This window comes from Dendropsophus ebraccatus, chromosome 11, assembly GCF_027789765.1.
Source record: "Dendropsophus ebraccatus isolate aDenEbr1 chromosome 11, aDenEbr1.pat, whole genome shotgun sequence".
Taxonomy (NCBI): domain Eukaryota; kingdom Metazoa; phylum Chordata; class Amphibia; order Anura; family Hylidae; genus Dendropsophus; species Dendropsophus ebraccatus.
The window spans coordinates 23,737,924-24,026,281 of NC_091464.1; the positions used below are offsets into that span (position 1 = coordinate 23,737,924).

General features: G+C 41.4%; 1 protein-coding gene across 1 annotated transcript; it reads right to left on the reverse strand.

Moving 5' to 3' along the window:
* Positions 1-4,936: 4,936 nt before the first annotated feature.
* SYT6 (synaptotagmin 6) lies at positions 4,937-234,054 on the reverse strand. Its single transcript, XM_069944997.1, has 7 exons — positions 233,895-234,054; positions 71,824-72,175; positions 63,293-63,851; positions 29,346-29,466; positions 10,547-10,718; positions 8,270-8,420; positions 4,937-5,008 (listed from the first exon to the last, which is right to left on the reverse strand). Exons 1-7 carry the CDS (start codon positions 234,052-234,054, stop codon positions 4,937-4,939), a joined length of 1,587 nt encoding a protein of 528 aa, XP_069801098.1.
* Positions 234,055-288,358: the final 54,304 nt, after the last annotated feature.

Sequence of the window (288,358 nt, forward strand, 5' to 3'; positions counted from 1 at the left end):
GAAAGTAACCAGGTGCCTCTGTGTCATCATATAGTAGTTAGATCCCCTCTGTGCCCCTGTCTAGTAGTTAGGCACCTCTGTGCCCTCATATAGTAGTTAGATCCCTCTGTGCCCCTGTATAGTAGCCAGGCATCTCTGTGTCCTCATATAGTAGTTAGATCCCTCTGTGCTCCCGTATAGTAGCCAGGCATCTCTGTGTCCCTATATAGTAGTTAGATCCCTCTGTGCCCTCACATTGTAGTTAGATTCTCTCTGTTCATATAGTAGTTAGATCCCTCTGTTCTCCTTATATAATTTTACGTACCCTATGTGCTGGATCTCCCTTGCAGCCTCTTTTTTTTTTTTTTTTTTAGCTATGTGTGCATCTTAAAGATGAAAGCTATGCTTGCCTGGGAATCTAGGAAACATGGCCTGGATTCCCAGGAGGGCTTTCCTGTACAGCGGCCTGAATGGGTCATTCTGAGGCTCATCAGGTTTCCGCTATTTCCATTATAAAAAATTGAAGTACAAAATAAGGTCAGCTATGTTTTTGCGTATGTAAAAAAAAAAACGGATGCGTTTTGATCCGTTTTTTTTTCTATAATGGAAGTCAATGGAAAAATGGATCAAAACGGATGCACACAAAAGCATACGTTTTCCCCCCGTTTCTTTTTGCAAAAACGGATAAAAAAAAAAAAACGGATCACAAAAACGTAGTGTGTATCTAAACTAAGAATTGGTTGTTGGTAACTTCTCTTATATTTGGATCTTTGCTACAATCTCTCAAGGGTGACTGCTAACCAATGAAAACTTTTACTTTCTCAAGTTTGTGAAGAAATATGCGGCTAGTCTGAATCTGAAATATTTCCCTCAACATGATAATAACCCAGAGCTGCTTCTGAGGAAGATGAAGTTTCGGCATATTTCAAATGACCATATCCCTTCCAAATGTACCATATATGTGATTTAACGCAGCAACACAGGCCAGTAACGGATAGTGACAGCTTATTTACCGTCACATCAGTAAGAAATGTCTTTTCATAAAGGTGCCTACTGCAAACACAACTCCTGGTTGTCGCAGAAAATTCCATAGCAAATCTGCCAAAAATAAAAACATCTTTAGAGCATGTTCACATAACTGTTTTTGGGGCAAAATACGGCTGTATCTTGATAATTACAGCCGTAAATAATTATCATTATGGCTGCATTTTTGCCTCCAAAACGGCCGTGATTGGAACAGAACCTACGTTGTGCTGTAGGCCGAGGGAATCCTGTCTGGAGTGTATACACAGGGTATACACTCTGGCCAAGATCCCTAGCGGGACTTTAGAAAACTGACATGTCTATTCATTCAATAGCAGCTGCAAAAAACCCTCAGAACTCAGCGGCGCTAAAGATCATCCGGCCGGTACTGAGTTAGGGATAGCTTTAGTTTGAATGATCTATTTCATTCCCCTAAGGCTTGGTTCATATTGTGGTCTTTCTCTACATCACACATGTATGTCAGGACACCAGCAAAAAGGTATAAAGCTATGCCAACTTATACCAGCAGTGCACCCTTTCAAATACTGTAATAGGCTGAATGGAGTCTTCTGGTGATATTTGGTGCATTTTCTGAACATAATCTTCCACTTTATGGGAGTTAAACCATTGTCTACTCCACTTTTGAGTCCCAAAAATAATAAGAAAAAAATAAATAAAAATAAAAGTGCTAAATTCTTCAGACTATAAGTTGCACTTAACTAAAAGATGCACCAGAGTGTAGACAACTAAAATAATTAAAAACATATGTCATCCTAATTAAGTGGTTTAGAAACCTAGGAGATTGTCAGCAGAAAAAGAGCACCTGGTCCATCTAGTCTGTCCTTTTTAAAATTACATTACATTACACGTAGCTATCCGGGCTAAAGAATGTACTATGAGTGTTAGATGAGGGTATCTATGTGTCCATATAAAAGCTGAGAGTCCTTGCCTGACAGTGGCTAATACCGACTGAACTGACAGTATCATCCTCATAGGTGGTTAACACTTAAAGGGGTATTCCCCTAGCAATCACTCATTTATAACCTATCCTGTGGGTAAACCCATTTAAAGAGGTATATCACTCAAACATAACTTTTGATATGTTGCTGCCCATGGTAAGACTAACAATTCCTTCCATATTTGTTAATATCCATTCAGTCTCCTTCTCCCAGTTGTGAGATGCTGCTTTCTGCTGAAACACAAAAAACTGTATGTGAGCTGTTCTCTCCTCCTCCTTCCCCTTTCCTTCTGTGACGGCTGATGTAAACAAGTCCCTATCGGCAACTCTGCAGCAACTTTGTAATAATCACAGTGAGTTAAACAGCAACTTGACCTTTAGAATAACCCTCCTAACATTACAAAGAGGTTACAAAAATGCAAATGAAGCTTGCCAGGGACTTGTTTACATCAGTCTTATTGGAAGGGAAAAGGGGGGTGCAGAGATGGGAGAAAAGCTCACACACAGTTTTCTGTGTCTTCAGCAGAAAGCAACAGCTCAGAACTGGGGGAAGGAGACTAAACAGATAATATCAAGTATGGAAGGAATTGGTAGTCTCACCATGGGCAGCAATATATGAAAAGTAATGTTTGAGTGGTATACCTCTGGTGGGTTTACCCACATGGATAGGTTATAAATGAGTGATTGCTATGGTCTGACCACTACTGTCAATCCCACTAATGGTGAATCAAGGTGCACAACCTCTCCATTCACAATTGACATTTTGGGCCTGACTTCTCTTGATTGGGTTAGACTATGAGGCTATGTGTCTGGAATTGCGCAAAAATCTACACCTGCTCTGAAGCAAGTATAGATTTTTGCCTGGTTAAACCTTCATAAATCAGACGCAGGAGGAGGCCATGCATACACACAGCTTTGCCGCGCCTCCCTACCTGCCCAACAGGGACCAGGGGATACACCAGGTGTATGCCACAGAAAAAGGGAATCTGTCCCCTTTTCATGGTGTACACCAGGGGCGCATAATGATAAATCCCCCTATGTGTGAACATACTCTTAGCAATAATTAGTCTCTCACTTGTCCTGTGAATAGGTGATAAATGCCATTAGTTGACAAGCCCCGTTAGGATATGTTCACATCACTACTGTACCATGCATGGCATGGCTACGTCAACATAATGTGAGAATGGGATGCAGACTTATCTGTACACGGACATGAATGGGCTGAGTATAGTCCGCTAGTGACTACATTGGGTCATTTTCTAAGCATAGCAAACCAGTCTAGATAGGATTCTAGTTTTGTACAGAGGTTGGAGCTCTTTTATCTGGTACAGAACTCTAATCCCCTCATTCCCCTTACCCGATCCATTCAGAAACACAGCCAGAGAGACCTGACCGTATAGCTAATTACACAGCACCCATTGGACTCAATCATAATCAGTGTCGGACTGGGGTATCTGGGGCCCACCAGAGCAAATTATCCTGGGGCCCACTGATGAAGAACCAGTGAGAAACAACATGTCAGTCAGTGTTTATGCAGGTTCTAAAGCTGAAGGCCCACCGGATTCTCCGGTCCTCTGATGGGCCAGTCCGACACTGATCATAGTCATTATGTAGTGAGCTTCATCTAGTCTAATCAAAAAGAACACTTACTTATCTTGTTTTCTCTTGAACAGTGCAGATTGGGGAATCCCGATACCAAGAACTTCCCATTACCAAGTGCACCAATATGCCCGTCACTCCCATTATTTTAACTGCTGATCAGGCACCTTTGTATGGTTGCATTTATCGATGCTGGTCTTATATAGTACTGCACATGTAGTCTTTTGTACCACATTGTCATATTAAAAGATATCCTTTAATAAAGGTCCATTGTTTGTGGTCGCTTCCATATGCCCGCCTATAGGTTGACCACATATCTTCCATTATTGTCATTAAAATGAATGTAAAAAAAACTTGCAGTTTATGTCAAAGTGTATACCGATTGGTTTCCTAGGTAAAAGCTTGAACAGAGGCAGTGATTAGCTTTCGTGTTACCTATAATTGGATGGCGCATTGGCAAGCTATAGTCAAGACAGTGTCAAATCTAAATGTGGCACACACAAGCAAGTGGCTAGACTGTACATCAGTGTGAACAATATTATAAGCTAAAGAAGCTGATCCACAAAACATTCACAAGCAAGAGGGCCACAGATGACATGCAGCATGTGATGGAACCACTCAACATTGCCTTTTGTCATTGCTGTCTGTATTGGTTTTTCCTGAGAGCAGCACAGGGGATCCGTGATATGGAAAGGATCACCTTTGCGTTAAGAGGATTGCATTAGAAATGCACTCTTATGATTTCAATAAGCTGGGTGTAAAAAGATCACCCCCCCCCCCATAAAAAGTTACTGTTGTATTGTAAATTGTCCGTAAGGGTCATCCCAAGCATCATCAAAGCGTTTCCGTTGTCGTATTACACCAAATCATCAAAGACACCACAGGTTGATGATTATGTTCTCACATAGAAAGGACATACAAGATCTTCAGTACAATATAAATCGGAATTATCTCAATCCTCAGTCCTTCGTACCGGTGTAACCCTGGCTGATAGTAAAGACGTCAGTAATAATACCGTCCCAGATGAAGAAGATCACTTCATTTTACATTCATTGCCCCACATAACAACAAATATTCACACACTGACATGAGTCGGCTTTAGTCTGCTCTTAAATCTCTCCAGTTTGTTGTCCAAATTTTTTTTTTATCATGAAAACATTAAAATAGAACATTTCAGGAGACTACAGACCAAGACGAAACCAAATTACGTGTACGCGTTCCTGCTCTCTTCTTGAACGTCGTGTAAAGACCCTTTGACCTATTGGTTGTAGGACTTGCTGTTAAGGAGGTAAGAGATCTTCTGCAGGATTCTCAAACAAGTACGGAGGTTGGTGCAAAAAATTCAGGCGTTGGGCTTGGTTGCTTTTCATGGAGTTTTCATGGAGTAGGGGGAGGTTTTGGAGAAGGGCAAGAACCCTGACTGTCCAAACTAGCAGCTCGGCCTTGCCACTATGAATAGAAGAAAATATGTTAGCCTTATAAAACAAACTGGGTAGATGAATGAAAAGACATTGGTAGCACACTGCCCTTCTTCAGCCTGAGGAACAGGTCACTGTTCGGGAATTTTCAGTCTAAACAAATTTAGATTCGCAAATAGAACCTTAACAAATTTCATTAAAACAGCCAAAACTATAGTAGCTACAGTACTGGGACTATTACAGAAGGACACATTTGTTAAAGCTTGTTGTCGTAAAAGTGTCAAAAATCTGAAAATCACAATTTAAAAAAAATGTCAATCAGCCAGTCACTCATGCAATTTCTGCTATTCCTCTCCTCTCTGTCCCTATATCACTCTGTTAGTCTCTCCCTGCTCTGCTGTAACTGCCTGCTGCCATCCTGCTCTCTCCTCCACACACAGCCGATGGGCCACCTCTGTTACCGAACCGCCTTATATAGAGGGGGAGGGGCTGACATCACAGAGGGGCCTGCAGCTGATTGGATGGGCGCTTGTGATTATGGTTACTCCCTTTCTTCAGTCCATTGACACTCCAGACAGCATGTGCGGCCCCCATTTAGATTTTTTGCGAATTTCCTTAACAAATCAACAGAAATTCACTTGGCAGAACGAAGCGAACTGGCAGCACCATTCACATCAAATCTTTATTCGCCAGATTCACTTCACTCATCTCTAATCATTATTATTTGCAAAAAAATGTTTTTATTGTAAAAAAATTGTAAAACATTAGTAAAGCATACATAACATACATAGCGTTGTGTTCGGACTGAAACATACAAGAAAGATTTAATTTCAATTTTACTGTTAAGTCTAACACATAGACACGGGAATCTCCCAAAACTAACAAAATAGCGTTTTTTTTCCCCTCAATTTCACCCCATAGATATAAATTTTATGTCATACATGTTATAATTGATTGAAAGGCGCCATTACAAATTACACCTGTCCCTGAAAACAGAAGCCTTTACATGGCCCTGTAGATGGAGAAATAAAGCTCTATAGCTCTTAGAAGGCCAGGAGGAAAAAATGAATATGCAAAAATGAAAATTGGCGCCTGGTCATTTAGGCCATATTGGGCTGGGTCATGAAGGGGTTAAATAAATATTTAAGCTCTTTACAAAAATGGTCAACTAAAGGAATTCATATTTAAATTAAATGTTTTTTACTTTATAGGGAAGTGTCCTCTTAATATCCTTAAAGATATTGTTGATACATATTCTAGGTAAATCATTATGCCACTGCTGGGAGCTGCGGTGAAATTCCATCCGGGTCAATATGTGTTATTCATTTGTTATTTCAAAATGCCACCGATAAATCACACGATAAATCACGCCAAGTTAAATACTTGACAGCTGGTTTAAAAAAACTATGAAAATCAATATATAATTACAACAAAACATTTATCCGAAAGCTCTCAAAATGCTCAAAAAGCCAAACACGACATGAAGAATGAAGAAATTAATGAATTAAGGAACTGCAAGGCATTGGAAATCATTAACATTGCTGTAGGTACCTGGTTATAGTCAACACAACATTGGCATCAACATTTCATCGATATTTTTAGTTTTCACTTCTTTTTCCTATACTGTGTGTTAATGTTGCAATAACTTTAGCATCTGCACATTCATCAGCCGATCACTGACAATAATCATCCAGTTTGGCCAATAGTCACCTTGTGTAAAAAGCCTTTAACCCTTTAAGAACGGAGCCCAAAATGGCCTTAAGGACCAGGGCAATTTACAATTTATCGTTTTTGTTTTTTCCTCCTCGTCTTCTACATAACTCTTTTATTTTTCTATTTACAGGGCCATGTTAGGGCTTGTTTTTTTCAGAAACAGGTGTACTTTGTAAAGGCACCTTTTGATCTACCAACCGTTTATAACAGGACCCCCAAAATATCATTTATGGGGTGAAATTGGGGAAAAAAATAAAATTCTGCAAATTTTGGGGGAGTTCCCTGTTTACGTAATGCACTTTACGGTAAAACTGACATTTTATCTCACGTACTGGGATTTATGGGACGTCATTTTTTTGCGCCATGATCTCTAGTTTTTATTAGTACCATATTTGTGTAGATGAGACATAATTGATCAATTTTCATTCATTTTATTTTAAATAAAATGTAATAAAAAATAATCAATCCTGGCGTTTTTTAACCGCTTTTTGTTTACGTCGTTCACTGTGAGGGAACATTATTGTTATATTTAATAGATCGGGCGATTACGTGCGCTACAGTATATAATATGTTTATTTACTTTTAGGTGTTTTATTTATAAAATGGGAAAGGGGGGTGATGTAAACTTTTATTGGGGGCAGGGGCTATGATGTGTTTTTTTTAAACTTTTTTTTATTTATTTTTTTATACTTTTTATGTCCCCTTAGGAAACTTGAACATTTTTACATTACTTTATATACACTGATTATTGCTATGCCATAGCATTGATCAGTGTAATCTGAGATCATTGCATAGAGCCTGCCTGTGCAAACTCTTTACATTGATCACCGATCTGAGTGTCGGGAGGAAGGTAAGAGACCTCCCGCAGTCAGATAGAATGATCACTGCAGGGGTCCCGATCGGTCAGTGACAGGAGTACAGTTCCTGTCACTATTGTAAGTGCCGCACTGCAGGCGCGACCGCAGCGGCCCCTTACATTTTGTAGACACATTGATTTAGGGTAGCTTCACACGTACCGTATTGCAATGGATTTTCTGTAGCAGATTTGACTAAATGAATGAACTCAGCATCAAATCTGCACCATTAAATCTGCTGCGGATCCGCAGCAGATTTTACAGTGCGGATTTGATGCTGTGTTCATTCATTTAGTCAAATCTGCTGTGGATCTGATGCTGATCCGCAGCAGAAAATCTACTGCAATACGGTCTGTGTGAAGCTACCCTTAAGTTCATTGAGAATACAGCAGGGTATTTCATATGAATCCTGCCTCCATTATGTACAATGAGTTCTGGTAGTCAAAAGGTTAAAAAAAAAAGGCAGATACATGCAGAAGCTGAAAAACAAATGATAAGTACTGGCTCGGCTCTACAGAGAACCATTAGACATTTTGTTATTGAATGAGAGTATTATTAAGGGCTCTTCACGAAAAATGGATTCAGCTAAAAACCTTATTTTTTTTCATAGTGATGACCTCATGTATCTAAAAAGACAACATTTCACAAAAGTCAGATGAAGTTCAGGTTTATTATTATATCAAATTCCCGGAGATAATACATCCTATAAAAGGTATGGAACAAACCTCTTTAAATGACTTCTTCATTTCTACCAGTGGATGCCAGTGTGTTATAGGCTTTCGTGGATACGCCAACATTTCATTCCAGTGATCTCTTCCAAGGCCTTCTGTGCTATTACCAACTCGACACACGCCAATAATTTCATTATGTCCAACCCTAAACGAGAAAAATAAAGAAAAAAACACCATCTTTTTCAGATCATAAAAAGACTTTTTGGCAAGAAGAATTCTTGTTTAAAAAGTCCCCGAGGCTTAAAGGGGTTATCCAGCATTAGAGATAACACGACTCTGCAAGTCAGGTGTGGTTTGCAATTAAGCTCCATTCACTTCAAAGGAATTGAGTTGCAAAACCTGCACCCGAACTGGAGACAAGAGCAGTGCTGTCTATGAAAGAAAGTGGCCATGTTTTTCTAATACTGGATAACCCCTTTAAAATCTGCTGTCAGGGCCACCCCTTAACCACTAACATAATGATTGAGTGGAATGCCTACAAATCACGTTGCCTGACCAATGTTTAGCTCTTCTCATGGGCCCTTCTCCCTCTGCTGTAATGACAGGTTTGCACTATTAAAGATACTGTATAGCAGACAGGAAAGCCTGGACCAGTGGACAGCAATGTTCTGCAGCTAAATGTGAATATTCCCAGACCCTCCAGATAACCCAAGTGAGGGATTTATCAAGACCAGTGTATCTGTATACAAATTTTAACTAAGCCCCTACCTACTCCTGTGCCCAATGCCAGATTTATTGAGAGGCTCAAACCTCTAAATAAATACAGCAAATAGAAATTCCGAGTTGGTGTGGATACTCAACATTAGAGATGAGCGAATCACTCATCTAAATGAAGCAAAGTTTTTCGTTTGATCTGCGTTCTGCTCATCAAGCCGCCGGCCTTTCAGCGCTGCTCCACCCCAGGTGCTGGGAAAAGTCTTATTTAATCCTGAGAAACTAGGAGAAGTTTCCCAGGATTGGATGCAGCTTTTCCCAGCATCCTGTGAGGATTGCAGTAGTGCTGAAAGGGCAGCAAGACGCTCAAACGAAGCACTTTGCTTCGTTCAAATGAGCGATTCGCTGATATCTACTCAACATGATTATACCAGCTCGAGGGCGTAAATAATAGTAAATCGGTCCCAGGAGAAGACCATTTAACCAATTTTTTGTGCAAACCAGACAGATTGAAATTTTTTTTTTTTTACTTTTTCAGGAACTGTGCCAGGTGCAGAGATGGTAAATCCTATTGGGGGCCTTATCAATATTAGTGTATCTGTTTGCTGTTTTTAATGAGTTCCCTGCTCCATGTCTCATGCATACCTCTCAGTAAATCCAGCAAATCTGGTAAATCATGATAAATAGGGTGCTGGAGATGGGCATGTTCTCCTCAGTGCCTTGCCGCATCCCCTGCCTGCCCAGACGTAGATAGGCAAAAAATTGCTAATCTTTGAGCAAACAAATTGGGTTGCTTAAAAAATTGTCACTGGCTGACTACACCAGGCACAGGCATGAAATATTACCCCCAAGCTCCGCACAACCCTTGTTCTATGCAGAGCTGCCATCCCTTACTCTCCTCCCATTCTGGGCAGTGCCATGGCAAAGCAAAGCAAAAACTACATTTGGTATCACTGTATTTGCACAACCCCCAGAATACGTTTAATATGTCATTTCTACTACACAGTAGCTAAATACCCCCAAATAAAGAACACTTCACAAAATTGACCAAGTGTATTTTTTGTCCCTCAGGTTTAAAGGTTTTCTTTCGTTTTGAAAAACATTATATATCGAAAAATAGAGGGTGAAATTAAAAACTACCATTAGTCCTGTCCTGTCATACAACACTGTCGACAAAATAGGAAAATTGTTACAGCACTTAGAAGCCGAGGAAGGGGGGGCGGAGAAGAAAAAATCATTGTGGCAGTAGGTGGTTAAGTTATTACTAGGGATGGTCTGAACCTGCCGAGGTTCGGGTTCGTACGAACCTGAACTCTCGGCAATGATTCCATGGAGAGGGTGGATACAGCGGGAGGACCGCCTGGAAAACTGGGATACAGCCATAGCCATAGGCTGTTTCCCAGTTTTCCAGGCGGTCCTCCGGCTGTATCCACCCTCTCCATGGAGCGGGCAGACAGCGGGAATCATTGCAGAGAGTTCAGGTTCATACGAACCCGAACCTCGGCAGGTTCAGACCATCCCTAGTTATTACTGAAAAGATTTAGTTGAATTTGACAAACCTTTTTAAAGTTCAGAGCAATTTTTTTGTCTGTAGCCAATATTAATAATGCTGCTTACCTGTCATAATCCATAACAGAAATAAGCAGGCTGACTTGATCCATGCTCTCTGGTGGGATATCAAAGATAATGGCCTCATTATAGGTAGGGTTTAAGGTATTCTTTTTTATAGTTGTTTTCTTCTTTTTCAGCCTACGTCCATCACAAAGCAGGGACACTTTCACATATGGGTCTGTAGAGAAACATGAAGACATGGTATTATAAAATACCAGAAGACTTATATACAATATATATATGTTATATCCGAGCACAAACACAAGTTATAATTGAAAAGAATTGGTTGATGTAATGTCACTGTTTCTCATGATCGTGTTCTGACATGACATCTAGTTGGAAATGGCAAAATAAGGGTAACAAGCAGAGGTACAGGTATAGGCTTTGACGTTGTAATAGTCACAAGGTAAGACACCAGCACACTCCCAACCAGTGTTTAAAAGGGTTATCCAGTGCTACAAAAACATGGCCACTTTCTTCCAGAGACAGCATGACTCTTGTCTCCAGTTCAGGTGTGGTTTGCAATTAAGCTCCATTCACTTTAATAGAAATGAGTTACAAAAACTACACCCAAACTGGAGACAAGAGTGGTGCTGTCTCGTGAAGAAAGTGGCCATTTTCGTGTAGCTCTCGATAAACCCTTTAAGGTGGTGGCGGCATCTGTAACATAGTAGCACAAGGCTGGCAGATCTTTAATCGTGATGATAGTCCTTCTTTAAAGAAGTTTAACCAGTTGACTGTATTTTATTCTTAAAACAGCTTGAAAACGTAGAACTGTTAAAAAAATGTAAAAAATTACCAGACATAATTAATATATAAAACATAGCAAAAATGAAAATATGTAAAACGGTATAGATGTTTGACTTCTCTGCTGAGCTGATAAAAAAACACCCTTAGCTTCTGCTTGCTCTGTTTGATAGATCTCTTCCTATACCCAAATAAGAAAAGATCTATCAATCAAAGATGGTAATTGGGGAGAGGCCAACAGGGACTGCCCCAATGTCTTGTGGTTCCGGCGGCATGACATCGATGACAGGTTTCCTGTAATTTCAGATGCAGACATCATCAGGCCAGATGATGTGTGATTAGTCACGTGAAACGGCTGTAGCCACTGGACGCCCCTGCCTTCACCTTCCCTCCCCACTCATGTCTATCAAGACGGAATAAAACGGACTTATACCGCAGTGGTTTTGGTGAGTGCAAGCTTCTTTATCTCTGTTTTTGGATTATCCTTGTATCTCTATATGGCTTTTTGCACCCCTATGCTGCATACCGTAGCCTATTCATCCTCACCTTGCATATCCTAGCTCGTGGGCAGACTCTACATGTTATTGGACTCTGGTGCAAACTCAGAATTTCTTCCTCAGTTATACTTAAATATATGTTTTGGCCGGACTTCTCATTTAACTTAGAACCTTACTTGCTATCAAAACTGAGAGGGTCCCTATAATTAAGTATTGTGGGGACATTTTTGTAATATTCATCCTACTTTGATCAATGGGAAAATTTGGTTTTAGTTGAAACTACTTTTAGAATGTATACATAATACCGTCCTTTTTAGTTGAGTTTTCGTGTTTCATTATATTCATAAATGAAACCTGTAATTGTATGTCCTCCATAGCACACAGCATCTGGATGGATATTACCACAGTACATGAGATTAGATAAAACTGAAGGTCACCAAGAACGCAATCACAGTAATGCAGACAGAGATCTCTCTCGGCTCATGGTGTAACTGTTTGGTATAATTATAAGGCGGCCATTCACTCTGCACTTTGTTCCCAATTACAGGTCATTATCCTATTAGCCATAGCTACTTAGAAGCTACTCCTGAATAGGATTGTATGCCCATTTACACTTGTAATCCACCAGAGTTATATTTGTTTAATGAGGGATGTAATTACATCAGAAAACATTGGGCTATATGTACTGGTTTTAACAAAAAGGTACACCATGAAATTATTCTGGGAAAACCAGATATACCAATTACCCAACACCCATGAAATTAGCAGATGATCATCTTACAATTATAAGGTTAGAATTTATAGAGAAATAAATCTGATTTTAAGGTTGGTTGCTAGGAATATATATTTAGTTTCCATGGAGAAAAAGTAGTGGACCCTAGTATTAAGAGGGTCTTACAATGTCGGACTGGGGTATCTGGGGCCCACCAGAGGAAATGATCCTGGGGGCCCACCAATGAAGAACCAGTGATAAACAACATGTCAGTCAGTGTTAGTGCAGGTTCTAAAGCCAAGGGCCCACCAGAGGATCCTCTGGTTCTCTGGTGGACCAGTCAGACACTAGTGGTGGTACAGCAGATCCACGACTTCAGTCGTTACAGAGGGGTATCATAATCAAACAGTTGGAAGCTATGTTCTCACAACATCTTTTAGGCAAAAAGCTGCTTTTTTTTTTTTTTTTTTAAGTAATGATGGTTGTTAATAATAGTCAGGATCATTGTTAACGGCCGTCAGTGTAAGTCTTGCCTACAAAAACATGTTGGAAACATCCACTTATTTTTTTGCCCTAGGACTCCTTCTACCCTCTATCTATACTGTAATTGGTGTTCATGGCCTCACAAGTGCCTATTTCTCCTGTGGGTTACCCCTTCTGGCTTTTGAATTGAACCTATCACCTCTCCTGGACTTTGACCTTGGACCAGTAACTAACTAAATACCATCGGCTCTGCTAATATCTATTAAAAGAGGCGGGCCAGCCAAGGGGGATCGGTGCACTGCTGGCAGTAGCCCCGCCCCCAGTGCACCAAACGGCTTTACTAGCCTAGGGATTTAACTACAAACTGCATGGATGCTGCGATGAGGATGAAGGTAAGAACCTTACCTTCATCCTCAGCTTCATTTGAACAATAAGGACATCTAACCTGCACGGAGGCGGCGATGAGGATGAAGGTAAGAACCTTACCTTCATCCTCAGCTTCCTTTGAACAATAAGGAACGTCTAACCTGCTGATAGTTTCTCTTTAAGGATTTTTTTTTCTTCCTGCATCGTTTCCATGAAGAAAATATGTTGTGCACTTGTCAGAATGATTGTATTTCAGCCTAGTCTGCAGATGAAATTGATTCAGACCTCTGCTCTTCGCTCATTAGGTCATGTTGGAATTTTAAACGACTGCAGTTTTATTTCTCTGTAGTCAGCAACAAGAGAGAAGCGTCGTCCTTCTACATGGTTCTAGCTGATGTGTCAATTATATGTATGATGTTGCCTTGTCAGTAGAACACAGTTTCTTGATAGGGTCAGTCAAGGAATGTTCCCCTGTTACCTGACTTGGCTACTTTTTACCTACTGAATTAAAAGAGTAGTCCACACAATGAAGATTTATGTTGTCTCCTTGTGGACTAGAGCGATTACTGCTAGATTACATTGCATTTTGTAAGTATACTTTGCATTACATTGATCTCTGACGTAATTAAAGGGGTTATCCAGCGCTACAAAAACAGGGCCACTTTCCCCCTACTGTTGTCTCCAGATTGGGTGGGGTTTTTGAAACTCAGTTCCATTGAAGTAAATGGAGCTTAATTGCAAACTGTACCTGAACTGGAGACAACAGTAGGGGGAAAAGTGGCCATGTTTTTGTAGCGCTGGATAACCCCTTTAATCAGCAATATATGGCAATAAAAGCCTAAAGTCCACATTCAGGCTATGTTCCCCACAATGTCTTTTTTTGACCATGTGAGACCAAATAACAGCCGCTATTTAATAATGACGACCGTTATTGTACAAATGATAGCCGTCATTATGATTTAAAGGAGAAGACAGGCCATTGTTAAAATCTGGCAACCAGCAGGGGGGAATTTCATAATCAGTAGGGACTTACCTCTCCCCATGCCCGCGGTGAATGGCGGGACTGGCCTCGTAACCTCTGCCGGAAGTCATTTCCCCCCGAGTTGTGACGGCAACGGGAGACAGGCCGACTCCTGATGTGAGTACCTCTACAACGTGGTGTTGGTGGTTGGGAGGCAGCAAGATGCTGGTACAGAATCGCTTTAAATATGTTCTAATTCAAAGTATCTGCCTTTTTATTTCAGGGGTTGGCGCCTTCCTATCGTAAGGAGCTGGAACGTCTAGGAGATACTTTTACCCATGATATACAAGTCTTAATAGCAACATCAGACTAAACCTATCACTCATATGGGACTGTAGATATAGAGGATGATGCAACAATAAAAAACATCAATCCAGGCTTAACAAGAACACAATGATAAATTGATTCTGTATTTTATGTTGGAAACAATGTGAATAAAAGCAACTGAGTGAGTGATAGCATAGTGACAGCAGACAAATAAATCTTGTCAGAAGCCACTTTACATGCTGCAGAATAACAGCTAAAAACTCTTTGAAGAACAGAAGATGCTTATAGAGCGGCTGGACTGAAACTTTCAGATAATCTGGCTGCTGATAGTAATACAGTTTGCACCAAAAGAATATGCTTCAAAAACCTCCCATATCATCAGAAGATACAGTGCAATAAGATACAGACCAATTTTTGCAAAAGATAGTAAATAGTGAGCATGCTCATTATTTGGATGGTTGTAATCAATTACAGCTGTTATTTTATTCCATTTACTTCAATGGAGCAAATTATTATATTAAAAATACCACCTGCATTTTGCCTCAAAATTACGGTGTTATTTAGCTTTTGTTTTACTGTGTGTGAACATAGTCTTACAGCAGGGGCTGGCTGGCAAATTTAAGCCTGGGGGGCAAGCACACAGCAGTGGCCCATGAGTAGCCGGCTAGCGGCCCATCCTTCAAGGACCACTGTGGCCCTCACTTATTATTACGCTTCCCACATCAGTGCAAGGAAGGTTAATGCCACCCGGACCTCTACTTCCTCCAGCAGCAATGCTCTGACACTTCAGATAACACATTCGGCCCTTCCAGTCATTTGTAAACAAGGAATTCCTACTGCTCGCTGTGAAGGGGTCGGAGATCTCCTTCCTGTATAAGTCTATGGGGCAGCTCATAGCTGACACAGAACCATAGTCCCATAGACTTACATTGACAAAGTGACTTCTGGCCCCTTCACACAGAGCAGTAGGAATTCCCTGTCACAAATTACCAGAAGGGCTGGAGATGTTATCCGAAATGTTGGAACATCACTGCTGCCGGAAGTACAGGCCCGGGTTGCCATCTACCATCCCTGCACTGATGTGAGGAGGGTAGTAAGGGCTGGAGTGCTCCTTTATAGGGAACCAATTATCACAGTTGTGATGATATGGTTTTCAGCTGCACAGTATAGATATACTATACAGCTCCCCGAGGCTACCAGTCACTGAGTATAAGATGGTGGGAAAGCTGGGTGACCATATTATACTGAGTACAATATGCTGGGAAAGCTGGGTGACCTCCATCATACTGAGTATAAGATTGTGGGAAAGCTGGGTGACCTCTATTATACTAAGTATAAGATGGGTAGAAAGCTGGGTGACCTCCATCATACTGAATATAAGATGCTGGAAAGCTGGGTGACCATATTATACTGAGTACAATATGCTGGGAAAGCTGGGTGACCTCCATCATACTGAGTATAAGATTGTGGGAAAGCTGGGTGACCTCTATTATACTAAGTATAAGATGGGTAGAAAGCTGGGTGACCTCCATCATACTGAATATAAGATGCTGGAAAGCTGGGTGACCTCCATCATACTGACTACAAGATGTTGGGAAAGTTGGGTGACCTCCATCATACTGACAAGATGCTGGGAAAGCTGGGTGACCACATCATACTGAGTATAAGATGGGTAGAAAGCTGGGTGAACACATCATACTGAGTATAAGATGGTGGGAAAGCTGGACGACCTCCATAATACTGAGTATAAGATGGTGGGAAAGCTGGGTGACCACATCATACTGAGTATAAGATGCTGGAAAGCTGGGTGACCTCCATTATACTGAGGATAAGATGGTGGGAAAGCTTGGTGACCTCCGTTATACTAAGTATAAGATACTGGGAATGCTGGGTGACCACATCATACTGAGTATAAAATGCTGGAAAGCTGGGTGACCTCCATTATACTGAGTATAAGATGGTGGGAAAGCTGGGTGACCTCCATAATACTGAGTATAAGATGGTGGGAAAGCTGGGTGACCTCCATAATACTGAGTATAAGATGGTGGGAAAGATGGGTGACCACATCATACTGAGTATAAGATGGTGGGAAAGCTTGGTGACCTCCATTATACTAAGTATAAGTTGCTGGGAAAGCTGGGTGACCGCCATCATAATGACTACAATACAATATGCTGGAAAACTGGGGTTTCTGTACTTTGACTATAGTTGTTATCGCTTTTGCTGTAAGTCTAAAATTAAATTATCACTGGAGTTCTCCTTTAAATGGTCAATGTCACCAGAAAAAAAATGTTTCATATGTCATAAAAACATAATAAAAAAATGTATCGGTCAGAGTGTGAATGTTCAGACAGCAATCAATCAAAACAAACTGGGAGAGGTCCATGCTCCGTATGTTCCCTCAGCTCTGTGCCACATGACTGTGACGGTCACATAATGAAAGTCTTTGGGGCATCTTGCTAAAATGAACGAGTGGGGAGTGAGGCTTTGGCAGTTCGTGTCCAAAATACCCAAAATAGTGCAGCATGCAGAACAATTGTTATTTGTTCAAATGACACCATGCCAGAAACCAGATGTGCCTAATTATTATCAATAATTAATATCCTATAGTTCTGTATGGGTGTATATTGTTCTGTATGGTTCTGTATGGGTGTATATTGCACTGTATGGTTCTGTATGGGTGTATATTGTACTGTATGGTTCTGTATGGGTGTATATTGTACTGTATGGTTCTGTATGGGTGTATATTGTACTGTATGGTTCTGTATGGTTCTGTATGGGTGTATATTGCACTGTATGGTTCTGTATGGGTGTATATTGTACTGTATGGTTCTGTATGGGTGTATATTGTACTGTATGGTTCTGTATGGGTGTATATTGTACTGTATGGTTCTGTATGGGTGTATATTGTACTGTATGGTTCTGTATGGTTCTGTATGGGTGTATATTGTACTGTATGGTTCTGTATGGGTGTATATTGTACTGTATGGTTCTGTATGGGTGTATATTGTACTGTATGGTTCTGTATGAGTGTATATTGTACAGTATGGTTCTGTATGGGTGTATATTGCTCTGTATGGGTGTATATTGTACTGTATGGTTCTGTATGGGTGTATATTGTACTGTATGGTTCTGTATGGTAGTATATTGTAATTTATGGGTGTATATTGCACTGTATGGTTCTGTATGGATGCATATTGTTCTGTATGGTTCTGTATGGGTGTATATTGCACTGTATGGTTCTGTATGGGTGTATATTGTACTGTATGGTTCTGTATGGGTGTATATTGTACTGTATGGTTCTGTATGGGTGTATATTGTACTGTATGGTTCTGTATGGGTGTATATTGTACTGTATGGTTCTGTATGGTTCTGTATGGGTGTATATTGTACTGTATGGTTCTGTATGGGTGTATATTGTACTGTATGGTTCTGTATGGGTGTATATTGTACTGTATGGTTCTGTATGAGTGTATATTGTACAGTATGGTTCTGTATGGGTGTATATTGCTCTGTATGGGTGTATATTGTACTGCATGGTTCTGTATGGGTGTATATTGTACTGTATGGTTCTGTATGGTAGTATATTGTAATGTATGGGTGTATATTGCACTGTATGGTTCTGTATGGGTGTATATTGTACTGTATGGTTCTGTATGGGTTTATATTGTACTGTATGGTTCTGTATGGGTGTATATTGTACTGTATGGTTCTGTATGGGTGTATATTGTTCTGTATGGTTCTGTATGGGTGTATATTGTACTGTATGGTTCTGTATGGGTGTATATTGTACTGTATGGTTCTGTATGGGTGTATATTGTACTGTATGGTTCTGTATGGGTGTATATTGTACTGTATGGTTCTGTATGGTTCTGTATGGGTGTATATTGTACTGTATGGTTCTGTATGGGTGTATATTGTTCTGTATGGTTCTGTATGGGTGTATATTGTACTGTATGGTTCTGTATGGGTGTATATTGTACTGTATAGGTGTATATTGTACTGTATGGTTCTGTATGTGTGTACATTGTACTGTATGGGTGTATATTGTACTGTATGGATGCATATTGTTCTGTATGGTTCTGTATGGGTGTATATTGTACTGTATGGATGCATATTGTTCTGTATGGGTGTATATTGTACTGTATGGGTGTATATTGTACTGTATGGTTCTGTATGGGTGTATATGGTACTGTATGGTTCTGTATGGGTGTATATTGTACTGTATGGTTCTGTATGGGTGTATATTGTACTGTATGGTTCTGTATGGTAGTATATTGTACTGTATGGGTGTATATTGCACTGTATGGTTCTGTATGGGTGTATATTGTACTGTATGGTTCTGTATGGGTGTATATTGTACTGTATGGTTCTGTATGGTAGTATATTGTACTGTATGGGTGTATATTGCACTGTATGGTTCTGTATGTGTGTATATTGTTCTGTATGGGTGTATATTGTACTGTATGGTTCTGTATGGGTGTATATTGTTCTGTATGGTTCTGTATGGGTGTATATTGTACTGTATGGTTCTGTATGGATGTATATTGTACTGTATGGTTCTGTATGGGTGTATATTGTACTGTATGGTTCTGTATGGGTGTATATTGTACTGTATGTTCTGTATGGGTGTATATTGTACTGTATGGTTCTGTATGGGTGTATATTGTTCTGTATTGGTCTATATTGTACTGTATGGTTCTGTATGGATGCATATTGTTCTGTATGGGTGTATATTGTACTGTATGGTTCTGTATGGGTGTATATTGTACTGTATGGATGCATATTGTTCTGTATGGTTCTGTATGGGTGTATATTGTACTGTATGGATGTATATTGTTCTGTATGGGTGTATATTGTACTGTATGGGTGTATATTGTTCTGTATGGTTCTGTATGGGTGTATATTGTACTGTATGGGTGTATATTGTACTGTATGGTTCTGTATGTGTGTATATTGTTCTGTATGGGTGTATATTGTACTGTATGGTTCTGTATGGGTGTATATTGTACTGTATGGATGCATATTGTTCTGTATGGGTGTATATTGCACTGTATGGTTCTGTATGGGTGTATATTGTACTGTATGGGTGTATATTGTACTGTATGGTTCTGTATGGGTGTATATTGTACTGTATGGTTCTGTATGTGTGTATATTGTTCTGTATGGGTGTATATTGTACTGTATGGTTCTGTATGGGTGTATATTGTACTGTATGGATGCATATTGTTCTGTATGGGTGTATATTGCACTGTATGGTTCTGTATGGGTGTGTATTGTACTGTATGGTTCTGTATGAGTGTGTATTGTACTGTATGGTTCTGTATGGGTGTATATTGTACTGTATGGGTGTATATTGTACTGTATGGTTCTGTATGGGTGTATATTGTACTGTATGGATGCATATTGTTCTGTATGGTTCTGTATGGGTGTATATTGTACTGTATGGATGCATATTGTTCTGTATGGGTGTATATTATTCTATCTGGAGCAGTTTTGTAGCATCTGCATTTTTTTTTTCATTCTTCTCCTTCAATGACCAGGAGCAGAAAAAAAACATAAGCGTTTGTGGATATTTTTCACATAGGCCAGGTTCACTCTATGTAAAGACAACAGCCATATTTTATAACAATGGCCATAGTTGGGCTAAAAAAAATGCATAGTGTGAACCTGGCCATACATTGCAAATACACATACATAGTTCAGTCATACATACAGTCACACTTACTTTTGTGCAGTATAACTGGACGTCTTCTAGTACAATTAGAAATCCTAATGCTATGGGGAACAGCCAGAAGTGTGTGGGGGCACAGCAGCCAGAATGGGGGAGAACACAGTAGTCTGTGGGGGGGGGGGGGGGCACACTTTAGCCTTAGGAGGTACATAGCAGGTACAGGGGGAGAGGGGCTAAGCCTATGGGAGAGGGTGCAGCTATAGGGGGAACAGAGCAGCAGCTACAAGGGGTTGGGGGGACAAGTGCTAATGTGTTTGCTTCTCTCAGCCCAGCTCTGCAGACTCCCCCTCTTCTCTGTCCCGACCTCCCTCCTATGTACAGCCTGAAGTACCTGACATATACAGCAGCTGAGCCCAGAGCAGGACAGGAGGGGGGATGGGCAGGAAGCAGGATCCTGTAGCTGGGGGACGCTGTGTGGCTGGTGGTTAGCAGCCTGTAGCCTCCTCCTCACCACATATACAGGGAGTTGGGCAGTCTGCACAATAGTTGTATCTGCAGCCAGCTGATCTCCGCTCTGGCAGCACAGGCAGCTGCTGTGAGGACACACACAGGACCTGCTGGGGGCAGCTGGAGCGTCAGGCACCTATGTTACCTCACAGCCGACAGTCAGTGAGTGTAACTGAATGTGTATAATAAGCTGTGCTGCCTGCACTGTCGGCCCTGCTGTCCTCTCCCCCTTCAGTAGCGGCAGGAAGCCCGGGACCAGGAGGAACATGGGACTAGGAGGCGGGGCTTAACGAGGGAAGGGGGCAGCTTCAGCCCATCGCATCACAGACCGGCCCTGCAGCAGCAGCTTCTTTGTGTGGCAGAGAGGAGAGCGCTGGGGCGGTAAGCAGCCTCAGCGCGGCCCTCTAATGTACTGGGGAAGGCCGGCCCGGGGGGCAGATGCCACCCTGCCCCCCGGCCCAGCCCGCCCCTGTCTTACAGAGAGACAATGTTGTGTAGATACAGTTAAATGTAAATGTAGTTATAGATGCAAAGTGTGTCATATTGTTTTAACGTCACAGTGTCTGACAATTGACAATTATTTTCAGACGTCATTTGCAAACGATGGATGTTATTTTTTAGTTGTTCGAACATAGTGTTCCTTTTTCACTGTTTTCACTATTAAATTCAATGGACTTTTCAATTAAAGACACACCCAAAGGCCAATCAGTCCACCTGCACTAGAATAATGTAACAGCCATCATTGTAATAATGGGCGTCCAAACTGCGAAATTACTTGTAATTTTGAAAGGCAAAGGCAGTCTGTATCTTCATAAATAGACTTCATAAAGATACAGACTGCCTTTACAGTCTTATACTTTACCTAATCCGCTTGTTTGGTGTAGCTAGGCCGGGGGGGGGGGGGCGCCATCTTGAAGACATAACTTGCGTTCCAGCAAATTCCAGTAAATTATATTTACAAATATTGTTAAAATCAGGATTTACATCTAATCGGAGAATAAAAATAAATAAATTTTTGCCCGTGATTGGTTCTCTTTAAGGACCAAGCCCAAAAGGACCCAGTGGACCGCACCAATTTTCATTTTTGCATTTTCGTTTTTTCCTACCACCTTCTAAGAGCTCTATCCCTTTCATTTTTCTATCTACATGTAATAGCTTGTAGATGTACTTTGTAATGGCGTCTTTCGTTCTACCATAAGATGTATGACACAAAAATATCATTTATGAAAATATAAATTGGAAAAAAAATGCAATACTAACTTTTGGGCGTTCCAATATCTACGCAATGCACTATATGGTAAAAGTGACATAATACCATTATTCTATAAGTCAGTCCTTTTTTTTTTGCAATTAATTATTAATAAAACTGTCCTATTTTGACTCTTATAACGGGTTTAGTTTTTCACCTACGGGGCTGTATGGGGTGTCATTTTTTGCGCGATGATCTCTTGTTTTTATTAATACCATATTAGTGTAGATGGGACATTTTGATCACTTTTTATTAATTTTTTTTAATATATATCATGTAACAAAAAATCTGCAATTCTGGAGCTTTTCTTTTGAGTGGCAGACTTAATAAGCAGGGCGCCGATTGGAGCGCACAGAGGAAGGTAAGAGAGCTCTGGCGGTCCGACACAGCGATCGGGACCTCCGCAGTCACACTGCGGGGTCCTGATCAGTAAGAGACAGGAGCTGCTCCTGTCATTTACACTTAAACGCAGCTACAGCCTGTCTTTAATGGGGAGGGCCCGCTCTGTAGCGCGCTTCATAGCACATGAAGAACTTAGGATGCCTCGGGTCATCTGGTGACAGGCGGCCAGGGCGTGCCTGTACATCCTAGGTTGTCTAGGGGTTAACATTGCTCTGTTCACATCCCTATAACTTTTTCCGCTTATGGTTCTGTATCACGGCTTATTTTTTGTATTATGATATGTAGTTCATTTTGGTTTAGATGGGACTTTTTGACTAAAAAAATCTGCAGTGGTACATCTAGATGCCTGACTACATCTGGCCATATTATGCTTGTGAGAAACAGGCCTTAGGGTGCGTTCACACTTACCATTGCCGCAGCGGATTTCACTCTGCAGCGAAAATCCACTGCACATCCCTTACTTTTAATTTTCAGTTATATGACATACTCGCAGTGGGAGTGTCATCCGACGAGTGTGAGTGTGTAAATGCCGGTCCCCTTAACACCCCGCTGCTGCAGTACTGGACAGATGATCTTAATTTCTGACGAATTGGGATGCGTGTGCATCCGTGTGCGCCCATATCCAAATTCACTGTTGCACACAATGGCCGCACGCTCCATTGTGTGAACTGATAGGTAAAATTTTACCTATATAGGAGATGAGAAAACTTAAAATTTCGGTTCAGCAGGTTCGCCTATGCAAAGTTTGGGTTTGTCTGAACCTTAAATGAACTGCATTAAAACAGCTAAATGATTGTAGGCTTTTAGCTGTTTTAGCACAGTTCAGCAAGTTCTCTCATCAATACTTACCTGTCTGCGCTCACCCAGAGTCCCCCACTAATCCCAGCTGTGACCAGTTTGCACCAGTCTAAATTTTACACCCTTTGATAAATCTCCCCCTATGTATGTGCTTTTAATATCAAGCCAAGTGTCACTGTATATCTCTAATGGATCAGGATCTGGGAAATGTGCGGTAGCCACTCCAGTGCATGAAGAATTTTTTCATTTTTACAGATTTTTGCATATAAAAAACTGTTGATTCTGTAAACCTGCTACACACTGCCTATTTGACACATGCCACATAAGCTCCTTCTACATTCCTACACCTCCAGTATTGAAAAAAAAAACAACCTGCTACTTATCAAAGCTACAGTCAGCCACAGCCCCTGGTGACCACAAAAACCTCCGAGCAGCAACTGTAAACTCCTGCTTTAGCTTTTTATTTATTCCATTTTTTTAAATAATAGACAAGGAGACATATCTCCTTGGGTCTCATTTAGCTGCTTCGAATGCATAGGCATAGTAGAACTGCACTCTGCTGCACTTAGATATCTATACATACAGTTATACCTCTTGATATTGTATCAGAAAACTTTGGTTATTGTCCAAAATTTATTCAGCTTCCCGCCTGAAGCCTAATATACAAGCAATAGGTTTTATTTAATGCCATATAGCTTTGATGGTACGTTTAAAAAATATTATTTCTTTTTCTTTAGTGCCTATCATCTTGGGATAAATCCGGAGCATCACCTTGACGGAACAAACCAAAGTCAAGGTTGATTTATTTCGGATTAGCTGAAAATGCTTCATCTTCACATTTATTACCACAATTAGAATAAGTCCATCAGTCTACCGGGCACAACCTCTTTCTATGATATCATAAAGAAACATATTTTTCTTCTCTGTGGTCTTAATCTCCACATCTGGAGCTCACTGGGAGATTCAGTAATCTTCTAAAAAAGAAAATAACCTTTTAGGAAATAGATGTGTTTAACCATTACTGGTGTAGACTGTGAAGTTATTGTTACAAATTTCCTACTAAATGAGCCTGGATTGTGGGTGAGTATTATCAATGGGAGTTATAACCCACAATCTAGATTACTTTATGGACATCTGGGTTGGATTGTGGTCTCTGCAGGACCTCCCTAGTTATTCCAGATCATGGTGTCATTGGTTGTATAATACTTTGATGATAGGTTACAGTCAGTGAGAAATACAGGCATTGTAGAGAATGCCCATGGCGTTTTTAGGGTAAAGTATGAATTGTCTAGTCCCGTGTAATATGCAAGGGATCTCTCTATTGAATTGTCTAGTGTTATTTGAATGTTATATACTTTTTCTAGATACTCTGCATTATACAGAATGGCAATTACTATTTAGGCTAAGTATGAAATGAGAGCCATAAAAATGCCTCTATTCATCACTATTTAGGCTCAATATGTGAGTACAGTCATAAAAAGATATCTATAAAAATGAAAAGACGTTTATGAAATTGAAAGAAGAAATATACCTCCCGATTACTGGACCCTGGAGATCACTTCTGGTTTCTTCTGCATAGCTATCCTGCTGACACTTGGCCTCCTGACTATTGATCCATGGACCTAACTCTGCTGCATGTTAGCTTCACTACTTAGCAACCTCCATATACTGACCCAGCCTTCTTCTCCATGGTTGGGGTCACTCTTATCAGAGCGGACCAAGTGGACATGGACAAGTTATAGCGAATGTACTATTTGCTACCTAATTATTATTTTTTTTACATCAATTGGACGGCAACGTTGCATAGATCCTGGTGACATGGTCCATTTTTCTAATCACAGAACAGTTCCTGCCGTCTGCGCCAGTTTCATGGCATGAAAACAGGACCGCTCCAGAGGTGTAACTACTACTGTAGCAGCCATAGTGGCTGCTATGGGGCGCCATGGCCCACTCCTGCAATACACGGGCCCCCTGAGCTGTCATCATTTGCTGCACCGGGTGGCCAAGTGGGCCTCCCGGGTTCTGCAAATGTCTCTTTAACTGCAAGCACTCCTTACGAGTGCCTGCAGTAATGCAGTATAAATACACTAGACGGCTTAGTGGTCAGCTGGGAAGGGGGGGGTGGCAATGAAAAGTTTGCTTTGAGGGCCAAGCCATTTCTAGTTATGCCCCTGGACCGCTCTATGCACTGGAGGTAGGCTAAGCACTCCCAGTGTATTGATATCCCCTCCCCTCGCTGAAGTAGCCAGACTTAATTCTAAAGGAGGCGCATTACCAAGTGGAGGGGGTATTGGTATGCTGGTGGTGCTGGGCCTGCCTCCACTGCATAGAGCGTCCCTATTTGCATGTCATGAAACCAGCGCAGGTGGCAGGAGCAGGGTGGCAATTTGAAGAATGAACCACATCACTGGGATCTACTCACCAGCGCTGACCAGGTGATGTAAAAAAAAAAAAAGGGGGCAAAGTGGTACATTTAATAGTCAGATAGTCAGATAAGGGCTTAGCTTTATACTGGGCCCATCAACAAAGACATCCTCATAACATCACTGGCGGGACTGCATTACACTTTCCTGGCCATTGGCATTAAGATTGCCTCGTAAACTAACAATAAAAACATCATTGGCAGCATCACTGGCAGGAGTAATCTACAATTTGCCAGTCTGTCTGCTGGCATTGCATAAATTGTCAAATGTGTGAAATTTGAAGCGTTTCATACTTTGATGTTCTATAATGGGAATTCTATAGATTTCTGAGACATTCTATAGAATTCTTAATTCCATACATCGACTGCAACACATTAAAGTAGCAGTTCACAAAATTTTTTTATTGTCCCCCCGGTAGCGGCTGGTACGTATACTTACCAATGATGATCGGTGTCCCGCAGCACGGCTCCTTTCCGGTCCCGCGGTGCCGTTCAAATCGGGCGCGCGCTCACATCCACCTCTTCTGTGAGTCCTCTTCTCTGAACCCGGGAAGTCACGCTTCTATAGAGAATGCATGGAAGCGAGTGACTTCCGGCGTATAATGATAGGATAGAGAAGAGGAGTCACAGCACAGGCGGATGTGAGCGCACACCGAATTTGAAAGGCACCGCGGGACCAGAACGGAGCCGCGCTGCGGGATACCGATCAGCTAAGGTAAGTATACGTGCCAGCCGCTACCGGGGGACAATAAAAAAATTTTGTGAACTGCTACTTCAACTGCAATACTACTGTATCTGCCTGAGCATAGAATGGAGCCTATGGGATGGGCAGAACTTCAAGCTGGGGTGCGCGATGGAGTATGCTTGAAGTTCTCCGCTCGGAATCCGCAGTGTATACATAACCTTACATGGCTGATAGCCCAGCCTTGTTCACCAATAATGCAGGGAGAGGTGGGGGAGAGGGGAGGCATGCTTCTGCAACTCAGCACCACCAGATTGACTCTTAGGGTACTATTACACGGAACGATAATTGGTCGAATCGGCCCGATTCGGGTGATTATCATTCCGTGTAAAAAAGATAACGATCAGCCGATGATCGTTGTCATCGACTGATCACTAATATAGGTTCTGACCTATAAGTGTCGGGCGCCGACCCCGCACCGCTACGTGTAATAGCGGTGCGCGGCCGGCGATTGACGATATACATTACCTATCCAGGCTGCAGGGCCCCTCTTCCTCTGTGCTTCTTCCTGAGTCCGCGCGCTCCAGCTTCAGAGTGGCCTGACTCAGCTGACAGGCCGCTCAGCCAATCACTGGCTGGGACCGCCGCGGCCAGTGATTGACTGAGCGGCCTGTCAGCTGAGACAGGCCGTTCTGAAGCTGGAGCGCGCGGACCCGGGGAGAAGCACAGAGGAAGAGGAGCCCTGCAGCCTGGACAGGTAATGTATGCAGTTTAAACGAGGGCTAACGATTATCAGGCCGCGTAATAGGCCCAGGAAATGAGCGCCGATCTGCTAGAAGATCTGCGCTCGTTTACATTCATTTTCGCCCCCCATCGGCCCGTCTAATATTACCCTTAGGCTGATAACATAAAAAGGCACTTTTTTAACTTTACAGTGATAAGAAAAACTAAAGGTATGGTTATTCTACACCCCTAGAAGCTATCTGCCTGGACGTGTGGTATCAAACAGACAGATTCACATTAAGGCAATAGAGATGCAATGCCGCACACTTCCCATAGAATACAGCAGTTGCTTCTGGAAGAAATAAAACTGTTTTTAGAATCGTATTTAATACATCTAATGGCTAAGTAGAAGTTTTGAGGTATAATGCAAGAGAGAGAGACCGTGGAACTTTCTATATTCGTTTGAAGAATAATTTTAACTGTCTATATATATAGACATCCAGTATATAGAAACTGCTAGCACCTCACTCATCAAACAACATTACATGTGGTCATTCTCATACTTCTTGTTACAAGCAATATAGTGAAAAATGGATGTGACAATGTGATGAAACTCACACTGATGGACAGGGACAAGTGGTGGAAGAAAAGATAGAGGCCAGGAAACAGAGTAATGTAATTAGAAAGAATGGTCATTTGGGATGGAGACCGTAACTCTAGAATTGCAGGACTACAATTTGGAAACACTGGCGCATCTGGAGCAAACATGTATTACTGTACTTTGTCAGCTGACTCAAAGATGACCGCTAGAGATAAGTGAACATTCGGACCGTCCGCCACCCAGCCCTGTACCTTAGCAGCGCTGCCAAATGGACCCCCCCCCTCCTCACAAGCGATGAAAGAAGAGACAATGCACGATCAGAGGAGGACAGAGCAGGATCAAGGACAGGTAAAATTACACGCTTGAACTACAACCCCCACAATGTCCTGTTGACAGTTTATGATGTTGTAGTTTTTCAGCCTGCTGCTCTCCAGGTTGCAGAACTACAACCCCCATCATGCTCTATTGCAAGTTTAAAATGGGAGTTGTAGTTCTGCAACAGATGAGAGGATGACACAGTATAGGTGAGGGGAAGGCATTGGCATAGTAGAACTACATCTCCCAGCATGATATGTGGTAATAAGCAGAACTACATTACATAATGGCAGTTGAAGTTCTGCAACAGATTAGAGCAGGAGTAGGGAACCTTAGCTCTCCAGCTGTTGCAAAACTACAAGTCCCATCTTGCCTGGACAGCCAAAGCTTTAGCTGTCCCCTGGATTAGAGGATGACACATGAGGGGGAGACAGTGACACAGTACATGGGGGGGGGGGCACGGTACATAAGGGGGAGGCGGTGGCGCGGTACACTAGGGGAATGTGGGTACTTGGGTAATGTATGTTGGCATACTGTACTAGAACACATTGAAAACACTTCTTTTTTCCCCTCGTCAGGAAACCCTGAAAGCATTTCCTGATGGTTTCCTTAAGGTAAAAACTGATTACTGTAAGGAAATCCTGAAGCTTTCCTGAGACCTTTTCAGGCCTCCTGATCAGGATTTCCTAACAGTAAAAACTGACACGGACGTGTGAATGGGTGAATGGTGTGAATATTTATCAAACTGGTGTAAAGTAGAACTGGCTCAGTTGCCCCTAGCAACAAGTCAGATTCCACATTTCTTTCCTCACAGACTCTTTGGAAAATGAAAGGTGGAATCTGATTGGTTGCTAGGGGCAACTGGGCCAATTCTACTTTACACTGGTTTGATAAATATATTGAGATAGCATTTGACTGGGTTATGTACTGTATGTGATGGTACACATCATACGAAGTACAATAGGTTCTGCCCCCATCGGGTGCTGATAGGTTAATAGAAAAACGTAACTTGGAATCCAGCACTCCAACCTGTGAATAAAACATGCAGCCTTTAAAAATTATCCGCGAAATTATCATGTCCTGTTTAAGGGTAGCTTCACATGTACCATATGGCAGCGGATTTGATGGTGTGGATCCGCAGCAGATTTGATCTAAATAACTGAACACCATCAAATCTGCTGCGGATCCTGTACATGTTAACGCACCCGAAAAATATAAAGCAGCGGGTATATTTTTTTGGAGTGCTGGGTTTAATGGGGTATTTTCCCATTGGACACAAATAAAACCTACAATGCATTCATTCCAGCATGTTATACAAGGTAATGAGAGTTTCGCCTACCTGAATAACCAGTGATGTCCATTGCTTTTAGATTTCGACACTTTATTACTGTTAAGGTCAGTCGTCCGGCTGTAGGTAGATAACATAGGGAGAACATGATTTCTCCAAGGTCCACACTTTCCTTAAAATAGAAAGAAGTAAATTCTAAGAGAAAGTTTAAGATAGAAAAATATACTGCAAAAATATATAAAACGTAAACAAGTAAATGAGTCACAATAACTTGACTAAGTGTGACTGGAGCAGTGACCACACAAGTGAACTAGTGTTCCATTCAGACAGGACCTCAAATCTTAAAGTGTCACTGTTGTTTCAATAAACTTTTGACATGTCATAGAGACACGTCAAAAGTTTTGATCGGTCAGTGTGTGAGTGTTCATACCCTGAATTCTACACTTTGTGTCAGTGAGAAAAGATGGCCTTATAGAGCTTAGCACGGACTTCTCCCGGCTCATTCTTATGGTGTGATTGCACAGACCCGGAATGATCAAAACTTTTGACATGTCTCTCTGACTAGCTACATTTGCAGCAAATTTAGCAAAAATTTGATTTGTTGACAAAGCAACAAGTTTATTCCTCTGTTCATGCTCTCCCATTGTCCTCTTCCATGTCTTCAGCCACCTACAGCTCCTCGGGTAATTATTGACTGAGGGACAGCACAGAGCCAGTGACTGGCCACTCTCTAGACAAGAGTAACAGCCCGCTCAGCCAATCACTGGCTGCAGCACTGTCCGTTTACAGTTAGCCAATGATTGGCTGAGTGGAGAGTGACAGGCCACTCAACCAATCGCTGACTGACTGAGAAGGGACAGTGCTGCAGCCAGTGATTGACTCAGCGAGCTGTTACTCTTGTAACGCGAGAGTCACAGCCTACTTAGCCAATCACTGGCCATGGTCCTGTCTCTCAGTCAGTGATTACCTGAGTGGAGGCGGCTTAAAGGGGTTATCCAGCACTACAAAAACATGGCCACTTTCCCCCTACTGTTGTCTCCAGTTTGGGTGGGGTTTTGAAACAGCACCTGAACTGGAGACAACAGTAGGGGGAAAAGTGGCCATGTTTTTGTAGCACTGGATAACCCCTTCAAGACAAAGAATGTGGACAGGTATGTATAGATACGCTAAGTTCGGTTTGTGAAGTTCATAAATTTTGGGGTAAAAATTTGCGGAAGTCAAATTTTTTTTAATGTTTCACTCGTCTTTGACATGTCAAAAGTTTTTTAAATGACAGTGACACTTTATGATCACTGGGGATCCCAGCAGCTGGACCCCTAAAATCACATATGAATGTCCTACCCTATAGGTATGTGTTAAAGGGCAACTCCAAAAATTTTTTCTTTCAGATCAACTAGTGTCAGAAAGTGCCAGAGATTTGTAATTTACTTCTATTAAAAAATCTCTCAGTACTTATCAGCTGCTGTATGTCCTGCATATCTCTGTCTATAACATACAACAGCTTATAAGACTTCAGATTTTTTAATAGAAGTAAATTACAAATCTCTGGCACTTTCTGGCACCAGTTGATTTAAAATATTTTTTTTTCCCGCTGGAGTTGCCCTTTAAATGCTGTTTTAAGGCCAACCCCTTTAAATATCCTTTTGCAATAAATCTTACTGTATACATTTCTAACACACTTATTCCTTATGCACATGGCTCCATTTGGTTTTCCACAGAGGGGCATCATGCCCATAACCTCTCTGTTTTTTATGCAGGCAGACTAAGCGTCGCTTCAAAAAAAATAAATAAAAAAATTAAGCTGTACAGACTAAACGGAAGCAATCTCGATGTATCACTTTGATGCAAAGCTGAAGTAATTATAAACCATGGCGACTTGCATTGGGTAAACTGAGAACATGAAAACAGAATGTTATGCGGCACACGTCTGCCGACAGCTGATTGCATCCCTTGGCCCAAGAAAACCTTTTATTCTTCCAGTAGAGATTGATGCAATGCAGCTATCATGGCCTGATTTACATAGTGGATTCTGAACAGTTGATGCTAAGAAGTGTCGTGAAGCTTACTGAAGTATTTATTTGTTCTCTGAACCCAACATGTTTGGCCAACAACTAGTCCTCCAAGCCCCACCACACATACATCTATATATATATATATATATATATATATATATATATATATATATATGTACACATAGCCAAGTGCCCATGTTTATTTCAGTAGGATAGGGTAATAGATCAGCGCCAGACTTGCCCGATCATGCATGTTTATTTCAATAAGAGAGGAGAACAAGTCCCTGCCAGACTCCAGACCCCCTGGCAACATCTAAACTATACTTAGGAACAAGAATTAAAACTCGAGTATCACATAATTTCTAACGTGAAAAATATACCACAAACAGCGCTAAAATAAAATATCTGTCTGGCACCTTTAACAGCTTTTTTTTTTGTGCCTAAAGGAAAAAGGATTACAGCTCAAGAAACACATTTTCATCAGCATAATCCCACTCTGGCTCTCGACGCCAGCTCGATAGTCCATACCATGTAAGCAGCCATAGCGATGAGATACTAAATCACTTCTAGAAAGAAGGGAAAAAAACACTCAAATGGACATTTTATAGTTATATAGATTCGTAATTTACTTCTATTTAAACATCTGAAGTCTTCCCATACTTATCAGCTGTTGCATGTCCTGCAGAAAATGTTGTTTTCTTTTTAGTCTGACACAGTGCTCTCTGCCGCCACCTCTGCCGGCCAATCACTGCTAGACTAGCAGCGAACATGGCTGGGGCATCGCAGTATCTCACAGCCATGCGGTATACATTAGAGTATCTCACGCGGTATTTATTAGAGAGTATCGAGTACTTTCGAGCACCTTGAGTGAATTGTGTACTCAATCAAGTATACTCACTTGGGGAGATTTATCAAACATGGTGTAAATTGAAACTGGCTCAGTTGCCCCTAGCAACCAATAAGATTCCATGTTTTATTCCTTACAGACTCTTTTGAAAATAAAAAGTGGAATCTGATTGGTTACTAGGGGCAACTGAGCCAGTTTCACTTTACACCATGTTTGATAAATCTCCCCCACTCATCTTTATTAATTTTCTTCTCATAGTCAACCTGTAAAATTGGTAGTTCCATGAGGTTCTCTCTGAGCTAGAAGCCATCCCATACATTCTCTCTCTGAGATATAGAATATTTGGTCTTTTGTTCACTAGAAACTAAAGCCAATGTACCAGCTTTTCTGTTTTTACCATGATTTACTATGACTGGGATGGTCCTTTTTCAGAATCGTGGCCCAGTCCCCCTGCACGGTACCGGTCTATTACTGAGCTCGGGCCCGGCCTGAAGCACTGCAGGCTGGTTAGCCCACCCCCTGTGGGCGGAAACCCCCTCCCCTATATGATGCAGCTCCATTGATTCTAATGGAGCCGTGTCATAGAGGGGAGGGGGTATGCTCCCACTGGGAACGGTCCAGCCCGCCTCCAGTGCTTTAGGGAGGGAGAGTGCTCGGTAATAGACTGGCGCCATGCGCGGAGACTGGGCCACCATTTAAAGAAAAGGAGAGCGGCACCGGCCATCCCGTGCCAGTGCCGGTCTATTCATGGTAAAAACTGAAAAGCGATGTACCACTGTTACATTGGCTTTAATGTTATAAGAAGACGATCATAGCAGTGAATGAAAACAGTACTTTCTATTAGTGAAAAATTCTATTTTTCAGCTTCAAATAGAGGGCTAAACACCCTAAGGTGGTTGTAACTCATTAGAAGTTGATGTCAGCAATCCTGACTGCAATAGACTTCTGCTATGCACTGGTTTCCAGCTAGAAATCATCTCATTTTAATCATTAATAAATACATTTAATGTCACCGAGTCAGCTATACTACTGTCATGTATTCATTTGGATGGTTAGCATTGTTTACTGTAGAAGTAGGGGAGATGCTGAATCAGACGTCGTGATGCCAGCTGGAAGCCTTGCCTAGAATCTAACCACACGCTTCTGCACTGCAATATATACATCGGGTAAAAAAAGGCTGATTGACTGAGTATAATTCCTTATAATTAAAACTCAGAGTTGAATTATTCTTAGCTTCAGGGTTTTTCAGAGATATTAACTCCTACTAATATTCAAATAGGTCTACAAAGTGGTATGGACTGGGAATTGTGGCAGTAAATATAGGAATGAATATGCTTATATATGGAAAGGTTTTGGTACAGCCTATCTCTTTGTCGCTGAAGTAAAAAAAAAAAAGAATTCCCCCTACCTACAAGATAGGGGATAAGTAGGAGATCGCGGGGGGTCTGACCGTGAACCCCCCGGCTATCTCTGTATCGGACCCCACCCGCGGCTGTATTCATTCCTATCGAGCGACAGAAGGAGCCGAGTAAGGCGGAAGAGCGCTGTACTCTGCTCTTTCCGTCGCTCCATAGGAATGAATAGAGCAGTGTTTGACGTGCTGACCTGGGGCTCTATACATAACAGGACCAGAGAAATGGAGATCACTAGGGGGTTCAGGGGTCAGATCCCCTACGATCTCCTACTTTTCCCTTATCCTGTGGATAGGGTAAATGTAAATTTTTCCTGAAAAAACCTTTAAGGCCTTTTTACACGGGCCGATTATTGGGAAGGAATGTTGATAGAATTACTCATTCAGGCGATGATCAGTCAGTGTGAAAGTATCAGTGATCAGCTGATCAGTGTGAAAATGCCCATTCTTCAGGTAATTTTGTGCAACGCTAAAAATTATTGCTATTGGCTGCACCTCTTTGCGTAAATGAATGAAGATCTTGCTGATCGGCACTCACTTAGGGTCCATGTAAAAGGACAAGAGACATAACTACCACTGTAGCAGTCATAGCGACTGCTATGGGGCCCGTTGAACCAGGGGGCCCGGAGGCCCGCGGCTGCAATACACTAGGCCCCCTAAGCTGCCATCATTTTGCAGCACCTGGTTGTCTCCCGGGTTCTGCAAATGTCCCTTTAACTGGAAGCACTCCTGACGAGTGCTTGCAGTTATGCACTTATGACTACACTTGACGACTTAGTGGTCAGTCGGGAAGGGGGGGGGGGGGGGGCTGAATTAAAAGATTGTTATGGGGCACAGTCATTTCTAGTTACGCCCCTGAGAAGGGTATAAAGAATATCTGTCAATTGCCCTGTCTTAAACCCAGTGATTCCAGCATCTTGGACTGATCCTCAGGAACTGCAAAATGCTTCTCCCAAAATTCTGATTTACGTGTATTAGGCAAAATTTTACAGAACCCTCTCCAGTTTGCTCTTTCTTGTAACATCAAAATAGGAGAATAAAAAAAAAAAAAAAAAAATTAAAGAGGATATCAAGAGACAAGGAAAGGTTCTACCTTTTTTGCTCTCCAGCGCTCCACTCTCTGCCTGTTTGTGCTGATACTGAGATGAAAGGGGGGCATTACACCCGCACGCAATGTCCAATCGCTGCCCGATCTCATCACTTCATTGGTAACAGCTATTGATCACTGCCCATAACTTGCCCTTGACCCCCTCTCATCTGCAGAAGTATCAGCATGGCGAGGAAGTGGAGCGCTGGAGAGCAGAAAAGGGTAGGACCTCTTCTGCTCTCTGGATATCCTCATCAAAAGCGAGGAGTACACATCATTTGGACTGGACTCCCAGTTGCAGGTGTAGTTCTGTATTTAACAGCCCTGATTTTTTTTTTTAATCCTGTGCAGCCCCTTTTAGACCAAATCAGGGCACAATTTGCTTCCAGGCTAAGCTTTAGTAATAGCACTTTGTTTCAAAAGAGTAGACGATTGTTATTTGTATGAAGCTGATAGGTGCCATTTCTTGAGAACTATAGTAAGTGCTATAACTAGGGATGAGCGAACCGGCCGAGGTTCGGGTTCGTATGAACCTGAACGATCGGCTTCTGATTCCCGCTGTCTGCCCGCTCCGTGGAGAGGGTGGATACAGCCTGTGGACCGCCTGGAAAACTGGGATACAGCCTATGGCTATGGCTGTATCCCAGTTTTCCAGGCAGTCCTCAGGCTGTATCCACCCTCTCCACGGAGCAGGCAGACAGCGGGAATCAGAAGCTGATCGTTCAGGTTCATACGAACCTGAACCTCGGCGGGTTCGTTCACCCCTAGCTATAACCAGCATTAAGGGAGTATAAGCTCATAGCTACAAAAGCTTTACAGTCAATATATTAATCTTAAAATGGAGGCATCCTCTGAGCAATACTTCTAGCTCGAAAAAGTAACTCAACTGGATTGCATTGATGCACAGGTGTCTTAACAATCCAGCCCATGTGTCGTGTTCTCACAGCTGATGAATAGGAGACAATCTGCCTGGAGCATTCCTAATGATGCGGGGGGGGGGGGGGGGAGGGACAGAGAGGTTGTGCCAGCCTAATGCACAGACATTCTAGGGCATGCCAGTTTGACACAGGGCTGCAAGTTTAAAAGTAGTTTTTTAGGACAGTAACTGTATCACCTGCCGAACGGACCCCAGGGCAGATCTTAGATTAATAGCAGCTATCTGAAGGTACAAGCGGTTTGGGGGGGGGGGGGGGGTCAGATTGTGGGTACAGAGTCGCTTTAAGTCGCAGTAGTGATGAGCGAAAATCCCGATGTTTGGTTCCGAACACGAATGTAAAGAAAAATGATTGTGGGTTCATGTCAAATAATGAACATACAGTAGAAATGCATGTTTCAGTCTACGCACATGCGTACAGCTTATCAGGTGCAAAGCGTAAACTGCGCTGTTGCGTATGTTCGCAAGTTCGAATATGTTCGACGATGATCGTTATAACCATTCCGTTCATCAAACAAATTGTTTGTGATCCGCGAACACGAACAATTAGCGCCATGTTCGTACGAACATACAAACATTTACGAACATGTTTGCTCATCACTAGTTGGCAGCATTGTCACTCTTTGTTCCTATTAGACAACATTTAGATCACAGATCTAGCTCCAGTGTGAACTGCAGTCATTTGTTTACCTCTTGCTGGTGAATTACTATTAGATATATCATCTGGAGGTCCCGATAATATGACTGTATTAAGAAGCGGAATAATGCTCCCTACTTCTGCAGATACTGAATGCATTATCTGTAGATTGCAGACCTGTCTGGTTACTATATATGAAAGTGGAAATAATGAAAACTCTTGGAGTAAACCAGTGCAGTAAGAAGATCATCTGACAGAGGTATAATGAGATTCTATTCTTTATGGTTGGTATGAACTCTGTGGCCATCAGGAATTCGGATTGTATAGACCAGGCAAACAAATGATGTAATGTTCTGTATCGATCCAGCGGCATTCAGCTAAACTACTAGATAATGGCAATGGCCCCTGTAGATTTTCAAGTAAGATACATACTACTGGAGAATGAAATGGTAGATGAACCGATATGCTGCTTGTATGCTTAGAGGGAGCTGGTGGTGTGGAATCAATTTCATTATGTTTGCAATGTATTTATCATACCAGAAAAAACTAATCTATCTATATTAAGGGAAATTTATTAATCCTTGTGCAATGGAACAGCGGAGCAATCACCCATAGCAACCAATCAGATCTTCCCCCATGGTTTTTATTTTTTGCTCCGGCTTTGTAAAACTTTTTATATATTGCTGCCCTTCTATACAACCTAATAAACATGTTATTCTCCCCTGGTGTCCCCCTGCGGTGTCTCCAGGTCCCTTACTGAACGCTCCAAATAGTGATGAGGGAACATGTTCATAAATGTTCGTATGTTCCTACAAACACGACGCAAATTGTTGGTGTTCGCCGTTCACGAATAATTTGTTTGATGATCGGAATGGTCATAACGATAATTTTCGAACACATTCGAGCATGCGAACGTTTATCTTGCGATGTACGTAACTGCGTAAGTTTCCTCCCACCAATTTGAAAGAGCCAATAAGCGTGTGGGGAAGGAAGGGCACATCAGGTAATGTAGTAGCCATGTTCACTACTGGCATCACTGTGATTGGCTGTATGATTAGCGTCATTACATACGTTACGTGCATGCTAGAAAAACACGACGCTGAGGCCAATTTTCTCACAGTTTTTCCTGATTCTTGTGCTGTCCAATAGGGAGAGTAAAACGAGCAGGGATATCATCTGAATTTAGTTAGGCAGCAATATTCACAGTGGTAGTTAGTCAGTGTAGGAAGGGAGAGCTGACCGAGTAGGGCTTAGAACGTTGTGAAAGTGTCAGAGTAGGGAGGATGACAGAATCCAGTGTTTTATCACTGTAACAATTAATTTCTTAACCTTGTAGTGACCAGACGTCCTCTGTGAAAAAAAACTTAAGAACCCAACAGTCCTTTTTAGGGCTAATTCATGATTTTTTTTTCTGTATTAATCTTTCTGTATGGCTCTGCTGTGTGCCAGGGATCGCCAGTATATAGGCACTGGCGAATAAAAGATAGGCTAATGCTACGCGCCTCGTAATTGCTCCGCTATTAGGCATTTTGCGTTTTGCACCTGATCATTGGTATGCATGAGCATAGACCGAAACGTACGCTTCTACTATCCGTCCGTCATTTGTTCGTGAATGTTCAGCCAACACGAAGCAATCACAATATTTTTTTTAATGTACGTGTTCAGGATCCAAACGAAAAATCGGGATGTTCACTCATCACTAGTTCAAACCGCAACTTCCAAGATGGACTTATCTAGTAGTGACAGCCTGCTCAGCCAATCACTTTCTATCTTGGAAGTTGCAGGGGGAGCGTTTAGTGTGGGACCCTGGGGGATTTTTGTCAGGTGAGAATAACATGTTTACTATGTTCTACAGAAGTTCAGCAATATATGAAAAGTTTTACATGGCTGGAGTGCCGTTTAAATAAGGATGTGGCAGAGCAGAATTTTTTCTTTTAACTAACTCAGCAGTAATGGATTATAACTGGTCCATTTCGGCGGTAGCTCGGGGCCCTGAGCTCCTTGGGGGCCCATGGCCACCCAAAGAGACTTATACTTTCAGTGGTGTCTCCTTGCTACAGTGCACAAAAATCTATCCCGTATCTATGAGCACCACTCTAGTGTTGCCATTCCGTGTTTCCCCGAAAATAAGACATCCTCCTAAAATAAGACACCCCAACTAGCCTAAAGTTAGGCATCTCCCAGAAAATAAGGCACCCCCCAAAAGCAAGGCCGCCCACCGCCGCCATCCAACGCCACCTCCTACCACAGCCCTGGACTCACCTACTCCCCTCATGGATCTTCACAGCCTTAATCGCAGGCATAGTGGTCTATGGCGCCCACGTCCAACCGCATGTTTAGACCCACGCCAGAGGCCACCTGACTCACATCCCGCTGCAAGCTCCTGGTCTCGCTGCTGCTGGATGACGTGACTCAGCATTGTTCCTGCTTCAGCAAGAACACACTGAGGATGATGGTGAGTATTCTTGGGGGGGATTTATTAAACTGGTGTAAAGTAAAATTGTCTTAGTTGCCCCTAGCAACCAATCAGATTCCATCCTTTATTCCTCATATATTCTTTAAAAAATGAAAGGTGGAATCTGATTGGTTGGTAGGGGCAACTGAGCCAGTTTCACTTTACAGCAGTTTGATAAATCTCCCCAGAGTGCCTCTTTGGGAGCAAAAATTAATATAAGACTCTGTCTTATTTTCGGGAAACACGGTGGTTACAGTGGTGTGTGTGTGTGTGGGTTGGGAGGGGGAGGTCTTTGTGAACAACCCGGGGCCTATGGTAAAGTTAATACGCCCCTGGTGCTCAGTCTTGCTTAATTTTTTTTTTATATCCACCTGCCCGATCCCTCTGCCACTGACACGACAATGCCTGCTTAGCAAGTCATTGGCCATAGGGGTGACCGACTTCAGATGTTGATGGCAGTGGAGGAGGATCCCTTAGAGGATCATAACTTTTTTTTTTTTATTATTATTTACAATGCCTGGGCTCAAACTATTGTGGTGCTGGACAACCTTTTTATCCTGTGAAGTTTTAATCTTAGTATAACCCTTCAGAAATCCTTTATTTTTGTGTCAAATGTTTTGTTTTTTTTCCCCTTTTTTGGCCAAGGTTTCAGGCCTCTAGGTGTTATAGCAACCATTGGCATTCTATGAATCACAGGGGGCCCATAAGGCACAGGGGGAACCTCCTCTTATCATTAGACATAGATCCTGTGGTCACCACTGACTGTGGCATCTAGGTGGTCAAAAGCCACCACTGAAGCTATATATAACCCCAGCAATTTCCACTGGAGACTGGGTCTATATTACAGCCATTTTCTCCTACCCATTAGGTAGGTATTTATGATACAAGGTTGTTGGCAAGTTAATGTATTTTTGTTGCTCATGAAAGTTTGAAACGCGATATAATAAAACATGTTGATTAAATAATGTCTTTGCCTCTTAGCATATAAAATATGCATCTATGCAGTAAATGTGTTCACTGTTTCACAGGGGACATGAACTGAATGAGTCTTTATATAGCTGAACAGAGTAAGTCGCTGCTTTCTGAATGAAAAGAAATATGTATACATATTAATGAAAGGGAAGTTAAAACCAAAGGGAATTTAAATGTCCCATAGCAACCCAACAGTAGATTAGACGGCAATCCCAGCTAACTGGTGAGATTTTGATTAAACATCCTACTTCGGGGACACGCAATTCATGCTTCAGAAGCTGCACTTTAAATTTTAATGCATTTTAATATATTTGCATTATTTTAAATCGTACTGTTTTACTGCAATGTGTTTTGTCTTTAGCTTTATTGAATGATCCTAATTACATACGATAGGGCAAAACCAGCAGATTGGTGGAGGTCTGATCACTGGGACCCCTGCTCATCCTGAGAATGCAGGAAAATTGTGGCCTAGAATGAATGAGGCTCATCCCCAATGTGTGGCCAACACTCCATTAATACTCTGTCGGGCTTCAAAACATTGGAGAGTATGAATGGAGCCCTGGCCATACATAAACATTCAAACCTCACAATTTCGCCTTCACTACTTCCTAACACTTTGCCTTAAAAAAAATTCCCAAATCCCTCTCTTCCTTTACACAGGCGATTGCAAAAATTCTGGTACAGTAGAAGTATTGATAGTATTTGGATGAAATCCATGCCTACTACTTTCTGTCCCAGTGTATACTGAAGAACATTTCTCATTCAGGAACTGCCGACAAATTTCAGTCACCAGTGGCTCACATCAAAAAGAATGCGGATGTCTGATTTGCATCCAAATTGACCAAGCACAATCAGACAATCAGCCCACACTGGCACTGCGTGGTTCTTGGGACAAGCTGCTACTAGAGATGAGCGAACCTCGAGCATGCTTGAGTTCATCCGAACTTGAGCGTTCGGCATTTGATTAGCGGTGGCTGCTGAAGTTGGATAAAGCCCTAAGGCTATGTGGAAAACATGGATATAGTCATTGGCTGTATCCATGTTTTCCAGACAACCTTAGAGCTTTATGCAAGTTCAGCAGCCACCACTAATCAAATGCCGAAAGTTCAGGTTCGGATGAACTCGAGCATGCTCGAGGTTCGCTCATCTCTAGCTGCTTTGCATGATACATTGGAGTGCTGTCTTGGAGAGATTCTTTAATTTGTTTACAGACCTAGGACCCTGCACTTACATATTTTTGAAAACCTGTGTTTTTACAGACTGTTTATACAGTATTAATGCTTGTGGAGTGTCCTGATGTCCTCTAGCCGCAGAAGCCCAGTTTCCACATCCTTGAGCAGGATAAACAGTGAAGACCTAGAGGGTCCAGTAGCATAGGGGATCCACATCTGCTATCTGTTACACTGATAATAATATCCTTGCTGGACTACTGTAACTGACTTCTTTGTGGCCTTCTGACAAACAGACTAACACATCTCCTATCAATCTTAAAAATTACCTGAAACTTAAAGTTTCCTTTATATTAAACATATTTTTCAAAAATGTTTGGTCATGTTTCTAATCTTTTACTTTACTACTAGAGATGAGCGAACCTGGAGCATGCTCGAGTCCATCCGTACCCGATCGTTCAGCATTTGATTAGCGGTGGCTGCTGAACTTGGATAAAGCCCTAAGGCTATGTGGAAAACATGGATATAGTCATTGGCTGTATTCATGTTTTCCACACAACCTTAGAGCTTTATCCATGTTCAGCAGCCACCGCTAATCAAATGCCGAAAGTTCGGGTTCGGATGGACTCGAACCCAAACCCAGTTCGCTCATCTGTATTTACTACCTATATTATGTGAAGTTTTCAGCCTAGCCACTAAGCCTAATAATAGTCTGATACTTCCTCTGCTTTAAGGGGAAAATATCAGCAGGTTAGACAATAACCTGCTATGTCCCTATTGCGCACGGGCGCTGAAGATGAGTCTCTTAGCTTATGGCGCCATTGTCATCTTGGCGCCATTGTCGTGTAGTTAGAAGTTAGATCTTTATGTTAATCCGTTGGCTTGGAGCATGTTCTGCCCCAGGCCAGCCCCTCTCTCGTAATGAAAATCAATGGAGCGGGTCTGCTGGGGGCAGGTTGGATAGGTGCCCCAGGGGTGGTAGTCTCACGCCCAATCCTCCAAGCTGCCCGATCACATTAAGGATCTAACTACTAACTGCATTCAAACAGAAAGAGTTATCTTTATGCTCAGCGCTCTGTGCACAAAAAGGACATATCAGCAGGCTAGATTTGTCTATCTTCCTGATAGTTCCCCTTTAATGAAAACTTTTCAGCTGTCTCTTCACTTCATATATTTACAAGCAACAGTGCAATACCAGTAGATAGATAAATAAGATGAATCCAACCTTTCACAATAGGTGTTGGACAAAGCTCAGCCTCACTGATATATATATATATATATATATATATATATATATTGTTTTTTTCCTACTTGTAACCTCTTAAATTTATTATTAAAGGAAAACTATCAGCAGATTAGACAAAACTAACCTGCTGATAGGCCCCTATAGCGCCCGGGACGCTGAGGAGGAAGGTATGTGTCTTACCTTTCTCCTCCGCACCTCTCCTGCAGTAAGTTGGGTTAAAGTCAGCTCCGGAGCACCATTAAGAGCACTGCTACGTCAACCGGCCCGCCCATCTAATGATAATCAATGGAGGGGGCGTGACAGATGATGCGGCAGTGCTCCTAATGCTGCTCCGGAGCAAATTTTGCCCCTGGCTAAACTATAGACATTAGAATTCAACCATATATTTTTGTTTTTGACCATAAATGAAATAATTTTTAGTTTGGACATTAACGTCTTCTCCCGAAGCTCTAATGAAAAATTATGGAAAATTTTAAGGGTTGTTTAAAGCTTCCTGGAATAAATGGCAAGGGAGTAAAGGTCCATTTGCTTTTACTCCTAACCTGGCAAACATCAGCTAAATCATTTAAAGTACATTGTCAATCTAATTGTTCAAGTGCAATTATGCTATTACTGCTCCCGTGATATGTTCCATATCTCGGCGGAATGACAGGAGGACACATTTAATTTGCTTTTTGTCAGTGAGCAAATTTAAACAGAAAAATAAATACACTTACAAGGGCAGCAGGAGGCAAACAAGAAGCGACAGCCTGGCATAACACGTCTCATCCTCAAACAAATTAAAGTTATTTCTATAATACAACATCGAGTGCGAGGAGCAATGCCTCGTATATAGGAGAAGCCCTTGGATCATTTTCTCGAAAGCACATGAATAAAATTAAATTTTATAAAAATTGTTATGTCCCCCCAAAAGGTTGTGTTATTTTTTTCCCTATTTCTCATTAACGTCTTTCTATGTTTTATATCTAGATATCCTGAAGGGGGTCGTCTCGGAATATACTTGTAGAAACTGTCGTGGCATCAAGCTGATCTCTGCAGGTCTCTCTTCTAAGACCTCCGGAGAAGAGTTGATTTTCTCGGGGAGGTTTCCATCATCTGATCACGTCATGTGCTCCGAAGAGTCCACTGCATGTGAAATATATTATTACATCTTAGCCATTCAGATGAGTCTGTCAAAACGAGAGTTAAAGGGGTACTCCAACGAAAACAAAACATTTCTTTCAAATCAACTAGATTTGTCAAGTACTTCTATTAAACAATCTTAAACCTTCCACTACTTAACAGCTGCTGTATGTGTGGTGCTCCACTGGGTGATGTTATTACTGGTGGTTGTGACAGCTCAGCCAAAGGTGTCAGTGTCGTGACGCCAGTGCTTGTCCAGCACACAGGTTTGATGTTGGTACTTGCTTGTTTTGTGTGGCTAGCTGTGTTCCCCAACGGTCGGTAACCTGCCGGGTTGTAGTTGGTCCCTTAGGCTCTTGTCACAGTAGTCCTGAGTGGCAACTGACCCACCTGGACTATCGGTACCGCCACCCACAGAAAGGGGAAAAATAACCCAAGGTGTGTGGCCTGTGTGTATGGGTGCTGGTGCAGAACAGCTTTTACTATAGAATTCTTCAGTAGTACAATACACTTTCACCAAGAGATAAATCTTTGACACAGACTTTACTGCTTAAACTTGTTTGTGCTTGGAGAAGTAGAAAGGTTGTTGTAGTCGTGCTTAGAGAGTTTAGCAGAGGAGAGGAGTTTGTCGAAGGAGCCCCAACCCAATGTAGCTGTGTACCCTGCCAGAACTTTGAAGAAATATTTTAGAGTGAAATACTTGTACCTGTGTTTAGACTTTGATCTGACCACCTTCTGCCCTACAGTTTCGAGCTACCCATCCTAATGGGGTGATACAAGCCCCAGCCATGGTTATCTGGGTGTAGCTAAGCTTTCGGGCCTTCCCCGTTACCTGCATTGAGAGATAGGATACATAGACCTCTTTCAGTAGCTTTGTCCTGTGCAGGCTAGTTCCTCTTGTGTTTCAGGATACTGCCCTGCACTTTTTAGATGTGTTCTTGGCATGGGCTAGGGTGTTCATGGACTCTTCTCCCTTTAAAGTGCTTAGCACTGCATAGCAGGTATAGTAAGAGTAAATAAAGAACTGGTTGTCTCTAGCTGCATCTGTACACACTCGTGTCTTAGACTAGACTGCACTGCTCACTTCCTCCCACACAGAGCTAACTCCTCCTACAGGGGGTGAGTTTGTGTGGGCAGTGATAGGTAGTAGAAGAGAAAGCACCTCCTATTGCCTGGCACAGAACACATGGTATAACAACAACCTTAACCCATTACCTTCTATCAGCTGTCCATTGAATAACAGGACTTATAAATAACACTGGCACCTGGTGGTGAAACTGTGGACCACTCCATCACCACTTAACCTGGAGTGAGAACTTTACAACAGGTGCCCAAGGCACTTAATAGTGGGGCACCACATATGTCCTGCAGGAAGTGGTGTATTTTTTCCAGTCTGATACAGTACTCTCTGCTGCCACCTCTGTCCAGAGCAGTAGTAAATCCTCTTAAAAACCTATCCTGCTTTGGACAGTTCCTGTTATGGAGAGAGGTGGCAGCAGCAGACAGGACTAGGTAAGACTGGAAAGAATGCACCACTTCCTGCAGGACATACAGCAGTTGATAAGTACTGGAAGACTGGAGATTTTTAAATAGAAGCAAATTACAAATCTATATAACTTTCTGACACCAGTTTATTTGAAAGGAAAAGAATTTCGCTGGCATACCCCTTTAACACTGGTCACAGTTCCACCTCTTCTTCCACAAAGAGAAGCAGAAGAGTCTCTTTGTTCTTGCAGGGCACTTGGAAAGCATGTTGCACTTCATTAAAAATGGGTAGTGTTTTGATGTCTGCCTTCCATCTTGCAGATGTAAATTGTGTGATTTCGATTTAATATTGATATAAACCAAAGCAGTCACAACAAAAAGCTGTATGAGAAGTAGGGCATGCTGGGCAATGGAGACTGTTCCCCTTGTGAAAGACGTGCAAGATGTGAAATATTATTGGATTTTTGACATGTATACCTGCTTATTTATTAGCGTCACTGTGGTGATTTTAAACCTCTTGCAGTTTATTTCTCTCTACTAATTATGAAAAAAAAACATCATATAAAAAACTTCGATCCCCTTTCTCAGTCTTTTATAAGCTGACAAAGGGTCTGCACTCGGTAATTTTCTGCTATGGATGTAATTATATTTGCTCCCTACAGTCCCCAAGAGTAGAGTATCATTTTTACTAGGCAGTATATTGAAAGAAGGAATAATTATAGCACATAAAAAGCTACCATCAATCCATTCTCATGAGTACATTTCTGTCAGCCAACAGGTGGCAAAGACTTTATGCCCTCTCTCCAGGTACTGAGCCTTTCCATGCTTTGCAGTCATTTTCCTCTAATAGATCGGTCAGTAAAACCTCCTTGAAAATAATTTCTCCGTATGGTAGGACATGCTCTGGAAAATAAACAGTGTTATGGAAATAAACAGTGCTTTGTTCTTGTTTTTGTTTTTTTTTAACTTTTTCTAGTAAGAATGAATATATATATATATATATATATATATATATATATATATATATATATATATTAGCCTTCACATGACTTGATTTGGGTGGGAAAAGAAGTTCTGGTGAAGTAATATTCTGTTGGGAGTTCAATTGGGCACTCTATGGGCTTTTCATAGAAACTATATCCATATATACATTACAGGAGTATTCCTCTCAAACATAATGTTTCATATGTTGCTGCCCATGGTCAGGGCCGTATTTACCACTAGGCACCCGTGGTCCGGTGCCTAGGGCAGCACCTTGCAGGGGGGCAGCACCAGGGAGCAGGGGGACAGAAAAACTAATTTTTTTTGTTTCTATTTCTTTTGTTTTCCTCCTTCCGTTCAGACTTGCCAGTAAATCTGGTTTCTTTTCCTGGGGGGTGGGGGGTATGGTGGTATTGGTCAGGTCTGGTATCGCCAATAGGTGCGTGTAGATGGGGCATCTTCAGGTTTAGTGCCTAGGGCAGCAGCAGCTGTTAATACAGCCCTGCCCGTGGTGAGACTAACAATTCCATCCATACTTGTTATTATCTATTCAGTCTCCTTATCCCAGTTCTGACTTTCTGCTTTCTGATGAAGACACAAAAATCTATTTGTGAGCTTTTCTCTCTGTCTCCCCCTCCTACCCCCTCCCTTTCGAGACAGTTCCTGGCTTTATCTGCAACATTTTAGCTTCTTTGTAATGCTGGAAGGGTTATTCTAAAGTCAAGTTGCTAAAAATCTCACTGTGACAAAATTTACCAGCATTGCAAAGACGCTACAATGTTGCAGATAAAGCCAGGAAGGGACTTGTTTATATCAGCCGTCTCAGAAGGGGGGGGGGCAAAGAGAAAGGCTTGCACACAGATTTTTGTCTTCAGCAGAAAGCAGCAGCTCAGAACTGGGGGAAGGATGCTGAATAGATAATAACAAGTATGAAATGAATTGTTAGTCTCACCATGGGCAGAAAGATGTCAAAAGTTATGTTTGAGTGGAATACCCCTTAAAAATATAGGCAACATATATACCATTTTATGGGCAACGCAATGCTCAGTAATATTGAGCACAGTATAAACTATTTCCATGAGAAGTGTTTATTTGGGACTGTATGCATTATTTATCTGGAAACCATATGGCACATTTTAAGCTGATTACTGCAAGGACTATTTATCTACAGACTAGATAACTTAATCATAGAGTTGTTATAAATCTTACTTCCATATGTTTGGAACGACATGGCCACAGCATTATATATATAATATAACAACAATATTTTAACTATGGGGCGTATAGCTTAAGAGGCCTTGCTAGGGTATAGCAAATTCTAAAAAAAACAGTCATTCCATTATATATTTATGTCAGGTCCACATTTATACAAGTTATGTTTGGGGTATTTTAGTGGTATTTTTTTCACATATATTTGTTGAAATCAGCGATTCTCTCATCTCTACTCTTCTCCATAGATATTTTATGCAGGCTGGCCTCCTACTCGCTCTCGCCATCATCACTGTGCACACATGTGCTGCGCATGCCATCTTGACAGTTTGCGCATGTGCCAATGCTCTTCTAGGCCATCACCAATAGGTGGCACTGTAGCAGTCATGGCTGTGAGGCCCTCACATATGCACGGGTGATCAGCCAGTATTTTTATAACAGTGTGGCCTCCTCCCTTACCCAACCTCCCCCTATATGGCTTCTGGAATTTTTTGGAGGATTTGCTAACATAGAACATTGTTGAAAACCAAAAGGGATATGTTAGGCTAAAGCACCACTATCGGTTTTGTTTTGAACAAAAAAAAACATTTGGACTATCAGGTACATTCGCTTTAAGTTTTGTCCATGGATTGAATGACGCCGGTGCAGGGAAGCTGGCGCCATGGTCCTTATTTTGAATTGTGGCCCGGTTCCTGTGTGCGGCGCTGTTCTATTCCCGGGCACCTGTCGGGGGCCCATGTGGAGACCGCCGGGGGGCATAGGTTGGACAAGTAATAATAAATTGGAAAACCCCTTTATGTTCCCTAACCCAGTTTATTGTAACACTTAGGCTGGATCCACACTACGTTTTTGCAATCGTTTTTTGCAAAAAAATTGATAAAAAACTGATGCATTTGTGTGCATCCGTTTTCATCAGTTTTTCCATTGACTTCCATTATAAAAAAAAAAACTGATCAAAACGTACACAAAAGTAAGGAAAAACGGATGCACACAACGTAGTGTGAACCCAGCCCTACTTGGCAAGAAGAAAGGCTGTTTGATTATGGATTTCAATAAATAAAATCGTGCCCAATCTCATACAGACTCTTTATAATACATCATATACTATATCATTATTTCTATGGCTAGTGCATTTTTCCTGATAGCTTGCTTCTTATCAGGCCTTGCATGGTGGTCACAGACTGCCTAGAGATTGGTATTACAGATCTATAAACATTCATTTGGTTGTTGTATGACCCCTTAATATAATAAAATAAAATAAAAAATAAATGAATAAAAATAAAATAAATAAAAAAAATTAAGGAAAAAATACTTTTTTTTTTTTTTGCTCAGATGAATAGTAAATAATAAGTAACAAGTAGGAAAGTGTCTCCCGTAATACAAAGTTTATAACTATAACTATAATTAGTATGATGGTTTTTCTGCTACCTTAGATGAACTCTTGTCTGTGTCAAATGATGCAGGCAAATATATTCTGCAGATCATGTTTGGGATTTGTTATGTCTCCTGTGCCATTGTTTAGCACATCATTAGGTTTTATGGCTTTGGAAGCTTCTATATGCCAATATCTTCCTGTGAGTGTTATGAATGCAGTGTGTTTTTTATACTACGATTATGCATAAACTAGTTTTCAGCCTCCTTCGCCTTAATACCTTGATTCATGCTTGTGTAATCCCTATCATTTCTTTGTACAACTGTGTCAGTGGAGTTGAACAGCCTTAAACCTTATGATTCCTGCAGTCAGATTGATCGGGTTGCTTTGATGTCATTAGGACAGTCTGCCGGCGGATTAATCAGGAGCGGCAGAGACAAAATAAAGAGGGACTATTAATTCACAAGTTACTGTTCTTTCTAGAGATTTCAAAATGCCACCGTATATTGTTGGAATTTCTAAAGGTCACTTTAATTCTTTTCTTCACCATTAATATGCATTTCTAACATCTTCACTTTTGCATAAAATTCTGAACTGTTTCTGCTTTTTTCGGACTTTCAAAATTCAAAGTACAGTGGTTTAAGAGTGACTTGGTTTAAGAGTGTTTTGATTTAAGAGATCACACTTTTTCAAAATTGTGACTTGGTTTAAGAGCATTGCTTTGGTGTAAGAGCTCCCTGTACTGGGTGGGAGCTGGATTGGGGGAGGGACATGGTCTGCATAGTGGGGTCTACAGCACTGTACTCTGACCCAGGAAGTCTCCCTCTACTTCCAAATCATAGCAGATCCACTTCAGGCTGGGGCTTGCATCAGGGGACAGGACTGCATGTATGTGCCCACATCTGCCCTGCTCATTCCTTCATGCTCCCTGCAGTCTGTCTGCCCTTGTGTTTCCCATCCTCTCCATTACTGTACAGTAACGTATAATATGACACATTCAGCTATTTCAAAATTTTTGTTTCATTTGTTTTACATGTTTTTCGGAATAAAAAAATCATTTTTTGGGTGTGGAACAAATTTTCATCATTTGAATTATTTCTTACGGGACAATTTGCTTCGCTTTAAGGTGGATTTGGATTACAAGCACGGCCCCGGAGCAAATTATGCTCGTAATCCAAGGCACCACTGTAATGGTAAATTTTCTTAGTAGATCTTTTTCATAATTGGGTCATTTTGGCCTTAAGGTAAATTTCTTTCATCTGACCTACCTCACTTTAGATGGTAATAGCTTTGGGGTGCATGTACTTGTTTTTTTTTGTTTTTTTGACACAATGACACCATTTTGAAAAACTCCTAAATGTTGTGAAAAATTGGTATGTTCTGTATCTTTTGTGTTCTGTATCAAAAATGTGAATGACAGTTAAAATATCTAATGAAATAAAATAAGAAGTCTGACAGATTATAAAATCCAGCAGTTTGCAGGGGCAGGGGGGAAATTGATTACAAGTACTAACTTACCTCTCCCAGAACCAGGAGAGGACTGGCCACAGGACCCCTGCTCTACTCCAGGATACCCGAAGCTGACACATCATGACCCGGTTGATGGACTGGCTGCTCAGCCAGTCAGTGACTGGGGTGGGAAACCGCTCCAGTCACTGATTGGCTGAGCGGCCAGTCCATCAACCGGGACAGGCATTTTCCCCTTGAGGAGTGACGTCATGACAAGTGGGGAAAATGCCTTCCGGATGTGTCCCAAGGCCTGTCCCACCGCTCACCGCAGGCACTGGAAGAGGTACAGTAAGTTAGTACTTGCAATTAAATTTCCCCCCTGCCAGACTTTCCCTTTAAATGACAGTGGGTCGCAAAAACACAATTTTAGAATCATTTGGATAAATAAAAGCGTCCCAAAGTTATTTCCACACAGAGTGGCACTTATCAGATTTGTAAAATTGGGCTTGGTCATATAAAACCTGTTTATATAAGATGCAGAAAATTAAGTTTGAGACCTTAACTTATATGCAGTGCACAGTGGTGTCCCTTTTGGTAGGTTACCTTTTATCTCCATTACTATATACCCTCAGAACCGCTGCATAACAAAACAATCATCTGCATTTCAAAATCCTTTATACAAATGTGATACCGGTGGGCAACTGTGTGTTGCCTTCCAGATATCATTTGCGCAATAATTTTTGAGCTTGCACACTTTTCACATTCTGCACAAAAATCTTTAGTCCACGTGCAAAATGTATCATTAGGCATTTATAATTCTTGCGCAATTTTAGCATTTTTATTTTACAAGCACAGGGTCTGACTGATAAATGTTATGTAGGGTCTGCACAAAAAAAAAAAAAATTAGCCAAAATAATTGAGCAAAGACAATGATAAATGTGTCTCCAAAATTTTCTGTGACACACCATAGACTTGCTTCTGGCTCTGCCCATCCACCTGCATTATGTTTTACGCAGCGTGCGGCAATATTTTTTTTGCTGTCAGTAGTAACAGAACCCTGATGGAAATGGATCCCCATTATACGTCTATGAGATCTGTCAGGATTCATCAGTAGTTATTGGTAAATCGATAAGATATTTCTCCATTATGTTGGAAGCCAAAGGGTAATGAGAGCTGAGAGTAAATCAAGTTCTCAGGAGGTTTATTCTTTACACTGACTGTATGAAGTACATTATTATCTGGGATGCTGGGATCACATTGATTTACAGAAAGATTTATACTTATATATATATATATATATATATATATATATATATATATATATTTATATATTTACACTGAATTTGGTTAAAGGGGTACTCTGATGAAAATCTTTTTCTTTCAAATCAACTGGTTTCACAAACTTATATAGATTTGTAATTTACTCTATTTAAAAAACAGTCTTTCAGTACTTATCAGCTGTGGTATGTCCTGCAGGAAGTGGTGTATTCTCTCCAGTCTGACACAGTGCTCTCTGCTGCCACCTCTGTCCATGTCAGGAACTGCCCAGAGCAGCAGCAATTCCCCATAGAAAACCTCTCCTGCTCTGGACAGTTCCTGACATGGACAGAGGTGGCAGCAGAGAGCACTATGTCAGACTGAAAAGAATACACCACTTCCTGCTGGACATACAGTAAGTGAAGACTTAAGATTTTTCAATAGAAGTAAATCACAAATCTACATAACTTTCTGACACCATTTGATTTGAAATAAAAATATTTTTTTTGCTGGAGTACCTCTTTAATTCACAAACTGTTTACAAGTGATATTAAGCGGCACGAATGTAAAAGGTGTAACAAACTCCTATTGTGTGCCATATTTAATACTTTTATTTTTTTTTCATGTAGAACGGCTTCTGTACTCTCTATAGCTCATGCACCATCAATATATAATATAATATATTATTATATAAAGTAAGCAGTAACAGAACGTATTGGAGAGAAATGTAGGATCCACTGCGCATGGCACTTACTACTGCTCTGAGGAATGGCTGGATCTAACCTGAGTCCCAGATGAATATATGAAAAAGACATCATGTTTGCAGGTCAAGAATATTGACCATTTAGGAACCTGCAATTTACATCCAGATTGATCAATATGTTAGTGCAGGGCGGCCAAGCTCAATAAACTCTTATATGGGGGGGCTGCCGAGTTCTTCTGCAGTTCTTCTGAAGCTTAATCAGAGAGCAGTGGAAGCATTCCGGCAGTAAAGGTTTTAGGCTATCCTGATTGCTTATGTATGAGGTGATTTGCATTTAATGAGCGCATTTAAGAGACATACGGGTGTAATTTGCACACAGTCCATTATCTGTGCTCAAGGGCACCTAATAGAGCTGAGGTTGTAAAGGGCTATAGGCATGGAAATAAATTGCATGAATGTGTAAAAATTAATTAATATTGCAAAACAGCAGCGCATGCCTAAAATAAATGAGAAAATCTCAACAAGTCGACTAGATTTAAACAATGGCCATTGTGTTAATTAGTAGCTACGTCACAGCCGATAGCATTGTAGCCGAATGAAATCTATCGAGCTCAGGTTAATTGATACCACTGGGGCCCTTAGACTTTTTTTTCCCTCTGTATTACGTAAATCATTCATGGATATGGTATTCAAGATACGGTATAACAAGAATAGCTGAGACCCAGCCACCAGTTTTTTCTTATCCCCTGAATATACAGGGTGGTCCAAAAGTAGGTGGATAGTATGTGTAGTAGGGTTATGAATTTAAGGGAGATTTATCAACCGTGGTGTAAAGTGAAACTGTCTGAGTTGCCCCTAGCAACCAATCAGATTCCACCTTTCATTTTCCAAAGAGTCTGTGAGGAATGAAAGGTGGAATCTGATTGGTTGCTAGGGGCAACTGAGCCAGTTTCACTTTACACCATGTTTGATAACTCTCCCCCTTCATAACCTTATTACGCATACTGTCCACCTACTTTTGGACCACTCTGTATATACAATATTAATTATAATATACAATATTAATTATAATAAACAATAATATTTAGCTGTGGCTAATATTGACAGATAGTGAGGAATGTAGTTTTATTTACGGGCCCTATTACTCGTTCGAAATATTTAATATTAATATTTAAATATTAATATTTAAAATATAATAGTTTCATGTAAATGTGGGCAACGATCAAATGACCAACGAGAAATCGTTTATCGTTCGTTTGATGCTGACACCAAAATCTCCCATTTTCCCAAGATTGGATCCAACTTTTCCCCGGCACTAGGGGGGGAGCGGCAGGAAGCAGAGCAGCGCTGAAAGCCGCCAGGCTTAATGAGTGGAACACAGAGCAAACGAAGCGCTTTGCCTTGTTTAGATGAGCAATTTCCTCATCTCTAGTGATTAGTCAATGGTAAAGAAGGCAGGAGAGGGTAAAAATGTATTACGTGCCCTCCTAAAGAATATTTGAGTCCTTAGCTGTCAGGACGGGGCAGGTAGGGACCGGACACGACAGTGAGCCCTGATGCTGAACCCACCAACTATCCCCACCTACTTGCCTCAACCGACCCTAGGCGGCCGTGGACAACCACGAAGATGTTCCCTGCGCTGGATATGTGCACACAGAACAAGACAGACAAACAAACACAATATGGGATAGTCGAACAGGCAGGGTCAGAACCAAACAGGCAGCGTAGTACAAAACAAGTGACAGTCAGAAGGTCAAAAGCCAAAGCCAGGGGTCAGGTAACACAGTCGAGCAAACAGAGGGAGTTAGGACAGAGATCGCAGGAATAGACAGGGGGAGCTGGGATCAGGGTATGAACCTAATTAGCCAGCAAGGAAAGACTGGCTTCAGCTTTCTTTTATGCTGACCAAGAGCCCGGTCCAGATCTTCATTGGACCGGCGCTCTGATCTCCCAGGCTCTAGATAGGCAGAGGAACCAGTCCATCACACAGACTAATCAGCTGCGATAATCAAACCCAGCAGCTTTTTAGCTTAACTCCTGCATTGCCAGGAAGCAAGCGGGTGTGTCACACAAAAGCAACAACAGGCCCAGTTCACACCAGGTTACTAATCCTGACATTAGCATTAGGCACTTTGTTAATAGGAAAAAAAGTTATCTTAGTTCCATTCTTCTTTCCTGCTGTGACTGCGTTTCACTTGTCAGGTTATCTCGAAAACACTCTAAGTACAAGGGAGAATTTTTTTTATTTTGCCTCAGGGGACTAATCTGAAAAGAATGGTTGCGGAGACCATTATTCTTTCTATTTTCTAAATATAATGTAACTAACCTTAATAATTCACTTTTAGCCTTTGATGGGATTTCTTAAGGACTCCATGGTTTCAGAGTGACATTAGCATGAAGAAGCACAAGCACCGGTACGGGAAGGCACTGAACTATATAAAGCGTCTATGAATTACAATCAGAACTTCCTCTGCAGCCAACTATTCCTCAATCTTTTTGATTTATCAATGAAACTTTGGATGTACTGTGTGTACCCATAAATAGAATTAAGTGGTGCTTCAGAGGAACCTATAGTGTGGTAAGCAGAACGCCATTAGATGGGCATCCTCCTACCTGCCTTTAGGGTAGAAGAGATTTCTACTACCCTCTATAAGTCCTGGTCCTTTTGTCTTTTTCTTTCTTTACAGTTCTGCATGGGGGAAGCATTTTGTTTTGTAAAGGTTTGATGTTGCTTGATCGTATTCATGAAAGTGTAGAAGACAAAGTATAACATACTGTTTGAAAGCTTTGTAAATCATGGTCAAAAGTAGCAATGTGATTGTTGTTCTCTTCTTGGTTCCTTGACATTGATGGTAATGTCTCTCTATAAAAAAGTCTTGTGCATTTGGGCAGAGAAAACCTCTTATTCCTCGTAAACCTCTTCCCTCTAGAGCCCTTATCTTGATGCATTTTCTTCCTTACGGCAAGAGATCCTTGATGTTGGCTATTGTATTGCAATCTCCCTCCACATTTGTCGCATGGCGGTGAATTACGATGACTTTTCTTTGACCTGTGGAGATGACTAGCTCCATTGTTCTCTGGTTTTTGATTTTGCCGATTCATCTTTTTATCCTTTGTTGTGGGACAGAATTGTAATACCTAATGATGTACAAATGTCAATGTTGTAGTATCTAACAATAAAACATACTTTCCAGGTACGTACAGAGTAGGGCATGCCGTATACACAACTTTTACAACTTTACAGCAGTCCTGTAGATACGAGGGTCATTGCTACCTGAAAAGAAGGAATAGGTTTCCCTGCAGTTTGTAAGATCATGTGTGATTAGGTTCCTTCTCATCCATGTCTCACAAACACCGGTAGATTAGTACACATGGAAACATAGACGAGGTGTCCAATGATGGACAACCCATTATCGATAAATTATCAATAAACTAGGAGCCCAAATAGTAGGTGGCTTGCAGATGATTGCCTGGCTGGAAGGGATTATGAGTAACCCCTTGCACCCAAACTTTTGATGGAATTTAACATACTATATGCGGCCGCCATTTTCGACCGGATTCATACTAACTTTGGGAAAAGTGCAGTTCTGTTGCAAACAGAACTTTTTGCAAAAGTTTGTAACAAATCTTGAGTCAGGAAGTTCGGTTCGCTCATCTCTACCCCCCAGCTTTTCGAGGGGGAGCATTAGCTGTAAAGACATGAGGGTAGAGCTTATGAAATATTTTGGGTGGCTTAGAGGCGGAATTACTATGAGACTTTTCAAAGATAACAGCTGCTTCAAGGTATGTTCACACAACGGTTTTTTGATGATTACTGAACATCCTTAAAAAATTATCATGATCATAATGACCATAATTAGCAAAATGTCGCCATTCAAAATGTTTAAAAACGTTGCATTAACATACCCTTATGCGATGTTCACACACTGTCCTTTTTTGGCTTTTTCATGTCTTCTAGAACAGCTGTCATTTTTAGGTTAAAGCGACTCTGTACCCACTGTTCCACCCCCCCATCCCAACTACTTATACCTGTTTGTATGTTAGGTGAAGTCCTTTCTCCTGGTATGTTTTGCCATGCTGGTTGGGCTTTCTTTCGGCTGAAAAATAAACTTTACTTGAGTAGATGCCGTGTCTAAGAGGCGGGGCCGAGAGCATTCATGCCCAGGTGAAGCGCCGCCTGTGTGGTCTTGGTCTCGTCTCCCCCTGCCTTTTATTCCGCCGTCTGTCCGCCCTCACAGGACTCGTTGTTACTGCGCCTGCGCCGTGGTTGTAACGCCTGGTGCTGCTGCCGTGACGTTGCCAGGTTAGCGCCGCCTCTGTGGTGTATCCGCTGCGCGTCGTTCACACCCTTTGTTAGTGACGCACTTGTCCCTGACGGTGGGAAGTGTTGTAGCCCACAAAGGGAAGAACCTTTTCTCTGCAGTGCAGCAGGGAGTCATACACTTTGTATGGCACATGTGATAAACCTCATAGTGTGCAGGTTTCTTTGAACATGTCGTGCCAATTGTTGATACTTTTTGAGGACTCAACTCTGTGAGCAGGCATCAAGGAGATCATCCCAATTGTGGAAAGTGCGGTAACCAACATCATCAGCGAGGAATTCCAGGCCACCACTCCAAGGCTGACCATCCTCCTCCATGAATAGTCTGTTCGCAATCTTACTGGCCAGGGTACAATCAGGTACTGCCTCCTCCTCCTCAAATAGTCTGTTCCCAATCATACTGGGCTTGGTGCAATCAAGTGGTGCCGCCTCCTCCAATAGTCTCTTCTCAACCATACTGGCCTGGGTGCAATCAAGTGCTACTGCCTCCTCCTCCCCCTCCTCCACACTGGGTCCAATACAGTACTATTACTGCTGCTGGTTCCACTGTCAAATGTCTGTTTTCCACCCTACTGGTTCCAAGGAACTTTGTGTCCTATGTCCCGTGTAATCACTTACACCTTGGCAAATTTTTTTTCACTATTTTTGCACTTTGATTTTTTCCACTTTTTTCATTGTAATAGCAACTGCAACTAAACGAAACTATATCCTATAAGACTCCCACTATTCTAGCTTCAATTATTCAGCCGTTATTGCAAGGTTCGTTTTAGGTTCGGTTCATACAGATCTGAACTTCACGAAAGTTCGCCGGATCGAACCGAACCAAACTTTTCAAAAGTTCGCTCATCCCTACTTTTTATCATATTTTAGAATTTACAGTTTATACAGTGATTTATGTGTACCGCCAAACTACTCCCCCTATATGTAAAACACACACATTAATATATTGCATCAATTGTCTCTTTGTATTTCATTAAAGCATTAGAGTTGTCACAGAGGGAAAGTCTCTACATGGATAAAACCTCTTCTAAAGGCCTCATTAAGTATACACATCTGTCTCCTTTGTTCAAAACAGCTTGATTCCAAACCATTCGAGCATTATGTAAACCCATCAGTTGAGTGGTGTTTGTGTTCCAGAAATAGGACTTGTATCTCTTCCTGAAACAAATTTATGATCAGCATTTTACTGGAAAATATATTTAAAAAAACCTTATCCTCCATTAGGCTGGAATCACACATGCAGTTTTTGAACCAAAGCCAGGAATGGATGCAAATCGAAGGGGTTGGATAAAGCTTTTCAGCCACTTATATGAAGACTTATGAAGTAAGTCTTGGTTTAAAACTAGATATGAGCAAACTTTTCAAAAGTTCTGGTCCGCAGGTTCGCCAAACTTTGAAGCTAAGTTCAGGTTCGACTGAACCGAGCCTTAAAGTGTAACTATAATTTAAGTAGCCAAAAAAATGACATTTCTCAAATAAAAGAGCCTTAAACTGTGTTGATAGTGTGTACGCTCGCTGAGATATCCCGTTGTTTGGCTCAGAAGAATTAATGAATTTTTCTCCTGGCTGACAAAGTGGGCGTGGCCTATCCCTCATCTCCCTGGCTGGGTCCCTCCATTCACTGACCAGCACCTTAGCAGATGGTATCCCACACAGTGGGATCAGATAGAGCCCCAACATACAGTATGACACAGTAAGATTAGATACAGAGCTCCAGCAGATGGTATCACACAGTGGGATTAGATACAGTCATCTGCTCTCATAACACTGTAGGATAATTTCAGCCATGTAGCCATGGAGGTGGGGGCACCTGCTGCAGACATCTGATAGTGAATGTTATATGAACTATGGAAGGACTACAGCTGTGTAGTGCTTTGACTTGTAGGAAGCGGATCTCCCTCCGGATCTCACTGCTGCCCCATGGACCGCGGCGCCTATGGGGTTAACTGCCTGGGGAGAGCGCTGCTCCCCTTTCGGGCAGGGGCAGCAGGAGGAGGCTGTGTGATCTCCGCTAGGTTACAGCGGGGGGAGGCAGAGACAGCATGACGTTCCTGGAACGTCATGTTGCAAAAAACTACCTGCTTTACATGACATTCCAGGAACGGCAAGGGGTTAAACTGTGTGGCCGCCATCTTTAGGAACTCATTACAAACTACAAAATGTTCAGTTCGGTACAGATCCAAACTTTTTTTTAAAGCTCTTAACAAATCTCGGTTCATAAGATTCGGTTGGCTCATCTTTAGTTAAAACTGCTCTTTTATTACAATCTAGCTATTGCCATGGTATGGTACAAGAGGGATTTACCTAAAGGCTACGGTCACCGGAGCACAATCTTGGGAGGATGCGGCAGTGGACATGTTTTATGTTTTGTACAGTACATAGATGACACTTGATGGCCTAGAATGGGAGCAAACATGACCAATGGCGCTGTAGGCATAACTACGCTATATAATAATAGACTGGAAATGTCTTGCAGATATAATAGGACCTAAGGTTGACCTTACAAATGATTACCTCTACAAACTATTTACAGCTGTAACAAGCCCTAAGCTATGTAGAATTGATATTGTAAAACATTTAAAAAGTCTATAATAACCAATGTTATAGCCCAGGGGGTCTACTGCCTACTCTTCCATGACTTCGCCATTTCGTCGAACATATCTATAAAACATGGTCTTGGATTTCTTATATGCAGAGAATAGATACTATTGATTAGTAAAATGCTTTTCATATATCCTTCTATGTATTGTAGCCAAAAAATAGATAATACCCATAAAAAAGTAATATGCAAAATGGTGACATGTTTTCATTAAAATGATAAATTTCCGAAAACAAAGATCAAACGCCAGACACCCCACTAAAGAAAATTTACACTATTTTATGCTTTAAATCCCACTAGGGAAAAGGTTATGGGCATGCAATGCATATAATATTACTATCTGTTACTATTATTTATATTGCTATTAAACAGTACAATAATGTCCAATGTTAGTACATCTAAGCATTCAGCATAATATAGCAGCGTTCCTGAGCATCCATTACATCTTCTAAATCAGATCTAATAACATACAATAAATATTATATTTTAGCGAAGAATTGTGCACGCAACAAGAATAGCAAGTGGTATTTGGAGAACAGCAGCATATATAATAGGGGGGGGGGGAATGTACGGTATAGTACAGTGTATAGCTTCTTCTATAACCATGTACAGCAAGTTTTCATGTCTCCATACTGTACTTGCTTTCTCCAGCTTTATGAGCAGAACAAAGATTTGTTTTATACTGCTTGTATTTTAGGTGTTTGAGCTATTCACACACAACCACTCTGTTCTTTCTATTGAAACCATGAACTACAGCACTGTTTTTTTTCTGACTTGTATGTGAAATAACAAAACAAAAACAAAAAAACAAAAAAAAAAGAGACTTACTGGTCTCAGTCCCAACATGCAGGAACTATTCAATGACTGGCCACAGCGGTGACCCATCTAAACCAGGAGATGGACTGGGATGGAGATTAGAGATGTGAACTTTTCAAAAGTTGGGTTTGACAGGTTCACAAAACTCTAATGTAAAGCTCAGGTTTGTCAGAATCAAGCCTTAACTGACTGCAGGCATTTAAAAAAATTAGCTCATTTATACTTACCTGTCCATACACCGGTGTCCCAGTGTTCATCTTCTCTGGTCCTCGCAGCTGCCAAATTCCCATTCAACCAATCACTGATAGAAACGGGACAGTCAGTGGTTAGTGCTAAGTGACTGGCTGAGCGGACTGTCACTCCTGAGACAATAGTGAAATGGCCACTCAACCAATAACTGACTGAGATAGAACAGAATCAAGGCCAGTGATTGGCAGAGCGGGATGTCACAGCCTGCTTAGCCAATCACTGGCCGTGGCACTGTCCCATTTCAATCAGTGATTGGCTGGAGGTGGCTGGAGACACCAGAGACCTGGGAGGAGGACTTCAGCGCAGCAGGGACAGATGAAAAAATGCTGGCAACTTTCAAAACTTGGTCTGAACTTTGCAAAAAATTCTGTACCAAACCAAACTTTTTGAAAAGTTCGGAATGAATCTTGGTTTTGGTAAGTTTGGTTCACTCATCTCTAATGATGACCCTTGGGCATTGGGGTTGTCAGAACAGCATTAGCACCATCACTGGTAGCAGGTGAGTACACTTTTTTAAATCACATACTGCCATACTGGGTGCAAACAAACCCGCTGACAGCTCCCTGCTGTCACGTACCTTATTTTTTCCGGCGCCGGTCTTCTTTTCTTAGCCAATCCAGCCATTTTTGATAACTTTATTGATAACTTGATTTACTCAACCAGGAATATATGAATTACTGCGTTAGGAGCACTGGGGACGTTCCTTAGCCACCCCAGAGCACCATTTGGCCCGCAAATTTGGGTTTGCGGCTGCAGGGGGGCTGTCCCTTTAACTGTGGATATTAGGACTGCTCACTGTGTACTTTCCGCAGTGATATCTGTATCACTTTATAATAAAGCCAGGGTAAATTTATGTATTTTTTTTTTTAAACAAAAAGATCCCCAAGTGAACACAAGAAGATTCACAGCATCTTAAAAGATATGCAGGCTCTTGTCAATGCACAATAAATAAATGAAGCATTAACAATGTACTGCTACACTATTTTGTGCCTGGCTTTTATTATTTGTATAGCTTGTATAGAGATTAGGTTTGATATATTGACCTAATGTGAATATAGCGGAAGCAAAACCCAGCATTTAATGTCAGATGTTATTTGCGACCTGTCTGAAACTTAGCAAGTATGTATTAATGTAAAAGGCTGTAGAACTGCTTGGGAAATAAATTGTATTTATACCTATAGTATGTACTTAAAGGGATGCTGAATTATTCGTACTATGTACAGTATGTTGTAGCTAGTGATACAAGGGATTATAAAGATGATAAAAAATGCATTGATTGCATCTATTGTTTTATTATAGCCAGATGGGAGAATAAATAACTATACTACAAATTACTAGCTATAAGCCTATAGGCCCTAGTTACTGAGGTGACCTAAAGAAGGTGTGCAAGAAGCAGTTATAGATTAGATTATAGGAAGAGATCAGCGATGGACAGTAGTGGACGTCAGTGCATCAGCGGTGTAATATCAATTTTCTCCCAGGACAGCAGTGGACATTGGTGGGGTATTAAGATGGATACTGTGGTCACTGTGACTTCCTATAATGCACACCCAGCACCCAGTGACTTGGTATAATGCACACCCAGCAGCCAGTGACTTGGTATAATGCACACCCAGCACCCAGTGACTTGGTATAATGCACACCCAGCACCCAGTGACTTGGTATAATGCACACCCAGCACCCAGTGACTTGGTATAATGCACACCCAGCACCCAGTGACTTGGTATAATGCACCCCCAGCACCCAGTGACTTCCTATAATGCACACCCAGCACCCAGTGACTTGGTATAATGCACACCCAACACCCAGTGACTTGGTATAATGCACACCCAGCACCCAGTGACTTCCTATAATGCACACCCAGCTCCCAGTGACTTGGTATAATGCACACCCAGCACCCAGTGACTTGGTATAATGCACACCCAGCACCCAGTGACTTCCTATAATGCACACCCAGCACCCAGTGACTTGGTATAATGCACACCCAACACCCAGTGACTTGGTATAATGCACACCCAGCACCCAGTGACTTCCTATAATGCACACCCAGCACCCAGTGACTTCCTATAATGCATACCCAGCACCCAGTGACTTCCTATAATGCACACCCAGCACCCAGTGACTTCCTATAATGCACCCCCAGCACCCAGTGACTTGGTATAATACACACCCAGCACCCAGTGACTTCCTATAATGCACACCCAGTGACTTGGTATAATACACACCCAGCACCCAGTGACTTCCTATAATGCACACCCAGCACCCAGTGACTTGGTATGATGCACACCCAGAACCCAGTGACTTGGTACTGTATATTGCACACCCAGCACCCAGTTACTTGGTATACTGGACAAAATCTTCACTGCTCCCACAGAAAACCACCCACAATCCACTCTCCTCTCTGTCCCTATCTCTCTGTATTTCTCTCCCTGCTCTAACTGCCTGCTGCAACCTGCTCTCCACTATACACAGCCGACTGGCCGCCTCACGGAAGCCAATCACCTTATATAGAGGGGGAGGGGGGGTTGCTGACATCACAGGAGTTTTGCAGCTGATTGGACGGGTGCTAGTGATTATGGATAATCCCTTACCCCCGCAAAAAGACAGTTCTGTAAGATAACATGTGCGGCCGCATGTTTAGTGAATTTGCAAATGGCTTTGAAGCGAATGTAATGCCCAATTCGCTGCAAATCAGAATTCGTCAGATTGGCTTTGCTCATCTCTAATTATCGGTTATTCTGCATTGGGCCCAACAGTTTCAAGTTACACCCTAAAACCCTTTCTCTTTGATAACAATCTCCTTATTGTATAAAACTGCTAAATGTTTGAGTACAACTTTTGTTAGGGATTATTAGTGATAAGTAATTAACATTTGTTGAAACTGGTATTATATAATGTCTATTAACTCTTGTATTAAGACTAGTGATAAGAGAACTTGCCAAACAGGGTTCAGCCCAACCCGAATGCTCGGCATTCGACACCCGGTGGTTGAAGAAGTTGGATGCAACCCTAGGGCTGCCAAAAAGACCTATGAAAAAAATCAGTTCATTTAGAGTGTGTGTGTGTGTGTGTTTTTTTACATGGACAAATTTTCTTTTACAAAATGGACAAACTTGCCATAAATTGGTAAACGTTTTAAGCCCAATACTGAGTAAAATCTATCTACTAACATTTTCTACAAATATAACTATTTAAGTGTAAAGTTCATCATTCAGATTGAAAAGTGACTAATAAGACCGAAAGGTATCACAAAAGACTAAGAGGGTACTCCAGACACCTTTTTCGAAGGGTGAAAACAATAACATTCATTTACCTTCTTGGCGAATTCCACGGAACCGTTCCCCTAGTTGCTTCCTGGTCTAAGACAGGACTTGAGATGTGATGTGACAGGACCTGCACAGGCAGGACACCCCTACAGCTGCTGAATGGCTGAGCAGGCCGGCCACACCTCAAGTCTCATCTCAGACCAGAAAGTGGTCGGACACTGGGGATCCAGAGTGGCGGAATACTGGAGATGGGGAGGTAAGAAGATGTTATTGTTTTTACCCACCCCTTCCCCGGGCATTGCCAAAAAAGGGGTCCAGAGTACCCCTTCAATTCATTTGCCAATTAATTGGCTTCGTATTTACATTTTCTCCAATAAATAATACTTAAAGATCTCTTACCGTGGTGGCGTACTGAATATCCTTCCAGATAGAAGATTCCCGTGACAAATCTGAGGACTCAAACAAATTTTCCAAAATAACCTCTCCTATCATGTCATGCCTTGAAAATCTATCAAAGTCAAACACGCTGAGGTGAAGTTTTCGACTTGGTAACTCATCGTATGGAACTGGGAAATTAAAAGATTCATCGAAGGTTGGGTTTAGAGTCTTTCTGTGTACTCGAGTTTGAAATTTCCTCTTTCGATCAGGTAAAAGGTAAATTTTCACGTAAGGATCAGAACTTCCACAAAAGTCCTTGGCAGGAAGATCAAATGCTTTCAGAATTGTGACTATAAGGGTTTCGTTTTCATAGTCATACTTTAGGGTAAAGTTGATCTTTCCACATGTCTTACCATCATCCTTCTTTGTGTCTTCAGAATCCACTGATTTTTGTTTGTACAGCTCAGGTTTTATCCTTCCGATACTTGTTGGTTGCTCGGTCACTTGTAAAGTATCGGTTCCAAAGTCCACGCTAGATACATGCATCTGTCGAGGTAAATGTCTTTTGAAAGAAATATGCCTGCAAAATATATGAAAAAATTTGGGGTAAATTGTCTCATATAAAAGAATGTCCAGGAGATGTTCACAAAAAAAGTCAGCTTGTGCAAAAAATCTGCACACTAGTTGGTTCATAAACCACTTTGGTTACTCAAATATCCTAGTCGTAATTCTGTTATCTGCTCAGAAGGGACATCTAAACGACGAGGGAATAGATGTTCTTTGGCTTGCACTCCGATAAGGGAACTATGGCTGTCATTACTATTGTACAACAGTGGTCGTCCCTGTTGTGGGATGTGTGTTTGTCAAGATTAGGATCCTTGTGTGGTCACTATAAAGCTAGGTTCACACAATGATCTTTTTGGCCATTCAACATTTTGAGGTCAAAAAACATCCGTTATTTTGCAATAGTGCCCGTGATTTTAAAATAATGGACTTTATTTGGCCTTGAAATGATGGACATCCAAAAAGACAGCCGTCGAACAGCCAAAAAAAATTGTGTGAACCTAGCCTTAAGAAAGCACTGCCAGGTTTCTATTTCTGAGGCACTATGGTTGCTATTTTGGGCTATTGTGGCTTTCATTATGCAGATTGACTTGCACCAGTATGAGAGTACCTGTGACTGTTTGTTTTTTAGGTGATGTACTATTGTTATTCCTTTGTCTATTATTGATCAAACTACATAGGGTAGGGTTGACCTGGTTTTGATTCTACCAAGCATAGTCTTTACAGTTTCTACTGTTTCTTTGATCCTTTTGACTTTTATCATATATACTTTTAGCCTCATTAATGACCAGAGATGTTGGGGTCTTATGCACTAAGCAAATTTTATGTTTTTTTTTTAACTTTAGATCTCTTTACTCATTTATAATATTACTTATGTTTAGAGGGAATCTATCACTAAGTTTATGGTGCCTTAAATGAGGCCAACACTACACTAGTGACTCCTCTACCCTCCAGCTGCTTATACAGTATATAGCTAACTGACTGTATAAGTATAGATAGATAACTGCAAACTACCAGAGTGTGCTAGTGCTCATTAATACCCAGGACTAATGAGCACACACAAATAATGGTTAGGACTAGTTTTCGACGCTATTAAGCTCAGTCAGCTGCAGAGAACAATGTAAGGGATATATGATTCCGTTCAGCTTCTCCATCCTAAGTTTATGCTACCCTACATAGGACAGAGTCTGTTTAAAGCCTTATTGGCTAACTGGCAGCCAATATATTTGGTTCTGCCTTTGACACAACCTAATAGGCATTTGGCCATCGCAGGCAAGGTAGCCTTTGTTAAACTCTCAACTGCTATGACAATCCATGGACAGCCAATGATCATGTTCATACATAGTACATTGATAAAATAATAAAAACAAGGCACATTGAAGACACAAGAAAGTACATATACTGGCTGACAAGTTCTTTGCTGAGTAGCTTGTATTGTGTGTTAAAATATTGGCAACCATTGACTCCATGGTAATAAACCTCGCTAAATGACAGCTGTAAAACAGGCAAGGTAGCAATCAATTTTTTGAATTGATTTTTGTCTGATGAAAACAACCATATTTGTTTTGTTAAAGCATAAAGTAAACGTAAAGTTGGTGCCATATTACATAGTAACACCAATTCACTGATTAAACAGTAAAACTAATTTGTCCTATTTATAAAATGTTTAGAATTATTAGAGATGAGTGAACCTCGAGCATATTAGGGTTTGTCCGAACCAGCTTCACATGCAGCCCAAGGGAGCCCTGGAAAACATGGATACAGCCTATGGACTATGGTGGTATCCATGTTTTCCAGGCAGCCTTATCTGGCTTCTAGCTTCTTCTAATCTGAACAGCCCTGTTACTAAACAATTGAGGTCAACGTTCTTTTTTTTTTTTTTTCATCTTTTTTTTTTTTTGTAACAAAGTGAGTATAACAATGCAAAGCATTGTGAAAAATGTTGAGCGTTTTTGTGAGGATGAACAATGCACATCATTACTGAACAAAACAGATATGACTTGCATCGCAAATACTCTTTCTTTTACCTTTTTCCTTTGACAAATAAAATGGAATAAAGAAGGAAGAAGGATCCGTGTAATTCAACACAATCAAAAAGATTTCCAAACACAAAAGGATGGAAACACAAAAAGCCATTTTTAAAAAGTGCTTATCCAATCTTCCAAGACAGCTGTGAAAATAAAGGAGTGAAAATAAAAACTTCCCAGTACTCCTAGATGCTTATGTACAGAATCTTTGTGGAGCCTTTCAAAAAATCTCATTGTCTGCCATGTTTCAGGCACAGCCCAGTCACTTTGTGTAGGTTTTTATACTTGTGGCTCCTCCCTCCCCAGTCACTGATTGGCTGAGTGGGCAATCACTCAGCCGGGTATGTGACGTACCGGCTGTCAAATGGACCCAGGAACGGTTCCATGGGGGACAAGGATGGTTTAATTTACTTTATTATTTCCCCACACCCTTCTGTCTTCCTTTTTCGAATTTTGCCGGACTTCTCCTTTAAAATAAGTTTGTAAAGGTCATTTTTTTTCTGATACAAATCTCCAGTTATACTCTGTGTCTCTACAATTCTACATGCACATAAATACATGTTCCCCATCTTTCTACACTCAACCATTGACCACCACTCTCTGGATACGGTCCTTCTGCCAGTTTTCAGTCCAGTTGCAAACAAAACTTTCTAAACCCATAAACATTCATTTACCCATCAGGCGTCTATGAGGAACAGTGGTCAATGCTTTTGCAAAGTTTGGATATACTATTAGATGGATATAGCCCTCCCTCTATCCCGCTATCCAGGCAGTTTAGTTGGGTGGCCAGTTTTATGACAATAACTGCATCACCTGCCAAACGGACCGCAGGACAGATCATAGATTAAAAGCAGCTATCTGAAGGTACAAGTGGTTTGGGGGGGTCATATTGTGGGTACAGAGTCGCTTTAAAGATAGTTTTTTTTTTTAGCAGGGCTATGTCTTTTCAGTCCTGTCCAATCAACTGAATTTACCACAGGTGACTTCACTCAAGGTGCAGAATCATCTCAAAGATGACCAAGAGCAATAGAAAGCCCTCATAGCTACATTTCAGTTGTCCGAATACTTATGTCCATGTGATTTTTATTAATAATATTTCATAATTTTTCAAGAATTAAAAAAAAATTCTGGTGTACTGAATGTAGACTGATGAGGAATAATTAGATTTTTTTTTAAAGGGGTACTCCGGTGAAAATGTTTTTCTATTGAATCAACTAGTTTCAGAAAGTGATAAAGATTTGTAATTTACTTCTATTAAAAAATTTCTAATCTTCCTGTGCTTATCAGCTGCTGTATGTCCTGCAGGAAGTGTTGTTGGATTCTTTATTCTTTAGAGTCTGACACAGTACTCTCTGCTGACACCTCTGTCCGTAACAGGAATTGACAGCAAATCCCCATAGAAAACCTTACCTGCTATTGGACATTTCCTGTAATAGGGCCTTAAGGCAGATTTGAAGTTGCAGATTCAAAGCATTTAAATCTGCGCCATCAAATTCGCTGCCAATTCACAGTGTGAAATCCGCTGTGGATCCGGTGTGTGTGAATCTAGCCTAAGGGGAACCCCCCAACCCACCTAAGGATCTCAAATCAATATTAAGGTTCTGAGAAATCCCCTTAGGCTAGATTCACACACACACCGGATCCACAGCGGATTTCACGCTGTGAATTGGCAGCAAATTTGAATCTGCAACTGATCTGGTGCGGATCCTGAACGTGTGAACGCACCCTTAAGGCCCTATTACACGAAACGATTATTTGACACCAGTTGATTTGAAAGAAAAAAAAAAATCGCTGGAGTTGCCCTTTAATATTGAAGTCCCACAAAACCCCTTAAAGGGGTTATCCAGCGCTACAAAAACATTGCCACTTTCTTCCACAGACAGCCCCACTCTTGTCTCCAGCTTGGGCGGGGTTTTGGTGCTCAGCTCATTGAAGTGAATGGAGTTAAATTGCAAACCGCACCTGAACTGGAGACAAGAGTGGTGTTGTCTCTGAAAGAAAGTGGCCGTGTTTTTGTAGCACTGGATAACCACTTTAATTTGAATGAGCTTCACCTTATTCTTGTCATAGCACTTCAGGCCACTAGATGGCAGCGTAAGACACCATACAATCTTACATGCAAAGCAGGCAAATAACATTTTTTGATGAATGAATATTAAAGGATAAATCATAATACCAGTGAACTACAAGCTGGTACATGACCGTGAATGATGAGATAAGAAATACAATAATACGGATCTTCTATATTGATATGGATCTGCCATGTGCACCGCCTATGAACAGCATTTACCCTTACCGCATTCACACTCTTACATTGTGAACCGCATTGAATCCCAGAGGTCCTTTCTGACACCAATCCAGAGGAAAAGACAAAGATTAACCCCTTGATGTGAACACTTGTTTTATTTTCGCCTCCCAGTATTGTGGAAGTCCTAACCTTTTTACGTTCTTGTTGACATACTGTAGATCTATGATATATAATTCCCTGTCTTTTAAAGGGGTTGTCCAGCGAAAATCTTTTTCTTTCAAATCAACTGGTTTCAGAAAGTTATATAGATTTGTAATTTATTTCTATTGTCAAATCTTATGTATTCCCATACTTATCAGCTGCTGTATGTCCTGCAGGAAGTGGTGTTTTCTTTTCAGTGACAGGACTCTCTGCTGCCACCTCTGTCCGAGACAGGGAACTGTCCAGAACAGCAGCAAATCCCCATTGAAAACCTCTGCTGCGCTGGACAGTTCCTGTCTCGGACAGAGGTGGCAGCAGAGAGCACTGTGTCAGACTGGAAAGAATGGGTAAGCAGTGGGTTCACACTGCCTATTTACAGTCCATTTAACATTTACTTTTTATGAAAAAAAACAAACAAAAAGGGATGCAATTGTTTGCAATCTGTTTGGATCCGTTTTTCAATTGACTTCAAAAAACACATCAAAACATGGGTTTTTCCTTTTTTCTTATTTTTACTATACACAAAAACATGATTGATCATGTTTTTAAGTACGTTAAAAGTAACCATATAAAAACGCATACATTAAATGGACAGCAAAAACGCAGTGGGATCCCAACCTAATATATATATTTATGTCAGAAAAAAAATGACGGCACCTCTATGCCTCTGTTCACACTGTAGGTTGCACCCTGCATGTGGCTTAAGTAAAGAAAAAAAACAGAAGGTCCAACAGCAACCTAAAAAATGCAAGTGCTTACCGTACATACTCCCCCCGTTGTACACATGATAAAAACCTGCTCTATAGATATAAAATTTTTTGGATCTTAGCAAACCATTTGATCAGACCGAGTGTACCATGTCAACACGCCAAGGTGTCCTCAGACAATGGCCTCTCCTGGGCTGAACAAGCCTACAATGGCCAGATAGGATCTAAATACCACCCACGAGACATGGGTGGAGTGCAAGTCAACAGGAGGCAGCCACGACCCCTACATAAAACAGAAAAAAAGCAAAAATTGGCAACACGTCTATGCCTCTGTTCACACTCTAGGTTGCACCCTGCATGTGGCTTAAGTACAAGAAAAAACAAACATAAGGTGCAACAGCAACCTACAGGTGCAAGTGCTTAATGTACAGTACATACTCCCCCAGCGCACACACGTGTGTACTCTGGGGGGAGTATGTATGGTAAGTACTTGCACCGGTAGGTTGCTGTTGCACCTTATGTTTTTTTGTTTTATGTGTAATGGTTTAGCTTGTAAGTTAAGAAGCGCAGGGCTGTGGATTTTAATAGGAAATTTCCAGGAGACATTCAATTAATGTGTTGGAAGATTAGGAAGCAGCTTGTCTAAGAACAGGTAAGCAGAGATGATGCCATTCTCACTTATGTACACTGCATGAATCCACCTGAAAAACAACTTGATGGAGGCTAATGTGATCTGACAGCTTTCCCCAGGTTTAATATTACAACATTCTCTCTGGGACATAACTAAATTAATGTGACTGTAAGCATGCTGACAGGTCAACTCGCTACAATTACAAGATGGTTGTGACAAGTCTAGTGCTGACTGCTGAGCGCTCTCATCTCAGTGATATTCTTGTAGTATAACGGACTGATGCAGAAGCCGCTGAATATAACTGTGTAAGCGAGAAAAACAAAAGACAGTAGTTGTGGTGGGAGAACAGGATTATATTCCTATCTGCCATAACATTAAAACTAGAGATGAGCGAACCTGGAGCATGCTCGAGTCCATCCGAACCCGAACTTTCGGCATTTGATGAGCAGTGGCTGCTGAGCTTGGATAAAGCCCTAAGGCTATGTGGAAATCATGGATATAGTCATTGGCTATATCCATGTTTTCCAGACAACCTTAGAGCTTTATCCAACTTCAGCAGCCACCGCTTATCAAATGCCGAAAGTTCAGGTTTGGATCGACTCGAGCATGCTCAAGGTTCGCTCATCTCTATTCATCACCTGTCTAAATACTGCATATGTGCCATAGCAACAAAAGTGCACTGTTTAGATAGAAATCCTGCTTAGGTGATGCATCATCTGCCTCCATGGTGTTAGCTATGGCACTAACAATCAACAACTAACAATCAACCCCCACTCCCAGACTGCAGCTCACAGCAGTTCACACCAGTACCCACCAGTGCCCCCCTAGACCAACATGCTCATGTCCACCTGCTGAGCATTAGAGATGATCGAACAGCGCTGATGTTCAGGTTCGTACGAACTCGAACTATCGGTATTTGACTCCTGCAGTCTTCCCGTGGGATACGTGGAGGCAGCTCGCATCCCGCCTGAAAAACAGGAGTACAGCATGGGCCAAAGGTTGTATTCCAGTTTTCCAGGCGGGACTCGGGCTGTCTCCACCTATCCCACGGAGCGGGAAGACTGCAGGAGTCAAATACTAATGGTTTGAATTCGTACGAACCTGAACATCAGCGCTGTTCGATTATCTCTACTCAGCATAGTCCCCCAGCGTTCATTCTACTTGCTCCCCATCGCACAAGTGACATCACTCATGCACCAGGAAGCTAGGAGAACAAAGGAAGGCTGAGGGACTGTGCCGAGCTCGGTGAGTACTGGAGGGGGCATACAAGAGTCATGGGACCCTGTACAGTTTTTTGCTAAGGATCTAATGAATCTGAGCTATGCCCCTGGTAGGACAGTGTATGGCGGTAATGACACTATACTCAGGGGAACAGTGTAAGCGACTATGAGGAACCTGTCTTAGTAGACGGGGTAATTATCTCCTGTAAAAGTAAAGAGCTAAGGATATCTGGGTGACAAACTGTAGAGACAACTCAAAGTTGGAAGAAGTCTAAACTGATGCATTGAGGCTGATTTACTAACGTGTTCCTGTTATGAAATTGTGAGGGTTTTGTCTATTTTTCCATTGTTTAGTGTTCCAACATATTTACTAAAGGTGTGTGACACAATTTTTCCAAAAACCTGCCAAGTGATCGTGCCGTGGTTGCGTCATGGAGGCATCCTTTAAAACCAACCGACAGATTTACTAAGCAAACTGTCATTTTTGACAGGTTTTCTATTCTAAAAATCAGCCACTTCTAGAGTAGCGGGATGTTCGGGTTTTAGTTTTCTCCGGTGAAAAACCTTCCAGATTTACTAAGGACATGAACCACATTATAATGAATTGTTAGTAAATCAGCCTCAATATGTCAAAGTAAATATATAGCCAATCAGTGACTGCAGCAGTTTCCCGCCCCAATCACTGACTTGCTGAGCGGGACACCCATCAACCGGGACATGACGTAGCGGGAGGAGAGCTGAGAATATAGCCAGCTGGGGTCCGGGAACGGGAGGCGGTTTTGTGCAGGCACTGGGATAGGTGACTATAACTTTTTTACTATCCCCCCACCCCCTGCCAGTAATGATTCCCCCCCCCCACCCCCGCTGGGCTTCTCCTTTAAAGTGTATTCATTTATTATCGAAAAAAAGAAATTGTCATGGCAAAGAAATGACATTGTTATATTAGAGGTTTACCTGGTAGAAGAAGCTGGCTCGGTGGTCTGTCTCTGTATCCTGGTGCGACGCATCATGTGCTCCTTCATTGACATCTGGACCTCTGCTGGTATATCGGGGGATGTGTGGCTGATTTTAACTGCTGCTTCCAGAAAGCCTAGGTTGCTTGCATCCTTGAACTTATCGGCCATGACTTCCTTCTCGCTGGTTATCCCACTGTAGGTGGAGACGTTATGAGGTGCAGCAGGGTTAGATGACACAGCCTTGTTCTTCCAGGGCACCCACCACAGCTTCCAAAAGAGAAAGAGAAAAACTGCCACCAGGGCCAGCCCACACACAATAACTATTACTGCAAGGAGGCTGACGGACAGGTCTACAGGAGCAGAAAAGCAGGAAGTGACATTGACAGAGAGGAAGGGGAGGACGCCAGACAACACCAGGGACAGCGGAGAGACAGAGGGAGGAAAAAAAAGAATGGTTGTGAGAAAAGAGTCAAGGTTTAAAGAAAACAAAAAGATGACAAAACTAAGTTCTTCAGATTAGTTCAGTGGGTGTCTGAGAGTCTCAAATCATGTGTGAAGAAATGAGAAAGAAAAAGTATTCATGAGCATGGTATGACTACTCAATTATTTGAGCGATTGTGCTGACAGCTTCGCTAAACTAGATACTGAAGCTATTTTCTATTTAAAGTGTCCCTGTCGTTATAAATTTCTAAATCTAAACCAGCAGTAGATGTGATATGAAGCAAGTTTGCAATTTACATTCATTATTATTTTTATTTATTATCATTATTTTTAGTTATCATGGAAAACACGACACTTGCTGTGTTTAGGAAAAAAACTAAAATAGAGAACCCTCTGCGCAGGCCTTAAACGTACAAATCAACAATTTATTAGTCCATAAAAATAACGTGTTTCTAGGCATAAGCCTCTTCCTCAGGTTCCTGTGAATGGAGAGACGCTGATCTCTTCTGCATATGTCCTGGTAATCTGAGGAAGAGACTTATTCCTAGAAACACGTTATTTATATGGACTAATAAATTGTTGATTTTTATTTTCTTGGCCTGCGCAGAGGGTTCTCTATTTTTTCCCCTGGATAATATATTTGATCCGTACTACTAATAAGGTCTCTGGGACTCTGGATCTGCAGCCTGCATTATATCTGTGTACTATGCCATCTAAGAAGTTCTGACTGTGCACAACTCTACCAGGTGAGTGTGGACCCTTAGATTTTGACAGTGACCACTGCAAGCACAATTGCAGAAAACAATATACATATACAATCCTTTGATAGTGCCAAGGTAAAGATGCAATTTTGTAACTAGCCTTAGAAGTATCCCATTTAGAGATGAGCGAACTTCGAGCATGCTCGAGTCGATCCGAACCCGAACTTTCGGCATTTGATTAGCGGTGGCTGCTGAAGTTGAATAAAGCCCTAAGGTTATGTGGAAATCATGGATATAGTCATTGGCTGTATCCATGTTTTCCAGACAACCTTAGAGCTTTATCAAAGTTCAGCAGCCACCACTAATCAAATGCCGAACGTTGCGGGTTCGGATTGTCTCGAACCCGAACCCGGTTCGCTCATCTCTAATCCCATTATTTTGTTTACACAGCACTTCTACAAACATATGAGACTCCATGGTAACAAATTACAAGCAGACCTTATTTAGTATGACCATGCTGTCATATGTTACTACCTTCCTCATTCCACCTCTTCTAAGCTCTGTAAGTTAGCAGCAAGAAAGTGATGTATTCTTTTCAGTCTGACACCGTGCTCTCTGTTGCCACCTCTGTCCTTGTCAGGAACTGTCCAGAGCAGGAGAAAACCTCTCCTGCTTTGGACAGTTCCTGACATGGACAGAGGTGGCAGCAGGGGGCCTGGGTCAGACCTTCCTTAATTTACAAATCTGTTTACCTTTCTGACACCTTTTGATGTGGAAAAAAAAATAAATAATCAAATAAAAAAGTTGCCAGAGCATCCCTTTAAACGTGTCACCTAGTTATAGGATGTGACTACACAAAATTTAGGCCCAGATTTATCATAGGGTGTAAAATAAAAACTGGTGTAAACTGCTCATATAAACAGCTCAGCTTTAGGCTAAAGACTGAGCTGTGATTGGTTACACCAGGCTATACTAGTTTCTATTTTACACCCCATGCTAAAACTGAACCATACTTTGTGTTCGGTAGACATGGAGAAACATATGTAGGTGTGCATAGTGACTTTGTATGTGAAATAACGTTTTTTATTTTTATTTTAACGTATTCCTTCAATTACTCAAGGTCTGTGATGTCTATATGTATGACTGTCTTTTAAACAGTGTTGAGAATGTGAATAGTAAAACCCGATTCTCTTTTTGTAAATGCACTTATCGGTTGCTTCCTAGAATTTTACTAATGAATCTCTGAAAAGAGGTAAAACTCGTATAAACATTTAGCCAAAATCAACTTGTTTCAGAAAGTTATAAAGATTTGACATGACTTCTATATAAAAAAAGGAAGCTATCCTGCCCTTATTAGCTGCTGTACGTCCTGCAGGAAGTAGTATATTCTTTCTAGTCTGACACCGTGCTCTCTGCTGCCACCTCTGTCCATATCAGAAACTGTCCAAAGCAGGAGAAGTTTTCTATGGGGATTTATTACTGCTCTGGACAGTTCCTGACATGGACAGAGGTGGCAGCAGAGAGCCCTGTGTCAGACTGGGAAGTATACGCCACTCTCTGCAGGACATACAGCAGCTGATAAGTACTGAAAGGCTTGAGATTTTTAAATATAAGTAAATTACAGATCTGTATAATTTTCTGACACCATTCGAATTAAAAAACGTCCCCCCTCTCTGGTTCCTATTTGAAGTAGAAGTACTTCTTACTCTTATGGTGAGGCATTGTTCAACCACAATAGAGTTTCAGCCTGTCATATAATACATATACTTTTTCTGCAATGTTTAAAACAATATATCTTCTGCTTAAAGCAGATGGTCCAGTTCTGGTCTATGGTTTGCGGGGTCAGCATAAAAACTTCTCCAGTAGTTTTTACACATACTACCTAACATATACAGCACTAAATCTCTAGTTCCTACAGATAATCTCAGGAGATGGACAGAGGAAGTGTTGAGTCCGATCTGTATAAGACTGCCATTCTAAACTACTTTACAGAGCTGCGCCTAACATCAGGCAATTCGAAGGGGGGTTCACACACTCACACACACACGTACACACACGTACACACACTCACACACACTCACACACACTCACACACACTCACACACACACTCACACACACTCACACACACTCACGCACACGCACGCACACACACGCTCACACACACACACACAGTATTTTGTTACAGGTTTTAGGGCACTTTTTTAACTTTTTATTTTTTTTTTTGTTAAAAGTGGATTCAGCGGGAAGGGAAGACATCCTTTCTTTATATCTCTGACAGTAGTTGGCATTAGTATGGGGGGTGGGGGGTGGGATGACCGCATACATGCCACAAAATAAAAAAAATGCCATAGTCAGAGAAATCTGCAATTTTGAAAAATTGGGCAAAAAGCAACACCATAGAGTAAAATAGCAGAAACATGTATGCCATGTAGGTATGGAATTCCATATTTCCCTATGGCCTCCCAGCTAACACCTGGCTGCACCATTTTTACTCCCTACTCCATATATATATATATATATATATATATATATATATATTAGATAGATAAAAAAACACTAAGCAGCACTCCTCATTGTACAGTAGGTTGACGCAGGGGCCAGTAGAGAGGTCGTGACCACTGACAACATGTAGCTACAGTTGAATGAAAATCCACTGCACTTCCAATTCAGGTGAAAAAATGTGAAGTTTCTTTTATTCCATGCAAGGTATAACAAAGTACATAATAGGTACAGTACTGCAAACAAAAGGTATGACACATACCCTTTGTTTGCTGTGCTGCACCTATTATGTACCTTGCATGGAATAAAAGAAACTTCACATTTTTTCACCTGAATTGGAAGTGCCGTGCTTGCAAGTGCTATATGTATACAGTATAAGCAAGTGCTATATGTATACATGTATACAGTATAAGCAAGTGCTATATGTATACAGTATAAGCCAGTGCTATATGTATACAGTATAAGCAAGTGCTATATGTATACATGTATACAGTATAAGCAAGTGCTATATGTATACAGTATAAGCCAGTGCTATATGTATACAGTATAAGCCAGTGCTATATGTATATGTATACAGTATAAGCAAGTGCTATATGTATACAGTATAAGCAAGTGCTATATGTATACAGTATAAGCAAGTGCTATATGTATACATGTATACAGTATAAGCAAGTGCTATATGTATACAGTATAAGCAACACAATACACATTGTCAACAGTACGACTACTGATCCTGAAAGAGGTGTCATCTATGAGCCAACATCTGCTCTTTAAAAGCAGTACCATAGAAATATAGAGTGATAAAGGCCGGATAGGATCCATATATACAGATATGTATACAGTATCAGTCAGCATTACATTTACCATCAATAATGGCTTCTACTTATGTATTATTAATTTAACAGAGTGGTAAAGAGCAGCCCTCTATACACTCTATGTATTATGTGTTCCCGTAATCCAATTACTAGACGATATTGTAAGCTACGCACAGAACAGTTCTGTATTCACGGGGAACAATATCCTATATAATTCTCCTTTGACCTGGAGCAGGATACGGCCTTGGTTTTTCTTTTTTACGGTTTCTTTTCTATTACAATGTTAATAAGATTTCGAGGAACATAATAGCTAATCTAGTCTTTAATAACTTAGAAAGCTGTTAAATGTTAAGTGCTGAAGTTACATTGCCATAGTATATTAATGTACTGGTATAAAACTAGGTGACATGGCGGAGCTAAACATAGCTTTTATGTATATACAACATCAGCGTGTAGATTAGAAGTCCATAAAACTTGTACATTATCCGTAAGGAAACAACATAGAATAAAATAGAAATACGTTGCAATAAAAGCCTCTTGTGCTTTGCAATGCCAATATAGGGCGTCCGGGGAATATGATGCTCCTGGCAATGTTCTACCAGAAAACCTTGGGTCCTGGCATACATACGGATATTATTTTATACCATCTTCCTAAACATTGTTACACGTCTAGTACAGTATACACTACAGTTGAACGAAGCAGCCGGAAACTAGTCACCTGAAGTGCATTTCGTATGTTGCTTCATCGAGCAACACGCAAAAAAGCAACTGGCGAAACGATGGAGCAACGCGCAAAACGTGCATTGGGTGAGTGGTGCGGTGGCCATATGCACTAAGGACACAATATATGGGTATTGTGTAGAGATGAGCGAACCTGGAGCATGCTCGAGTCCATCCGAACCCGAACTTTCGGCATTTGATTAGCGGTGGCTGCTGAAGTTGGATAAAGCCCTAAGGCTATGTGGAAATCATGGATATAGTCATTGGCTGTATCCATGTTTTCCAGATTTATCCAAGTTCAGCAACCACCACTTATCAAATGCCGAACGTTCGGGTTCGGATCAACTCATACCTGAACCCGGTTCTCTCATCTCTAGTAATGTGTATTGTTTTTTATGTGTTTTATGCACTTTCATCCATAGAGTTTCTATATGCCCTGTACCCAGTACACATGTATGTAAGTTACTTTCTGTAACATAATTTGCTCTCATCCACCCTCTGTTGGGGATTTGTATAGGCTCAAGCTCTTATTATATGTATTTTATCATGATATGCAATAGCTTTATATATTTGAGATATATGTAATAAAAGACAACATTTTATCATAATTGGTCTTGCATTTGTTTTTTGCTTTCTTTTTTCCTTCTTTCCCCCCACTTTTTTGGTTTAGTTTAAAAAAATAAAGAAATAATTGTTATGCTCACCGGTCCACCCTCACCCCATATCCTCTTGTGTGACATTTCCAGCTCTGTGGCCAACGATTGGCTGAACAGACTGTCACTCTACAGACAAGAGTGACAAGCCGCTCAGCCAATCACTGGCCATTGCTGTCCCATCCCAGGTGGCACAGAAGAGGACACGGGAGATGCAGAAGACACCTGAGATTCAGAAAAGGACACTGGGGAGCTCGGACCGGTAATTTGTGCATCAAAACTAAACTTAAAAAGCTAAACAATTGTTTAGCTATTTTTGCGCGGTTCGTTAAGGTTCAGTTCACAAGTTCGTGAATTTTACATCAAAATTTGCAAACCTGGAGAACAAAATTTAAAGGGAACCATTCACCCCGTGGCCCCAGGCAGAAACTGACATACAGTGACATAAAGGTCAATATACTTACCACATCGCTCCCGATCCCGTCCCGGATCCCGTTGTTGACACGGAGAAATCGCCGATTCTTCTTCTCCCGCCCATTATGGTAATGAGCTGAGATGAGTCCAACGTCCATAGGAAACGACGGACGAGTCCAACTTATCCATGAGGTCCTCTTCTCGCCGCCGCCCATCCACGCCTCCTGGAACTTGATTGACGTCTTCAGTCTTCAGTCTTCTGCCGAATTCCCGCGCAGGCGCCGCTGTGATGGTCTCGTCACCTCTTCTGCGCTTGCGCGGTAACAGGATACGGTCTTCGAGCCAATTGGCGCACGCGCAGTAAACAGTGAAGCTGCGGAGCGGCTTCAATTGTGAACTGCGCATGCGCCGAAAACGACTGTCACGGCGCCTGCGCGGGATCCGGCGAGAAGAAAGAAGACGAGGAGGAAGAGGACCTGGCGTCAATCAAGTGTCGGAGGCGGGGAGAAGGCTGGACTTCGGACCCGGCGGCGCTCATTACCATAATGGGCGCGAGAAGAAGAATCGTCGATTTCTCCGTGTCAACAACGGGCTTCGGGACGGGACCGGGAGCGATGTGGTAAGTATATTGAACTTTATGTCACTGTATGTCAGTTTCTGCCGGGGGCCACGGGGTGAATGGTTCCCTTTAAAAAAAATTAGGTATCCAATTTTGTCCCTGTCCCCATTAGGGCTTATAATTAGAGATGAGTGAACTTGCCGAATTTCTGGCTCGTATGAACCAGAAATTTCGGCGTCTTGATTCCCGCTGTCTGCTCGCTCCGTGCAGCGGGTGGATACAGCGTAAGGAACGCCTAGAAAACTGGGATACAGCCAATGCCAATGTTTGTATCCCAGTTTTCCAGGTGTTCCTTACGATGTATCCACCCGCTGCACGGAACGAGCAGACAGCGGGAATCAGATGCCGAGATTTCTGGTTCATACGAGCCAGAAATCCGGCAAGTTCACTCATCTCTACTTATAATCTAAATTCCCCTATCTGTATGTTTTGGGAGGAAACCGGAGGAACATACAAACTCTTTTTATTATTTCTTCTTCCCAGGGTTTGTATAGAAAACAGCTCCCTAACAAAAGCTGCGCCTTATTGGTTAGTAATCTTACATTTTCTACGTACATAGCAATGGCTCTTTCCTTGCAAAATTCTGCTAATCCCACTGGTTTGTCTGGTGTAACACATCTGTTGCTGTCCATTTGTATGAATTAGGTCATTGCTAGGAATACATCCGCTATACACAATCCAGTCTCATCTCTTTGCTGTTATACTCGAGGTCTGTGTTTGCTGTCTGTGAAATAAAAGTATCTTTTGCTCCCTCAAGGAGTCTAAATTCCACATATAGTTTTATATTTAAAGGAAATAATATACTATTATTGGGACATTACACGCACGTGTGAGAATGAGAAACTATAATATATCTTCTATATTTATGCATTTGCAGGTCCCATTCTGGTTTGTAACAGAAATACTGCCACCATGTGGTTGGATGACTGCTTGGCACTCTAAGGCATATAGATATGTGGGCCAATAGGGAGGGAACTGACAGCTACTGATTATGCTGTAAACTTTTTTTTGTAAGCTGGGCCAATATACAATATGGATTATTATACTGTATATAATTTATATTATCAAGGTGCAACACGACAACTTTGGGAATCTGAATATACATCACCCTTTACAATTTGGTTAGTATCAATCCTATTCCTCTGCCCTAATAATCGTTAATGCAAACTGTATACTTAAAGGGAATGTGTCATCAAAAAAATGATTTATAGTATAAATAATGGGGGAGATTTATCAAATATGGTGTACAGTGAAACTGGCTCAGTTGCCCCTAGCAACCAATCAGATTCCACCTTTCATTTTCCAAAGAGTCTGTGAGGAATGAAAGGTGGAATTTAATTGGTTGCTAGGGATAAATTTCCCCAAATGTGTTTATATTTAACATATTTGTTAAGAATTTTTGGTGACATTTTTTCCAATTTTCAATTTTTCTGTCTATATTATAAAATAATCCGGAAATCTTGGCAGTTTTCATTCTCACCACTGGGGCTAAAACTAAGCTGAGACTTCCTGTTCTGTCTGTAGTGATAATAGGAGTCTGCTGTAAAGTGATCTGTATAGCATTGCAGCAACATGTGACAACAGTAGATAGCATCAATACAAGACCGTAGCAGTTCCCTGTGGAATTACCTATTTAAAGGTCCCAGGGCGCACTTAACGACGTTTTACATTTATCTGAAGGTGACAGAATCTGTCTATTGTCATCTATGTCCATGAGTTGTGCTGCAAAGCATGTCACTAAATGCTGTTAAAAACAGACCAGGCAATATGACAGCTCCCAATACAAACATTGAAATAAATAAAAATTTAAGTCAGAAAATAGAAACAAATTAGTACCTGAATCTAATCAGTAAAATAAAATTAAGGTGACAAATCCCCTTTAAATTAAACCTAATAGTGTAATATAACACTGGACTAATACAATAAACTAAGGCCCAGATTTATTGAGCTTCCTGAAACCCACACGATCGGATTTTTCTCACAGCAACCAATCACAGATCAGGTTTCATTTAACCAGAGCTTATCAATGGGGCTGGCTGGTGTAAACTGCTAATTTACCATGCTGCCGGGGCTACGGGGAACATAATAGCGGTGTATACTTACCCACCCGATCCGTAGCTTGTTCCCAGGTTGTCTGGTATCTGCTTTTATCCTCTTCTTCAGAACTTCCACAGATGTGCAGTGCAGACAGGTAATTTAGCAGTTTACACCGGACAATCCCTTTGAGATGTAAAACCTGAGCTGTGATTGGTCATGGTGGGAAAAATCAGACAGTGGGTTCGGGCAGCCTGATATATATCTGGTGTTGTAAAAATGTATAATTAAAAGTTAAAAAATTGCTTTGTCTTTGATTCCTTCCTTAGCTTTCCTTTACCGTATTGTACATGTCACTTGCTGACATTTTCCGTATGTCCACGGGGTCCAACTGATTGAAAAGTATTGTACGCTTTGGCTAATAGCCATTTGTTACAGTCCTTTCAGACAGAGCGGCTGCTGCATGATAATGAAGTCTGATCAATGAGAGAGTCTTTACATGGTTCGCTTACCATGCAGGCAGAGACGCTCGAACGATCGCTGGATTCCCTTTTATCATTGTCAGACATATATTCCCTGTGTACACACGGAGGCGTGCGGCCAACTAGTGATTATTTCTTTAGCCTGCTACAATGATATGATTGATCACTGGGTCTATTACAGAGGTAATATCAGCCTGTTCAGCCAATAATCCCCCTTAGAATCCGTTATGGAAGCTGATCATAGGTTGTCCAGCTGCTGTGACTCCCAGCAATCTGATATCCGATACTTCCTGCTGCACCATCACAGTAGGAATCACTTTCCAGCTAACACAATATAATCCTGAGCAGGTATTTGTAACATATAGTAAGTTTAAAAATCTAATGTCAGACCTACATGTGTTCATTGCTGCTGTCTGTGTCTGTGGGACATCATTTATATAGAAGGTATAGTGATGATAGAGATGAGCAAACCTGCCGAAAGTTCTCATAGTGTGAACCTGGGCTAAGGCTGCGTTTATACAGAGATTTATCTGACAGATTTTTGAAGCCAAAGCCAGAAACAGACTATAAACAGAGAACAGGTCATAAAGGAAAGACTGAAATTTCTCCTCTTTTCAAATACATTTTGGGCTTTGGCTTCAAAAATCTGTCATCTCTCTGTGTAAACGCACCATTAGAGTACTATTACACCAAGCAATTTTTTTGACGACTAATGATATATGATCTTAAACGACCCGAAACGATGATTATTTATGATCGTTCTTGCGGCCGTTTAGTCGTCGCTATTGCGTACGTTTCAGCTATGACTTCTTATTCCACCGAACGTTGTGTGAACGATCAAACGATAACAATAGGTTCAGATCCCATTTCTCGTTGGCCGTTTAATCGTTGCCAGCTATTACACAAAACAATTACAGTTCAAATCCGAACGATTTTTTGAACAATAATCGCCCCGGGGAATAGGGCCCTTAGTCAGGACAGCTGTCCTTTATTAGCTTTCTGCCCCTATTAGACACTTTAGGCCTAATTAAACAAAGCCATTATGGCCGATAATTGCTTTGTGTAATAGAAGGCAACAATCAGCCGACATCGTTCATGTTCATCATTGTCCGTCATTGTCTTTCAACATGTTAAAAGACAAACGACTAAGATAGCAACGATCTGCTGCCATTCCTCTATGTCAGCGTTTCCCAAGAGGGGTGCCGCGGCACACTGGGGCGCCGGGAGAACCCGCCAGGAAATTGTGCGCTGTCTCTTTAAGCATCCTGAGAAGCTGCGGCCGCGCAGCTTCTCGGGATGCACGGATCACTTTCATGTTCCGCCCGCACTGTGAGCGGACGGAACATTAAAGTAAGCAGAATATAGGAGCAGGAAGTGTCAGCGTCCTGCTCCTATATTCCCTCCCATAGGCTGCCGGCACTTCATACCAGCAGCCTATGGGAGGCCGGGCCGTGACCTCTCCGGCAGGCACGATGATGTGACGTCTTCACGCCTGCGTGAAGTCCCGTCCCCGCGGCTCGCAAGATGGAGCCAGAAGAGGAGGAGGAGGAGAGCTGCTGCCTGCAGCCACAGCGCGGATTAGGTGAGTAGGATGGTTTTTTTTTAGGGGCAGAGCAGGGGGCATTATTAGTTCATGGGGGGTACCTCGGGGGCATTATTAGTATATGGGGGCACCTCTGGGGGCATTTTTAGTATATGGGGGGCACCTCTGGGGGCATTATTAGTATATGGGGGCACCTCTGGGGGCATTATTAGTATATGTGGGCACCTCTGGGGGCATTATTAGTTCATGGGGGAACCTCTGGGGGCATTATTAGTTCATGGGGGGCAGCTCGGGGGCATTATTAGTATATGGGGGCACCTCTGGGGGCATTATTAGCTCATGGGGGTACCTCTGGGGGCATTATTAGTTCATGGGGGGCACCTCGGGGGCATTATTAGTATATGGGGGCACCTCTGGGGGCATTATTAGCTCATGGGGGCCACCTCTAGGGGCATTATTAGCTCATGGGGGCACAGCAGGGGATCCTACATACAGGGGGCACAGCAGGGGATCCTACATACAGGGGCCATCCCACATTCCTACTCACTTTACTGCACATTACACCAAACAGCACAGTTACTATGGGAGCCTACAGGAGGGAGAAAGGAAAGGAAGTTGCTAGAAATGTGCGGAGCCTAAATTGTTTGTCTCGCAGGTTCTGAAGAGATGAAAAGTATCTAGAAGAAATCATCATGGAGGACTGGGCCGGATGGAGAGGAAAAGGGAAAGTGACGCCTCAGATCAAAGAAGACGTCACCTGTGAGTCACTGTATGACATTTTTCTTACTTTGTTGAACATTATTTAGTAGGGGCGCCCCGAGGTGGAAAAGGTTGGGAAGCACTGCTCTATGTAATAGGAGCAGCAGACCGCAGCTATCTCCCCAGACGATTTGAAGATCATCCAGGGAGCCCCAACACACTTACCTCCTGGAGATCACCCTGTGTAATAAGGGCTTTAGGGTGCCCTTACACAGAGAGATTTATCTGACAGATTTTTGAAGCCAAAGCCAGGAATGGAAAAAGGAGAAATTCCAGTGTTTCCTTTATGACCTGTTCTCTGTTTATAGTCAGTCCCTGGCTTTGGCTTCAGAAACCTGTAAGATAAATCTCTATGTGTAATGGCACCCTAAGTTGTATGGAGTTCTCCTTAAACAGATGTCAGTGGAGATAGGGGTAAGATGTGATGGAAAATCACTACCTGACCCCTTTGTTCTTGGAGACAGTAGTCATTGCCAGAGCAGCCTTGTTTCATCTCACCTTTCCATCAGGGTCGTAGGATTCATGGGGCTCCATGCACACACATACCTACACATACCAAGCACAGTCCCCCAGCATTACTTCTCTCTCCCAGTTCCTCAGCACAGGAGTGATAACATTCACCAATGAACTACACAGGACCAGGTAAGTATGAATATGCTGGTCTGGAGTGAGTACCATGAAGGCAGATCATGCTGCACTGGGCTCCCCTGCCGCTCGGCCCCATTGCAGTTGCTTGGTCTGCCTCCATGGTAGCTACACCTCTGATTTCCATAGAGAAAACAGGAACATTTGGCCTTGTGTATGAGGAGGACAGGAGCGAACAAAAGTTATTGTAAGTATATGCCTATGGGGGACATTTATCAAGTTAAAAAAGCGTATTTTTCGGCAGAAAATGGGCAGATGCGAATACATTTATTTGCAAATGGCCGTTTTGCGAATAAAATATTTGCATCTGGCCACTTTCCACCCGGTACGCCAGGGGGGTGGGGAGGGCGTGTGGAGGGGGCGGGACGCGAGGCACGGACTCAGAGTCTGCTCAATTCAGCATTTGTGTTGCTGAAAATTAGTCAGGAAACCTACTCCAGCTCTGAGCTGGCACAGGTTTCCTGGCGCCCGCACTGGCGCCCACGGCATTTATGTAGAAGCAGACCGCCTCTACATAAATCTCCATAGTCTCCGAACAGCAGGGACATTTTTAACTCCGGAGCAGAAAACGCCCCCTATGACTTTTATTCTGAATCGTGTTTGGCATTCACACTTTAAACCTTTAAACCCCCTTTTCTCCAAACATAATCTAATACTTCCATCATTTTTTTTCCCTACCATTTACTGGAGTCTCTCAAAAAGAAAGGCAGCCCCAATAAACCAGTCCCCGCCGGAATATTAAAGTGCAATGCCTGCCATCCTTCCGACTCGCTCACTCTCAACAATACATTCAATAGCTGTAATAAACTTTGAGAACTTTTATTTACAAGTCGGTTCTTATTCTTCTCTGTGGAGCCTAGCCTTGAGAGCATTCACCAGGGAGCTGTTATTAATATTCAAAAAGAACACTTTGCAATCGAAAACTTGGAAGACTTCCTAATGCAACTCAATGAGTGGAGCTCTGATGGATCTGTTCATTTACGGCGGTGTTGTTGCTGCCTCGGTGTACGTTCAATATGTGTAAGATACAGGGACTTTTTTTTTCCCCTCTTGCTCTGCATCAGCAAAAACAAACATATCGCTAACACTTTTTGAATTAACTGTACACGGGAATTGAAAAAAAAAAAAAAGCAATAAGCCATTCCAAAAATGTAATTTCTGCCTTCTTTTGAAGAGCCGATGTTATCGTGGCAGGGCTGCACAGGGAGAGAAATTTGCTGTTTTAAGTTGTATGCTATATCTTACCCTCCCATCATTTAATCCCTACAAATAGAGGACATCTGTATTATTAAAAGAGGAATGGAGCTAGGTTAAGCGGAAATGCAATCAAAAGAAAAGGCTAGCTCAGCACCTTGGAGGGACGGCTTTAGATCACTTTGGTAATCCAATCCTTATAGGACTCATTTAGCCGTACATTTTACATACATTTCATCCATGTTGACCTCTCTCCTGTTTAATCATATGTAACATTCCGTTTAGTTACAGCAGTAACAATCATCCTAAACAGATTACAATGATTATGGTGGAGCCCTCATGTCATTTGGATCTATTCTGGGAGCCTAAGCATGTCTCTATTCAACACATGATGGGACGAAGACATGAGGAAGAAATGAGATCAATGACAAATAGGTCTGTATATTCCCTACATCTACCAATAAGATACATCAATTATGTACAGATTCTATTGTTATCCATACAGAAACCAGGACTCAGAGGAGATTTCTGAGGGATATACTGATGTCCTAATGTAATCTGTATGATCTGCAGAATATAGGGGCTTCAAGATGGATTCTGCTAATCCTTGTTGTTTGACCCATGATCACATTGTTTAAAAAAAAAAAAAAAAAAATTTTTTTATATATATATATATATATATATATATATATATATATTATTACATTGAAAAGTGCCTAGTAAAATCTCTACAGTACAGCACAGAGCAGCACTATATACTGTACAGCACAATACATAGCAGCACTATACTGTACAGTACATTACAAAGCAGCACTATAAACTGTACAGGGCATTACAGAACAGCACTATATACTGTAAAGTACATTACAGAGCAGCACTATACTGTACAGGACATTATAGAACAGCAGCCGGGGCTTAGAATGACTATGCATTAGGCTGGCACACCCTCTCTGTCCCTCCTCCCCGCCCGCCTCATCATTAGGAATGCTCCAGGCAGATTGCCTACTATTCCTCACCTTTGTCAGCACGGCACATGGGCTGGATCGTTAAAGTAGAAGTCCGGCTAAAATATTTATTTAAGTGTTGTATTGCCCCCCAAAAGTTATACAAATCCCCAATATACACTTATTATGGGAAATGCTTATAAATTGCTTTTTTCCTTGCACTTACTACTGCATCAAGGCTTCGCTTCCTGGATAACATGGTGATGTCACTTCCTGGATAACATGGTGATGTCACTTCCTGGATAAAATGGTGATACTGCTGTTATAACATCATCACGGTGGAGCACCACACTGGGAAAAATTTTTGTGAATTTCCCCTTCATGCTCACACAAAGTAACACAATTTTACTCGATCACAGAACCCCTTTATACAGACATATTACCTGCTATATATTATGGTTTAAGGAAAATGCATTGAACGCCTAATTAAATTACAGATCGGTAATGTAGAATAGTGGCTGGCTGTTTCTATTATTCTAGAGCTGAAGCTAAGGAAAAGCTCGGCTCCCCTGCTGTAATTGCAATCAGAGAACACGTAAAAGCTGCTGAATGGGCATTACATGACTTTTATACATGACTTCTTTCACAGTGTATCTCTATCATCAAATAACCCTCAGTACTCTTGTACAACCTAAGACTAGCATGAGGACATAATACAGCAGCCATAGAGATATAGGGGGCCTTTCTACCTGCATATGCCTCCAGTTACAGATGAAAGTATACAGTGAATTTTACTGATAGATTCTCTATGAACTCAATAAGGGTGCATTCACACTGATGAATAGGCGAGGAATTGAAGAGGAAAGTTTTCTGCTTGAAATTCCTCAATTCTTTGGGCAGACGTCAGAATTTGTCCGACCATTAAATAGAGTCTATGGCACAAGCAGAGATGCACGCGGGCGTGAGCGGCGGAATCCGCTGTGGGTTATCTGCCCGGATACCATAGTTTAAACGTACCCTTCGAGTGGAATGCAAGCGGAATTCAAGCAGATTTTCAATCAGAATTCAAGCCCCCTAGACTTCTCTAGCGGAATCCACCCAATTCTTTGGGTGCTGTGTGAATGAATGAGCCGGAAGCCCATTCAACACAATAGAAAAATGAAATGTTAATCTTTTGCAGGCGGAATTTTGAGCAGATACAGTGTGCAATTCCACGCCTATTTTATAGTGTGAACTTACCCTAAAAGTCAATTTTGTAGCACTCTATCAGATCAGGATACAATGCAGCACTGAATATGTTAAATGGCGACACCTGTAGGCTCCATAGAACAAAGCTGCGGGGACTTGATTCCCTATGGCTCCATAGTACAAAGTTACAGGGACTCGAAGGACCCTGTACAGGCTCTGTAGGAAGTTGTAAGTTTCGTCTTTACTAGGGAAAGTGTTTTTTTTTATTTATTAGACAGATTTAGGGTCCTATCACACAGCCCTATAATAAACTGACCTGCTAGATTGGTGCTCATTTACTGAGCTATTACAAAGGCTGACTATCTGGCAGCAAGGGCTGCACAGACATCGTTAGCGATGTCCGTGCTTCTCTTGCCTTAAGTTTATATTAATAAAGTATTAACTCACCGGTGTCCTCGGAGGCCTTTCCCAGTGTATGCAGCTCTGCCAATCAGTGGCCAAGACAGCGAACAGGGAAGGCTTCCCGAGGACACCGGGGAACATGGTAAGGTAAGTTAATACTTTATTATTCTATACTACAATCATCAGCCATCAGCCAGGCATTGCTATTACACATAGCTACCATTTAAGGCCTGGACCTAAAGAAATGAACAGCCGATAATCGTTTCATCAGCTGATCTTTCACTCTATTACACGGAGCGATAATCGGCCTGATTTAGCCAACAATTGCTCTGTGTCATAGTGCCCTAAGTACCCCTTTATTATGTTTTATATAAGGGCGGCCAATCTGCTGCAAGTTCTAAGGTCAACAGGATCCTTCCATGTATAAGGAATAGACTTATGATAGCACTAGAGTGTAGTACATTTAGGAAAACGTGGTCTGCAAAATACGCTGAAATGTACCTTCTGTTAGCTGTTACCACCGGCTTCTATCAGTTTGTGCCATGGGAATCGTTTATGACACAAGACTTGGCTTTTCACCAAATCAGATGTAAAACAAACAACTGAATGAGTCTGATCATGGTACAAGTTTACCTCACTTCCCCTGCTGCTCATGTCGACTAATTGTTTTTTCATTAGATATTACATTTTATATTTCTGATGTTTTTCTCTTCGTTGGGAGTCTATCAGAGTATGTAAAATATAAAAGTCCTGTCATAATCTGTAAAGCTGGGTTCACACTGCTTTTTTACAGTCCATTTAAAAAAAAAAAAAAGATGAAAAAAAGATGCATTTGTGTGCGTCTGTTTTGATCTGTTTTTCCATTGATTTCCATAATAAAAAAGAATAAAAAAAAAAACAGATCAAGACGCATCCTGTTTTTTTTTTCTCAGTGTACACGTTTTTGAGTACGCCAAAATAACAGATGCGTTTTAAAACGTCTTTTTTCTGGAACTCAATGGGAAAAAATGGATCAAAATGGATGCATGCAAATACATCTGTTTTTTTTTTTTTTTTTGCAAAAAGTGGATTAAAAAAACAGACTGCAAAAACACAATGTGAACCCAGCGTAATGAATACATACATAGTTATTGATTATTTCCTTCCTTCTTTTCCCGGCACTTAAAGTGTACCTTTTATCCAACTTTGAATATGTCATTGTGACACGTCACAGTCGTGATGAGCGGGGGTCTGACTGCTGAGACCCCCCCTGATTCCTACAATAAAGAGACATGAGGAGAGGTATGAAGCTCCCTTACAATAGGAACGTTCTTTGTTGCCGATAGAGACCAATCAGAGCTCCCTAAATATTTACACTAAATAATGAGCTGTGATTGGTTGCTATGGGCAACAAAGAACATTTATATTAAATATTGTATTGAATATAGAATACTATATTGAATATTGAACTGAATCCATAGGAATGTATCAATAATGTAGAATAAAAAAGTGGAGGCACCACCTTATATTCAAGCAAAACCAATGAGAGGTGCACATTCCCAAAAGGAAAAAAAGTTGCAAAAGTGCAATGCAATCATGAGTGTCATACCTCATATATCCAACTTAATAAAAATATTCTTTTATTCTTCAGTGGAAAAGACAGGCCCAAAGGGATTAACTTTTTTTTGAAGAGAGCATCATGAAGATGTGTGGGGCCCTCTCCTGGCTCGTTCTCCACCTTGGTACAGGTCTGAACACTCAGACCCGAACCAATCAGCGACAGTGACACTTTGAAGTGCGCCTGAATTTGACGCCTCGTGGCACAGTTTAGGCCACCCCCACCCCCGCCCCCCATTTTTTTTTTATTAACCAAGGCCACTGCCCCTTTTTTTTTAGACCCGGTGGAATTTTTTTTTAAATAAACATGGAAAAAAGTCCTGCGCACCAGATTTTGGATGCAATTCTGGTGCAGACACACTAGCACATCTGGGCTTCAGTGTTACATTTTATATAACACTCTTTCTGCTCCAACTACCTCCGGGTCACAGTGCAGTCAGCGTTGTACTGTTTGGCTAGGTTCACGCTATGTAAAAACAACAGCTGTATTTCATAACATATTTTGTAACGTAAAAATAAGGGCAAAATATGGCCGTATTTGGATAAATACAGCCAGATATAATAATCATAATCTTCATTTCTGGCCATATTTATACAAATACGGATCTATTTTGCCCTTATTTTTACGTTGTGTGAACATAGCCTCCTTATCTGGAGTTCCCCTTTAATTCAGCACAAAGTGAGAGACAAGGAGAAAGTATTATCTGTGTCGACATTACAAAGTGGTGAACAACCCTTCACGAGCCTTTGCTTTGCCAGAGTCATTGTGAACACATAGGAATATAACAGAGGTTGCACCATTCAGGTTAATGTGGACTGAGTGGATTATAATATAGAGAAATTGTGGTCAGTGCTTATGATATTTTATCCTGTATGATGAGGTAGGCAGGAAAACTCCTTGGAATGACGCTCTCTCAATGAGTTGTATTATTCAGGTCAGCAAGAAATTACACATAGCGCTATACAGATATTGTGACACGTTGTAACCTTATGTTACCCAGATTTCATCAGGAAAAAAAAAGTCTAAAGTTTCCGAGGCAGATGGCATGAAAATGAAGATAATGAAATGAGTTTAAATCAAATAAAAGACAACGTATTGGGAGCCTCCATGCCACGCAGCTGTACTGATTAGCAGAGAAGTTACCATCCTGCACATCTGCTCTTCAATATCATTTAGTGGAGATGATCCATTAGCTTAACCCCTTTTCTGCTAAAATATGTGTAATTCACATGAGAGTCTAGGACTACGAGAGTAAGAGGATCGCTTTCCACCATGGAAAAAAATCTCAAGCAACAAATCTGTGCAATACAAACCTGAACATCAGAGATGAGCAAAGCAGACAGAAATTTGTTTTGTCAATTTCGCAAATTTTCAGTCAAACTCGATTCACGAATCTTAACGAATTTCATTAAACCAGCCCAAACTATAGTAGCTACACTACTGGGGCTTTTACAGAAAGGCAAATTTGTTAAAGCATGTTGTTGTAAAAGTGTCAAAAATGGGAAAATCACAAATAATAATAAAAAAAGTCAACCAGCCAGTCAATCATCCAATTTCCGTTCCTCTCTGTCCCTATATCACTCTGTTAGTCTCTCCTTGCTCTGCTGTAACTGCCTGCTGCCATCCTGCTCTCTCCTCCACACACAGCTGACTGGCCGCCTCCGTTACCGAACCGCCTTGTATGGAGGGGGAGGTGCTGACATCACAGAGGGGCCTGCAGCTGATTGGACGGGTGCTAGGGATTATTGTTAATTCCTTTCTCTCACCCAGTGACGCTACAGACACCATGTGCGGCCACCATTTTGTTTGTTTTTATGAATTTACTTAACAAATTGGCAGGAATTCGCTTCACAGAACAAAGCGAATTGACAGTGCCATTTGCAGCAAATCTTGATTTTCCAGATTTACTTTGCTCATCTCTATTGACCATTATTAGGTTATCTTATGTATTATTCCATACATGTACTACCGTCATGGCCATCACAGAAAGGCCGGTCTCTGAAAACATCAAGATCTTTATCCCCGGAGAGTTCTGATGCAGGCCCATCCGTGCGCGCCCGCATCAGAACTCTTTATTGCACACTATGGAGCGTGCAGCCGGATCCGCTCACTCCAGAGTGTGCACTGACATGGTTTTCTGCGGCCTCTATTTAGTGAATAGCGGCATAGAAAACTGACATGTCAGTTGTTAACTACTAACTACGCCGCTAGAGATTCCGGCTGGAGCGTACACTATGTGTATACGCTCCGGCTGGGATCCCATAGACGGCAAGGTAATGTATTTTTCGGAATAATCACGCCCGTTGTGGCAATGTGCCACAACGGCCATAGTTTTACAAAAAATAAGTTGTGTGAACATAGCCTAAGGGTGGGTAGGAGGCAGTTTGAAGCCTAGCAGTTGTAAGGACCTATAGGTATGCTGGGTGAATGTAGTCAAGTGGCTGGTAACATCTCACGAGTCTCTAAGCTGGGTAGGCTATGGCCAAGTGTGGTCTCTTGGTTTGGGTAATAACCATCAGCCATTTAAGTGCAACCTAACAATCATACTGTTTTGCTCAAGGTATGTCAGACCTACTGAAAGACTGAAATATAAAGCGACACATTTAGCAAATATTATGAAGCAGAATACGCCAGCGTAAGATAAACTTATGTTTGACAACACTGATAAAAACATGCATCTAAAAATGATAATTTATAAGAAATAATTCTAAGCCACAAAGAAGAAGACCTAAAATTGTTAAAAACCATCAAATTAATTTGGAGTGAAAGAGCGAGTCATTTGTGCTGCAGATTATTCTGTTTAGTGCCGAATAATTATTGCAGTTTGTCATGGCAACAAAAAAGAAAGTCACTGTTTGTATTGCGCAGCGATCTTGTGTTTTGATAGTTGGAGTAGAACCTCGCTGTTACAGGCCTGGAAATTGGCTGTGTGCCAGTGCGGAGGAATATTACGGGTGTAAACGCAAAGAAAATAGAAAAAGGACATTTTGTATTTCTCTTTAATATTTTCATTAATATTAAGTAGAAATAATGTAAAAATGTCAGAAAGTTAATTTTATTCACTCATATATTAAGTAATGTTCTGCCAATGAACCCGACTGCATTTATTCATTGTTTTTAGTTCTTCTTAATGCAAACAAAACTCATCAATATGTGGAACTAAAGGATGAAAGACTCTGGTTAAGAACAGATATGACTTAGAATAAAGGTTTGGTACTTGTCCGAGTATTAGGGTACTCAATGGTGCTTGTTACTCAGACGAGCATCTCGCGATACTCGAGACAATGGCATCTTCCTCTTCCTGCATGTTTGGCGGCTTTTTCTCAGCCAATCATCATGCAGGAGAGTCTTTGGGAGCTCGTAGCATCACATGGGAACCCTACATGTCGATAGCAGCGATTGGCTGACCAGATCAGATGACCTGGGCATATAGGTATCTGGGCCGGCGGAGCTCGTGTCAGACGCAGGCGGGTTAGGCGGGAATCCAACACAAAGAATCCAACAGTCCTTCTAAGGGCTTAACATTTTTAAAACATATATTTTTTTTATGCTACTCATGGCTGCTGGCTGTGCATGGGTGCAGCTGTCAGTAGTCAATTTGTCCTGTTGCTGACATTCTCTTGGCTGGCTGGGATCTGTACTTCAGCTATACCTATCCACACTGTGCTGCGTCCTGTGTATGTGGTGCCTTTAAAAAAAGCACCAGTTACACACATACTCTATACGTCTACCCTCAAAATAGCTGTCAGTAGTTAATTTGTCATATTGCTGACATTCTCTTGGCTAAATTGAGGGTCACCACGCGGCTGTTGCCCATAGCTTGGCGTAATGAGCAGAGCGCCGATAACACTGATCAATGCTATGCCTATGGCATAGCAGTGATCAGTGTGAATAATCACACTAGTGTATGTAGAAGTCCCCCATGGGACTTCAAATGTGTGTAAAAAAAAAAGGTAAAAACACCAACACACTACCCCAAAGCCCCTCCCCCAATAAAAGTTTATATCACCCCCCTTTCCCATTATATAAATAAAACATATAAAAATATATTAAATCAACATATAACATACCGTAGCCTGAGTAATTGTCCGATCTATTAAAATATAACAAGTGTCATTGCGAACGGTGAACGGCGTACACGAAAAGAGGGAAAAAAGTGCGTGGATTACCGATTTGATGTTACAATATATATATATAAAATTAATAAAAAGTGATCAAAACGTCCGATCTTCACACATATGGTATTAATAAAAACTAGAGATCATGACGGAAAAAATTACGCCTCATACAGCCCCGTAGGTGAAAAAATAAAACCGTTATAAGCGTCACAATAGGCCCATTTTATTAATAACTAATAGCCAAAAAAAGTATTTCATTAAAAAAAATATATATAACATTAGAAAATCTGTGTAAACCTGCATATGGTTGTGTTCTGGCTGACCTATAGAGTAATAGTATCATGTCGCTTTTACCATATAGTGTATTAGACACAGAAACCCCCCAAACGTAACCATATTGCATTCTTTTTTACGATTTCACCTATTTATATCTTCATAAATAATAATTTTGGAATTTTGTCATACATGTTATGGTTAAAAAAAAGACGCCATTACAAAGTACAACTATTCCTGTAAAAACAAGCCCCCACATGGCCCTGTAGCTAGAAAACTGAAAGTTCTAGAGCTCATACTCATACACTAAGATCAAAATTTGCGGTCCACCGGGTCATTTTGGGCCTGGACCTCAAAGGGTTAAAGGAAACCCGTCACCATGAAAATGCTACCTAAGCTATCAGCATCATGTTATAGAGCAGAAAGAGCTGAGCAGATTAATATATTACTCGATGGGAATTTATAAAAGTAATTTATTGCTTGAAATCTCTGATGTTTCCATGCTAAGGAGTCCAGTCCCTTGAGTGACACCGCCCACTGGACTCCTTAACACAGAATGATCAGGGATTTCACTCAACAAATTACAGGTTATACTGAATCTTTTCCCACAAAGTTGTATATCAATCTGCTCAGCTCTTCCTGCTCTATAACATGATGGCGATAGATTAGACAGCATTGTCTTGTTGACAGGTTCCCTTTAATTATATGATCTGTGTGAACGGGTTAGTAAGGCTTCTGTCATTGATCACAGCAACAGGAAAACACTGAACCAGGCTGCACTGTATTTTCTAGTGGATATACTAGTACCAGTGGATTTCCAGCAGACAATACTTATTTTCTTGGTAACTAGCAGATTAATCTAGGAAATGCCAGTATTAACGTTATGCTTTAAACACAGATGCTTTGTTCTCTTATTGCAGCAGGGATTATTGATCTGTGCTTTGCCAATAATTATAAAGGCCCTTAATCTGCGATGCTCGCTTTATCTGCCCATTACTGTCACTAAACAGAAAGAAAACTAGGGCAGTCAGCCTACTGTCACATAGGTAATGCCGGAGGGATTTACTCTTCTACGCCAATACTTATCCAACGTTTCCCAATCTATCAAATGTGCGCTGTGTGACAATGGGATTCCCTTGTGGATGACTTTCTAATGACCTGTAGAACTGGCCACTCATTTCCACTACAAATGAATATCATGTTTTAACTTGTATAATATAAGCAACTAGAGAGGAGCACATTTATGTACATTAGTTTTATAATGCGTTTTATGAATTCCGTATATATCCATACTTTTTGCTGAGAAAAACATTTATTTCTTCTCACAGAAAGGCATGCCAAACGTAGAAGTTCCAGTCATCAACTGGAGCCAGAAATCTGTAATTTACTTCTATAAAAAAATCCCAAATCCTGCAGGAAGTTGTGTATTCTTTCCAATCTGACACAGCGCTCTCTGCTGCCACCTCTGTCCATGTCAGGAACTGTCCAGAGGAGCAGCAAATCCCCATAGAAAACCTCTCCTGCTCTCCAGACTGGAAAGAATACACCACTTCCTGCAGGACATACAGCAGTTGATAAGTACTGGAAGATTTGATATTTTTTAATAGAAGTAAATTACAAATCTGTATAACTTTCTGGCACCAATTGACTTGAAAGAATTTTGTTTTAGTGAACAACCCTTTTAATAGCTACTCTAATGTGTGGTGAAATAAATGCACTTAAACAGTAGAGGAGTTGTAAGTGGTCAGCAGTCTTTTTCTAGACAAACCTAAATCTTGGCACAGATACTTAAAAAATACACAAAAAGTTAGGGATATTTGGCTTGCAGGTGAAACCACTGTTGTTGGCTTTTGTTTCAGTACATTGTTTGAAATGGGAAAGTATGCTTCTACTTAAAAGAACTAGTTTCATAATATAATAACTGAGAAATTCACTTCCCTAATACAAGACTGATCTGGCAAGAAATATCAATATACTATACCAAGCCAAAATATTCGGAGAATCCCAGAGTTGAAATCCAAATCACAGCGGCAGATCGCATCAACCCCTAAGGAATCCCGGCCCTTAGTGTATACTGTATACACTCTGGACGGGATTCCATGTGGCCACATAGAAAACACACATGTCTATTTTGTGTGGCCGCTATTCAGTGAACAGCGGCCGCACAGCAAAGACTGGGCACACAATGTAAGGTATGACTCCTAGCTGTACTTTACATTGTGTGCTATGGCTAATTGGAGTGTGGCACACCTGAATGTGCCCACATTTTAATTAAGTTGAAGTGATGTTCACTCAGCCGATACTGTAACATTTGAGTCGTGAATCTGCTGTACCATTGCTAGAGATGGTGTAAGCCGCACCAGGGAGTGGAGTCTAAGGGTCCTATTACATGGAGCGATTTTTAACGATTAACGACTAATGATAAACGATCGCAAACGACACTGTTTATCGTTAACCTGAAATTGTTCACCATATTACACAGAAGCGTTATTGCGATTGTTTATTCCTTCTGAGTGAACCAACGTGGGATTACAGCGAACGATTAGCAAACGATTAACAATAATTTTAGGTTCTGATCTAAATCAACGATCAACGACGTACGAACGATTTTTCAATCGTTGCCTGCAATTACACAGAACGATTATGATTTAAATTCGATTTTTCGCACAATAATTATCCCGTGTAATAGGGCCTTAAGGGGCTGCTGGTCTGTGGCAGGTGACCCCCCAGGTCGCTACTCCTGGCTTGGCTTTCTAGTTGTGGCAGGCGAGGTGCAGCTGGAGACAGGTAGGCAGGCAGGCTGGGGCTCCGCAGGACTCACGGCTGGAACCAAGAATGTCTGGGACTAATGAGCAGAATACACAGGCAGGAAACACGGAGAGCTGGGACCACACACTATGGGAAACATATAGAGGCTCCAACAGTGAATGTCAGGACGGGTGCTGTCCCCATAAAGCTGTGCCGGCATGCGCGTGCCCTAGGAGACGGGGACATTCGTGCTGTCCCGGAAAGGGGTGAGCAGGACCCAGGAGCGAGCCCCGGGCCGAAGCAGCAGTGCCTGACCCCTGCACGTGAGCTCCAGCATCTGCTGTAGACAGCCGAGAGAGCTGGTACGGCGGTGGCCTGGAGCTGGGGAGCCCTAACATTAACTGCAGTATCATCCAGGTTGAACATCTCAGAAATCTCATGGCCGTGTCACAGAACGACCACTGTTTTGCCATATCTGAACATGGCCCTAAAAGAGATTCATTTTGATGAAGCCAGACCCTGTTATAGTCCCTCAGCAGGTACTGCCTTAATATTCTAGCCTTAGTTTTGTTATTGCACGAAGGAGATTTATAACCCCTCCACATTAGCAGAAGTTATATCGCAGAACCAGCCTGAATCCTTGTAATGTTGGTAAATAAGCGTAATGCCCAAGCAGGTAATATACAGTATACAAACCAACATCCAGCAGCTCAGCTGAGGTCTACTGGGGAATGCAGATACACACGCGGCATAGAGATGGTGAAATTATAGTCTCTGGAGAGAATTGTTATTTACTGAAAAGCTGCACTGTCTCCACATACAAGATCTAATTGGAAGTAAAGGAAAACAAGCCTCTATGTACTGGGTAAATTAATGGTATTTGTCCGGACTGGAGCAAGGCGTGAATGGAAGACCTCTATTATCAGCATGTATTTGTTATTCACTCACGTCCCGCAGTATTATTCCGCTAACCGCCGGTCAGAAGAGCGGATGGATGTAAAGGAATGTAGCTTGTCACACACAGACCCGCATTTACACACCATCTCTTTATTACAGCAATGGGAAAATAACAACCATCTCCTCTTATGGTAATAAAAGATTTCAGAGTACATTTTTTATTCATGTTTTTTAAACTTGTAAATGTTTATACATAAAAAAAATCATCACGTTTATAAGCCTGTTGAGCTATTGGTGTGAGACAGTGGTGAAATGGAAGGGAAAGACAATAATACATGGAATTTATTCGTGTCAACATTCAACTTTTATTATCCACTTGCCCGAGACCAACATATATTTGGCTGCTAGGCATATTGCTGAGGGTAATAAGAAGAAAAATTGCCGCTTTTTACATCTGTTTACATATTCGTATAAACGCTAGGGTCGTATTTAGCCTTTTTTTTTTTTTACTGTGTATGAATATAGCCCTATGTTCATAACTAGTGATGAGCAAACATCTCTATGTTCGGTTCGGATTCCAAACATGAACATTAAAAAAAATCATTGTGATTGTGCGGTTTGTGTTTGCCGAACATTCACGAACAAATAACCAACGTACAGTAGAAGCATACATTTCGGTCTACGCACATGCGTTTAGATTATCAGTGTCAATTACGCCGTTGCGTATGTTTCGGTCTAGAGTTACGTACATGCGTACAGATTATCAGGTGGAATCCATAAATTGCGCAGTTGCGTACATTGCGAGATAAACGTTCGCATGTTCGAATACGTTTGAAAATGATTGTTATAACCATTCGGATCATCGAACAAATTGTTTGTGATCGGCGAACATGAACAATTAGAGTCATGTTCATACGAACATTTACAAACATGTTTGCTCATCACTATTCATAAAAGTCACATGTTTGTAACCAGTTTCCGATCCCCATGTCCGCACCTGCACAGAAGTTGTTCATCTGCAGGTGGGGAAAGCTAGAGATTCCTATGTATGTCAGAAAAAAAAAAAGACACAGAATTATTTAAATAACCGTATGAGGAAAAACATATTTGCATCCTAATGTCCTGTTGCATTTTCATTGGTTCGCTCTGTGTTGATTGCACATCTGTTGGTACGAATCGTTGGGTTCTTTGTACTGGCACTGTTACTTTACCCACTGATTGTCTTTGAGTATCACGGTTGGAGAATTACCATTTTTTTGCAATTTAGTAGGCTTACAAAGTAAAATTTGCATCACTATTCAAATAAAGAATAAAATTTTTTGAAGAGGTTTGAATTTGTATTCTTTTTTTTTTGCCATAGCCCTGGGGTGGGGGGCAGGGTTATTTTTTTTGACCAATTGACTTATTGACAATTGACTTACAGTATATGGAAAACTATGGTATTTTATGTTGATTTGTCATAAAATAAAGAAAGATAATATATTTTTTTAAGAGGTTGGAATTTGTAGTATAGTATAGTATAGTAGAAAGTGTGCAGTCTAGGAAATGTACGTCACCTGTTGACTTTCTGTATGATTAAAAAATTTGTCCCACTCTGAGAGCAAAACTAGAAACTAGAAGTGAAACTAGAGCGAAACAGGACGAGGTTTGAGTTCGTACAAACCCGAACCATCAGCATTTGAATCCTGCTTAGGCTGTATTTCCGTTTTCCAGAAGGGACTATGAACGTATAAACCCAAACCTCGGCTTGGTTTGCTCTGAGATTACTAAAAATTACCATAAAAATGCTCAATCAGAAAGGATGGTCTACTCATAGAACAGGTGAATACACACAGAAAGGAGCAGTAAACTAAAAACCATTGCAGGAAACAACAGTTATTCTATAATAATGGCCGACAAGGTCGAAGCACATCGCAGGACGTTTACCCCAGTATGTATTTCTTGGTTCCCCTGGCTGTCCCCAGGTCCTCTGTGCACAATTCTTTAACCTAACCACCTGAAAATTTTACATAAATATGGTTGTGAGGTGTAAACCAGGAAAATCTGGTTTAGATGGAAGGTAGTCTTTTTGGAGTCATATATGGTAGAATCAGTAAAATCAGTATATTGCCTCCAAGTCCCTTCCCATCACCCGCCCCAAATCAATGATGTGGTCTTTCTCTATATAATTGTTGGCCTTCCCCAGATATAGCATAGTCACACATTGACAGGTGACAGCTGTCATAGGTCCATGGCTAAATTAGCTTTCACTATTGTTGGTTTATTCAGCATTAAATCTGGGGCCATTGACTGGGAGTTCAGAAGAAATACCGTGACAAGGTTCTGCAGGTCGCGACTCAATCAGTTTAAATAAAAACAACATCCAGCTAATTAAAGAAAATCAATACTCCGGTTATGTTTTACTTCTCGAGACATTGATCAAACCTTATTGATGCCAAGAAGCTATTGAAGTGTTGATTTTCCTTTATAAATGGTATTTAATTATTTAGGTTCGAAAGTAAGCATTAACTTCTCCTGCTAATGACTATATATATATGGCAGCCCCCCCATTTATAGTATCATATTATATATTGTACACACGTGTGTGAAATAACAGAATATCATCTTATAGATACATGATATACAGTAATAAATGCTTAATTGAATCAGGGTGGGTTAACACACAACAGATCCACAGCGGATTTCATGCTGCAAATTTGCAGCCGCTACAAATATGTAAAATTCAGCCCCCCCCCCCCCCGTGGCCCGGTGCATACATTACCGGGTTCCAGGGCCATATTAACAGTTGCTGATGCCCTAGGCACTAAACCTGAAGACGCCCCATCTTGGGGAGCGAGGGAGAGAAATTTCGGCCACATACATTTCTCGACATGAGGAAACATTGTCTGAATCGCGTCTTTCATGGTTTTAATGGTTTAAAACATAAATTTCCACATACAATCAATGATTAGAGCCGTCTGCATATTGTCTGACGTAATTCTCACCACAGGATTGGTAGATTGGTAGGTAATAGCTCCAAGCATCCCAGCCATACCAGACCTGACCGACACCGCCACACTAGACCTGACCATACCAAAAATTTAAAAAATAAAAACAAAAACAAAAAAAGTTGTTTTCTTCCCCCTGCTCCCTGGTGCTTCCCTAGGCACCGGCTCACGGGTGCCTAGTGGTAAATACGGCCCTGCCAGGTTCGCACTCCTGCTTTCTTCAGGGCCATCTCCCGGAGCTCAGTCAATCAGTGCGCTTCCCCGCCGCAGTGCACTGATTGGCTGAGCGGAATGCCCAGATACCAGGACCCCCAAAGCATACCAGAGTGCAGACTCCGGGCCGCGAGGGGTTAAGGGGGCTGAATTTTACATACTCGCAATGGGATGACAATCCTGCTGCGAGTAAGGAATCTCATTTAGGGTACAAACACACACACACACACCGTATACGCAGCGTATTTACTGCTGAAATACGCAGCAAATACGCAGCAAATACGCAGCAGGTTAGATCTAAATAACTGAACACAGCATAAAATCTGCTACAGATCTGCTGCGTATTTGCTGCGTATACGGTGTGTGTTTGTACCCTAAGGGTACAAACACACACACACCGTATACGCAGCAGATATGCAGCAAATACGCAGCAGATTTGATGGTGCAGATTTGATGCTGTGTTCAGTTATTTAGATCTAATCAGTAAATACGCTGCGTATACGGTGTGTGTGTTTATACCCTAAAAATGACAGTTTGGGATCCGTAGCAGATCCATTGTGTGTGAACCCGCCCTAAAGAACTGACTATAATATGAATGTATACCCTTTACATTATTTTGCCAACTTCTGCTGCACATTCCAGTAACATACAGAGCGGTAGCCATTAATTCTTGTTCTTGTTTTGTTGTTAAAGGGGGCCTTAAATATTAAAATTAAATTTGGCACAGGGTTCCCCTACAGCTGCACTGCCGATTCTTCAGATTTCCTCTCTTCATAACTGCTTCCTGATTGCGAATGATGCATTGTCTTAGCAGGAACTGTCCCAAACAGCCAATCACTGTCAACAGTGGTGTCCCACCTCTGACAACACATCAACAAATAAGCACGTAGGGGTTGGGAGCATCTGTTCTACAGTTGTAAGTTCTCTGGAGAGGTGAGTATACCTTGCTTTTACATTTTTCCCACTCTTCACCAAATAATATTTTTTAAGATTGATAGAGATGACCAAACTTTTCGAGAGTTTATTTCCACAGGTTCACTGAAGTTTGAAACTCAGTTTGGGCTCATCCAAACCGAACCTTAAATAATCCGCGTCAAAACAGCTAGACGATTGCAGACGTTTAGCTGTTTTAGTTGCAGTTCAGCAAGTTCTTCCTGACAGAGACGAGAGTAACAGTTGACTTAGCCAGTGATTGGCTGAGCTGCTTGTCACTCTCATCTTTGCTTCTGACCTGGATCAAGGTGTGACCATGTGATCATGTCTGGAGCTTTTATATCCTGTGATCCATTAGAAATCATGAAGAACATCTGTTGAAGAAAACACCAAAAACCTATAGGACGACCTATCGTCCTAAATTTATCAAAATGGTCTTGAGTCTGGTTGCTAAGAGTAACACTGACATCTCTGTGGTTCTGACAGGTGACATCAGAATCTGTTTGATAATGCTCTGGTTGCTATGGATTCCATTAACATTAATAGCTTAATCACTGACTGCCTGAGACGTGACATTGCTGCAGCCAGTGACTGGCTGAGCAGACGGTCAATCATGAGATGAGAGTGAAAACTGACTGAGCCAATCACTGTCCGCAGTGCTGGCACATCTCAATCAGTCATTGGCTAAGCAGGCTAGAGATAGCTGCGATTAGCAGGGACCTGTAGGAGGACACCGGCGGAGTGTGGACAGGTGAGCATACCCTTTTTTCTTGTGTATTAAATTGTGTTGCTGCCATCTTTACGAATTCCTTACGAACGTTGCAAAAAAAAAAAAGGAAGTTGGGAAGAATCTTTGTTTGTAAGATTCGTTTTGCTCATCTCTATCCCTGGACAACCCCTTTAAGGACCTATAATGTAGGGAAACTTGCACTTGAGGCACCAGAGAATTATTCCCCCAGGTACAATAAATTACCTGTTGGAGTAGGTCCAGCAATAACAATTATTGATAGTTATGAACAGGACATCCCAGATTATATGCGTCATTAATAATTATTGATAATTAATAAAAAAAAATACTATCTAATAAAAACATTATCTAAAGAAATGTTTCTTCCTCTGAGATCTGTCTGAATTAGGATTTATGCTATCTAATGGGGTAAATTAGTTGTACCGAGCATCCTATAAGACATTCTCTTTGTAGAACATATTCTGCTTTAAATGCTTCAAACTACTTAAGAACATAAACATGATGGATGGAATGAGAGTGGATTACATCATGATGGTTAATTAAGAAGATATGAGGGTCATGGTCACAGTGACTACAGACATAGCATTATCTCATTCTCTGTAAATGTTGACAGACCAAGGACATAGCAGGCTGGATTGTTATCCATTAAAAGTACAGATGGATCTTCTAGAAAGACAATGGGAGACAGATTTCTATGGGGAAAAGGTTGATTTAGACATGAACATTTGTACACATTCCAAATCAGTGTGACTTTAGTTGTGTCTGGTGAATATGTACGTAGATCTTGTCTGGGGGTAGCTAGTGAGCAATAACAGCAAATTTTTGGTCAAACACTAAGATTTGCAAATTGAATCTTACCAAATTTCATTAAAACAACCAAACTTTAGTAGCTACAATACTGGGACTATTATAGAAGGGCAAATTTGTTAAAGCATGTTGTAAAAGTGTCAAAAATTGGAAAATCACAATTAAAAAAAAAATAAAAAAAATCCACCATTTCTCTTCTCTCTGTCCCTATATCAATCTGTTAGTCTCTCCCTGCTCTGCTGTAACTGCCTGCTGCCATCCTGCTCTCTCCTCCACACAGCCGACTGGTCACCTTCGTTACTGAACCGTCTTATAAGGAGGGGGAGGTGCTGACATCACAGAGGGGCCTACAGCTGATTAGACGGGCACTAGGGATTATGGTTAATCCCTTTCTCCCCCCCTCCCCCAGTGATGCTCCAGACATGTGCGTCCGCCTTTCTTTTTTTTTTTTTTTTTTCTTTTTTTTACAAATTTTCTTTACGAATCATCGGAAATTGTTTTCACAGAATGAATCGAATTGACAGTGTGATTCATGGTGAATCTTGATTCGCCAGATTTGCTTCGCTCATCTCTAAATGTAACATTCAACAATTCAGTACAAGCTCTAGTAGCCATGCTAAGTCAATTTACCAGGAAAATCTATTAACCTACTGTTCCAGCAAGCCGAAAGACCTTCATGGGCAGGGGCATAGCTATAAGGAATACATAGGGTGCAGGGTGGAGCCTGAGGAGCCCCCTAAAGTCTGTCTTCCGTACATAAGGTAGCCAGTAGTGTAAATGGAGCTAATTGGAGTGAAAATAAAAAATGTCAAGAAGGTAAGAAGGTGCAGAAACATAATAAAAAAAAGTATACCTACTTATACCTCCCAAGTCTCCCTGAACAGCCACTAACCTCCTGCAGCTTCTCCAGCTCCAATGTCACGTACATGGCTGATGGATTACCTGCTCAGCCAATTAGTGAATGGGGTGGGACACCAACCTAGTCACTGACTGGCAGAGCGGGGGAAGTTCTTATGAGGAAGGGGGGGGGGTGTAACAGGATATATATACAATTTCGTAGATACCTATATCTAGACAGGCATTTGCAGTCCTCCCAAATGTGTTATGCTGTTACTTAGGTTCAGGTGTTTAAGTGTGACTGTCATTTAAATTTTTTTATTTATTTTTTTGCAGAAATCGAGTACAACCAGTTTTAAGAAACTCTGTAATAGGTTTTATTAGGCAAAAAAAGCCTCTTTCTGTACAAAAAAAAATGTTTTTCAAGCCTCGCCCTCCCCTCTCGCTTCTTATCTGTGCATTATCAGACAAAGCCGCCTTCATTACAAAGGAGCAAAGTTAAGACGAATTTGCTTAGTCCATTATAACCTATAGAGGGGGAGGGGCCGAGGGGGATGAATAAGCAGGGAGAGCAGAAAAGCAACCCTGCCATTTGGAGATTGGGCACATAAAACGCTGGATTCACAGGTCAGAAAGGTCAACGTTTATCTGGTAGCTTGGTTGCAGAATGTTGTGTTTTTTAGGGCTGCCTTTTCTCCTCTCCTTGCTCCCTGCTTTTTGAGTACAGAAAAAAACTTTTGTTTATTAAAACCTATTACAGAGTTTCTTAAAATTGCTTGTATAAATGATATTTATTGATTTCTGAAAAATGACATGATAAATGACTTTATCAGAATCATATTTCTATTGTGAGCTTGCTTTCTAAAAGGCATTCAGCTTTAGCTTTGACTGTGAAAAATGTAGTCTCCATGGTATAATCCCAATACAGTTGATTGGCACTTTGATGGAAAAGTGCTTTAATCAAGTGCAACATACAGTAAAAAAAGGTTCTTATACCCCTCACTTCAATACTGAGTGCTATGTGATTAAAAATTCTCAATTTTACTTTGATCTAGGGAAGATAAAGAAGAAGCCGGTACACCACTCAAATTGATACATTTCTTACATTTAGGTAAATGAGATAGACTTAAATACAGTATATTAAAGAATGCGTAGATTCATATCTAATTGAAACTACCATTGCTTATCTATCAGGATATGACCATGGACTGACCTCTGCCAAATTAGTAGGCTTGGTGTAAGCAGGCAAGGCGCACTCTCACTTGCGTGCCAAGAACACGTACATCTGGATCACTTAACGGCCACCAGATCTCGTCACGTTAAGATCAAAAGGTAAAAGGGACAGAGCACTTGGAGGGAAGAGAGTTCAGAGGTTTAGTTATAATTACAAGAGAACTCAAGCAGCTATTTAATCAGGAGAACAGATGGAGGACAAATCAAACTGATAGAAGCCATTGAAGTACAGCGTATTCTTCGGGAAAACAGGAAAACATTGGACTTTTTCAAATAAATATTTTTGTGCTAAATGCGTAGACCGTTAACTCTTTTAGGGATATATGTTCAATATTCTACTGTGATATACCTTTATGGTGAGCAGAGAACTGATTGACTAACGTAAGGCTCCATATTCCCCAAACAAGCGTAAAAGTAAATAAAAATCCTATCTGCAGGCACTACCGTATAATACATCTATTTTAAGTAAGCTCCCAAAATCCCTCAGTTTTTGCGGCTTACTGTTTTATTGTTCAGTTCAGTATATGAATGATGTCATGGAAACCTTTATACCCCTCCATGTGGTTGCTGCCGTCAGCCAAAATTTTAACATTTGACTCTGTCACTCAAAAGGATTTTAACCCCTTAATTTTTTGCATTATAATATATAGTTTTTGTTGGTATCAAATTGGTGTAAAAAAAGTTTTTTTATCGCTTTCATTTTTTCCTGATAAAAAATCAGTAATCCTGGAGTTTTTTTCTTTCCTTTACGCTGTTTACCACATGGGAACAATATTGGTATATTGTAGAGGGGCACTACAATACCAAATATGTTTATTGCTATTATTTTTTATATATTTATATTTTTATAATTGGAAAGGGGGTGATTTAAACTTGTAGTGGTTTTTTTTTTTAAATACCCCACCTCCCCAGGGGACCTATATATGCAACCACTAGATTGAATATACTGATCAATGCTATGCTATTGCATAGCATTGATCAATATTATCGGTGCTATGCAAATAGTGTCTAGCTGGGGGCAGACTCTACGAGAAGATTGCTGACTCAACAGAACGGAAGTAAGTACTTCTCCTCCTCCTCTCAAGGAAAGTGATCGGTACCTCCACAGTCAGGTACTCCTCCTGTCACTGACCTCCTTAAACGGCGTGATTGCAATAGATTAAGTCATTTAAGGGGTTAATGACAGGTAGCGGCTCAATCATTAGCATTATCCCTGGCAACCTAAATAATATCCTAGAACACCTATAAACCAGAGGGAATATAGTTTTTTAATGATTTAGTCAGAAACACTTCCACAAACAATACACAACATATTTTTTCATTTAATAACGACCAGACACTATTCATTGAAAAAAATACATTGCAGTGTTTTCTATGGAATCATGGCTGGAGTGTCTACACTCTGTAGACACTCTGTATACACTCCTGCCGGGATTCCATGCGGCCGCATAGAAGACTGACCGGCCGGACTTTACATTGTCTGCAATGGCTAATTGGAACGCGGGATTACCGGTATGTGCCCATATTCCAATTCAAAAGACATGAAATTCATCCAGCTGGTGCTACAGTACCGCCTGGGTTGAACTTCACAGACAGTGGCCGTGTACCACAGAAATGCCACTGTCATACAATGTGTAAAATTAGCCCTACAATGTAAAATAAACCACCCACATAGCAAATTAAAAACAATGGCTGGGGTCTGAGGTGGGGTCATGTCACAGCACTGTTCTGTCAGCTATTAAGAGAGTGACAGCCTGCTCAGCCAATCACTGACTGACTGAGATGGGACAGCTCCACGACCAGTAATTGGGTGAGTGAGCTGTCACTCTCGAGAAAAAAGTCTCTGGACGCGTTGCTGTCCCATCTCGATCAGTGATTAGCTGAGTGGGCTGAAGGTGGCTGGGTACCCCATTGGAATGGTGGATAACACCGGGGGAGCATAGACAGATATACATACATTTTTTATGCTGTGTGGCCATTCTCTTTCTGAACTCATTCCGAACTTTGCTAAAAGTTTGGACTGAATCGTTCAGAAGATTTGTTTCACTCATGTCTAATGACCCCCGTTCAAGAAAAACGTCTATCATTTTAAAGACGTGTTAACGGTGCCTGAGAGTTTAACCATATCCAAATATCCCCCCCCCCCCCCCCGCGCTCCTCTATTAACTAAATTGTCAGGCAGAATATAAAACCAAAATCTTGGAAACACAAAGTCATATCATAAAATTTTAACAATATATGTAATGAGGGCACCCTAAGCTAAATAATGATATTAACTATTTTTTTCGAATTGCCCAGAGGTTCTCTTTAAATTGCACATTTTCTCCAATAACTCATAACTTCAGCAAACAGCTTTAGCTCACCCCATGTACCACTTATGGTAGTTCCTGCCATAAATATTATACTTGACATGATGGAACTCATCAGAGCATGCTCCATGGAGACCCTGGATTATGGAAATATTTGTATAGGAATAAATACTTTTCTTCATTTACAATGGAATAATAAAAGCCTATTAGTGCTATGGCAGTAAATGGAACAACTCTATTGACAATGTGGTGACATTTAGGTAAATGGTTCTACCTTGTTAAAATAAATAAGGCATAAATACTCATGATGAATGAGCCCTTTAGATCTGCTTCATTAATTCTTCGAAACTTCTCTTCCTATTATTAAATCTTGCGTTGGCTTTCCTTATAAGAGGTTGTCTGATTATAGGAAACATCTGCCAGAAAATGTAAATGTTCAAAACTTACTTAACCTCCTGACCTCCTTTCGCAAAGTTTTTAGGTATGTCATGTGATATCATGTACACTGGTTCCAGCATACAGTACATTGTGAGGCAGCATAAGTGTATGTTGGCAGAGAGGAGCCATGCCCAGTTAGTAGCATGTAGCACACTGGGCATGCTGGGGTGTCAATGGGCTGGAAGACCTGTTTTTACTGTTTTGTGGGTACTGGGTGTTTTGTCTGAAAGACATTGGGGGACATTTATCTAGGGCTTTACACCCTTTTTTAAATCTAAGTTCTATTTATGAGTATTCGATGACCGAATATTTTTTGGATGCAATTTTTTTTAATTTGTTTGTCTTTAGTATTCACCCAAATATCCACATAATCTGGGCTTTGCGCCCAATTTATCATTCGCGACTTTTTACAAAGTTGCACAAAGGGGTGAATGCCTACGTATAGCCAGTACCAGGTGAATTTGTTTGCATAATTTTTTTGCAAATCTTCTGAGAATATTCTATTCACACATTTGTGAAAAGTTTATTAAATTAGTTCTATTTGGCTGGGTAAAAAAACAGATGAATACTTTGTAGAAAAAAACGCACGTTTTAGACTCAATAGTGAATGTCCCCCAATTGTGGCTGTCACTCAGAAGGTAGGGATTAGGGATGGTCCGAACCTGCCGAGGTTGGGGATTGTACGAACCCGGACTCTCGGCAATGATTCCCGCTGGAAAACCAGGATACAGCCACAGCCATAGGCTGTATCCCAGTTTTCCAGGCGGTCTTCCCGCCTTATCCACCCTCTCCACGGAGGTTTAAGACAGTGGGAATCATTGCCGAGAGTCTGGGTTCGTACGAACCCGAACCTTGGCAGGTTCAGACCATCCTTAGTGGGGATTTTAAGCATATAGAGCAGGATAGTGGACATATAGAAAAAGAAAAGATTGTCGGCATAAAACGACCTCTGGGTCCGTCTAGTCTGCCCTTTTAGCAATTACTTTCTTAGCTGAGAATAGATATATGTTTATCCCAGGCAGGTTTACATTCAGTAATTGTAGATTTACCAACCACATGGGCTGGAAGTTTGTTCCAAGCTTCTAATACTCTTTCAGTAAAGTAATATTTTCTCACATTGCTTCTGATCTTTCCTCCAACTAACCTCTCACGGTGTCCTCTTGTTCTTGAGTTGAGTTCCTGTTTTTTTTTCTTTCTAAAAACACTTCCCTCCTGAACCTTATTTAGTCCTTTAACATATTTAAAGGCATCGATCATGTCCCCACTTTCCCTTCTTTCCTCTCGACTAGGGACGCTTTAAACTAATAGCAACTAATAACAAGAATGCATCTGTCAAAACAAGCAGAGCACACTCAGTATGTGATTTGTAAGAAAAGGACATTTCATTATCCCTTCTCTGCTGATATACATGTGCATTGGCCCACAATGCATGCTGGGAGCAATGTATATGACATTATCGTAAGTGGAGAAAAATAAAGAGACTGTCACATGACATACTGTACCTAAAACCTGGACAGAGGGAGGTGTTCAGATAATGGGAGTAAATTGGCAAATTATTTATTATCAACAATTAAATAGTATAGCAGATGGGAAAAACCTCTTTATGTTTTTTTATTATCTTTTAATCAGTCAACAGTTGGGCAGGTTTAACTGTTGTTTTTAATGGTGCTTATACGTATATTGTAAAATGTACCATATACTATTCAAAGCTAGGTTCATACACAGCAAAATACGTCTGTAAAAGAAGGGAAAAAACTGTCTATGAATTCGCAAATATTTGTGAATCGCATACAAACGAATCTCATTAAAACAAGCAAACTATAGTAGCTACAATAGTGGGACTATTACAGAGTAGTAATTTTTTTCAACACATGTTGTTCTTACAGAGTCAAAAGTTGTAAAGTGTCAATTTAAAAATAAATGTAATCATTCAATTTCCGCCATAGACAGCAGTGGACGTTGGTAGAACAGTGGCATAAACTCAATTTTGTCCCAGGACAGCAGTGGAGATTGGTAAATGAACTCCTCCCAGTGAGTTATTAAGATGGACACTGTCTTCACTCCTCCCAGTGAATTGGTGTAACACACTATGAGTTGAGTGCACCCACTAAGTTTGGAAAGTGATTGCTCAATTCACTGATCCCTGGGAATTGGTATAAAACACTATGGGGGAGATTTATCAAAGGGTGTAAAATTTAGACTGGTGCAAACCGCCCACAGCAACCAATCACAGCTCAGCTTTCAGATCTGGTGAAAGGAAAGAGGAACTGTGATTGGTTGCTGTGGGTGGTTTGCACCAGTCTAAATTTTACACCCTTTGATAAATCTCCCCCTTTGAGTTTACTGCAACCAAGGAGTTAATACTATGGAATTGTCTTCACTGCTCCCACAGAAAACCACCCACAATCCACCCTCCTCTGCTCTCTGTCCCTATCTCTCTGTATTTCTCTCCCTGCTGCAATCCTGCTCTCCACTATACACAGCCGACTGGCCGCCTCCAGGAAGCCAATCAGCTTATATAGAGGGGGAGGGGGGGTTGCTGACATCACAGTTGGGCTTTCAGGTGATTGGACGGGTGCTAGGGATTGTGGATAATGTCTTGCTCCAGCCCAGTGACTGTACTGTAAGCTAGCATGTGCGGCCGACATGCTTAACAAATTTTGCTAGTGAATCGCTGTGAACTTATAGCACGATTCGCACCAAATTTTGCTAATCACAACCACTCACCCCCCTTCTCCTCCTTTCCTTTGCCCCCACAACTGCCCCCTTACCTTTTCCCTACCTCATCCTACCCCTACCCACCTTCCTCCCTCCCTAAATGTAGTTTTTATTCTTTTTTCCTATTTAAAAACTTAAATAAAATTTAAATGTGACAAAATGCATACTGACACAAGCCAGTACAAATTTCTTTGTGGGATTTGTAGGAAAACATCCAAATCCCTGTCGGCATGTTCACACATCTGTCTAATGTTTTTTTGTTTTTTTTTGGACTTGTGTTTTTACCTTTGATGTTATTTTGTTATCTAGAGTGACAGCCAGCTCAACGCCAATCACTGGCTGACTTGGAAGGTGCAGCACCGCAGCTAGTGATTGACTGAACGGGGGGGAGCGTAGACAGTTTTTTTTTTTTTTTTACGTGCGGCCACCATCTTGCCAAACTTGTTCCGAACTTTGCAAAAGGTTTGGTTCAGTAGCGAAACAAATTTTTTGCAACATTTGAAACAAACCTGGGTTTGGCAGGCTAGGTTCGTTCATCTCTAGTTAAGCCATTAGCAAGCCCCACAGCCAATTATCTAGTCACTGTCCTGTTATTGTTACCTTGCCTGTAATGTGCTATGTTGGGATGTAATATATTAGCTGCCATGTGGATTATGATATAAAATAGATGTACAATATGGTTGTCTTCTCTCACTGTCCCTTTAACCAGACTTCCAGCATTGCTTCTAGTGATGGGGAGAGTGTAAATAATCCTCAATCCCTTTACTGATTCCAATAAATACTAAACATGGACAATCCTTGAATAAACAGAACTCATTGATGTCACAATAAGCGTGAAATCTAATTTTACGTTGAGAACAAACAAAAAGGCGAAAACTGATGAAAACAGATCTAAGTTATAAGCGAAAATAGTTTAGTGCAACTTCAGCAGAATTTTCATTTTATCTCTTCTTTCTCGGCTGCAGTGGTATTGGATTGTCTCATGACGGTCTTTAAGAATTAATATCTGTTGCCAAGCCATGACGATTCAACAAAATCAATTTTATTCTCTATGAGAAACTGCATCCCCACCTGAATAAAGCAGCTTGTAGTCCACACGATTCCTCATGCATTATGTATACATGTTATTTTCTACCAGTAGATAATGGAAAACGTAAGTAATATTACAACTATTATCACCATAAATGTTAACCGACAGTTTGGCTACGTTCCCACTTTGGGAAAATATTGGGAAAGGTGTCCGGTTCATAACATAGGCGGTCACCAATATTAATAATTAGAGATTAGTGAATTTATATTACAAACGAAGCGAAGGGCTTCATTTGCTCGGCACTCGGCTTATTCACCTCCGTGATGCTCCGCTCTGGGTGCCTAGAAAAGCTGGATCCAGTCTTTTGGGAACTTCTCCCATTTTTTCTAGGACTGGTTTGAGCTTTTCCCAACACCCAGAGTGGAGGGGATTGGAGATCAAAAGCAGCCGATGTATAAGGCGAGTGCCGAGCAAACAAAGTGCTTTGCTTCCTTTGTAATTTAAATTCGCTCATCTCTAATAATCATGGTCATTATTAGTGGCTGTTCATTTAACAAGATGGCTACCTTTCCCAATATTTTTCCGAAGTGGGAATATAGGCTATAGAAGACAAAATTTATAAATGTATAACATTGGCAAACAAGTCACATTATTGCAATTAAAGCAACTGTCACTATTATAAAATAGTCCAAAATAACTACGACCCCTATTTTTTCACATTCAGCTGAAGCCATTGGTGAGCACAGAATGGCAGGATTGGATTGCCAAGGGACCTCCTCAACTAGTTGCTTTGAGTCACTCCAAGAAAACATCACATTTATATCTAGTGTACAGCAATAGAGTATTAATAGAAGATAAGGGGAACTCATTTGATACCATCTATATCCTGGCTGCACAAAGGATCAGTCACGTTAAAAAAAAAAAAAATCATGTCAATCCTTGTTTTCTCAAACAGTATGCAGCATGTGTCAGTGAAAATACTGTCATACACATTGCATTAGCCGTGATCCAGTTGCTGAGCCCTGTACACCAGAAGTGCAAACCTTAATTCAGACAGACGGCAAACATGCAGCCAAAGACACCACAGAAATAGGGTTGGCAAAACTGGACAGTAATCTTCCTATTACTAAGGAAATTAAAGGGAATGTCTCTGAAATATTTCAATGATGTACCCTTTTGACCCCAATAATGATTGCTAGAATAAATCACAATTTTACTTAAAAAAAAAAAAAAAAAAAAGTCAATTGTCCAACTATGAAAAACACATAGGGGGAAATTTATCAAGAGCTTTGCGCTTTTTTTTAGGTGAATAATTGGTTTTTTCGCCTATTTTGTGATCTACATTTTATTTCTTTACCAGTATTCGACGGGCGAATCTTTTTTAGATTTTTTTTTTTTAAATCTGCCTGTTGTGTACAATCACCCAAAAATAGACCAGTGCTTCTCAAATCCAGTCCTCAGGCCTCACCAACAGGTCATGTTTTGAGGATTTCCCATACAAAGAACAGCTTATAATAATTATAATTATGTCACCTGTGAAATACTAAGGAAATCCTCAAAACATGACCTGTTGGTGAGGCCTGAGGACTGGAATTGAGAAGCACTGCTGTAGACCACCCTATGCAGACCATGCCCCTCCTCCACTCGCGCTCCCTCCCAGTACAGGGAGCTTTTAAACCAAAGCAATGCTCTTAAACCAAGTCACAATTTTGAAAAACTGTGAGCTCTTAAACCAAAATGCTCTAAAAACCAAGTTACTCTTAAACCAAGGTACCACTGTATATAAGATTTAATACAATCCAAGCACATTCCAAACAAACATAACAATAGACTAGATAGATAACATTATCACGATGTGAATGAAACAAAAAAGCAAACACTGTAGACAACTCTCTCGAGAAATGTTGCAAACAAAATACATTGCCCTTATGTATCTGTATTCTTCTTCTACAGCTGGAGCTGGTAACAATGGACTAGGTATTCCATCTGTCCCTTGTATCCTTATAAAAGCCTTCTGGACTTGAAATGGCAAATGTAAAGTGAAATGAAGACATGATTCCTTACCTTGAGCCTGCCTGTCTTTAAAAGATGTGAGATCATGAATTCTGAAAACTGTTATCAAAGTTAGTGTGTAATGAAGGCCCATGGGTCTCCTCCATTACAATGGTGTAACTAATTAAGGCCCTGGAGTGCCCTGTAATGTTAGATAAACGGGCAATGGCACAGGCTTTGTTACAGAACATAATGCAGATGTGTGTGCTTATACATTATGCATGCTTTGAAGGCTATGTTTGCTTAGAAAACTGAAGGTGGTGGATATTCACAGGAATAGGCCACGGGCATTGTTTTGATTGGCACAAACCGTAAGCAGTCGGAGTGCAGAACATCATTAGTACTTTAACATGGGTCTTATCCTTTCTGGAGGCTCAGAAAAGGGCACTCAATTATAAGTGCAAGTGTTTTTGCCTCCGCCATAAAGAAAGGGTTTGTGTTCCTTTTTAGCTTTATAAATTCACGCTAGACCTCAATAAATGTGTGGCCACCAGGGAGAAAAGCCATTGCTGTTTGACTGGTTGAGGAGATTGCTGGCAGCACGGATGGTGAAAAGGAAAAGAAGAATTAGAAATAGGAAAAAGTAACAAAAGTATGAGTCTAAGCAAAAGCAGTCATCAATGGAATAACATTGCGGTATCACCAGTAAATATATTGTATGACCACAACTAGAGATGAGCGAAGTGAATCTGGCGAATCAAAATTTGCTGATAACCGCAATGTCAATTCGCTTAGTTCTGTGAAGCGAATTCACTTTTATTTGTTAAGGAAATTTACAAAAAAAATGGCAACGGTACATGCGTGAGAAAGGGATAAACCATAATCTCTTACACCCGTCCAATCAGCTGCAGGCCCCTTTGTGATGTCAGCATGTCCCCCTCTATATAAGGAGGTTCGGTAATGGAGGCGGCCAGTCGGCTGTGTGTGGAGGAGAGAGCAGGATGGCAGCAGGCAGTTACAGCAGAGCAGGGAGAGACTAACAGAGTGATATAGGGACAGAGAGGAGAGGAATGGCAGAAAATGGATGATTGACTTTTATTTTAAATTGTGATTTTCCAATTTTTTACACTTTTACAACAACATGCTTTAACAAATTTGCCCTTCTGTAATAGTCCTAGTATTGTAGCTACTATAGTTTTGGCTGTTTTAATAAAATTCATATAAGATTCGATTCACAAATCTTTACGAGTTGGACCAAAAATTTACGAAGCTCTTGAAACAAATGAGATGATCATCAGGATGAGTGTTACCAGGTACACCCAGCGAAAACAGCCAATAACAACATTCAGAGCAAAAATGGAGCAGAATTTGATACCGACACATCAAGCCAATAAACTGTAATCTATAAACCACTGTACTATGTATAACACTTTCTTAAGACACACATTTTTCATGGTGTATTTTTTAAATTTATTTTAATTAACACATCAATGGTGGTTAACAATATCCTTAAAGTTGACAGCTGCATCCGATTACTTGATGCAGCCGTTCCCTGTTGTCTAGTGGGGTGGAGCAATCCACACATCCTCCTCCGGCCGGGCTCAGTGCCGTAATGGCGCTGATCCCGGCTCAGCACTTGATTGCTTCCGGCTGCAGCAGCCAGGAGCAATCAAAGTGCCTATCTCATCGATCTATGCTGCATATCTAATTAAAAGCGATCAAAAAGTAGCATATGCGCAATCAAGGTACTGATAGAAAGAACACATCATGGCGCAAAAAATTACACCTAATACAGCCCCATAGACCAAAGGGAAAAAAAAGCGCTATAAGTCTGGGAATGGAGCGATTTTAAGGAACATAAGTTTGTTAACAATGGTTTGAATTTTTTACAGGCCATCAGATACAATAAAAGTTATACATGTTATTGTTGTAATCGTAACAACTTGAGGAACATATATAACAAGTCAGTTTTACCCCAGGATGAACGGCGTAAAAACAACCCCCCCCCCAAATAAAAGAAATACGTTCTTTTTTTTTCAATTTCACCACAGATTGAATTTTTTTCTGATTTCGCAGTGTACTTTATGAAAAAATTAAGTACAATGTGGGTTTCTAGGTGAAAAAATTCAAGTGCTATGGCCTTTTAAGCACAAGGAGGAAAAACAAAAACGCAAAAATATAAATTGGTCCCGACCTCTAAGGGTTAAACACTGCCCGTCAATAGAAAGGGGAAAGGAACCTTACTTCCCTCAATTCATTCCCACCAATTAAAATCAACCCTCCATTTTAATTAAGCCATTTCCTCCATCTCAACATTATCTAAGTTACATTAACCCTATGTTTGCCCTTTATATTGAATTTACCCCACACCAAAACTTTTGTTCCAATAAAAAAATGATCTATTGCTTATGGAGTAAGATAGAAACGTATTCCTTTCTACATATTAGAATATACATGCACATTCACTCAAGCTAAGCTTGCATATTTATAATGGAATAATCTTGTTATTCAAACAAGTGTTCAATTTACAGCTAACTTTTTTTTTTTCTCAGATACAAACTACAAATAAGGCCCATTCAATGGAGACATTCCCACGTTCTACAATTATGGCCTGTGCGTAGATGATGTGCTACAGACTAGAATCTGGAAATCCTGGCATCAAGCTCTGAAAATGTTTAAATTCTTATGCTACTGTGCTGACACAGCCGCTTCATATATTAATGAGAAAATTTTAGATGTTTTGGAGCTCCCGTTTTGTTTTTCTATAGGGCCTGAATTTAACTGTCCCTATTATAAAAGTTTATCTTTCCCTAAGTCTATTCATGAAGATACAGACTGCTTTTGCAGTCTGTATCTTATACTTTACCTAATCCTGTGTAGCTATGTAGTACAGCCAAGCGCCGCCATCTTGATGATGTTACTTGCGTTCCAGCTGTGCGTTTCAGCAGTGCATTCCAGCACCACATTGCAAGTGACTACATCAAAATGGTGTCCGGCCCTACTGCACTGTACAGAGGAATAGGTAAAGTATAAGATACAGACTACAAAGGCTTCCTGCCGCTCTGCATGCCGGGAGCTTCCTGTCACGCGCCGACTCTTTTGTGCGTGACAGTGGAGAAAAACGTGAATAAATGAAAAATGCGGCCAGAAAATGTATTAATTATATTTACAAATATTAATTAAAAAAGTTATTTAAATTGAATTAAGGAATACAAATAAATAAATTTTGTCCGTGATTGGTTCTCTTTCAGCATTTTTACAATTTTCGAACCAAAATTACCTTTATAAAGCAACCCAAAAAATAACAACTCTGCTAAATTAGTGTTTTCTAATACAGTTAAAAACAACATCAAAATGACAGTTTCTTTGTAAAGCAAATGAATCACTTGGACACTCTTCTATGAGTTCAGAATCTGCCGCTCATTAGTCAGGATTGAAAGGTTTCCTTCCTCTTTTGCCGTTTGGTAATGTTCCAGATATTTTGGCGGAAGATGTTTGTGTGTACCTTTGTTTTCTTATTACCTTTATGAGACAGGCAGCACTTAGCATGTGGCTTGTTAAAAACATTTTGATGCATGCGGAATGCTTCATCCTCCATTTATCTGCTCTATTTTCCCTTTAATAAGTTAAACATATTTTTTTTTAATAAGTTATGTAAATTGTTGCTACATAAACCCCAAATGCAAAGGAGAATTCTTTAATGTGATTTTCAAAGCAGAAACACCACAGAGCTCAGCTATTATAAAAGAAATAAATAAAAAATAACATCTTAATTATATTTTTATTTAAAAAATAGTTTACAGCAATTTTGTTTTTTTAAATCCCAGGAAGCCCTATATGTCTCTTTTGTGACTTCCCCTGGCACTTAAAATTTTTTTGACATGTCCTAGAGCCATACAACACACTAAGAGCCCCAACAGCACCAATGTACAAGTCCAATATGCCATAGTATATAACTCATGGCTGAACAATCTTCTGGCCGTTAGTTGTATTTCTCGCCCACTGCCCATCCACCCCATATACATGAACATCTGGTAAGCTCAATGACTCATACCTCTCTCTGAACAAAGGGGTCGGACTTGATTTTTCATCATGGCCGACCCCTATCACCACGGACATCATCCATTGGTGGTTGTTAGCAGTGGATTTGGCCGCCCAAATTCTCATGTGTATGGGGTACTTTAGGAAGCATGTGCACACCAGCAAAGTCTCCAACACCAAATAGAAGCCAGGTTACATAGCAATAGAAAAAAAGTCCAACAGCAATTAATAGTGTAAATCTTCACTAAGATTTATTCAAATAGTCAAAAATACAGAAGCGACGTTTGGACCCAGCAGTCTCTTTATCAAGTATGTTGCAGGGGGTGTAGCAAGTTGCAGAAGGGATGTGGCCTCTTCCAAGCCTGAATTCTTATGATTTACCAGTCTTACCTTCACTACCTTCAAAATAAAATGTATACATCTATATACTACTAGCTTCCCTATATACTATTCATGGTCCAAGTACCTACAGTCCATTACTCACTTGATACAATTGTTGATACCCTTTCTTTAAAGGGGAACTATCAGCAGGTTAGATCAATCTAACCTGCTGATTGCTCCCTATTGTGTACGAGTTGCCAAGGATGAAAGTAAGGCTCTTACCTTCATCCTCTGAGCCTTCCTGTGCATTTAGTCATTTACTTCTCAGTCTGGTAAGACCATTTGGAGCACTGGGGCATCGTGAGGAGCACTGCCTCGTCCCCATAGTACCGATACACCCCTGACTGGCCTACCCCTTACCCCTTCTAATGATCATCAATGGAGCAGTCTGTTTGGGGGTAGGCTGGATCGATGCTAAGGGGGCGAAGCAGTGCTTCAAATGGTCTTACTGGACTTAAGAGCAAATGACTAACTGAACGGGAATGGCACCAAGGATTAAGGTAAGAAACATACCTTCATCCTCAAAGCCGCTTGTGAAATAGGGGGCTATCAGCAGGTTTGATTCATCTAACCTGCTTATATTTCCCCTTTAAAGAAAGAAAAACCCATAATGGTCACTGACAAAAGTAATTATAAATTTTAAATGATGAAAAATTTAATCCACTTTGACAGAGACAGTGATGGGTGGTGCGATGACACTGATGTACCTAGACCTTTAAGATCAGCTGTAATCTCTTTTGAAGTTGTTATGGGCTCTTTGATAACCATTCATATTATCCATCTCTGTAGTTTGTCATCAATTTTCCTCTTGCAGCCATGTCCAGCCATGTCCAATACAGTCCAGTAGATCTTAAACATCAGAATAATATGTGCACCTGTAGTAACAGGAACATCAAGCTCTTTGCAGACAACTCTCTCTTTAGCTTTCTTTGGTCAGTGTTCAGTGTGGTACACACCATGAAACCAAACAGCACAGTGACTACTTTTCCCCTGTAAAATAGGCTAACTAATCACAACATTGAAAACACCTGTAATGCAAATTACAGAACACACATTAAAAATGTCCCTATGGTCAAATTATTTAGAAACTTTTTTACGGGTGCCATCTTTTTTTGTCCAGGACACTTTCATTCAAAAGCAATGTCCAGTTTTTCATTAAATAAAAATGTATTATTCATTTTGTCAGAGTCGAGTCATTTCAGTGACCATTGGGATTTATTCTTTCTTTTAACTAAAGGATACCAATAATTTTGTCCACGCATGTAACGTGAAGAATAGGCATAAAATGTAAAGATCTCCTATGTAGTAAATAGAAGCCTCACCAGTAATCCACAGTGTCATGTGCCATTATTCTCAGAAATTCAACATTGCTTTGCAAAATAGAGAACCAGAGGAGCTTTAATATCCATCCTGTCTTATCGAATCAGAAAGACTGACGTACCCCAGGTTATGACGCAAGGATTTTACTGCCTTCATTAAACTGTGTTTTCTCTTTGTCTGTCACACATTTTAGGCACAGCCTTAGGATTATTGTATTGTTTCACTTTTGGCAAGTACATTTTTATTGTATGTTAGCTAGATTGACTTGAACACAAGAAGGGTATGTCCACACAACATCAAAAATATTAAAAAGGCGTCCGATTTTCATATTTAAAATAACGTCTGTTTTTGCTGAGATTTAACTGAACGCAATGCAATGCATTGAAGTCAATGGGAAGACAGATGTCCAATGCACACAGCGTATTGAATAACGGACATTTTTGCCACGGGCGTCAAAATAATGAACATGATCATTATTTTCGGACGTCTTTTGCAAACAACGGATGTTTTTGATTTGTAGTACACACCCATTTTTCTTTTAGTCACCGTTCTGTCTCCGTTTTAACTTTTAAATTCAATGGACTTTTCAATTAAACCACAGCCAAAGGCCAGTTAGTAATTCCAAACTAGTATAATGTACAAACACCCGTCAGTGCACTAAGGGAAAGTCAGGCTGCTAAATAACATCTGTTATTTTAGACTTAAAATGACGGACGTCATTTCAAACGGAGATGAAAAGACGTTGTGTGAACCTAGCCGAAGGCAAAAAATAAATAAATAAATGTAAAATAAAAATGAAAACAAAATTATGATCTTTGATAAGTATTCTTCATTTCTGCTAGAAAATAAACACAATAATATGGATTATATTCAAAACTAGGACTCAAGGCACACAATGCTTCTTGGCAATAATAAATTACAACAGACTCTTCGGGTGGTGCTCTATGTATATATTCTATGCAAGTTCATAGAGAAAGCAACGACATGGCACTCACCGCTTGAAGTCTTCTCTGTTTCTTTATTTAATACATACAGACAGGTGTATAGATAGGTAAGCGAGAGGACGCCAGTTGTATTTTCCGTGTCTTCTCCCGGCTCTATCTCCTGATCTGTACAGATCTAAACACTCAGACCCCAACCGATGAAAACTTTTGAGATGTCTCTATGACATGTCAAAAGTTTTGTGAAGTGACAGTCACACTTTAAGAACAAATAATCATAATCACACTTTATCTATGAACTTTTTCTTTATTAAATTTAATTTTGAAGAAGAAAGAAAGACTTATCTTTTTCCATCAAGTTTGGTGCGTAGATTACTGTTGAATCACAATGTCAGTCACCCTATAGTTGATATTATTATTCTTCCGTAAATTAGAAATTTACACTACCACTTTCAACTCAAAACCTAATTCCCATCAATATCGCAGGATAAAAGTGACTAAGAGCAGATTACCGATGCTGGGACTGTTCCATCCAAATTACAAGACTATTGCTGCAATTGAAAGTAGGTATTACAAAAAAAATAATAAATCCATAGTTAATTCCTAGATCATTGTGTACGGCTTTCATCTGCAAAATCGGGAAGAACTTGAACAAGTTCTAGAAATAATGAGCATGTCAGTATACACATAATGTGCTCGAGGACACAGTCCCCTTTACACATTATTATGTGACATGAAAGGCAAAGGCAGCTCCATAAATAGCAAATTTGCAACATAATGTAATGCGATGAATTAAGAATGCATAAACCTCAAGCATGCCAGGAATCGTCCGAAACCGAGCGTGCAGCATTTGATTACTGCTGGCTGAAGAAGTTGGATGCAGCCCTAGGGAGTCCAGGAAAAAATGGATACAACTGTAGGCTATGTTCACACAACGTTTTTCTACAGCCATTATTTTAGACTCAAAATGGCAGAGATTATTTTTAGTATATAATAATGGCCGTTGATTAGCATACTTTGGTAGCCGTCTTCGCAAAGACGGTCCTTGGTTTATTACTCAGTTTCAGGTTTAATCCTGGACACTTTTACTACCCTTCTGGGTGTGGCTCTTAAAAAGTTACATTTAATTTATTCAAATAAAAAGTTAAATGAGGGTCAGAAAATAAATCATTGTGTGAACCCCCCCAAAAATAACAGCCGTTGTTCTCTAAATAATGGCCGTGAATTAATGTCAAGAACATAAATTTGACAACCGTTATTGTATGCATTGTGTGGATAGACAGCCATTGTTGCAATTTACTCCAATGGGAATAATTGACGAATGAGCACAGCGGCCGTTATTTTCAATAAAATTAATAGAAGTAAGTTATAAATCTCTGGCCCTTTCTGGCACCAGTTGATATGACAGAATTTTTTTTCCCGCTGGAGTACCCCTTTAACTTAATTGGACAGAACATGTGATGTAATATGTCTATCCATGAATTACAATTGCAGTCTAATGACACCACTGAGAAATACTGGCAGGGAACCAGTAAGAAAATTTGCATCTGAGTATTACAAACTTCTTTTCTATTTGTTTGCAATTTTTTCAATATTTTTAAAATGTAAAATAAGGCTGTGTTTTTGCAATGTCTCTTTTAGGCAAAATAAGGGCGTTTTTTGATAATGCCGGGCATAAATAATTGTCATGAACATTATTGCATTGTTTTTCCTAAGGCTGAAGGTCTATACACCACAAATTCTAAATTCCCTGTATGTCCTTGAGGTCCTATTCACACGTGCATAGTTCTGTCTGCAATTGTGGACAGAACATAGGACCAATAGATTCCAATGGTTCCATTCACATGTCTGTCATGTACAAGGCTGTGATCTATGCCGCCACAAAAAAGGACAGGTCCTAGTGCTGACCCGCAATTGTGGCATGGATCACTATTAGAGATGAGTGAAGAAATTTGTTTCGCGAGCTTTGCGAATTTTCAGTCAGTCTTGTTAAGATTTGCAAATTGAATCTTAACACATTTCACTAAAACAGCCAAAACTATAGTAGCTACAATACTGCGACTATTACAGAAGGGAGAATTTGTTAAAGCATGTTGTTGTAAAAGTGTAAAAAAATCGGAAAATCACAATTTAAAAAAAAATGTCAATCAGCCAGTCACTCATTATATTTCCACCATTCCTCTCCTCTCTGTCCCTATATCCCTCTGTTAGTCTCTCCCTGCTCTGCTGTAACTGCCTGCTGCCATCCTGCTCTCTCCCCCACACACAGCCGACTGGCCACCTCCTTTACCGGACCTCCTAATATAGAGGGGGAGGGGATGACATCACAGAGGGGCCTGCAGCTGATTGGACGGGCGCTAGGGATTATGGTTAATCCCTTTCTCCCGCCCAGTGATGCTCCAGACAGCATGGGCAGCTGCCATTTTTTTTAAAAACATATTGGCGGGAATTCTCTTTGCAGAATGAAGCAAATTGACAGTACATTTTGCAGCAAATCTTGATTTGCCAGATTTGTTTTGCTCATCTCTAGTGTAGTGTTCTGTGTATTGCAGAGACACATCCATAGTGCAGTCCACCATCATGGGCCGCACTACAGACGTTTGGATAATGCCTATGTCTGGCCTTATGACCTCACACAGCATTACTTTTTCTAACTTTGGACATTGGAGATTATTCTACAATAACTCTGTCCAGGAAAGCTCTCGTGAAACCTTTAATTTCATTACAATTTTATAAATCTAGAGAACTGACTATAATAAGTGAAACATTAGGCATGTGATCCGTATTCTAATGCCCTTTAAGACATATCATTCATGTGCATATTCTCTCTTTGTTGCTGTTAACATTATCGATTTGACAGACATCGTCTTGGAGATCATTCTAGAGAAGATGAAATGATCATTCATGAGAGTGATTTGACTGAATTATTCACATCCTTCCTTGGTTTTTCTAAACATTAAAGGGATTTTATATGAAATATTTCATTGACTATATATAGGTTTCATATATTAAATTTTCCTATTTAATATATCACAGATTTGAACAGGGATTTAAAAATTTGGACGTTGCAGAGATTCATCATGGCTAAGTCAACCTCGCTCCGTTCATATAGACTGGATGTGAGTCATGGGTAAAGTTCAGCTCTGATCTAAATAGTATACTTTGTGTTTGACAGTATATGAAAAATGCGGAAAAAAAACAAATTCAATTAATTATGGAAAATCTGTTGGCGTAGCAACCAAACTTCCAGGTTTTGTGTTGGTTTGCATGAAGAAAAAAAAATTCCCAAAATTTTTTTTAATTTAAATTTTAAAGTATCTTTCTAGGTGTTCTAAAAATATCTATTAGTAATATTTGTTTTATTATTATTATTATTATTATTATTATTATTATTATTATTATTATTATTAATAATAATAATAATTTATTATTATTATTATTATTATTATTATTTTGTTTATATATTCCACTGCACTTTACAGTTAGCATGTAAATCTCTACTAAAGGGATACTGCAGCAAAATGCAGTCAACTGGTGTCAGAAAGTTTTACAGATTTGTAATTTACTACTGTATTTTAAAATCTCAAGTCTTCCAGTACTTATCAGCTGCTGTATGTCATGCAGGAAGTGGTGTATTCCTCGAAGTCTTGACATGTCATCAAATTTATTGACTGCACCATGTCTCACTGCTGAAACCAACTGTGATCAGGAAATGTATCCAGGGAGAGGATGCAACAACAGCACAATCCACTCCCCGGTCATATCTCTGTATCGGCTTATTCCAACAATGTAAGTCTTCAAGGCTACATAGTCGTATTAACGACTGTTTCTGACAAGCCACAATTGCTATCACTGCTCACTCTGCTAAGTGGATGTGGGGAGGGCAGCATGTCCTTCAGTGGTGGTGCCTGAGGTAATAGTTATCCAGATAAGTAGTAGAGAAGACCCGGCACTCACCAAGTAGTTCTGCAAATTTTTTATAGTGCAGTAGACATCAGGTACAGTAAGGACGCGTTTCGCCCAAGCATGGCCTTTATCAGCTTAAGGAGTACCTGATGGAGGCCATGCCTGGCCGAAACACGTCCTTACTGTACCTGACGTCTGCTGCACTATAAAAAATTAGCAGAACTACTTGGTGAGTGCCGGGTCTCCTTTTCTACTTATCTCCCTCACTCTGCTACACTGCTGTGCTGTAGTTCTGTGTTAACTAAATATTTTCCAGTCTATATTATGTTTTCCAGAACTTTTTAATTTTTTTAGTTGGGGAGCACACTTTTAATTGCCTCAAAGAACAATCTTTTTTTTTTTTTTGTTTAGTTTGGAGAGTTGTAAAAGACTGTGTAGGTTTTCAAATAGAAATTTTACATGTAAAATTACTCCATCAACTAAACTTTTGACAGATTCTTTATTGTTTTAATTGATGTCTAGCATCGTATTTCAACAATGGTTTTGATTTTGCAAGCCTCCCATCTTCAATATTGTGTGTATTGATGAGTCAGTCCATCCCACCTGTGATGCCAGATTTAGTCTTATTCTATTCTGATGAGGCACAAGCTTCTTTGTTTCCCCTCTTTACAAATACCAGATAACTATGAGGTTAATTTTAATTACAGTATGCTGATCAATGTGTTTATATAATGACAATGACAGAAGTACATCTATTGTTCTAGATGTGTCAGTAGGCTTATGCTAAATAGCTTGATGTATACAGAAGTTCAATGATCTTCTATGAGGATAGAGAAACTGAGGACTCATTACAAACCTATTTCTTGTTTTTTATAGTGAACAAAAGAAAGTATTAATCCACACTAAATGGAAAGCTATAATATTTACATCAATTGATTAACTACTGTACATATTATAGAAACGGCATAAGCGGCTTCTGTAGTATAGGACACCTGGAAACAATGGCGCATTTCAGATGGTCCTGTCCAAGTGTTGCATTACAAATGGTTTGCAAAAACGGTGCATTTACATTGAAGAATCCATGCGGAGAAGTTGCCGCAGATTCCGCCGCTTACCCCCGAGCACTTCTGCTCACATCTCCGCCCGTGCCATAAACTCCATTCTAGGCTCACGCGGATTCCACTATCTGCTCAAAGAATTGACATGTTCATTCTTTTGGGTGGACAGCGGAATCCACCTGACCATAGAATGGAGTTTATGGCACGGGCGGAGAAGCGAGCAGGAGTGGACGGGGGTAAGTGGAGGAATCTGCGGGAACTTCTCCGTGCAGATTCCTGAGTGTGTACACACCCTAAGGCCACGTTCACACAATGTAATAAGTCAATAAACAATGTCCGTTGTTGCAGATTGCAGCAACGACCATTGTTTATTGACAGCAGCCGGCTGCCTGTGTTTCTACGGAACAGCGACCACACTGTATACAATGTGGATACAGTGCGGCTGTTTTCTCTGAAGCCACACAAAAAAACTGACGTCCATTTTATGATAGTCTGTGCACACAATGGATAGTACAGCCCACGGCTGTACTATCTATTATGTGCTACAGTTAATTGAAGTGCGGGCACAGACGAATGAGCCGACATTCCAATTAAGACAAAGTGATGTTCACCCGGTCATCTGGCTGGATGAACATCACAGAGAGCGGCTGATGTTTGGTGTTTGCTCTCGTACCACGTGTGAACGTGGCCTAAATGACCAAAACTCTCGAAATCATAACTGGCCTGTTAGGCCACTTTCAGCCCTCCCATAGCCTTTACACTGGTCTGCAGCTTCCCTCTTTCATGTCTTCCCAACCACAGACCTCTTCATAACTGTGCAGAACTGAAGCCCCTTGAAGAAGCAAGCTACTTGAAAAGTGCATTAAAGGGGTTATCCAGCGCTACAAAAACATGGCCACTTTCTTTCAGATACAACCCAACTCTTGTCTCCAGTTCAGGTGCGGTTTGCAATTAAGCTCCATTCACTTCAATGGAACTGAGCAGCAAAACCCTGCCCAAGCTGGAGACAAGAGCGGGGCTGTCTCTGGAAGAAAGTGGCCATGTTTTTGTAGCGCTGGATAACCCCTTTAGGGGTAGAGCCTGCACAACAGGAACATGAGTATTTATAAAGATTGGGTTTGGAATACCATATATCTACATACCTTCCCTAGCACTGAGAACAGAGCCATTGGATATCATTTATAAAGAGTTGAGTGTTAAAAATGGGAGTTAGGGTCCTATTAGACAAAGCGATTTTTAACGATTATCGATAAAGGACAGCTACCTGAAATTGTTCACCATATTACACGGAACGATATTCGTTAGTTACAGGGCCGTCTTATCCATTGGGCAGGGTAGGCGGCTGCCCGGGGGCCCTTGCGTCCTAGAGGGCCCCTGCCCTCTGGGACCTGTATTTTTAGCTTAATAAAATGCACTTATAAAACTAAGTGCGTCCTATAAAGCGAAGATGGCTCCCAAGCAGTGCTGAGCACCGCAAGGAAGCCGTCCCGCCCGCCCGCCCCCTCTATTGCCGCTCACTATGCATATGCATAGTGAGCGGCCCTGAGCCACCCCCTCCGCCTGCCCAGCCCGCCCCTTCTATCGCTTCTCAGCTGACAGCCGATCAGAAGCCCAGGAAAGTGCAATGAGCAGCACTTTCCTGGGCTTCTGATCGACTCAGCTGAGCAGCGATAGAAGGGGCGGGCAGTCCAGGAACTCACCCGTCCGGCGGCCCCAGCAGCTCCTCTCCCGGCAGCGCGCACTCCCGACATCCTCCGGCACAGGCAGCGGGGTACAGAGACGCTGCCTGTGTCCTGGATGTGTCGTGCAGCCGGACACTTCCGGCACAGGCAGTCTCTCTGTACCCCGCTGCCTGTGCCCGGAGGATGTCGGGAGTGCGCGCTGCAGGGAGAGGAGCTGCTGGGGCCGCCGGACAGGTGAGTAACTGGTTTGTTGTTTTGGGGGGCACTGGCTACTATGGGGGGCACTGGCTACTATGGGGGCACTGGCTACTATAGGGGGCACTGGCTACTATGGGGGCACTGGCTACTATGGGGGGGACTGGCTACTATGGGGGCACTGGTTACTATGGGGGCACTGGCTACTATGGGGGCACTGGCTACTATGGGGGGCACTGGCTACTATGGGGGGCACTGGCTACTATGGGGGCACTGGCTACTGTGGGGGGCACCGGCTACTATGGGGGCACTGGCTACTATGGGGGTGCTGGCTACTATGGGGGGCACTGGTACTATGGGAGGCACTGGTACTATGGGGGCACTGGCTACTATGGGGGGCACTGACTACTATGGGGGGCACTGGCTACTATAGGGACACTGGCTACTATGAGGGGCACTGGCTACTATGGGGGGCACTGGCTACTATGGGGGCACTGGCTACTATGGGGGGCACTGGCTACTATGAGGGGAACTGACTACTATGGGGGGCACTGGCTACTATGGGGGCACTGGGTACAAGGGGGCACTGGCTACTATGTGGGCACTGGCTACTATGGGGGGCACTATATGGGGGGATTGGCTACTATGGGGGGATTGGCTACTATGGGGGGCACTATATGCAAAGATGTGGGGGATTTGATGGTGGCGGTTGGGGGGGGGCCCAATTCGCACCTCTGCCCAGGGGCCCATAATGCTGTTAAGACGGCCCTGGTTAGTTACAATCATTACTACGATTGTTTACTCCATCTGATCCCAGCAAAAGAATGAATGACGGAATTAGACTGAAAGATTAGTGAATGACTTACGATGATCTTGGTGTCAGCATGAAATCAACGATCAACGACACCTGGACGATATATCATTGGTTTTTTGATTGTTTGCTGTGTTTATACAAAACAAATATTGTTTAAATTCAAACGATATAATGAATTCTCGCACGATAATCAACTCCGTCTGATTATCTTGGCTGATGTATAAAACATGGTGGAACATTTTAAGAACATTACCCATGATTCTCCTTCTGTGTTATCGGGCAATATATTAGGCTTCTTTATTTTGCACTTTTATTACTGCAAAGTGAATGTAACTTTTTAATGGATGTTTATTAATAAATTTAATACATAAATAAAGGGGTAAAATGTCCATGTGTCTCTCTACATTCCATGTTATTATAGGCTCCTAAATAGTGATGGTATTGTGTCAGGGAGGCAGGGACAAGACAAGACAGTGGGCCCTAAGGCTGAACCCACCCACTGTCCCTCCCTACTTGCCTCAATCGGCCCTAGGCAGCCGCGGGCAACCACGAAGACTTGCCCTATACTGAGTACGTTCAACACAGAACAAACACAATTTTGGATAGTGAACAAGCCAAGTCAGAACCAAATGGCAACGCAGTACAAAGTCGGCAAACAATGGGATAGTCAAAAGGTCAGACGGGAGGTCAGATAACAAGTCAAGCAAGGCAGAGGCATTAGGAACGGGGATCGCAGGAATAGACAGGGAGCTGGGATCAGGGAATAAACCTTAATAGCCAGCGATCAGGAAGTGACCTGACATATTGACAGTAGATTGCATTATGAGAGGAAAGTAATGAAATAGATGAGATACAAGTATATTGTCAAGTGGGACTTTCTGTGTATAATAATAAGTGTAGGGAGTAATATTTAATAGCTTTAATATTAGCAGTGCTCTTATATATTCTGGGGAGTGGTACAAATTATTTACCCACCTTGCTTTGAAAGTAATAGAGGAAAAAGAAGTAGTCAGAGCAAGCTAATGTCTTACTGACAATACATGATTTGCTGGTCACGGCTGTCCACATTTAGCATTCACACATATAACTTTTTCCCAACTTAAAAACTTACCACCTTCCCCTATACTACACTGTAAGACTTGGGGGGAGATTTATCAAACATGGTGTAAAGTGAAACTGGCTCAGTTGCCCCTAGCAACCAATCAGATTCCACCTTTTATTTTCCAAAGAGTCTGTGAGGAATGAAAGGTGGAATCTGATTGGTTGCTAGGGGCAACTGAGCCAGTTTCACTTTACACCAGTTTGATAAATCTCCCCCTACGTTCACACAACGTAAAAAAAAAGTGAAAAGGTGTCAGCCTTTTCTATTTAAAAAGACGTCCGTTATTGCCGTGATTTAATTGACTTCAATGCAGTGTGTTGAAATCAATGACGGACGTCCAATGCACACAGTTATTTGTTGTTACTTGTCGTACAGAGACACAAGAAGGTGCAGAAGCTTGGTGTCCATGCTACAGAATTTAACACGTAACATTTTTGCCCCAATGCAAAAATCTAAGACAATTGTGTTTGTTTTTTGTCTCAGACAGTTAACGCCCAATCACAGCTCAGCTTTCTTTAGTCCACATGAGCTGTGATTGGTTGCTATCTGTCTGAGACCAACTTTTTTCATCTTTTGGCAGTTTGGAACATTGAAGAAGAAAAGGAGTAACCTCTTACATCCGCTCTTATACTTTACCTTCTTGACTGCATTGGTCCAGATTTACTATTCAAAATGTGCTAGAATTCTGGCTCAAATTTCCCACATAAATATGTAAATAAAATACAGGCTTTAGTACATTTATTTTGTGTTTTAGATATGTTTTGCGCCTTACTCAATAAGGGACTGTGGCTTACAGAAAGATGCATGACTTTGTAGAAGGGACATGATATGAAATGCAACACCACTGCCCAATACCAATGTGGCTGTGCCAGAATTGTGCTCAAAAAGTTGCACTTAATTCTTTTCTCCTCATTTTTTAATTTTAGACATCTTAGATAGGGATGGTCCAAACCTGCTTTGGTTCAGGTTCGTACGAACCCGAACGCTTGGCATGAGATTCCCGCTGTCTGCCGTGCAGCGGGTGGATACAGCCGGAGGACCGCCTGGAAAACTCCACGGAGCGGGCAGACAGCGGGAATCATTTCCGAGAGTTCGGGTTCGTACGAACCCGAACCTCGGCAGGTTCGGACCATCCCTAATCTTAGAGACACTTCTTCCTCCAGGTCCAAAAAGGGGGGGGGGGGGGGTGAGTTGGTAAAAAGGAGCATGGCCTAAGCTGTGACATTAACACCTACAAACACCTCAAAAAAAGAACTATAAAACAAGAACTATTTTAAATTAATAAACAAGTTGTACATACCCACAATCTAAACAAAATAGTAGTAGGAGCGTGTAGGTTTCAATAGGATGAATACGCTGCCCTTAATGTAATACAGTGGAACAGGGGGGACCCTACCTCAGACCCCGATGGCTTCCTCGGGAGGTAAGCTGCAACATAGTTAACCAAAAAATGTGCCAAAAATGTGACCACAGAATGGAGTCTATGGAACGGACAGAGAGTGAAGCTGGAGCACTTGGGGACGAGCGGCGGAATCCAGGGCAAGTTATCTGCAAGAATTCCTTAGTGTGCACGCACCCTAACTCTTTGTTTGGTTCTCCGCAACATCCACAGACTGAGATGCTGCACATTGAAAACAGTATTGATCTGTATAAGCCTTGTCTGTGTAATAGCTGGTCTAAACTTCGAGTAGAAAGTCTTCATATTCAACAGATACAGCACATTGGTAAATCTGGTGTATTCAAAGACCATCTACTCTAAGGGGCAGATTTATCGAACTGGTGTAAAGTGAAAGTGGCTCCGTTGCCCCTAGCAACCAATCAGATTCCACTTTTTCTTCCTCACAGACTCTTTAAAAAAAAAAATGAAAGGTGGAATCTGATTAGTTGCTAGGGGCAACTGAGACAATTCTACTTACACACCAGTTAGCAAATAAAACGTTTTTGTAAATTTGGACCCATGTGTAAAAATTTGCACAAAATGTTGCTCTAAATAACAACATAAAGTAATCCAACCCATAGGTGGCTTACTAAATGTAGAATTAGAATGTAGAATGTAAACATTTATACAAGGCAGGTATTTGTATAGTTAAAATGAAAGTTACATTCATATCTATATTCATGCAAAAAATTAATTTGCAACTTCAGGGAATTGATACATATTCATGTAGAACTCCTGGAACCATTTCACGGTGGCATAGTCAGGTTTCTGCATAGCAATGTCTTTAAGGATTTTCTTCAAATTGGAAATTGAGGTAGAAAATGCATATTTCATTTGCAAACTTCCAGTTGACAAAGCAAATGAATTGAAATTATTTGAATATGTGTTAGTGTTTGGATCTCTCTCTTTTTTTTTTTTTTATTTAAATATGTTAAGCCTCCCTTTAAACTCCCGGTTAGCTGGCTGCTGCTGCCGGCTGCTGCCCCTTCCCCCTCTGCTGATAATAACTACTTTACAATATTTGAGTTTAAATATTATATATATGTATATGTATATAACACTAATTACATTCTTTCAATATAAAATAAATAATATTAATGGAATTAATAATAAAAATGATTTTTAATTTTAGGACCTGTTTAAATTGTCACTGTCCTTTCTAAAAACTCTGTATAAATCAATGGTACAAGTAAATAGAAGACATTTTAGAAGATAGCTTATTAGAGAAAATTGTTCCATTCTTCACTTTTCACTTATCCTTTTTTGCTTCCCATTTCTTAAATGATGGGGGAGGGGGCTCAAGTCTAAAGATGGACTATTATCTTACTGAGGGGTGAGATTAAATGCTGCACAAACAGAAGGGATAGGAAGGCAGGTGGCAGAGAGAATAAATCAACTTGCTATGAGTGTTAGATCTCACCCAGAGCTTGACTCATAGTTTATACTGCTCAGTACTGCTCTATACTATTCTCCATGCTGCTCTGCTTATAAGGGCATGAATAGAGACTTAGAAAAGCAGGATTCCTCTGTGGTTGACCTTACACTTGTGGTTTGAGATAAAGATTCCTTACCTATCCATACATGTATTAATGTTAGCCACTAAAACATTATCATGATAAAAGAAGCCCAGAAACAGACATGGAGCAACCACTTATCCCCTACTGGTCTCAGAAGAGGCCGCCACACTTCCAACAAGATTTCTAAAATAAAATGTTCTCTATCAGCAGCTACTGTAACTGAGGTCCTTGGATTTTGATTTGTAAAGTAAGAAATATACAGAAGCTGTAAATTCTAATTTGCAGTGAGCTCCCCCTTGTGGTGGCTAAAAGTAGCAAACATTTTATCACCCCAATTATGCACACTGTAGCTCTTTTCAAAGTCTTAAGGACTACTCAAGATAACTTTCCAAACTTCCCATGGTATATGTAAAATTAAGACATATGTAACCTGAATGTCTGCCTTTATAGTCATTTTCCTTCAAGTAAAATCCTGTTTTAGGTTTGAAAATAGCTTATTCCTTCATTTTCTCTGAGTAAATAATAAATGATTTTAGGTTTTACGTCCAAGTAAAGGTCTCCTCCAAGGTCCCTTTTTACATCCCTGGAATTAACATACCAACCCGTTCATCAAAAACCTCATTAAGAACCTTGATGATTTATAGTGACAAGCACAGATGCTGAATACAGTATGCGACTACCTGTGTTCCCCATAGCACTGAATTGTGGCGAACGTGGCTTCAATCTGAAAACATCTGCCAGTCTTCTCCCTTAGGAGCCTGATGTCTAACAGTAACAATAAACTAACAACAGCTTGCCAAAATAAATCAGAAATACTTGAGTCTGCTTTGGCAAGATTGATCCACATAGCTAAACAGTATCCCAATTGCTTACATGAGAATAGCTTCAGCCTGTATATAAAGCGAAACAATATTATATAGCAGGATCGGGGCCCACCATACAGATCATGGCGATACCTGGGCTTCACATGGTAAAATTCAAAACATTGTTAATAATTCAGCGTCCCCGTCTATAACAAGAACGGTAAACTCCTGGAATTGCATTTATGTCTGTGACCTTGTTTGCTGGCAATACATTGGACTTCACAAACATACAAAGTAGAAAACCGGCAACCAGCACTACTTTCTACATAGGACTTTACCGACTTCATCTAAGCAGGGGAACACTATCACAAAGGGGGATATTTACAAAGGCTGCGTCACTGGCATATGCCAGGGAAAAAGCACAGATTCCAACCCCCTTCTCCCTGATATATGCCTGCTGTATCCCCCGCTCGCCTGATAGGCAGGTAGGGGGTACACAGCAAGGCGGGGAGGAGGTGGCCTTCTCCCGCACCAGATTTATCATAATTTATGGCTGCTTGCACGGGTAAATCATGATACAAATCTACACCTGCTGGCTAGGTTTACTAAGAGGCGTGCCAGGGAAAATCCGGCCAAGGAAATTTACTTTATAAATGTGTCTACTGTATAAAAAGTGTCTATTCATAGGCTTTAGTCTATATATTTCTTTTCATTAAAGAGGGCCTGTCACCCCCCGCGCTGGGGTGACAGGCTCTCGACCCCCAGCTAGATCCCCTTATAGTTACCTCATGTCGCCGCGTCCCGCTGCCGGAGCCGGTCCCGGGACGGAGATATCACGGTGAGAAACCGGCGCGCACGCGCTGTGGAGATGGGTCCAGCGCCCATAGAGAATGAATGGAGCCGGACTCATCTCTGCAGCGCGCGCACGGCTCCATTCATTCTCTTTGGATGCCGGACCCATCTCCACAGCGCGCGCGCCGGCTTCGGACCGGGATATCTCTGTCCCGGGACCGGCTCCGGCAGCAGGACTCAGCGACATGCAGTAACTATAAGGGGATCTATCTGGGGGTCGGGAGCCTGTCACCCCGGCGCGGGGGGTGACAGGTCTCCTTTAAAGAACATTTTCACTTTCAGAGATAAAAAATACTTTTAGTCTAGTTCACACCCTGTATTTGCAGGTTTGCAACAATAGTCGTTGTTTAATCACAGCAGCCGATCACATTAACCCCTATGGAACCACAGCCATAGTGTATACACACTGCATACACTACGGCCGGGATTTCATGCGGCCACACAGAAAACTGCCATGTCTGTTTTGTGTGGCCTCTATTCCATAAATAAGAGCCCCACAAAATTGACAGACAATGTAAACTACAGCTCCGGCCACACTTTACATCGTCTGCTATGGTTAATTGCCAAGCAGGCTCACCTGAATGTTGTGGTGCTGTCTCTGGAGGAAAGTTGCCATGTTTTTGTAGTGCTGGATAACCCCTTTAAATAGGGAATTGACAACATGTTTAAAAAATTATATTCAGTTGCGGAGTGAAAATTAGAAAGCCATTGTCAAGACTGGAGACACAGAAAGATAGTGAAAAGACATGGACAATGGACCTTAAGCTCAGCCCTGCCCACTGTCCCTACCTACTTGCTGCTATCTGCCTCAAGCGGCACAGGCAGGAACTGGGCAGTGGACCCTGGCCTGAATATGTGCAACAAAAGACAAGACAAGACGCACAAAACACAATCAGAACGGTCAGTAATCCGGGTCACAACAGTCGGGCAGCTAAGGTACAAAATCAGAAAGAGTAAGAAGGTAAGGGCAGGGCAGACACCGGTGGGGCAGAGCACAGAACAGAGGAATAAAGACAGTGTTTGTTCAGAATAGACACGGACAAAGACAAACAAAGTACAGAACAGGTGGAAAATTATGACCAAAAGCGCAGTCTCAGTCGTACCTTATGCACCGAGGACTGCGCCAAAGCTCCATTCATAACAGTCATACTCCTTCCTTGAGCCCATGATGGACTCTTGGCACTACCTTTTGGTTTCCACAGGAATTGCCCTGCTCAGCCAATCACTGGCTAAGATAGGACATCTCTGTGACCAGATACTTGCTGGGCTAGGCAGTTCCTACAGGGTCGAAGTCATCAGGAACCAGGAAGAAGTGATAAGGAGGGGGGACTGTGAGTGTTGGCGTGCCAGCTGCGATAAGTAAGTTTGACTTATTTTTTATTTTCACACCACCCCCACACAAATATACAACTAGATTTTATATTCCATGAACAACCCCCTTTAAATGTTTAAATATACAGTGGCTCACTCTTCATTCAATTGTTGCTTTTTACAACCCGGGAAGAAACACTTTTGCTAAGTTGTAAATATTTTGTTCAGTCTTGAAATGATAAAAAATGACTTCAGAGGCCGATGCTATTACAAATAACAGCTTGTCAGCAATTTTAGGTAATAGAAAGAGCAACATAAAAGGGGGAAAAAAAGACATGTGCAGCTTAGTATTTGAACTTGTAATGGAAAAATATAATAATAGAGAACTGTCTCTACTAAAGCAAGGCAAGCGGGATCGGTGCAGTTTAAAATATGTCAAGAAAAGGGGCAACAGCTTATAGTAAGATAAATTATGATACGTAAGTACTACAACACAATAATAAAGTAACTGCTGGACTGCAATGACGATATAGACTTTCTTTCAGCGGTTTTCCCCTCTGACCTATTTGATTTATTGGTGACAAATTATATTGGTAATGAAGAGAGGTGAGCGAATTTCCAGAGAATAATTTTGGATCCAATTTGATAGATCTGACATCCAGATTCATTTTGGATTTAGATCCAGATTCAGAAGTGCCCCAATTGTCCTACAATTCCCACCCAAAGGATGTACTGGAAAAATGAAAAGCCAGGAGTTCCTGTGTAGTACATTGAGCAAACATAAGAGTGCCCAGCCTAGCTCCAGTCACTCAGTATAAAGGAACATGGACTACAACCTTCTCCCATACACACTTTTCATGGGTATGGCCAAGTCGTCTGTAACAAATTATTTAAAAAAAAAGTTTGGATTCTAAAAAATCCATATATTTTGTAAAATTTGGTTCAAAATGTATTCACATGGGGTATTTTTTCATTAAACAACGGCAGTGATTGCAAATTGCAATAACGGCTGTTGTTTAATAACTCTCCGGCATTACATTAGTTTGTATAGAATCATGGCCACAATGTATACACACTACTGCTGGGATTTCAATGCGAACGTACAGAAAACTGACACGTCTATTTTGTGCGGCCGCTATTTATTGAACACGAAATAGATTGTGCTCACAATGTAAACTATAGCTCCTGGCAAAGCTTCTTCAGTTAAAAAAAAAGAGTAATCGTCCAATCACGGAATGTTGTGATTTGAACCGGCTGGTGAGGCTGGCGACCAACTGCCACGATTATTGGAGCTGAGAACAAGTCCTGTGGCGTCTTGTGGTTTCTGAGGGGCAATTTTCTGCCCATTTCTCCTTTCACAGATGCCTGATGGACGGTGCAGCTTCCCGGTACATCCCAGAACATCTACTGGTAAGTATTACCGGTACACACCACACAGGACAGCGGAGAGGGACACTGATTATGGGGGGAGCTGGTCATGTTAGAGGGCCATGTAACTAGCTGAGGTTGATCTGTTCAGGACACAGATGACATTAGTGATGGCGGACATGGACATCTGTGACTGTCATATCCAAGACACAGCAGCCAGTAACTTGTAGTGTTATATGGCTGATTGGATCATAGGGGAACAATTCCCATGAATCTGTTTTTTTATTGTAGGTAAAAAATGTTTATTCTCCTTGTTGCCAACAGCAACCAATCACAGCACGGCTTTTGTACTGAGATCTCAAAAAGTGTGACCAGGGGGGTCCACATTAGGGGGGTGGGATGGGCCTGAGCTGGGAAGGGTGCTATGAGGGTTTGCATTAGGGGGCTGGGGCGGGACTGGGCTGGGCTGGGAAAGCTGCCGTGAGGGACTGGGATGGGTTGGGCTGGGATGGGTGTCTACATTAGGGGGCCTGCGCGGGCAAGGGCGCAAAAAGGGTCCATGTTAGGGGGTTGGGGGTGGTCCTGGGCAAGAAAGGGCCCTGGGAGGGTATACGTTAGAGGGCTGGGGCAGGCCTGGGCTGGGAAAGGAGCTGGAAGGGCCAGCATTAGGGGGCTGGGAAGGGCACTGGGAGGGTCCATGTTAGGGGTCTGGGACGGGCCTGGGATTTAAAGGGTGCTCTGGGGAAGTTAACATTATTGCAAAGGACAGGTAACTTAGGGTTGGGATGGGTAATCGAGTTAGGGTGCAGGGGCTCCCTCATGGTGCCTTCACCTTGTTATGGTGAGGGAGCTTGCGTGCCTTGGTGATCCAATGAGCTAAGCTGGTGGGAGTAATACTTCTGGTGGGGCAAGCAGAAGATGGCAGGACCCCTGCACCTAAGATTTTTGTCCACCACTAAGCTCTGTCTGCATTCCTGCTAAGCCTCACCCCATTAGGAGCTTGGGCCTGCTGGGAACTAGTAGGTGAAGGCTGGCTGGCTGGATACAGGACTCCAATCTGACGTCTGGCTCCTCTCCTGCACAGTGCTGCCATAACTATACATTTTCTATAACCAATGAAGTGCGGAGAGGTCGCTGTGCTGGGGAAAAACAACTATCAAGCTGTTCATGGACTGGCCCACTTAGCACACCAGCCCATATGGCATTTGCCCAACTTGCCAGATATGCAGTGTAACCCTGTCTGTAGATATCACTTCCCAGTGACTTAAAGAAATTCTCCAGGGTTAGAAAAACATAGCTGCTTTCTTCCAAATCAGCACCACACCTGCCCACATGTTGTGTGTGCTTTGCAGCTCAGTTTTTGAATAGCAAGACAAGACCACACTCTTCAATCAAAAGTTGTGCTTGGCTTACAATCCACACACGATCTAACAGCAGCAATGAGCCAGCACGCTTGGTCCAGAATGTGGCTTGATCGAGCATTGGGATTCTAGATTAAGTATGATGTACGTCCGAGTACATCATGCTGTTCAGGTGAAAGTCTTAAACCTATTGGGGGGGGGGTTAATACTTACTGCTCCATTCTTCTAGACTGTACCTTCACTCTCTCTGCTCACCCAATCAGCAGCTGTAGTGGTGTCCCACCTCAGTCACTGATTGGCTGAGTGTAGACTGTGCTCAGTCAATCAGAGGCTGAGGCAGGACACTGCTGCAGCTGCTTATTGGCTGAGATACGATAGTAAAGATACAAGCTAAAAGATAGGCTGCTAGTGAAAGTGCTCAATGCAGTGAAGTCCTAGGTACATTGCCCCCTGGGAAATATGAATATGCAAAAGAAGAGCCTGTGGAGCCTCATCAAAGAGTCTCAAAACACAGGACTAGCCTGATATCCCTCTGGGTTAGCCAAATCTCCCCATAGGGTTAGCCTAATCTCCTGGGGGTCCAACTGTCGTTTTAGGTTAACCAGGTACCCTTCAGGGTGGCTTGTAATGAGTAACAAGCACTCGAGTATTTAACCCCTAGACGCACCAGGGCATTACTGTACGTCCTGGCGTGGCTAGGGGAGTTCAGAGAGGGGTCATGCGGCGACCCTGCTCTGAACTGCTGCCATCCCGGGTGCTATATAGAGCACGGGACCGTGGCAATTAGCAGGCACGGTCCGATCACCGTGCCCACTAATTAAGTATTTAGATGCAGCTGTCAAAGTTAAAAGCTGCATCTAAATACTTGCTGTCCCCCATACCTGGTGGTCTAGTTGGGGGATAGCCCCCCCCCCCCGCGACGCGATCGCGGTGGGGTGATCCCCGCATCTGTCCCGGGCCGGGGTCTGTTTTGTAATGGCGCTGATCCCGCCCTGGCATTCTATTGCTTTCGACTGCAGCAGCCGAAAGCAATAAAGCATAGATCTCAATAAGAGATCAGAGCAGTCATACTAGTCCAGGGGACTCAGAATCACCCCCTTTCCCCATTTTTTAAATAAAAATAAATAAATAAACATGTTTGGTATTGCTGCGTGCATAATCGCCTGAACTATTAAATTATTACATTCCCAATCTCGCACGATAAATGGCGTAAGCAAAAAGAAAATTCCAAAGTTCAAAATTGCGTTACATTTGGTCACATCAAATCTAGAAAAATTGTAATAAAAAGCGATCAAAAAGTCGCATATGCACAATCAAGGTACCAATAGAAATTACAGATCATACCGCAAAAAATGACACCTCAGACAGCCCCATAGACCAAAGGAAGAAAGTGTTATGGGATTTGGAATAGAGCAATTTTAAGGAACATATATTTTTTTTAAAAGGTTTTAATTTTTTAAAAGCCATCAAATAAAATAAAAGTTATACAAGTTACATATTGTTGTAATCGCACTAACTTGAGGAACATGTATAACAAGTCGGTTTTACCCTAGGGTGAGCGGTATAAAAACAACCACCACACCCAAAATAAAATGAATTTTTTTTTTTTTTTTTCCAATTTCACCACACATATAATTTTTTTCTGGTTTCATATTTTAGGCAATAATTACATCTGCCATTGCAAAGTACAATTAGTGGCGCAAAAAATAAGGGCTCATCTGGGTCTCTAGGTGGAAAAATGCAAGTGCTATGGCCTTACATACACAAGGAGGAAAAAACAAAAGCGCAAAAATTAATACTGGCTGTGTCTCCTTGGGGTCAAGCACTGACCTGTCGGTTACATTGGATGCGCTGCTGACCCCTGATCTACATTTTGTAGTTTTCAGATATGGCAGCATAAATCACAGCTTTCCCCCCCCTACTAACACTGTAGTCATATAAGCAGATAATTCTGAACTATTCCAGTATTCGCTGTGGCCACTAGGCACTCACATTAGCTGACACTTGCTGTTAATTTTCAACACCTAAGGCAGAACTCTGCTACTTGAGCCAGATGACTGCTTCATAATCATTTAAGAAAAAAAAATTATAAAAAATACATACCAGGAAAAAGAAACAGACAAAAAAATATGGCATATTAAGTTAAAATGCTCAATGAGATTTTTTTTTATTTTTTTTTTTCATTTTCTCTCCTAGCAATTAAGTCATTTTCATGTATCACAAAACAGGGACATGGGTCAGTGTAATCGGGACCGACCACAATGACGCAAATGTCAAAACTGTCGCATTCAATTACAGATCATACGACGTATTACGCAGCAATGTAACAGAATTCCATTATGTGTAAGGATCTTCGTTTACGGGAACAGTTCTCGGCTGCTGAGAATATAATATTGGCTCACACAGTAGTTTTTGCTTATCCAACACATTATAGAGCTAAAACAACACAGGCGCAGAAGTGGCCACCGGAGGATGGGAGCTCGGTGGGATGTGTTTACCAAACAGATTAATGGGTTTTTAATGTATCTCATTAACATTCAAAGATTGTTCTGGATTCAGCCATAAATATTCGTTTTCACTTGACAGAAATAGCATTTTATAATAGGAAATTTCGACCTCTGTTTTAAGATTTAATGAATTTCCGAGAGATTATATTAAATCCAGGTACGGTAAATATTAGTAATCTTAGTAGGTGAATGAATGTTTTTGCTGATAACGTGCTATATGGTAACAAATTTTCTTCTTTGAGATGACCACTTCCTTATTAACACCATATTTACATGATAAATTTAAATCTCCTATATTAAAAGGACACTGGCTACCATCTTTAAGAAGACCACCCTTCTCAACCATTTTTCTGTATAGTTGTGTTGATAACATGGCCTAACCTTTTCTTTTAAATCAACTGGTTTCAGAAAGTTATATAGATTTGTAATTTACTTATTTAAAAAAAAATATAATCTTATCATACTTATCAGCTGCTGTATGTCCTGCAGGAAGTGGTGGATTATTTTCAGTCTTACACAGTGCTCTCTGCTGCCACCTCTGTCCATGTCAGGAACTGTCCAGAGAAGAGGAGGTTTTCTATGGGGATTTGCCGCTGCTCTGGACAGTTCCTGTCTCGGACACAGATGTCAGCATAGAGCACTGTGACGGACTGGAAAGAATACACAACTTCCTGCAGGATATACAGCAGTACTGAAAGACTGGAGATTTTTAAAATAGAAATACTTTACAAATCAATATAACTTTCTAAAACCAGTTGATTTGAAAGGAAAACAAAATCACTAGAGTGCCCCTTAAAGTCGGCATTCACGTGTTCCATGAATACAGTCCATGCATGGAAGATCTGCTACTGTCCGGATTCATGAACCTCCTGGCATCATGTATTATTATGATGTCAGGAGCACCCAATCAGTTTAAATCCATGTGGTACTGTACTGACACAGCCACGCCGCTGTGTCAGTAAAGTAACACAAAGGTTTGAACAGTTTCTAAGCTTCCGGCATCATAATAATACATGATGCTGAGAACTTCATAAAAATACATGATGCTGAGGACCATGCATGAAATGTGTAAATAAGGCCTAAAATGTTTTAGTACATATGGCTGCATCTGAGCCAGAAAAATACAAATTACATTGTTGGGATATCGCCAATCAGGTAGCATCACATGTGAATACATATGTTGAGCCCATATGAACTTATAGGGGAATAGAAAAGTAACTCAAAGTATGGTATTAAGGAGACTGTTACTGTACATTCCCTGTGGATTCACTAAAAGATAACCCATTCCTGAATTCATTATCCACAGTTATGTGGTTGGAGGAGGGAGTATCAGATGGAGCCCAAAAGACATGATACTCACTAACCCTGATCCCCTGCAGTTGTCATTTGAATGCTTTTGGTCCTGCTCTTTTCTGCTTCTTTCTGGTTTCTGTTACCTGTCATTCATACAAAAACTGTTCCTTTTATCCAATCATTGGCTGCAGCAGTGTCCCACAGTTTATGACTGATTGAGCTAGCAATTTATGCCAGGATGATGTGTCACTGGAGCCAGGAAGAAGCAGGGACCAGATCAGGGTAGGTGAGTATAACTGTTTTTTTTTTATTTTTACATCACTCCCTCATATATCTATCCCTGGGCAACATCTTTAAAGTAATGGATAAAAGTATTACTCACTTTTATTTCACATTTTTAACAGGCATCATTACAAAAAAATAAAATAAAATAAAAATACAACAAAATGAGAGAATTAGAAGTTATGGTTGCTGCAAATTCTCTTTAAAAATGTGTAAAAAGAAAACAAACCATACAGCTGTAAGACCAAAGACTATAAACCCAGCCTGTCAAGGTGACACTTGGGGGAGGGAGTATGAGATAGATCCCCAAAGACATGATACTCAATAACCCTGATCCCCTGCAGTTGTCTTTTCACTGCTTTTGGTTCTGCTCTTTTCTGCTTCTTCCTGGTTTCTGTTACCCGTCAGTCATACAAAAACTATTCCTTTTATCATTTTATCATTGGCTGCAGCAGTGTCCAGTCTATGACTGGCCGAGCTAGAAATGTATGCTAGGATGATGTGTCACTGGAGCCAGAAAGAAGCAGTCATGAGCAGGGATCAGATCAGGGTAGGTGAGTCTAACTTATTTTATTTTTATTTTTTTTACACCACTCCCAGATATATCTATCCCTGGATAACTTAAAGTAATTGATGAAAGTATTACTCACATTTCAAATGAAAGCCTTAACAGTCATCATAAAAAGGAAAAAAAAATCACAACAAAATGAGAGAATTAGAAGTTGTGGTTGCTGCAAATTCCCTTTAAAAAAATGTGTCAAAAGAAAACAAATAAAACAACACAGCTGTAAGACCAAAGGCTATAAACCCAGCCTGTCAAGGCGACACTTGTAGGCTAAGAGTTAAAACAAAGAAAATAATTAGCCTTAAAATGATACAGCTGGAAGGTGACTTGAAACCCTATAATCTTTTCTTCTTCCCAAGAATGTGGTTTCTGCCATAGAAACATTGTAATGTTCTCTGTTCCTTACAGCGCCATAATTGTAGTTCGCATTGTGCATTATTAATTGTTTGGCGTTGTTACATTCTTATATCCATGTGTGAAGTCAACAATTGTCTATTGTACAGCAGTATATGAAATGTTACATATTATAGTGATCAAGCTGTAACACGGTCATTGTCGGAACATTCTTGATCCCTCCTGTAGAACGTTCCAGAACAACCCCCCCCCTTCTATCAAGTGACTGGGCTAAGACTATGTTCCACACCACGTTTTGCCCATTTTATATCCACCTTATTGACCAGTCATTATGTTGGCACTGAAAAATTGGCATTTTAGGCAAATTGGCCAAAAAATGGCCCAAAATTTTTTAGAATAGGCTAAATATCTTCTACTTCTCATGGACTGAAGGCTTAAAGGGGTTATCCAGCGCTACAAAAACATGGCCACTTTCCCCCTACTGTTGTCTCCAGTTTGGGTGGGGTTTTGAAACTCAGTTCCATTGAAGTAAATGGAGCTTAATTGCAAACCGCACCTGAACTGGAGACAACAGTAGGGGGAAAAGTGGCCATGTTTTTGTAGCGCTGGATAACCGCTTTAAAATCAGAAAGTCAACAGGCAAGTTGAGTCAAATACTCCATACCCACATTAGTAAAGAAATTTATAAAAGTGTTTCAATCCTTAACCAAGCAAATGTGATAAGGCAATAGGTTTTTCATTTTCTCATAATATGTACAATTTAAAAAAAAAAAAAAAAAAATCTCGGTTAAACATCATGCTTACTTATTACTTATTGTAAATAACTTACTATATTTGTAAGATAGACAAGAGCCAGCAGGTCACAGGGCCGGGAGGGCAGGCTTTTGCTTTGCTCACACCCAGTGGCGGATTAAATGTACCCTGGGCCCCGGGCTGTCCACCCAACCTGGGCCCCCTGGGCCCCCCGGGCTGTCCCCCCCCCCCCCCCCCCCCCCCCCCCCCCCCCCAGCCACCCCAGCAGGCTGTGTGGGGTATATAAGAATACAGAGGTCTGAGGGGGATCAGTATATAGAAGTGACCCCAGAACATCACTAATAGGGGATAGGGGGGATGTTTTTGTTCTATCCCCTATTAGTGATGTTCTGGGGTCACTTCCCTGCACTGAGCCCCCACAGATCTATGTATTCTTATATGCCACAAAGAATCCAGTGTATAATGCACCTAGGACCAAACTACAACAGCTACATGCACTACAACTCCCAGCATGTACTGACAGTCTGCAGCCCTCATAATATGCTGGGAGTTGTAGTGCCTGCAGTTGTAGTTGGGTTCTAGTTTAAAAGTTTTCGCTAGTGTACTGTAGTGACCCCGGGGCTGTGTCAGTACACTACCGCAAACAAAACACTGACCCATTTAGACCCCAATGGTACACAGGCTCTGCACACTATAGGGCTGGGTTCACACTATGTATATTTCAGGCAGTATTTGGTCCTCATGTCAGGTCCTCATAGCAACCAAAACCAGGAGTGGATGGAAAACACAGAAAGGATCTGTTGACACAATGTTGTAATTGAGTGGATGGCCGTCATATAACAGTAAATAACGTCCATTATTTCAATATAACAGCCATTGTTTTAAAATAACAGCAAATATTTGCCATTAAATGGCGGCCATCCACTCAATTACAACATTGTGTGAACAGAGCCTTTCTGTGTTTTCTATCCACTCCTGGTTTTGGTTGCTATGAGGACCACAATACTGACTGAAATATACTGTGTGTGAACCCAGCCTATAAGTGATTACAGTGCAGTTACTAATGACTCACAGGTGACGTCTTCTCCGATTGCCGTCGCTCACTTTTTCCTTTCCTCTCTATTTGGCGCAGCATCATGAAGACTTCTCCGGCCCCAACTTAACTGCAGGCGGGGAGCTGGGGGTGACTGGGGAAGGGAGGCAGCTGGGGCGACAGGGGGAGAAGCTGGGGCAAATGAGGCCGGGGAGGGGGGGGGGGAGCTGGGAAGGCAGGGAAGCAGCAGGGGGTGAACATGATGGGGGTAGCAGCAGGGGGAGAAGATGATGGGGGTAGCAGCAGGGGGAAAAGATGATGGGGGTGGCAGCGGGAGGAGAAGATGATGAAGGGTAGCAGCAGGAGGAGAAGATGATGAAGGGTAGCAGCAGGGGGAAAAGATGATGGGGGTAGCAGCAGGGGGAGAAGATGATGGGGGTGGCAGCAGGAGGAGAAGATGATGAAGGGTAGCAGCAGGGGGAGAAGATGATGAAGGGTAGCAGCAGGGGGAGAAGATGATGGGGGTGGCAGCAGATGATGAAGGGTAGCAGCAGGGGGAAAAGATGATGAAGGGTAGCAGCAGGGGGAGAAGATGATGAAGGGTAGCAGCAGGGGGAGAAGATGATGGGGGTGGCAGCAGATGATGAAGGGTAGCAGCAGGGGGAGAAGATGATGGGGGTGGCAGCAGGGGGAGAAGATGATGGGGGTGGCAGCAGGGGGAGAAGATGATGGGGTGGCAGCAGGGGGAGAAGATGATGGGGGTAGCAGCAGGAGTAGAAGATGATGGGGGTGGCAGCAGGGGGAGAAGATGATGGGGGTGGCAGCAGGGGGAGAAGATGATGGGGGTAGCAGCAGGGGGAGAAGATGATGGGGGTAGCAGCAGGGGGAGAAGATGATGGGGGTAGCAGCAGGGGGAGAAGATGATGGGGGTAGCAGCAGGGGGAGAAGATGATGGGGGTGGCAGCAGGGGGAGAAGATGATGGGGGTAGCAGCAGGAGTAGAAGATGATGGGGGTGGCAGCAGGGGGAGAAGATGATGGGGGTGGCAGCAGGGGGAGATGATGGGGGTAGCAGCAGGGGGAGAAGATGATGTGGGTGGCAGCAGGGGGAGAAGATGATGGGGGTAGCAGCAGGGGGAGAAGATGATGGGGGTATCAGCAGGGGGAGAAGATGATGGGGGTAGCAGCAGGGGGAGAAGATGATGGGGGTGGCAGCAGGGGGAGAAGATGATGTGGGTGGCAGCAGGGGGAGAAGATGATGGGGTGGCAGCAGGGGGAGAAGATGATGGGGTAGCAGCAGGAGTAGAAGATGATGGGGGTGGCAGCAGGGGGAGTAGATGATGGGGGTGGCAGCAGGGGGAGAAGATGATGGGGTTAGCAGCAGGGGGAAAAGATGATGGGGGTAGCAGCAGGGGGAGAAGATGATGGGGGTAGCAGCAGGGGGAGAAGATGATGGGGGTAGCAGCAGGGGGAGAAGATGATGGGGGTAGCAGCAGGGGGAGAAGATGATGGGGGTGGCAGCAGGGGGAGAAGATGATGGGGGTGGCAGCAGGGGGAGAAGATGATGGGGGTATCAGCAGGGGGAGAAGATGATGGGGGTATCAGCAGGGGGAGAAGATGATGGGGGTGGCAGCAGGGGGAGAATATGATGGGGGTGGCAGCAGGGGGAGATGATGGGGGTATCAGCAGGGGGAGAAGATGATGGGGGTAGCAGCAGGGGGAGAAGATGATGGGGGTGGCAGCAGGGGGAGATGATGGGGGTAGCAGCAGGGGGAGAAGATGATGGGGGTGGCAGCAGGGGGAGATAATGGGGGTATCAGCAGGGGGAGAAGATGATGGGGGTAGCAGCAGGGGGAGAAGATGATGGGGGTATCAGCAGGGGGAGAAGATGATGGGGGTATCAGCAGGGGGAGAAGATGATGGGGGTAGCAGAAGGGGGAGAAGATGATGGGGGTAGCAGCAGGGGGAGAAGATGATGGGGGTGGCAGCAGGGGGAGAAGATGATGGGGGTAGCAGCAGGGGGAGAAGATGATGGGGGTGGCAGCAGGAGGAGAAGATGATGGGGGTGGCAGCAGGGGGAGAAGATGATGGGGGTATCAGCAGGGAGAGAAGATGATGGGGTAGCAGCAGGGGGAGAAGATGATGGGGGTATCAGCAGGGGGAGAAGATGATGGGGGTAGCAGCAGGGGGAGAAGATGATGGGGGTAGCAGCAGGGGGAGAAGATGATGGGGGTAGCAGCAGGGGGAGAAGATGATGGGGGTAGCAGCAGGGGGAGAAGATGGGGCGGCATGGAGAGCAGCTAAGGGGCAAGGGGTACAGCCGGGTGGCAGGGGGTATATTCGGGCGGCAGGGAGCCAGGGTGAGCTTCCGGCAGAGAGAGCAGGCCGGAAGCTCACAGTGCAGCCCCGCGGTGCCCGAACTTCTCTGCTTGGCGGCGCGCAGGATGTGACGTCATCACGCCGCCAGGAGAGAAGTACGGGCACCGCAAAGACGGCAAGGAGAGAGGGGGCGGTGCCGCGGCGGACTCCGACGACAGCGCGCCACAGCAGAACATCACTCGGGGGCCCATTGGGCCCCGAAAGTGATGTGCTGCTGGCGCTGCTATGCAAGATCTTAATGTGGGCGGCGCGGGCCCCCCCGGAGCCTTGGGCCCCGGGCGGCCGCCCAAACCGCCCACATTATAATCCGCCATTGCTCACACCTAACTTTAGTGATCAGTACCAGGCAGCGGCTGCCAAGGCTACTAAAATCATCAAAAGAGGTATAGTTACTAAAGATGAGAACATAGTTTTGCCTCTTTATAAATCACTGGTCAGACCACACATGGTATATACTGTGTACAGTTTTGGACACCGGTATATAAGAAGGACACAGCTGAACTGGAGCGGGTGCAGAGGAGGGCAACAAAGGACATTAAGGGAATGGGTGGGTTACAGTACCAAGACAGGTTATCCCGCTTGGGGTTATTTAGTTTAGAAAAAAAGACGTCTTAGGGGCGATCTGATCACAATGTACAAATATATGAATGGACAGTACAGAGATCTTTGTAGTGATCTTTTTACTCCTAGGTCTGTAACCATGACAAGGGGGCGTCCTCTACGTCTAGAGGAAAGAAGATTTCACCATCAGCATCGACGCAGGTTCTTTACTGTACGAGCAGTAAGACTATGTAACTCTCTGCCACATGATGTTGTCATGGCCGATTCAGGGAGGCCTGGATGCTTTTCTCCATAAATATAATATTAGAAGTTATGGGCATTAGATTTCTGGTGATACGTTGATCCAGGGATTATTCTGATTGCCATTGGAGTTGGGAAGGAATTCTTCTCCCTGCGATGGGGCAATTGTCATCTGCTTCATAGGGGTTTTGCCTTCGTCTGAATCAACACAGTAGGGTTATAGGTTGAACTTGATGGACTCTTGTCCTTTTTCAACCATATTTACTATGTTACCATGTGTTAATAGATATACCTGCATATAAATACATAGATATAAATGCATAGAGGCATAGGACTTGCAGAACAGTTTCAATAACTGAATTGTGGTTTCCCATCCTAGATGTTATGATATTTACACACACTCTCTAAGCATCCACTCTCTGCAACATTGCAGGACGCAATACTATACATGCAAAAGTTCATGTAACAACAAGAGTCGTGGATCTGCTGTACCACCACTAGCAATGAGGTAAGCCACACCGGGAAGCAGAGTCTAAGGGGCCGCTAATCTTCCCCAGAGCCCGCTGCAAGGCGGGATGGACTTGCTGCGGCAGGTGACCCCCAGGTTGCTAACCGTGGTTTGGCTTGCTAGCGGTGATGGGCGAGGTGCAGCTGGAGACAGGTAGGCAGGCAGATTAGAACACAGCAGGATTCAGGGATGGAATCGGGACAGCAGTCACAGGCAGGAACCACAGGTAGCTGGAACCAGGAACGGAGAAATGGGAATTACGGGTGAGCTGGGACCACACACTACTGGGAAGCATGTAGAGGCTCCAACAGGGAATGACAGGACAGGTGCAGCTTTATAGGGGAAGTGATTGGGTGCACATCCAATTAGGGATGCACTGTTCCTTTAAATTTGAGACACCCTGTGCGTGCCCAAGGAGGCAGACCTGAGCGCGTCGGGCCGGGGTGTACTGTCCCTTTAAATTTGAGACACCCTGTACATGTCCAAGGAGGCAGACCTGTGCGCGCACAGAGCTGGGAGCTGGAGGGGACAGGAGCTGGGGTTGGTGAGGCGCCAGAGTGGGCTGAAGAGGCGGCGTTGGACCCCTATTTGTGGAGAGCAGCAGCGGGGGTGGCTCGAGATACGGACAGCTGCTGCGGCCATGACAGTTCATAATAGCTTAAAGTACAGTACTTAGGAGCATACTTTTGAAAGATGGAATTAGAAAGACTGCTAGTGCTATGTATTCACATGCTGATCATACTGAGACTATAATAGGGATTTTGTATAGGCAATGTTTTTAGAGGGTTTTATAGGTAAAAATAAAAAAAAATGATCTGGATGAAAGAAAGAAAAACGGAGCAGACCTAGGCAAAATAAATAAATAAATAATGATTTAAAAAAAATTTCTTCACCTCACTGATCCACTGCTGGTACCAGGTGTTGCTGATGATATATATATTGACATGTGACATAATTTACAAGCTGCATTTTTGGTAGATGAAGACTTACGGGAAGGATGAGAGCTTCTAACCAGAGGTTTTGAATGTAAAAGTGCATTCATTTACAATAAGATGAATGAATGTGTGAGGGTAAGTACGACGAGCATTTCCCTTTTTGTTATTCTTTTTGATTTCCATATCTCTTAACTGCCCCCGCTGTGCGTTTCTCACCCAACATTATGTGTTATGTGTGTGTGAGCATAATGTATACGCTCAGCAATTCTGCATGAATGCTGATGTAGAAATAGGTGCATTTACTGAGCGGGAAAAAAGCATTTGACCCAGTCTCTGTTCTAATTAATTTTCCATGTGGTTTATCCTCTTTATCCTCTGCATGTAGTATTCATTCAGGGAATGCTCAATGAATCGTTGATGCAGCATACCCTGTTATGAGCCATCCAGCATTCACTCTAAACAGATCTCCAACATTTTAAATAGTCAAAGAGAAATAAATCACTAATTTTAATCAGATTTGCGCCCTTTAGCAGCTTTGACTAAAATAAATAAATACATGAATAAAAAACAAAAATAATACTTCTATCACCAAATCATAAATAAAATGTTTGCTCCATTCTCATTCTTTTGTTTGTATGCTTGTATGACCATCTAATAATTATTTAGATACAAAGACCATTAGGGTATATGCACACTACAGAAATCATGTGGATAACTTGCTGCGGATTCTGTCGTTCGCACACACACACCCACTAGGGATGGTCCAAATCCTCTGAGATTCAGGTTTGTATGAACCCGAACGCTCAGCATCAGATTCCTGCTGTCTGCAGGCTCCGTGGAGCGGGTGGATACAGCGGGAGGACCGCCTGGAAAACTGGGATACAGCCTATGGCTATAAGTGGAGTTACACAAAAATTTTGTAACTTAAAAAAAATTTTGCATTTAATAATTGTAACCATGGATTAAAAAAAATAAGTAAAATGCGATTTGTGCTAAAAAAAAAACGAATGACTTTTTATGCCAGAAAATAGAAAATAAACCTTGCAAAATTTTCCCTTATAAATTTAAAAGATAATGTTTTAATTTAACTGAGCTGTACACATAAAATGTACTGCATGCTGTATTATATATGTTTATAGCATTTTAGGACAATAAACAATGCATATTGAGCATGGAAACCAGGACAACAAGGGGCAACACAAGTATTTAAAAAAAAAAGTACAACTTCCAAACTGCCAATAAATGAGCCCTCATAACATGGGGGGGGGGACTTAAAGGGGTAGTTCACCCCCCAAAAATTCTTTTAAATAAACTGGTGCCAGAAAGTACCTGATATTTGTAATTTACTTCTATTAAAAAAATCTCATGTCTTCCAGTACTTATCAGCTGCTGTATGTCATGCGGGAAGTGGTATTCTTTTCAGTCTGGAGAGCAGGAAAGGTTTTCATGGGGATTTGCTGCTCTGGACAGTTCCTGACTTAGACAGAGGTGGCAGCAGAGAGAACAGTTTCAGACTAGAAAAAATACACCACTTCCTGCAGGACATACAGCTGCTGATAAGTACTGGAAGACTGCTGATTTTTTTTTTATAAATGTACATTACATATTTGTGCTTCCTTTTCAGAAATTCTATGAAACCCCAGAAGAGCGTATTCATCAAATCCTAAATATATCTTTATGAATAATCCACACAAAATTATAACAAGACTCTGTGGCCATCGCGATAAATATTTAATACGGACGCAGTTGTTTTCTGGCGCTAGCCTTTGCAGCAGGACCTATAATTGCTGGAATTATAAACCTTGCTGAAAGAGGAGAAGAGACCACCATAGCAGGGATTACACAGTGGGCATGTAAATGTGCTATGGGAATGCCATAAGACTCATAAATGCAAATGAATTTCTTACAGATAGATGAAACGGAATTACTTATTTAGTGGAGAATAGTTTTCTTGGATTAATAAAATAAGGTAAGAAGCCTTGCTCATTTTAACATCACAATTGTCTGAAATTGACTAACAAAAACAATATAAGTATATGGTATTATCATGCATTTATTTTATTTATTATTATTATTATTATTATTATTATTATTATTAAGTATTTTTAATCTTAGAAAAAATAGGAGCAAACCCGAACTCTCAAGCATTTGGTTACACTTGATTTGTGAGCTGAAGTTTGATGCAGCTTTAGGAAGTCCATGTTTTCCAGGCATCCTGAAAGTGTCACTGTCTTTTTCTTTTTTTTTTTGTGGAAATCAATAGTATAGGCGATTTTTAAGAAACTTGGGTTTATTAGGCAAATATACCATTATCTGCATTCAAAAAGACTTTCCCCAGCCCCCCTCCTCCTCTCTCTCATACACTGCTCATTATCAGGAAATCTCGACTCTTTTACTTCAGTCGTGTCCTGTGTAATCTATGGAGAGGGGAGGGGGAGGAGGGAGATTAGTTGCCAGCAGAGAGCAGAGAACAAAGGATTACACAGTGGAACCTGGGTGAAAGCCAGGATTCAGAGGTCAGAGAGGTCAGTGCTGACTTCAGAGGAGAAAGCCCGGTGATGTAACTGTAAATTAACTCTTTGTTGTCCTGTTTTGGTGCCTCATCTCCCTCCACCCCTCCCCTCTCCATAGAAAACAATGAAGACAGGGGGGAGAGCTTCAAACTGCTTTTTCATGATAAAAATGTTCATATGTTTAATCTAATAATAAAAAAAAGATGTTATGCAATCAAATAAACAATATACTTGGATTGCCGTTTTAGCAAATACTATTCTAGTCTGCTCTTAATACACTCACTTTAAGAATAGCAGAGATAGTGGAGGAGAGGTGCATACAAAGAGTTGGGCTGACCTTGCAGTGAACCCAGTTCTTAAAGGGGTTGTCCAGCGAAAATCTTTTTTTCCTTCAAATCAACTGGTTTCAGAAAGTTATATAGATTTGTAATTCACCTGAATTTAAAAATTTCAAGTCTTCCCATACTTATCAGCTGCTACTACACGGAGAGATGTACGGCTGGTGGTCAGTGATTTTTTACATGAAAGACATGAAATCACACAAAGAAATATCTGTCTGATTTGGGCTTTTCTGAAATATTTGCCTGTATTAGGGTTTTAAGACCCTCATTTTGTGGTTTATCGTACTGTTGGGTTCTTTCCTAAAAAAAAAATCACTATTTGCAATAACAAGTAGCATAATTACAAATAGCATAATAACAAATAGCATAATCGCATAATCGTTTAGTAACATAATCATTTAGTGTAATAGGGCCTTAACCAGGAAAATAAGAGAATAAGGTAAACATATTTGATTTAAAGGGGTTGTCCTACCATTAATTCATATACCCTATTTACAGTAGAGGAAAGGTTTTTGATCACAGGGAGTCTTGCTGCTGAGTTATCCCTTGATATGATAATACACTTAGATGATAAGTGTTAATAGTGAACAACCCCTTCAACGGGACTATTTAGTTCTTACAAATCCTATTTGCATCACCTCTTTAGTTAATAGACCCATATTGTAAGCAGCCGCCGTGCTGCGCCTCTCCGGGACGCATCCTTCATTATAGCCAGCAATGATTCTGTATATTTCTAGTGTGAACATGGGTGGATTCTGCCCTGGCCTAGTTGATTGAATTCTGGTTAACGTCCATGCATTATCTAGAGTCTGTCTGTCATTATCTTGTCTGTCTGTCCCATCACCTCTGAGACTGACTTTCCTTTAAAACTCAGTCACTCACTATGCCTAATGCCTGCTATAGCATATACTTAGGGGGAGATTTATACAGTTGTCCTTAGAAATCAATCAGATTCCACCTTTCATTTTCCAAAAAATCTGTGAAGAATGAAAAGTGGAATCTGATTGGTTGCTAGGGGCAACTGAGCCAGTTGTACTTTACAACCCTTTGATAAATCTCCCCCTTAGTGTGCCTATACTCGGTTGCTACCCTGTGATTTGCTATCTTGATCTATTAGTTACCCGACTTTGCCTTGTGCTATGTATTTGTCTACTGACTTGGTCTGTATTTTTGTCCTGTTTTTTTTTTTTTAACTCTGGTTTGCCTTATTGACTTATTTGTACTGGTATCTGCCTCTCCGGGTTTGAACCTAGCTTGCTTACCACCCGCCATTGTGTGTATTTGACCTTGTAATTGTCTCAAGTTTGTCTCATATTTGTCTCTTGTCTTGTTCCACCTATATTAACATCGGGGACGACTCCAAGTTGTCCAGTGTTACCTAGGACACGTTGAGGCAAGAAGGCTGGGACAGTCGGTGTGGCAAGGTGTCAGGGCTGCATCACCTGTGTCTACGCTGACCTGTCCTGACACATACATTAATGTGTTAGGGACCTACATCTGACACCTACATCTGGTCAGAATAGTCATATTTATTTTTAACTTTCTATGCCATGTGTGCTGTATTCAGCAGTATGTAATGGTTTTGTAAGCACAGTGCAGCAACTGAACAGGTTTCCTTGTCTCACAAGAATTTCCGTGTTTTTTTTTTTTGGGGGGGGGGGGCAATAAGATACATTACACTTCATTTGTGTGACAATAAGTAATGCAGAATTTGCTAAATGTATATATCATTCAGCTTGTATCCCAGAAAACTGCAGCAATTTCACTGCTAAGTATATCCCAATGTGTTTCTTTAATTCAATTCAATTCATTTTTTTTTTTTTTTTTTTACATAAGCGGTCACATATTTATTCATGCACTTGACAGTGATAAATGGGTTCTGTGTACTGGACTAAATTGTTCCATTTCTTCAGGATTACTGATAGCAATCTGTCAATGTGATCTCTATCAATGTGGCAGATACTGAAAATATATTGAAAATATACAAACATTCTATGATTATGAAATTCCTGTACAGTACCTCGACACTTTATTAAAAGGGTAAAGAAAATTACTAGAAAACCTTTCATCATGGGTCCAGACAGGAAAAAAAAAAAAAAATAAATAAATTATATATATATATATATATATATATATATATATATATATATATATATATACTAGAAAATGTACCCGGCGCTGGCCGGGTATAAAGTGTCAGTGTTTTAATTAGATTTGTTCTAAGGTGCCCAGGAGGCCAAGCTAAAGGTATTGTTTCATCTGAGTTAATCAGTGGAATTAGTGTATACCTGTAGTTTATAGTTTGAGGGTCCTGGATACCTGTAGTGTATAATTGGTGGAGGTCTTGTATATCTGTAGTATATAGTTCGGGGGTCCTGTATACCTGTAGTAAATAGTTTGAGGGTCCTGTATAACTATAGTATAGAGTTGGTGGAGGTCCTGTATACCTGTAGTGTATAGTTTGGGGTCCTACATACCTGTAGTATATAGCTGGTGGAGTTCTTGTATACCTGTAGTATATTTAAGGGCTTGTATACTTGTAGTATAGAGTTGGTGAAGGTGCTGTATACCTGTATTATAGAGTTGGTGTAGGTCCTGTATACCTGTAGTGTATGGTTTTGAGGTCCTGTATACCTGTAGTGTATAGTTTGGGGTCCTATATACCTGTAGTATATAGTTGGTGGAGTTCCTGTATACCTGTAGTGTATAGTTTTGGGGTCCTGTATACCTGTAGTGTATAGTTTGGGGTCCTGTATACCTGTTGTATATAGTTGGTGGAGGTCCTGTATACCTGAAGTATATAGTTGGTGGAGGTCCTGTATACCTTTAGTATATAGTTTTGGGGTCCTGTATACCTGTAGTGTAAAGTTTGGTGTCCTGTATACCTGTAGTATATAGTTTTGTGGAGGTCCCGTGCACTTGTAGTGTATAGTTTTGGGGTCCTGTATACCTGTCGTGTCCTGTATACCTGCAGGGTTGTATTTACCCGTATGGCAGTGTTATTCAGTCACAGTGTGTCGGTATTGGTCATGTCTGGTATGGGGGTGTTATCCAGTCACAGTATGGCGGTATTGGTCAGGTCTGGTGTGGCGATGTTATCCAGTCACGGTATGGTGGTATTGGTCAGGTCTGGTATAGCAGTGTTATCCAGTCACAGTATGTCAGTATTGGTCAGGTCTGATATGATGGTGTTATCCAGTCACAGTATGGTGGTATTGGTCAGGACTGGTGTGGCGGTGTTACCCAGTCACAGTTTGCCGGTATTGGTCAGGTCTGGTCTGGCAGTGTTATCCAGTCACAGTATGGCGGTATTGGTCAGGTCTGGTATGAGAGTGTTATCCAGCACAGTATGGCGGTATTGGTCAGGTCTGGTATAGCAGTGTTATCCAGTCACAGTATGGCGGTATTGGTCAGGTCTGGTATGACAGTGTTATCCAGCACAGTATAGCGGTATTGGTCAGATCTGGTGTGGCGGTGTTATCCATTCACAGTATGGCGGTATTGGTCAGGTCTTATATGACAGTGTTTTCCAGTCACAGTATGGCGGTATTGGTCAGGTCTGGTGTGGCAGTGTTATCCAGTCACAGTATGGCGGTATTGGTCAAGTCTGGTGTGGCGGTGTTACCCAGTCACAGTATGGCGGTATTGGTCAGTTCTGGTATGGAGGTGTTATCCAGTCACAGTATGGCGGTATTGGTCAGGTCTGGTATGGAGGTGTTATCCAGTCACAGTATGGCGGTATTGGTCAGGTCTGGTATGGAGGTGTTATCCAGTCACAGTATGGCAGTATTGGTCAGGTCTGGCAGTGTTATCCAGTCACAGTATGGCGGTATTGGTCAGTTCTGGTATGACAGTGTTATCCAGCACAGTATGGCGGTATTGGTCAGGTCTGGTGTAGCAGTGTTACCCAGTCACAGTTTGGTATACCTGTTGTGCCCTGTATATACATGCACTGTATGGATGGAGTAGGGGGTCCTGTATATACATGTACTGTATGGATGGAGTAGGGGGCCCTGTATATGCATGTAATGTGTAGTTGGAGTAGGGGGTCCTGGATATACATGTACTGTATGGATGGAGTAGGGGGTCCTGTATATACATGTACTGTATAGATGGAGTATGGGGCCCTGTATATACATGTACTGTATAGATGGAGTAGGGGGTCCTGTATACAGGTACTGTATAGATGGAGTAGGGGGTCTACCAGTTATTATTGTTGATGTTGTGAGGCAGCTGCCCTAGCAACCATTGCTCCCTGTGGAAATGAAAGCAGTAATCCTATTGGTTGCTAAGGCTCCAACTGCCGTGTCTGCTGCAGCTAATTATATCACCTGTGTTTGCAGTGAGGAGATTTTCCCATTCATCTTTATGGGGCGCCTCTCTTTCCCCTCCCCCTCCCCTCCTGTACATCTGGCGGGGACGGGACCTTCGCAATAACCTTCCCGGGCACCCAATGTATCTGTGTGCCAAATTTGGGGTCAAACGGTTCAGGCGTTTGGAAGTCTATAGAGGACAGACAGACAGACAGACTTTGATTTTTATGATATAGATATATACACACTGTATATATATGTATATATTTATAGTGCTTGAAAATCCCTATATTATAATCCGTATTCTTCTTCTTCTTCCGTTTCTTCTTCTTCCAGCTATTTTTCTGCGCGTAATACAGCCCGAACCGCTTTACACACAGACTCAGTTGAAACTGCGTTTCGAAGCCCTCGGCGGTGTGTGGTGTGCTATCTATTTTTCGTTTCGATCGGATTTGTCGTTTTTAAGAAATTTGCGTTAAACAACCCCAAATTTCCCATAGAAAATAATGGCCCATTGCAAATAATGGCCACACTCTAACCGCTAACAGCCGATCACAGCACATATGCAAATAGCTGAAAAATAGCAGCCAATAGGAACTCTAAGGTTTTGTCAGGCAATGTATCACACCATCCACAGTCACATGTCCACTATTGGCCAATAGAAGATGTAATATATGGAAGGTCCTTAATGATTTTGTCTCACTGACATGAGGAAGATTGTCATGGTAACCAAGCAATGATCTTTACCATTATAGGTACCCAGATCACTCTTAAAGGGACCCAGGTCGCCCTTAAAGGAACGCAAGTCGCTCTTAAAGGGACCCAAGTCGCTCTTAAATGGACGGGAGCCATGTCGCTCTTAAAGGGACCCAAGTCGTTCTTAAAGGGACCCAAGTCGCTCTTAAAAGGACGGGACCCAAGTCACTCTTAAAGGGTCCCATGTGGCTCTTAAAGGGATCCAAGTCGCTCTTAAACTGACAGGACCCAAGTTGCTCTTAAACGAACGGGACGCATGTTGCTCTTAAAGGGACCCAAGTCACTCCAAAAGGTATGGGACCCATGTCGCTCTTAAAGAGACACATGTCGCTAGAGCGACCTGGGTCCTTTTAATAGTGACCCAGGTCTCTTTAAGAGCGAACTGGGTCCCTTTAAGAGCCACCTGGGTCCCTTTAAGAGACACCTGGGTCCCTTTAAGAGCGTCCTGGGTCCCTTTAAGAGCGTCCTGGGTCCCTTTAAGAGCAAAATATGTCCCTTTAAGAGCAAAATGGGTCCCTTTAAGAGCGACCTGGGTCCCTTGAAGAGCGACCTGGGTCCCTTTAAGAGCAAAATATGTCCCTTTAAGAGCGAAATATGTCCATTCAAGAGCGACCTGGGTCCCTTTAAGAGCGAAATGGGCCCCATTAAGAGCAACCTAGTCCCTTTAAGAGCAAAATATATCCCTTTAAGCGTGAAATTGGTCCCTTTAAGAGTGAAATGGGTTCCTTTAAGAGCGACCTGGATCCTTTTAAGAGCGAAATGGGTCCCGTTAAGAGCAAAATATATCCCTTTAAGCGTGAAATTGGTCCCTTTAAGAGTGAAATGGGTTCCTTTAAGAGCGATCTGGGTCCCTTTAAGAGCGAAATATGTCCCTTTAAGAGCAAAATGGGTCCCTTTAAGAGTGACCTGGGTCCCTTTAAGAGCGACCTGGGTCCCTTTAAGCGTAAAATTGGTCCCTTTAAGAGTGAAATTGGTCCCTTTTAGAGCGACCTGGGTCCCTTTAAGAGTGACCTGGTTCCCTTTAAGAGCGATCTGGGTCCCTTTAAGAACAAACTGTCTCTTTAAGTGCGATCTGGGTCCCTTTAAGAGCGAAATGGGTCCCTTTAAGAGCGACCTGGGTCCCATTAAGAGCTACCTGGGTCCCCTTAAGAGCGTCCTGGGTCCCTTTAAGAGCAACCTGGGTCCCTTTAAGAGCGACCTGGGTCCCTTTAAGAGCAAAATGGGTCCCTTTAAGAGCGACCCGGGTCCCTTTAAGAGCGACCTGGGTCCCTTTAAGAGCAAAATATGTCCCTTTAAGAGCGAAATATGTCCCATTAAGAGCAAAATGGGTCTCTTTAAGTGCGATCTGGGACCCTTTAAGATCGACCTGGGTCCCTTTAAGAGCGAAATGGGTCCCTTTAAGAGCGAAATGGGTCCCTTTAAGAGCGAAATGGGTCCCTTTAAAAGCGACCTGGGTCCCTTTAAGAGTGACCTTGGTCCCTTTAATAGCGACCTGGGTCCCTTTAAGAGCAAAATATGTCCCTTTAAAGGGAACCAATCACTTAAAAAACGCATGTAAAGCTATGGGAATGTGCTGTAGCAGCACCCAGCACACTTCCCAAACATGCTTTTATACCCCCCGTCCCTGCAATGTACAAGCCAAAAACGTACTTTATAAACTCGGCGCCCTGTATGTAAATTACCCCCAAGTAGTCCTCTGGGTGGGGAGCTGCGGGCAAGTAGTCACGGTCCCTGGGCATTCTGCAGTGCTAATCACGGCCCTCTGGGCGTGATTAGCCTGCATAATTGTGGCGGCGTCATCGGAGGCACGCTGTCTCTAACGTCAGCACGCCTACGTTCTTGCTGTGCCGCTCATGCGCAGTACAGCGGGTCCGGTCTGCGCCGTACTGCGCACGTGCAGAAAGCCTCAAACTCATTGCTGGAGATCCGACAATGAGTTCGAGGCTATTTTGCACCTGCGCAGTACGGCGCAGACCGGACCCGCTGTACTGCGCATGAGCGGCACAGCAAGAACGTAGGCGTGCTGACGTTAGAGACAGCGAGCCTCCGATGACGCCGCCACAATTATGCAGGCTAATTACGCCAAGAGGGCCGTGATTAGCACTGCAGAACGCCCAGGGACCGTGACTACTTGCCCGCAGCTCCCCGCCCAGAGGACTACTTGGGGGTAATTTACATACAGGGCGCCGAGTTTATAAAGTACGTTTTTGGCTTGTACATTGCAGGGACGGGGGGTATAAAAGCATGTTTGGGAAGTGTGCTGGGTGCTGCTACAGCACATTCCCATAGCTTTACATGCATTTTTTAAGTGATTGGTTCCCTTTAAGAGCAAAATGGGTCCCTTTAAGAGCGAAATTGGTCCCTTTAAGAGCGATCTGGGTCCCTTTAAGAGCGAACTGGGTCCCTTTAAGTGCGATCCGGGTCCCTTTAAGTGCGATCCGGGTCCCTTTAAGAGCGAAATGGGTCCCTTTAAGAGCGCCCTGGGTCCCTTTAAGAGCGACCTGGGTCCCCTTAGGAGCGACTTGGGTCCCTTTAAGAGCGGCCTGGGTCCCTTTAAGAGCGACCTGGGTCCCTTTAAGAGCAAAATATGTCCCTTTAAGAGTGAAATATGTCCATTTAAGAGCAAAATGGGTCCCTTTAAGAGCAAAATGGGTCCCTTTAAGAGCGACCTGGGTCCCTTTAAGAGCGACCTGGGTCCCTTTAAGAGCGACCTGGGTCCCTTTAAGAGTGACCTGGGTCCCTTTAAGAGCAAAATGGGTCCCTTTAAGAGCGAAATGGGTCCATTTAAGAGCAAAATCGGTCTCTTTAAGAGCGACCTGGGTCCCTTTAAGAGCGACCTGGGTCCCTTTAAGAGCGACCTGGGTCCCTTTAAGAGCGCCCTGGGTCCCTTTAAGAGCAAAATGGGTCCTTTTAAGAGCGACCTGGGTCCCTTTAAGAGCGACCTGGGTCCCTTTAAGAGCGAAATATGTCCCTTTAAGCGTGAAATTGGTCCCTTTAAGAGTGAAATTGGTCCCTTTAAGAGCGACCTGGGTCCCTTTAGGAGCAAAATGGGTCCTTTTAAGAGCAACCTGGGTCCCTTTAAGAGCGACCTGGGTCCCTTTAAGAGCAAAAATGAGTCCCTTTAAGAGCGACCTGGCTCCCTTTAAGAGCGAAATGGGTCCCATTAAGAGTGACCTGGTTCCCTTTAAGAGCGAAATGGGTCCCTTTAAGAGCGAAATGGGTTCCTTTAAGAGCGAAATGGGTCCCTTTAAGAGCAAAATCGGTCTCTTTAAGAGCGACCTGGGTCCCTTTAAGAGCGACCTGGGTCCCTTTAAGAGCGACCTGGGTCCCTTTAAGAGCAACCTGGGTCCCTTTAAGAGCGACCTTGGTCCCTTTAAGAGCGACCTGGGTCCCTTTAAGAGCGACCTTGGTCCCTTTAAGAGCGACCTGGGTCCCTTTAAGAGCGAAGGGACCCAGGTCGCTCTTAAAGCGACCCCGGTCGCTCCTAAAGGGACCCATGTTGCTCTTAAAGGGACGGGAGCCAAGTTGCTCTTAAAGGGATGCGACCCAAGTCGCTCTTAAAGAGACGGCACCCAGGATTAAAGTTTCTCTTAAAAGGAAGTCACTGGTAAAGGGGCGCTCTGGAAGTCACTGGTAAAGGGGCGCTCTGGAAGTCACTGGTAAAGGGGCGCTCTGGAAGTCACTGGTAAAGGGGGGCTCTGGAAGTCTCTGGTAAAGGGGCGCTCTGGAAGTCACTGGTAAAGGGGCGCTCTTTTCAAGCACTATGTATTTCCCTTGAAATGCAAATCTAGTTATTTATAATGTTCTGCAGTGAATCAGTTTTAAGGGGAACAAACATGAAGAATGTGTCTTCTGCAATTTACATTTTACTTTTAATAGGGCATTCTGCTCGAACATGACTTTTCAACGTTCCCGGTGAGTACTGGACTTTTTTCTTACACTTACATTTGTTTATACTTTCACTCACTCCATGCACCCCAGATTACTTATCTGTACCTGTGTCCTAGAAATTCTCCCTTCTATTATCCATCTGGAATTTAGTGCGAGCAGTGCGGGCTTGCTGTCTACTCCCATGCTATCATTTGGAAGATTTGTCTCCTAAGGTGGGAGAGCAGTAGGAGCAGGAGACAATGTGGATTGGCACAGAGGCCATTTTTTTTTTTCACTTCCTGGATTTCTATCAGCTACCAGCGTGGCAGAACCGCACAGACATGGTAATACATTGTATAGACACATCTATATAACTTTAAGGCTGGATTCACACGCTGTAACTGTGCGGCTGTATTTTTTATGCGGCTGTAAATGTGCGGGTGAAACTCCGGCCGTGGGAAAAAATAGACATGCGGCTCAAAACATACGGTCATTTACTTGGAAATCTGGTTCAACTAAAAATAACAAATAAAATGTTAAGAAAGTGATGGAAACACCTCTGGATGCATCTGGGAAAGCAGGGAAACAGTTTACAGGAATCGCTATTACCGGGGTTTGCGATCCTCTGCACTATAGCCGATGTCTCTCATGGTTAATATATTGAATTAATAAAACACATTTTCTGTCTAATAAAGTCCCTTTTATTGTTCAATAATTAAATGTAAACGATTCCATCATTTTGCAATTAAATATACTGTTAAAATAAATATATATATAAATAAATGTATATTTATATATATATTTATTTTTTGACAGTATATTTAATTGCACAATGATGGATTCGTTAGAATTAAATTATTGACCAACGAAACTGAATTTATTTAAACGAAAATTTGTTTTCTTAATTAAATATTAATTAGTACAGGAAGCTCCATAAGCCGGTAATTCATATTTCGGTAATAGAACATTCTGTACTAATCATCACTTAACTTTAATGAAAACATCAAATGTTTCTTCTAATTATGTTATCACAATAGCATTATTAGAAGAAACATTTAGAATTATATGTGCGCTCAGCTGATTGGCTGTTCGGCTGAGCGCACATATAATGAGCCGGTCCGCAGCACAGTGACTTCATTGTGCTGCGGACCAGCGAAGAGGACACATCGGGGTGAGTATAGAGCTCTCCCCACCCCCTCCCCGGCACTGCACCCCTCCCAGCAAGGAAGGGGGGGTCACTTAACCCCTTCCTTGCTGGGATGGGTGCAGTCTGACATCAGTCTGGCCCCCAGGGGGTTAAGGGGGATGCAATAAATCCTCCCTTAACCCCTTGGGGGTCAGACTGTAAGCAGCGATCTGTAAAGATGCTGCATACTGTAAGGAGCACAACACCGCTCACAATGATGGGTGTTGTGCTCCTGTTTGTGTGTTTTTTGTGTGTTTCTCCCTTTTTGTTTTTCAGATATCGGTATCCTGGGGATTACGTCGGATTCCGTGGACTACGTCGATGACCAGCGTTTTTTTAATGTTTTTTTTAATAAAATGGTCAATGAGGGGTGTGGGGGTGTTTTTATTTGAATAAAAAATTTGTAAACTTGTGTCTTGTCTTTATTTCTTTACTTTATAGACTTAGTAGTGGAAGCCGTCTAATAGACGGAATCCATTACTAAGTCGGGGCCTAGTGTTAGCCGGTATAAAATGGCTAACACTAACCCCCTATTATTACCCCAGTACCCAATGCCACCAGGGGTACTGGGAAGAGCCGGGTGCCAGTGGTCCCGGAGCGTCAAAATTGGCGCTCCTGGACCGGGCGGCAGCAGGCTGGTAAGATTTAGGCTGGGGAGGGCCTAAACCAATGGCTCTTCCCACCCTGGTGTTACCAGGCTGCTGTCGTTTGGTTTTTAACCCGGCTGGTTATAAAAATAGGGGGGACCCTATGCGTTTTTTTTAAATTATTTATTTATTTAAAAAAAAAACGCATAGGGTCCCCCCTATTTTTAGAACCAGCCGGGTTAAAAACCAAACGACAGCAGCCTGGTAACACCAGGGTGGGAAGAGCCATTGGTTTAGGCCCTCCCCAGCCTAAATCTTACCAGCCTGCTGCCGCCCGGTCCAGGAGCGCCAATTTTGACGCTCCGGGACCACTGGCACCCGGCTCTTCCCAGTACCCCTGGTGGCATTGGGTACTGGGGTAATAATAGGGGGTTAGTGTTAGCCATTTTATACCGGCTAACACTAGGCCCCGACTTAGTAATGGATTCCGTCTATTAGACGGCTTCAACTACTAAGTCTATAAAGTAAAGAAATAAAGACAAGACACAAGTTTACAAATTTTTTTATTCAAATAAAAACACCCCCACACCCCTCATTGACCATTTTATTAAAAAAAACATTAAAAAAACGCTGGTCATCGACGTAGTCCATGGAATCCGACGTAATCCCCAGGATACCGATATCTGAAAAACAAAAAGGGAGAAACACACAAAAAACACACAAACAGGAGCACAACACCCATCATTGTGAGCGGTGTTGTGCTCCTTACAGTATGCAGCATCTTTACAGATCGCTGCTTACAGTCTGACCCCCAAGGGGTTAAGGGAGGATGTATTGCATCCCCCTTAACCCCCTGGGGGCCAGACTGATGTCAGACTGCACCCATCCCAGCAAGGAAGGGGTTAAGTGACCCCCCCTTCCTTGCTGGGATGGGTGCAGTGCCGGGGAGGGGGTGGGGAGATCTGTATACTCACCCCGATGTGTCCTCTTCGCTGGTCCGCAGCACAATGAAGTGACTGTACTGCGGACCGGCTTATTATATGTGCGCTCAGCCGAACAGCCAATCAGCTGAGCGCACATATAATTCTAAATGTTTCTTCTAATAATGCTATTGTGATAACATAATTAGAAGAAACATTTGATGTTTTCATTAAAGTAAAGTGATGATTAGTACAGAATGCTCTTTTGCCGGCATATGAATTAACGGCTTATAGAGCTTCCTGTACTAATTAATATTTAATGAATAAAACACAATTTCGTTGAAATAAATACAGTTTCGTTGGTCAATAATTTATTTCTAACGAATCCATCATTGTGCAATTCAATATACTGTCAAAAAATAAATATATATATAAATATACATTTATTTATATATCTATTTTTTTTAACAGTATATTTAATTGCAAAATGATGGATTCGTTAGAAATAAATTATTGATCAACGAAAGTGTCTTGATTACAAAGAAAATGTGTTTGATTAATTTAATATATTAACTATTAGAGGCATCGGCATTCGGCATCATTGCCGGCTATTTTTGAAGTACTCCGTACGGACCGCCTGTCAATCCACGGCCGCATATTCAGCCGCAAACAATGGTCTTGTTCATTTTTTACGGGTCCGTTTACGATAGGGCCGTAGATTCATACATAGTGTGCACTGTGCAGCCGTATATCCTATACTTCCAAGCATACACACGAACCACCAAAAATACCGCCGCACAATTACAGCCGCAAATACAGCCGCACTGTTACAACGTGAATCGAGCCCCCATGTTAGTTAGTATCTCAAAGGCGCACAAGAGGAGTCATTATATGCTTCCATTATATTATGTGATGGGATGTGACTCTGTATACGTCTTACTTTATTTTCATCTAGTAGTTATTTTATGTCACAGACTATACAAATAGCTATAAAGAGTTATTTCCCATTCATTAGTTTAGCTTTCCATCATTTCAATTGTATTACTTCTACTGTAAAATACTGTAGTCATACGTAGCTTACATAATAATACAGCATCTGGAAATTCTTAGGAACCGACGGTTTACATCTCTATTGTCTGTGATGTCATCCATGAATAATAGTTTTTTTTAATTATTCACTAGTATGATGTCACGCTTATAAATTATAAAGGAGAATTCAACATTCCGACTGCTGTAGGCTGTTTTATTCCCTCTATGGGCAATTTCCAACAGAAGGAGAATAAAAGCAAGTACCGAGCTAAAAATAACATATGAAAGAGCAATAAGCGAAGTAATATAAAAAGAAACACTGAACACATAGAGGTTGCAGGGTACTCTCCAACTGCTTCTGGCAGTTTCCAGCATAAAAGAACCTTGTTTTTGAATGGACGGCTTTTCCAGATGCTAAAATAATGATCTGCACAAGTTGAAAGCCAACTTAGGCCATTTAGCTTTGCTTGCAATGAAGAATGTATACAATGAGAAAAGACATATTGTCAGTAATAATTTCTTCTGAGAGTCTTCATTTTGGCTAGGGATCTATCACATCTTTTGATATAACAGGTATAGCACTGAGTGAAGATCAACCATTGGTAACAGGATGCAAGGTACTTGTGAATTCATATATTAAGAACTGAAAACTGTAAGAAGTTAAGTGTCAATGCATAGAACAACCGCAGGCCATAGAGTATTAGGTAATACATTATAACACATTTCCATGTACTGTGCTGTAGCCAGGATTCCTATCAAAATGACTGTAGTTTCTGTTCTCTATGTAGTTTTTATGGTGCAGTTTGCGGTATACGTTCTGCTTATTGTAAGGAGTTAAGTGGTGAGGCACAGTAAGCATCACCACTTACTTTCTTGTAAGAATAGTAAGCAGAGATGAGTCTCTGCACATCCCTGATTGTTGTAAAGCATAAGCATAGCACACCCCTGATTGTTGTAAAGGAGTTGGGACACCTTTTAAAATGACAGTAGTCCCTGCTCTTCTGTGGACTAGAATAAACAGAAATTTGATCCCGGCTCCTGTGTTCAGGCATTTTCATCTTCAGTTTGCAGATTTCCTTAGAGTACTGCAGAGGAAAACCATAGTCAAAACCATAGTCAAAAATTGGATTTGGATGAATCAAAAATGTTTCTAAATGTTGAAACAAGTCTAATTTGTTCTTAAACAATTTGCTCATTACTATTAACAAATAATTGGAGCTAAAGTGAGCTGCTAAAAAAAAGCTGCTAAACTCAACAAATCAAATGGAATTAGTACATTTTTAGGCTAGGTTCACACTACATAAGTGCAGCGGAAATTACAGACGTTGTTACAACGGCTGTGATTCGTGTGGCACTTACGTAGTGCTGCAGCCTGAGGGAATCCCGGCCAAAGTGTATACACATGATAAACACTCCGTCCGGTATCCCTAGCGGCACCGTAGAAGACTGACATGTCAGTTTTCTGCGGCCGCTATTCAGTGAATAACGGCCACAGAAAACCCTGTCAGTTGGTTTGCTCTATTGTGTGCCCGCATCAGAACTCTACGGCTCGAAAGATCAGGACGATCTTTTTAGAGACCGGCCGTTCCGTGACCAGCCGGTCTCTTACTGTGTGTGCACATAGCCTAAATTTACTTGATTCCCCTGTATTATTTCTCATGAGCAATGTGGCGAGAACACGGAAAGACCATGTTTTACAGGGAATACTGACTAAGCTCTCAACCTGCAGGTCTACAAGCAAATATAATATCAGAGACTGGTTTAAGAAACAAAATGGAAAAACAAATCATATATTTTTAAATAACAAATGCTTAAATGTATCTACCTCCATAAGAAAGGTATAGCTAATGAAAGCTTTGGTGGGACCAACTGTAGCTGAGGGGGATCTACAGTATGACAATGTCTGGGGGTGACACAATAAACCTGGTCACTCTCAGCTCAATACCTTTGGTTTGGGATGCCCACAATTATTAGTTAAAATTCCTAATGAGGGAAGAATCAAAATCTACTTTAAAGTGACTCTGTATCCACCATCCCAACCCATCAAACTGCTAGTACCATGCGTTGGATGAGAGTAAATCCTTACCGGTCGTGTCTTGTAAAACGCACCTTGGTTAGAGCAAAAAAGGATCTTTTAACCTGTGTCATACTGGTGTGGCCCCAGAGTGTCTTTGCCCCAGGTCTGTGCCGCCTCTCTTTTCTTCCTCCCCACCCTCCTTATCATTAGGAAACCCAGGCAGGATTTCTATTCATCACTCTTCGGTGTCGCGAAAGCTCAGCTGCAGTTTAGACAAGTGATGAAAAGGAAAAATCCTACCTGTGGGTGTTTCTCATGATGAGGAGGGTGTGGAGGAAGAATGAAGAGGCGTCGCAGACCTGGGGCAAAGACACACCAGTATGACAGAACTGCAGATTAAAAGATCACTTTTTGCTCTAACCACGGCACCAGGTACATTTTATAAGACACGACAAGGTAAGGATTAACCGCATGGTACTAGCGGTTTGGTGGGTTGAGTTGGTGGATAGAGTCGCTTTAAGTACGTATTGTACTGACAGCTTCCTCTAAAGTGTACTTGGGGAAAGACAAAGCCATCTCAGACTGCCAGTTTCCACAAATAGATGCAAAATAGCAGATTAGCATTCACATGTTGATAGATGGCCATTTTCCCTGAAATGACCCTTATTATTATACTGTTTCATTTTAAAAATGTGTGCACTTTTCCGGCTAATTTCACCTCCATTACTTTAAATTAGTTTTGAGCCGATCTGACCTGATAAGAACAAAGATAATGTATTACCAGAGTCCTGTTGATGCATGAGAATCAATGTGAATATGAGTATCATCCATCTGAGCATTAAACAAAAGGTTACATTTCACTCCCTTGTCGTTTTATATCAACAGTGATCTTACATTCTTAAGGGCCAAGTCTGCTTGGGCTGATAACAGGGCCATGCATTATTAATAAGTCTTGCTACATAACTGTTTATCTGCACTGACAACTCTGTACTGGAAGGGTCATCATGGAAAGAGATTTTACAGAGGCAAAATAAAAATAGGAATACATTCCAAAACTTAAGCAGAAGTTTGGAAGTGGTTGGGCCCTGCACAATGGCAACAGACATAGGGGGAGATTTATCAAACATGGTGTAAAGTGAAACTGGCTCAGTTGCCCCTAGCAACCAATCAGATTCCACCTTTAATTTTTCAAAGTGTCTGTGAGGAATGAGAGGTGGACTCTGATTGGTTGCTAGGGGCAACTAAGCCAGTTTCACTTTACACCATGTTTGATAAATCTCTCCAATAGACTCTATATGAGGGATGAGCACAACTGGAGCGTGCTCGAGTCCGATCGTTTGGCATTGAAGAAGTTGGATGCAGCCCTAGGGAGTCCGGGAAAACATGGATACAGCCTATGATTCTGCAGCTAGAGTATCTTAACCCCTTCACGTCATCAATCCCCATACCCCGTGCAGTGGGAATGTATACATACGTTCCTGACTGAAGGGGCTGTAGATGTTTGCGGGACCGCTGCAGTGAGAGCGGCCCCGCACACATCAGTGTGTCCGGGGCCGGAGGTAATAACAAGCAGCTGCGATCCTGCAGCTGCTTGCCATTAACTCATTAAATGCCGCAATCTATAGCGATTGTCGCTTTTAAGGTACTCAGTGAAAGAACAAGCTTCTGTCACTGAGTGATCGGGACCCCTGCGGCCATGCTGCGGGGGTCCCGATCACTTGTGCCGACAGGTGGGGGTAATCCACTTACCTCCATCCTGTGAGTCCGGCCATCTATGAATAGAGTCTGCTCTCAGCAGGCTCCATGCACAGATCACCGATAACACTGATCTATGCTATGCTATGGCATAGCATAGATCAGTACATGCAATCTAATGATTGCATGTTTTAAAGTTAAAGTAAGTGTAAAAAAAAAAGTAGTTCAAAAAAGGTTTTAAAAGTATAAAAAAAAATCTTATAACCCCCCAATAAAAGTTTGCCTATTTTGCCTATTATAAAAATAAAAATATAAAAAAATAAATAAATTAACATATTATATATAGTAGGGTGCAATCTATTAAAATATAACATTATTGCTCGGCGTAAATGGAAAAAAAAATCAGATTTTTTTTTTATAAAAAGCAATCAAAATTTTCTGTTACACCATTATGATATTAATCAAAACTAGAGATCATGGCGCAAAACCAGCCCTGTAGGTGGAAAAATAAAAGCGCTATGGCTCTTAGAAGGCGGGGAGGAATGTTGTATTAATTTGACATGGACATCCGGGCATCAATGGGCTCGGTCTTGAAGGGGTTAAAGCTTCATATGCCATTTATAATCTTGTAACTTCATATATGGCAGAGGGACCTTTGGTTGTTCTCTGTCACCAGGACAAGGGTACAAGTGCTAACATCAAGTCCACTCCTTACACTGTAGCTATGTCCCTGAACACAGTATACCCACAACAATTTAATATGGACACATGGCAAAACCCGAAAAGCAATGGTACCCCCACAATAACAGTGACTACCCCATTCAAGGAAGGAATACTAGGAATACTAGGTGTTAACCACTAAATAAGATATTACTCTGTAAGCCAGCAGAATATTACAAGGATACAAACACTGGCCCAGAAAACACCCGATGTGAAAATGTGTGATTAAATGAGTGTAAAATCTTGGCAACATGAGGCCTTTATTCATTCTTTTTCACTCAGTATGTTATTTGCCATCACTTTGTAAAGCAAGTGAAAGTTAAAGAATGACATGTTACACTAAGGAGTTTCAGAAGACAGCCCGGGCGATAACAAGAAATACAGTGCAGGCGGGGGAGACACATAATAAAGAATGTATACTCACCAGCTCCCGTTCCCCTGCAGCTCCGTATCAACAGATCACTGACAGTCACCAGACTTCATTTTCTCCCAATTTCCTGGTATGTCACGACCCGGGGAAAAGTACTCACTGACTGACTGAGCGGGCATTACATCAGCCGGATCATGACCGTGCAGGAGCTGGAGCTTCAGGAGGCTGGCAGAGATTCGTGATCAGTGATACAGCGCTCCGGGGACAGGTGAGTATACATTCTTTATTTTGTTCCTGCACCTTCCTTCCTGCACTCTATTTTTTGTTGTGTTCACTGGAGTTTCCTTTAATACATCAATGTATTTATAGCTCCTGCAACTTAGTATGCAAAAATAAAACCAGAGCACTAGAGAAAAATATCTATTGTTCACTAAGGTGCTTAAAATATTTTACTAATAAAACACTGCACTTGTAAACTAATAGGAGTTGTGAAACCATGCCCTGTTTCTAGTTCATAAGGGTTCTAAAAGCCCAAAATAAAAAGTAAAGTTTTCTATAAAGTACATGAATACACGAATTCAGATCACTGTCCTCTGAATGAAGAATAGATAAGAACCAAAAATATCAAGTAAAGAAGCAGATGTATTAAAAACCATCTTCTTAATAGATTTCTGGCAACATATAATATATTAGGCCTCTCTGAAGGGTAAATGTCATGAAAAGAGAAAATATTTGTTTTTGTTCAGCTAAGGCTGGGTTCACACTGCGTTTTTGCAATCCGTTTTTACAATCCGTTTTTTGCAAAAAACGGATGAAAAAAACGGATGCATTTGTGTGCATCCGTTTTGATCCTTTTTTCCATTAATTTCCATTGTAAAAAAATAAACGATCAAAATGGATCCGTTTTTTTTTACGGACGCAAAAACGTAGCTGACCCTACTTTTGTGTCCGTTAAAAAAATAGATCCGTTTTGATCCGTTTTTTTTTTACAATGGAAGTCAATGGAAAAATGGATCAAAACGGATGCACACAAATGCATCGGTTTTTTGCAAAAAACGGATTGCAAAAACGCAGTGTGAACCCAGCCTTAGTATTGCTATATAAATAGTATGTTTCCTGTTCCTAGAGACAGCCTGCAAAATAACTAGTTGTTTGCCAGACACGTTGACACTAAGGGTCCTATTAGACAAAGCGATTTTTAACGATTAACGATAAACGATCTCAAACAAGAGCTCCCTGAAATTGTTTACCATATTACACAGAACAATAGTCGTTAGCTACGATCGTTACTACAATCGTTTACTCCATCTGATTCCAGCAAATGAACAATGTGAAATTACACTGAATAATTAGCGAAAGGACGGGCAATTACTGCAAACGATTAACAATGATTTTACGTTCAGCTCAAAAAATGCGATCAACGACACATGAACAATTTTTCACACAAAACTATTGTCATTTAAATACGAATCAAAGACGAGAGGGGATATGGTCCCAGTGGGGGCAGCGGGATCATCCCCAAAGAATAGAGCCTAGCCGGTGCATGGCCAAAGAACGGCGCAGAGCACAGAAACTATGCAACATTTCAATGGACCACACCACCGGGATCACCGCGCCAGTGCCAATTTGCTAATTTTTTTTTAAAGCGATGTATCTAATGGTCCATTCACTTTATGGGGCAGGGGAATACTCACCTTCCAAATGTATTACTGTTTGTTCCTTGGCTATTGCCAATGCCCTGACCATCATGTAGTCAGCGGTCATAGTGGGGGTGGTTGGGGGGGTGGGCGAATGTTTAGGCTGGAATTACCATTTAAAGGGGTCTGGATGGAAGAAAACAATAGAATATCTACATTCTTTCGTGCCCCATTTCTGTCTGTGGTAAAGACAAAAGAAAACACCTCTTGGGTAACATCTCTTTACAACCATGGCAATAATTAATATAAAAATATAAAATACATTTGAATATAAATCATATAATTCATAAGCATAGTGCAAAGATTGCAAAGCCACTGAGAAAATGCTGTCAAAAACATAATATGCTATGATTATGATTGGTTGTGGGCTGGGTATTCAGACCCCCAACTGATTGTTAGATAGACCCTGGAGAAGCACACAGCCAGATGCTTCTCTCCTTGTCTTGCTGTGCTACTCATCCCGCTGCATTGGAAGTCTATAGAGCTTGTCTCCTGCAGCGAGATAGAAAAGCAGTGAGACGGGGAGAAAATTGCTTAGATAAACGCTTCTTTTGGCTGAACACACAGAAAACGATAAAAAAAAATGTAGATACCTCCGAGGGACATGTCTAAAGTTTTTTTTTTTTTTTTTCAAGGGACAAAGATGCTTTCAAACATAGGGAGGATTGATGCAATTCAAAACTGTGAACCCTATGAACATCAAAGCAGACACTGGACATTTGACACAAGTACAGCGCCCAGTTAACAGTATATTAACATTGGCTATTATTTGGTTTACACTTTTTCTGCCACTAATCCCAATTAATGATGAATTAAATCATATCAAGGTCATAGCATGAGCATCACATAAAGAGATCCTATTCTTTTTCTCATTTATCCAACCAATAATTACACAACACCATAAGTACTTTCGCAGACGTATGGACGGTGTCCAATTCCAGCCTATCCGTGATGTGCAGCTGGTGTCTTCCAACGTGGACTGGAATCCATTAGCCCTATGTGGGCGAAGCGTATACCTGCCTCTCTCACGCTGAACATGTTTTGTGCACCGTGGTGATGTATATGCAATTTGCAAAAATAGACTAGTGTGAATATACTACATATTGAGATAAAGTAACAGGAAAGTACTTATTACTTATGGTGTTGTGTAATTATTGATTGGACACTAGGACTGGATTGACAAGTCCCAGTACACACACCGCAGTGAGAGTGGGTTGCAGCGTGGCTGAATAGTCTTATTGTGTTGGTCTTTTTCTCATTCATTGCTACAGGACTAATATCTGAAGACGTGAAGAAGGAAAACAATAGAATCCAGTCCTCAGAGATTAGCTACCACCAGGGAAAGCTGAATCCAGACAAACATTTTCACTAAAATGTAGTCCAAATGTAGTATTACATGGCGGCCTTTGAATGCATAGACCTTTATAGTAAGATTGTGTTGCTCTAGTGAGTGCAGTGCTCCATCAATCACCTTGTGGTGCTCAGGTTATTGCAAGACACATTAGAATTCTGGTGGTATGCCGTCAATTGTCTTCTTAATTGTCCGGAGTTCTGATTTATCTTGCAGTAATTTATTGCATTTTTTGTTCTAATTTGTGTATTTCAGCCCATAAAAGGGACGTGTATATGAAATATAAAAAAATTAGAGCAAAAGAAAAAAAAAAGAGAAGCTATATATTGCTGCAAGACACATTAGAATTCTGGTGGTATGCTGTCAATTGACCATACACTGTACCATTGGAGTTCTAAAGTCTTGAAGTAACCTATTGCATTTTTTCACCCTAATTTTTGTACATTTCGTTTACTCATCCCTTGGAGGTGAACCAGCCTAAGTAAACCATGCTTGAGTCTCCCATTAATTTCAATAGGGTTCATTACTCCAGTTGAGCACTCAAGTATAGAAAAATGCTCTACTCAAGTAACGAGCTCTAGAGCATTTTAGTGCTTATTCAACACAAGTTATTACTCCTCAAGACGTATTGTAGTAATGCGTATAATACAATTTTGTTAATAGGTTCTATCATAAAACGGATACTGTATACAGAATCTTAACCTCCAGATTAAAGTGCTAACACCATAATAATTCATACCTCCAGTGTTAGCAATAGGTTGTAGAACTGAATATGTATAGATTATTCTGTTTGCTTATCGGATAGAGAAAGCCTTTGGTGCTGTAAAAAGAAAATCAATTTCAGACTTGAGACTATCTTGTCAGCCATACGGTTCCAGGTTTTGTTCTGTACGGTAAACTAGAACTCTAAAAGCAAAAGCAACCAGAAAGATAAGGTAGATACACTCTCCCATTGTCATAGAAACTGCAAATTAAAGAGATTATAAAAAATGTCTACGGCAATAAACAGGACACCTTTAGGATTGGAAAACAGAATCCATTCTCATTTCAACATTTTGCGAAATGCACACTAGGCCCTTAACCATATTTAAATGGGCTCCATTGACATATGTCCCCTTATGGAGTGAAAGGCAGCTCACTGAACCTCCGCTGGGAAACCTGGATGGTGCACGGGACAGCTGTATGGCACGCAGCAAATGCAGAGACGAGGAAAGAAGGATGTCCGGCTCCAGATATCCAGTCCCATAAAAGCAAACTTTATTTAAAGATTAAACAGATACTCCTAGTCCAAAGGATCGATATGTTTCGGGCTACATGCCCTTAAACTTGATACTTGGTATCAAGTTTAAAGGCATGTAGCCCAATAGCCGCTTCCTTCCTATTACTGGTGTTGGTCTTCTAAAGCTTTCTGTCAGGAGCCGGACGGCTCCCCACATCACTGGAGCATGCGGCAGGCCCCTCACCAATGGTGTCCCTGGCAATCGGCCACCTCCTTTCATGTAGCCACAGCCGAGGTGTTCTGTGTTTTATTTAACTGACTGGGGGCCGGCACTGCCGGTCAGCTGTAAGTTTTGGCCGGGAGCTGGAGTCTCAGCCCTAATCCTGACTGGGGCTGGGACTCCATAAGTGACCTCCCCTACCTTTGCCTGCGATAGAGCCTCATACCTTGAGTTTCCTTTTGACCTAGCAATTGTTCCTGACTTGAATTCCTGGGTCCCTGACTTTCTGGCTTTTGACTGTTTGACTACCCCTTGGACTGCATTCTTGTACTGCACAGAGCGCTAGTTGCTGACCTCGACCTCTGACCTTGTTTATTTATTTTGTCCTTGTTCAGTGTCACACCTGCATAGGCTAGGCACTGTTGACCAGTTGTCTGCTGCTGTCTAGGGCAGTCAAGGCAATTAGGCAAGGACAGTGGGGCGGATGTCAGTGCCAGGGCATCACCTGTCAAGTCTTGAGGTTTTGGTGGAATTCAATCCCATAAAAATATGCAAATTAACTTGTTAATAGCACTGGAGATGTTTCTCGTCCCCCCAGAGCACCGTTTGGCCTGTCCACTGGCTCAGATGCTCCTACCTTCTGGTGCATATTCCAGCCTGCTTGCTCAAGCATATGCATAAGTAGGCGTGAGCATCTGAGCTGGTGGACCGGCCAAATAGTGCTCTGGGGGGCCAAGGAATGTCCCCAGTTTTCCTAATGAGTTAATCTGCATATTATTCTAGGAGCAAATTTCACCAAAACTGTGGGATTTTCAAGCTTGATTAGACCAGCGCCTATCAGCAGTTTCCTATGCGCTAATTGGTTGGGGCCATTGATCTAGGGATGTATTTTGATTCTTAGATTTAGGTATTACGTTTTCCAATTTGAATAGTACTCGGAACCTCTTTATGTAAAATTATAGTACAAAGGCACCTTTAAAAGTCCGATTCCTTGGTAACAACATCAAAAGATTAACTACTGGTACTGCAGGTTTGGTTGTGTCACTTGTATATTTCTAGAGTGTCAATGGGAAGTCAACTACCATGGATTGTGTATCATGCAGTGTCAGTGTATCCAGAATAAGGAGTCAACCAGCCCTAAACTTAATACTACACAAAGTAGAAATGAAGCAGGAAAGATAAAGAAAGAATGGCCAGTCTGTCAAAAGGAAAGTTAGCAGATAAAGTGCACCGAGATTTAATTTCCTCTCCAACAGGAAAACTACAGTGAGCTAATGTTAGCATAAAGATTATTTGCCAAAGATCAGAAAATCCAATTATCTGTGGTACATTCGGATATAACCAGCAGGCATTTGTGAGCTTGTGGCTGTCAAGAGAAGCCAAGGCGATATAGAGAAGAGGTCAAAATCTGAACGGTAGATAGGTATCACACGAAGCAGAGGCCGGCACTGTTGTGACTCAAAAGTTTTTACACACTTTTAATTTTTATTCCCTATTAAATGTCAAAGCAGCTTTCATTTACAGTATTTAAGTTTTTCCAATTTCCCGAGGAAAAAAAAGATGAAATGTGAGACTAATAATGTGAGATGGGGTCAATCACAACGACCAAAGACTGAGGCTATTAAATTGTTGTAGGAAATGGAAATACTGAGATAGACGGCGGTGGCGTTTTAGATTGATTTCATATGAATTGAGATTTTCAGGACAGTACGTTTTGCATTTGTCAAGTGATTAGAAGTTACTTCTATATCAGTGGTCCCCAAAGTTTTGGGTTGTGACCTCATGGGGGTCATGTAAGGGGGGGGGGCAGCCATTCACTTATATGTATAAAGTAGTATCATATTCGATTGGAACTACACACAGTAATATGTGTGTGTGTGTGGGGGGGGGGGGATGGGGGGGGCAGACAAAGGGCTTGGCCAATAGCTGGGAACCGCTGTTGAATACAATAACTTATCTTCATGAAGGACAAGCATAAGATTTTTGAATGCTCTACACTAGCTGGCGATTACTCTTCTAGCTGGCTGCACTAAGCCAAGCAACACGGGTTTTACATTTCTCATTTAGCCTTTTTCAAAGCTGAGCCGGCCATTTAACTTAGTAACCACTCTAAGTAATCATTATTTATGAAGTCCCATGCAAGACAACATACAAACTGACAAACCAAACATTCAGCACTGTTACGCCTAAGGGCTAACAGCTGTACTATAGTGTCATACAACCTTCGAGTAGTACAAAGTCATACAAGTGTATGGGTACCTACTTCTAATCTCATATTAATGTTTTGTATTTTTTTGTCAGATTCCACGCAACTTGGACTAAAATTGTACTATATTCCTCAATCTAAATAATAGTAGCCATAAAAAGTTAAAGGGATTCTATGATTAAAACTCAATTCTACGATTAAAACTCATTATCATCATCAAGCCTGATCTGTACTATTACTAAGAGCTCTTGTATGTACATCCATAAGGTGTTTCATAAGATATTATATATACAGCTCAAATTGCAGTAAAATCAGAATCTCCACAGACCGGCAGAACTTAAACAGATATATAAAAGAAGACAGGAAATTTAGAGCTCTTCAGCAGGAGTTGTATAATAAAAAATATCCACACATATTGAACTGTAATGACTACATAAGGTATTAAAGCAAAACATTTATTAAGTCCTTTAAAAAATGAACCATCTGGTTCTTATTGCATAAAACACACAAAAAAATGCACACAAAATGTATACTGTGTCTTGCACACTAGGAGGGATACTGTAATAGATAGAACAAACAATGAATGAAAAAGGGGAAGGGATAATGCACTCTGTTCTAGATAGTAATAAGATCTTTCCCTGCCCTTTGGGGTGACCCACCACCTTAATAAGATGGCCCCAACAACAGTGGCATTCCCTTCCTAAAAATATTTACATAAAACATTGGATCAGTAATTTACCACAAATAATTATGTTCCTATGTGTTTCCCCTATCTGGTATACATGGCTTCATCAGGGAACCAACAACAGCTGATCCCATTAAAAGTAGATGATCTAAAATGGACTGAATTGTCTCATATATAACCCCTCTCCACTGCAACTAGTAGTGCTACAGAAATAAGAGATAGCAGCACCATTGATGTGGAACAAGACTGTTAGGTTGGGACTATGACACACAGGACAAGTGATGCCCTGACACTGGCACCCGCCCTGCTGTCCCTGCCTTTTGGAGTTGTCGGCTAGCTGAGCCAAAACCAAACAGTCGTTACAGTACCAAGTCAGAAGATAAAGGGGTAGTCAGAAAGACAAGCAAAAGATCAGGAAACAAGGAATAATACAGTCCGGATACAGCGCTAGCTTAGTCACACTCAAACCTCAAACAAAGCTCTATCGCAGGCAAGGGAACATGATGGGGGCAGTGGTCTTATGGAGGCTGAAGTCCCAGCCCCAGGGCATGATTGGAGCAGAAACCTCAGCACAGAGCTGACTGGCGGTGCTGGCCACCAGTCAGCATTACTATCATTTAAAATGCCTTAGCCATTGGGCCGGAGGGCGGTAAGGCCCCAACAAAAAAACAAAGACGCCATCATCACGCCCCTAACTACCGACCAGGCCAGTCACCAGGTAAGCTGCCGGCACGCCCCTAGCACCCAGCCGGGCTGGTTGTCAGGGATACCGTCTGCGGCCGGCTCCTGACAAAGACATTGATGTTAGCAGAATATAGATACTGTGATGAAATAGGATACAATGAATGTTCACAATAAAGTAACATTTTGGAATTTTTTTCTATTATTAGATGTTTATGGAAAGTTTATGGAAAAATCAACATACAGTTCATGTCAGCAACAATCAATTTACTACTCAAAGACATACTACATTGCTAGTATATAATATAACCGTATTTGGCTATACTTCATATAGATATATATATATAAAATAAAACCAAAAAACATTTCTGTCAAAAGCGTTCTGTAGATATGAATAGCCTGACAGAGATCTCTATTTTACTATGGTATAATATTTTATGATAATGTTTTGTTCAATGGATTGTACAGTCATCACAACTTCTTGATGGTGCCAGTTGTAAATAAAATATGAAATGGCTGTGTAATAAAAAAGCCCATTTTCTGGATAAGTGGGAAATGGAAGATTAAAGCTTTCAAGATCATTTCACTTTCTGCCAGGCATGTTATGCATCATTAGCAAGAGAACTTGCTAGTACCTTGCCTGATATGTATTTAACAGGTCAAGGGAGATTCAGTTCTTCTAAAGTATAAAGGTCCTGAGGGCTGCTGGGATATGGCTGGAGGTACAGACCTGTCAGCGACACATTGCAGAAATACCAATTAATGCATCAAGGATTTTATAGCATTATAATATTCAGTCATTTCAAACTGATACCAGCAGCACATGTTTGTTCATTCAGTTTCTTTTCCTCAGAAAGTTTGGCTGGTTTTAAAGGACAACTCCGGTGATACCATTGAAAAAAACAAAACACAGACACTTTATACTCATCATCCTTCCTGTGAAAATCGCCGCTTGAATCTCCTGTCAGCCGTGTCCCCGTCGCCTCAGGCTGCCGTCTTCGGATCTTCCTTACTTCCGAGTTGTAGGGAAGTGAATAAGAGAGAAAAGACATGCACACTGGCAGCCTTTTCATTGGCTGGAGCGCATAACATCGCTTCCAGCTTGCTCATCCCTGATGCTTTGTTAACTTTTTTTTTTACTAACCTGGGGTATCCTGAAATGTGTGCTGTCAGGCCCCAAGCTTAAATATGATGCTCTGGTCTCTGGGCAGCAGCATGCTGATTTTATTAGGGCCGCCCTAAATCCAATGTCCTTCCCACACTGGTAATACTAGGCTGCTGCTGTCTGGTTTGTATCTGACTGGGTATGAAAAAGCAGTACAAAAAGTAGGTACACAGGTAAAACTATAACCCTGGTTAGTAATGGAATGCCATCTGCCAGACATCCCCAATATCAGATAGATAGATAGATAGATAGATAGATAGATAGATAGATAGATAGATAGATTTTCCTATATCATATAATAATGATACACGACATTGCTGCCCCAAAGGCTGAAGACAAATAACTAAACCCTATATAAGAGAAACCTATCTATCTAAGAATATAATACTTATCTCTCCTAGGTCTAGCATTGTCTCTTCTTGCTGCCACAGGGTTTCCTTGGCAAAAGCAGAAGGTGTGCCAGACTATGATACATAATCCCTGGGCCGGGGATCATACACCACAATTTGGTGTCCCAGTGATTGGCTGAGTAGGCCATCACTGAGCAGGGACTCTGAAAAGCAAGAGCACGCTGGTGGACCAAGGGCAAGCAAGCATGGTTTCGGGAGACAAGTAGTCAATTTTTACATGTCTATAGCACGATACATCTCTTAGTGGAGTGAAAGTCGCCTGCAAGAATGGAGTGCCATAGACTATAATGATACCGAGTAAGGAAGGGGTTTTGCTGCAAAACTCGCAACTCGCTCCATAGCAAACTTATTACATGTCAATGCACCCTTAGGCTATGTTCACACAACGTTTTTTCATCTCTGTTTAAAATGATGTCGGTCAGTTTGAGTCTAAAATAACGGACAGCCTGACCTCCAATTAGTGCACTGACGGGTGTTTGTACATTATTCTAGTTTGGGGTTACTAATTGGACTTTGGATGTGGCTTAATTAAAAAGTCCATTGAATTTAATAGTGAAAACGGAGACAGGACGGTGACAAAAGGAAAACTTTGTGTGAACCACAAATAAAAAACGTTGACTATTTGCAAAAGACGTCCGAAAATAATGACCATGTTCATTATTTTGACGCCTGGGGCAAAAACGTCCGTTATTCAATACGCTGTGTGCATTGGATGTCCGCCTTCCCATTGACTTCAATGCATTGCATTGCAGTCAGTTAAATCTCGGCAAAAACGGACGTTTTAAATATGAAAATCGGACTCCTTTTTAATATTTTTGACGTTGTGTGAACATAGCCTGAGACTGTGTTCCCACTTCAGAAACATATCAGGTTAACGTGGCCATCTTGTTAAATAAACAGCGACTAACAATTATTTTTGTCGGCTGTCTATGTCTCGGGACAACCACCTTCCCTGAATGTTCTTCAAGTAGGAACATAGCCTTAGAGAGATACACTGATTTTCAGAAATTTTATCAGCCATTTGTATTCCCTGTAGATTAGCACTGTCTGAGGCATTGCAATTTTACTGTGATTTCACATTATGCTTTCCAGAAAATCCTTCTGTATAGTAATTTTACGGGACCACTGTGATGAAATATAAGGGGAACTAAATAGACAAGGAGGTCTTTGTCTGATGACGTGTCTATGACACAAAGCAGCTACGCAGAGTAATCACAATAACTCAAGGCTGCAAACGGTGTGAACAATACATGGCCATATCTATATAATTATATAGAATTGCTGTAAAGGAGTTTCGAAAAAGAATGATAAATATTATGTTATTTCTCCAGTTTTAAGATCCACATTTATCCATGATATTATTTGTTTTATGACTTGTAGACTTTTATATACTGTCCTTTAAAGAACATTTTTCCATTGGTTTGTCAAAGCCATATGAGATCCTGCAGCTGAGATAGATATCTAGTACTTTTACCTTTGTGCGGTCATAATCAGAGTAGTATAGATGCATCTTTGCAGCCAGTATTATCCATGCGCTATCTACAGTATTAATGATGCCTGAATCCAGCCGGCTCTCCCTGCTGATAATTACCATGAATATCTCTACTCCTGCTTGGTTGTAAGATTTAATAGTAAGCGCTGTTTAGAGATCTGTGTGACTTGTCAGTATTGGGATATTATTATAGTCCAATAACCTCTCCCTCTGCCTAAAAGATTTAAACAGAACCATAAATCAGTCTCCTAGCATTATGTAATAATTCTTCACAGTATATAGAATTACAGATTAAAGACACAACATATAAGTATAAATACATTAGGTAAGTATCCTGTAATGGAGAATCATTTTGTCACATTCAGATATTGATGCTCAACAGGTACTTAAATATTATATGAGTAGTTGTTGTCTTTATCTTTATTGCTGACATGTGGATATGATGTTTTACTGTTCTACACTGTTTATAGGTTATTAGGCTAAGTTCACACAACATAAATTTTCAATAAATAATGTCCGTTGCAACACTGGCCACTATTTATTTTAAACATTGTGTCCTATTGAATCCCGGTCTGAGTTTAAACCCTCCAGCCAGGATTCCATGTGGCTGCACAAAACAGATAATGTAAAGTGTGGCTCTGGACGCACTTTACATTGTCTGCTGTGGTGATTTGGAATGCGGGCACACCTGAATGCGCCCTCATTCCAAACTAAAGGAATTCACTTCTGCTGTACTGGCCGGCGTGAACTTCACTGACAGCGGCCATTCAGTGACATGGCCGTCTCACTGAATGGCCGCTGTCTTACACTGTGCGAACCTGGCCTTAGACTGTGTGGGATCTGGCTGTGAGGGTGCCCATTTACTTGTATTAGCTTATAATACTTCAGATTCAACAGTTGTGATAGTTATTTTACAGTCAGGAGAGGAGTGAAGCCAGGAAGGTGACCAACTTTTTTTAATTAAAATCATTGCCAAATAGAAAATGCCTTCAACAAGGCTGATTGGCATGTATTCAGATGTTGGGATAATATATACAGAAGTTGTAAATAGAAAACCAAAATGGCGGAGAAGGTGCCTTGTGTAATCCTGTTACATAAAATATTAAATGTGCAAGGTGTAGTTGGACTCTCACCTGGGCTTTGTGTGTATCAACCCCATGGATAGGGGCAGCTTAGGATGTTGGAAGACCGCTGTTTGTTGGATATTTGCAGAACAGGATGCACCTACTGGAGGGGACCCACTGAATCAAACCAGGAGAAGAAGAAGTGCCAAGTCTGATCCTGGTGCTGCCAAAGATGTCTCCACAATTGAGTAGTAGTAAAAGCAGTGGATGACTTATTAAATTTAAACCAGTAAATAACATAAAACTTTAGCAATAATGCATTTTGGTGTTAAGGATGTGATATGTAGAGATTTTTACATTCCTTAAAGCTTATGTAAGTAAATACTAGTGCTATGCAAGTAACTCTTTTCGTACCTCAGCCAATGAAGTATTGACACGAGCCTTATTAGAAGAACTCACGCTCCCAGGGTATAAACTGGTTGCCATCTTTGAGTAAAGGGGATACACCTGAACCATCTGTGTGTCAGGGTGTTTGGTTCTCGGTGCGCACTATAAACTTTACAAGTGGTAATTTGGAACAGACAGTCAATAAGACAGCACTCTTGAGCTGCATCTATTACATCAGGAGTCCAAATATCCATTCCTCAGATTGCAACCTGAGGAAGTGAGATTTGAACTCCCGAAAGACGTTATTGTTATTCTTTTATCTTATTTTCTGGTTTTAATTTAATAAACCACCCACTGCTTTTACTACTAATACTTGGTTCATGAGACACCTTTGGCAGTGCCAGGATCTGATTTTGTGCTTCTTCTTCTTCTTCCTTTGATATATACACTAGGTTTCTACTTTAATGTTTAAAAAATACCACTTTGTGATAATACCTCTAAGGAAATATTTCTTGTCTGCTTATAGTTTTTGTTGATCTACCCAGAGCGGGCTAATGGATTATGTCTCAACCAGTTAAAGATTTACACCACATTTCCTCCACTTTCCTTGTCACACAACAAATTACGGTAGCAGACACATATTTCCATGGGCCACCGATACTGTACTTTTTTTTCCCTCTCCCATCGATCCTATTTTTTTTTTTTAGTTAATATTCACTTCTAACCATTGAAGCACAAATGAACCTTTAAAGCAGTAGTGTTAAAACTCCTGCAAGGAAAACTTTAAAGTGTTAGTGCTGTGGTCTGCTTGAAAGTGATAAAAATTCTAGTTCAACAATGGTTCAGTAATAGCTTTGGGGCCAAAGGTTACCTCTCAATGGTCCTAAGGAAAATGTAGGATGTAGAGAACACACATTTCCACTCTAGCCTTTGCTCCACTCATCAGAAATGCTCAGATGGTGCCTAGGGGCAGGTGAGTATCTTATGAACAATACACGAACTTATGTCTAAAAAAGGACAATCATAATACTAAGCAAACACAGCTGGGAATATCTGCAATATCCATAGTGAAGACTGTAGTGACTGTCAAAACATTTAATAGAAACAAGAATAAAAATGATATAGTTTAACTAATGGAAGCCTGGTGTTTTATTTGTACAATATATCAGGAAACAAGAAGAGCTTCAATGAATTAGGATCATGTAAAACAGTTTTTATTGATGTGCATAACCATAGGGTTTTCTGACACTCTCTACTGGTGTTAAGCGAACACTTAAATACTTGAGTGCTTGTCTCATGTAATGAACCCCATTAAAATCAATAGGAGACTTGAGCATTAAACAGATAAGTCCAGTGGATTCTAAAAGCTTGCAGCCGGCAGGGGCAGGGGGCCATGAGTTGTGATGACGTCATGACTCGGGGGAAAAGGCACATATGTTTGGCCATTCAGCCAATCAGTGACTGCAGTGCCCAGTCCATCAGCCGGGTCGTGATGTGTCAGCACCAGTCCTGGGCATGGGGAGAGGTAAGTCAGTACTTGTAATCAACCCCCCCTTCCCCCTGCAGGATATTAGAATCCACCGGACTTCTCCTTTTACCAGGTGCCCCCAGGTTGTTTGCTTTTAAATGACTTAATAATAACTCAATTGATGACATACTGCTGGAGTTCTAATGTGTCTTGCTATGACGTATTGCATTTTTTCATTCTAATTTCTGTATATTTTGTTTAAACATCCCTTCAAGGGATGAACTATAGAAAACTATACTATAACTATAGAACAAAAAAATGCAATAGGTCAACCAGGCACTCTCCACTCTGCCAAGCTGGGGGCACCTGGTTAAATGCTTGACTCTCCGGAGTTCTAATCTGTATTGCAGTAGCCAATTGCATTTTTTTCTTTCAATTTTGGTATATTTTATTTACACATCCCTTTAATGGACAAAAAATACAAAAAAATTTGAACTTAAACAGGCTCAGAGCTTCCGGCATCAAAATGAATGATGACAGTGAGAGCTCTGAAAATGTTTAAATATTCACAATACTGTACTGACACGCAACAGAGTTTTTATTTCCCTGGTTGGCCTGATTTTAGCTGTGACCCCTCACCTATCACCCTGCTGCCAGTTGGAGCCTGTAATACCACTCAGGCTGTAAGCTCTTAATGGCTTACCTACACGCTGTAGTTTAGGCAGTGAGATGGCAGAATCAGGTTTGACATTACGACTATAGCATCAATTTTGTTTCACTGTACCAACAGGACAATGTAAAATGTATGGGATACAAAGTTTTTAGCAAACCTTCTAGAAAAACACCCCAACAGTATACAGTATAAGGGCTATGTTCCCACACAGTATTTTTGATCAGTATTTTTTATCTAAAACCAGGAGTGGATTGAAAAGACAGAAATGATATGTTCTCACACTGTTGAAATTGAATGGATGGCCGCCATTTGATGGCAAATGGCGTTATTTTTAAAACAATGGCCTTTGTTTTAAAATAACGGCCATTGTTTGCCAATATATGGCAGCCATCCACTAAATTTCAACAGTGTGTGAACATGTCCTTACTGTGTGGGAACATAGCCTGACAGTACATGCTAAGGCCACTTTCACTCACAGTATTTTTGCAATAAACAACGGCCATTATTGTAGTTTACAACAACATCCGCTGTTTATTAAGTGTGAAATTACATTAGGGTGTATGGAATAACGGCCCTAGTGTATACACTCTGTATTAAGTGAACAACGTCTGTACGAGATAGTCTGTGTTCACAGTGTAAAGTACGGCTCCCGGACATACTTTCTATTGTGGTCTATGGTTAACACCCGAACGTGCCCTCATTCCAATTAAAATAAAGTGATGTTCACCAAACCGATTCCGCAGTATCGGCTGGGTGAACAGGTGAGACAGCGGCCTTTGTTTGACACTGAAGCGTGTGAACATGGCCTAAAACCTATAGCAACAAATCTAACTTTTTTTGTGTTTCTTACTTCATATTGACAACATGTTCATCTAAGTCTTGTAACAATAATAATTTGTGGCATTTAAAAAAAAAGTATGAAAAAAGTATGGTCCTGCAGGAATATAATTATTATAATTATTTCTTCACGGTACAAAGACTGGAATGAACAATTAGGTCAGTTGTGGATCATTTCTTCCAAGTATAAGGATTACTGTACATTTTTAATATTATTTAATTTTTATTTTTTTTTCAATTATTTCACAAAATGTGAAATAATTACAGAAGACCCATTTAGAATCCTTTTTCTTACTGGAAACCATGTGGTAGCTGTGTGGATAGTGTTACAGCTGCGTTCTGCTGCTGTCTCTATTTACTGCTGTGGGTAATTAAGTCTCAGTAGTCATCACAATGATTTGTAGTTGGGCACAGTAATCAAAGCCTACAAACTACTCCTGGATGTGTAAATCAATCCAAGGAACACCCCTGGCGATTCCTGACAGCCCTTATTTTGTATCTGCCCACTCTGGAAATGAGACATGACCTTTTTGGTGGAATTATCTGAAGTATATTGTATGGTTGCATAGTTTAGATAAAGCTCCGTTCAAGACGGAAATGCGTTAGCACTTTCAGCTTAATGAGCTGTCAGCCCTATCCTTGTGCCCGTGTTTAATTGACATGATATAGCAGACAATAAACCGAAATTGAGGTATTCCCATGACGATTTCTCCTCGTCCTGGACTGCATATCAAATAACCCTTGCAGTTTCCAGGCACAATGGAGACAAATTATTTTAATTGACACTAGCATTTGTGGTATGTAATTATCATTATTAAAGAATAACTGAGATATTCTATCCCTGATTTGTAAAAGGGATAAATGTGACCGTCTATTTACCAGACCAGAGGATCTCTAGTATGGTACAGTATACCGGCAAGAGCTCAATTAGTACTGTGCATCAACAAAGTATATATATATTTATGAATCGGAGGAGATTTATCAAACATGGTGTAAAGTGAAACTGGCTCAGTTGCCCCTAGCAACCAATCAGGTTCCACCTTTCATTTTCCAAAGAGTCTGTGAGGAATGACAGGTAGAATCTAATTGGTTGCTAGGGGCAACTGAGCCAGTTTCACTTTACACCACGGTTGATAAATGTCCCTAACCCTATTACACATACTGTCCACCTACTTTTGGACCACCCTGGTATATATATCATGCAGTGGTGCTAGGCATGAGGCTGGGCTAGGTCTCGTACACGGCAATGCATTATTTATGGAATGTGTTTGGTGGAACATGAAGTGGCTTAAGTTCCATATTACCAACCCATGAGCACAATGGCCCAGATAAATATCCGTCTGAAACAAAAGTGAGTCTTATTAACCTATAGCAACCAATCAGAGCTCAAACAGACTGATACAGGTAGGCTAATAGGGTAAATTAATAATTGTTTCTATCCTTGCACTATGTTTCTCTAAGACTGTCTTCCTCAGAATATTCATTATAATAAATCTGCCCTCTTCTCTGATGAGATGCTCCAGAATTTCAGCCAAGTGGGGGTTCTAAGCAGAATCTCTGCGCCAATTCCGTAGTGTGAATGGGCCCTAAGCCTCCACTGTTTTTGCTGTGACCAGATCCTGTGGTAGACTGTTCCACAGATCACTGTTCTCATGGAAAAGTGAGCTTGACATCACTGGAGATTGAACCTTTCTTTCTCCAGGTGGAGGCAGAGCCCGCTTGTCTTTTGAGGGGGTTGGATGATAGACATTAAAAACTTGAAAAAGTCCACCAACATCCAGTTGTAGAAAAATCTAAATAAAATGTTTCGACTAGAGATGAGTGAACCTCAAGCATGCTTGAGTCGATACGAACCCGAACTTTCGGCTTTTGATTAGCGGTGGCTGCTGAACTTGGATAAAGCCCTAAGGCTATGTGGAAAACATGGATATAGTCATTGGCTGTATCCATGTTTTCCAGACAACCTTAGAGCTTTATCCAAGTTCAGCAGCCCCAGCTAATCAAATGCCGAACAATCGGGTTCGGATCGACTCGAACCCGAACCCGGTTCGCTGATCTCTAGTTTCGACCCTTGAGGATCAGACCTTCAGAGGGTGAAACGTTGCACTTCTGTAAAGCTTAAACTCTGAAGATTTTTCTACAACTGGATGTTGGTGGACTTTTTCACTTTTTTATGTTGCACACCCTTCACTTAGGATAGGTGACTTTCCAGCATGCATCCTTTCCTTAACCCGAACTAACAATCTACCACACAGTGCTCCTTTCCTTTCTAGATAAATTTGGGCCATTTTGGGGCACTTTCAAAAGTGGAGTAAAGAGATTAAAAAATTTCCTCCAAAATGATATCTTATAGTCCTTTATTAAGCACTGTATGAAAGCAATGCAAATTACAAAAAGACTTGACTTGACAAAAAGACTTCTACAATTTGTATCCTATGGTCAGGAGGGCTATGCTGCGGTAATGGTATATATATATATGCTGTATATATATATATATATATATATATATATATATATATATATTTATTTATATTTTTTTTACCAAATTAGCTTCAGGAATTTTTTTTTTAAAAATGATGTTTGCAAGTACATGAGGTTTGTTCATGCCCTCTCATTAACTGAACATGTATTCTCCAGGTTTTATGGCTGGGTACATCTAGTCATACTTCCATAACACCGTTCTGATCTTGTATCTGTGTCTAAAGCATTTCTTTCCTCCTGCTCATTAAACATTAATGTCAATGGAGTAGCTGCTGTCAACAAATGGTGATGGTGGATAAATAGGCTGGACCCAAACAGCAAATACTCTGCTCATTCATTCTTCTCTGTTCGTTGCATAATTTAAAAGCATACAAAGAAATGTTCTGAATACTGTAACAAAGCTCAGACACTGGCTGATCATGAAGATGGCTTGATTAAGGCAAACAGCTTGTTTATGACCAAAAAAAAAAGCAAATGTTTCACCTGCTCCTTGGTGTTTTCTAAATTTTCGGTAAAAATAAGCTTTTTTTTTTTTTTTTTTTTTAAACCGATCACTGTTGAAATTAAGAGGATGGCAGCCATTTAATGGCAAATAATTGCCGGTATTTTAAAATAACGGCCATTGTTTTGAAATAACAGTAATTTTTGGCCATTAAATAATGGCCCTCTCCTGAATTTCAACAGTTATCGGTTCCACACCCATCATCCACCTACTAGGCACAATCACTTGAGACACCACTAACATACACAAACACACATTGCTGACAGACACATGACACTGACACAAACACTTACTGACATAGATTACTGACTGACAAGCACTTACTGACTGATACATATTACCAACGGGCACACACACAAACTGACTGACACACATTACCGACAAACATTACTGACGGACACACACACACACAGATCTTAGAGCTCAGTTTTCTCCCTCTCCCTCTCTGCCCAGTTGATCTCCTTACTGTAATTAGGTTGAGGACCTTATGATCATGTGATCAGGTCCTTCATCCCTCTCTCTCTCTCTGCAGAATGCTGACAGGTCCTGCTTTTTCTTTGTCTTCTGGTGTTCAGCCACTCACTCTACACTACAGTGAACATCAGAACTCCGGGCCCCTCTCTCTCTCTCTCTCTCTTTCTCTCTCTCTCTCTCTCTGGGCCCCTGGAGGCGCTAAGGCCCAGTAAACCCTGTGCTGATGCGACCCTTTGTTGGTGGATAAAGTATCACTTTAATATGGGGATTCATAAGTATCATTAAGTCCAAAGTACTGTACAAACTTGAATTTTGAAATAATATCAGGAATTTATTAGCATGTACTAGGTAGTACTTAAATTAAATAAAACAAGCATTGATGGAAGAATATGGATGAAAGGCCGTACATTAACCATGAGTTAAAGAAATATTATTTAACAAGAAGTAGAGATCTTGGGCGGCCAGAGTATTAGTATGTATAACCTGTACAGCCATCCTGCACTAGCCTTGTGTTCAATCCTATTCAAAGGAGGACAGGATGTCTTTCTCTGAACCATGTGTGCAGCAATAATGAAATCTATGACTGTAATTGAGCACTAGTCTCCATTCTCAGAGAAAAGGCAGCACTATCTGCTCAGACACAGATGAATTCATTACCCTGCATTGTCTGAGTGTATTGCAGGCGCAATACTTACCTTGAAAAGTTTCTCTGCCAGGAAACGAGATGAATTATTAGGTTGTTAATGATGAGACATAGGAATGGGAATCTTAACCATATGTTACCTAGTGTCTATTGCTGCTGATGGACGCAAGCAAACATTGGTTTTATATAGGACTTTCTGAAGCCATATTTATCTCATAAGACTAAATATTAATGCTAAACTTTTCAGATCACTTAAAAATTACTAAAAAAATTACTAAAAATACATAAATAAATAACATTGACTTCTGTAGTAAACTGCATCATAATAATCCTTCCAAAGTGGTCATAGGGGGAAAAAATTTCAGAGGGTTCCTGCTAGAGATTAGCAAATCTTGAGCATACTCAAATCTCTCCAAACCCGTGCTCGTGGCATTTGATTACTGGTGACTCCAACCTGATTAAAGGGGTACTTCGGACAGGAGGTCTTTTTTTACTATTGCCAGAGAGGGAAAGCAACGACGTCCACTTACCTCCCCAGCTCCAGCGCTGGGTCCAACATCACACTGAAATGGTCTCTGGTCCCTGGCTGCTTCCCGGTCTATGATCAGCCACTCAGCGACAAAGGTTGGACCCCGATACAACTGCTCAATGGCTGAAACATCATATCTCAAGCCACGTTATAGACAAGGAAGCGAGCAGGGACTGGAGACCAGGGGCGTAGCACTGGAACCAGGGAAGTAAGTGGACAGCTTTCATCCACCCCATCCTGGGCCATAGTAAGCCCCCCCACTCCGAATACCCCTTTCCAACTCCTGCAGCCACCAGTAATCAAATGCCACAAGCTTGGTTTAGATGTGTTAGATTTGCTAATCTCTATTAGAAATGTTTCTGAAAAGGGATAATATTGCAATACAATGTCCATGTAAAGCCATACAGTGCTCAAAGAATAGCACAGGTTAGGTATGATTAAAGTTCAACATGACTTACCAAACAGGAAGTTTCCATAACGTGGGCAAAGTATAGTGGATGCCCCAGGCCTTAATACTTTGTACCCCTTTGCATTCACCCTGCTTATCTAGTATTCTGCCTTTCTTGCTATTCATTCTTATTCTTCACATGCTCACAGATTCTTGCATTTCAGATATTGATCAGGAATAGTTTTAATTACACATGAAATTACTTTCACACTTGATACACTTTACAATCAATTCTACGGACATGGCTGTTGGGAGGGTTTGCTTGAATGTCAGTTCCAGTTTAGGGTGCTATGAATGTGACCCAATGAGCAACCAAGACCCTGTTTACCTGTTTACCTAAAAGATTATGGAGCATATTTACTCAGATAGCCATGGCCGATGCACCATGTATAATACTGTTCAAGCCAACAATGAAAAATTAGATTCTCTCAGAATATTTAAAGAATTATTGTTAATCTTTTACTGACTATATTTCATAATAATTTATTTAAATCTAAAAAAAGAATGGGTATTTCAAAAATTAAAGCGACTCCCCACCAAACCATCTTAAGTACACCTGGGATGTAGCAACACAGGTGCAGTTTAGACGAGCGATGAATAGAGATCCTGCCTGGGGGTGTTCCTAATGCTGAGGAGGGTGGGGAAGGAAGAAGAGGCGTTGCAGACCTGGAGCAAAGACACACTAGTATGAAACAGTGCTGCAGATGAAAAGATCATCTTTTGCTCTAACAAAGGCACCAGGCGCCTTGGATTTGCTCTCATTAAATGGATAGTACTAGCGGTTTGGTGGGGTGGGTTGATGGATACAGTTGCATAAAGCTAAACTAACATGTTTTTGCCTGTATTAGTTCAAAACAATACATTGATAAAATAAAGATTTGTTTTTCTTTTGTAGTTGAGAGTGATTCATTGATAACCTAGCAGGGTTTTTTCAGATTCCCCATTCTATCTTCTGCTGGTATATTTAAAAAATTGCCTTGTATCGTCTTGTTCTGATCCCAACGTTTATAATTTTTTTATCTATGGAACTGTGTGGATACTCATTTGGGCTCAGAGATAGTTTTATTCATATTATTTTAGAGTAGATGGTTTTTTGTGGTCACTTTTTATTTCTTTTTTTGGGGGGGGATGTGAACTGGCCCAAAATTTGCATGATGGCTTATTCAATACACTGCAATGCATATCTCTCACCCACATTTCGAAAATAAATGTATGTCAAAATGGGGTAAGTGGTTAAAGTGACTCTGTACCCACAATCTGACCCTCCCAAACCACTTGTACCATCAGATAGCTGCTTTTAATCCAAGATCTGTCCTTGGCTCCATTCGGCAGGTGATGCAGTTATTGTCCTAAAAAACAACTTTTAAACCTGCAGCCCCGTGCCCAACGGGTGGGGCTTAGAGTATCTGTGCCCTTACTTTGCACCACCCCTCCGTCCCTCCTCCCCGCCCTCTTCATCATTAGGAATGTCACTGGAACATTTTCTCCTGTCTGAACATTGCACAGGTGTATTAACCATCCAGCCCATGTGCTGGGCTGACACAGGTGGGGAATAGGAGACAATCTGCCTGGAGCATTCCTAATGATGAGGAGGGCGTGGAGGAGGGACAGAGAGGTTGTGCCAGCTTAATGCATACACAATCTAGGCCACGCCCCTTTTGGCACTGGGCTGCAAGTTGTTTTTTAGGACAATAACTGCATCACCTGCCAAACGGACCCCAGGACAGATCTTGGATTAAAAGCAGATATACAAAGGTACAAGTGATTTGTGGGGGGGTCAGATTGTGGGTACAGAGTCGCTTTAAAGAGTTTATCCAGCATCTGTAACTTTTTTTTTTCAAAAACAGCTCACAATGTTGTAAAATAATTTGAAAAATTAGCATTTACTTTCTGTTTCTTGAATCACCAGATGGTCTCTACTTCTTGTTTCTTTTTAAGATGAACATGTGACCACTTTAGCCACTTGCAGTAGAGGATCACCTTTTCAGCTAGATGTTTGCTGTAGCTGTCACATGTCCACGTAGAGACAGACCAGGTAGAGAATGGTGTGGGGGGGGGGGGGGGGGGGTGGAGAATCAGCGGGAGGATTGGTAAAATACTATTTGATCTCTTATTTTATAACATTTGAGCTGTTAAAAAAAGACAGTCCGTTTAAACACACACACACAACCTCAGGAAAAAGAAATTCACAGAATACTATTGTCCATTAAAGTCCAAAGTAATGCCCATCTTTCCCTTTGCCCTTTAAGTGCATGTCCAGGGCCTCTAGAAATTCAGTGGACAAATTTCTAGCACATTCTGCAGCTAAGATTTTCAGCATCCAGCTATCTATGAAGATCCCCAACAACATGTGTTCAGTTTCCCTGAAGCAATACCCCAGGGTAAATGAGGCATTATTAAAGGGGTTAGCCAGTGCTACAGAAATGTGGCCACTTTTTTCCATAGACAGCACCTCTCTCGTCTCCAATTTGGGTGCAGGTTTTGCAACTCATTTCCATTGAGGTGAATGGAGCTTAATTACAAACCGCACCTGAAGACAAATGCGGTGTTGTCTCTGGAAGAAAGTGGCCATGTTTTAATAGCGCTGGATAACCCCTTTAAGTATTCGGTAAAATTAAGCTCATCCAAATAAAAAAAGGATGCTATTTATAGCTGCCCCTTGGCTTTTTACATGCCCCCCCCTTACTGACTCCTGTAGGATATCAGAAATAAGACCATCCAGATAATCAAGTACAAAGCCAACATTTGCCCCACGTATGACGCATGATGAACACAATCTCTCCCCCATTTAAGAAGACCAGGTGGCACTTAAGAAACAACGCAAACTTATCAATCTGAAGTTTATAATACAATGAAACATTGCCTGATTTCGACAAGACAGCAACAAATGGTTATCAAAGCAGGTTTCACACATTTTATAGCAGCTCATATCCTATTCTTATATAGCAGGGGTAGGCAACCTTAAGCTACAACTTCCATCATGCCTGGACGGCCAAAGCTTTAGCTTTGGCTGTCCAGGCATGATGGGAGTTGTAGTTTTGCAACAGCTGGAGAGCCAAGGTTCCCTACCACTGTTCTATAGGAACGGTCTCACACCTACCTTATACAGATAACAGCATTAAAGTATCATCCCAAATCTCCCTTTAATTCGCACTGACGACTGGAGAAGCACATATTGTATAAGTGGAGTATTTTCTTGCAATGTTTCAGTCAAAAGAGAGATCCCATCCATCACCCCCAGTATAACCCCTGTCCCCACTGCCTCTAGAAGACAACATGACAGGTAAATCCCCTGGATATACATGCTAGGAGAATTACTGGTGCAGAGCTCAAATCTTACAAAAGCTCCAAAATACAGAGAAATAAGAGGATTACCTGAGCTAATGTTTGCACATTGCAACTCTCTTTATTCCTGCATCCGAGAAGAGAAGTTTCCTGCACAAGGCTTACCATGCAGCGTGCTGTCCCTGTCTCTTCCCTCTTCTGTCCTCTGCCTGCTCTGCTCACAATTAACTGAGCCAGCAATGTGTTTGCTTGTTTCTATGGAGTTCTGCAGTGTCTTGACTATGGATGAGAGAAGTACAGCTGCGCTGAGCCGCGGCCACAAGTGAGCAGAAGTCCCCCCACAATCTCATCTGATGACTGCAATGATATTGGATTGTGGGGAGAATTTCAATCAAGCTTTCGGTGTTAGCCGGTTTCTTCACCAGTGGGAAAGGTGATGATAAATTTGTAGCGGTGACGGAAGGGAAGTTGAGATGTTCGATACTTTGACAAATCTAATATTTCTACTCCTGTGTTAGCACTGCCCGTGAGATGCAAAGATCACATACACCCCCCCCCCCCCCCCCCGTGTTGGAAATCAATACTGTAAAATGGTATTCTATCAAACGGAATGAAAGAAGTTTTTTGTTTGTTTGTTTGTTTTTTTCCCTCTTAAACTGTTTTAAACTAAAGTTCCCCTTTGTAACCGCTTTAATGAGCTTTAGTGTTAGGGTATAAACCCACACACCGTATATGCAGCGTATTTACTGCTGCGGTACGCAGCAAACTCGCATCTAAATAACTGAACACAGCATCAAATCTGTACCAACAAATCTGCTGCGTATTTGTTGCGTATCTGCTGCGTATACGGTGTGTGGGTTTATACCCTTAAGCGAACTTCATCAAAGTGTCTCAGTTCGGCAGCATCTCCGAACCCCACTGCTCATTTAGGCTATGTTCACACTACATAAAACAACGGCCATTGTTTTTACCGGCCGTAATTTTGCAGTCCAAACAACGGCCGTAGAATTACGAGCATACGGGCTGGTCGTGAAACAACAGCCGTTGTTTAATATTGCCTCCTAGCATGTTTTTAATCGGGCTGAAACATGTCATTTAATTTAAATATTGCGACTAGCCCAATAAACCACTCAGTAAATTTTTTACATTAAAATCCAGTTTTAATTTTACGTGTGCGGCCGCATTGAAATCCACGGCCGTAGTTGTAACATTACCGCAAATAAATGACATGTTCATTTTTCGCGGGTCCGTACGAACTACGGCCGTAGTCTTATACGCTGTGTGCATCGTACGACCTTAGTTCGTACGGATTGCTATATCATGTCATCCTCAACACAACGGCCGTAGTTTTGCGGTGAAAACTACGGCCGTTGTTTTACGTAGTGTGAACATAGCCTTAAAGGGGTAGTGCGGTGCTAAGAAATTGTTCACAAAATAACACACCTTACAAAGTTATACAACTTTGTAATATATGTTATGTATGTGAATCGCCCCCTTCCCCGTGTTCCCCCACCCCCTCACGTGGACTCGGAAGTGTAGTGTACCATACATACCTGACACGCTTCGTCACGACCCCGATTTTCTGTCAACGACGTAATCTTCGGGAGGCCGTCCGAACCGCTGCAGCCATCCCTGATGCCGGCCCCCTCTGCCGGCATCGGCTGCTCAGTCGCGATTGGCTCAGCATAACTGAGCTCAGCCAATCGCGGCTGAGCAGCTAATGACACAGATGCGGGTCGGGGACGACGCGCGTCAGGTATGTATGGTACACTACATTTCTGGGTCCACGTGCGGGGGTGGGGGAACACGGGGAAGAGGGAGATTCACATACATAACATACATTACAAAGTTTTATAACTTTGTAATGTGTGTTATTTTGTGAATAATTTCTTAGCGCCGCACTACCCCTTTAACAACCTATGTCTGGGGAAGTTGGACGTGGCACCAGTGAGTCCTGGAAAACCTGGTATCCTGATATTCATGTTCAAAGCAATCCCTGGGCTGCTACCTCATTCTCTAGATGAGAAGAGTTGTTCCACTCAAACATATAACTTTTATATGTTGCTGCCCATGGTGAGACTAACAATTCATTCCATACTTGTTATCAATTCAGTCTTCTTCCCCCAGTTCTAAGCTGCTGCTTTCTGCTTAAGACACAAAAAATCTGTGTGTGAGCTTTTCTCTCCATCTCCCCCTCTTTCCCCTCCCCTTCCGAGACAGCTGATGTACACAAATCCCTGGCAGGCTTTATCTGTAGCTTCTTTGTACTGCCGGGAGGGTTAATATGAGGTCAGTTGCTGATGGACTCACTGTGATAATCACTTCCAGCATTACAGAGTTGCTACAAAGTTGCAGATAGAGTCTTGTTTACAAGAGCCGTCTCAGAAGGGAAGGGGGAGGAGGGAGATACGGAGAGAAAAGCTCACACACAGATTTTTTGAGGAATGGATTTGAGAAGAGGAAAAATCTCAGTCTTTCCTCTATGACCTATTCCCTGTTTATAGTCTATTCCTGGCTTTGGCTTCAATAATCTGTCAGATAAATCTCTCTGTGTAAAGGCCCCTTTAGTCTCATTATGGGCAGCAACATATGAAAAGTTATAGTATGTTTGAGTGCAATACCCCTTTAACCCCTTAACGACATCGGGCGTAAATTTACGCCCTGATGCCGGTAAGGGAGTTTAGAGCGCCGGTCCCTGGTGCCGCGTGTAGCCCGGGACCACAGGTATTAGCGGGCACGGTCCGATCGCCGTGCCCGCTAATACAGTAATCAGATGCAGCTGTCAACATGACAGCTGCATCCGATTACCGGACGCAGCGTCATCCCTGGTGTCTAGAGGGGAGATCGCTCCTCCGGGATGTTATCCTGGAGGAGCGATCTCCGTAAATGAAGCCGGCCGGGGACCGCTCCAAGATGGCGCCGTCCCCGGCTCGGCACTCGTTTACTTCCGGCTGCAGCAGCCGGAAGTAAACGAGTGCCTATCTCATGGATCTCTGCAGCATATCTATGCTGCAGAGATCTCAATGAGAGATCAAAGCACTTTTACTAGAAGTCCCCCAGGGGGGCTTCTAGTATAAGTGTAAAAGTTTAAAAAAAATGTCATTATTAGTAAAAAGCCCCCTCCCCTAATAAAAGTCTGAATCACCCCCCTTTTCCCAGGTTATAAATAAAAGTAAATAAATAAATAAATAAATAAACATGTTTGCTATTGCCGCGTGCATAATCGCCCGAACTATTAATTAATCACATTCCTGATCTCGCACGGTAAATGGCGTCAGCGCAAAAAAATCCCAAAGTGCAAAATTGCGCATTTTTGGTCGCATCAAATCCAGAAAAATTGTAATAAAAAGCGATCAAAAAGTCGTATATGCGCAATCAAGGTACCGATAGAAAGAACACATCATGGCACAAAAAATGACACCTCACACAGACCCATAGACCAAAGGATAAAAGCGCTATAAGCCTGGGAATGAAGCGGTTTTAAGTGTCGTATATTTGTTGACAATGGTTTAAATTTTTTACAGGCCATCAGATACAATATAAGTTATACATGTTATATATCGTTTTAATCGTAACGACTTGAGGAACATATATAACAAGTCAGTTTTACCCCAGGGCGAACGGCGTAAAAACACATTTCCCCCAAATAAACAAAATGCATTTTTTTTTCAATTTCACCACACTTTGAATTTTTTTCTGGTTTCGCAGTGTACTTTATGCAAAAATTCAGCCTGTCATTGCAAAGTACAATTAGTGACGCAAAAAATAAGGGCTCATGTGGGTCTCTAGGTGGAAAAATGCAAGTGCTATGGCCTTTTATGCACAAGGAGGAAAAACCGAAAACGCAAAAATCGAAATTTGCTCTGTCCTTAAAGGGTTAAATGCTAAGTGTTTGGGTTCACAGAAGTTATTGAATGTGGACACTTTTATTAAGTTTAATGAAAACTACTGAAGATTTGTCAACTCTCCTGGCATGTTTTATATTCCTTATGAAATAACAATTGTGAAACATGAAACATTTGAGTTTTCTATTAGAAATCCTGTTCATGTATAACTCATGTATAACAGAGGCTGCAGTGTATGCTGCTATAGAGTCATATAGTGGTTTCTCCAATAGGCTTCCATTGTAAAAGAAAAAAAGGTTTCCTCTTGTCAGTGTAACACTATGAGGACTTATTGGACACTACCATAGTATGTATGGACATATCCCGTCAACGAAAAAGTCTACTCACTACTGAAGTAATAAGTCACGTGGCAGGGATCTATCACAGTGTGTATAATCCAGTATTGGTTCTGTAAGTCAGAATATAGCTAAGATGCATTACATTGCTTTGTATGACTTGTTACATGCATAACCTGTAGTTGCTATTTGTGCAATCATGTGTTTATATATTTTTTTTTTTATGCCACCTCTTGTTGATTGTATGCAAGTGTATGAGAGGTAGGTCACATAACCTTCACTCACAGGATCTCATTGAAGCCACTAGAAAGTTCTTGCATAAAGCCTACATAGAGAAACCACCTCAGTAAAGACGTTGATGAACAAGGATATTTTGAAGCGAATGTACCATCAGGTGCATTTGCTTTAAGGGTACATACTGTACACACACAACTCATGGGATATTTGCCCATGAGCTGACATACTTGAGTAAGCGGCCTGGGAAGACACTGTAGCTCCTGCTTGCTTCAGGGCCTCCTGGTGTCTCCTGGCAGTTACCCAATCAGTGCGCTGCGGGCGGGCTGCAGTCCTTTTTAAGAATGACGGCCTGGTTCCCAAGCACGGTACCAGTCTATTGCCGAGCGCTGGCCTGGGCTCAAGCACTGGAGGTGTTAGGGTCCGCCCCTAGTGCGAGGAACCCCCCAACCCGCTATGGCGCAGATTCATTGATTATAATGGAGCCGACTTGCCCCCAGTGGGAGGAACCCCCCCGCCCCTCTATGACGCAGCTCCATTGATTCTATTGGAGCCAGCCCGCCCCCAGTGGGAGGAAACCCCCACCCCTCTATGATTCTAATGGAGCATCATCACAGAGGGGAGGGGGCTTTCTCCCACTGGGGGGTGGCAGTGCTTCAAGAAGCAGTTCACCCCAAAAAAATTTTTGCCCCCCCCAGTAAATTGAACGCCAGAAGTCACTCGCTTCCATTAATTCTATATGGAAGCGTGTGACTTCCGGCGTTCAATTTACAAGTCAGAGAAGAGTAGTCACAGCGCCGGCGGATGTGAGCGCGCACCCGATTTGAACGGAGCCACGCTTTTTTTTTGTGAACTGCTTCTTTCAGCCCGGCAATAGACTGGCACCGTGCGCGGGAATCGGGCCACAGTTTAAAAAAAAGACCTTGGCTTCCACGTGCCGGCGCCATTCTATTCATGTGATGGTACATTCGCTTTAACGTGCTAAGACTGTATTTTAGATAATTTTGATAAGAGAGGGCCATTGTTTCATTTGTCTGTGTTTTGTAATTGTTACATTGTATCACCCAAGTATTATTCTATGGAAGATAAAAACATTCTGTAAATAATTATAATAATCATTGTTTTAGTACTTTCATAACTCCTTAGATCATTACTGGTAATTACAATCTTAATCTCATTCATTTACTTTCTGTTATTTATAAAAATAATAATAATAATAATAAAAAAAACATATCAGCAAGCAATTAACTCTAAAGTAAACAAGGTACAGCAGATTCTCAAAAAACTTGCTACATATAGGCTCTGTTTACATGGTCTTTCTATGATTATATTGCTGAATCTAATGAGCTCCTAAGAGTCCCCTTCACAGTGCACAGCTATTTTTCATTCTCTCTATTTCAGAGGGCAAGGAACATAGCTGAGTGCTATCACAGGATGGCACCTACTCCTCTCTGTTCGGAGAGATGATTTAAAATACAACACTAGTGATGTATGTGGGGAGCAAGGGGGTTATTGATGCACTGGTTTTGCAAGAACTACTGAGGAAGAGGGGACAACATTCAGGAGGCAGCACTGTGTACATAGTAAAAACACAAGTATTTACATGGGGAAGCTGGTTAGAAACTTAGGAAAGGTAAGACATGAGGCAAGTCTTGGTTTTACTTTTCAGGTACAGAGGGGACTCTCTAGATAATAGTGTAGACCCTCCAGATGGAACTGTCAGTCTCAGATTAAACAGTTGAGGCTCTCTCCCTATACTATATCTAGATCTCTCAGCTGCTTAAGATGTAATTCTTCTAACAAGCTACGGAAATTATACATCTAATGGCCAAAGCTTTTTTTCTAGGGTAACAAGTGATTTCTGTAAAAGAAGTGATTTACAAATATAAAAAAAACACATAGACTATCCAATAGAGTCAAGGGGGAGATTTATCAAAGGGTGTAAAGTTTAGACTGGTGCAAACTGGCCACAGCAACCAATCAAAGTTCAGCTTCTAGCTCTGGTGACAGAAAAGAGGAACTGTGATTGGTTGCTGTGGCCAGTTTGCACCAGTCTACAGTTTACACCCTTTCATAAATCTCCCCCAAGGTGTTTAGTTGTTTGAAATTGACCACTAATGCTTCTTTAAGGGGCTATGATGAATGTTACTTAAAGGAAAAGTCAAGTCCGCTAAGCCAGTCAGCGGCCAAGGCAGGACTCCACTACGGCCGCTGACTGGCTGAGTGTGCCTGACACATAACGACCAGGATCCCCACTTAGACCTGGAAGCGGCCAGGGACCTCAGGACCGGATTGGTGGTACGTGGACACCAGTGTTGAAGCGAGTATGATATTTCTTTTATCCTTTTCCTCCAAGCACTTGTGAAAGAGGAGGTCTGCCCAAACTTCTCCTTTAATGATTAGCTCACATCAGTGCTGAGGCAATAAACAGCTCTAATGAACACACAAGTGAATTGAGTGCATAATACCATTATTCAGACTGTTGATATAGCAGCATGCCCCTATGATCACAAAGATAACATAAAGTGACCTCTGACTTTCAATAAAGGCCAGGACAAGAGCCGGGACATGAGCCGGGACATGAGTCAGGACATGGGCCAGGACATGGGCCAGGACATGGGCCAGGACATGGGCCAGGACATGGGCCAGGACATGGGCCAGGACATGGGCCAGGACATGAGCCGTGACATGGGCCAGGACATGAGCCGGGACATGAGTCAAGACATGTGTCGGGACATGAGCTAAGAAATGAGCCAGCACATGAGCTAAGACATAAACCAGGACATGAGCCGGGACATGGACCAGGACGTGAGCTAAGACATAAACCAGGACATGAGCCGGGACATGGGCCAGGACAAGAGCTAAGACATAAACCAGGACATGAGTCGGGACATGGGCCAGGACTTGAGCTAACACATGAGCTGAGACATGAACCAGGACATGAGCTGGGACATGGGCCAGGACATGAGCTAGGACATGAGCTGAGACATGAACCAGGACATGAGCCAGGACACGAACACATTTACTGTGCATGTGTAAATTCAATTACACCTTTTCCCAACCTAGTATTAATCCTTAACTAGAAAATTATATAGAAAGTCATACATGTTCTTAGTATTCTAGCTGACTACAGTATCTGAAGAATGGTCCCTTTATTCTTTCCAGCAAATGAAATTGATTCTTAAGGATATTATATAACTAAAACCCCACGTCACAGGATTCAGACAACTAAAACATTTATAATATAGACATAAACAGATTGGGTTTAGACAGCATGAGACACTTCTAAGCATCTTAAGCTTCCATATGTATCGTCTGAGATTTCATGGTTAAGCATTGTACTCTCAGCATCATTCATTATTATCTGGGGAGGGTCAAATGAGCAAATTTTTTCTCCTGAAATCATTGGAATTCATTTAGTAGCTGTGCGGGCTGTAGACTTATACCTGTGGAGGCGGCAGGTGTATACCTGTGCAGGCTGCAGATGTATACAGTACCTGTGCAGGCTGCAGATCTATACCTGTGCAGGCTGCAGATATATACCTGTAGAGGCGGCAAATGTATACCTGTGCAGGCTGCAGATGTATACCTCTTGAAGGCGGCAGATGTATACCTGTGCAGGCTGATTTTGGTCCATTTCTTATTAATTAACTGGAAGATTGCATGTTCTGCCTATTAGTGATGAGCGAACATGTTTGTAAATGTTCGTATGTTCGTACGAACATGACGCTAATTGCTGGTGTTCGCCGATCGCAAACAATTTGTTTGATGATCAGAATGGATATAACAATTATTTTAAATATTCGAACATGCAAATGTTTATCTTGCGATGTACGCAACTGTGTAAGTTTCCTCCCACCAGTTTGAAAGAGCCAATGAACATGTGGGGAAGGAAGGGCACATCAGGTAATGTAGTAGCCATGGTCACTACTGTGATCTCCTGTATGATTAGCGTCATTACGTACGTTGTGTTAATTTTCTTATAGTATTTCCTGATTCTTGTGCCTTTCAGTAGGGAGAGTGAAACTAGCAGGGACAGCAACTGAATTTAGTTAGGCAGCAATATTCCCAGTGGCAGTTAGTCAGTGTAGGGAGGGAGAGCTGATCGAGTAGGGCATTGTCAGTGTAGGGAGGGTGACAAAATCCAGCATTTTAGTACTTACTATAAGGATTAATTTCTTAACTCTGTAGTGACCAGGTGTCCTCTGTGAAAAAACTTAAGAACCTAACAGTGCTTTTTAGGGCTAATTTATATATACCATATTTTCTGGCGCATAAGACGATTGGCCGTATAAGACGACCCCCAACTTTTCCCGTTAAAATTTTGAGTTTGGGATATACAAACCATATAAGACTTTCCCTCTTCCAATGCAGAGTAAAGAAAAATTAATAAACCCGGCGTATAAGAAGACCCCTGACTTTTGAGATTTTCCTGGGTTAAAAAGTAGTCATTTATGCAAGAAAATACTGGATATATATTTATGAGAGTTTGGATTTTGAACGGGGTCATGATGCAGGTCATAGTCCATCCTGTCCATTATCTACATCATTTCAGTCTTCCATAGCTAAACGAGGAGGCTGGAACTAGAGATGAGCGAACTGGTTCGGCTGGTATGGGATCCGTTTCGGATTTTTCCAAAAGCCAGAGTTCGGTCGGATTCGGATTTTTGGAAGTCCGCTACGAATTTTTTTTTGTTGCTTTCTGAAATGGCAGCCGGCATTTTAGAAGGCAGGAAGTGTTCCGGGCGGGAAAAGCGCTTTCCCATGATGCCCGGAACACATCCAATCAGCAGGGATCTTGCACTAGCCCACCCCCTGTGTGACGTTGGTATTGCTTTAAGAGGAGCATGAGGCAGTCTGCAGAGAGAGAGGAAGGAGACTGTGTGACAAAACGCTGCTCCTTTACGCTGCTGTACTGACTATTGAGAAGATATTGTACAAAAGCAAAGACTAAAAGATTATTAGGAAAGCAGAGAGGAGAAACATATATTGATTGAGAGAGAAAAATAGAGAGGGTGAAAAATAGATAGATTAGGCATAGGAGAGCACAGAACAAAAACGTGCTATACAGATTCAGACTGGGTTCACACTATGTATATTTGAGGCTGTATTTGGTCCTCATGTCAGGTCCTCATAGCAACCAAAACCAGGAGTGGATTGAAAACACAGAAAGGCTCTGTTCACATAATGTTGTAATTGAGTGGATGGCCGCCATATAACTTCCATTATTTCAATACAACAGCCGTTGTTTTAAAATAACAGCACGTATTTGGATGGCCGTCATTTAAAGGCAAATATGTGCTGTTATTTTAAAACAACGGCTGTTGTATTGAAATAATGGAAGTTATATGGCAGCCATCCACTTAATTACAACATTATGTGAACAGAGCCTTTCTGTGTTTTCAATCCACTCCTTGTTTTGGTTGCTATACAGCCTCAAATATACAGCCTCAAATATACGTAGTGTGAACATAGCCATATAAGTACTATACTCTTGCGAGAGTGTATATGACATAGGTGTTATCCTGAGGCACAAATATACCTTGTGCATTTGTGGAGAATAAAACTCTAAAAAAAGGGCTCTACAGATAAACAAGTACTATAGTTGGACCCTTGCGAGAGTGTAGTGGAGAGACTGCTCCTTCACTGCATTTGTGACCTTTTTCCTGCATAGACCCTGTAATGGTGAGTTTCCTGCATAGACCCTGTAATGGTGAGTTTCCTGCATAGACCCTATAATGGTGAATTTCCTGCATAGACCCTGTAATGGTGAGTTTTCTGCATAGACCCTGTGATGGTGAGTTTCCTGCATAGACCCTGTAATGGTGAGTTTCCTGCATAGATCCTGTAATGGGGAATTTCCTGAATAGACCCTGTAATGGTGAATTTCCTGCATAGACCCTGTAATGGTGAGTTTTCTGCATAGACCCTGTAATGGTGAGTTTCCTGCATAGACCCTGTAATGGTGAGTTTCCTGCATAGACCCTGTAATGGTGAGTTTTCTGCATAGACCCTGTAATGGTGAGTTTTCTGCATAGACCCTGTAATGGTGAGTTTCCTGCATAGACCCTGTAATGGTGAGTTTCCTGCATAGACCCTGTAATGGTGAGTTTTCTGCATAGACCCTGTAATGGTGAGTTTCCTGCATAGACCCTGTAATGGTGAGTTTCCTGCATAGACCCTGTAATGGTGAGTTTCCTGCATAGACCCTGTAATGGTGAGTTTTCTGCATAGACCCTGTAATGGTGAATGTTGAAGTCTAAAATAAAAATTGACTTTGACATATTGAAAAGATAATGATGTTACTGACATGTAGAGCCCTAAATTCAACCAAATACACTACCCCCGTATCATATAGATGCTTTAAACTATTAAATCTGAAAAAATCTGAAATTTGGTCGAACCGAACTTTCTGGTCCGAACGATTTTTGAAAGGTTCGCTCATCTCTAGCTGGAACTTGCTGATCTGCGTTCCTTACTCATAGTGCGTGATACCTCTATAAACATCCTTGCTTATATACATGCACGGGCAAATAAAAGATACGCAAATGCTACGCACCTCTTAATTGCTCCTCTATTACGTATTTTATACTTTGCACCTGATAATCTGTACGCATGTGTGTAACTCTAAATGCATCAACTGTACAATTATTAATTTGTTTATGAATGTTTAGTGAGCAGGAACCGACCAGGATCTTTTTTTTTTTAATGTTTGTGTTTGGGATCCGAACCGAACATCGGGATGTTTGCTCATCATTACTGCCTATCAATTAAAAAGAAAGGGCTGCTCTATCACTTTTATCTCTTGCTTTTATCATGCTTTCGGAAAGTTGTAAAAAGATTCCTTCAAAAAATATGGAATTAGAAAGATTTGTTACTAAACTTTTCCATTCCTATAGACATATCTAGGCATTGCTGGATTTAACATTGCTCCAGAGCAAAGTTAGGGACTTGTGCATCCTCCATGCTAGCGCTTCTCAAACGTTTTCTACAGGAGCCTCACCCAACAGACCAAAGTGATTCCTGGGCCTCACCAGACTCACCAGGAAGATGCTGGGGTCTCACCATCTGTGGTGGAAGTCCATGCAAAAAAAAAATTTTTTTGCTCAGTCTATCGTTCATTTGTCTAAATAAATAAGTACATAATGAGTCAATAATGTTTCGAAACCAGAGATTGTTGCAGCCAGGGAAAGGATTGTGCAGCTTATAGTCACTTTTGTGAAAATTTGCCTCCGCAGCTGCACCTTTCCAGCCACAAGGGGGCACCTAACAACTTGAGAAGCGCTGCTCTAAGCCACAAATGGCTTGGCACTGGACTAGGACATGTAGTTTAAAGAATCTTTGAAGAAATTCTTTCCCCTTAAAGAGAGGAAGTGTTACCTCAAGTGGGTCCACGAGTCTGCCAACCAGGCCGAATTGGTGATGACATTGCAATGGATAGTAGGAAAACACACAAAACAAGAGGCCTTAACCAAAAGAATTCAGCCTTATATAAAATCATTAACGATTTTATACTAAAGCCCACTCGAAATGCACTAAAAGCCCAATAGAAAGCCCACCAAGCTCAGTTCATCAGTAGAAGAGCAGAGAAATAGAAATAAAATAAATTAGTTACTATGTGAGCTATTGTATTCAGTAAAACTGCTAGTCATGTTTTAAATTTCTGTTTTTGAGGTCAACTGGCACAGGATGAGAATAGAGAAATATATACAAGATGGCTGGCTTTCCGTACAGTTTCCATATCTCCTACTATCCTCCTTATAGCCTTTTTTCTACAAAGGGAAAATTGTGTGTGTGTGTGTGTGTGTGGGGGGGGGGGGAATAAAAAAAATAAAATAAATAAATAAATAAATAATAATAATAATATATACAGTGGTGCCTTGGATTATGAGCATAATTCATTCCGGAACAGGGTTTATAATCCAAATCCACTCTTAAACCAATGCAAATTTTCCCATAAGAAGTCACTGATATGCAGACAATTGGTTCCACACCCCCAAAATAATGATTTTGTTCTCTGAATAACATGGAGAACAGTGTGTATAACTGAGTGTAAGTGCAGGCAAAGTATAGCAGCATTGTCTATAGCTGAGTTTAAGTAAAGCCACATTATAGCAGGAATGGAGAGAATGGGAAACACAAAGACTGACAGAGACTGCAGGGAGCATGATGGAATAAGCAGAGGAGATGTGGGCACATACATGCAGCGCTCTCTGTCCAGGAAGAGAGGGGTTACGGCTAGAAAGAGACACAGTCCTGTCACCTGACAGAGGTAATCTCTTCATAGCTGTAACCCTTCTCTTCCCGGACAGAGAGCGCTGCATGTATGTGCCCACATCTGCCCTGCTCATTCCTTCATTCCTCAGTCCTTGTGTTTTCCATCCTCCTTATTCCTGCTATAATGTGATTGCACTTACACTCAGCTATACACAGTGCTGCTATAATGTGCCTGCACTCACACTCAGCCATTCACACTGCGGTATAGAAAAGTTTCTGTCACTGTCCTCCTGCATAGCTCTGTGATTCTCACTTCCTGACTGGTCCATGCTGAACCCACACCCTTCCCCATTGCTGTCATGTGACCACACAGACCTCTGACAGCAGCCCTGCTTCTCTATTCTAGCCTGTTGTACTACGCTACTGCATTATGGGGATCTGCTGTTCCATCCTGTATCTACAAACTGCGGCTGTGTTTTCAGGTTTATGCAGTTACTATACATTGTACTCCATATGCTGATTATACTCTACAGTAATTTATAATATCACATATTCAGCTGTTTCTCATTGTTTGTTTCGTCTGTTCTTCATGTTATTCAGAATAAATTATTATTATTTTTGGAGTGTGGAACCAATTGTCTGCTTTTCATTGAATTCTTATGGGTGGAGTGGATTTGGATTACAAGCACAGTCCTAGAACGAATTACAGTATGCTTGTAATCCAAGGCACACATATATATATATATATATATATATATATATATATATATATATATATATATATATATTTCTTCCCCCCCCCAGAGCTCACCAAACTGACTGACCTCCACTTCCTGGTCACACTATTAGACATGTACTATAGTGGACCTTATTTCTTCGTTTTTAAACATCAATTCAGTTTCAAGTTATATACCTCTGGATCTTTTTTTCCGACTTTCTACTTATTTAGCTAGTCCTTAAATGTCATTATGCTTATTAATAGCATATCTATGTCGTTTGTTATTTGAGCACCTTGTTAAAATCCTTTTATAATAAATATTAAATCCAAAAAGTTTTTTTTTTTTTTTTTAAGTACATGAAACTCTCCAAGAACAACGAAGAAATGCAATCTCCTTCTTCAAATTTGATAATGCGTCTTACAGATGAAATATCATGTTTTACAAGCCCAAATATTCTAGTGCAGGATAGAAATGTGATTTCCTTTGGATTTGTAAAGGCTTACTCCTTGTTAAGCTCTCAGAGAGAGAAAAAAAAATACTACTATGGACAGCGGGATTTGGAAAGCAGCCAGGTGAGTCTTAAAACCCCTTGTCTGTCTGGGGAATCAGGAAAGCATTGCTACCATAGGACTTAATAGCTAAATATGCAATTCTCTTGCAGTTTTAATGAACGTTAAAATACGGTTACTAATATAGAACATGTTTGTTACAGACATTGACCCAGTTTGGTTTATGTAACATGCCTTCATTATATGTGGCAACAGATGCATGTTACATTACAGAACATTTATAGAAAATGGAGTTAAGGACAAGTAAAAATAGAGTTGTGTTGGATATAGTAGAGGAGTTTTCCCAGCACTTGAATATATTAACACTTTCTTACCAGTCCATGTCTGAGCAATGGGAAATTACACACTGTTAGGATGAAAGAGCTGCAGAACTCTTTGGAGTACAAATGCTAATCTGTGAAGGCAAAATTCCAGAGGACCCTTAAAGGGTTAACTGGTTTCAGAAACTTATATAGATTTAGAATTTACTTCTATCTAAAAATCTCGTCTTCCCATAATTATCAGCTGCTGTATGTCCTGCAGGAAGTGGTGTACTTTTTTCAGTTTGACACAGTGCTCTCTATTGCGACCTTTGTCCAAGACAGGAATTGTCCAGAGCAGTAGCAAATCCCCATAGAAAACCTTTTCTGCTCTGGACAGTTCTTGTTTCGGACAAGGCATCACTGCAAAGTAATGGAGACAGGTAAGTACTGTCTGTTTATAATGTTCCTCCCTGCCCCTGGCTATGTTCACACAACGTTTTTTCAGCTCAGTTTAAAATGACGTCCGTTATTTTGAGTCTAAAATAACGGACGTCATTTAGCTGTCTGGGCTCCCCTTAGTGCAATGACGGCTGTTGGTACATTATTCTAGTTTGGTTACTAATTGCCCTCTGGGTGTGGCTTAATTGAAGTACAACTAATAAAAACGTCCGCTGTCTGCAAAAGACGTCCGAAAATAATGATCATGTTCCTTATTTTGACGTCGGCGGTAAAATCATCCATTATTCAATGCATTGTGTGCTTTAAACGTCCGCCTTCCCATTGACTTCAATGCATCGCCATTGCAGTCAGTTAAATCGCGGCAAAAACTGACTTTTTTTAAATATCAAAATCGGACGCCTTTTCTCTATTTTTGACGTTATGTGAACATAGCCCCTGCCTACTTGAAAACATTAATTTTTCCCAGACTTCTCCTTTAAACATTTTCCATTTTCTCTCTCTTACTCATGGCAGCACTGAGTGTTTGGATGGATCGCTAGAGGTACTGAGCAATCTAAAGTAAGAGTGACAATACATTTAGTATTTAGAGTTAGGAATCGTGTAGTAGTAGTATATAGTAGTTCTATATTCATTTGAAAATTATTATAATAGGTCTGAAGAAGTAAATCATTACCATAACAGCCCAGTCTTATATTATTTACGTCATTATTTTTTCATGTCTTTGACATATCTGCTGGCAGTGTTATCTGCTACAGTGGATCAATATATTGCTACTGGCTGTCAAAAAGCCTGCTGTGTTTATTTGTTTTTTTTTTTGACAGCATTAATAAAAACAGAATTTGAAAAAAAAAAAAGTGGAGGTTTTCACGGGATAAATCCGTCCAAACATTTCCTCATGAGAGTTAAATACATTTTTTAAAATGATAATTTATAGATGGATTACAAACAATGGTTACTAAAAGCAAATGGCAATATACAAGAAAGTCTACGATTAACTTGATTTCTCCTGCAATTATTAGATACCATACACACCACTGTTTTCAGCTCCATTTTCTGTGGTACAATAAGGCTATGTTCCCACACAGTATTTTTGCTCAGTATATTGGTCAGTATTTTTCAACCAAAACCAGGAGAGGATTGAAAACACAGAAAGGCTATGTTCACACACTGGTGAAATTATGGGGATGGCCGCCATTTATTGGAAAAGAATTACCGGTATTTTAAAACAGAGGAGAACTGGTCTCAGGTTCAACAATGGGCAGACTTGACAGAGTTACTCTGCCACTAAACCCACTAAATATTCTGCCCCTGATCCACTCTTTTCTCCAAGTATACAAAACTCATTCACTGGTGGGTGGGTCCTCCCCTGTTTCAACCAGATATTTATTAACTATTAGCTCCAAACAAACACCCCTTGGCTAGCTTCACACCATGTAAAAATGAAGTCTGTCTTTCATAATAACTGCCGTCATTGAGCAAATAACGTCTGCTATTTTTTAAATAACTGACGTTATTTGCACAACGACTGCTTTTCTTGAAAGACGGACAAATGGATGTCCTTTTGGCGCGGTGGAAAAATGTCTTAGTTTCAATGGGATCCCGTCCGGAGCGTATATAGACATCGTACACCCTCCGGCCGGGATCCCATAAGGGGCCGCAAACAACTGACATGTCAGTTTTCTGCGGCTGGAATTCAGTGAAGTCCGGCTGCAGAAAGCCCTGTGAGTTCACACAGTAAAGCAAGTGGCTCGCTTCACTGTGCGCTATGGGAAGCTCTGATGCGGGCGCACGCATCAGAGCTCTGTGGCCGGAAAGATCATCTAGCCGGTACTTAAGTACCGGCCGAGATGATCCGGCCAGAGACCGGCCGTTCCGTGACCTGGCTGGGTCACGGAACGGCCGGTCTTTTACGTAGTGTGAACATAGCCTACAAGATCTTGACTTTTTCCTTTTCTGTGATGTTCTTCTAATTAACTGATTCTAGGCTTTAAGCTAAATGTAATGCTTCATTTTGCTCCTGATCAGACAAATCAATGAAATGTTGTCTGATCCCAATACTGGCAGATTGTGAAATTAATTAGCACTTTTTTATCTACTTAGACAACAAGATGATTGAAAAAAAGGCTTCTAATTAAAGTTAGTAAAACCTAGCAGGATACAAAATGCATAGGAGGTAGATAGTGTATGATGACAGGGAGAATGGAGAGGTAGAAACAGAGAGGTAGCTATACAGTAAAACTAGCATTAAAAAAATCTGCATTTGTTAATGTTTTTATGGCATCGGTTTTTGGGCTAGGATAACGTCTTTTTTATGGCAACTGCTTAGCAGCCCAGCAAGCGTCTTCAATCACAGAAGTTCTGCTAGTATTATGACCGCCGGGCCCCATGCAAACTACCAGGACCAGAGAAACTTCCAGTCCTAGCATTTGCCTGTTACACACCATGGTCAAATTATGACCACAGAGTTTAATGGATATGTGAGTTACTTTGACCCCATTGGAAGCCCTGCGACACAAGAGCACCCAGGCCTGCTATGTATGTGACTCTGTGCAGCCATGCCGGGAATATGACTATATACATTGCCCTTCAGTGCTGCAGTACAGCAATACTGAAGTGCATTATATGAACAATAAAAATGATCATCTGTGAATTTCCCCTTTTAAAAATAAAACTCCTCTTACAAAAAAAAGAAAAACATAAAAAATAAAAAGAAATCTACATATATTTGGTATCACAAATCACATGCTATAAAAAACACCATAATTTTGTAATAATTTGCCTCTGAAAAAAAGCTATTAAAAAGTCTTCTGTATCCAAAAATGGCACACATTAAAATTAAAACTTTCCCCACAAAAAACAAGCCTCCAAACTGCTCCAACAACAGAACAATAGTAAATGATATGTTATGGGTTTTGGAATGTAGGGACACTACAATTTTTTTTAATTATTTTTTTAATGAAAGTGTTTTCATTGCACCAAAGTAGTTAATTGTAAACAAATCCATTGTAAACATTTAGTGTGACTATAATTTTGCTGACCCATAGGTTAAAATTATAATGTTTTTTTATACCACATGAACAACATAAAGATTTAACATATTTTTTTCCATTGGGGCTATTCCAACGTGTCCCATAAAAAAATAAACCATCATATGGTTATGTTGATGATAATTTTTTTTATATATACTGTATATATATATATATATATATATATATATATATATATATATATATATATATAAAATATATATTGCAAAAAGGAAAAAAATAAAAAAAAAATGTTGGGGTAATAAAGTTCAAATTGGCTTGGTCTTAAAGTGATTAATGGTGATAGACAACTTGCGCTGAATTTAAATTTTTTTGATTATGCAACTGTCTAAATAGGTCTAAATAGTCTTCATTAAAAATTCCCAAGCATTTTGATGCTCTTTTAGCACTTGCACATGGCTAACCATTTTGCAGCTTCTGACATAGATTTAACAACGTTTTGCTTCTGGCTGTGTCAGGCTCTTTGCCCTCACCATCTCTATTCTCTGTTAGAGATCAAAGATAGCAAAAGGGAGAAGGATGTACTCTACAAATCAGAGAGTACAGAGAGCAGAAAGCATCCAAGGCAATAAGTAACACAATTTAGACAGGATCTGAATCCACGATACGACACGACACGACACAGAGAGAAGAGCACCCACTGCCTTTTGTAGGAAGTAGGGGAGTAGGGATCATACAGGTTGTGTATATGTGTAAAAAAACAGGAAAGCACCCATAGCAGAACGGTAAGTACACATGTGGCATCTGTCATCACAATGGGTTCATGGGTTGTAAAAGGGGAATCAGAACAGGAATGACAGAGAAGGCAGCGGCATGCATCCCTACTACTCATATATGACATCCATTATATATTACTTGGAGGAACCTTATCACACGCAAATAATCTGGAACTAGAAGCAGGTTTCAAAGTTATTATCAAGGGAAACTCAAAAGCACTTTTTTTTTCCACATAAAGCTGGTTCTACTGTGTTTTTGTAAATTTTTTTCCATCTACATGCCGATGTGGTCTACAGTTTGCAGTGGGGTTTGTCAGAGGTCGCCTACTTCCCATGCAGTGGCTGCTACAAAGTAAATGAATTGTAATATTACATATGGTCATTCAAACAGATTGCCATCTGTGTAATGTAATACATGAATACTTCAAGTCCTCCAGAGCGGCTCTCTCTTAGAGGGTGGTACCAAGCAAGACTGGGTTTGCTAGAGCAGGAATCCTTGCTTATATAACAATGTGAAAAGCAGGAGCGTAGTTAGGATTTACAGGGTCCCATAGCAAAAATTTTTAAGGGGCCCCTCTCCGTTACGCACATTACAAAGCACTGCATATATATATATATATATATATATATATATATATATATATATATATATATATGCTTTACTGCTGGTGCACTGATAACCCCTGACCTCTGCAAGGACCTCTGCACATTTTCCATTCCTACTTGATTGCCAGCTGGAGAACAGAGGTCAGAGGTTATCAGAGCAGTGAAAAAGAGATCTCTATCTTCTGCTTGTTAACCCTTTTTTGTGTCACAGCATGTAAGTAAACATTGGGTCACTTACACACTGCAGTACATAAGGGGTTAAGCAGAAGGAAACACGCTCTTACCTTGTCCCCCAGGCCCCAATCCTGCACAGGCCCCATAGCAACTGCCTACCCTACCTCTATGGTAGCTACGCCATTGATGAAAAGTCTCAGGACATTTTGAAATGACATTTTTGAATACCCCAGCAAGTAATGGGTAGTGGTGGGTGTCTCTTTTAGGTTATAGCCATCATCAAGAAAGTCGTAATAATAGATCAAGTTTTTCCGAAAGGGAGAAATACCAAAGACCAGAATGGTCTCTGAAATTGACTGCTGCATCAGATTTGCAATATCTCTTAAAGTTCAAATAATATCAACACAGAAAATTCTAATGCCGGTTCTTAAAGGGAATCTGTCAGCATTTAGACCTTACCTGCTGACAGTGTTATATGGGTCACAGCACCTTATTTAACATGATACATGTAGCTTTTCTGTCCATGTAGCAGAAAATATGTAATCATAATGTGACCAAGTGTCAAAGAGGAGTTGCAGCTCTCCGTCACACCTCCTCCTTGGTCCCTTCTCCCTCCTCCTTTTGAAGTATAATTTCATATCGGCCTCCCGCACCGCTGATGATGCGTGTGTAATGCGGCCTAAACTCATTCAAGTGCCGTGGTCAGAAAGAGTGATGCACGTGCATTGACGGAAGTAAACTTCACTGCTCAGCAAGCATGTTCCTCTCTTCCTGGCTATAGCGCTTGAATGAGTTTAGGACGCATGACACACGCATCATCAGCGGAGTGGGAACTGGAGGCAAATATTAAATTATTATTCAAAAGGAAGAGGGAAGAGCAACCAAGGAGGAGGCATGACAGACCGTGGCATGGTCGGAGAGACGCAACTCCCCTTTGACACTTGGTCACACTAAGATTACACATGGACGGATAAGCTACAGGTACCATGTTGAATAGGGTGTTGTGACCTATATAACACTGTCAGCAACTCAGGTCAGGTCGGTTCCATGCGCTGACAGATTCTCTTTAAAGGAGAAGTCCGGCGGAAATTTTTATTTAAGTATTGTATTGCCCCCCAAAAGTTATACAAATCACCAATATACACTTATTACAGGAAATGCACATAAAGTGTTTTTTTCCCTGCACTTACTATTGCATCAAGGCTTCACTTCCTGGATAAAATGGTGATGTCACGACCCGACTCCCAGAACAGTGCGGGCTGTGGCTGCTGGAGAGGATGATGGCATAGGGATGCTCAGTGTCCCTCCAGTGCCCTGTGTCCCTCAGTGTCTCTCTGCCATCGTCCTCTCCAGCAGCCACAGCCCGCACAGCTCTGGGAGTCGGGTCGTGACATCACCATGTTATCAGGAAGTGACATCACCATGTTATCCAGGAAGTAAAGCCTTGATGCAGTAGTAAGTGCAGGGGGAAAAAAGCACTTTATAAGCATTTCCTGTAATAAGTGTATATTGGGAATTTGTATAACTTTTAGGGGCCATACAATACTTCAATAAAAAATTTCGATGGACTTCTCCTTTAATAATTGTATCCAATGCCTTTGGCTCTGTGTTCAGCACCATGGACAGCATGTCAAATAGCTGTGCGTCACATGGAATGTTAATAACTTTTGAGCGCAAGACATATTGCAAATTGTTTTCGCAAATGATTTCTGGGACTATTATGGTCCTCTTTGATGTGCTATATGATCGTTGAAAAACCTGCCCTTGTTTCAATATGACAGCTTTCAAGATGGTGGTCGTGTTCCTGACATAGCCCAAATCATAGACCACCCTCCCCCCTCCCCCATTACTTGCTGGAATATTAACGAGGTACACCGGCTTGGGGGTATTTTTAAGCTATGGCCAGGTCCTCCCCGGTTCCAGTGCCGGGTCCCGGATCGCACCACCCTGTAGAGCCGTCCCACGGCCACTTCCTGACGTGACGTCTCAAGGCAGCTTAGCCATTCAGCGGCCGAGTCGGGACTCCAATACGGCGGCTGAATGGCTTAGCTGCCTTGAGATGTCACGTTTCATTCCGCAGCTCACACCAGGAAGCGGCCGTGGGGCGGGTGTATGATGTGGGGCAATGCGGGACCCGGCGCTGGAACCGGGGAGGTAAGTTACCGCCGCTGTCTATAACCACCCCCTCCCTGGCCATAGCTTAAAAATACCCCCGGACCAGAGTACCCTTTTAAGATATGTAATTTCCCGTTTTGTTTCTTAAATAAAAGAGTGTCTTGAGAAATGTGACTCACTCTGTAGAGTTTATGTAGAACTAAGCACAATAGTCTCTAGTCATTTGCTTCAAGTTTTATTAACTACCAAAAATCCCGTAAGAACAGGCTCCTTGCATAAACATGAGAAGCTTGAATGAACGACAGGAGTCCATCTGAATGTCAGGAAGAATAATGGAGACATACTTAATGGGTCAAATGAATAAATAAAACCCTGGACTGTAATGCTGTGTTGTCTTTATATCACATTCTCAATGTTCTATATATACACTGCATCTGCCATACACCACATACACTACAAGATCCCCCTCGCTACAGGGTGCTCCTATGTAGTATGTCAGAGGAATATGTATCTCCCATTGCTCTAATGCTCTCATTACTATACGATTCCCTCTCCCAGACCTAACTTATTCCTCATCCAAAAAATGGATAGAAGAGAAAACCAATGGCACTAATGACATGTAATTGCAGACAAAACAAAATCCGTAAATTCAAGGGGCTGCACAGATTTAGTGATCACCCAAATGAAAGCAAACACACTGACTCATGACTAATAGATGATATACCGCTCTGTTGCGTAACACACATCTTAACATTAGAAATGCTCAAGAAACAAAGAGCTTGTTAGACAATAAGTGCAAACAATTGACTCTTTTTTTTTCAATAGAACTGAAGTTACCTTTAACTTCTGTGATATAAGGCGTTCAGAACACTTAACCCTAATAGTACTATAGTCCTGCACTTAAACCTGGTCCTCTTGCAGGTTATTTGGATGCACAACCTCTATTGGCCATGGCCATTACCATCATCCTTCCGCAGCAACACTTGAACCTGTTCGCGAGTAATAAGAATATCACAGAATGAATTTATGATGGTCACTTACCCTCCATAAGGAATCCCAGTCATATTTCCATCTCCAGCACAAGGAAAGAAAGAAAGCTTTGCAATAGGCAGTAACAAAAAGCTTCTGAGGGAGTTAAATCTGCTACAGTAAGCTTAAATAAAGCAGAGCACGTGGCCTCAGAGTTTACTGCCTGCATTCAAAGGCAGATGTTTCTGTTAGAGCACTGGGCTACTCCACTAGACGCACTAATGCTTTTGGCTAGTGCTACTGTACAACAGAAAACATTTAGCTTAAAGGGGAAATAAACCATATTCCTAAATTAAGGTCTACTTTTTCCAATATACAATTGCAGTTTTTGTTGAGTGGTGTTTTGTAGCTTTACTCTCGTGCGTGCCTGATTGTGACCTATAATACAGTATACATCGGTGCCTTGGGTTACAAGCATAATTTATTCCAGCACTGTGTTTGTAATCCAAATTCACTCTTAAACCAAAGCAACTTCTCCCATAAGAAATCAATGAAATGCAGACAATTGGTTCCACAGCCCAAAAATAATGATTTTTTTAAAAATTCTGAATAACATGTAAAACAAATGAAACAAACATTTAGAAACAGCTGAATATGTGATGTTATAAGTTACTGTACAGTATAGCAATCACCATGTGGTGTATATTGTGTAGTAACTGCATAAACCTGATAACACAGCAGCAGTTTGTAGATACAGGATGGAGCTTCAGATCCCCATAATAGTAGTACAACAGGGTAGAATAGAGAATTAGTACTGCTGCCAGAGGTCTGTGTGGTCACATGACAGCAAAAGGTAAGCAAATGTTCAGCATGGACCAATCAGGAAGTGAGAATCACAGAGCTGTGCAGGAGGACAGTGACTGAAATTTTTGTATACAGCAGTCATGTTATTGACGGATACGTTGAGACGTGACACTCTGTACTGGCCAGGACTTCCTGTGTTTAGTCTTTTTTTTATCAACCAGCACAAGACTAAAAAGCTGCTTTCAGGACGCTGGACCTGGATACAAGTAAGTATAGCTTTGTTTTACAGCATAATAACAAAAAAAATTGCATACTTGCTTTGTATCGCATCTACAGTTGATTTAGATTTTAAAGGTTATAGCAACAGTGACACTTTAAGTGCTAAGTACATTGCACAAGCACTATAAATTCAGTATGGATGGTACCAAGTGGTTATCCATAAGCCCCCATTTTGGACTAAGTTCAAGTTTTTCCAATGGGCAGGTGGTCATGTAACATATCAAATAAGAGCAGAATTGTCTCAGAAATTGATTGCAATATCTCTAGATATCTCTAGTGATTTAAAAGGTATCAACATAGAAAGTTGCTTTGTGTTCTTCTTCAGCTCTTTGTTCAGCACCAGGGACAACGCACTGAACATGGAATATAGCTGTACATCAACATCTTATATGCCAAATCGCCAATTTCCCTTCAAAAAACTTGCTCTTGATCCAATATGGCAGATTTCAAGATGGCAGCCATATTCCGGACATAGCCTATAAGATAGAGCCCCCTATATATTACTTGCTGGGGTCTTTAGATATGATATTTCCCTTTTGTTTCTGAAATAAAAGGATGTCCGGCGAACTTCTGACTCCCTCTGTATAATGCAGGAACAATGCTATATGAAGTATGCTAAGCATTTCTGGCATGGCTGTGCATTGTATACCACAAACATCTGCTTTGTGAGAGACTGTTATATATTATTAAGCTTATATAATGGCTACACGGCTAGACAGCGGTTTCATCCGCTGCATAAAATCATGCAATTAAATTTCATTAAAGTTTAATGTTTTATTTGCTAGAATTATACTTAAGTAATGGTCACTTAACTTACAGTTTACAGCCATTTAAGCTATCACTTAAAGCATCCTCTATTAGCCAGTAAAGGTCAGGCGTCTCATACAGTAAGTAAGCAATGGCTAGCAAGTGCTTTAAACCTTGTGGGTTTTGTTTTGCTGCCAGGGAAATAATATTTGTTATTCTTTATCCAATATTTGCCCATATGAAAGTAATTATCATGCTCAGTTTAAATTGCTTTATAGAAGACAATATATGTGCGGAACATAACTGCAGCTATACGCATATGTTTCCCATGGACACCGGTATAAAAGAAGCGACATGCTTCTGTACTCAACAGTATAACTGGCTCAGCATTTCAGCATACTTTGGGTTAATGAGCATTCTGTACACTGACTGTAAACTAATAGCACACAAATAGCACACAGGCCAGTAAGCAGTATGTTGTCATATACAGTGTAAGTAATTATTATTAGTAGAATATTTGCCTATACAAACTGTAGTTTTTTTCAATCGGGGGGGGGGGGTGTTGTGACAGGTAGATGTGGTGTTTTTTCACCCATTTTGGGTTACATCAGCAGGGTCACATTAAGACAATGTCAGTTTTGCTGCAGAGTAAATGCCGCAAAAATTAACCCACAAAAAGTGTTGTTTTTTTTTTTAAATCTGTTCTACGCCCAAAATATCACTATATTGCAATATGAAGGAGGTAAATCCCCTCTCACCGATCTATGACACAGAGTTTGGGAGTGCCCCCCTTCAGCCCCATTTTGTCACCAAGTAATTACTTATATCCGTGTTCATTGGAAAGTTAAGCTAGCTTCTGTATAACCCAGCAAACAGTGGCATACAGTAGCTACCATAGAGGCAGACCATGCAATTGTTACGGGGCCCATGCGGCAGGGGAATCTGCCCTACAAGTTTCTCTTGTGGCTGGAGGCAGCATTACACCACAATAGCCCCCCCCCCCTCCTTCCAAAGCACATACTCACATGACCCAGCGCAGTCCTTCGGCGTTCCATTCTCCCAGATCCTTGTCGTGCCAGTGATGTCACTAGTGGGCGAACAGAATGCTGCACCAGATCATGTGAGTATGAGGGGGATTCATGGGGCCCCCATAGAGTTTCTTGTTATGAGGCCTTGTGAATCCTAACTAAGACCCTGCCTACAAATAATTCTTTTTCACCAGTTGCACCCTCCGGAAGGCGAAAGTGTCTCCCCCATGCCCCCCTCCACCAGGTATACCCCTCGGTTGTCTCACAATTGAAATTTTTTTTTGTGGTGGAGCGGGTTAATACAGAGTATCATAAAGACAAAAGCATGAAAAAGTTCATCCAAAAATGGTGGACTTTCATCATCATCCATTATGACCCTCAATCCATAACTGACATAGTACGTCTCTTTCTCCTTACTGAGTGGTACTGTAAAGCAGATCTAGCAAACACCTTGAGGACCCTAAAGCTTCCTCCAGCAAATCCTCACCACAGTGACTATTACCTCCATTTACCAGGTACTTTGTATACTCCAAGAAATATTGCTAGCCTTTCTGTTGATACTATATGGTTGCACCTGTCATAGCATCATATTGCATTATATTTTATATATGTAACTTGCCTTTTTACCTTTGTGCTTATGTTTTATTGCTATATTCCTTGTTATACATGAAACGACGGGGAAAAAAAATGAAAAAGCATCAAAATAGCTGCAGTACGGCCCGCTACCGCTGGATAGAACGATGCTGTGCACAGGAACCGGGCCGTGGTTCGAAAAAATGGTGTGTAAATTCAAGAGGATGTACCTGGTGGTACATCCTCTTTAAAAATTGTTTGTTCTGTATAGTTTCTAGATGATTGTCTGATAATCCAGAACTTGGTATAAACCAACAACTCACAGATCCCATAAATGAACTGGAAGAATTTTACTGCTCATATAATTTTACTGCACACAGGGAATTACACTGTACATTCATGTTCCTAAAAGCAGTGTTGTTTAGCCGGCAATAGCAGCAATATCTCATGTTTAATTCATATCCACACCTCGATAAAAGCAAAGTGTGAAGTTTACTGTTAGTAAGGTGGCTGTTCTATTAACAACAGAGAGGCTTTCACAGAAATTATTAGTTATATGCCCGATACACAAATTTATACTCCTGGTCAAACATATTCTCTGCATTTTTATTTGGGTGTACTGAGGATATTTATTTAAAGGGGGCATCTAACCTGCTGATATATCCTTAGGCTATGCTCACACAACGTATGAGACTGGCCGTTCCGTGACGCCCGCATCAGAGCTTCCCATAGCACACAGTGAAGCGAGCGTCCGGAGCTGCAGAAAACTGACATGCACGGGATCCCGGCCGGAGTGTTTACGATGTGTATATGCTCCAGCCGGGATCCCATTGAAGAAAAGGCAGTGTTCCACTCCGCAGAAAGTACGGCCGTTGTTGCCGATAGCAACAACCGCCGTACTTTTACGTAGTGTGAACACAGCCTTATAGTGCACAAGGTGCTGAGGATGAAGGTAAGTTTTCATGTGCTTTGTAGTTTAAACGAGAAGTACCACGGCAGTACAAAAACTGCAGGCAGGCTGGTGGGGGCAGAATAATAAACCACTGAACTTACCTGTCCTGGTGCTTCCGATGTGCTGCTACCGGGTCTCTTCAGCTACGTTGTTATGTATGTTAAAAAAATGATGCATTTTGATTTTTTTTTTATAATGGAAGTCAATGGAAAAACGGATCAAAACATAGTGTGAACCCAATGTTCACACAATGTAAAAATAGGTGCAAATAACGGCCGTTATTAATGTTCATTAACAATGCCTGTTGTTTTGCAACAATGGACATTATTTGCACTTATTTTTACATTGTGTGAGCATAGCCTTAAGCGGATTTTGATTTAGCATACAAAAATCTACTGAAGCGAGCCCCAGATTTACTTTTCAATAGCCTTTAGCCCCAGAACCCAGTAATCCTAGACTTCATCAAGTAGACCAACCTTCAGCTTTAGATATACAGTAAATGCTTGTCTGCTATAGGAATAAAGCAATAATGCCATAGGGCCATGTTTTGGGGGCAGATACAGAATATGTATGCTCTTGAATAGCTCAACATGGAGCATTCCATAAAGGATAAAACTAGATAAAACATTGTCACATGCTCCATGGAACATGGTATTCATCAGGTATTCCCAGCTTCTAGGAAGTCTGTAAAATAAGCCTGTAAAGATTCTGCGAGACATTGCTTTGTACCACCTAGCAAATGCCACCTAGCACTCTCTGGAGCCTTTCAGGGTTGCTTTTCACCCAACATAAGAGAGTAGGGGTCTTCTGTATTTTGGTCCCCTATTTTATGAAAATTTTTTATGTTGTTTTATACCTTTTACTGTTGTATATAGTTACAAATTGCTATATATTGCTGTCTAAAGGTTATCTTGAGTTGCTAGCCATTGTATCTGAGTTCATGTCCAGGTCCTATGATTGCTTGGAGTGGTGACCACAAATCTGGGAGAATGAGATGTTGATGACTCTTACACAAGGTGGCATCCAAGAGTCCAAAAAGGTGGAGCAGGCAGGATGGGTAAGTACGTAACTGCTGCAACCAGCGTGGGATGTGACTGTGGGCTGAATATGTCTGTACCACATATGGTGAGGTGAGAATGGATTGAGAACAGGAGATGTGAAGGCTATAAGAGTGAAGAAAACATTGATAAATGTTCAGATTGTCAAATCAGGTGTAATAGAGACTGGAGGTACAACTCTTCACTGAATACTTCCAGGGACCTTGCAAAATCTAAGTATTATGTATTCCCATTTAAACTGATAAAGCAGTATCTTCTCTAGAACCTCTTAAAGGGAACTTGCTGACAAAACTACCTTTCAGGCAAAAAATCATTATGGGCAGGGGGGGGGGGGGATAAAGATGATAATATGCTCACCTTTCCCCAAGATGTATTACTGGTTTCTCCCGGTTTCCGGTTATGTCACAACCGAGGTTGAATGTCACAAGTGGGTGGGATTTAGCCTCCTCAGCCAATCAGTGACTGCAGCGGTGTCCTGCCCAAGTCACTGACTGGCTAAGTGGGCCATCCATCAACCGGGTTGTGATGTAGCCGGAGGGAAGCTAAAAAGACAGCCGGCTGGGGTCCAAGAGCAGGATGTGGTTCTGCATGGGCACCGGGAAAGGTGAGAAACACAATTTTTTTTTTTGCCCCATGCCGGACTTCTCCTTTACTCTGTACACTATCCTAAAAGTGTGATGAGCCCCCTGCTATTATGAAACACACTATAGCTTGGGAGTCTGTGGCCAATAGAGGCTCCTCTGGTTGAGTGGCAGGCCAGGATACATCTGTGAGGCCCCAAACTAGTGGTATTAAATAAAAGAAAGCCGTAATATACCCATTTTATCTTGTATTATGTTTTACAGGCAGAGTAAGTGCTGATAAGGAAAGTGTTGGGAATCCTCTAATAAATGAGATCTAATGTGGGAAATCAGGGTATATTTAATTAAATTATCAGCTTGCTGAATGGCAATTCATTTCTACACCATTTATTGAACTTCATTTTAATTAGGAAAAAAAATAAACTGATTCCATCTCCAGGAATAAATATTCCTCATTATTAGATCGCTCTCAGACATGTTCTGTTACAAGCTGTGTTATTTTAATAGAGTGTAAAATTTAAACATGACAAACCCTATAATGAGGTTTATTGAGGCTCCTGGCTGTAGGATTTAGGGGGGCAACGCTTGACAGTAAATCTCAGGGGAACCATTAAGCAAAATATCATTTTCTCACAGTGGTTGACCTAACTAAAAGTTTACTAATTGTTAATAACCAAAAGTGGTGAAACCAGATGAAACCTGTTCTCATGAGTATTCAAGATTTATAATTACTTGGCGACCACAAGCGTGAAATTACTGCTGTAGTGTTATTCACATTTCCTTAATAGTAGACCAAAATGTGGTAACCCAAAGATCCAAAGTGTTCTCCTTTCCACAGGACAGGGGCTAACTATCTGACCAACTCCGGGAATGAAAGACAACAAATAGAGTGGCAGCATTCATGTATCCTGTTGATATTGAATATTTTTGGATTTTGGGATAACCCCATTAATTCCTTTTGGTTTAAAGGGAATCTGCTACCAAACAGACCCCTTCATTGAAGAGCATCTATAAGATGTTCATGGTCATGTACTTTATTGGTTTTATGGTCTAAGACCGTGGTACTGTAATGACTAAGAACTTTTTGTCATCAGTTGTGGCCTCAGTTGATGTCAATTTCAGACAGAAAAACTGAAATGGATCAAACGTATATATGTGATGGATCCCCTTTAAAGGTTTCAGTCATGTCCCCCCTTTGCCTTCTTTTCTCCAGACTATGCGGATTTAGGCTTGTGACCATGTTGATTTTAAGGTCATAAAAATGACAGATTTGAGGGTTCTGCAGTCACAGACTGTGCAAACCATAGAAACTATAGGAACTCACAACACAATGTGGACCATATTATGATATATTCTATTTTTTACAGCCTGGGCAAATGCACAGACCACAGAAGTCCCAGTCATATGCATGGGTCCATACGATAGAATGGATGCAATACTACTATCTGCAGTTGCGGACAATATACGGACCATCTTCTACAGTCTGTAGATTGTAAACAGACACCCAATATGTCAGTAAAGGGGATTAATTTATCTTGCCTTCTCTATGATATCACTTTCCGAGGTAACCATATATACTTTTTTGTAGCCCTGGATCCATAGAACCATAGACCATATGTCTTAGTAGGTCAGACTCTGTCCCAAGATTGACTCTTGTGGTCGGACTTAGTGGGCATCTTTCCTCTTGCTGATTCTGAATGATACACATGGCCTGTGTACATGTACCGTAGATTGCACTAGACTGTATAATAAGCTGCAGTGATGCCACACACATCACCACTGGTTACTTATACTTATAGATATTATAGTGTTAAAGCTGCCCATATGGTCTTGTTCTCTATACAGATACATCACTGAGCTGGCTGAGCCTGTGCGTGATCCAGCGTTTCCCTCTAGTGTTCACTTTACTGTTCATGCAGCTCCTTCCATTGTGCTGTATGTGACCTGAACCAATGTATGAAATAATGGTTTTGCTTTATTAATTCCATCCACGGCCACATTACTATATCTCATTTGCACAGTCCCTATACCGATATTTGCTGTGATAGTCCATTTTAAATGCATCATGTAGACCTATGCAATCTATTATGGGAATAGATCATGCTTTGTATCACTCTAGCGTTTAATTTACAGATTGAACAATCTTATCGGAGGAAGAAAACATAATGGGGTAGACTGGATCTTTAAAAAGGCACCAGATTTTTCAGTGTGGCTCAACTTCAAATCATAATTTAAAAATTATACCTCGGCTCACATCCCATCCTAACTTTTCTTCATTAAATGTTTTTGTTGGTTTGTGTTAAAGTATAAAAATAAAGAAAAGAGATTCCCCTAAATTCACACTGAAATCCGGCAACAATTCACAAATATCTTCACTTACCCTAAATGTAATATACAACTAATAGAAAAAAACACCTCCAACCACCAACCACGGGTATCGGGCGAAGGTCCGACACAAGCCACCAGACGATAATAATCCTAAAAGATTGGTTCTTTATTACAAAGACTCAACGCGTTTCGGAACCACACCAGTTCCTTTTTCAAGAGTCTTGACTCTTGAAAAAGGAACCGGTGTGGATCCGAAACGCATAGACTTACATTATTTGGCCTACCAGTTCACAAAGCCATGAGAGAACGTGCTGAATAGGCACTTCTCCCAATTCGGTCTCCTCATTGGTGGTGGTATAAACTCTCAGACCCTGACCGATCAAAACATTTAACAAGGTTTTTCTAATGACAGGTAGGCGGTTTACCCAGAGAGGCTATACTGAAGTATATGAAATTAACCTTATAACAGGGCATTAACATGAGTTTTTAAGGGATCAGTCCAGTAATATGATCAACTTCTATGAAGTCAGTTATAGACTTTACTTGGGTTAAGTTGTGGATGTAATAAATTTGGACTTTCCAAAGGCATTTGATATTGTGCCACATAAAAAGTTGGTGCATAAACTGGGGCAGCTGGGACTAGGAGAAATATTTGTAAATGGGTTGGTAACTGGCTGATAGGAAACCGAGGGTGGTTATCAATTCAATGCACTCTGATTGGATCACAGTAAGTAGTAGGATACCATGAGGGAAAAATTGGCCCCTTTTTTCCCTCTTTTAATATGTTTTTAAGAATAGGGATGAATGAATATCCCGATGTTTAATTTGGATCCTGAACACGAACATAAAAAAATTATGATCATGATCGGTTCGTGTTCACTGAACATTCATGAAGAAATAATGTTCAGTACATACAGTAGAAGCACACGTTTCGGTCTACGCACATGTGTACAGATTATCAGGTGCAAAGCGTAAATTACACAGTTACTGTACATACTGATTGCATATGTTTCAGTCTAGAGTTACGCACATGCATACAGATTATCAGGCGTAAAGCGTAAATTACACAGTTACTGTACATACTGATTGCATATGTTTCAGTCTAGAGTTATGCACATGCATACAGATTATCAGGCGCAAAGCGTAAATTACGCAGTTGCGTATGTTCACAAGTTCAAATATGTTCGAAGATGAACGTTATAACCATTCCGATCAACGTACAAATTATTTGTGATCGGCAAACACGAACAATTAGCGTCATGTTCATACAAACATTTACAAACATGTTCGCTCATCACTAATTAAGAGTGACTGCAAAGTTGATTTTCAAGGTTTTATTAAGATCTGTAAGGTAGTCAGCAAGGAGGATGCTAATATCATACTACAGCTGGATATGAGGAGTCTAGAGGGGGAAGAGAAATGACAAATCCAATATAATATGGAAAATGTACGGTTATTCACTTGAGCTAAGAAAACAGAATGCACAGCGTGCTTGAGGCTATGTTCACACAATCACACCATCATAGCGGGAAAGGCGTCTGTCTTAATGATTGAAGGACACAAAAAATGATCATGATCATTATTTGCGGTCATCAATATTAAGAGATATGATGCCATAGTGGGAACATAGCCAGATTAGTAAAACAATAAATAAAACTGCAAAGTTGGAGATCGGTGAAACTATGGAACTCAATGGCACATGATGTTGTGATTTATTCTGCCATATTTGGAGTCATGGAGGAATTTTTTTTCTCTAGTATGGGAATAATCACAGATCAGTACAGATGCTAGGATCTGACTAAATATAGAGTCCTCAATTAAACAGTAATCACAGTTATGATCCTATTAAAACTTAACCTTTAATGAATACTCTGTTGAAATATACCAACACCTAAAGTGTACAAAAACCTCCACCATAAGATACTCGTACCCGAAGTCCAAGCGCCTATACATATACAATATCAGCCTATGCAGACGCCGGTCAGCAAAATACAATTGGTTATTAGACAGTATATAAATTCATAATGTAAACCAGCTAAATAAAGTTCATGCGTCTGTAAGTAGGCCAATAAATAAGAGGAGCAGGAAGGGATATGGCAGGGTGAGTGGCTTTAGGGGTAGTGCGGGGTAGGGGCCGTCTGAGCACTCTGAGCGAGCAGGGATAGTGTGGCGCACCTATAGGGAGCCATAGGGATTGTTACTCCCACCACCTATCCACACATAAGGATCTGCTCCTCTTATTTATTGGCCTACTTATGGACAAATGCACTTTATTTAGCTGGTTTACATTATGAATTTATATACTGTCTAATAACCAAATGTATTTTGCTGACATGCGTCTGCATAGGCTGATATTGTATATGTATAGGCGCTTAGACTTCGGGTCCGAGTATCTTATGGTGGAGGTTCTTTGTACACTTTAGGTGTTGGTGTATTTTAACAGAGTATTTATTAAAGGTTAAGTTTTAATAGGATCCTAACTCTAGTATGGGATTATTGCCATCTGCCTCATAAGTTTGTTTTTTTTTTTGCCTCAATCTGGATCAACACAGTAGGGTTTTAGGTTGAACATTGTACTTTATTCACACGGTTGGTGTCTACAGCTTTAGTATCACTGCATAATGGTCATGCTAATCTTTGTATAGTGTTTTTATTCATGGTTAAAGATGAGCAATCCTCGAGCATGCTAAATTTCATCCGAACCCGAGCATTTGGCATTTGATTAGTGGGGGCTGCTGAAGTTACATAAAATGTGGAAATCATGGATATAGTCATTGGCTGTATCCATGTTTTCCAGACAACCTTAGAGCTTTATCCAACTTCAGCAGCCACCGCTAATCAAATGCCGAACGCTCGGGTTCAGATGAACTTTAGCATGCTCGAGGTTCGCTCATCTCTATTCATGGCATTATCCAGTCATTGTATGGGTAAGATGTGGTCCAGTTGTGAGGGCATAATTGAGTTGTTCAGCAAGGTTGAATTATTCAGATACTGAGTGGAGATAGCGTGGGGATATTATTCAGCCTATGTACATATAATAGAAGTATTTTATATTATTTAGAGGATATGAACTGCAGTTCCCAAAACAAACATTGGCGGCAGCAGAGGGGCCCATGTTGGTCATTACTGCTGCCACTCAACAGAAGTTGTTCCTTACTGTTGCCGCTCAACAAAAGGTGGTATATAAAGAAAAAGATGTATACTTATTTTAATGAAGTTATCATACAAAGCAATGTATTTAAAAAAAAAAAAAAAGTTACCTTTTGAGTACCCCTTTAAGCACCCACCTCCCAATCACTCATTGTCAGAATAGATTTTAGATTCTTAGGTCCCTGTTTTGTGTAAAGGTATTCTACACTTCCAAGTACAGTGGTACCTTGGTTTAAGAGTAACTTGGATTGAGAGCATTTTGCAAGAAGAACTTACAGTTTTTCAAAATTGTAACTTGGTTTAAGAGCATTGCTTTGGTTTAAGAGTTCCCTGTACTGGGTGGGACGGGGAGTGGGGGACGGCGTGGTCTGCATACTGTGGTCTATAGCACTGAACTCTGACCCAGGAAGACTCCCTCACCGTCCAAATCATTGCAGATCCACTTCAGGCTGGGGCTTGCACCAGGGGACAGGACTGTGGAGTTAGTGCTGCATTTATGTGCCCACATCTGCCCTGCTCATTCCTTCCCCATTGCTGTCATTGCTGTCAGTAGTACACAAACATGTTCTTCCTTTCCCTCAGTTGCCTGGCTAATCACAGCACAACACCTAGTCCTAACTGCTATGCTTTGACATGCTATGCTTTTATAATACTTACAAAAGTACACTGAACTAAACAGGATTCATTGTGCTGAAGGATGATTTACAGTATAGGGCTATGTTCACACTGCGTACGAGTCCGGCCGCATTTCGTACGCCGCCGTACATGTGCGGCTGAAATTACGGGCATGGGAAAAATAGACATGCGGCCGGATGCATACGAACCGCGAACATACGCCCGTAGTACAGTTATGCTTCACTAGCTTGTTTTGAAGAGATCTGAGGCAGGTCATTTACTTGGAAATCTTCGCCCAGCCCCGTAAACCACACAGAACTTTTTGGATCGAAAAATCAAGTTCAATTTGGCTGAAATAAGTACTTCGTACGGGACCGCATGGAAATCCACGGCCGTGAGTTTCAACATTTCAAACAATGGTCTTGTTCATTTTTCACTGCCCCGTATACGATCCGGCCGTAAGCTCATACGTAGTGTGCACTGTGCGGGCGTATATCGTATACTTTCAAGCGAACGCATCAACCTCAAAACTACGTGCGTATATTCGCGGATCGCACTACAGCCGGAAACATACGCAGTGTGAACATAGCCTAATTCTATAAATGGCATGAAGAAGGAGAAAGGGTTACTGATACATTTAGTTTTCAAGGTCCTATGTTAAACTAAGTATAGTGCTGCTGCTCAGGTAAACTAAGGTAAGTCTTGGTTTACTTTACAAAAACAGTGTGGATCCTTTAGAGGACAGGTTCACAGAATGCAGCTATATAGTGCAAGCTTTCTCTTTTGTATAGCGCTTGCTAATATTTGCTGTGTTCTTTGGTGGTCTATCTGTTCCTAGACAGACTGAGCTTAAAGGGGTTATCCAGCGCTACAAAAACATGGCCACTTTCCCCCCTCTCTTGTCTCCAGTTCAGGTGTTGTTTGCAATTAAGCTCCATTTACTTCAATGGAACTGAGTTTGAAACCCCACCCAATCTGGAAATAAGAGAGGTTGAAAAGTGGCCATGTTTTTGTAGCACTGGATAACCTCTTTAACAGGTAGTTACAGAAGATTGCAAAGAAGTGAGCAAGTGAGAAAGAGCTTTTCTCTAGGTTTGAGTTTTTTTTTCTTTTTAATTTACAAATACTTTAGGAATCACAAATGGAGGAAAGTTGGAGACAACAGTACCCATTTAAGAATGAAGCTACCCTGTGTTTTTCTTACACCACTGTAAAAGATAATACTGACAACTTTACCTAATTGCTTGACAGTTCAGGTAACTTATAGCTTAGCCCATGTCCACAACACCTTTAGGCTATTGTTGTTTATTGAAAATGATGCCCGCAAATAATGATCATAATAAACATTATTTGGGGCCGTCAATATGAAAAGATGGCTGCCTTTTGCTGTTAAATGACAGCTCGTTCCCGTAGTGGGAACATAGCCTAATACTGTTTGTCCAATATGCTGGATAATCCTAATTTGGTGCATGCACCCCGAATGTGTGCATACTCTTTAATGAAACAAGAAGTGCAACATCAACTCACAGGTGCAAGAGCCCACCATATATACTCCCCCTGGCATACACATGACAAAAACCTACTCTATAGACATTAAAAAATGAGGCAAACTATCCCATCAAACAGAGTGTACAATGTCACCACCTTATGGTGACCCCAGAGACACAGTCCCACTCCAGAATTTTCACAATAGCTATGGCCTCCCCTGGGATAAATAAGCCTACAATGGGCAGATAGGAGCCAAATCTCTATTTATAACACTTGCAAGAGATGGGTGGAGTGCAAGCCAACATGAGGTAGCCTTATCACCAGCATACAACAGAACAAAAAGGCAAAATTGGCCATTCGCACTGCAGGCCGCACATCTTATGCAGGCAAAGTTTGGGTTAGTCTGAACCGAACCTCAAATGAACCTTACCAAGTGATTGGCCGAGTGGGATGGAGGTGGCTACGATCAGCAAGGGACACTAGAGACCTGGAGAAAGACACCAGGGGAGCCTGGATATGTGAGCATACCCCCTTTTTTATGTGTATTAAATTGTTAAGCCTCCATCTTTACAAACTTATTCCAAAGTTCATAACGAATCTCGGTTCGTAGTATTCGGTTTGCCCATCTGTAGTTAATATACCTATTTGTAAAGCAACATTAAAACTTTAGTGGCCAAAAGGTTGATAGCAATTTACTGGTAGAACAGTAGGCCTTGATATTGGGCCTTTTGTTGAATTTTACCAGCAATGCACTTTTCTACTAAAAAGTTAAATGCTAATTCATATAACCTCATGACTAGAGATGAGCAAATAGCTTATCTAAATGAAGTGAAGCGCTTCGTTTGAAGTCAGTGGCCCTTCAGCGCTGCTTTGCTCTTCCCTCTCAGGATGGCAGGAACACTGGATCCAATCCTGGAAAACTTCTTCCAGTTTCCCAGATTGGATCCAGCTTTTCCCCAACACCTGGGGTGGAGCGGCAGGGAGCAGAGCAGTGCTGAAAGGACAGCAACATGATGAGTGGAGCGCTGATCAAAAGAAGCGCTTCACTTCATTTACATAAGCTTTTTGCTCATCTTTAGTCATGATATTCTCCTAGTAAGTCACCAAACTCAGGCAAAACTACTATACTCAAAAGTTTGGCAACTCAGTTAACTGAATAGATGGACATTCTTAAAAGGGTTAAGAACAGCGCTACAAAAACATGGCCCCTTTCTTCCAGAGACAGCACCACTCTTGCCTCCAGTTTGGGTGCAGATATTGCAACTCAGTTCCATTAAAGTGAATGGAGCTTAATTGCAAACTCCACATGATCTGGAGACAAGAGTGGTGCTGTCTCTGGAAGAAAGTGGCCATGTTTTTGTAGCACTGGATAACCCCTTTAATACTGCTCTTCATTCTAATAAATTATCATGCCTCTTTTATGTACAAACCCTAGTACCAGTGTTGAGTATGAAGATAAAATAAAAATCACTAGTATTCAGAACCAACATAAATGAGCGTGTGCACTATGACATTGTTACTGTAACTGGGAAAATATTTCAGGCAAACTAATGGTGACAGGACCATGGCATATCACAATTAAGTATTTATGAAGCACTTGAAAGTTTGCAAAGGGTGACAGGTGACATATCCTCTAGTTCTCACTTGTTTAATAGGATGACACAGAGAGGCAATCTGCAATATGATATATATTTAGAAACCTTTTAGTTTTCACTAAACTGCTGTAACAAAAAAAAAAAACAATGTATTACCTAGGCACAGATGTTTTCCTTGTAAAGCCTAGCATTGTAAATGAGTTCTTTGTGTTATATTGTGCGATTTACTTGTGGCAGAAGGGTATAAGTCTTAAAGGGGTATTCCCTGTTAAAATTACTTATCTCCTATCCACAGAACAGAGGATATGTGTTAGGGGAATTTCCAATTGCTCATCTGACCACAATCTCTAGAACAGGGCTTTGTTCTGAATGAAGCAGCTAGTCACGTGTGCATGCCTTTCCTCCATTCATTGTCTATGGGAGCTGCAGAAGGTAGCCAACACTCCAATGAATGGGCCAGTTGTGCTCACATGTGGCTTGCCACTCCATTTGTAACAAAAACCCTTGGACCCTGTTCTGGGGATCACGTGGCAGTCCCAGTGGTCAGACTCTTGGGAATCTGACACTTAACCCCTATCATGAGGATAAGTAACTTGACCTCAAAATGAACCAAAAAATCAGTAAAGTCTGGTCACCCAATAACCATATGAAGCTCCAAAGTCCAGATAGCACTATTCCCTCGTAAACAAATCCATGGTACTGGTCCACTATATTAAGTTGGCAATGGCATCTTGAGAAGTGGATAAGTGGATTAAATCATTCCTTCATTAATATATAAAAGATAAAAATCCAAAACACCATGAGAAACAGGAACAAAATCAACAAGTTTCAGCCCCTCACCCCCAATGGCCCTTATTCATGATACAATGGGCATCCATCATGGTAAGGGACAGTGGAAGGGGTCTTTTTTACACCTGCTTGCTGATATATATATATATATATATATATATATATATATATATCCATATACATATTTTTTAGATTTTTATCTTTTGTATATTAATAAAGGAATGATTTTACCCAGTTAGTGCGGACCTACGCAATTTACTTAAACTGAAAATACCTCTTTAAATATATCAACATCTGTATGGGGCGCTATGGTCGTCTAGTACTTTTTCTATTAGAATAATACAGTTTCCGTCACAACCCAGAACATATACTGTATATGTAAATAATAATCAATTTGGCACGTGTATATTCTATAAATAGGATTGAGGGAGTCCCATTGTGTTAATTCTATACCAAGTGTTCCAGAATATATTGGTTTTAGCTTGCCCTCTGTTCAACCTTTTCAGGACATTGATGCTAGTGGATGGTTAGACTAAATTAACATGAAAATTGGTGCAGCTTTAAAAGGGTTCAAATACAATCCTCAAAAGCAATAGGAGTTTGGCACCAACTAGGGAGCAATGCACAGTATTGATCGGAGCATCTCATTGAGACGTCCTCAGGCGAAATACTTGGTATGAGCTACTTCATGCCCCAGTGTGTATTATGGACCCTTATCCATCATGAAAGGAGAATGTTCAACTTGCCAATAACATAATACTTATATAAAGCGGCCAGATCTGCCTTCATTCACAATATTCAGCCAAGCAAACATGTATACATCAAAGGTCTAACAGAATCAAGCAGGAAAAAGAGCAAGTAGGGGTTTTAGAACATGAGCAACGTTCTATAATCCAGCCAGCTTCATTAAAGAGCGCTAAGCCTCTGTCTTCTAAACTTTCATTCTAACACATTGAGCCGCGTAGGGTGCGACATATCCTGCAGTATGTGATGGGTTCCTATAATCAGCTTATCAACCGGAGGGGATGAGCTTAACAACCAATGAAAAAAGGACACAAAAAATAAAGCAGGAGATTTGAAAAAAGGAACGTAAACATAAAATGTTGTGGTGACTATAAATCAGGGGGGAAGGGAGCCTTGGCTCTCCGGCTGTTGCAAAACTTCAACTTCCATCATACGGCGGTCCAGGCATGATGGGAGTTGCAGTTTTGCAACAGCTGGAGAGCCAAGGTTCCCTTCCCCCCTGCTATAAAAGGATCTATTAAATTCTGCAGCCTGACTGATCTGAACTAATGATAATGATAGATGGGATATAGACTATAATTTAATAGGTCACATAAACAGAGCTTTGCCTTCTCATCCCCCCTTCCTTGTAGATTGCTTATCATGCAAAAGGTGTGCAGCGTCCTATTGCAGCACGCTTGGTCAATATCATCATTTACATTTTACTTCCACACCACTGGTTAAGCACCATATGTCTCCATACGGAATAGTAGTGCTATTTCAGCGTGTGCTGCTACACACGGTAAGGTGTGTGTACACAACCCAATCCTTATCTACATGTATTATATGCTATATCATACAGTATTAGCTTTCACATGTGCTTCCTTTTTGTATTATAGTGAGTTATTATTGTCAATGAAGGAGACTGGGGGGGGGGGGTATATTAATGAATGGTAAAGAACACTATGAACATGGCAATGTGATCTTGTAAGCATCCCTTTTCTATTCTGCTATCTTGTATGGTCAGCTGGCCCTCGCTGCCTTTAGTTGAGAATGATTGTTGCCTCCAGGGCTGCATAGACTGAAGATAAAATGAATCAGACATGTGCGCTGTCCATGGTGTTGAAACCTCCTATGGCTGTAACATTCATATTCAGCTGAACTCTATTGATTGTCAAACACTTCTGCTGCATGCAGCTATTATATGCCATGATGGAAAAGCTACAGATTTTACATGGAGATGTAGCAGAGCCAATGCGTTTGTCACTCTTCGTAATGTCGGAGTAAAGAGTTAAGTGTCAGCTCTGCTACACCTGTACAAACAAATGATGCCTGAACTAATCCGGCCATCATGACTATAGTTCAGCAGTATCTGATTGACCTCATAAATGAGAAGAATCACTTTAAATAATACAGAATACATGCATGCCAAATGCAATGTCCTTTACCTGGCTCAGTTATATGGAGCTGTTGGTCTGAGGGTAAGAGTAAAAGAAACTCTGTGCAAGTTCTCTGTTCCAAGTCAGCCACTTGCTTCTTGCAAAGCTCTTTGATGATGTGGATTGCCTTGTGACACAAGTTTGCATCTTCTCCTGTTGCCGTATTCATTTCCCACACAGCATCCTTCCCAGCTCTGGCTCTTCTCTCTCCCTCTCTCTTTTCTCTCCAAAGATTTTTTTTTTTCCAGGGAAAAAAAAAATCAACAATTCATAATATCAAGGAAAAAAAACATATCTAAAGTAGTTTCTTAGGTGGCTGCACCATCCACAGGGAATTGAAGGGTTGAAGCATTCATTGGAGTTCACAGAGAGTCTGATTGTCTTATTGCCTGGGATCAGATATCTCATTTACTGCCGAGGCGGTTCCTGGACCAAGATCCTCCTACTACATTAAATTGTTTGATTCTCTAAAGCTACTTTTTTTTTTTCTGAAGCAGAAAAAGCAAAGAGCTGTTAACCTCTTAATAACTCAGATGTGTTTTTTTTTTTTTTTTTTTACTGGCTTCAAGTGGACCAGCTGTACACAGGCAATGGCTGTAAATCTTTCAACAAGCTGTTCTCAATTGTTGGTTTCTGCTGGGCAGTTAGATAACAAGGCTGCGCAGCAAGAAGGAACACAAATATTATGCAATTACTGATACATTGTATTGTCTATTAGCAACTGTACACACAACAATGGAAAGAATCAGCTAACATGTTACTAGTAAGATGTAGTCATAGGAAGATTTTTGCTACTTATATTGGCATATACTACTTTACATTGTGTATATAATACTATATATATATATATATATATATATATATATATACACACAAATTCATATATATACTACTTAACATTGTGTATATGAGACCATATTTCATATATATACTACTTTACATTATATGTAAAGTATGAGAGACTCTATAAATATATATATATATATATATATATATATATATATATATTTATATATATACACAAATTCATATATATACTACTTTAGGCTATGTTCAAACTACGTAAGTTCCACAGAAATCACGGCTGTTGTTACAACTGCCATGATTTCTGCGGTGCTTACGTAGTGCTGAAGGCTGAGGGAATGCCGGCCGGAGTGTATACCCATAGTATACACTCCGGCCGGGATCCCTAGCGGCGCCGTAGAAAACCAACATGTCAGTTTTCTGTGGCCGCTATTCAGTGAATAGTGGCCGCAGAAAACCCTGTCAGTTCACAAAATTGAGTGAGTGGCTCCGGACGCAGGCTCCATTGTGTGCTGTGGGGAGTTCTGATGCGGAAGCGCACTGATGCACCCGCATCAGAACTCAGCAGCGCTAAAGATCATCCGGTCGGTACTGCAGTACCAGCCGGTATGATCTTTTCTGAGACCGGCCAGTCTTATACAGCATGTGACCATAGCTGTATATTGTGTATATAAGACTATCTATATATATATATACATACACAAATTCATATATATATACTACTTTACATTGTGTATATGAGAATATATATATATATATATATATATATATATATATATATATATATATATACATATTAAATACACAAATCCTTATTTATACTACTTTACATTAACCACTGGAAAATGGGTATATGAAAATATAGTTTGGCTATTTGCAAGCAATAAATACAAATAGTATAATAGTGGGGAGTCCCAGGGGTGTTACCCCCAAAAGCACTATTAGGCTATGTTCACACTGCGTATGAGTCCGGCCGTTGTGTGAACCGCGAATATACGCACGTAGTTTTGAGGTTGAAAGTATACGATATACGCCCGCACAATGCACACTACGTATGAGCTTACGGCCGGATCGTATACGGCGCCGTGAAAAATGAACAAGACCATTGTTTGAGGACGGAAATGTTCCAACTCACGGCCGTGGATTTCCATGTCCCGTACAAAGTACTTATTGCAGCCAAATTGAACTTGATTTTTCGATCCAAAAGGTTTTGTGAGGGCTGGGCGAAGATTTCCAAGTAAATGACCTGTTTCAGATCGCTTCGAAACAAGCTAGGGAAGCATAACTGTACTACGGGCGTATGTTCTCGGTTCGTACGCATCCGGCCGCATGTCGATTTCTCCCACGCCCGTAGTTTCAGCCGCACATGTACGGTGGCGTACGAAATGCGGCCGGACTCATACGCAGTGTGAACATAGCCTTAAAGTACACAATGTTTTGTTAAGATCCTTGTAAAGATTCATTTTTAGGCCATGTTCATACTGTAAGAACATCTATGCTCCTAGGAGAATACCTAATTCCAACACATAAAGATATAGCCGTACATTATGCTCAGATTAAATTCTGAAACGCCAACATAGCGTAAAGCACCCACAATAACTAAGTTCACACAAATGTATTGAGAAGTACAACAAAACCTTGTTAGATCTATCACAAAAAACACTAAAAACAATGACCTGGGAGGTGGGAGACCCCACTACGGGGACATGTAATGGTATAAAGTGCTTGTGCATATGATAAACATTCAGTAAACCTGTCAGCATAAATGTATATATAAATAATAAAGTGCAAGTGCTGCTTCACAGTATGCTCCAGTATGCTGAACAGAATAAACAGAATAAATACAAGGTGCCATCCAATTACCACACATGCAATATTGCACAATTATAAGGGTCCCAGTCCGCTGGCCTCCCACCTCACTCCAACGCTGTTTCACTTCTGCTTCGTTAGGGAGTGACAAAGCGGAAGCGAAGCGGAGTTGGAGTGAGGTGGGAGGCCAGAGGAATGGGACCCGTGTAATGCGTAGTTTTACGAAAATATACGTAGTGTGAACATAGCCTTAATCTGTATCACTATAGATCAGGGGTCCTCAACTAGCGGACTGCGGTCCGGACCCCGGCTGCGGCGCTGCTCCCGGCACAGTAAGTATCTATGAGCGCTCGTAACAAGCACTTATAGATACCGAGCGGCAGCAACAGCAGCAGCACTGACAGAGAGGAAGCCTTTGGCTCCCTCCCTGTCAGTCACTCTCGTGGCCGCAGCGGTCACATGAGGCCGCGCTCCCCCTCTGGTGTCGGCACTCGAGTGACGTTCCTGCGTCGGCGGGGAGAGCGGCCTCTAGTCACCGCTGCAGTGCGGCCACAGGAGGAAGGGAAGAGGACGCACAGGAGACGCGCAGGTGAGTATAAAGTTTTTTTTTTAATGCTATATGGGACAGGGAGAGCACACAGGGGGTTATATATTGGGGAGAGCAAAGCATGGGGGCTATATACTGGGGGAGAGCGCAAAGGGGGGCTAGATACTGGGGGGGAGCACACAGGGAGGCTATATACCGGAGGGGGGCACACAGGGGGGCTATATACCAGGGGAGAGCGCACAGGGGGGCTATATACTGGGGGAGACCACACAGGGGGGCTATATACTGGGGGAGGGGGCTATATACTGGGGGAGACCACACAGGGGGGCTATATACTGGGGGAGACTGCACAGGAAAGCTATATACTGGGGAGACCGCAAAGGGGGGCTATATACTGGGGGAGAGCGCACAGAGGGGCTATATACTGGGGGGAGCACACAGGGGGGCTATATACCGGGGGGAGCACACAGGGGGACTATATACCGGGGGAGAGCGCACAGGGGGGCTATATACTGGGGGAGAGCACACAGGGGGGCTATATACTGGGGGAGATGAAACAGGGGGGCTATATACTGGGGGAGACCGCACAGGAAAGCTATATACTGGGGAGACCGCAAAGGGGGGCTATATACTGGGGGAGAGCGCACAGAGGGGCTATATACTGGGGGGAGCACACAGGGGGGCTATATATTGGGGGAGAGCAAAGCATGGGGGCTATATACTCGGGGAGACTGCACAGGGGGGCTATATACTGGGGGGACCGCACAGGGGGGCTATATCCTGGGGAGAGCACACAGGGGGGCTATATACTGGGGGAGACCGCACAGGGGCGCTATATACTGGGGGGGAGCGCACAGGGGGGCTATATACTGGGGGAGAGCGCACATAGGGGCTATATACTGGGGGAGAGCACACGGGGGCTATATACTGGGGGAGAGCACACAGGGGGGGCTATATACTGGGGGAGAGCACACAGGGGGGCTATATGGGAGGGGAAGAGCACAGGGGGGCTATATACTGGGGGAGAGAGCAGATTCTCTCCATGTTTGATTAATCTCGCCCATATTGTTTATATATGACTACACATATAGTCATATATATGATATATATGACATGTACAGTGTATATATATATATATATATATATATATATATATATAGAGAGAGAGAGAGACAGACAGACAGACAGACAGAGAGAGAGAGAGAGAGTCATATCTCTCTCTTTAGTCATTTGGGTTTTACTCCTGCTAATATGATACAGATGGAAAGTGAATCCTTACAAGGATCCTAACAAAACATATTGCATGCTCCCTCCTTTATAGTGTTTTTGGGGGTGACTCCCCTGGGACTCCCCTCTATTATACTATTTACACTCATTGCAAATAACCAAACTATGCAGTTCAGGAGATGTCTGATGCTGCTTTCTAATTAAAAAAACATAGAATTGCCTGCGCAATATTCACCCGAGGTTTCTTGTATATAAGGTTGCCTGGGTCCTGATAAATAGCTTAGAGAGGGATATCACATTTTGAAGGCATGGAGTCCCTTATAATTGAAGAAATAGGTAGGCTGTCTTGTGTAACAGTCATAATTATAAAATAAAATATTGCCTGGGATTTATCCAGGGAATAATTGAATATCATTTGGATTTTTTCACCCGGTAAATTAAAATGAGCAGCTGGAGTGGATTTCATTTGCCTTTCCCAGGATCTACTCAGCAATAGATATGTAAAACTGCCTTTGAAACACAAATTTTGATTGCCGGGAAAATGCATCTCTTAAGCTTTGATGTTTTATTGCAGACTGTATGGCATAGGAATATATAGCAGGAGGCCGGATAGAAGGTCACATTTCTCTTACTCCAAGGAATCAGACAATTCTAATATATGCTTTAGATTATTAATAATTCTGAAGGTACGGATGGACTTGTGCCCTCTCCCTGGCTGGAGGTATATAAACACTGCATACAGATGTGTTCCATGTGAATAATACATCTACTCTCATGACCAAATTGTTTAATTCTGCAAAGATAGCAATTCCCTTCTGCTAGGACCTGCTTCCCCTGTGTCATGTTGGTGGCTCCTGCCCCCCAGCATCCTGGCAGAAACAGCCATTGGATTACCTTCTGCCTATATGGTACAGCTCCATCGGTCTGGGTTGTTCCCAGTTCTGCCCATAGAGCGCACATGCTTCCTCTTGGCCTCCTAAAGGGCTAGTGCGTGAACCCAAACCCTTTCTCCTCCAGTCACAGCACGATATTCTGCACAGATTGATGGTAAGTGCCGCCCCTTCTTTACGTTGGTATTCTGATAAGCTACGTGTACCTCTTGATAACTTTGCAGCAGAACTGTTCATTTTGCTCTGGGTTGTAAAGGGTCCTTTAGCTCAAGGCCAGCAAAAATATGTAACACTATTGGGGCATTTTAGTAATACTAATACACACAATGGGCAGTGTGCTTGACCTTTACCCAACAGAGCATGTGCCAGATGTTGTATGCCATATGCCCTCTTATTAAATCTTCTATAGACTTAAAACAATACCAGGTTGGAGATTAGTGGAGAGGTGTCAGTAAACTATGATGAATGATTTGTACTACGTAGGTGCAACTCCCAAGCTACACCTTATTAGGCATTCATATGTAATGGAGAAAATCTCCAGGAGCCTTATAAATATGCGACATTCTTCTATGTTTAGTTGAAACACAATTGCAGTTGCAGTATAATCACAACCATCACCTTATATTCACTTTAATTGTTTAAATTAAAGATGCCCAGTCAGGACCCCTTTTTTCTGCATGCCCAAAGAAGGGGCAAGTGAAAAAAAATAACACTTACCTCCCTGAAGGCCTGTGCACCACCGGTCCGATCCCAGTTATGCTGATGCTTCTGGGTTCAGGGACGTGACGTAACAGGCCCATTTAGCCATTCAGCGGCTGTAGCAGTATGCCACCTCTGCCGCTGCGTCACTTCCCAAAGTCACTTCAGGAAGCGTCAGCACAATCGGGTCTGTAGTGACAGAGTGTGGGCTTTAGCAGGGGAGCCAGGGAGGTAAGTATATGCTATTTTCTTTTATCCACCCCTCCCCAGGTATGGCTCAAAAAAGTGGACAACCACTGGACAACCACTTTAAGTTCACACCCATCTGACTATTCTCTAAATTGTCAGATAAAATATAAACCCACTTTTTTTCAGGAAGTGTGAAAAGGTTTGTAAGGAAGCGAGGGGTCCCTAATCTATTACATTATTCTCTTTTATTAAATTGGCTACAGGTACTCTTTAAATGAAATATCCTATCATCCTTCCTTACCTACAAGTACAGTTTTCCACTGTTCCTAACAAAATAGATGACATTATGCTACAATTACACAGTACAGAAAGAAAATCATCTTATAAAATATATAAGACTGCTTTAAAATATAAATGGAAATAAAGGCATGATATTTCACATCGCATTTCAGGCATAAATCATGTATATATGTATGTTATAATGAGTAACACCGACTTTATTACAGAGATTGTGTCATCAAAAATGACCTATTGTTTAAATGACGTTTTTATGCTAAACATTTTTTAAGGATTTTTGTTGAATTTGCACAGTGCTATAGAGAGCAGGGTCTTATTGCCCCTGTGTACTGTAGATTCATATATACAGCCAATCCACTCCATCTGCGCCTCCTGCCCCAGTGGTGCGGGAAGGGGGCGTTACGGGGGGTGCGGCACCATGCAGAGGGAGCATGGCATCGTATTTCCAGCTCTGAGCAATTTCAATTTATTTACACACACAGGCTCCGTACACATGGGGTTTATGTAGATGCAGTGCGCCTTTACGTAAATCCTCTGAGCTCTGGAGCTGCAGGGTCATTTGTAAGCCCGGCGTAACAAACGCCGGACTTAATAAATGTCCCCCTATGTGTATACACTCCAGCCAGGATTCCATTGACTGCAGTGCAACATAAATTTTCTATTAGTCATGTCCGTTGTTGCAAATCGGCAACAGCGGCCGTGATTAATAGAAAAATAATGTTGTGTGCACATGGCCTAAGTCGGCAACATGCAACTCCACTATACAGGATACTGAGACTGGTCAGCAGGTGCTTCACTGCTGGGAATTCCAGCAATCACCTGTAATACATAAGGAAAACCAGCGGCTAATGTTCACTTCCCCTGCAGAGCCACTATAGGGAAAATGAAGCATTACAACATGTTCATTTAAATAATTAGGTTATTTGCATAATGTGCAACGTGAAAGATACATTCTGCCATTGCTTACTGACCAGGGGTCCCACTCTATTAACCCTTTATATTCTACTTGGCAATATAAACTGCACTTATTAAAAATAAAAACATCAGGAAAAAAAATCTACTTTGTTTTCAGAGCACAAAGATTCCAGATCAGATCTTCCTAAACTGAGTTCATCACCCCTTTCTTACTTCTGCGCCGCGTTTAGTTGCTTTGTGAACTCAGCGTAAATGCCACTTAATGGAGAAGTCCGGCAGTTTTTAAAATCTTGCAGCCGGCAGGGACAGGAGTGAGCGGCGGGACCAGCCTCGGGACCTGGGCTCCAGGATCTCCAAAGCTGACACGTCACGACCCGGCTGATGGACTGGCCGCTCAGCCAGTCAGTGACTGAAGCGGGACGCTGTTTTAGTCCCTAATTGGCCAGTCTATCAGCCGGGACAGGCAGGGCCGTCTTACCCATTGTGCATGGTAGGCGGCTGCCCGGGGGCCCTTGCGTCCTAGGGGGCCCCTGCCCGCTGTCACAGCGGGCAGGGGCCCCCTAGGACGCAAGGGTCCCCGGGCAGCCGCCTCTCATGCCCAATGGGTAAGACGGCCCTGCACGCCCCCCCCCCCCCGCCTTCCCCTTCTCTTGCGACCGCAAGCTCTTTCTTGCTTGCGGTCACAAGAGGAAATCCGGCCCCGGCTGATGCGTCGCTCCCCGGGGGATTCTCCGGGAGCGCACGCATCAGGAACCTCAGTGCGCGTCGCTGGGGCTTCCTGTACCGGAAGTCCCGACCTGGGCGCACACTGAGCTTCCGGATGTGTGCGCTCCCGAAGAATCCCCCGGGGAGCGACGCATCAGCCGGGGGCAGAAGAGGAGAGGAAGCAGCGACGGAGGAGCGCTGGTAGGTGAGTTGGGTGTTTTGTTTTTTTTATCTGCTTTGCAGGGGGGAGCCATCTATAAGGGGGGAATACGGGGGAGCCATCTATAGGAGGGGATACAGGGGTGAGCCATCTATAGGGGGGATACAGGGGGAGCCATCTATAGGGGGGATACAGGGGGAGCCATCTATAGGGGGGATACAGGGGGAGCCATCTATAGGGGGGATACAGGGGGGAGCCATCTATAGGGGGGATACAGGGGGGAGCCATCTATAGGGGGGGATACAGGGGGGAGCCATCTATAGGGTGGATACAGGGGGGAGCCATCTATAGGGGGGATACAGGGGGGAGCCATCTATAGGGGGGATACAGGGGGAGCCATCTATAGGGGGGGATACAGGGGGGAGCCATCTATAGGGGGGATACAGGGGGAGCCATCTATAGGGGGGGGATACAGGGGGGAGCCATCTATAGGGGGGATACAGGGGGAGCCATCTATAGGGGGGATACAGGGGGGGAGCCATCTATAGGGGGGGATACAGGGGGGAGCCATCTATACGAGGGGGGGGGATACAGGGGGGAGCCATCTATAGGGGGGATACAGGGGGGAGCCATCTATACGAGGGGGGGGATACAGGGGGGAGCCATCTATAAGGGGGGAATACGGGGGAGCCATTTATAGGGGGGATACAGGGGGGAGCCATCTATGAGGTGGGAATATGAGGGAGCCATCTATACGGGGGGGATTCAGGGGGGAGCCATCTATACGGGGGGATACAGGGGGAGCCATCTATACGGGGGGGATACAAGGAGGAGCCATCTATAAGGGGGTAATACAGGGGGGAGCCATCTATAAGGGGGTAATACAGGGGGAGCCATCTATAAGGGAGTAATACAGGGGAGCCATCTATAAAGGGGTAATACAGGGGGGCCATCTATACGGGGGGATACAGGGGGGAGCCATCTATACGGGGGATACAGGGGGAGCCATCTATAAGGGGGGGATACAGGGGGAGCCATCTATAAGGGGGGTTACAGGGGGAAGCCATCTATAAGGGGGTAATACAGGGGGAGCTATCTATAAGGGGCCAATACAGATGTGCAGTGTGTAGAGAGATGAGGATGGTGACAGAGTGTGGAGCCTAATATGTCTGTCTGGCAGATTCTGTGGATTTGTGGCTCGGAGAAGTTCTCATAACGGCACAGGGCAAATGGAAAAGAAGATGAAAAGGGAAGAACTCTGATCAGAGAAGACGTCCCATGTGAGTCACTTGATGTATCTGCACTGTAATGTACTGTATATGGTGTACAGAACCTGTGTAGAGCTGGGTACCTCTATATGACTGGATGAGGTGATAGTGATCTGTGTACAGTGGATTAGTCAGTAGCAGCGGTGGTGTTAGTCAGTATGCGGTGGTAATATTTGTTGCTTGTTATCTGGCATATATATAGGGAAGAGCAAAACAACATGTCTCATATAGACAGAGGAGCAACAACATGACTATTATATTATATATGAACCATGTTGTTTACCTGTATTCTGTATACAGGGAAACAACATGGTTCATATATGATATAATAGTCATGTTGTTGCCCCTCTGTATATATGAGACATGTTGTTTTGCCCTTCTCTATATATAAGCCATGTTGTTTCCCTGTATATTGTATTTTACAGTATACATACAGGGAGACAACATGGTTCTCATATATAATAGTCATGTTGTTGCCCCTCTGTATATATGAGACATGTTGCACTGGTGTGACAATAAACCCTGCAGATTGCTGTTGGAAGTGCTGTCTCCATTGCGTTCTTTGGATACTTTAAAGCCAACCTGGTCTGGTTTGGTGCGGCATGCAAGCACGGTTATTTTTTGTTTTTGCGCTGCTGAAAGACTGTGTTGTGAATTAAAGTTTATGTTAACAATAATTTGTATTTTTTATTGTACGTAATTGTACTGGCTAGGGGCGGGGTTGCAAAGATGGGGGGGGGTTTGATGGCGGCGGCCCAATTGGGGCCCAATTCGCACCTCTGCCCAGGGGCCCATAATGCTGTTAAGACGGCCCTGGGGACAGGCATTTTCCTCCAAGTCATGACATCATCACATATTAAAGACCAAACCCTCAGGCACTAGGCCTGGGATACAAAAACCCGCTTAATAAAATATAACTTTTAATCAATTATTTTTAAGAGAAAATATGTGAATCTACTGTTTAAAAACACATACACCCTTATGCTCACTACAACTCCTTGGATTCCTAATACTCAGTGGAGCTAAACTCCTATTACACTGCCTGTAGCCTAACACAGTCTGCAGTACTATGCCAGTAATAGTGTACTTATTGAGAAAAAGGTATATACTATTTAAAAACACCAATACCGACCCCTCTCTACATTTGTAAAACAATGCCATCAGGAGAAATCTAGACAACACGGCCGTCTGTAATGGCCGTCTTTTATATGTGCCCCACATAAGCCTTGTACTAGTAACGCCCCAAACATATCCTCCGATCATAGTCCATGTAATAATCATACATCAATAAGATGTTTACTGATAGGTGAAAACAGCGGTCAGTGGGCTGAACTACCTGTGGCGGTGACCTATCCTCACATAGAAGTATTGTTCTCCATCATCACTGCTTCCCTCTCGTCATCAATATGCACGAGTGTGTGTCATACGATGCGCTGTTGCGTCGCGGCCGCGTGACCGTGGTCATGTGATGCAAGACCGGTCATGAGACCGAATTATCACGTAATCTCAACTGCGAATACCAATGTGTATGAATGCAGTTGCAAATATTATGATCGCAACTGCGATTAACGATGCGCATGATCGCAAATGCGAATAAATTGGGATTTAGCCTCAATTACTGCCAAGTTCTTACAATGCGCATGTGTAGACGACCAGCTAAAATCTACTATTTATCATTAACAATACCTGACATTACTATCTGTGTACAAAGTCATATAGATGCTTTTGTCATATTGACTGGAGGAAGTCATAAAATTATTGGAAAGATACTGAGGTAAGTATGGAGATGGATTGTATCTAGAGATGAGCGAACCTCAAGCATGCTCGAGTCCATCTGAACCCAAGCATTCGGCATAGCGGGGCCTGCTGAACTTGGATAAAGCCCTAAGGCTATGTGGAAAATCCATGTATTAATGTTTTCCAGACAACCTTAGAGCTTTATCCAACTTCAGCAGCCCCCGCTATGCCGAATGCAAAGGTTCGGATGGACTCAAGCATGCTCGAGGTTCGCTCATCTCTAATTGTATCTCAATAGCGGACTATTCAAAAGATCGATCAGTATATTGTATTGGGACCAGAGATGAGTGAACCGGGTTCGGGTTCGAGTCCATCCGAACCCGAACGTTCCGCATATGATTAGCTGGGGCTGCTGAAGTTGGATAAAGCTCTAAGGTTGTCTGGAAAACATGGATACAGCCAATGACCGCATCCATGTTTTCCACATAGCCTTAGGGCTTTATCCAACTTCAGCAGCCCCCGCTAATCAAATGCCGAACGTTTGGGGTCGGATGGACTCGAGCATGCTCCAGGTTCGCTCATCTCTAATTGGGACCTAAACCAGGTCCACAGATGAATGGTATGGGCAATCATACAGTAGGATGTACTGTTCAATCATATATAGCTAAAGAAAGAACAGACCATGCCAGTGATCGGTCCACACAATTAGTTATATCCAATTTACTCAATAAGGAAAAAAGAAGGAAAGAACTTTAGAGGAATGCAGCAAAAGAGAAGCTTTCATTAAGACCCTGGGGAACCTGGCTATAGAGGCGAAATATCCATCTCGCCTCCTCCTTCAATTGACATAATCTCCCAAATTTTAAATCATCTAGCCTCCCCGCATGTACGTGGTGAATGTGTCTGGCTATGGGGGGGGGGTCAGATTTCATACGAATGGTACTCATATGCTAAGGGTCCTATTACACAGAGCGATTTTTAACGATTAACAACTAACGCAAACTATTGTGATCTTTACTATGATCATTTATTCCTTCTGATCTCAGGAAAACAATGAACAATGTGCAATTACACTGAACGATTAGTGAAAAAATGCGGAACTTGAGCGAATGAACGTGGAATTACAGCGATCGATTAGCGAACGATTAACGATAATGTTAGGTTCAGATCTAAATCATTGATTAACGAGATACGAACGATTTTTCGATCGTTGCCTGCAATTACACAGAACGATTATCGTTTAAATTTGAACGATATAATGATTTTTCGTACGATAATCGTCCTGTGTAATAGGGCCCTTAGACACTCGACCTTAGCTCTTGAGTTGTCTTGCCCACGTACAATAGTGGACACGTGCATTGTGCAATATACACCAGGTTCTTACTCCCACAATTCAAAAATTGTCTAACTTCATCCATTTTATTATCCACAGGATTATGAAAATTCTTTGTCTTGTGCATGTGTTTACAAAGGGCACAGTGACCACAGGGAAAAACTAACTAACTAGCCATGTTTGAAGGCCAGATTGGCTCTGAAGGTGGCAATGGACAAGTACTGTATATCTCTGAGATTAGGACCTCTTCTATATGTAATACTTGGGCGTGTCCCAATAACTGGGGCCAAATCTGGGTCTGATCTCAGAAGGTGCCAGTGACGCCTTAATATTGCCATAACCTGATCTGTGTGTCCATAATAATTTCCAATACATCTCAATTGGACGGGTATTTTGCCGGAGACTGGCTCTGTCACATCACAACTAACAGAGACTGGCTCTGTGAGGTCATCACAACTGGCCAGATAAGTTACGTGATCAAATTCCCCCTGCCGGCTGCAAGATTTTCAAAATGGCCAGACTTCTCCTTTAATGCAATGGTCAGCATGACTTTGCCGTAGGCCTTACATTTTGCTGTGCCAGCCCTGTACAGTAAAGCATGTGTATAGATCAATATAATAAAATATGCAAACCCATGCTGTATATATGTAAAATAAGCAATCCCCAAGCCCCAAAGTTCCTCTTATTAATTCAACACATACAGTAAATAATGCTAAACTCAGCAGCTTTACAAGAAACCTAGAATTCCGAAAATAAGGTAAGCGATCTTCAAATGCGTTGAAATGATGATCTTTCACTTTATCTATAATAGAAATTGGGAACCTTCGGCCCTCCAGTTGATGAAAAAACTACAATTCCAATCATACCTGGACAGCCAAAGCTTTAAGAAGTATAATATTCTATTATACAGACATGTTCACTCTTACCCCTTCTTGAATGTAAGGCTTCTCATTATATACAGTAAATTCAATGCAATATTGCGACATGCTAACAAAACTCTCATGAAGCTGCAATTTACAGAACATCCACTGGGTTATTACACATATAGCATTTACAACTCCCTATGGTGTATTATTTTCTAAGCTAAGCACAGTATACCTCGTGACACACATTTTGGGATATATAGGCTCGGGAGCTATGAGGAAGCTGGGACAGACAGCTGAACACGTGGAGCCTTTGCACTGCGTCTTTTGGTATTTACTGTATTTTCCCGTGTATACTTTTTACCAAAGGGAAATATTCTCAAAGGTCAGGGGTCGTCTTATGCGCCAGGTGTCGTCTTATTGGGCGGGTGCTGAAAAACTTAACTGGACAAGAGAATCTGTAGTCGCCGCATACGGTGGGGGAGCTCAAAAACAGCCGCATCTCCGTTGTATACAGCGACCATATGAAGGGCAGAGCAAGCTGCAGACGTCCAGGGTATGGAGAAATGACATACGGTAGAGTGGTGCTGTGCCCTGAAAAACACACCTCTTTCAACCATCTGGCCCATACTTTTATCCGTATTCCTGTACCTCCTTCTCTTCCTCTCAGATCTCGCTGCTGTCTGATGTTTTTTTTATTAATTTTTATTTGGTGTGCGTTGGAAGAGGAGTAGTCTTATACAGCGAGTATATCCCAAACTCTATATTTTTTCTTGAAAAGTTGGGGGTCATCTTATACACCCAGTCTTCTTATTAATTGGAAAATATGGTATTATGCTCTTATGGACTTAACATTCTCACCCCTTATACATCTGCCTACCTTGATTACTTTATTGGTCTTGCCCAACATACACTAGCTTTGTGGTCTTTATATTAACTTTTGCTGCAGTGTGGTCCTTATCCTTATGTGGATATTATAAAGATTATAGTCATGGATACATTTGCAAAACCATAGACACGACCTATTTAGCGTGCATGTGAAGAGGACAATGCAGCTCTTAGAGGACCACGAACACCGGAGCGTATAAATGTAGAAGGAATGCTAACTGGGACCAGGCTTACAATAAAACTTCCTTTAGTGAGGAAGACACAACCCACCAAAAAGCGCACATATGCCGCTCAATGAGAACAGACAATAACATCCGTAACAGAAAAGGGACAATGTTAGAGATGAGCGAACCTGGAGCATGCTCGAGTCCATCCGAACCCGAACTTTCGGCATTTGATTAGCGGGGGCTGCTAAAGTTGGATAAAGCCCTAAGGCTATGTGGAAAACATGGATATAGTCATTGGCTGTATCCATGTTTTCCAGACAACCTTAGAGCTTTATCCAAGTTCAGCAGCCCCCGCTAATCAAATGCCGAACGTCCGGGTTCGGATCGACTCTAAGCCAAACCAAGTTCACTCATCTCTAGACAATATTTATTAGATATAAAGTGTTTCCGCTCCTACGCCCTCATGGCGCCTTCATCAGGTATCAGGGGCCGAAACAAGAGTATGGGAGAATTTTGTCCCTTCTTTACACATGTTATTGCCTGTTCTCATTGAGTGGCATATGTGCGCTTTTTGGTCTGTTGCGCTTTTACCACTAGAGGAATTCTTATTGCAAGCTTGGTCCTGGTTAGCATTCCTACTATAGCACTTTCTGCCTTTATTCTCAACCAGATCCCTCATAGATTGTAAGCTCTTTCTCCTCTTGTTTGAATAATAAGTGTATACCATGTTTATGTACTATGTACAACCAAAATGTAAAGTGCAGCAGAATTTTTTGGATTATTATTATTATTATTATTATTATTATTATTATTATTATTATTATTATCATATATTAGGTTTTGATTTCAGACATCACATTGGCTCCCCAAGTATTCCTGCTATTTGTGTTTGATATGTACAGTATATTTATTTACGCCTACATTTGGAATAATTTCTGAGAAATAAATGATAGCACTGTTTATCATACTTAGTCTGCATGTGAGGCTACTTGAAGAACATCAAGCGGTGATTTATCCAGACTGGCGTATTCGTACGCCAGTCTTAAATTAGGCCCCGCCCTCTTTCTCCCAGCCGAATTCACTAAGAGGTGCACGCCTCTTAGTGAATCCGCCCGGTCGGGCTCCCGAACCTAAGCCCAGTGTACCAAATATTAAAGCATATGTGGATTTAGATCATGATTTAAGCCTGCATACAGGTGTAAATGATAAATCCCCCTAGATCCTTTGCCCGCCCATTGGGCGAGCAAGGGATAGGGCAGGCATATGCCAGGGAGAAGGGGCAAATCTACACCTTCTCCCTTGCGTACCCCCTGCCTTAACATTCATAAATATCCCCTCAAGAGTAAAACATCTTAAAGGGGTTATCCAGTGCTACAAAAACATGGCCACTTTCTTTCAGAGACAACACGACTCTTGTCTCCAGTTCAGGTGCGGTTTGCAATTAAGCTCCATTCACTTCAATGGAACTGAGCAGCAAAACCCCGACCAAGCTGGAGAAAAGAGTGGGGCTGTCTCTGGAAGAAAGTGGCCAGGTTTTTGTAGCGCTGGATAACCCCTTTAATGGTTCCACCGCAAAAGCTTAAAAAGAGGCTAGTGGACACTCAACAGGCATAGTAAAGAAAATACCAATATACAAAGATGATAAAGAAGGAAGATAAGACCTAAAATCTGCAGTTTCCACGTAACATTTCTGCCTGCATTACATCTAATATGCATCTTTTGCTGCCTAAAAAGAAATTAGGATTAACTTTTTTTTTTCTTTTTTTTTTTCCTTCTTTGTTTAACAATAGCTATGCCTTAGGTATAGGAAAGAAAATGACACCAGATGCAAACAACTATTATTTCTTTCACTGCATTCACTATGATCATTGCTTGCAGCCTGAAGGGAAAAAAGCTACAGTGGCATGAAAATCGCATATGAACTTTATAAGCATATTCAGGCAATGCATACATTAGCATGGAAATCAATGCAGTAAACACCCATACAGCAGGAAAGTTTAAAGTCGGGATGATAGAGTAATATGAGTTCAAGTGCAATATTCAAAGCTACACCTTAAAGGAAATGTACCATTAGTATTATAGTAAAAGCCAATAGAGGACATAGGAGATCAGGAAACTTAAGTAGTTTACTTTTCTGCAGGGAAATTACTGTGATGTACTGGATGTACCAGACCACAAATCTTACATAGCTGTGAGAACACCTCCTGTTTGTGGTCTGATGAGTTTAACAGTCTTCTAAGGACATTGTATGAATTGTTTCCCATCTACGATAAGGTCCCCATCCTAATAGCAATAATGTGTGTAGAACATAGAAGAGAACGTGTAGTTATGGGTCACTGAGCTGATGTTATGTAGGCACTGAGACCGAGGGCATTTCATACAGGCTGCTGTCCAGTTTAAATAGGGAATGCTATATAGGAACAGCAGGAACAATCCATTTTAGGCTAGGTTCACACTATGTAAAAACAATGTCCGTATTCCATAATAACGTTTGTTGTTGGGCAAACTATGGCTGTTATTTAACAAATAAGGGCCTTTGCTTGCACAATACCAGCCGTTGTTATGAAATATGGCCATCGTTTTTACATAGTGTGAACCTAGCCTTAAAGCCAATGTATCACTAAGTTAAGATTTCCATATGACCTGATCAGCGGCTTCATGCACTTGTAGCAGTATCATCCATCCCTCCAGTTTCCGCAGACTCGCTAAGATCTCCTCCAGTTTGTACTTATGTAAATTTCTGAAGCTCCACCTTCAGAATCAAGTCTGTTCCCGGACTGATGCGTCACTGAGGGGAGGAGATATCGGTGCTGGGCCCGCCTCCAGCGCACCAAACCAGACATCTGCTCAAAGGGGTTGGCAACTTTATAGTAAAATTGCTCAGTGTACAGTGTTTTAGTAAGTGTACTCACTGCACTTACTGACAGCAGCTTTCTGTGTACCTCATAGAGTGAACATCAGACTCCCCTCCTCTAGGCTGTGCTGTCCTGCTCTGTGGTGGTTTTGTCCATAAGATGGCTGACATGAAGGAGCATGTCCATGCCCCACCCCCAGTGTCCACTATATGCATATACACACTCAGTGTTGGACACTGGGGGTGGGGCATGGTCACATGCTCCTCCATGTTGGCCATCTTATGGACAGATTCACCACAGAGCAGGACAGCACAGCCTGGAGAAGGGGAGTCTGATTTAAGCTCTATGGGGTACACTGAGAGCTGCTGTCAGTATATACAGTGAGTACACCTACTAATACTGTTAACCCCTTTAAGTACAAACTGGAGGAGATCTCAGGAACTGGGTGGCAAAGGGAGAACCGGACAGTACTGTTACAATGTGCGCTGCACCGACGATCAGGTGATATGTAAATAATTTGCACCTAAAAGACCAGGCTCATTTTTCAAAATCTGACCTGTCTCACTTTATGCGCTTATAGCTCAGTGATGCTTTAACGTATGCTAGCGATTCTGAGATTGTTTTTTCGTCACATATGGCACTTTATATTAGTGGCAAAATTTGGTCACTACTTTGTGTGTTTTTTGTGAAAAACATCAAAATATCATGAAAAATTGAAAAAAATTGCATTTTATGAACTTTGAAATTCTCTGCTTCTAAAAAAAGAAAGTCGTATCACATAAATTAGTTACTAAGTCACATTACCGATATGTCCTCTTTATTCTGGCTTCATATCATAAACATATTTTACTTTTTTAGGGTGTTACGGGGCTTAGAAATTTATCAGCAAATTACCACATTTTCGTGAAAGTTTCCAAAACTGATTTTTTTAGGGACCAGTTCTTTTTTTAAGTTGATTTAGGATATACTGTATTTGTATACTGGAAACCCCCATAAGTGACCCCATTTTGGAAACTAGACACCTTAAAGAATTAATCTAGGGGTATAATGAGCATTTTAACCCTACAGGGGCTGGAGGAAAGTATTCACCATTAGGCCATAAAAAAATGAAAAATAAAAATTTTCCAATAATATATACGTTTAGATTAAAGTTTCTCATTTTCAAAAGGAACATGAGAGAAAAAGCACCCCAAAATTTGTAACGCAGGTTCTCTTGAGTACTACGATACCCCATATGTGGGCGTTAACCACTGTATGGGCACACAGCGGGGCTCAGAAGGAAGGGAGCACCAATTAGCTTTTCCCTTGCAGATTTTGCTGAAGAAGTTTCCGAGCGCCAAGTGCATTTGCAAAGCCCCTGTAGTGTCAGCAGAGAGAAAAACCACCATAAGTCACCCCATTTTGGAAAGTACACCCCTCAAAAAATTCATCTTGTGGTAGGATGAGCATTTTGACCCCACAGGTGTTAGAGGAAAGTATTCAAAATTAGACAGTAAAAATGAAAAACTCTAATTTTTTCCAATAATACCCCAAAATTTGTAACGCAGGTTCTCATGAGTACAACGGTACCCCATATGTGGGCATAAACCACTGCATGGGCACACAGCAGGGCTCAGAAGGGAAGGAGCGCCAATTAGCTTTTTCAATGCAGATTTTGCTGAAGACGTTTCTGAGCACCAGGTGCGTTTGCAGTGCCCCTGTAGTGCCAGCGGAGTAAAATCTCGCCATAAATCACCCCATTTTGGAAAGTGCACCCCTCAAAGAATTCATTTTGGGGTGTGGTGAGCATTTTGACCCCACAGGTATTAGAGAAAAGTATTCAAAAGTAGACAGTAAAAATGAAAAACTCGAATTTTTCCAATAATATGTTCCTTTAGTTTGAAATTTCTCAATTTCACGAGGAACAAGAGAAAAAAAGTACACCAAAATTTGTAACGCAGGTTCTCCTGAGTAAAAAGGTACCTCATATGTCGGTATAAACCACTGTATGGGCACACAGCCGGGCTCAGAAGGGAAGGAGCGCCAATTAGCTTTTTCAATGCAGATTTTGCTGCAGAAGTTTCTGAGCGCCAGGTGCGTTTGCAGTGCCCCTGTAGTGCCAGCGGAGTAAAATCTCGCCATAAGTCACCCCATTTTGGAAAGTGAACCTCTCAAAGAATTCATCTTGCTGTGTGGTGAGCATTTTGACCCCACAGGTATTAGAGGAAAGTATTCAAAAGTAGATAGTAAAAATGAAAAACTTGAATTTTTCCAATAATATGTTCCTTTAGTTTGAAATTTCTCAATTTCAAGAGAAACAGGAGAGAAAATTCACCCCAAAATCTGTAATGCAGGTTATCCTGAGTAGAACGGTACCCCATATGTGGGCATAATCCACTGTATGGGCACACAGCTGGGCTCAGAAGGGAAGGAGCGCGAATTAGCATTTTCTGTGCAGATTTTTCTGAAGAAGTTTCTGAGCACCAGGTGCGTTTGCAGAGCCCCTGTAATGTCTACAGAATAGAACCGCCCAAAAGTCACCCCATTTCGGAAAGTTCACCCCTCAAAGAATTAATCTTGGAGTAGGATGAGCATTTTGGCCCCACAGGTATTAGAGGAAAGTATTCAAAATTGGCCAGTAAAAATGAAAAACTTGAATTTTTCCGATAATATGTTTAGTTTGAAATTTCTAAACTTCACAAGCAACAGGAGAAAAAATGTACCCCAAAATCCATAACGCAGGTTCTCCTGAGTACAACGGTACCCCATATGTGGGCATAAACCACTGTATGGGCACACAGCAGGGCTCAGAAGGGAAGGAGCGCCAATTTGCTAGAGCAAAACCGCAGCTAGTAATAGTTATTAGAATAGCGCAGTTACTAAAATAAAATAAAAAAAATAGATTACAGGTAATATGGGGTGGTTACGGACAGTCTGGGGTGGTTACGGACAGTCTGGGGTGGTTACGGGTAATCTAGAGGTGGTTACGGGCAGTCTGAGGTGGTTATGGGTAATCTGGGGTGGTCACGGGCAACCTGCTGTGGTTACGGCAACCTGGGGTGGTTACAGGCAACCTGGGGTGGTTAGAGGCAACCTGGGGTGGTTACGGGCAACGTGGGGTGGATACGGACAACCTGCTGTGGTTTCAGACAATCTGGTGTGGTTACAGGGAACCTGCTGTGGTTAGAGGCAACGTGGGGTGGTTATGGACAATCTGGGGTGGTTACGGACAATCTGGGGTGGTTACAGGCAATCTGGGGTGGTTACAGGCAATCTGGGGTGGTTACAGGCAACCTGGGGTGGTTACAGGCAACATGGGGTGAATACGGACAACCTGCTGTGGTTACAGACAATCTAGGGTGGTTACAGGAAACCTGCTGTGATTACGGGCAATGTGGGTTAGTTACGGACAATCTGGGGTGGTTACTGACAATCTGGGGTGGTTACAGGCAACCTGCTGTGGTTACGGATAAACTGAAGTGCTAATAGGTAATCTGAGGTGGGTACCTGTAATCTGGCGAGGCGACGTGCGGTGGTCAGAGGCGACGTGCGGTGGTCATAGGCGACGTGCGGTGGTCAGAGGCAAGGTGCGGTGGTCAGAAGCAAGGTGCGGTGGTCAGAGGCAAGGTGCGGTGGTCAGAGGCGACGTGCGGTGGTCAGAGGCAAGGTGCGGTGGTCAGAGGCAAGGTGCGGTGGTCAGAGGCGACGTGCGGTGGTCAGAGGCAAGGTGCGGTGGTCAGAGGCGACGTGCGGTGGTCAGAGGCAACCTGCGGTGGTTGCGTGCAATCTGGGGGGTTACATGTAATCTGGCTTACATTACATGTAATCATGTAATCATGTAATCATGATTACGGGCAACCTGGGGGGGTTATGTGCAACCTGGGGGGGTTACAGACAATCTAGAATTGTTACGGATAGACTGAAGTGCTTATAGGTAATCTGGGGTGGGTACATGTAATTTGGGGTGGTTACGGGTAATCTGGGGGGTTACGTGCAATCTGACGTGATTACGGACAACCTGGGGTGGTTACGGGCAACGTGCGGTGGTAACGGGCAACCTGCGGTGGTTACGGGTAATCTGGGGGGGTTAGGGGTAATTTGGGAGTAAACTGCAATTATTACTATAATAAAAAGTGTGTGTTTTATTTTTTTGTGTGTTTGTCACTTTTTGTACTTTATACATTCATTTTCACTGTATTGCTATGATTATTGTGATATTATCTATCACAGTAATCATAGTTCAGTGACAGAGACCAAATTGGTCTCTGTCACTTTAAATTTTCAGAACTGGCTGGCTGTGGAGCGCATGCGCACTTCATAACCAGCCAGGACGCCGAAGAGGAAGGAGCTCCAGGATCAGGTAATGTATAAGGGGTAGGGGGGTGACTGGGGGACGGGGGTGACAGGGGGGGGGGACATCACTTTTTATCCCCTGTCACCAATCATTCATGGTGACAGGGGATAAAAAATGCCTGGAGCACATGGCACAAGCGATCAGCAATATATAGTATATACCGCTGATCGCTTGTATCGGGACCCCACAGGGGGGGTCCCGATGACTGCCCCATGCTCTCCGCTACCTCTGGTGGTGGAGAGCATGGGGTTTTCATTCATTTTTACAACACGATCACTGTGAACAGATATACTCTTTTCACAGTGATGGCGGCGGCCATCTTGGATCTGATGGCCGCCGCGGGGAGGGGGGATAGTGATCGGGGCACTAGGGGGGCTGGTCTGGGGTCTGATTTTACTTATTTCATCTCCCCCCACCGTGGATTCACAGTGGGGGGAGATGAAATACAGCGGCGGCACCGGCCCATTAGTGACCGCCGTTTCGGCGGTCACTAAGGGGTTAATGGGGGTCAGCTGCGGGATCACAGCTGACTCTCATTACCCCCGGGGCTGTACACAGATGAGAGCGGGATCGCTATCCCTGTAGCGATCCCGCGCTCATCATAAAGCCCCCCTCAGTCAGGAACGTATATGTACATTCCTACTGCACGGGGCATGTGCAATAGGAACGTATATATACAGATTGCTGACGTGAAGGGGTTAAATCTGGCTCTAGATTACCTGTATATTCCTAGTTAGTCTATGTTGATGCTGTTTGAGTTTATTACAAACTATTAGGAATTATCACTGTGTGTTTTTCTACATTAGTAATCTTAGTATTAAGAAATTTTATCTGCAAAAGCCTTTTTATGTTTGTTCTGTGCTGCTAGGTAAAGCAAACAGCTTCTTATAAATGTTTTATGAGTAGACCATAAGGTTGTGGCTGATAAGTCTGGTCTTCTTTTCAGATTACAATATACTTCAAGGAAAATTTCTATTTTTTCCCCATTAAGTTTGGTATTAGATAACATAATTATTTCATATGGTGAATGATTATATTGTTCTCCTATTGGACATGACACTGGGGCATGGTCTGACCATAACTGTTCCATAGATAGATGATTTAATTCTTAGTAATAACCATTTATCCACTATCAGGAGATCAATTCTGGAATGGGTTTTGTGGGGGTTTCAGACATAAAATAATTCTCAAAGAGCTACTTACTCCCAGAGTCCCCGGTAGCCTGCGGCCACAAGTGCAGTATTGCTTATTGATAATAATCATGTTTTATTTACAAAGAATACATTGTTCTTGGCATTAAATTCCTTCATTACACTGTAGCACTCTCCCACCCCAGCAGGATCTATACCTCTGTTTATAATGATGTTCTTCATTATCAAGAATAGAACACCAGATATACATAGTTGCTGTGACACTGGAAGAACAGTCTGAGAGAGGAATCAAAGGTATCATATCAGGCTATCATTTCTAGAAAACTGAACATTTCATGAGTACTGTTGGGCTAAATTCAGATGTGCAGATGCCGTAGCGATTTATAGAAGAAGGCATGCTAAGGTGGCCGTTAAAAAATCTGTGCAAATCAATGAAATTGTAGGAATTTTTACATCCAAAATTGACTCATTATGTTTCTGATTTTCAACACAGATTTCACATCTCCAATTGGCACAGGATTCGCTGCGGATTAGCTGCAAGAAATATGGGAAGCAGGGCCGGACTGGGACTGAAAATCGGCCCTGGCATTTCAAAGCACACAGGCCCACTTACCGTACGGGTGGGTGTAGTAGTGGTCTGGGGACATAATGGTGGGTGTAGTAGTGGTCTGGGGACATAATGGTGGGTGTAGTAGTGGTCTGGGGACATAATGGTGGGTGTAGTAGTGGTCTGGGGACATAATGGTGGGTGTAGTAGTGGTCTGGGGGCATAATGGTGGGTGTAGTAGTGGTCTGGGGGCATAATGGTGGGTGTAGTAGTGGTCTAAGGAGCATAATGGTGGGTGTAGTAGTGGTCTGGGGGCATAGTGGTGGGTGTAGTAGTGGTCTGGGGGTATAATGGTGGGTGTAGTAGTGGTCTAAGGAGCATAATGGTGGGTGTAGTAGTGGTCTGGGGGCATAATGGTGGGTGTAGTAGTGGTCTGGGGGCATAATGGTGGGTGTAGTAGTGGTCTGGGAGCATAATGATGGGTGTAGTAGTGGTCTGGGGGCATAATGGTGGGTGTAGTAGTGGTCTGGGGGCATAATGGTGGGTGTAGTAGTGGTCTGGGAGCATAATGATGGGTGTAGTAGTGGTCTGGGGGCATAATGGTGGGTGTAGTAGTGGTCTGGGAGCATAATGATGGGTGTAGTAGTGGTCTGGGGGCATAATGGTGGGTGTAGTAGTGGTCTGGGGGCATAATGGTGGGTGTAGTAGTAGTCTGGGGCATAATGGTGGGTGTAGTAGTGGTCTGGGGACATAATGATGGGTGTAGTAGTGGTCTGGGGGCATAATGGTGGGTATAGTAGTGGTCTGGGGGCATAATGGTGGTTGTAGTAGTAGTCTGGGGGCATAATGGTGGGTGTAGTAGTGGTCTGGGGGCATAATGGTGGGTGTAGTAGTGATTTAGTCAGAACCCATACATAACAACCCCCCAGTGCCTCCATTACTCACACACTCTGCTGATGATGATGAAAATGGTTCCTCCCCTGTCCCGACTGCTGCTGCTGCTGACAGGGAGGGGGAGAGTCACACACAGATGCTGCCCCCGACTCCGGGCCTTCAGTGAGGAAGGTCATGTGATCTCTGCAGGGGAGGTCATGTGATCTCTGCAGGACCCAGAACTTACATGTAAATGAGCAGGCCCAGCCAATGCCTGCTCATTCTGCATGTCAATGACAGGACCGACAGGGGCGGCAGGGGGCGGGGCTTCCCGGGGCACGAAGAAAAAGAGGCTGCACCGCACTACAAGTGAGACAGACAGCCTGCAACCTCCTGATGCTGCAGGGCCGTGTGATTGGCTGGGCAGCATCAGGAGTTGGGGGAGGAAGTAGCCGTGTATGGAGGGGGTCCGGACCGGCCCACGGAGGGGGCAGCCCCTCTGGCATTTGCCAGAACTGCCCTATGGCCAGTCCGGGCCTGATGGGAAGCTTGAAGGCTGTCATTAGTGTTTTTTTTAGCTAATATCTGTAACAAACTATGACTATAACTCATAGCCATTGCATATTAGAGGCTATACCCAAACAGACACCTCGTTTTATAATTATTTATTTATTTACTTATTTAGGGGGGCAGATATACTGTTTAATTGCCTCCCGTCAGCCATATGGCTATATACTGGGTATGTGCAGCAGGAACGTATATAAACGTTCCTGGCTGCGAAGGGGTTTTAATGTGTGCAGTACCGTTTTAATGCAATCGGCCCTGCAGACATTACTGTCCCCCCCCCCCAGGGACTTATATGTGCAATACAAAATGTGTAAAAAAAAAAAAAAATAAAAATGTTTTCAAACATATTTAAAAAAGAACTGTAATAGAAATCTCCCAATAAACATTTATAGTACTCCCCTTTCCCATTATACAATTAAAAATATTAAAAGAAATAGAAATATTACATATCATAGCGTGCAGAATTGTCCGATCTATTAAAATATAAATCCAAGAAGAAGAAAAAGTATGTCATATAAATAAGGGTGGCACATCCCAGATAGTAAATGACTGTATCTCTCACAAATGAATACAATAATTCTTTATTGATGTATCAAAAACTACAAGTGCAAGACAAACATCTAAAAACATTTAAAAACAGAGAAAGGTTCTATTGGACTGGGCAAAATAACCTCAGTGCCAGTACACCCCGACTGGTACAAGTGTAATCCCCCTCCCATGAAAACAGATGATATACAAAGGAAAAACAATGAGTAAAATAACCAATAAGAAAAATTATGAGAAATATGACTGTAGCTGTAGCTCAATCTATATCTCAGATGGACACAAAGACCAAAATAACTCAAGGAAATAGAAAAAAATGCGCATAATAAAGCATAAGAGCAGATATCACCATAGGAGGGAGCCCATGTCGGGGATTGGAAACCCCACGCGTTCCGTCTCGGCATAGAGTAGAAATAAGTAAACCTTGTGCACGCTCAGGTTTGTCCAAACCCAAATTTATATTACCAGTGGGTGAAAAAGTTGGATGCAGCCCTAAGCCTGCCTAGACAACATGGATACAGCCATAGGGAGTTTCCCAGAACTCAATAGGGCTGCATCCAACCTCTTCAGCCATCAGTAATCAAATGCGGAGCGTTTGGGCTTGGCCAAAACCCCAGCATGCTCAAGGATCGCTCATCTCGGTCATATGAGAATACTTGCAGACATTAGTCTTATATATTTCTTGTATAAAGTACCGCAAATATCTCCCACCATGCATTCTGAAGAAATATTAAGAAAATAGAAATTGTAAAACATAAAATTTCATCTAGAACATATTTCAGGAGATGCAGAATGAGAACAATAAACCGAGCTATACTGCTACAGTAAACAGCATTGTACCGGGAACATTCATTTACTTTGCAAGCCATTGTATTGCAAGACGTTGACTTTGACATCGGTCCCTTAACAAATCTTCACTTTTAAATTACCCCATTGCCGCTGAATTAGAACAAAATCCCAGTTGAATGCTAAACTCTAATACAATTCGTTTCATGGCACTATGGGTTAACTTTACTTTAGCTAAGGTCAAGGGTTATCTGTCTTTCAAGATAGACAAACAAGAAAAAAATGGACAAAGTATTAGATGTCTCCAATCTGCTTCTACAAAGTATACACAGTACAGTAACATGTAACCCTCTGGCTCAGAAGGGATTGCATTAAGTCCTTACAAGACTCCACTACCAATAGCTAATGAGTTAAAAATCCTTTTCTTTTCCTGGGGCATGTGTTGCTATAGTAACCGGAGCCCATTGCGTTAACAAAGCATTGATTTGCTGTTAAACATAAAAATATTTATGGCATTTTTAACGTTATGGAGGATTATGCCTTGAATGGCCTTTTGAAAAGGACTCAATAGTATATGAGTCTCCATAGGGGGAGAGGTGGTGATTAAGCAAAGCATTGACTGTGTATACAGCTCGGGTGACAGTACCTCGAAATAAAGTGTTAGCTCCTTCCTAACAGGAAAAGGTCATTCATAAGTTTCAAAGGCAATTAGATTCAATAAAATATAGTCGTTTTAAAGATCTGAATGAAAAAAATGAAAAAAAAAAAAGTGAAAAAAGTGTTATTTAGATTACAGCGGTGGGTAATTTTTAATAAGCTGATGACAAAATTGTATACTCAGGGCCTTATTAGACCAGGCGATAACTGGCCCGATTCAGACGATTATCATTCTGTGTTATAGACAACGATCGGCCGATAAAAATGATTGGCTTATTGTTGGTTTAGGTTTGGACATAAAATCCAAGTACAGTATATAGTGGATTATATCACACAGAGCCGACCGCGCAATATATTACACGTATCGATGCACGTCGTTGGCTGACGATTGCACAAACACCTGTTACCTTACCTCTCCCCGCTCCTGGTCTTCTCTGCTGTCTGGTCCCAAAGGCTTCAGCGTCTCAGCTAATCATGGGCTGCAGCGGTCTCGTCCCGTGATCGGCCTGTCAGCCGCTGCGGGAAGCTGCAAAGCACTGGAGAGAAGTTTGGGAGCAGGGAGAGGTAAGGTAACAGCTCTTACTGTCTGATTATCAGGCCGTGTAATAGGTCCAGTAAACAAGCGCTGATCTAGCAGATCAGTGCTCTCTACTAGTCGGCCCATGTAATAGGACCCTTACCCAGCCCTGCCAGTTTTTCAAACACTAGTCTCTATATGGACATCATATTTACTTTTTTCAGTGAAATTCGGAAAATGCCAACTTAGCGGCTATGTTCACACAGCGTTTTTTCCTCTCTGTTTTTTAAAAAGAAAAAAACTATGTCTGTCATTTCGCTGTTTGGCTGCCCGTCAGTGCAATGACGGCTGTTGGTATATTATTCTAAGTCAGGTGGACTAATTGCCCTTTGGATGTGTCTTTAATTGAAAAGTCTATTGATATTTATAGTAAAAAACGGTGAAAGGACGGTGAAAAAAAAAATCTGTGTGTGAACTAAAAATTAACATCTGGTGTTTAAAAAAGACATCTAAATAATAATTGGCATGTTCATTATTTTGACGTATATGCAGACAACATCCGTTATTTTATACACTGAGTGGATTGGACGTCTGTCATTTCATTGACTTCAATGACTTCAATGTGGTCGCCTACTTTTTTTTTTACGTTGTGTGAACATAGCCAGTGTCTGATCGCTCTGTAGTCAATTCTCATCAGATGCAGAACAGGCGTTTCCTGTTTGCATGGAACATGACTGGATTCAATAAAAAGTAGGACTGCAGTAGAGACCGGGCACTCAGAAAACCGCAGTTGGGGACCTGACATTGTAAGTATACTGTTTTGTTATTTTCAATGCAGGGTCATTTATTTTGAAAAAAATGGACCCATTGCCCAGACCGCTACTTTAACCCCTTATTAACTCACCAAATTTTAGGCATAAGGACTAGAGATGAGGGAACCGGGTTCGGGTTCGAGTCCATCCGAACCCGATCGTTCAGCATTTGATTAGCGGTGGCTGCTGAAGTTGGATAAAGCTCTAAGGTTGTCTGGAAAACATGGATACAGCCAATGACTATATCCATGTTTTCCACATAGCCTTAGGGCTTTATTCAACTTCAGCAGCCACCGCTAATCAAATGCCGAACGATCGGGTTCGGATGGACTCGAGCATGCTCCAGGTTCGCTCATCTCTAATTATTATATGATCATGATCATGAATATGAATATAATTTAGTGAAAATTTGCTTCTGATTAATGTCATAGACTATAATACAATAAATCCATGATTTATAATAAAGTAAATCCAGCTGATATAATTGTTAGCCAGGGAGTGAATGTCTGCTGCCGCACGCTTCCCCTGGTTATGTCTCCTGTTCACAGCAGTTCTTAGGAGTGAAATATTTTTATTTTTAAAAGAAACCCTTGAAATTCTTTTTTTTTTTTTTTTTTTTTTGCTCAATTTTTATTATTCTTTATTCTATCGGTTTTGGATTAGCGACTTCAATTAGCTTCTGATTACGTCTATGGTTCCCCCTCATGAACCTAAGGTTTTGACCGTGGTTGTATATGACTTTGTCTGTTTCTGCATCTTGTTGACAATCTGAGACTATCACAGGAACTACAACCTAGATACTTTCCTACAGCAAAAAGGTGGTTACCAGCAGGTCCCTTATGTTCCATCCGTTTTTCGGAAAAAAAAAAAAAAAATGCAGTGTGAACTCAGCCTTAGTTTGTTGTAAATATATAGTTTGGGAGACCTTTCCAATAATATCCAGTTTCTTTGAGAAATAACTACGGCTACATGTATGTGTAGTACACTACGTAGAGTATGTGACATTTAGTCTGCCCCCCACCCACACATACAGTACACACTAGCTGTAATGTTCTGTGTCGCATTGTGCATCTAACGCCTTTGATATTATTTTATACTGTTCTCTATTGTTACCTTTCAACAATCAGACACAAGAAAAGATTTTCAAAGACCTTTGCTTTGTAACCAGAATGCAAACCGGAAATCTATGTGATGTTTGCTGTCGAGAAATATTTAGAAGATTCTTGTGTCTTTGTATATTAAGGGTATAATTCACATCATTCGATGTCTCTATGGCATGTTTTTTTTTTTTTTTTTTTTACATCAGAATATAATAAGCCTGTAACTTTATGGCACTGCAGATTTATTTTTTTTTACCTTTTTTTTACCTTTTTTTGATGCTTCAAGGACGCTCACAACTTTTTGTCCTATACAGAAACACAGAAGTTGCATAGTAAGTCACAACAATTTTGCTGTTACTCTATGTAAAGCCATAGTCTAAATAATAATATCCTTATTGCTGTAAATTTGTGTCACATTTTATTCTGATTTATCACTTGTGTTGACGTTAAAATGAACAAATTATTATTATTATTATTATTATTATTATTATTATTATTATTATTTTGTGAATGGGGTCAGCAGTATAGTTTAAAGGGGTATTCCGGGGAAAATCTTTTCTTTCAAATCAACTGGTTTCAGAAAGTTATATAGATTTTTAATTTACTTCAAATTAACAATCTCCACTCCACCCCACAGTACTTATCAGCTGCTGTATGTTCTGCAGGAAGTGGTGTATTTTTTCCAGTCTGACAAAGTGCTCTCTGCTGCCACCTCTGTCCATGTCAGGAACTATCCAGAGCAGTAGAGGTTTTAAAAGGGATTTTGCTTCCGCTCAGGACAGTTCCTGACGCAGACAGAGGTGGCAGCAGAGAGCACTGTGTCAGGCTGAAGAGAATACTCCACTTCCTGCAGGACATACAGCAGCTGAAAAACTGGCGATTTTTTAAATAGAAGTAAATTACAGATCTATAAAACTTTCTGAAACCAGTGTATTTGAACTAAAAAGATTTTCACAGGATTACCCCTTTAAAAAAAATTTTGCGCATGCTTGGTTTTGCCATACACTGTATCGCTGTGTTTTCAAAGACTCCTGAGGGCTGCATCCAATTTCTTTGGCCACCGCTAATAAAATCAGACAAACCCAAGCATGGTGGAAGTTTACTCAACTCTAGTCAGCAGCAGTATACTGTCCAGCTGGTTGGCTGGGAGCACTGAGAAAAACGAAAAGTGATATAGAAATAGCCTAGTTTTACATCCCTTTTATTCGCACTATTGGTGGCATCCTAGGGTTTAAACCACACCAACCATAATGTGATGGTATAGTCCAGAGATATACTGTCACTTTATCTAATGGAAAAGCAACACTAACGAATGGAGCTTTGGAGAATCAATCATATTTTCAAAAAATTCTACATATGTTCCAAATTTTGCCAGGGCTGCAAAAACGTAGGAGTTTAGCTGTACATATGGCAATCTCACTGAGCATGCTGAACATGAAATCAAAATCAAGTGTGAATATTTAATGGTTATCTATGAGCGACTTATTACTAGTGATGAGTGAACATCCCAATGTTGGTTTCGGATCCTGAACACGAACATTTTAAAAAAAATGACCACGGTTGGTTCGGTTCGTGTTAGCCGAACATTTACAAGCAAATAATGGGCATACAATAGAAGCATACATTTTGGTGCGTACAGATTATCAGGTGCAAAGGGTAAAATACATAATAGCGGAGCAATTACGAGGCGCGTAGCATAAGCGTATCTTTTGGCCTCGGAGAACTCAAATACATTGTGAAGATAATGGTTAGGATGGACTATGATGGACGCCTGGTCACTACAGGGTTAAGAAATGAATCCTTATAGAGCTAAAACCCTCTGTTACCCTCCCTACACTGACAATTACACAACGTTCTAAGCCCTACTCGGTCAGCTCTCCCTCCCTACATTGACTAACTACCACTGTGAGTATTACTGCCTAACTAAATTCAGATGCTGTCCCTCCTTATTTCACTCTCCCTACTGAACAGCACAAGAATCAGGAAAGACAGTGAGAAAATTTGCCTCAGTGTTGTGTTTTAATCGCATGTATGTAACGTACGTAATGATGCTCATCGTACAGCCAATCCCAGCAATGCCAGTAGTGACCATGGCTACTACATTACTAGATGTGCCCTTCCTTCTCCACACAGTCATTGGCTCGTTCAAATTGGTGGAAGGAAACTTAGGGCCCTATTCCACCAGACGATTATCGTTCAGATTATCGTTAAATCGTTCAAATCTAAATGATAATCATTCGGTTGAAATGCAGTTAACGATTAACGACCAAACGAGAAATTGTTGATCGGTTTATAAGACCTGGACCTATTTTTATCGTTGCTCGTTCGCAAAACGTTCGCACATCGTTCGCATTGAATAAGACACCGTTCGGTCGTTCGCAGTAGATACAAATGAAATAGCAAAGAAAAAACGATCTCAAATACAATCATAAGTAACAATTATCGTTCCATGGAAATGAGTGAACGTTTTAAGGTCTTTCGCAATAGCGGTCGTTTGAGATCGTTAAACGTTAACGATTATGCAAACGATAATCGTCCGGTGGAATAGGGCCCTTACGCAGTTGTGTACATTAGCATGTTCAAATATGTTCGAAAATTATCTTTATAACCATTCTGATAATCGAATAAATTGTTCGCGACATGTTTGTACAAACATACAGTTAAGAACATGTTCGCTAATCACTATTACTACAACTCTATACAGAGAACTCTAAGCAGTACTATGACAATGTGCTTGAACTAAGAGTGGTATACAGCATGGAAGGCAAAGGTTTTTAATGCAGCCCGGTTTTTATAGTTTCTTGGCTTAAAATTAAATACAGTAAATCAATTGGGTAGATATCAGTGACATGAGTCTTGGAAAGTCACTGTATGTTGGTATAAAGGATTCTTTCTGGGCATACACCTAGCTAACAACAGCCTATGGGCACAGTAGATGTGAAAAGTAGAAGAAATTTCCGAACATGATACGAAACCTTTAAACTGCAAAGTTCAATTTTCAGAAAACAATGCTTGTCATTTGTTTAATAATTTAGCAATCCTATATGGTTTTATACAGATCGGGTTGACCCTTTTCATTTTATTGAGTTGGAATGGGGATGGTTGCCTGCTGCAATACATGTAAATATTGATTTTACCACTTCGTAAAATATATCCACTTGAGCCCAAACAAAACAATTTGTAAGGGGGTCAATACCATGGAAAAGGAATACTCCTGTAAAGGGAATCTTTTTCTTCTGTAGAAATAACGGGATTTCTATTTCTGGAATAGAATTGACCTTCATTTTCTTTCTCTATTTCCGGTACTAATTGAACAGGTTCATCTGTCTGCATACAGCGAACGCAGCTGTAACATTCACATGGAAATCTGCAATACTTTTCCGTAATACCGTAAAATATAGCCCACCGCCCGTTGATTAATAAACCCCAAAATGTTATGATCTCATAAAAAAAAAAATCAATGGCCACATCAGCATATTGATTGGAACCGAGGGAGATTTGTTATGATTCAATGTAAACAAGAAGAATAGATTTTTTTTTTCTTTTTATACTCTTTTATATTTTCTAGCACCTGAGTGTCCGGCCACACATTGATTTCCCAAAGAAAAGATTAACAATGCCTGAGACTAAGTAAAGTATAGAGCTAGTCAAAGACTAATGTTAGTATGCATGCAAGGGTCTAAACCTGAAAAAGTTATTGTCTGTGTGTAACTGTTACAGAAATCAGGAATTTCATCATAAACTCAAGATTAGAGATGAGCGAATCACTTGGAAATTCACTTTTCAAATTTCTCAAATATTTGCACAAATTTGCGAATATTCACAAATTGCATACAAACATTTCTTTAAAAATAGTGGTGTGCAACATATTGATACATGTTCATTAAAAATTCCACTAATTGTTCGTGTTCGCAGATGCAAACAATTTGTTCGATGATCGGAATTCTTATAACAATCATTTTCGAACATGGGAACGCTTATCATGTGATGCATGCAACTGCGTAATATTAGCAACTGCGTAATATTAGCAACTGCGTAATGTTAGCAAGTGTGTAATATTCACAACTGCATAATGTACGCAACTGTGTAAATATAAGCTAACATGCAGTCGCTATATATATATATATATATATATATATATATATATTGTGGCCACCATGTTTAGAAAATTTGCAAAGCAAATATGGCGGATTCGCAAATCGCAATGAGGTGAATTAAATACCCAATTCGCTGTGAATCGAAATTCGCCAGATTTGCTTCGCTCATAACTCAAGATATATATATATATATATATATATATATAATTAGAAAGCAATATCTCAAATCAAATCATTTAAAACTGGTAGACATGGGTGTCTGGATAACACCTATGACATCGCTTTACCATATACACAATAACACAAAAGAAACTAGGCGCAAGTGGAATAAGCAAATAAATACTACTAAAAACCTTAAAGGAGAGGTCCGGCCAGACCCATTTATTTAACAAGTCCTGTGCGGGCGGGGGGGGGGGGGGCATAAAACAAATATCATGCTCTCACCTCTCCCGCTCCAGCGCTGGTGGGCGCATACCACCGCTCAGGTCCCCAGCCACTTCCTGGTCTGAGGTGTGTGACCTGTGAGGTCTGTTCAGTCAGTCAGCGACACAAGTAGGATCCCGTCTCGGTCGCTAACTGGCAGAGTGGACCTCACAACCCAGTGGCCAGGGACCCAATGGCGTTATCCGCCCACCAATGCTGGAGTGGGGGAGGTATAAGCATGTTATTTCTTTTATCCTCCCCAGCACTTGCTAAAAACATGTGTCTGGCCGGGCTTCTCCTTTAACACAAAAATACCCTAACATGACATAACTACTTATTCTAAGCCTATCTAGCCTAGTGTATGCAAAACTGCACTCCCTGTGGCACAAAAGTATTGGTACCCAGTATGTATTGTTGTCTTTGACAGGAGTTGGTATTCCTTGCAGGCTTTCCATAGTGCCCCATGCCAGTATCGTAGAGCACCATAGTGACATTGAGGGAAACAGTCCCTGCTCCTGTCAGGTGTTTTCCCAGCAAATGGCCAACTGGGCCAGACACTGAAGCCTTCAGAAGTTATCTGGCAACGCATAAAGTGTCGCCAGTTACTTCCAACAGGCTGGACAGATTCAGCAGGCAATCCACAGAGCAAATCTAGCATAAAGTATCACTGGCTTCTTAACAGGTGGATAGAGCAGGGGACTTCTTTCAGATTTTGACAGATGTCCCTGCTCGACTTACAAACAATATATTATTTTTTAGAAGAGTTTATTCCACCAGAGTTAATTTTTTTGCCCCATTCATTGTTTAGTGTCAGTAATATTTTTTTTTTTTTTTCTATGGGTCATTATATTTACATCCATATGACATACATATAGTTTTTTTTTTGTTAAATATGTATTACCCTTGCACAATAATAGATTTTTTTTTTGTTAGTTATGTGCCACATAGGGCAATAACTTTTTTCTGTGCCATGACGGGGGAAATGTTGCACAACGCCTTTTAGAGCCTTTAGAATTTATATGGGGAGTCCAATATTCAGAAACCACCTTTATAAACCAGAACAGGGAGCCACTCGGTCAATGCAGACCATATTCTGGCAGATTCAATCATACTTGTTACATGCAATACTATATATTAGTGCATGGTTAGTTTTGCTTTTTGCTATGGGATACATGAAGGAAATACAATTGTATCCAATATCCAGTACATGCAACGTATCCAGAGGTAGCTAAATATAGCGGCCTAATTGCTACAATGTATAACTGCTGTTCAGGTTGTATAAGGCCTCATCCACATATCAATATTTTTCTGTCCATAAATCAGGTTCCTGATTCCTGAACAGAATAAGGACTACTGATCCATTCTGCAAAAAAGTAGGACCTGCACTTATACGGTGCACTTTTTTGCGGAATGGAAGCTCCCATAAGAGTCAATGGAGCCATTTTAATGGATGCACCATTAAAACCTTTAGTTCCACAGTTAAATAACTCCCAGGGCCTCTTTTTATGATTCTGTAGTCATGCATGCATTAATACACTCATACATTATCCAGATTAAAGTCAATGTAAGAAACAGAAACATGTGTTAAACTTTCCCATCTAGTAAGTTATTCAACATTTTCAGGTTATAATAACTAGAGCATACTCTGGAGTTTGCCTGTTGTCAGTGTATATTATTAAAAACATTATTGTCATCTTCAATGATGGAATATTTATCATCTTCAATGATAGAATATTTATGTATTGACTTATTCATATATGATATATTTATATATTATATACTATAAATAATATTTAAATTGAGTAAAATCTAGTGAAGCGCATTAACAGAGCAGTAGTAACTTATCATGGAAACATGTTTTTATTATTATTTTGAAAATAAACAAAAAAAATGTCATGAATTTCTAAAAAGATTTTTTTAGGGGTAAATTCACACTGCATAAATAGACAAGAAAATTTGATGAGGGAAAAAATGTGAAAGTTGTAGGCTTCATTTGTGACATCTTTGACCCCTATCATTACCTCCCCCCCTATGGCTACCCCCCCCCCCCACACACACACACACACACCACACCACACACACCACACACACACACTTGAAGGAGTCAGTATGCACACCCAGCCACTCCATTCATTCTCTATACAGCCATGGAGATAAATGAGTGCTCTTCTAAGCTATTTCCGGCAGCTCCATAGAGAATGAATAAGGGAACACAGTTGTGAGTGCACCATTCTCGCAAACATAGGGGTTCTAGAGGTCAAACATCTTGTGATCATCCACGTATATGCTATCCTGTTCAATGTAAAATCATTCCTAACCTTTATATGTACAATAGAGAACAAATTTGTTTTGAAGTATTCATAAGGCTATTACACTGTATTTGTAGGACCAGTTATACATGGAGAGAACTTCCCTAACATATATGTTATTTGGCAGCACAGACCACATAGTTCCATTATAAAGTAATAATAATCTTATATCTTTCACCTAGTATTTACCAATGGATACATTAGAGCAAATATTTCCTAAAAATCTGAAAACAGATGAATAAGCTCTGTAATGATGATCTACAGTATATTCATGTAGCATGCAGGCACAAGACATTTTCATCTGTTTCCAAAGCCCCCAAGTCCAATGGTCTATCCCTTAGAGGGATGGGACAAACCAATCTAGTCAGAGTGAGCCTGGCCTTTGCCAGTGAAGGAGCTGCTGTGCAGAAGGCTGGGTAAGCTGGGTTCTTTCTATGAAGGAGACTGAATAGATAACAGGTATGGAAGGAATTGTTAGTTTCACCATGGGCAGCAACATAGGAATAGTAATGTTTTAGTGGAATACCCCTTTAAGTTCTTTAATGGTTTCACGTCTTCTTTAAAGACTACCAGGGGATTGTTACTTCTTCCCATACACTAGAATCTAAGGCTGTGCACACTGCATTGTCCTGTCCTCTTAAAGCTTGTACTTTGTATTGGTTTACATAGAGGAAAACCCCTTCAGTAAAGTTATCAGATGTGGTTACGTTTACCACCGTGTCTGGTATCTTTTCTTCACAATTAACACCATGGGCACGTTTGCACCCAGACATATATATATATATATATATATATATATATATATATATATATATATATATATATATATATATATATATATTCTATATCTGTATAAGGGAGCTCCATTTTCCGGACAGAAGTCAGTAAGGTTTTTATACGGCAAGTATGCCACCAGTATGAACACTAAATTGTCAGATCTTCTTGTCTGCTGTGGTCAATGGAAATACAATTGTGACGTCACGTGTTTTATAAAAATCCTTTTCATTTGAACTGTCCTTAAGTTTGTAGGCTCTTTCTGTTTTCATTTTTTTTTTTCATTAAAGGGGTACTCCAACGAAAATCTTTTTAGAAAGTTATATAGATTTCTAATTTACTTCTATTTAAAAATGTCAGGTGTCAGGTCTTCCCATACTTATCAGCTGCTGTGTGTCTTGCAGGAAGTTGTGTATTCTTTCCAGTCTGACACAGTGCTCTCTGCTGCCTCCTCTGTCCATGTCAGGAACTGTCCAGAACAGTAGCAAATCCCCCTAGAAAACATCTCCTGCTCTGGACAATTCCTGACATCTACAGAGGTGGCAGCAGGGAGCGCTGTGTCAGACTGGAAAGAAAACGCCACTTCCTGCAGAACATACAGCAGCTAATAAGTACGTGGAGACTGAAGATTTAGCTGGAATACCCCTTTAATATAGAATATCGCTTTTATTATACATTATAAGGCTGTGTTCACACAACATAAAAACACGGAAATAACGGCCGTTGTTTGCTCATTGTTATTGTTATTAAATACGGCCGTGTTTTTTACATAGTGTGAACCCAGCCTCAGAATGTATTGTATTGGTAACTTACAAGCATCACGTAAATTACTATACCGTTGGTATATGACACCATACAAGCTTGCAAAATTTTTTACAAATATGTCCCCTGTATGTTGGAGGTGTCATGAGAGCAATGGCACTCTGATTCATGTATGGTGGGAGAGCCATTTAATCAAGACATTCTGGTCCCAAATAGAAGCGTTTATACGAAGCATACTCTTAGTTATCTATCACATTGGGGCCCAGCTTTGGTATTGATCTCAATGGATACAGAGAATATTCCACCTCAAGATACGGTAATATTGATGCACGTAATCATGGCAGCAAGAAGCAGCTTAGCCAGAAGATGGAAATCCAGTGAAGTTCCATCTACATCAGAGGTGATAGCTAAGGTACAATATAATTATAAGATGGGAACTGTAACAGCTGTAGGAACTAATGGGATTCTAAGATCACATAGATGTTGGCAAAAATGGTGCACGTAATATTCTCGACCACTATCTAAATAGAAGAATAGGACAAGTGGCATAAAAATTAAAGCAAAATAAGTGAAATTATAAAGAATAAAGTAACCAAATAAATACATTGAAAACTAGTGATGAAAAATATGCTAACATAGGAAATCAGATGTCAAGGTGGGGGGGGGGAGTGGGATTTCGATTATTGTTCATAATTGTGTATGTGTTTGCTTTGTATGATGAGTATAAAGTGTAAAACTTATTAATGTTAATTTCTGTAAAGTTTTGAAAATCAATAAAAATTTAAATCATAAAAAAAGAATGTATTTGTTTTCCAGAGCTACTGTAGATGTAATGTTTCCTTTTAATATTTCAATGTTACATTTAAAAAATAAAAAATAAATAAATTGGGAAGTTGTTATAACTCTATGTTTTGGGAACAAGATTTGATTTTATTACAGGCTAAATTTTGTTATTTAACATCAGCGCACCACATTGCAGCTTACACTCCCCGAATGATTTTACGATCCGATGTTTGGTTTACAACTGTAATTGGCTTTGTTATATTGATCTGTACAGCTATGTATTTTTACTGAGCACATCGGCTTTTGCCAACCTCATAATGATCCCCGAGGAAGTTATATGAGCAGCTGAAGCTAATGGCATATTGGTCATACTCGGCTCCAAGGTACTGCCTAACTATGTCGCTTGAAAATACAAGAGCTCTAATCCTTTTACTAAGTCCCTGAGGAGTCTCCGCTTGTCTGCCCCCCTGAATCCTTCCACAAAATTCACTTCCAATGATATGCACTCTGAAAAGTTCTCTTATACATCTTCACAGAAGACAATTGTTCTGCTTTTTCAGAACCTTTCACCAGTTCTCCGACATAAGGTTTATCATCAGAATGTCCCATAGATCAGATGGAGACACACTTAACAATATGAGTGGCATCTTTTTTAACATTGTAAAACAATTTCCCCTGGCAAGTTCCTCGAGGGCCGATCTAAGCTCATTCAACATGGAACTTTCTTGTCATTTGAAGCCAATATATGTTAGGACACTAAACAGCAGGGGCAAACAACTTGTAGTGCGGCCCATGTCCTTAGATGCCTTTTTCGGAAACCTTTAACCATCAGTGCAGCAGGCGCTGTTGTGCTGTTCCTGGTGTAGACCATGATTGCATTTCTTCTTCTTGGCGTTATTATGCTTAACCCCTTAACGACACAAGATGTACATGTACGCCATGGCTAGGGACGTTCAGAGGGGAGCCGGGTGGCGACCCTGCTCTGAACTGCTGCGATCACAGGTGCTATCTGCAGCCCGGGACAGTGGCAATTAGCGGGCACAGTAATTAGCAAAGGTGTTGCTTTTGGTTACACCCCTCGCAAAAGTCTCTACTTATTGTAAGTGGTGATGTCATAGTGAAAAAGTTTCGCCACAAGGAGTCGCTATTGTAAGTATGTGTACTCAGTTGTTGCACAGCTGAAGTATGGAACAGGTTATTGTTTGCCTATAAGGCACAAGGATCTGTGAACCTATGGGAGTAACTTCTTCTTCTGTCCTATCATCTCTTTCCTTACTTCTTCTGTATGCACTCTTCACCCATTCACAGCGCACCTTACAGGGAGCTGTAGATAGGAAATCAGGTGGGTAGAAGTGTAGAGGTCTTTTGTATTGGACTTTGTAGGGGAAAGACGCAAGCTAGAACACCCCCTACAGTGGTGCCTTTGGGCCCTGGCCCTCTGGCAGGTCCCCAGCCTTCGTATGAGGTCTTTGGTCACTAGACTCTGTAGAGCTAGGACGCACCTAACTGTTTCTTTTCAAGTAACCTTACTCAGCACTATGCAGTGTTAAAACCTTTACAGGAGAGGACAAGTCAGAGATCATCTCAACCCACGCCGTGGACTAGGGGAGTCACAGTGCAGGACAGAATCCACAAAAGTCAGAAAGCTTGGAACTGATCCGGATAGAGCAAAGTTTCTAGAAGCCTATGAACTCTTTCTCGCAGAGCGGTTGTCAGCAGGGAACCCTCAGCATTCCGCTCATCTCAGGTAACAGGGTCTGGGGCTTGTGTCACCCTCTAAGATGGGTTCCCCGACACTGGTAGGAAACAGGTCATTCATTCCAAGAAGAGTCGATGCACAGGCACAAGTATTCTCTCTCAAGTATTCTTATATTTCTACCTCATCCTCCAAAATCCCAGCAGAGCACAGTACTACTTGGGTTGGGACTCTCATGACATCCTCCTCTCTGCTCCTCTGGTTCTTATGTATACCTCTCAACCCGCAACTCAGTCAGCACGACTGTACTCCTCGCTATATTTCTATCACAGACCTGGATCCTGATCTATTAAGTGTTTTATCAAGTGTAACATATTCTTTCAAGGCAAAGCTCTATGTTCTGCTGCACACAAGTACCTTCAGAGTAAACAAGATTTTACTGATGATATAGAGACTCTGTGATTCTTCATTTCGCACCAACACAGTATATACACACTCCTTGGGACATTTCCCCTTTCTATGGGTGGCAGTACCAATAGTCCAGGTGGGTCATTACTCCACTCCGGACCACCGTGACTATAACCCAAGGGACCCCGTAGCAGCCCTGTAGGTCACTGACCAAGGTGTTCAGATATTAGGAAGAGCCCGGCACTCACCAAGTAGATTATGCTTCTTTATTGTAGTGTAGCAAACATATGGTACAAGGACGCGTTTCGGCCAAGCATGGCCTTCATCAGCTTAGGGGTGTACACCCCTAAGCTGATGAAGGCCATGCTTGGCCGAAACACGTCCTTGTACCATATGTTTGCTACACTACAATAAAGAAGCATAATCTACTTGGTGAGTGCCGGGCTCTTCCTAATATCTGAACATTTTTCTCACCTCGAGCACCACCGCCACGGAAGTGCCGTCTTCTACATATTTCTACTGACCAAGGTGTAACTGGCCCTATAAAATAAAAGCAGGTGTTCCAAACCAGCATTGGCGTCACAACATAACACCTTAGGGTCCAGTTACATTTCGGCCAACCAACATAGAGCTGGCGTCACACTCCACCACCTAGCAAGTAACCGGCCGTACCACCTGCAGCAGCCGAGAACAATAGAACACAGATCTCATTGATCTATGCAGTATATCTATACTGCATAGATCTCAATAAGAGATCAGAGCAATGATACTAGAAGTCCCCCAGGGGACTTCTTGTGTGTGTAAAAAAAAAAGTAATTTTTTTATTAACAAAAAATCCCCTCCCCTAATAAAAGTTTAAATCACCCCCCTTTTCCCATTTTATAAATAAAAATAAATAAATAATTAGACATATTTGGTATCACCATGTGCGTAATCCCCCGAACTACTAAATTATTAAATTCCTGATCTCGCACAGTAAACGGCACAAGCACAAACAATTCCAAGATGCAAAATTGCGCATTTTTGGTTGCATCAGATTCACACAAATTGTAATTAAAAGTGATCAAAAAGTTGCATATACGCAAACAAGGTACCAATAAAAAGTAGAGATCATGGCGCAAAAAATGACACCACATACAGCCCCATAGTCTAAAGGATAAAAGCATTATAAGCATGGCAATAGAGCAATTTTAAGGAACATTTATTTTTCAAAAAGGTTTTAATTTTTTGAGTCACCAAATAAAATAAAAGTTACACAAGTTACATATCGTTGTAACCATAGTGACTGGAGGAACATGTACAACAAGTCAGTTTTACCCTAGGGCGAATGGTGTAACACCCCCACCCCCCCGCCCAAATAAAAATACTGCGTTTTATTTTCAATTTTACCACACATATAATTTTTTTTCTGGCTTTGCAGCATACTTTATGCAAAAATTAAGCCTTTCATGGCAAAGTACAATTAGTAGCGCAAAAAATAAGGGCTCATGTGGGTCTCTAGGTGGAAAAATGCAACTGCTATGGCCTTTTATACAGGAGGAGGTAAAAGCATGCAAAAATGGAAAAATGGAAATTGGCTCTGTCCTTAAGGGGTTTAAGTGTAACTGTCATTTAATTTTTTATTTATTTTTTTGCAGAAATCAATAGTACAAGTGATTTTAAGAAATTTGGTAATAGAGGCTTTTTTGCTTAATAAAACCTTTCTGTACTCAAAAAGCTTTTTTCCTTTTGAAGGCAACCTGCAACTATTGGTATTGATTAGAGATGAGCGAAGCTAATCTGACGAATTCCAATTCACAGCGGATCGGGCATTAAACTAGCTTTGTAGCAATTCATATATTCACAAGATTCACTTCAAAAATTCACTAAACATGGTGGCCGCGTATGTTACTGTAGCTTGCAGAAGTGTCTTTTGGCGGGAGCACGGCATTATCCATAATCCCTAATAAAAAGTGATCTTCCAATGTGGATGGCCACAACCTTTGATGAGAAGTACAAACACAAAGCTACTCGTAAACACATGTACAGTAGGGGCTAGGGTTTAGGAGCATTATTTTCATGCTCTTAAAATACTGTAGGTACAAACTTGCTTTAGATGTTATTATGATGACCAAGCTGTTCACAAATCCCACCACTCATTTAGTATCATATAAAACTACTCACAGTTGATCCAGAAAAAGTGGAAAATTAAGCTTCAACTTGGGAATTCCACATTGAACTGATGTGATCAGCATGCCATGATGTTGACCTCTACCACTGAGCTGACTCCAATCTGTACACAACAACACATCTTCTGGTTGAGTTAAACACATAAATGCTCCGTGATTGAAAAAGGCGTTTTCATGACATTCTGATTCTGCTTTTACCTATTTTTTTTTTCTCTCCCTGATGTAAAAAATAGGATTAAGCTGTTCTAGCAAAAGCTTGCTTTTCATTTATAGTTTTTAGGCTTATATTTTCACAGTTATTATAGCAGTCTCTGTAACGGGCGTATAAACAGGAGAAAATATCCACTGGGTAGAAGCTGTGATGGAAGGAGTCTATGGAACCCCTGGTATTCATATTTATCCTGTTATAGAAAGTGAGGGCAATGCTCAGGTCACAGTCCCAAAAGCTGGACGTCAGATACAATAAATCCCCTAACAAAAGGCAGAAGAGTTGTCAGTAAATAGCATAGGTTGAAACTTAAAGTGAATGTACCATTCAATTGACTAGACTTGGGCATTTCTAACTCTTTATCCCATCCCATCCCACATTTTGGACACTTACTATCACCCCTACCAAATTTTGCCAATATTCTCGGAGTGTAATAAAGCCTATAGTGAATAAACCACTGTGATAATCTATAATCGTGACTATATGATGCTTGTCTCCCCCACTTCCATATATTCAACCATTCTTCCATACTTATTAATGCAATATCCTTATCCTATAACTTAGTGCTTTTGTGTGGATTCCCCTTCTCTTGGTACCCTCTCAAGAATTTATATATACCCGACACCTTTAATCTAGAACTCTCACTTTCTAGTAAATATTTCCACAAATTATTTTCTGTGACCTGTAAATAATTACTTTCCTTAGTGCTCCTAACTGCATGTTTTACTTGCATATACTTAAACCGTGTTTTCTCCGGCAACCCAAATTTCCCTCTTAACTGATCCCATGTCAAAAACACCCCAGAATCCGAAAAAAAAAACTGTGCCACATATCGCAAACCATACGAGTGCCAAAATTTCCATTCTTTCATTTTCGCCAACTCTTTGCTTCCACCCAAACTCTGTCCGCCATAGTGAACAAGGGGCATTGATCTACTCTCCTCCGGCTCATCCTCCCAATTTCCAACATCTCCCAGATATTTTGACAACCCCACTGATTCTGATGTACCTCCTCCTGCAGATATAGCAATTCGCCTGCTCTTGCTAGATGTTGCAGCTGGGTTGCCAAAAAATACCATTTAAAGTTCGGGACCGCCAATCCACCTTCCTTCTGTCCTTTATATAAATAAGCCATTTTTATCCTTACTTTTCTTCCTTTCCAGATTAATTCCTTTAATAATGCCTCCAACAGTTTGAAACACCGTTCTCCCACCCACATGGGGCAATTAACCAACATATATAAGATTTGGGGTAACATAACCATCTTCACTAGACTAATTCTGTCCGCCATACTAAGAGGGAGGCCTAACCAAACCTTCACCTTAGCTCTTAATTTTAACAGGAGGGGATTTATATTAAGCTCCATATATCTTTTAATATCCTTTGCCATCCTTACCCCTAGATACCGAAAAGACTCTCCCTCTTTCAGTACAGTAACCTGTTCGTGGCTTACTTCTCGGTCCAGGGGCAGCAGCACCGTTTTTTTCCAGTTGATCTGTAACCCTGAAACTCTTCCAAATTCTTCCACTATCGCTATCGCCCTTGTCAAGGAGAGCGGTGTATTACTAGATTATGGTAACACAGGCATACGACAGTTGATAATTTGACCGTAAAATAATATATGGAGAAAAGAAATACACCCGTTTAATGGCTTGAGTAAGTGGCTTAGTAAGAACCAGTGGTGTAGGTTTTCCATGATTCTTATAAAAGATTGTGACCTGTGGAGTACACGAGAGGCTCTGGAATTTTGGTGTTAACTAAGGGGAAGATCAAGGGGGTGGTCGTGGGGGGGGACTGCCTGCGTGCGCTCGGGCGGGGGCTGCGCCTTGGTCCGGGGCTGGGCCGGACAAACATGTATATGGTTTTGATTTTTTATTTTTTTTGTAATATAATTAAAGGTAGGATATCTTGTATTTCAGTGACCTTAGGTGGAGTATGCCTTGGTGTGGCCTCCGAGTTGATTGTGTTAATAAAAAATTTTTGGGGGGGCCATGGTTGACTATAAATTATAAATAAATGGTTGGCTGGCCACCAGGGGAATATGGAAAAAGTGTGAGACCTCCCTAGTGTTATACAAGGGGTTTAAGTGCTAGGGGGTCTGGTGGTGGTCCGACATCCATCTGGGGAAGGTGGGTGTCTGGCGATCAAGGACCCGCTGGGTGTGAATGAACTGGTGAATGAGGGAGGCTGCGCAGGCTTGATCTGCTGAAGAGGGTCGTGGATGTAAAGGGTAATTAATTTTGGTAGGAAGGAATTTATTTACTTTTTTTTTTGTGTGGTGTTTTGTTTTGATGTAAAAATTAATAATATATATTTTACTTTTTAATTTTTTTATTTAGAATTATATGTTTTATGGAAGTAGGTTTTGTAGTGCAGTTTGGTGTCCAGCTTCGCCTGGGTGGGGGTACGGCCCTCGCGCGGGTGGGCGGGGGCGGGAACCCTGCGCGAGTGCAGGTAAATGCAGATTTTACAGCTAATGGGAGGAGGAAGTAGGGGAGAGATACGCATTACCACAAGAATTGTGAATTAAGTTCGGAGCCTCTCGTTGTGACTCCACGGGAGGAATAGGTTTTGAACTGGTTTAAGGGTATATACGAGTAACTGTTCCTTGTGAGGGTGGGAAGGGGTATTTATGAAATATTATGATTGTGAGCGATTTTATAAGATATGTTAATTGTATATTTGTAATAAAGATTAAATAAAAAAAAAAGTGAATATACCATCAGGTACATCGCTACAAGTTATTTACATGGATGGATCTGCGGCAGTGCAGGAAATGCTGGTGCCGCGGTTCATTTTTTAACCCAATTGTCGTGCACAATGTTGGTCTCTTAGCTGATTTGAGGTCAAATCTATCCTTGCAGATCACATATACCTATACAAGCAAGACACATTCACATACAGCTGAAAAAAATTGCCATTGGTCAATCTATAACTTGAGAACTTAGGGTCCATTTACACAGAAAGATTATCTTATCTGCCAAAGATTTGAAGCCAAAGCTTCTCTACTTTCTATTGGTACCTTTGTTTGCATATATGCGACTTTTTGATTACTTTTTATTACAATTTTTCTGAATTTGATGCGACCAAAAATGTACAATTTTGCATCTTGGAATTTGTTTGCGCTTGCACCGTTTACTGTGCGAGATCAGGAATGGGATAATTTAATAGTTCAGGTGATTACGCACGCAGCGATACCAAATACGTCTATTTATTTAATTATTTTGTGGGATTTCAGAAGGAGACATAACATAGGTAAAAACATACTTACCAGCTCCCAACCACCAGTACCATAGCTGACAGCGGTGGGCATTTTCCCCTTCTCCCTGGCATACGCCTGCCATATCGCCCGCTCGCCTAATGGAAGCATTTGTAGATTTGATACCCTGGGCGCAGGTTCAGGCGTGCGCCTCTTAGTGAATCCAGCTGTGGAAAAGGGGACGGGGCCTAATTGAAGACCGGCGCACTGGTACGCCAGTCTTTATAAACACCCCCCCCCCCATTCTTCTATTGAGTGAAATTCCAAAGGGTCCACATTTATGGCATAAACTTGGAATGTCTCATAATGTCTTATAATACCTATAATTCCCCTTTAAGTCACGAACTGGAGAGAATGGAACGGCTGCACATCCCATCTATGGCTGATACTAATGCCGCTAGGCCTATATTAAAAATCAACACCAGAGTGTCTGTATATGAATTGATCAAGCCATATTGCCCCGTGTACCACCGCGCAGGTCCTCTGGTCCACACGGGTCCCTACGCTAACTCCACACCGTGTCGGTCAGTGGCCGCCAACCCCGCAAAGCGTGCACGTGCAGGGAAGGGAGGCCGTGGAACGGCCCTGCAACCCCAATGTCACAGGACCAGACCCAAAAAGCCCCACCAAAACCCGGCCAGCACCACCGGCGGGGAAGGATGCCCCCAAACGACACAAGTATGGATATGGTATTACACTTACCATTGCTGCTCTCACAGAATGGGGAAGACATAGGGTCCAGACATGTGAGCACAGGCATATCCTGCTAATTTTGGACATGTGGGTCTTATAAAGGAGTGCTAGCTGTTCAGAGAGGGAGAACTGTAAAACACGAACTGGAGAGAATGGAACGGCTGCACATCCCATCTATGGCTGATACTAATGCCGCTAGGCCTATATTAAAAATCAACACCAGAGTGTCTGTATATGAATTGATCAAGCCATATTGCCCCGTGTACCACCGCGCAGGTCCTCTGGTCCACATGGGTTCCTACGCTAACTCCACACCGTGTCGGTCAGCGATCGTCAACCCCACAAAGCGTGCACGTGCAGGGAAGGGAGGCCATGGAATGGCCCTGCAACCCCAATGTCACAGGACCAGACCCAAAAAGCCCCACCAAAACCCGGCCAGCACCACTGGCGGGGAAGGCTGCCCCCAAACGACACAAGTATGGATATGGTATTACACTTACCATTGCTGCTCTCACAGAATGGGGAAGACATAGGGTCCAGACATGTGAGCACAGGCATATCCTGCTAATTTTGGTCATGTGGGTCTTATAAAGGAGTGCTAGCTGTTCAGAGAGGGAGAACTGTAAAACACGAACTGGAGAGAATGGAACGGCTGCACATCCCATCTATGGCTGATACTTTGGCTGATACTTTGGCAGTCGCTGACCGACACGGTGTGGAGTTAGCGTAGGGACCCGTGTGGACCAGAGGACCTGCGCGGTGGTACACGGGGCAATATGGCTTGATCAATTCATATACAGACACTCTGGTGTTGATTTTTAATATAGGCCTAGCGGCATTAGTATCAGCCATAGATGGGATGTGCAGCCGTTCCATTCTCTCCAGTCCGTAATTCCCCTTTAAGTTTTTTATATTGAGAATTGCAAATCCTGTCTAAACAATTTCCATTTGTATTTGGAAAGCCATCCATGTGAACTGTGATATTTACCGTGTATAAGGATCACCTTTCCTAGGATCAGAGGACACTACAGGAAAATCAGATTTCACAGTAAGGAAGAGGTTTAATCTGACTCATGGTCAGTTATATAGAAAAGGTTGCAAACAAAACAAAATAACCTAATAGCTAAATAAATCCCCGTCTTTCTCACTGTAGCGCTCTCCCCAGACTGATGGCTGGAGAACTCATTTCTAAACTATTTTCTCTGTTTTATTGCACGGTTCTTCACTCAAAGCTCTAAACAGATTATAACCCAATGTTTTCATTCAGAGCAGGTTCACACAAGGCTTTGCATTTAAAAACACCAAACACTTAGTTTTATAAAGTTTTTAACCATTTTTTTCTGGAGTGTTATGCATGTTGTTCTGTCTTTTTGTACATAGGCTTTTTCAGATGTTTTTCAAGTTACAGTCAAACCTGGGATTATGAGAATAATTTGTTCCGGGAACATGCTTGTAATCTAAATCACTCGTATGTTACAGCAAATGTTAAGAAAATAGTTCAAATGCAGACAATTCATTCTACAACCCAAAACAATTAGGTGGGTAAGGTGTTCTCTATCAATAAATAACAATGTATCAGTAAGGGGTTAATCAGTTCACTCTCCCTACACACAACTCACCAGGTGGCTATAAATCTGCTGGTGCTGGTGAAGGGGTTTATTCAGGGGGCAGAGGGAAGCAGTGGTCATACACCATCCAATGCCATGCAAGATGGTGACCATACGTGTGAGGCAGGCTTTCTTTTCCTTCCCCACGGACCGGGAAGCCATCAGGAAAAAGTTTCGGCAAGTTTGAGTTTGATAGAACCTAAGATTATCCGCTGTTCGATCATCTCTAGTTGTGTAGAGGAGCGACCGCCATCTTTGGTACAGAACTTTGAGGGGCCCCCTCATTCAGTAATTATCTAAAGGAGACCCAGGTCAGTAAGCATCCAAGCCAAACTTTCTAGGACTAATATCGGGCCTGTAGTTAGTATAGTTAGGGCTATTGTCTGTGACAGGCACTATGAAAGTAGAACTCACTCTAGTAAACTCAAAACATTATTATATTTCAAGGACAGACAATCATCTGACCAGCAGCCAAGTACGGCTAGGTTTACATTTTTTACAACAGATGCAATTGTGTGCATCCATTTTGACCCATATTTCCATTGACTTCTATTAACCTCTTAGCGTCTCATGGTGGCGCGAGGGGAGTTCAGAGAGGGGTCCTGCCGGGGTCCTGTCCTCAGAATGCCTCTATTCACCGGCGCGGGTCCCATTGCTGCGCCAGCTAACTAAGCATTAAAATGCAGCTGTCAAACAATACAGCTGCGTTTAAAAGCTGTCATCCGCACGTCCCTGGTGTCCAGTGGTCTCCCCCCCCCCCCTCGGGATCGCATCCGTTATTCTGGCTGGGCTGGGCCTCAGCGTGGCACAGACACTGATCCCAGCTCGGCAATACATTGCTCTGGTCTGCAGCAGGCCACAGCAATGAATCACAGATCTAAAGGATCATTGCTGTGTATATAGAAGTCACCCAGGGGGATTTTTAGTTAAAGTTAAAAAAAAATTAAAAAAAAAAATTTATTAATAAAAAAAAATCCCCTCCCCTAATAAAAGTCCAAATCACACCCCTTTTCCCGTTTTATAAATATAAATAAATAAACAAACATATTTGGTATTGCCGCGTGCGTAATTGCCCGAACTATAACATTATCACATTCCTGATCTCGCACGGTAAATGGCGTAAGTGGAAAAAAATTCCAAAGTGCAAAATTGGGCATTTTTGGTCGCATCAAATCCAGAAAAATGTAAAAAAAAAGCCATCAAAAAGTCGCATATATGTTAACAGGGTACCGATAGAAAGTAGAGATCATGGTGCAAAAAATGACAACTCACACAACCCCATAGACCAGAAAAAGTAAATGCGTTATAAGGATCGGAATAGAGCAATTTTAAACACATTTAGTTTTTTTTAAAAAGGTTTTATATTTTTAAAAGTCATCATATAAAATGAGAGTTATACAAGTTACATATCGTTGTAATCGTACTAATGTGAGGAACATAGATAACATGTCAGTTTTACCATAGGGCAAACCACGTAAACACGAAACTCCCTAAAATGAAAACAAATTCCCTTTTTATTCAATTTGACACAGCAAATGATTTTTTTCCCGGTTTTACTGCATATTTTATGGGAAAATAAAGTCTGTCATTGTAAAGTACAATTGGTTTCGCCAAAAAATATGGACTCATATGGGTCTCTAGGTGAAAATATGCAAGCGCTAGGGCCTTTTAAACATAAAGTGGAAAAAGCAAAAGCGCAGGAAAAAAATGGGTTAAAAAAAGAAACGCAAAACGCATCCTTTTTTTATGTTGACAAAAATGTAGCCGACCACATTCTTGTGTACGTTTAAAAAACGAATGCATTTTGATCTGTTTTTTTTTTTTTTATATATATATATAATGGAAGTCAATGGAAAAACGGATAAAAATGGATGCACACAAATGCATTAGTTTTTTGCAAAAATGAATTTAAAAATGGGTTGCAAAAATGTAGTGTGAACCCAGCCTAACACAACTTCTTGCCTGAATGACAAGAGTATACCATATTTCTGCTTTCTATGGCATATACTGCAGTGTGATCACAGTTCTTGTTCTGTAGGTGGGATGTGTAACTGGATAATCAAAGGCGGCTTTTTCATGTAGAGACTTTTCTACATCCTCAAGTAAAACTCCTGGTTCTGTTCTTAGAATAAGGCTTTTATAGAGAGAGTAAATATATATTCTGGAGGAGAAGTTCTATCTCTGTACATGGCAGGGAGAGATGAGCTTCATTGAATAGGAGTAATAATAGCTATGCAGTAGCATAGGACTTTTCATCTTTGGATCACAAAGCTCTTTAGAGATTCAAATAATATACTAGTACAGTCCTTATTATGCGGCTATAATTGGTATGGGTTTTATCTACCGCTGAGGAATTAAATACAACTCTCTGTCTCCCGCTGGTTCAATAGGCAACTGGTGTAAGTAGTTTTGGTCCTTTCTGTAGAACATTGATAACCACTTCACATCCCCACTTAAAACAGAAACTGTATTACGCTTATGATTTTACATTGTAGCTATATCATCATTTTTAGAGGGACATAAACTGATGCCTTAAAATAAACTTAATGCTTAAGTCTGAAGAGTGCTTCTAGCAAGAACCTCTTACAGTACAAGGCTATGTTCACACAATGTAAGTTTTAAAAGTATTCACGGCCGATGTTGCCGATTCGCAACACCGGCCATGATTAATTCAAAACTTACGCGCACTGCAGGCTGAGGGAACCCCGTCCGGAGTGTATACCCATAGTATACGCTCCGGCTAGGATGCCTAGCAGCCGCACGGGCGACTTATATGTCAGTTTTGTGCGGCTACTATTCATTAACTCCTTCAAGACCGAGCCATTTGATGCCCAGATGTTTGGGTCAAATTAATGCAATGTTCCACCTCACCTTCTAAAACCTACAGGGCTGGTAAGGGTGTCATTTTAGATTGCTTTTTATTAATTTTTTTCTGATATATAATTTAATAAAAATAAGCAATCCTGGTGTTTTTTTTTCCCTTTACGCCATTCACCGTGCGGGAACAATAATATTATATTTTAATAGATCGGACAATTCCGCACGCTACAATATATAATATGTTTATTTTTTTATTTTTATAATGGGCAAGGGGGTATTTTCAGCTTTTATTGGGAAGGGGTTATAAGTGTTTAAAAAAAACTTTAAAAAACTTTATTAAACTTTTTAAACATATTTTTACTGTACAACATGCAATCGTTAGATGTATGTACTGCATGTACTGATCTATGCTATGTTCAGTCAGGAACGTATATATACATTCTTACTGCACGGACTGTGCAGTAGAAACGTATATATATGTATTACAGACAGTAAGGGGTTAAATAGCGGCCACACAAGCCTGACAGGTCACACAATGGAGAGTGCGGCTTCGGCCGCACTTTCCATTGTATTCAATGCTGTATTAAGATGTAGACGCAGGCGCATTCAAGAGAAATGAAGATCATCCGGCTGGTACTGCACAGGATGATCTTCACTGACACCGGCCGTTCTGGGTCACAGAACGGCCAGTGTCTCACGTGGTGTGAACATGGCCTAAGGTAGGAAGAGGTGTTGCAGAACATTGCATTTCACTGCATGTTCAAAAGCAACACACCATTGCATGCTTCTACTTTGAGGGGTTATCCAGTGTTAGAAAAACATGGCCACTTTCTTCCAGAGACTACATGACTCTTGTCTCCAGGTCAGGTGTGGTTTCCATTCACTTCAATGAGTTGCAAAACCTGCACCCAAACTGGAGAAAAGAGTCGTGTTATCTATGGAAGAAAGTGGCCATGTTTTTCTAATGCTCGATAACCCCTTTAAATGCCCTACATTCATGATATAAGGTTGACCACTACTACAGGAGGACACATTACCCCGTTAATTTAAGGAAGTAAAAAACCCTATGAAATGGTGGCACAGGGGGATAGTATTACTATATGGAGGCGAAGGGGACATTATTACTGTATGAAGGTACTGTAGGACATAATTACTATATGGAGGTACACTGGGCATTATTTTAGTTAAGGGTGCTACTACTGTATGGGGGCACAGGAGGTGTTATGACTGTATGAAAGCATGGGGCTATTATTTATATATAGGGCACTGTTCCTCTATTATCACTGCATTGGAGTACTAAAAAGGTTTATGGAGTGGCTCCAGAAATGTGAGGGAAAAGAAGTCCACGTTAGAGTACTACTAAACAGTCCAGCTCAATTCCTACCCCCTGAAATGGAAAAAATATATACATATCTATTTACTAAAATCACTTTGTCAACATATTGAAAGTTTAGTTTAACAAGATCATGTAGATGATTTTTAATAAGCCATCAATATCTTATTTGTGGGGGACTGACACTTGGCACTTGCGGACCTGTTGCACTCAGAAGAACACTGTGAACATAACCTGCCACCTTGAGCCCAGCATCTAAGATTCCAAAGTAGGGAAAATAATAATATAATGATATAGTAATACTAATATACAGAATGGATAGTATAGGGTAATGTAACTACATTTTATCATTTAAAATTCTGTCCTTATTACTAAATATACCAATAGAATAAACCTAATGATTAAACGTAAAGTACATGATAAACCGACATAAGCTCTAGGTCGTATCGACCCAAAGACACTCGACCTTTATAAGCAAATAGCGGTAATGAGAATAATGAGTAATGATGAGTAAGTGATACAGAAATTACATAATTGATGACTTAGCAAGACACTACAGAATAATTGGTGGATTTGTATGTATTACTGATTTGTTATTTGTTATTTGTAATTTGCATTATAAACAATGATGATTGTATCTCATGCATTAGTATAAACCGTATAATCAAGAAGTCGTTGCTGTGAGTCATTGCAGAGATCGAGATAAAAAACATGACTTTTATTGTACTCAATTTATAACACCTGCAGTGGTTTATTTAATTGTAATCTAATTGTAAGTTTATGGGTTTATTCTGGGGTAAATTTGTCTTTAAACAGAAAGTGTCAGCTAGAAAAGATGTTACAAACTGCTTACATGTCTATATACTATATAAGCAGTAAGAATCTTCATACCTTTATTGTAGTTGTCTGAGGCTTCAATCCAAAATGCTCTTTAATGCTGTTCTGAAGTGTCATGGAGGCGGAGTCAGGGAAGTTTAATGCATATCAGTGCCCTGACCTCGGCTCTATAGCATTCTTTAAGGTGATTGCAGCCTCTGACAACTACAATAAAAGTATAGATAGTCTCACTAGTTATATAACTATTTAGCCATATAAGCAGTTTTGGACATTTTTTCTAGCTGACAGTTTATTTTAAATTGTCTCTACAGTCACAAGATGTAAGATTTAGAAATTTTACACAAATTAGGAGATGAAGCCCAGAGTAAAAAAAAAAAAAAAATCCAAAAGTTTCTTCAAGCACCAATTCCTTTAAACAGGCACCTTGAAAGCCTACATATCATCTAAAGATTTAACAAAGTGGGAGCAAAATTTTAAAATTAATTTTGTTTTGCAGATATTCAATTTCAATCAATTTTTTTTCCTGGAGCACAAGAAATGTTAACAGAGAATTCAATGTTTATTTCATTGATTTTGTTTTAGAAATAGGACTTCAATAGTAGATGGTGACCCGCGTGGAAAAGAAATGACATGTCACTCTCTTTTAAGCTCCATATATATAGCTATATACTGTATCAATACATTAACATAGGTTTTCTGAGCATGCCAATTTTCTATGCATGATAATACCACATACAGATACCTGTACCTTTAAAATAAAGTTACCAAATGACACCAGTATATAAGTAACAAGTATTACAGTGGTACCTTGGTTTAAGAGTAACTTGGATTGAGAGCGTTTTGCAAGAAGAGCTCAAAGTTTTTCAAAATTGTAACTTGGTTTAAGAGCATGGCATTAGTTTAAGAGCTCCCTGTACTGAGTGGGAGGGAAAATTGGGGAGAGGCATGGTCTGCATAGCATAGCACTGTACTCTGATCCAGGAAGTCTCCCTCACCTTCTAAATCACAGCAGATCCACTTCCAAATCACAGCAGATCCACTTCAGGCTGGGGCTTGCA

What these genes read in the sequence shown, in the direction of transcription:
- SYT6 (XM_069944997.1), bottom strand. Translation starts at nt 234,054, where the DNA reads ATGAATACGGCAACAGGAGAAGATGCAAACTTGTGTCACAAGGCAATC. An exon ending in ATATTCAGTACGCCACCACG is followed by an intron (nt 29,467 to 63,292) that starts GTAAGAGATCTT and finishes TTCTATTTTAAG; the next exon opens with GAAAGTGTGGACCTTGGAGA. An exon ending in TCTGTTATGGATTATGACAG is followed by an intron (nt 8,421 to 10,546) that starts GTAAGCAGCATT and finishes TTTCTCGTTTAG; the next exon opens with GGTTGGACATAATGAAATTA.